This window comes from Ornithorhynchus anatinus, chromosome 5 (genome assembly GCF_004115215.2).
Source record: "Ornithorhynchus anatinus isolate Pmale09 chromosome 5, mOrnAna1.pri.v4, whole genome shotgun sequence".
NCBI lineage: Eukaryota > Metazoa > Chordata > Mammalia > Monotremata > Ornithorhynchidae > Ornithorhynchus > Ornithorhynchus anatinus.
The window spans coordinates 59390629-59641664 of record NC_041732.1 but is presented as its reverse complement, the minus strand read 5'-3'; the positions used below and the strand labels follow the sequence as shown (position 1 = coordinate 59641664).

Sequence of the window (251036 nt, the reverse complement as noted above, 5' to 3'; positions counted from 1 at the left end):
AGATTTGCTTGTATCCATCCCAAGCGCTTAGTGCATTTACTTAAATACCATAATTATTTATTGTAATAAGTGCTTAAATGCCATAAAATGAACAAAAAAAAATTAGATTGGTCCTGCCTGACATAGGGAGAGTTATGGGACCATTTTTCCCAGTCAGTCCCCATACTTAGGGTGGGGTAGGCAGGCCACAGAGCAGATAATAATAATCATGGTGTTTGTTAAGTGTGTACTATGTGACAAGGATTTACTAGGAGCTGGGGAAGATGAAAGATAATCAGATTGGACTCCGCCCCTGTCCCACATGGGGCTCACAGTCTAAGGAAGTGAGAGAACAGTATCGAATCAGTATTTAGAGGTGAGGAAACTGAGGCCCAGAGAAGTTGAGTGACTTGCCCAGGGTCACTAGGCAGGCAAACGGCAGAGCCAGGATTAGAACGCAGGTCCTCCGACTCCCAGGTCTGTGCTCTCTCCATTAGGCTACGCCGCGTCCCACTTCGCTGACGGGGGAATCTACCGGGCAGCCAGGGGTTGAGGTGCGCCAAAGGGAACGAGCAGAGAGACAACCCGATTCCGCCGGAATTTCAATTCTGCGGGCGGGCTGGGGAGATGGAGCAGTAGGAGACTCTCACGGCATGTCTAGAATGCGCCCATTTCTCCCCATCCACAGTTACCACGCTGGACCAGACACTTGATATCGCCCTCCTTGACCGCCGCGTCAATCTCCTCGCTGACCTCCTGCCTCCAGCTTCTCACCCCTCTCGTCTCTACTTCTCTCGGCTTCCCGGATCATTTTTCTCAAGGACTTTTCTGGGCCCATCTCCCCACTCCACAGAAACCTCCAGTGGCTGCCCATCCATCTCCACCATCTGCTTCAAGGCCCACAATCAGCTCTCCTCTCCTTCCTAATTCTGCTCCTCTTCTGCAACATCCCAGCCCGCTCACTTGACCCTCCACCTCATCTCCCTCGCTGCCGATCCCTCTGGCCTGGAACGTCCTCCCATCTCATAGCTGACAGACGGCAACTCTCCTCGTCTCCAAAGCCTTTCTAAAAATCACATCTCCTCCAAGAAGGCTTCCCTGACTAATCTCTCATCTCCCCACCCTATTTGCCCTCCCTTCGGTATATCCCATTACCCTATTTATTTTATTACCCCATTTATTTTGTTAATGAGGCGTACATCCCCTTGATTCTATTTATTGTGATTAAGTTGTCTTGTTTTTGTCCGTCTGTCCCCCCCCCCCCCCGATTAGACCGCGAGCCCGTCGATGGGCAGGGATTGTCTCTATCTGTTGCCGAACTGTACATTCCAAGTGCTTAGTACAGTGCTCTGCACATGGTAAGCGCTCAATATATATACTATTGAATGAATGAATGAATCCTAAGGAATAGAGTAAGTACCCCCTAAACACTTAGATATCTACCCCACTGCACTTCTGTCTATATGTTTTTACTATGCCATTTACCCTAATTTATTTTAATACCTGTCTCTCTCAAGTGTAAGCTCTTTGTGGGCAGGGAACATGTCTATCAACTCCGTTGTACTGTACTCTCCTATTTGCCTAGCACAGTGCTATTCTCCCACAAAGTGCTCAATAAATACCACTGACTGGGCTGTGGCCCTGATTTTGAGACTCAGGGCTATCACACCTCTCCTTGCCTCAGTTTCTCAACCTAAGGGAACCAGGACAATCTCTGCCCTGCCTCAATCGTGGGGCCAGTGGGACAATGGACGAGTGACATGCTTTGAGCTTGCACCTCCATGAGAAGCAGGGTGGCTCAGTGGAAAGAGCACGGGATTGGGAGTCAGAGGTCATGGGTTCGAATCCCGGCTCTGCCAGCTGTGTGACTGTGGGCAGGTCACTTAACTTCTCTGTGCCTCGGTTACCTCATCTGTAAAATGGGGATTAAGACTGTGAGCCTCATGTGGGACGACCTAATTACCCTGTATACCCCAGCGCTTAGAACAGTGCTCTGCACATAGTAAGCGCTTAATAAATACCAACATTATTATTATTATTATTCTGTCTTGCCCACATCCTGCCTCTGGCTTGGAATCCCCGCCCTTTACATATCCGACAATTACTCTCCCCACCTTCGAAGCCGTATTGTTATCATTCATATTTATTGAGCGCTGTGTGCAAAGCAGTGTACTAAGTGCTTGGGAGAGTGCAATATAACAGACACATTCCTGCTCACAGTCTAGAGGGGGAGAAAGACATTAATATATTAAAAAAAAATAGACATGTATATAAGTGCTGCGGGGATGGGAGGGAGGATGAATGAAGGAGCAAGTAATAGGGGCAGAGAAGGGAGTGGGAGAAGAGGAGAGGAGGGTTTAGTCAGGGAAGGCTTCTTGGAGGAGATGTGCCTTCAGTAAGGCTTTGAAGTCGGGAAGTGCAGTTATCTGTCTGATACGAGGACGGAGGACGTTCCAGGCCAGAGGCAGGATGTGGGCGAGAGGTCTGCGGTGAGATAGAGGAGATCGAGGTAAAGTGAGAAGGTGAGCGTTAGAGGAACGAAGCGTGCGGGCCGGGTCGTAGGAGGAGGGCGGCGAGGTGAGGTAAGAGAGGGCAAGGCGATGGCGTGCTTTAAAGCCGACGGTAAAGAGTTTCGGTTTGATGTGGAGCTGGATGGGCAACACCTGGAGGTTCTTGAGGAGTGGGGAACTGTGGACTGACTGCTTTTGTAGAAAAATGATCCAGAAAGTAGTGAAGTGTGGACTGGAGTGGGGAGAGGCAGGAGGCAGGGAAGTCGAAGGAGGTACGTCTCCTCCAACAGGCCTTCCCTAAGCCCTCATTGCCTTTTCTTCCTCTCCTTTCTGCGTCACCCTGACTCTCTGTCCCTTTATTCAACTCCCAATATGGGTACTGCGTACATACTCATCATTTATTGGTATTACCGTCTCCCCCTCTAGACTGTAAGCTTATGGTGGGCAGGGGATGTGTCATATTGGTCAGTGGTACTCTCCCAAGTGCTTAGTACAGTGCTCTGCGCTCAGAAAGTGCTCAATAAATTCAATTTAATGACTGATGGATTTGCAAAAGGCCCCGGCCGAACACGAGAGATGGTTATCGCAGAAGTCGATCCCGTTCCTAATTTCCACAGCGCCAGCGAGGGGGCGAGAGGAAGGGAGATGAGCAAGGGCCGGGGTGGGGTGGGGGGCGGTCACGGTAGGGGCAGATAACGTCACCATCCAACCCTTAGGCACGGACCCCGCTTCTTAGCGCCCCCGCTTTCGGCCCGGGAGCCCGATCACAACCCCGATGTTTTATTTAGGTTTTTTTTTTTTCTTTTTAACCTGGAACTTTTTGAAGTCACAGCTAAGACAACACAACCTTCCGTTCTGGCCCTCCGGCTCTCTTCGTTGAGGAAGGGGGAAATTCACACACACACACACGCACATCGCTCCCGCCCCCAGCCCCCGGCCCCCATCTCTTCCTCCTCCCTGACCCGTCCTTTCATCTAAGATGAATCAGAGAGACCCCCGAGGCCCCTGGGTAAACATCCAGGCCCGGCGCCTTAACGAGTCGCAGATGTCCAAGTGTTAAACGGGTCAGGTTAGAAAAGCACCATTAGAGGAAAAGCAGTTTCGTCCTCAGCGCCGCAGTCCGAACTCCACGGCCGATTCCCGTCCTCCTTCCCACCCGGGGCGTTTGAGGGGCGCCGGTCCCCAAGGGGTCTTTGGGTCCGGGCCCGGCCTAGGCCTCGTCCTGTCTCGCTGGAACTAGCGGGTGAAGTCTCCCAACCAATTCCTTTCCCAGGCTCTACTCTCCGAGCTGCCACTCCCGAGGACGGGGGCACACTACTGGACCCTCAACCGGACTCCTTCCAACTGGAACCACGAGACCGGAGTCGAACAGTCTCCCCGGCCCTCCTTCCCGGCACCCGACGGTTGGAAAACTTGGCTCACCTCGGTGAAGTTCTGCCTCCCCACAGCTGCGCTGAAGCAAACACCGAGTTTGGAATCGGGCCACCGGTTTGCTCCGTCCCCATGGTATGTGCCTCTTAAACAAAACCTTTAAAGAGCCCGGGCTCGGGAAACCACAGCGCGCCTGGCCGGTCGTTTCCGAGAACGCCCGGCGGGCCGGCCGCCCCGGTCGGTCGGAGCCGCGGGGCTGGCTACGGGGTCGCCGAGACGGAGACGTGGCGGAAATGGCCCGGACCGGGACTTCTGGTCCCCGGTCCGGGACTTCTGGTCCCCGGTCAGCTCCGGGCACCGGGCGTAGACGTGGCCCGAGAAGCAGAGTGGACTAACGGAAAGAGCACGGGCCTGGGAGTCGAGGCCGTCCGCTCTAATCCCGGCCCCGCCACGTGTCCGCCGTGCGACTCTGGGCGAGTCGCCTCACTTCTCTGTGCTTCAGTTACCTCGTCTGTAAAATGGGGATCAAGACGACGAGCCCTCTGCGGGACGGGGACTGTTTTCGACCCGATTCTCTTGTCTTGGGTGCATAGAGCAGTGCTTGGCGCATAGTAAGAGCTTAACCAATACCGTTATTATTACTATTAGAGCCGGGGAGGGTTGCCCCAAAGAAGAGCAAAGAGGATTTGGTTCCGTTCCGGGGGGGGGGGGGTAACGCTCATCAGGAAGCAATCACGACTCACCCACACATGCAGACGCTTCCTAGAGCAAAGGAATTCGCTAAGCGCTTACGTTCCTCACCGAGAGGAGCAGGCCTGGGCTCCCGGGGCCCACGGGCTCCTCGGCTTCGCAGGGAGAGACAGACGCTTTGGTTGGCGGGCCATTTCCGCATTTGGATCTGTGCCCTTTATTCGCTCCTCCCACGGGACTTGAGCACATAGCTGTAATTTATTTATTTATATGAATGTCTGTCTCCCCCTCTAGACCGTAAGTTCCTTGTGGTCAGAGAATGCGTCTACCGACTCTGTTATATCGTACGCTCCCAGTTGCTTAATAACAGTAATAATGATTGTATCATTTAAGTGTTTACTATGTGTCAGGCACTGTACTAAGTGCTGGGACGGATAAAAGCAGATCGGGTTAGACACAGTCCCGGTCCCATGTAGGGCTCACGGTCTCAATCTCCATTTTACAGATGAGGTCATGGAGGCCCAGAGAAGTGAAGCGACTTACCCGAGGTCACACAGCAGACAAGGGGCGGTGTCGGAATTAGAACCCATGACCTTCTGACTCCCAGGCCCGTGCTCTATCCCCCTCTACGCCATCCTGCTTCTCCGGCACAATGTTCTGCGAATGGTAAGCGCTTAATAAATACGATTGATTGATTTGGAGACTCTGGATGACAACTCTGGGGAAGGCAAACTCGTCAGGCCCCCGCAGAAAGGGGCAACCACCTCTTGGGTTAAAGGGAACAGAGAGAATGGAAATCCAGAACATCCTCTCAGTGAAAGACAGAATCTGCCAACTCTTGGGTTTCTCGGGCCCAGCCAGGGTCACTGAAGGCCACAGAGAATTAAAAAGACATCGTCTCGGCCAACAGCTCCAAACTCCTCTCCCACCAAGCTTTCTGCCAGAGCGGCGGACAGGGAGGTGGCCTTTCCATCCCCCCTACCCGCAATTCTCTAGAGTATCTACTATCTCTGTAGTATTGTATTCTCCCAAGCGCTTAGTACAATGCTCTGCACACAGTAAGCCCTGAAAAAAATACGATTTATTTCTGATGGGCGGCAAGTTAGTCAGCGGGAAAAACGAAGGGCCTGGACAACCCGGAAGAGGAGTTACAACACTCTGGTTTAAAGGAGTTGACTCCGCTGCTCTCGGCGGGAGGGGATCAGGTCGTCCAACTCTGTCGTACTGAACTCTGAGTGCTCAGTACAGTGCTCTGCACACGGTAGGCACTCAATATATACCACTGATTGTTGTGCCCGCAACAGTCTTAATTGCCACTTACAGATGAGGTAACTGAGGCAACACAGAAGTGAATGACTTGCCCAAGGTCACACGGCAGACAAGTGGTGGAGCCAGGATTAGAACCCAGGTCCTTATGACTCTCGGGCCAATGCTCTAACCACTAGGTCAAGCTGCTTATCTATAAAATGGGGCCAAGATCCCCGCTTTTCCTCCCTCCTAGATTGCGAGCCTCAGGTAGGACAAAGACTGTTACTACCGGCTTAGATATGAATAAATGGCATCATCACACATAGTATCAGAGAATGATCGGGTCTCATTTTTTCTTTTTTTATAGTATTAAGTGCTTACTGTGTGCCAGGCACTGTACTGAGCGTTAGGGTAGATACAAGATAATGGGGTTAGACACAGTCCCTGTCCCATATAGGGCTCACAGCTTCATCTCCACTCTATGGATGAGGTCACCGAGATGCAGAGAAATTAAGTCACTTGCCCAAGGTCATACAGCAGACGAGTGGCAGACCGGAGATTAGAACTCAGGTCCTCTGACTCCCAGGCCCAAGCTCTTTCCGTAAGGGCACGCTGCTTCTCATCTGGCCGCTCCCTTCCACATCCAATGGACCGCCGTTCTCCCCATCATCAAAGCCCTACTAGAACATCTCCTCCAAGAAGCCTTCCCTGATTAGCCTCCCTCCCTCCCTCCCATCACCTCTCCGTTTGCATCCGTTCTTGCCAGAGCGCTTGGTTATTCACCCCAATCCCAGAGCACTTAATTAATGTCTGCATCCTTATATACTCCGCTACTTCTCCTATCTGAACTTTACGTGAATATCTGCCTCTCCCATTAGACTGTCTATAAGATCCTCAAAGGCAGGGATTGACTCTACCAAACCTACTGTAATGTAACGTGCCCTCCCGAGCTTTTTAACTGTTGGGGCGGTTCTTAAGCACTTTCTAAGTGACAAACAGTGGGGTAGACACTAGATCGTCTGTTCCCCCGTGGCGGTCACAGTCTGAGTAGGAGGGAGAACGGGTATCGAATCCCCCGGCGCGAGCCCCCCCGTTGGTACCAACCAGGGCCTCCCTGGACTGGGGGGAGCCTCGGTGACACATAGAAGAGTTCAAAGCACCCCTCCGATCCCCCAAGTTGCTGTGAAAAGCTTTTTACTGACTTTTACACACACTCACTCCCAGGGCCTATCTGTGGTCAAAGGAATCCGTCCTGCCGATGCTTTTCCTTTCTGCTTCCAAGTGCTGCTGCCTTCGAGAGCTTCTCTCTGCGTCTCAACACGTCTCTCTACTCTCTCCACGTGCCCCCCCTCATGCCAAGGGACCGCCTTTGATCTGCCTCAGACGTGGCAGCTGCAGCCCTACGGGACGGTCACGGATTGGCCCAGCCCCCCCCCCTCCGTGCTCCACCCCCACAGGCCCGCAATCACCTGTTTCGGGTAAAGCTCATCAGCGGCCTCGCAAAGTCACTTCCTTGCTGTTCACGGGATCACAGACGGTCTCTTACAAGGTAGTTTGTTGCAGATGAGGGAAGTGCGACCCAGAGAAGTGAAGTAATAATGTTGGTATTTGTTAAGCGCTTACTATGTGCAGAGCACCGTTCTAAGCGCTGGGGGAGATACGGGGTCATCAGGTTGTCCCACCTGAGGCTCACAAGTCTTAATCTCCATTTTACAGATGAGGTAACTGGGGCACAGAGAAGTGACTTGCCCAGTGACACAGCTGACAAGTGACAGAGCCGGGATTCGAACCCATGACCTCTGACTCCAAAGCCCATGCTCTTCCCACTGAGCCACGTTGCTTGACTCGCCCAAGGTCACACAGTAGGTAAGTGGTGGACCTGGGATTAGAAGCCAGGCCCTCTGACTCCCAGGCCCGTGCTCTTTTCACCAGGCGTCATTGCAGTACGGTGCTCTTAGAACAGCGCTCAGAAAGTACCTCGTGGGGCGGGTGATTGAGCACCACAGTCAAAGCTTCACTGAAGGCACGTCTCCTCTAAGAGGGGTCTTCCCAGGCTAAGTCCCACTTTTCCTCATCTCCCACTCCCTTCTGTGTCCCCCTGACTTGCTCTTCCCCCCTCCCAAACCCACAGCACTCATGTATGAAGCTGTAATTTTATTTATTTGTATTGACGGGTCCCTCCCCGACCCCCTTCGACTGTGAGCTGCGGGCAGGGAACGTCACTGTTTATTGTGGTGTTGTAATAATGTCGGTATTTTTTAAGCGCTTACTATGTGCAGAGCACTGTTCTAAGCACCGGGGTAGATACAGGGTCATCAGGTTGTCCCACGTGGGGCTCCCAGTTTGAATCCCCATTTTAAAAAATGAGGTAAATGAGGCACAGAGAAGTTGACTTGCACACAGCTGACAAGCGGCAGAGGTGCTTAGTACAGTGCTCTGCACACAGTAAGTGCTCAATAGAATGAATGAATGATTCTCCAACCCCCTGGGGGAGGGAAGGCGGATGGGGCTGGTTTCAACTTCCAAAAGCTGAATGAGACAGTTAAGAGAGAGGGAGCACGGAGAGGACAATGCCACGAGGGCCCCTCAGCATCCCGCCATCCCCAGTCCTCTCGGGTCGGGTCGGACCCGGCTGAGGAAACCGGGACCGGGCGAGGAGTCACACTGAGCTGTAGCACCCACCCCGTTGAGCTTTCTTTGGACCCCCCCCCCCCCAGCCGAGTGGGGGAGAGAGGACAGAGCGAGAGAGCGAGCAATAAAACCAAGAGGCCGACGCTTACTGCTTCCCAGTTTTTATTTATTTTTTTATTGTTTTCTTAACTTTTTTTTTTTTTAGTATGGAGGCTCCAGTAGAAGATGTAGGTCTTTATTCTTTCAGTTTAAGCTTTACAAAAAAAAAACCAAAATAAAACAAAAAAACCCCTTTCGCATTCCATAAAAATCGACAGAAAAGCGCCCGGACCCAAGGCTGGAAGAGCAGAACGGTCAGCGGATCCCTCCCCCAAAAATAGCATTGTTTCCTTGGGATCGGGGCTGAGTCTGCAGAGAAGAAACACCTCTCCTCCCCGTCCCCCCGCGCCCCCCCCCACCCGCAAGCAACTCCCACACACAACGTGGAATCGGATTTCCAGTTTTTCCTCTATCTTTCACACACCACAGTATTTAATAAAATTTTTTTGTTTTACATTTTTTACACCAATGTAACAAAAAGGTGGGAGGAAGGGGAAGGGTGGCGGCGGTGGTGGTGGGGGGACAAGATGGAGTGGATTGGGTTTTATGCCTATAAATGGAGGAGGGAGAAAGGGCTGGAAGCGGGCAACAGAAGCACATGGTCTCTATGGAAACATTTAAGGTCTCGATAAGCAAAATGTGGTGGAAAGTAGGCCTCAGAGACTGAGAAGGCTTATACAGCTTTATTCATGGGGAGAGATGGCGCTGCGTGGAGAGTATCTGATGCAAACCGTTATGGGACGTGACGGGGAAAAAAAAAGAAAAAAGATAGGGAGGGGAAGAGGGTTGGAGGGGGGCAGAAAATGAATTTTCTAAGAAAGGAATTTGAGAGTGCATGGCATGTCTTGTTAGCACGAAGAGTAGTTTAACTTTGCTGCTTTCTCTTCAAAGCCTCCACCAGGTCGTTTTTAAGAGCTTCTTGTTTTGATTTGTCTGCGAAAGTCTGCACAGACCTGTAGGGAGGGAAAGAGAACACACGTTAGGAAGGCTCAGGAAAGGGATGGGGCCGGGGGGAGCCGGGCCTCTCGGCTGCGCCTGAGAGAGCTGCAGCGGGACCGAGTTAGGAGGCAGGGGAGGAGGGGGACAGATGGAGAGAACAGAGAGGAAGGGAGGGACGCGGGCCCGGGCCAGGGGGAGTCAGGTCTGGCCTCCTCGGAGAGGTTGGTGACAAGAACCTAAAACATCAGCTCCCGAACGCGGCCGACAGCGGGCTGCCCACGCCGCGCCCAATCTGGAATGCGGCTACCCTCCAGATTGCACGGCTTCCTTCTCCTCCATGGTGGTTTTCAAGGGGCTGGGCAACGAAACGGTCCGGAGAGCTTGTTCAATCTGCTCCGGAACCCCAGAGAGAGAACCACCAAGAAGCCCCCGGGGCTCCCTCCTTGGGAGGGTGGTAGAGGAAGCCGCTGCTCTCTGTCTACAGCCTTGTCTCAAGTTTCCGGAGGATGACCTGAGAACGGTCACCGGCTCGTTGCAAGCTCTGGCCGGGATCTAGGGTTCTTGGAATGAATTAAAGAAATCCAACTGGGTGCCGGACCTCTCGGACGAGCTGAGGTTTCAATCAGGGGACGGAGCCCCCAGGGGCCGGGCTCGCGGAGGGCAGGATCCGGCCCCGGGCTCTCGCTGAACCGGACACACCACATCTAATCCCCGCCGGCTCAGGGCAGGGCAGACGGCGCCGCCGGACGGCCGAGGCGCTTCCCCAGGGATAGCACGCCCGGTGGCTGGAAGGATGGAGGATCGGTGCCTGCCGGGCCCCGCTTTCCTCAACTAGTCACCTGTTCCCGCACGCACCCCATCCCGTGGGGCGATCACCTTCTACGGCCCCACGTCAAAAAACAAGGGACAGGCAAAGGAGGGTGCGGAACGGCCTGGCCCCGATCTCCTCCTCCAAAACCTGGTTTCCTGGGCCTCTGGAGGGCACAGAACCTCCCGACGGTCGGCCTCGAACCTCTCGAACACCCGGCCCCACCTCTCCTCGCTGTTCTCTTCACCTGCTGTTCCCCAACTCCACGTCTGCATTCCGCCCAGATGAACCCCATTCTTGACTCCCCCATCCCCATCCTCTCATTCATTCGTTCAATTGTATTTCTGAGCAGTTACGGTGTGCGGGGCACTGTACTAAGCGCTTGCGAAAGTACAACACAACAATAGACGGTGTCATTCCCTGCCCACACCGAGCTTACAGTCCAGAGGAGGGAGACACATTAATACAAGTAAATAAAATGACAGATATGGAGAGAAGTGCCGTGGGGCTGGGGAGGGGGAAGAGCGAAGGGAGCAAGTCAGGGGGATGTAGAAGGGAGTGGGAGATGAGGAAAAGTGGGGCTTAGTCAGGGAAGGCCTCTTGGAGGAGATGGGCCTTCGATATGGCTTTGAAGTGGCGGAGGATAATTGCCTGGTGGATTTGAGGAGAGAGGGCATCACAGGCCAGAGGGTAGGGGTCGGCGGCAAGACAGGTGAGAGTGAAGCACAGTAAGAAGGTCAGCACTAATAATAATAATAATAATAATAATGATGGCATCTGTTAGAGGAGAGAAGTGTGCGGGCAGGGTTGTAGCTCACTCACCCCCAATTCCCCTGGCTTGGAACTCCCTCCCTCCCCATACGGGACTGATCCCAGGTCTCCCTCTCATTCGTATCCCTCCTAAAAACCCCATCTCCTACTGAGCCCCAGCATCCCTTCAGCCAACTCTATCACCGAGGAACTGGTTTTCCTTAGGAAATGAGGAGGCATTTCCTTAGGCATCCATTTCTGGGACCCCTCTAGTTGTCCCAATTTTTATGCCCATCTGTACCGTTACAGGGTAAATTCCTTGTTGGGGGAGAACCATATCACTTCTTTATGCTGTACTAGACACTGGTCTAGTAGAGTGCACTAAATAAAACGGAGAGAGCAATGAAGGAGAGCCATCCCCATACGACCCCAAAGGCCTGTGGGGTAACACTCTACCTCCCCATCCCTCCCCCAACAAGAAGCAGCACGGGCCTGGGGACAAGGACCTGGGTTCTAATCTCGGCTCCGCCTCTTGTCCGCTTGGCGACTCACTTCATTTCTTTTAGTCTCAGTTCCCTCATCTGTGAAACGGGGATTACGACCGTGAGCCCCACATGGACTGTGTCCAACCTGAGTAGCTTGTATTTACCCCATTGCTTAGAAGGTTACCTGGCACATAGAAAGTGCTTAACAAATACCATTAAAAAAACAAAACCAAAAAAACCCACCCATGAAGGGCCCACCCTTACGGGGAGGGCAAAAACCTGTAGTTTACCCAGCATTCACCGAGTGAAGTCCCCTTCGGGGAACAAGTCGGGTCTCTCTTTTGGGGCTCGCCTAATTTAGCAGGGAGAGAGCTTCGGAAGCGCCTGGAGCCATTAAAGTGAGAGGTGCTCTGTCGACGTCTTGAGGGGCGAGTTGGAATCAGAGGGAGGAACGAGACGAGAGATTTCGTTTTCCTTCATGAGAAGGGGAAAATATGAAATCGAGCAGAGCGATCCTGCCAGCTGTCCTCGGAGCGACCACAGAAAGATAACCAAAGCGGGACGGATCCAATTCTCCCTGGGCTCACGGTCAAAACCGACGCACTCTGCCGCCCCGGGGGATGGAAGGAAACAGCCTGGGCAAAGGGAAGGGGATGCGTATGGGGCCCGGACTGATTGGTGACGAACGCAATCTGGTCAGGAAGTGAGCGGGAAGGGACAGCCGCAATCGCCGGTTGCTAGAAAACGGTGTCTGAGACCGGGGAGGGCCTGGGTAGTTCTGAAAGCCGTGCCGAGAGGTGGACCGGCCTTGGCTCACCACGAGCTTCGGGACCTCCAGGAGACAGAGCGGGACGGCAGATCCCGCCGCCTTGGGATTGTCGCACCTCAAATGGGATTCCGGCCAAAGCCGTGAGAGGAAATGGATGCCTCAGAATGAGCCCGGTAAGGCCGGCGTGAGCCCCAGACCGAGGAAGTGGGTCCACAGCCTGCACGCGAACACTCAAACACGGGTGGGGTGAGGGTTCTGGGTGCGACTCAAGCCTTGCTGATTGATGCTGTCCTTCTCTGACGCCGCCAAAGAGCAGCTCCCACCCAGGTTCCAGAACCCAGTCTTCCCCACCTCTGGGAGCCACGCGGACTGAGACCACCCCCCGGCTCCTCTCGGTCGGACTCCTCCACCCCGCACGCTGGCCACTCCGTGTGCTCCGCCGCTCCCACCCATTCTCTTCATCCTTTCATTTTTTGAAAATTTTCCGCTCTCCTCTCTGGAGACGTCGACCGCTTTCACGCATAGGTACATTTGCATTTGCCACAAGCTAAAGTCATGGTTCTTGGCCACCATCAACAAACAAGACTGTTTTCCTTCCCGTCAGGATAACGCGTTGACGAAGACATCTGGTGCTCATTAGGAGCGGAAGGTTCAACTGGACCAGGGTTCGTCACTGCCAGGCTTCCCGACCGGAGCTCGGAGAGGGGCCGGGAGAGGAATCGCCCCGGATTCTCCCGCCCCCAGCCTGACTCGGGCGAAGGCCAAGGCTTGTTACGGCATCGAGTCTGAGCTCAGTTCTCAGCCCAGCATGGGGTAAGGCCCACCTCGGAGGAGGCCGCGGACCAAAGGCAACAAGGAGAAAGCCAAGCGTGTGAACATCTGCTCTCCAAACTGACCCGCCATCTGAACCCAAGCTCCCTTAGCTAAATCACGCGGAAACTCCGCTATCTGAACCAAACCGGGCAGGCGCTCGAGAGCGTCAAACCCAAGTGAGTTCGGTTGACCGGGCTCCTGCTGATTTGAACAGGCCTCAGAAATCTGCCTTCTACCCGTAGCGACTTGCTTTCAACCGTCTACCCCGAGAGTCCCACCCCACCGACAAATCCATCGCTGAGAGGACGGCCCCTTGGCTTCCCTTTCTTCCTCGCCCGGACTGGGAAAATCTGGGGGCGGGGGGGGATCGGTTGCAGGGCGGGCAGGGGGTGGCCTGTCACGTCGCTTCCTCTGGCCGAGGGGGAGAGTAAAAGGCAGAACCCACCGCCTCAGATCAGGGCTTCTGCCTTTCCTCTGCCACGAGATCTGTTCGTTCCTCGCAGGGCAACCCGGAACCTTAGACCCACCCGCATTTCAATGCCTGGATGTCCACCGGGAGAGAAGTGGATGGACATGCACGCATGTATACACACACACACACACACACACACACACCACCACATCGTGGTCTTAGTTGGAAACCACCACGTAAGGCTCCGTCGTCGAACACGGCGGCCAACCAGCACATTCTTCAACAATGAGAGGGATTAGTCGTTTAAAGGGTCATGCGGGGCTCGGGCTGCCGGCTGGGGGCTGGGTTGGTAAGTAAGTCCTGGTTTAGTCTGGTGTCTCACACCGCTCGGGCGGGAGAATACCTGGATCGGTTTAGTTATCAGGCTGGATGTAGATCTGGCGCTGGGTCAGCACTTGAGAGAGTTCCCTCTGCAACTGCTTAAACTTTTGGTTGTCGGGGATAGCGTCAATAGATCTATAGAGAGTAGTTTAGAAATGAGTGAAGCAAAGGAGGAAAGGAACAACAAAGGCCCAGGAACTCGGGTGAGCTGCAGAAGAACAAAGTGGAAACACACGGAGGTCAGAGGTCACAGGGCAGAAGAGAGCAGGGAAACTTAAGGTCAGAGCAGCCCTGGGCGGGAAGGTCAGGAAGACTAGGTGATGTTCCTACTGGGCAGGAATCTCAAGGGAAAACTTTGCAACTTCAACCACAGGGGAGAGGAGAGGGAAAACCAGAGACCCTCTTTTTTGGCTTCCGTTAACTGAAGCTGACGTTTCCCGGCACGTGCAGGTTGGGTCGCAATCCCATGAGGGTGGGAGCAAAAGCCGACGACTGCTTCCCTCCCTGCGGTTCCGGAACGGGTCTCAGGCGGCCGGGGGTGTCTGCCCTTGTCGGGGCTAGATGGGCTCCGGCAGAGTCCCAGGACTGAGGATTCCAGGGGGAGACCACACTGTCACCCGCCCGGGCCCGGGTGAGGGCGGCCGTTTCCGATCCGAATCCCCCGGAGTCTCCCTGAGCCTGAGAAACAGCTGTGGCCAAACCAGAGGCTGGGCGACACTCCCTAGCATGTGAGATCCGGGGGTTAGCGCATCCCAGTATGCCCCAGAACCAAAGGGAGCGCCGAGGAGAAATCTTTCTGGTTCCCAATGTGCAGGGCGGTGAGTTACACCAGATAGGATGGAATGTCTGCGGCTCCCAGAGACTTCATACCAGGCTGGGCCACATCTACTATGTAAAACGAATTTAAAAATATAGACAATTTCCATCCCTTACGACTCCCCATTTCGACTGGGCACTCGGCTCGCTTCGAGGCCGGCTCAAATGAACGACGAGTGCTGAGGAAACCGGGAGGAGCCTTCCTCAGATTGAAGGCGGAGAGAAAAATCCTCAGGAGTCGGAGCTGGCGGGGGAGGAGAGCAGCGGGGGGACGGCCCTCGGGTCCGCCACAGCGTGGGGTGGCCGTGTCACTTCCGGCAGTTACCCGAGGAGAAGTCTCCACTCACGAGGGGCGAGCCCCTTGACGGGGGCGGTGGGCTCTCTCCGAGGAGGCCGAAGGCCCCGTCTCGGGAGAGGCCCACTTTCTGAGAGTGAGATCATCTGGCAGACAAGGTGGGGAGGGCAGAGCGGAGGGTACGTTACCTCAGCCCATTGACGATGTCCTTTGTTTTGCCAAAGTAGATCTCGTTCAGCGTACTTCTGATTTTGTTTTCCATATCCTAGGAGGAGAAACAAAGTTAGATATTTTGGGAAGTAGTCGGGAAGGCAGGGAGGCCTCCCGTGTCCGGCTGGGGGCTGACGGGACGGGCAGTGGAGGTGGGGGTTGGCGGAGGGTGCAGGCGACCTCTTGGTAAGCTGCCTCCAGAGCCACAAGAGGGAGCTTGCTGACTACATTTACGGGCATCCATTTTCATTCATTCCACCGGATTTATCGAGCGCCTACCGTGTGCAGAACGCTGTACCAAGCGCTCAGAAAGTACAGTTCGGCAACAGATGGAGACAATCCCCACCCAACAACGGGCTCACGGTCTCGAAGACGGTGCAAGGCAAATGGATTACCGTCCCAGACAGGGCCCGCTCTTGCAGGGGAGAGGAAGCTCCGCCGGCCCCTCCAACACAGGTCCTCCTTTTCCTCCACTTAGAATGGCCAAGGCCAAGACTGCTGTCAACTTGGGGCCATTCTTAGTAGCGGGCCCCAAACCGACCCCGACATCTAGCTCGCCCTGTTGGGTTTTCTCTTCTCAAATGCTTTCGGGTTGCGGAGGCCGGCCCTCCACGGCTCTTCCCAAAAACCTGACCGAAGGAAAAGCGCCGAAAATAAAGGAGCGGCGAAAAGGGTGTCTGATTCAGGCATCTGTAACCAGTTAGCACCTCTGGACTCTGTCAACATCCCTCAGATTGGGAAAGACACAGCCAAATTCTGCCTAGAGCCGAGTGCGGACAGAGAGACTCAGGGGCCTGGGGGTGGCTGACACCACTGGGAAAAGGGCAACTTTAGAGAGCGGGGCTCCATCTGCATCCAAATAACTACCAGAGCGATGACGACGGAGGAAAAAGGTTATAGCAGCCGGCAGAGCGAGAGATGTTTATTCACGGTAGATTTGAAGAAGAAGAAAGCAAGAGAGGGGACCTCAGCCATCGGCCAACAGATATCAGCCCTAAAATATTATTGCAATGGACGGAAGCAGATGCCACTCGTCAGCTACCGGAGCTGGCTGCGGGTTTTCCTCACCTGAGCAAAAGTAATAGAAACCGCTTTGACTCCTGCCCACGGAGTTGAACCAGTAGGAAGGCTTGAGCTTGGATGATTCCCCGCGAATACCTACCTCTACCAAGCGGCCAATGTTGGCTATGTGTGGGGAGGAGTCGCTCACCGCCTCATCTTTCTCCATCTGGGGAAACAGAAAAAAGATTCCATTTCAGTGAGGGCCCGGGGGGTGAGGGGAGAGGGAGAGAGAGCTAGGAAAGCAGTTTAACTGATTTCCTGCCTCGATGCCCCTTCTTTCCAAAGAGCTCGAACCCGCCCTTTCCGCATCCCCGCACAGTAGACTGGGGTGCTTTCCCAACCGAGGGATGGAGAAACCGAGGTACGGATCCCTACGTAACGGGATTCCCGGCTTCTCAGATGAGCAGAGTATTCCAGGAGTGAGTGAGGGGGGCTAGTGGAAGCAGCCCGGGCGTGGGAGACCGAGGCCGTGGGTTCTAATCCCAGCTCCGCCACTGATCAGCTGTGTGACTTTGGGCAAGTCATTTCACGTCTCTGGGCCTCAGTTACTTCATCTTTAAAATGGGGATTAAGACGGTGAACCCCACGTAGGACACCCTGATTACTTTCTATCTACCCCAGTGCTTAGAACAGTGTTTAACCCACAGTAAGCACTTAACAAATACCATCCTTATTATTATTATTAGCGCCTGGAGGTATATGTTGCCAGACCACGTGACTAATGATGAGCCCTCCCGGCCCCCGGCCCCGACAAAGTGCAGAGAGCACTCTGATTAGTATCAGAGAGAGAGATACTAATTTCTCAGTAAACCCAAGGTAGACTTGGGCTTTAGGACTGCACCATTCATCAGAGCATTCCACGGTCCCTTAATGACGATGATGACGATTAATGGTCATGGTACTTATTAAAGGTTTACTCTGTATCACGTATGGTTCTAAGCACAGGGGTGGGCCCGAGATAATCAGTAACATAATCATTAATCGTCATCATCGCCTTAATTCTATTTGTTTGCTATTGTTTTAATGAGATGTTCATCCCCTAGATTCTATTTATTGCTATCGTTCTTGTCTGTCCGTCTCCCCCATTAGACCGTAAGCCCGTCAAAGGGCAGGGACCGTCTCTGTTACCGGTTTGTCCATTCCAAGAGCTTAGTGCAGTGCTCTGCACATAGTAAGCGCTCAATAAGTACTATTGAATGAATGAATGAATGAAGGGACCAGGGAACGCTAGGAGCAGTGCCAACGTAAAGCCCAAGTCTACCCCGGGTTTACCGAGAGACTGGTATCTTGTTGACTTGCCATCTGACCCCCAAGTCCCCTGGACACTGGGCCAAAGTCACCACTTCATCTGCTGTGTGTACTTTGGACACTGTCCCTGTCCCACCTGGGGCTCACGGTCTAAGTAGAGGGGAGCACAGGAATGGAGTCCCCATTTTACAGATGAGAAAACTTAGGCACGGGGACGTGAACTGCCCAAGGTCATACGGGAGGCAACTGGCAGAGCTGGGATCAGAACCCAGGGCCTCTGACTCCCAGGCCCGTGCTCTTTCTACTAGCCACACTGATTTCTTCGCCCCAGCCTCAGAGAGGGATCCTGGCATAGAAGATTTTCCAACCATCTCCACGTGGCCACGGGAGGAAGGGGAAGAAACACTTGGAACAGATGCCTCTTTTCTGCGTTGCACTTGGATTCCTACCCTCTATTTTTTTTTATGGCATTTGTTAAGCACTGACTACGTGCCAGGCACTGTGCTAAGCGATTGGGCGGATACAAAATAATCACGTCGGACACAGTCCGTGTCCCACACGGGGCTCACGGTCTCAACCCCCATTTTGCAGATGAGGCAACTGAGGCATAGAGAAGTGAAATGACTTGGCCAAGGCCACACAGCAGACAAGGAGTGGAGCTGGGTTCAGAACCCAGGTCCTCTGATTCCCAGACCCATACTCTATCCACTAGGCCCCGCTGCTTCTCTTTCTACCCCCTCCCTCGGCCTTACAGCATTCATGTCCGTATCTGGAATTTATCTGAATGCCTGTCTCTCCCTCTAGACTATATGCTCCTTGCGGGCAGGGAATGTGTCCACTTTCTTTGTTGTACTGTACTCTCCCAAGCACTCAGTACGATGCTCCGTATGCGGTAAGTACTCGATAAATACGACTGATGGACTGATCGACTAGTTGCCCTCCACTCTCAGCTTCTGCTATCTGCACCCATCTGGGGAAGACCGTCTAGGCGGTCAGGGGGGCCAAAAGCCAAGGAAAGGCCCGGTCCACTGGACCTGTGTACGAGATGCTGAGCAGAAAAGGAGGAAAGGCAGTAAGGCTCTGCAGCTGCCTCTAATTATTCTGCTTCAGGACCGCCGGAGAGAAGTAGCTAGGGCCCAGTGGATAGAGCACGGGCCTGGGAGTCAGAAGGACCTGGGTTCTAAACCCGGCTCTGCCACTTGTCTGCTGTGGGACACTGGGCAAGTCACTTCAAGCTCTGGGCCTCAGGTGCCTCATCTGTAAAATGGGCACTCGCTGGAGCCTCCTCCCCCTCCCATCCTTTAACTGTTGGAGTTCCTCAAGGGTCAGTTCTCGGCCCTCTTCTGTTCTCCATTTACACTCACTCCCTCGGTGAACTCATTCGCTCTCACGGCTTCGACTACCATCTCTACGCAGATGACACGCGGATCTACATCTCCACCCCTGTCCTCTCCCCCTCCCTTCAGGCTCGCATCTCCTCCCGCCTCCGGGACGTCTCCACCCGGATGTCGGCCCGCCGCCTAAAACTCAACGTGAGCGAGACCGAGCTCCTCATCTTCCCTCCCGAACCCGGTCCTCTCCCAGACTTCTCTATCACCGTGGATGGCACGACCGTCCTTCCCGTCTCTCGGGCCCGCGATCTCGGTGTTGTCCTTGACTCGTCCCTCTCGTTCACCCCATCCTATCCGTTACCGAGACCTGCCGGTTTCACCTCTACGATATCGCCGAGATCCGCCCTTTCCTCTCCACCCAGACGGCTACCTTACCGTTACGGGCTCTCGTTATATCCCGGCTAGACTACCGTGTCGGCCTTCTCTCTGACCTCCCTTCCTCCTCTCTCGCCCCGCTCCGGTCTATTCTTCACTCCGCTGCCCGGCTCATCTTCCTGCAGAAACGATCTGGGCCTGTCACTCCCCTTCTTAAACAACTCCAGTGGTTGCCTGTCGACCTCCGCTCCAAACAAAAACTCCTCACTCTAGGCTTCGAGGCTCTCCGTCACCTTGCCCCCTCCTACCTCTCCTCCCTTCTCTCTTTCTACCGCCCACCCCGCACGCTCCGCTCCTCCGCCGCCCACCTCCTCGCCGTCCCTCGGTCTCGCCCATCCCGTCGACCCCCGGGTCGCGTCCTCCCGCGGTCCCGGAACGCCTTCCCTCCTCACCTCCGCCAAACTGATTCTCTTTCCCTCTTCAAAACCCTACTTAAAAATCACCTCCTCCGAGAGGCGTTCCCAGACTGAGCTCCTCTTCCCCCTCTACTCCCTCCGCCATCCCCCCTTTACCTCTCCGCAGCTAAAGCCTCATTTTCCCCTTTTCCCTCCGCTCCTCCACCTCTCCCTTCCCATCCCCACGGCACCGTACTCGTCCGCTCGACTGTATATATTTTCGTTACCCTATTTATTTTGTTAATGAATTGTACGTCGCGTCGATTCTATTTAGTCGCCATCGTTTTTACGAGATGTTCTTCCCCTCGACGCTGTTTATCGCCATCGTTCTCGTCTGTCCGTCTCCCCCGATTAGACCGTAAGCCCGTCAGACGGCAGGGACCGTCTCTATCTGTTGCCGACTTGTTCATCCCAAGCGCTTAGTACAGTGCTCTGCACATAGTAAGCGCTCAATAAATACTATTGAATGAATGAATGAATGAAGTGAGCCTTATACAGGACACGGCTCGGGTCCAATCTTATTGGCTTGTACCTACCCAACTGCTTAGTACAGTGCCTAGCGCCTAGTAAACCTAGCACCTATAATAATAATAATTACGGTCTCGTTAAGCACTTACTGTGTGCCAGGCACTGTAGTAAGCGCTGGGGTGGATACCAGCAAATCGGGATGGACACAGATCCTGCACTGAAAAAACAAACAGCTCCCTCACCCCCCTCCCCACAAAAAAATAATAAGCATCTTCAATCTGGACAATTACTGTGTCCAGAGCACTGTCCTAAGCACTTGGAAGAATATCTCCTCCATGCTCCGGAGAAGAAGATGGAATCATCCTTTGAATTCGGTATGCCCTGAGCAGGAAGTTCTGCAGGGGCTCCTCACAGCCAGCGCTCAGGGTTGGAGAGGGGTTCAGCCCCTCGGCAACGCGGGGGAGGAGGGCACATCCTGTGAGTTCGCAGAGGAAAAAACCACCAGCGTTCGGTCCGGGTCAAAAGCTCCACACTCGGCAGAGCCACGGGCGTTTGTTGGAACCCAAAAAGCTTCCGATTAGCAAAACTCTGGTTTCCAAGACAACGGGTTACTTAGTGCGCTAGGCCGGCGGCGAAAAAAGGCAGAGGTTCAATCCAGCCATTTTTTAAAGCAATTGCTGTTGGCCAACACTGGCAGGTACTACAAACTCCCGTTCCAAGTGGAAATAGTTACTCTCCCCGCAGATAGGGCGGCCTGGAGAACGGCATCTCGTGGGAGGGGGAACCACTGGTAAGACAGAAAGGCTGGCATCCAGCTCCACGAACTGCCCACCGAAGCTAGAGAAATCAGCTTCCCCTTCTCAGGCGATGCTCAAGGCAGCCACTCTGCTGCTTTCCTGCCAAGTCTGGGGAAGGGGCCGAGGCTCCGGAGCTCAGAGGATTCTCACGTCCTGCCTCTGGCCTTCCACGCCCTCCGTCCTCACGGCCGACAGACAATGACTCTCCCCCCGGTTCAAAGTCTTACTGAAGGCCCATCTCCTCCAAGAGGCCTTCCCTGACTAAGCCCTCACGTCCTCTTCGACTCCCTTCGGTGTCACCCGGACTTGCTCCCTTTATTCATCTCCAGCTCCCAGCCCCACAGCTTTTATATACGCTCTCTAATTTATTTATATTAATGTCTGCCTCCCTCTCTAGACTCTAAGCTCACCGTGGGCAGGGAAGGTGTCTGTTTATTGTCATACTGTACTCTCCCAAGAGCTGAGTACAGTGCTCAGCACACAGTAAGCGCTCAATAAATACGACTGACTGGTTCCATTTAATACCACTATGGCAAAAGACATGAAGATCTTAGCAAAGGGACCTAACTTTCAGGCTGCTCATCTTCTACCTTCATCTTCTTCCCCAGTTTCCGAAATCCAAACTCCCCGCGAGGTGAATGCCCGATAAAACTCGATGCGTGCAAAGTTAAACCGAAGGCCCGAGGGAGGCAGGGGACAACTGGGAGAAAAACAGAGGTGGATATTCCACTCAAGTGACACTGATCAATATTCTCTAGCATTAAGGCAGATGGGAGTAGAGCAGGCCAACTGCTCTGAAACCCTAAAGCCCAAGCAGTCCGAGAGGCGGAGGGGGTGACCGAGTTTGGAGGCCAGGTGTGTGTGTGTGTGTTGGAGGGAGGTGGGAAGAAGGGGTTGGGAGGAAACCTTGGCACCCAGGAATGTGTTTCCACAGGCTCTCCCCCCATCCCTCCCCACCCCCCCGACACCCCTTGCCAACTGCCTTCCGCACCTGGTCAGGGTCAGTTCACTGGCGATGCGTGCCAGCCGAGAATAGCGCTATTTTTTGCAGTGCATATATTATTACATCCTGATACAATCTGCTGCCAGAAGAGAAACGGTTTTATGTGCCGTAGCCACACAGATGTTCTGCGAGGTGAGGCCAGTGAAGTGTGGAGTCAGCGCCCAGCCACCCGGGCCCTCTCGGCAGCGTTTTTATAGCACTTCCTTCGAAAGGGTCCCGGGGCCAAAACAACTACATTTATTCATTCATTCAGTCGTACTTGTTGAGCGCTTACTGTGTGCAGAGCGTTGTTCTAAGTGCTTGGGAGAGTACAATACAACAATAAGCAGCGACATTCTCTGCCCACAACGAGCTTACAGATTACTTGGGAAGCGACTCGGGGTGGAGCCGCAGGGACAACCCACTCAATGCTTGACTCCATCAATCAATGGGATTTACTGAGCACGGACTGGATGCTGTACTAAGTGTTCGATACGGTGTGATACAACAGAGTTGGTATATACATTCCCTGCCCACAAGAAACTTGAAGTCTAGAGCAGGAGACAGATATTAATATACATAAATTACGGACAATGGGCATAAGTGCTGCGGGTGGAGTGACCATCAAGTGCTTAAAGGGTACAGAGCTAAGGGTGTAGGCGATGCAGAAGGGAGGAGGGAGATGAGGAGAAGAGGGTTTAATCGGAGAAGCCCTCTTGGAGGAAATGTGATTTCAATAAGGTTTTAAGATGGGGAGAGGGGTGATGTGTCGTATACGGAGGGAGGTCCAGGTCAGAGGGAGGATGTGGGGAAGCGGTCGGCAGTGAGATGGACGAGATTGAAACACAGTAAGTTGGAGCTAGAGGACCGAGCTGACCTGGAGAAGGAAATCTACATGGTAAGGTGGGAGGGGGCAAGCTGATTGAGAGCTTTAAAGCCTACGGTAAGGAGTTTCTGTCCGATGCAGAAGTAGATGGGTGAAGTTTGGACTGGAGTGAAGAGGGACGGGAGTCTGACGCAATAATTAAGGCTCGGATCCGCAAAGCTGGAATCTGGATGGAGAGGAAAGGGTAGATTTTAGCAACGTTGGGAAGGTAGAACTGACGGGATCTGGTTAACAGTTTGAATAAGAGTGATGAGTCGAGGATAGTCCCAAAGTTATGAGCTTGTGCGACCGGGGGGGATGGGGCTTGGGTGAGAAGATGAGTAGTTCTGTTTTGACCACGTTTAGTTTGAGGTGTCGGGGGGGACACCCAAGTAGAGATCTCCTGAGGGTAGCAGGAAAGGCCTAAGCTGGATAGAAGGAGAAGGGTCAGGGCCGAAGAGGAAGATTTGGAATCATCTACGCAGAGAGAGCTGTTGAAGCTGTGGGTGCCACTGATTTTTCCACAGGAATGGATGTGGATGGAGAATAGAGGGGGACCCCAGAACGGAGCCTTGACGGACCCCTACAGCTAGAAGGTGGGAGACGGAGGAGGAGCCCACAGAAGACTGAGAATGAGCATCCAGAGAGATAAAGGGAGAACCAGGAGACGCAAGCGTCAGTGAAGCCGAGGTTGGGTAACGTTTCCAGGAGAAGGGGGTGGAGAGGTCAAGGAGGCCTACGATGGACTAGAGGCCACTGGATTTGGCAAGAAGCAGAGAAGCCTAGTGGACAGAGTACAGGCCTGGGAGTCAGATGGACCTGGGTTTTAATCCTGGCTCGGTCACTCATCTGCTGTGTGACCCTGTGCAAGTCTCTTACCTATGTGCCTCAGTTACCTCATCTGTAAAACAGGGATGAAGACTGTGAGCCCCATGTGGGACATGGACTGTGTTCCACCTGATTAGCCTATATCTACCTCAGCACCCAGCACACTGAAAGCGCTTAACAAATACCATAAAAAAAAAAAGAGGTCATTGCTAATCTTAGAGAGGGCAGATTCCACAGACTGAAGAGGGAAGGAGTCAGATTGGAAGGGATCAGGGAGAGAATTGGAGCCTCTGCCTCAATCAATCAATGATATTAAATGAGGGCTTGAGCGAGTACAACACAACAGAATTGGTAGGTACACTCCCTGCTCACAACAAGCTTACAGTCTAGAGGAGGAAAAAGACGATAATGGATACGTACTTAAGTGCGGTGGGGATGAGGGTGGGGAAAAACAGCTTGGCTTCGTGGAAAGAGCACAAGCTTGGGAGTCGGGGTCATGGGTTCTAATCCCGGCTCCGCCATTTGTCAGCTGTGTGATTTTAACTTCTCTGTGCCTCAGTTCCCTCATCTGTAAAATGGGGATTAAGACTGAGCCCCACATGGGACAACCTGATTAGCTTGTATCTACCCCAGTGCTTAGAACAGTGCTTGGCACATAGTAAGCACTTAACAAATACCATCACCAGTATTATTATTATTGCCAAATCCCCAAAGGGGACATATCCAAGTGCCTCGGAGCCATAGGAGACAGATTCTACCTGAACACCACTGCTGCAGGTTTCCCATCCAGGTTCCCGAACTCTCTTGCCCGATTTCTCTCATCCATCTGCTAAATATCCTGATAACTGGAGTGGGGAGAGGGCAATTATGGGACACAGGAACTCCATCTACACTGTAAGCTCCTTGAGGGCAGGGAACTTATCTTCCAAACCTGTTGTGCTCTGCCAAACACTTAATAGAGTGCTCTGTGCGCAGTAAGCGCTGAATAAATACCACTGATTGACCGACTGAGTGTCCTGAGGCTTGAGTGATCTGTACCTTGAGAAAGAATCCTGGATGAAGGCCTCATGGGAAGGAGGATCAGGGCAGCTGTTTGCAGTTGGCTAATCCAATCAATTAATCATATTTCCTGAGCCCTTACTACGTGCAGAGCACTGTACTAAGTGCTATTGAGCCCTTACTGTGTGCAGAGCACTGTACTAAGTGCTTGGGAGGGTACAATACAACAAAATTAGCACAGGCGTTCCCTGCCCATAGTGAGCTTACAGGACTTTGGGGGAGACTCATATTAATATAAATGATTTATAATATATTATTTAAATTTCGTTTAATGATCGCTCTGGGCGGAAGCTGAACCAAGGAAACGGTTGGCATTTAAAATGTCCACCAAGACATTCCGGACTGTCAGATGACACTGGTCTCACTAACTATCTTCGGCGGGGCCACCAGGAGGATACTGGCCCGGCGGATGAGACCTTTTGATACCGTCCCCGGTTCTTAATCCTGGCCTCTCGCATGGGAAAGGCCTACATATATTCTAAAGAAGAGAGAGCAAGAGCCAGAGAAGGGCGAGAAAGAGAGACGGAAGAAAGAGAGAGAGGGGGGAGGAGAGAACAAGAGCAGGGCACACATACACTCTCTCCATTGGGGAAATCCCACGAATCTTCTCCTAATAATAATAATAATGCTACTACTAGTAACTGTGGTATTTGTGAAGCGCTTACTATGTGCCAAGCACTGTTCTAAGCGCTGGGGTAATCAGGCCGCACACAGCCCCTGTCCCACTTGGGGCTCGCGGTCTTATTCCCCATTTTATTCATTTACTCATTCGATCGTATTTATTGAGCGCTTACTGTGGGCAAAACACTTTACTAAGTGCTTACAGATGAGGTAACAGGCACAGAGCAGGAAAGTGACTTGCCTAAAGTCACACAGCAGACACGCGGCGGGGGCCGGCATTAGCACCCAGGTCCTCTGACTTCCAGGCCCCTGATCTTTCCACTAGGCCACGCTGCTTCCCCTCTGACCGAAGTCCACTTTCTTCCCCACCAGCTACGGTGGGGGTGTTTTTTTCCAACCACCCAGCAGGATTCCCAGAGGGGCCTCACGACAGTTAAACCACCCCCAGCGGGGCTCACTGAGGCCGGCCCGTCCCGCCGGAGCTCGGAACCGGCGAGGCAGCTTCGGGGAACACAAGATACGCGACGACGACAGCTGGAGCCCTTCGGCTCTCCTGGGCGAACACGGCCCTCCTCCAGCTCGGCCCTCCTTTTGTCCGGCCACATCTGGAAAGCAAGGCAAGGGGCGCTTCCGGCCTGATGAAAATATACGGTTCTGCCTAATCGCTGAACACCGGTCGGGGTGGATTTCCCCAGCACGATAAACGGGGGGCCAACTCCACCGGTGTTTTACGGCCCAGCGATATATCATCAGGGCCGCTCTTTCCGAGCAGGGAGAGAGTTTGGCTTTCTAACTGTTGAGTTGGGAGATTATGGGTCAGTCCGACGGCTTCACCTTCGTTTCCAAATATTTAGAGTCTAATAAATACTTTAGAGATATATATGTGGGTGTGTCACAGAAACACACACACACAATCCATCAATGATATTTATTTATATTATTTATTGAGGGCTTACTGTGTGCAGAGCACTGTACTAAGCGTTTGGGAGAGTGCAACATAATTGGAAGAAAGCAAGGAGCTTACAGCTGAGACGGGGAGACAGTAATATAAATTACGACTGAGGATGGGGGTGACATACATATATTTGTTTATATATACATGCCTATAAATAGATAGATAAAACACACATCTACGGTCTGTGCTCTCCCTTCTTCCCCAGGTCTCCAGAGGTTATCTTATGATACAACTTTCTGAATTTCCCTCAGGGGCCTCTAAGAATGGGGTAGCTTTCAAGGGCACTTGTTAGCAATTGACTCCCAAAACTCAGTCCACCATTCCTGGCACAAGTCAATCAATCAGTCGGTGGTATTTACTGAGCACTTCCTGCGCGCAGAGCACCGTACTAAGCGCTTGGGAGACGTACAGCGGAACAGACGCACTCCCTGCCCGCAACGAGATCAAACGGCAACCAAGATGGGCTAGGAACCCGAAGGCGTTTAAACAGATCACAGGCGTCTCCCAAGTCTGGAGCTACTGCAGACTTGGTCCACGAGGCTCCCCGGCTCACTCGGGGTCAGTTCGATCAGTCGATTGCATTTACTGAGCCCTTACTGTGTGCAGGGCACTGTACTAAGCGCTAAGGAGAGTGAGAAGCAGTGTGGCTCGGTGGAATGAGCACGGGCTTTGGAGTCAGAGGTCATGAGTTCGAATCCCAGCTCTGCGACTGTGGGCAAATCACTTCACTTCTCTGTGCTCCAGTTCCCTCATCTGTCAAATGGGGATTAAGACTGTGAGCCCCACGTGGGACAACCTGATTCCCCTGTGTCTACCCCAGCGCTTAGAACAGTGCTCTGCACATAGTAAGCGCTCAACAAATACAAATACCAACATTATTAAATAGAACAGAGTTGGGTAGAAACATTCCCTGCCCACAGTGAGCTTACAATCTAGAGGGGGAGACAGACATTAATGTAAATGATTTCTAATACATCCTTTATAGATACGCACGTAACTGCCGTGGGGTTGAGGGTGGGGCAAATATCAAATGCCCCAAGACTAAGCCTTTGGACACCCATTACAGGGGTTGCTCCTGGGCTACTAAGACTGATCTAATCACCTAATCAACCAATCAATGGCATTTACTGAGCGCTTACTACTGGCAGAACACTGTACTAAGAGAAGCGGCAAGGTGAAGCGGATAGAGTACGGGCCGGGGAGTTGGAAGGTCGTGGGTTCTAATCCCGGCCCCACCGCTTGTCTGCTGGGTAACCTTAAGTCGCTTCACTTCTCTGTGCCTCAGTTACCTCATCTGTAAAACGGGGCTTGAGGCTGTGAGCCCCTCGTGGGACAGGGACTGTGTCCAACCTGATTTGCCTGCATCCACCCCGGTGCTTAGTACGGTGCCTGGCACGTAGTAAGCACTTAACAGATACGCTTATGATCACTAAACGCTTGGGGGAGTACAATACTGTAAAGGAACTATTCCCATCCTGTCACCCTTCTAAATAAGGGAACGGGAGCACATCCAAGAGGGAGACCGGCCCCGAGGTGAACGGATCCACTAACGGGCTCCTCCAGGAACTGACTTCTCCAGTTACGACACGACGGAGCCCTTCCATTTGTCCCCTGGAGTACCTCGACTGGTTAATTAATAGTGGTATCTGTTAAGCGCTTACTACGTGCAGAGCACTGTTCTAAGTGCTGGGGGGATAAAGGTTGTCCCATGTGGGGCTCGCAGTTTGAATCCCCATTTTACAGATGAGGTAACTGAGGCCCAGAGAAGTTAAGTGACTTGCCCACAGTCACACAGCTGACAAGTGGCAGAGCTGGGATTCAAACTCACGACCTCTGACTCCCAAGCCCGGGCTCTTTCCACTGAGCCACGCTGCTTCTCTAAAAAAATAATGTTGGTATTTGTTAAGGGCTTACTCTGTACAGAGCACTGTTCTAAGCGCTGGGGGAGATACAGGCTAATCAGGTTGCCCCATGTGAGGCTCACAGTCTTCATCCTCATTTTACAGGTGAGGGAACTGAGGCTCAGAGAAGTGAAGTGACTTGCCCACAGTCACACAGCTGACAAGTGGCAGAGCCGGGATTCGAACCCATGACCTCTGACTCCCAAGGCCGGGCTCTTTCCACTGAGCCACGCTGCTTGACTCACCGAGCCCGTCACTCGGGCCCACTGTGAGTTTGGCGGACCTCAGCCCGCCCGACTGAGCGCAGGCCGTCAGGGTCGGGTGGGAGGCTGGGAGTTACTTCCGCTGGCTGGGCCTGTTTAGCCTCAGTCACGAGTGCTCTTGAACACTCTCCAAGCTGAGGACCAGAACACAATGTCTGGGGCTGCGTTCTTCTTTAGATAGCTCCCAAAACACAGTGCAGAGAAGCAGCGTGGCTCAGTGGAAAGAGCCCGGGCTTGGGAGTCAGAGGTCATGAGTTTGAATCCCAGCTCTGCCACTTGTAAGCTGTGTGAGTGTGGGCAAGTCACTTCACTTCTCTGGGCCTCAGTTACCTCATGTGTCAAATGGGGATTAACTGTGAGCCTCACGTGGGACAACCTTTCATTCATTCATTACTATTTATTGAGCGCTTACTATGTGCAGAGCACTGTACTAAGCGCTTGGGATGAACAAGTCGGCAACAGATAGAGACGGTCCCTGCCGTCTGACGGGCTTACGGTCTGATCGGGGGAGACGGACAGACGAGAACGATGGCGATAAATAGAGTCGAGGGGAAGAACATCTCGTAAAAACCGATGGCGACTAAATAGAATCGAGGCGACGTACAATTCATTAACAAAATAAATAGGGTAACGAAAATATATAGTCGAGCGGACGAGTACGGTGCCGTGGGGATGGGAAGGGAGAGGTGGAGGAGCGGAGGGAAAAGGGGAAAATGAGGCTTTAGCTGCGGAGAGGTAAAGGGGGGATGGCGGAGGGAGTAGAGGGAGAAGAGGAGCTCAGTCTGGGAACGCCTCTTGGAGGAGGTGAGTTTTAAGTAGGGTTTCGAAGAGGGAAAGAGAATCAGTTTGGCGGAGGTGAGGAGGGAGGGCGTTCCGGGACCGCGGGAGGACGCGGCCCGGGGGTCGACGGCGGGACGGGCGAGACCGAGGGACGGCGAGGAGGCGGGCGGCGGAGGAGCGGAGCGTGCGGGGTGGGCGGTAGAAAGAGAGAAGGGAGGAGAGGTAGGAAGGGGCGAGGTGACGGAGAGCCTCGAAGCCTAGAGTGAGGAGTTTTTGTTTGGAGCGGAGGTCGACGGGCAACCACTGGAGTTGTTTAAGAAGGGGAGTGACATGCCCGGATCGTTTCTGCGGGAAGATGAGCCGGGCGGCGGAGTAAAGAATAGACCGGAGCGGGGCGAGAGAGGAGGAAGGGAGGTCGGAGAGAAGGCCGACACGGTAGTCTAGCCGGGATATAACGAGAGCCCCTAACGGTAAGGTAGCCGTTCGGGTGGAGAGGAAAGGGCGGATCTCGGCGATATCGTAGAGGTGAAACCGGCAGGTCTCGGTAACGGATAGGACGCGTGGGGTGAACGAGAGGGACGAGTCAAGGACGACACCGAGATCGCGGGCCCGAGAGACGGGAAGGACGGTCGTGCCATCCACGGTGATAGAGAAGTCTGGGAGAGGACCGGGTTCGGGAGGGAAGATGAGGAGCTCGGTCTCGCTCACGTTGAGTTTTAGGCGGCGGGCCGACATCCGGGTGGAGACGTCCCGGAGGCGGGAGGAGACGCGAGCCCGAAGGGAGGGGGAGAGGACGGGGGCGGAGATGTAGATCCGCGTGTCATCTGCGTAGAGATGGTAGTCAAAGCCGTGAGAGCGGACGAGTTCACCGAGGGAGTGAGTGTAAATGGAGAACGGAAGAGGGCCGAGAACTGACCCTTGAGGAACTCCGACAATTAAAGATGGGAGGGGGAGGAGGCTCCGGCGAAGGAGACCGAGAATGACCGGCCGGAGAGGTGAGAGGAGAACCGGCAGAGGACGGAGTCCGTGAAGCCGAGGTGAGATGAGGTATGGAGGAGGAGGGGACGGTCGACAGTGTCGAAGGCAGCAGAGAGGTCGAGGATCAGAATGGAGTAGGAGCCATCGGATCTGGCAAGAAGGAGGTCACGGGTGACCTCAGAGAGAGCGGTCTCGGTAGAGCGGAGGGGACGGAAGCCAGATCGGAGGGGGTCTGGGAGAGAATGGGAGTTGAGGAATTCTAAGCATCGATCGTAGACGACTCGTTCTAGGATTTTGGAAAGGAAGGGTAGTAGGGAGATGGGGCGATAACTGGAGGGGGAAGTGGGGTCGAGAGCGGGTTTTTTAGGATGGGGGAGACGTGGGCATGCCCTGTATCTACCCCAGCGCTTAGAACAGTGCTCTCCACATAGTAAGCCCTTAACAAATACCGACATTATTATTATTATTAGCTAGTTGCAACTTGGGGTGCCGAAGTGGGAGGGAGAGACATGGAGTCCCTGTCTCTCCCCATGGTACAGTCCGTCCTCTAGACTGTAAGCTCAATGTGCGTGGGGAACGTGTCCTCCAACTCTATTATACTCTGTCTATATTAATATATATTAGACTATTACACTGTGCTCTCCCAACCGCTTAGTACAGTGCTCTGCTCCCTGTAAGCATTCAATAAATACCACTGATAGAAAGAAACTTGGTCCAGCCAATATTCTACAGTCAGGCCCTCCCACTCTTTTACAGGTGGGAGAAGGGAAGTGTGTGAGGAGGGAGAATGAGAGAAGGAAATAAAGGCAGCCATAAGCAGTGTGGATAGAGCATGGACCTGGGAGACAGAAGGATCTGGTTCCAATCCCGGCTCCGCCACTTGCCTGCTGTGTGACCGTGGGCAAGTTAATTAACTCCTCTGTGTTTCAGTTCTCATCCGTAAAATGGGGATAAGACCGTGAGCCCTATGTGGGGCAGAGACTGTGTCCAACCCAATTATTCTGGATCTACCCCAGCACTTAGATCAGGGCCTGGCACAGAATAAGCGCTTAACAAATACCCTTATCATCATCATCAACACAAGATTACACGGAAACTTTTTTTTTTAATTCTCTTGACATAAACCGACATCCAAATGGCAACCGGGTCTTCATTCAAGCAACTTCTATCCAAGTCACCCCGGGCTTCTATTCTGACAAGGCATAATAGACAACGGGCAGGCTGGGCCTTTATTCAAACATCACTTCTAGTTGGGGTTTTCATTCTCTCAAGCCTCCAGGGAACTTTTTAGAGAATTACAAAAGCCCATACGATAATCAGTTCCTTAGAAACCCAAGGGTGTGACGCCCATTTCGTGTTGACCTAGAGCAGACACCCCCACGAGCTCCAAGTCAAGCACATACAATGGTCCCTGGCAGTCAAACGAGACCCCCCCCGGACGGTGGTGCCGCGGAACGTAACCTCCCGAAACCTTACCGATCCCCTCTGCGCCGAAGGATAAACTGCAGAGCGCCAGAGAAGTCTACGGGGGGACCCGGGCCAAAAAACTTCAACTGCGTGTTTCCACGTTGTGGCATCCAAGTCCAGATTGCCAAAAAGTGACAGAAAGTATCCAGCAGAAAAAGAGCAAGATCGCTTTGGACAGTCACCTACTGTACGGCGTTCTACTCTGCCAGCACTTTTTAGAGAACGAGCAAGGGGAGAGAGCATCTTTGGAGAGGAAGGCTTTACGGAGGCACAGGCCCATCTACCGCACGGGCCCTTTGGGTGTCTGAACCGCAGCGGCGCAGCCGCTGGAAACCCCTGGGTTCGACTCACCGGGCAAAATGGGCAGATGTCCAAGGGCCAGCTGGTGCTCCTCATCAGTACCCTCCCCCATGCCAATGCTTACTTCTTCACCTTCCCCTCTGCATAGGCCCAATCTAAAAATACTTCTGGAAGGCTGGGGTGGGGAGCAGGGAAAGATGGGGCGAAAGGCATCGTGCATGAACCTTTGGCCCGGAAGCGCCCTCGTTTCAAGGATCTAACAGTGCTCGCTGAAATCGGGACCAATCGGTCAATGGCATTTTTTGAGCGCTTACTGTTTGCAGAACACTGTACTAAGCGCTTGGGAGAGGACAATATAACAATAAACAGACACAACTCCTGCCCACAACGAGCTTACAGTCTAGAGGACTGGATCAGAACGATGGCAATAATGATAATATTTGTTAAGCTCCTATCCTGTGCCAAGCACTGTATTAAGCGCTGGGGTGGACGTGACAATCCGGTCAGACACATTCCCAGTCCCACAAGAGACTCACCGTCTAAGTAAGAAGGAAGACAAGTATTGATTTGGCACTTTACAGGGGAGGAAACTGAGGACCAGAGAAATTTAGTGACTTGCTCAGGGTCACCCAGCAGGCAAGTGTCAGAACCGGGATTAGAACTCGGGCACTCTGCCTCCCAGGCCCCTGCTCTTTCCTTTAGGCCATGCTGCTTCCCGGGGGCTTCTGCGTAGGAAGCGCACAGCCAGGACAGGGCTGAATGGGAAACGAACACATCTCGCTAACCCTACACGGGCATTCTGGCAGGGCAGCAGCGTTGTATTCGCTTTCCCGATGATCTGCGGTTGACAGAACGGCTAAGTGACGAAGCGTTACATCAGCAATTCCTTGGGCACGTGTTCGAGCTGTCCCTGGAAATGCTAAGGGCGGAGACCGGTTTAACACCTGATTTAAACATGTTTTTACAGCAGACCATAGCGAGAACAGAGCACCGTTTCTGCTCGGCGTGGACAACTCTGTGGGGCGTCGTGAATAAATCTAGCCAACCCCGAAGGTCTTTGCTGGGGCCGTGCAGAGTAGACCGGGGCCGCCACAACCCATCGACCGCCTCAGGTGACGGAGGCTTAAAGGGCCCCAGATACCTAGCGAACACAAGCTGCTCTGCAGTCCCCGCCCGACATCTACAGATCTAATTACAGTGCATCCCGTGCCGGCTTCTAGAGTCTGGGTCCGTTTATTATTACCTGAATTGTAGTTTCCAAAGGCTCTGCACACGGTAAGACCTCAATAAGAACGACCGAGTGAATGTATATTACCTGGCTTCCTTACAGAACTCACAAGGCGGGTGTTGCCCTCTAGGAGCTTGCCTCCTAAACGGAACGACCCATATAAACCACGTACAAATCCCACGTCAACGCCTTTCAATCATCTGTCGGGTAAGTGATTTGCCCAACCGGGCCAGGTGCTGAGCCGGCGGCCTTCCTCACCCGACACCTCTACGGTTTCTGCAGGGGAGAAAAATCCGATCCCCACGGCTAAATCCTCCAACTCCAATTTCCACTGTTTGTTCAGAAGTCGTGCATCACTCTCCCGGATCCCCCCGGCCCCCTTTTTTTTTCCTTTCAACCTTACTTACATTGGAAGCCGGCCCTGACTTTAACGCACGGCAGATGAACTTTACGATCGGCTGCGAAAACGATGACAGGAGCATGAATTTCTTCATTAAAGCCTCGAGAGTACGGCGAGCTAAAGGAGGGCGAGCAGCCCGGGCCAAGGTGTGCCGAGGACGGCCACTCATCAGTCTGGGGTTTCGTTCGGCACCGGCCGCTCAACGCCGCGAATCCGGAATCAAACTGCGCCCATGGCCAGCCCCCTCTGGTTGAAACTACTAGGAAGGTGGAGGGTTAAATACTTGCCCAGGTCACTGGAAACTACGCGTGATTAGGATCAAGAGTTAAGAGCGGTGAGTGACGCGGGGGACGGAATGGCCTCCGGCGGCCCATTTTTCATTAGCCACCGCTGTCTTGTTCAGCGGGTGACGGAGGAGGCTGTGGCCGTGGTCCTGTTCCCATCCTCCCCTATTCTTGGCCTCTGGGAAGGGGACAAGAACGCAGTCCCGGGAAGAGGCTAAAAGCAACCAACTTGAGGACACCCCACTTACGGGGCCGGGAGGGCTGGGGAGAGAGAGGAAGAGGCGGGATGGTTTCCCCCCCAAATGGGCAGGTGGAAGGAAGCAGACTGCGGCAATGTGGCGGCTGGGCTTAGGAGTGGGAAGGAGAAACGAGGTGAGGGGGCAAAGGTGGTGAGAAGAGGAAGGGGACCAAGGGGTGTGGCCAGGAAAGGAGTTCTCTGTGGTGGAGGTGAGGCCCCTTTCTCCTAGCCTAAAAATAATAATAATAATAATGATGATGGTATCTGTTGAGCGCTTACTAGGTGCCAGGCACTGTACTAAGCGCTGGGGGAGAAGAAAGGTAGAGTTGCCCAAGGTCACACAGCAGGTAGTTCGCAGAGCTGGGATGAGAACCCAAGTCTTCTGACTCCCAGGCTTGTGCTCTTTCCACTAGGCCAAGCTGCTTCTATTCTGGAAAAGAAGGGGATGGCTGGAGGGCATTGGCCTTCCAGAAACCCAACATGGAAGCCACTGGCACGGCGATCTAAAATCCCACTCAATGCTACGTTGCCCGTTTAAGAAGCGACAGGGCTTACTGGATAGAGCACGGACCTGGGAGTCCGAAGGACCTGGGTTCTAATCCCGGTTCCGCTACGCGTCTGTTGTGCGACCTTGGGTAAGTCACTTAACATCTCTGCTCCCTCACCCGTAAAATGGGGATTAAGAGTGTGAGCCCCATGTGGGACGGGGACTGTGTCCAACCTGATTAACTTGCATTTACCCCAGTGCTTGGAACAATATTAAGTGCTTAACAATTACAATTATTACTGCCTCTTTCTGAAATCTGCAGAGGTCGTATGTTCGGGCACCGAGCTCGAACCACTCAGTAGCTCATCTCATTGGCTGCGGTTTCCGCTAACACGGGGAAGCCGTGCTGCAGGAAGGGGCGTTGTACGGGGACGGTACCTGTCTGGTAAGGCTGCCTCCGAGGTTCATGGTACCGGAGCCGGTCTTGTTGGTCTGCAGCCACAGCATCACCGTAGAGGTCAGCTTGTAATGGGCAGTGCGACCGCTGGACTTCTCCTGGAGGCAGAAGAACGTGGAGGCGTCAGCCAGGAAGGACCAACCCAAAGCCACCCCGGAGCCGAATGTGAATTGGCCTTCTGGGGTGTACACGCCGAAGAGCTGCACCTGCCAGTTTCCTTTGAAAAGCATCAACAATTTTACCAGAGCCCTCTTCTCCCCCCATACCTCACCACCTGCTTTTTATTACCTAATCACTGATGTGTCCTGGTCCCTTACACTAAGTACACGCAAACACACCGGAATGTATTTACAGTCCCCCTGGGATCATCGACTTTTTTTCCAGGTCCAACTGACGTTCTAACTTAGCTTCTTCCAGGAGGCGCCAGCGTACTTTGCAGAATGAAAAGCGACGGAAACCTCAGTTCCTTGAAAGTCGCAGTGCCTCACTGACTCGCACCGAGCGGCCCAGCCCGTCCCGAATCGTCCCGTTTCGACCGCCGCGGGTTGGGACCTGAAAGGGGATTTCAGCGGCCTCAGAGTTTGTACCTGAACTTCCACCACGTGGATGGAATCCCAGCAGCCTTTAATCTTCTTTGATCCATCTCCGGCTTTCTTGATGAGGATCACTCCGGCAAAGCCATGGTCCAGATCCCAGAGGTAGACCGAGGAGACGCCACCTTCAAAATACCTGTGGGAAGGAGGCCCGGGGGTATCTGTCAGAAGTGAAAGTTCTAACCCTCTGCCCCTCTGTCAAATGGAGCAACACGGCACAGGAAAACTCTCCCCCGGCTCCCACTCAGCAGAAACCTCAGGAAAAACGCGTTGACGATGTCGCCGAACGAGTCCTCAGGGGCCCAACTATCTCACCAATCTGAGTTACTGGAACAATATTTTCACCAATCGTTAGTCTTTATGGAGGACGTACTGTGTGCAGAGCACGGTACTAACTGTCATATTTGTTATTAAGTGCTGGGATGGGCAAAAGCAAATTAGTTTGGATATTGTCCCTGCTCCATAGGGGGCTCACAGTCTTAAGCCCCATTTTACAGATGAGGTAACCGAGGCCCAGAGAAGTTAAAAGACTTGCCCACGTTCTCACTGCAGACAAGATCCTTCTGAGTTCCAGGCCCATGCTCTATCCACTACGCCACAGAGCAAAATAAAGTTGGGAGACATGATCCCTGCTCTCAAGGATCTTACGGTCTAGTGGCGGAGACAAACATTCAAAAAAGTCACAGAGAGAGGTAATGGCAGAATTTAAAGATACGTGCAGAAGTGCTGGGGCCTGGGGTATAAGAGTGCTTAAGGGGCCCAGACACAAGTACATAGGGGATGCAGACGGAGGGAGAATAGGATGGGGAAATGAAGGATTAGTCAGGGAAGGCTTCTTGGAGGAATATCTTTTTTTCATTTATCTTGGGAGAGAAAGATTTTCTGGTAAAAGGGGGAAAATTCCTTTATCAGTTACAGTGAGAAACCTACTCCTCTAATGAATGGGTGCAGTTGGTTAAACAGCTGTGTATTAACATTTTAACCAAAACCTAACAGAGTTTCAGACCTGAGTTTTTTGGCGTTTTTTGAGCCAGGCTGGATAATCCTTAGATTTAAGTTACTATAATAAAATGCATAAAGGTGAGGAATTAATAATGGTGATGATATCTGTTAAGTGCTTATCAATACTAACCATCCCTGTCCCACATGGGGGGCAAAGTCAAAGTAGGAGGGAGAACAGTTATGAATTCTCATTTGCACAATACTATTATTATTATTATTATTCCCTGCGGCAGTGTGACCTACTGAAAGAAGCATGAGCCTGGGAGTCAGAGGACCTGGGTTTTACTGATATTTAGGTGCTTACTATGTGCGAGACACTGTACTAAGCAATAGGATAGATACAAGAATCATTCATTCAATGCATTTATTGAGCACTTACTGTGTGCAGAGCACTGTACTAAGCGCTTGGGAGAGCACAATACACCAATGAACAGACACATTCCCTGCCCACAATGAGTTTACAGTCTAAAGGATTATCCGGAATTTACAGTCCAGATAATCAGGTTGGATACAATCCATGTCCCACATGAGGCTCACAATTATAAACCCCATTTTAATAATAATAATGTTGGTATTTGTTAAGCGCTTACTATGTGCAGAGCACTGTTCTAAGCGCTGGGGGAGATACAGGGTAATCGGGTTGTCCCACGTGAGGCTCACAGTCTTAATCCTCATTTTACAGCTGAGGCACAGAGAAGTTAAGTGATTTGCCCAAGGTCACACAAAAGACAAGTGGCAAAGACGGGATTTGAATCTAGGTCCTCTGACTCCCAGGCCATGATCCTTTCCACTAGGTCACGCTGCAGTAGATGATGATGATATAATGATAATAACATTCGCTAAACTCTTACTATGGGTCAAACACCATATTAGGTGCTGGGGTAGATCCGAGATAAGCGGATTGGACATAGTCCCTAAACCCCATGGGACTCACTGTCTGAGAGAGGGAGAACAGGTATTTTATCCCCATTTTACAGATGAGGAAACTGAGACACAGAGAAGTGAAGTGACTTGCCCGAGGCCACACATCAGGCAAGTGGTGGAACCAGGAATCCAGGTCCTTTGAATCCCAGGCCCTGGTTATCAATCAATGGTATTGACTAGCGCTAGCTCTGTGCACAGCATTGTTCCAAACACTTGGGAGAGTACACTTGTCAGCTGTGCGACTGTGGGCACGTCACTTAACTTCTCTGTGCCTCAGTTCTCTCATCTATAAAATGGGGATTAAGACTGTGAGCCTCACGTGGGACAACCTGATTACCCTGTATCTCCCCCAGCGCTTAGAACAATGCTCTGCACATAGTAAGCGCTTAACAAATACCAACATTATTATTACAATACAATAGAATTGCGGACGCTTTCCCTGTCCATAATAACCTTAGGATCCAGAGGGGGAGGCTATTTTCAGTACGCCATGCTGCTTTTCGGAATTAGGGTAAGAGATGGGTACCCACCAAGAACTATAGAGTCAATTTAATTTACTGTCACTGAAGCTAAAATGGAAGGTGGACTTGATTCTTATTTTTAACACTGGGCCTCTGGCACCTGCCCTGCCTGTCTCCCTCTTTACAGTGATATCTCCTTGAAGTCTTGAACCAAGCCATTTTTTTCTCCCCCTTTAATTCTCCGCAGCTCCTACGGCGGTGTTCTGCACAAGGGAGGCACTCCGTAATTACTGCTGCCGGCTAAAAAAGTTCACCAGTTAAACTTGAGCAGGTAGTCCCCCGAGAAGAAACTGAAAAGCTTAAAAAAAACCCCCACTTGTTTCAGATGTGTAAAGAACTGTTACCCCCCAACCTGTCAATCTCAGCATTTACGCTGCTACTAATTTAAGACTATCACTTTTAGTACTACTCAGGATTTCAGCGTAAGAAAAAGCTCCAGGGAAAATGAGAGCCAGCATAAAAAGCACCCCCAATCAATTATTCAATGTGCTGATGTAACAATAGCCACAAAAATACAAACTGTCAATTCTACGGTGTTTCCAGTGACAAGGTATGAATCGGAAAGCCGCACAGTGAAAAAGCAGGTTAGGAAGATCATCGATTCTTTTGAAATGGGGTGTTGGAGAAGGCTTTTGCGAATACCACGGACTGCCCGAAAAACAAACAAATGGATTTTGGAGCAAATTGAGCCAAAATGGTCTTTGGAAGGCCAAGTGACTCGACTTAGGTTAGCGCGTTCTGGACACGTAATCAGGTGGACTAATTCTCCGGAGAAGACGGTAATGCTAGGAGAAGTCCATAGAAGAAGCAGACCAGCAGCTAGATGGATAGAGATAGGGAGAGACTGACATTAATAAGTGCTGCGGGGCTGAGAGTGGGGTGACTAGCAGCGTTTATGGGGTACAGACCCAAGCACACGGGTGACACCCTCCATGTCCAACTACTTAAGCCCAAGTGATACATATCTGCCATTTTATTTATCCCTTTGCTCTTCCCCCAACCCAGTCCCAAAGCACTGATGTGCACAGCCATCATTCTGCTTATCTGTATTGGTGTCCGTCTCCCCCACTGTAGACTCTGAGCTCACTGCGGGCAGGGGATGTCAATGGTTTTTGTAGTATTTGACTTTCCCAAGCGCTTAACAGGGTGGTCTGCACACAGTAAGTGCTCGATATATATGACTGAATGATGATACACTGTCCCAGAAACACTTCCCCTCTCCCCAAACTGATCTTTCAAAAAACTTGCCGGTGGATGAGGTATTTACTCATCTTTCAGTTTACAGTGATTCGTATACTGATATGCATTCGTGCAAGATTTGAGGATTTTTCTCTCCCTCAAATCAGTGTACCCAATTTTGCTTGGAACGCTCCTCCCACCACCAACCATCGCGCCTCTCCTTTAGGCGGAATAATGGTTGTAAATGAGATCTACCGGGTGCCTAGAACGCTCGGAAAGGTACCGCAGAAATAAAAGCATAGAGGCCCTCCTCACTGGGTTACCTATGCGCTTCAGACTGTACCCCTTAGGTACTTTGACCCTCCCCTCAGCTCCCCAGCACTTTCAACCAATGCCCTTTCAATCACTCAATGGTATCTATTGAGAGCTTACTGTGTGCAGAACACTGCACTACGCGCTTGGGAGGGTGCAATTCAGAGTCGGTAGGCACGTTCCCTGACCATATCGAGTTTACGGTCTAGAGGGGTAGACGGGTGTTAATATGAATAAATAATTTACAACATGTACCTTTAAAAATATATACATAAGTCTTGTGGGGTTGGGGAGGGGATGAATGTCAAATGTCCCAAGGTCACAAATCGAAGTGGAAGATAACCAGGTGAGGTTTCTCCCCCAGTGCTTAAAAGGCACAGTGCTTGGCAGAGAGTAAGCACTTCTATACCACACTGACTATTAAGAATGCACAGACAGGCACAGGCTTGCCCTGCTGCTTGAATCCTATGCTGGGCTTACATTCTACCCGTCCCTTATCTGAAATTCATCTTAATGTCTCTCTCTCCCATTAGATTTAGACTCCTTGAGGGCAAGGATCGTGTCTATCTACTCTGTTGTCATGTACTTTCCCATCTATTTAGTACAGTGCTCTGCAGAAGGTGGGCGCTCCATAAATACCGCCGACTGATAAAGCAGGTTCTTTGACCACAAGGAGCCCACAACATAACGGAAAAGACGCAATAAAATTTTTTTACAAACAGTGGAATAGGAATACCTAAACATATAAATACACTTATGCACCCAGGTACTGAGGATGGATTATAAATAAAAACGTAAATGACTGACTGTCTCCGACACCCTTGAGTATATTTATCTGTTATTTGTATTTCTTTTAAGTTTTTTATGGTATTTGTTAAGAAATAATAACGATAATTATGATATTTGCTAAGCGCTTTCTACGTGCCAAGCAGTGTTCTAAGCGCTGGGGTAAATACAAGGTAATCAGGTTGTCCCACGTGGGGCTCACAGTCTCAATCCCCATTTTACAGATGAGGTAACTGAGGCACAGAGAAGTGAAGTGGCTTGCCCAAGGTCACACAGCAGACAAGTGGCGGAACCGGGATTAGAACCCACGACCTCTGACTCCCAAGCCCATGCTCTTGCCACTAGGCCACGCTGTCCTCTTACTATGTATTTACTATGTCCTAGGCACTATACTAAGCGCTGGGGTAGACACGAGGTAACCAGGTTGGATGCAGTCCATGTCCCCACGTGGGGCTCGCGGTATTAATCCCCATTTTACAGATGCGGTAGCTGAGCCCCAGAGACGTGAAGTGAGTTGTCCGAGGTCACAGAGCAGACCGATGGCAGAGCCGGGATTAGAAACCAGGTCCTTCTGACTCTCAGAGCCCCTGCTCTATCCACTAGGCCTTACTGCTTCTCTAGTTGCCTTTTTATGTTCTTGTGTATGATTTCACATCTTCTCTGTCTGTCCCCATCCCTTTATCGCACTCCTCCTCTCACGCAATACACGTTGCCTACAACTATCCCACTCCATTCCCTTCTTCCCCTGCTTCGCTTTCAACCACCTCTCATCGGGACCGTAAGCTCGCTGTGGGCAGGGGATGTGCCTGTTATTATATGTTACACTGTACTGTCCTAAGCGCTTAGTGCTCTGCACACAGCAGGCGCTCATTAAAGAGAACTGGGTGACTGATCGGGAGAGTCTAGCCCTCAGTCGGGGCTCTTGCGAAGTTGCGAAGAATCCCCGTACATGCCTTCCCACCCTGTTTCTGGAAATTAGGTCAGGCCTAAACAGGTTGTGGCGACGGGAACGGGCCCCAGATTTCCGACCTGGGCAGGGCTTTAAGGCTCGGAGGGCGCTCGGCACAAAGACGGTTCAATAACTGCCCGTGAAAAATAGCTCTGCTTGGTAAACCGGCGAACTCGACACAGATGCTGCCTTTCCTCAGAATGCAGCCCCACCTGTGTACTTTGGATCCCGCACCTCCACGGGGCCTTGCCAACGTTGGCCGTGTCGGCACGGGGCAAACATGTTTTTGAAAAGAATATTTCGGCTGAAAATTTTCTTTTTGGCCAGCATCTGCAGAGGGCAAGCCTAATATTAAGCGCATACTTTCAGCTGGCAAGGATTGCAGACAAGATCAATGTTTGTGGAGCCGCATACCAAGATATATATAGTTTCCCTTCAGGATCAGAGATGACACCAGTGATGGTGAATTCTACCCGTGAATGCAGGTGTGCTTGGAAAAACCCACGTGCGACTGACAGACATTTCCCCTCCAGGCAAATGCACAGACGTTCTGAGCCTCTGCTAAACGGACACATTTGCCGAAGCGGGGTGGCCCGGTGGAGAGAGCCCGGGCCTGAGGACCTGGCTTCTAATCCCAGCTCTGCCATTTGCCTGCTGCGTGACCTTGGGCAAGTCGCTTCACTTCTTCGAGAAGCAGCGTGGCTCAGTGGAGAGAGCCCGGGCTTGGGAGTCAGAGGTCATGGGTTCGAATCCCGGCTCTGACACTTGGCAGCTGGGTGACTGTGGGCAAGTCACTTCACTTCTCTGTGCCTCGGTTACCTCATCTGTAAAACGGGGATGAAGACTGTGAGCCTCACGTGGGGCGACCTGATTACCCTGTAACTACCCCGGCGCTTAGAACAGTGCTCTGCACATAGTAAGCGCTTAACAAATACCAACATTATTCTCTGGGCCTCAGGTCCCCCATCCGCAAAACGGGGATCCAATTTCCTGTTCTCCCTCCAACTTAGACCGTGAGCCCCGCGTGGGACCCGACGATCTAATATCTGTGTGCCCGGCACAGAGAGCGCTTGACCACAAACCACAGTTTCTGTTACCCGTATGGTCCGGCACCAGTTTCCGCTTTATCGCTTAGAACGGTGGCCTTCCCTAAGCCTTGCTCAAAAAGGGGCACCCCTTTCCTGAGTGTTGCCCGCCGGCTGGTTGGCCTGTTGCTCCGGTCTTCCGGCAAATCAGTCCTTCTGCCGACGGACTCAGGCGGGGAACTCCGACTTTAGCATCCTTCACCCGCCCCCGACAGTGACGGATCGACGGGATTTTAGGCTTTCCTCTCCCCGAGCCAAGTAGTCCGCAGAGGCGAGGCAGGCTGGCGGCCACGTGAGGGGGGCACAGGGAAGGGAGGGGTGATGATAATCACAGACCTCTCTCGAAGGTCACCCCGGGACACCATCTGCGCCTCCCAGAAACGAGAGTACCGGCCCAGCACATCACCCTTTAAGGCACTTCCAGGCCGCCCTGTCCAAAGTTGGCTGTTTTGGGTCGCCTCGGACCGCTAGCTCTCCCGAGGATCCTAGACTATAAGCTCGTTGCGGGCAGGGGACGTGTCTGCTAACTCTGTTGCACTGGACCCTCCCAAGCCCCCGGCACGGTGCTCTGCACGTAGTAAGAGTTCCAAAAATACCATCGAGAAGTAACAGTCCCGTTGCCTGCCCGGAAGAGACTCCCTGGGGTTGCCCCTGACCCGCGGCAGTGACTCTGGAACCGATCCCTTTGACCCCGTCCGGCCCCGCCTCGCTCGGTTCCCCGGGGCGGGTCTGCTGGCCCAAGAGGTGTTCCAACGACTTGCCACCTGCTTTCCTGGCACTCACAACAGAAATTTAACAAGAGTTCCAAACTCAAAGCATTATGAGACTTGGAATTTTACAGTGCCCCGGAGAGCCCGGCCGGCCCCGCTCGGCAAGCCTTTTCTGCTTATTTTACCGTTTTTTAATGACTCAACTAGCTGGCTAATTAGTCAAGCCTACGATAATCACCAAATTAGTGCGGATCAACCCACAACATACGGTTGTTATTATACAATCCCCCCTTTTTCTTTTTCCTAACTGACCACTTGCCGTAAACCCTCTACTCTTTTCATTCCATCTCATTGTGGGCACGTCAACCCCGGCTGAAAAACAACTTATTTAAACTGTGGCTTCTTTTAAAATGCGCCAGGGAAGTCGAAGGGCCGACGAGAACGCCATCCTCCGACAGACATCACGAGGCAGCTTGGGATTGTTGGCTCCGAAATCAGGCTGGCATTTCCACCGGCCGGTTCCCCGAACAGCGCTGGGGCCATAGCTCTCTGGCTCTTCGAGGGCCACCGATCGCTGCGCCCGAAAACACGGCGGCGTCATATTGTTCTTGGTCAGCTGCTTCGACGTCGGTGTGCTTTGGAAAACCGGGGCGGAGGCGGAGACGGACTCTTCCCCCCGCCCGCCCTCCCACCCCAGGAAACCCAGAAAAACTGCCCAGTTGGCTGGCAGCCTGGGCAACCCCAAATGGCCAGCTCAAACCTCAGGTAGCTTAGGTTTCCTGCCCTTGCTCTGTCCCTTGGTTTCTTTTATGTCCAGAAAAAACAGCATTAAAACTTTATAAGGTGCAATTGGTCATTTCCTTCTCAATACTCCTCCACCCTGTGGCCTGGCAAGGGGGAAAAAAAAAATTCCCGGCCCTCATTCAGAAAACAATCCAAGCCCGGGAGGAGGATTCACTGCCAGTCGCTTGTGGGTCACACCATTCTAGACCTCCTCCAGTTCTCTGCCCAGCGGCTCTCTGATCTTGTTTTCCACTACGCAGCTAGAAGGCCACAGGACCGGAAAGCTCAAGGCCTAAAAGGTTTGATCATTTATCATAATAACAGTAACAATAAGAATGACTATGGCATTTGTTAAGCGTCTACTATTGTGTCCGGCACTGTTCTAAACGCTGAGGTAGATACAAGTTCAGCAGATGGGACACAGTGCCTGTCCCACTTGGGGCTCACCGAATAAGTAGGAGGGAGGATGGGAGAAGCAGCAGGTCCTAGTGGATACAGCACTGGCCTAAGAGTCAGAGGGTCACGGGTTCTAATCCCGGCCCCGCCACGTGTCTGTGTGGGATCCTGGGCTCATTTGTATATATTTTTATCACCCTATTTAATTTGTTGATGAGGTGTACATAATAATGTTAGTATTTGTATTTGTTAAGCGCTTACTATGTGCAGAGCACTGTTCTAAGCGCTGCGGTAGATACAGGGTAATCAGGTTTTCCCACGTGAGGCTCACAGTCTTAATCCCCATTTTACAGGTGAGGTAACTGAGGCACAGAGAAGTTAAGTGACTTGCCCACAGTCACACATCTGACCCCTTGATTCTGTTGTCTCGTTTTTGTCCGTCTGTCTCCCCCGATTAGACTGTAAGCCCGTCATTGGGCAGGGATTGTCTCTATCTGTTGCCGAATTGTATATTCCAAGCGCTTAGTATAGTGGTCTGCACATAGTAAGTGCTCAATAAATACTTTTGAATGAATGAATGAATAAGCACTTAACAGATACCATAATTATTTTACAGATGAGGAGACCGAGGCCCAGAGAAGTGAAGTGACTCGCCCAAGGTCACCCGGCCAGCAAGGGGGCAGAGCTGGGATTAGCCCCCAGGCCCCAGCTTTCCAACGGGCCACGCTGCATCTCAAATCAACCGCTCTGCCTTTCTGACGAGAAGTCACCGGAGCCGAGTCAGAGGGTAAGTTTCATTACGGCTCTCCCGTCGCGACAGCCACCTCTCTGTCATCGAGGCGATCGCCTCCCCGCAGAGCCAAGATGCCCAAACTCGGGCCGGGCTCGGGTGCGGATCCGGAAGCCCTGGACTATTCAAGAACGGGCTTGCGTCTCGGGGACCCGAGGAGAGCGTCGGAGACTCCGAGACGAAAGGGGCGGCGGGCGGGCTGAGAGGTGACGGGCTGGACGCTCCCCGAGACGACCACCGAACCCTCCCCCCCGCCCCCACCTCGGCGAGCGGCGTCAGTACCGCGCCGTGAGCCAACTCCCTCTGAACGCCCCGGCCGCACGATCGTCACAGCGCGTTCGGACGGTTTCCCCGGGCCCCGCTTTACGAGCTGGCTCTGCACGGGAAGCGTTAATTAAAAAGGGACCTCGACAAGTTTTTAGAGATTTCGGCTTACCTACCGTACTTTGATCCGAATGACATGAAACAGGGGGAAAAAAAATAATCGCTTTTATGGGGTTCACGTTTATGAGTTTTTACATAAAGGCTTTTGTGGGTATTTTAAGAATGTGCTAAAATGTTGTCCGAAACCACATAAAGCCATCTGAGGAGCCTCCCGCCAGAACTAACAGCGCACACATGGAAACGCTTTAGCTCGCCTTTGTATATTTAACGAGTCAAATAGTATTAATATTGTTTAAATGCTAACATGCGATTTCAATAAGGCGACCTCATCATCCCCAACTCCTCGCTCTCGGGCCTCGCACGTCAGTGAGGATGATCGAATGCAACCATGTGTTGAGGGCATGCCGGGATAGACGTCAACTCAAGCCCGCTACGGTCTTTGCCAATACTCGATAATTCCAAAAATGCCCTGGCTCTCAAGGATGAGGACGGGCGGACAGCGTGCCTCTCGCCGATCGGACGAACTCAGCCGCTGGGGACTGGTTTAGAAAGGGTAGATGTTAGGGTCAGGGGCTTTCCTGCTCTGAGAGCGAACTGGGACGAGGAGGAAGAGACGGAGAGTAGACTGTACGCTCACTGCGGGCAGGGAATGTGCTTTCCATTTTTAATAATAATAATTCATAATAATAACAGTGGTATTTAAGCACCTACTATGTGCCAAGCACTGTTCTAAGCACTAGGGTACATACAAAGTAATCAACTCAACCCAGTCCCCGTCCCACAGCCTTAATCCCCATGAAGCACGGGCCTGGGAGTCAGGTCATGGGTTCTAATCCCGGCTCCGCCACGTGTCTGCTGTGTGACCTTGGGCAATCACTTCACTTCTCTGGGCCTCAGGTACCTCATCTGTAAAATGGGGATTAAGACTGTGAGCCCCACGTGGGACATCCTGATTCCCCTGTCTACCCCAGCGCTTAGAACAGTGCTCGGCACATAGTAAGCGCTTAACAAATACCAACATCATTATTATTATTATTACCTCATCTGTAAAACGGGGATTGAGACGGGGACTGTGTCCCACACGATTTGCTTGGATCTACCCCGGCGCTTAGTACGGTGCCCGGCACCGAGTAAGCGCTTAATTAATACCACAATTATTATTTTACAGAAGTGAAGTGACCTGCCGAAGGTCACACAGCAGACACGTGGCGGAGCCGGGATCCGAACCCACATCCTCCGACCTCCAGGCCCAGACTCTTTCCACTCTTCCTCAAGCAGCTCCATTGCTACACTGTACTCTCCCAAGTGCTTAATACAGTACTTTGTACACGGTATACGCTCAATAAATACGACTAAGGGGGAAGAGGATGAATCACAAAACCGGTTTCAATGTGCGTTCCGGAAGCCAGGTGATCCCAGAGGCCTTTCGCTTCAGACCAATGGATTGCGCTCCAGTGTCTGTGAAAACATTGATACACCGGGAAGGGGCATGTGAATGGGCGTCCGACAAGTCAGGTGGAAAGTTGCTACCAAGAAGCAGTTCAGAGGTAAAGCGGGTAAACCATCTGTGACGACCGTTGCCCTGAAATAACGTGGGGGGTTGCGAGTGGGTGAGACGACCGGCCCGGGGCCTGGGGTAAGGAACGGATCGAGGCGGTAGGTCCCGCAGAAAACAGTGGGAATCCTCTCAAGGGTGTCCAGGACGGACGACCGTCGGCATCTGCCTCTCTGAAGACAGCTCTGGGGCAGACGCAATCAAGCACCATCATTTCCACACGCGGTTCTGGTGACTTGCAAGATTTTCCAAACAAAGAATAAAATTTCAAAAGCTGCAAGGAACGGCTAGGAAAGGAAAAAAAAGTCAGATGTCCGGGGTTAAAGGATTTGAATCACCGCAATTTGGCTGGATCTGCAAATGGACGGGCCAATACGGTGCAATAACCTAATCAGAAAGAGTGTGTTCACTGAAACGGCCAGGGATTCTCTAAATAAGAACACAAAGATGAATCCGCTAGGGGATACCGACACGTTGGCTAAAACAAGAAGGGATAAAAGCTTCTATTTATCAATAAACATGCAAATTAACTAGCTGGAGAGGTTTATTCTAGCCAGCAAGTTAGAGCCCTGCAATTGGATCAAATGCCTCTTTGCTAATGCATCATGGAACTCTCCTTTTACCAAATGGAGTGCAATGCCATTTCTCACTGGAAATCACTTTTCCAGTGTGAATAATGTCATGGCCACGTACACAGATTTTATATCCATTACTCCTCAACCCAGAACCCCTGGAAGAAAACAACAAGAGAAAGCCAAAAAAACTTCACACTCAAAATGACCTACTTTAGAAAGGTGAGAAGAAAGGAAAATATTTAGGCTCAGAAAGCTTTACAGAGTGTTTGAAGTCGAGTTGTGCGAGGATCTCCACGATGGAAACTTGTTTCGGGAACTCAAACTGTGACTGTGAACAACCCAGTTCTCAGGACTAGCCACTGAAGAGCTGGAACTGATGGGGTCGATGGGAACGGAGCAAACTTTGAAGTAGGCTTATCCATTTCTACCTCCCAATCAAGCCCACAAGAGAATGGTTGGATTTCTTTCTCTGACAGACAAAATGTGAGGAGGAAATAAGGGTAAAGCTGGATATATTGGCAAATGGCACACAACAGAGAGGAAAATAAACATGTGGAGACCAACTTTCCATCACGTGTTACACCACAACAAACTCTGTGGCTTACTAGTCCACCAAGAGGATGTCTTTTGGCCAAAACGGTACTGTGGGGTTCTGGGAATTGCCAGTCTGATCCCAGAGACTTCTGGTGGCTTAACAAATACCATTTAAAGAAAAAAAAAGGGTTAAATGCTTTCTATATGTCAAGCACCGTTCTAAGCACAGAATTGGGACGGATATATGTCAATCAGGTGGGTTACAGTCCTGTCCCACATGGGGCTCACGGTCCAAATAGGAGGGAGAACAAGGTATCCAATCCCCATATTTACAGACGAGGCAATCGGGGCCCTGAGAGGTTAAGTGACTTGCCCGAGGTCACACGGCAGGCAACTGGTGGAGCTGGGATTAAAACCCAGGCCGTCTGACTCCTAGGCCGCGCACTTTCCACTAGGCTCACCTCCTCCAAGAGGCCTTCCCAGACTGAGCTTCCCCCTTTCCCTCTTCTCCCTCTGCCGCCTCTCTGCTCCCACCCTTCACCTCCCCTCAGCTAAGCCCCCTTTCCCTCTGCTCCTCCCCCTCTCCCTCCCCCCCCCCCCCAGCACTGTGCTCGTCCGCTCATTTGTATATATTTTTATTACTCTATTCTGTTAATGAGATGTCCATCCCCTTGATTCTATTTATTGCTATTGTTTTTGTCTGTCTCCCCCGATTAGACTGTAAGCCCGTCAACGGGCAGGGGCTGTCTCTATCTGTTGCCAAATTGTCCATTCCAAGCGCTTAGTCCAGTGCTCTGCACATAGTAAGCGCTCAATAAATACTGTTGAATGAATGAATGAACCAACTAGGCCACGCTGCTTCTCAAGCTTCTTAAGCATCTGGTTCAGACGTCTTGGTACTGATGAGTGATGTGCAGGAAGAGATCTGAAAGATCGGTTCATTCCATAAAATGTTTTCAGTAAAAAAATATGCTGAGTTGAAAACTTGAGATTTTCTACGGAGCTAAGTTTACTGACTGTTGGGAGGAGGGAAACGAGTGGGCCATGAATGGATGGCGGAGAGCTTTAGCGTTACCCAAACGGCTAGTGATCCCTCCTTCCTGCTCTGTGAATTGGGAACGCTTCTCTAGCAGAGATGTTTAAAGAGCTCCTTGTCCTCAGATTTCACGTGGGTGATTTTTAAGTTCCATCTGCAGCTTCGAAAGTCACGTGACAACAGGAGATACGGACCATAGTGAATGGTCCCAGCGACTTGAGAGAAGAGACTGTTCATTTCAATTCATCTAGCATGGCGTAATGGATGGAGCACGAGCCTGGGAGACAGAAGGTCATGGGTTCTAATCCCAGCTCTCCCACTTGTCTGCTGGGTGACCCCGGGCAAATCACTTTACTTCTCTGTGCCTCAGTTACTTCATCTGTAAAATGCGGATTGAGACTTTGAGCCCCATGTGGAACAGGGACTGTGTCCAACCCGATTTGCTTGTATCCACCCCAGCGCTTAGTACAGTGCCTGGCACATAGTAAGCACTTAACAAATACCACAATTATTATTATTATTATACTTAAAAGGCAGGACCCCGACCCCCACTGGCAGAATCCTGATCAGTTCAGAGATTAAACAATATGACTGCACTGTCCCAACCCTAGACACCATCAAGCTTGTGCTATGTGAGTAGCGTGGCTCAGTGGAAAGAGCATGTGCTTGGGAGTCAGAGGTCACGGGTTCGAGTCCCGGCTCAGCCACTTGTCAGCTGTGTGACTGTGGGCAAGTCACTTCACTTCTCTGTGCCTCAGTTACCTCATCTGTCAAATGGGGATTAAAAGTGTGTGAGCCCCACGTGGGACAACCTGATTACCCGCTGTATCTCCCCCAGCGCTTAGAACAGTGCTCTGCACATAGTAAGCGCTTAACAAATACCAACATTAATGTGTGTATTAAAATGAGACAAGTGGGATATCTGCAGAAAAGCATCTGATGCAATTTCAGGGCCTTGCTGCCCCAAATAAACTTACTTTTAATTATAAAACAACCAATTCCATCCAAGGGCTCTACCCTTTCTTGTTTAGCTGCGGTGTCGAGGTCTCTATCCCCTACTCTCAGATTCTTCGTCAAAATACGCTCACTCTGGGCAGGGAATGTCACTGTTTATTGCTGTACTGTGCTTTCCCAAGCGCTTAGTGTAATGCTCTGCACACAGTAAGCACTCAGTAAATACAATCGAATGAACAAAAGTATCCCTGGCTGTCACTGACACTGAAAAATGAGTTGTAAATCGGAGAGAAAAGGGGTGGGAAGCAGAACATTTTTCAAAGAAGAAGAGGTGAAACCACCATCTCCTACTGTGTCCTAGCTTAGAGGAGAGAAGTAAAACAGAAACCTCCAATGCATTTGGAAGTTGTCTGGTGCCGTATCAAGTCTGGGTTCCTTTCTTGCACATGTTTTTCCCTTGCCTGCCTTGACTTCTCCTTCAGCAGGCCTCAAAACTAACAGTGCACGAACAAAGCTTACAGCATGGCCTAGGGGACGGAGCCCAGGTCCGGGGGTCAGAGGACCTGGGTTCTAATCCCTGTCTGCTGGGTGACCTCGGGCAAGTCTCTTCACCTCTCTGTGTCTCAGTTCCCTCACCTGCAGAATGAGGATTAAGACTGTGAGACACGGATGGTGTCCAACCTGAGAAGCTTGTGTTTACCCCGGGGATTAGACCTGGCCCACAGTAAACGCTTAACAAATACCATAAAAAAAAAACAAGCCCAACCAACCAATCGGGACAAAAAAAAAAAAAAACTGGGTTCAGGGTAAGGCCGATTAAGAGCAAGAAAGACCGAATGGGTAGAGCCTGTCAGATGAACGAGAGCGTGCGGGGGCTTCAAAGAGATGGCGATGTGGTGGCTTCTGAAGACAGCACCCAATTGATTCAGGAAATGGGAGTCTTTCCCTTAGCTCTGCCACTGGTGATCCTGAGCGACAGAGAGGAGGGAGAGAGAGAGAGCCCCAGTCTCCGCGACTGAACGACGCTAAAGGCACCCGCCTCATTCTTGGGGAAATCAGCCCTAAAATGCATCCAGCTGGGGAGGGGCCATTCGCGCCAGGAGTAATAATAATAATGCCGATGGTGTTTGTTAAACGCTTACTATGTGCCAAGCACTGTTCTAAGCGCTGGTGTAGATACGAGGTTAGGAGGTTGTCCCACGTGGGGCTCACGGTCTTAATCCCCATTTCACAGATGAGGTAACTGAGGCACAGAGACGCTATTATTATTAATAATAATGATAATAATAATGATTATGGTACTTGTTAAGTGCTCACTATGTGCCAAGTACTGTTCTAAGCACTGGGGTAGTTGAGAAGCAGCGTGGCTTAATGGAAAGAGCCCGGGCTGGGGAGTCAGAGGACACGGGTTCTATTCCCGGCTCCGCCACTTGTCTGCTGTGTGGCCTAGGGCAAGCCGCTTAACTTCTCGGTGCCTCAGTTACCTCATCTGTAAAATGGGGATTAAGACTGTGACCCCCAAGTGGGACAACATGATTACCATGTATCTATCCCAGGGCTTAGAACAGTGCCTGGCACATAATAAGTGCTTAACAAATACCATTCTTATTATTATTACAAGTCTTCTAGACTGGGAGTCTGTTTTGGGTAGGGACTGCCTCTAACTGTTGCTGGACTGTACTTTTCAAGCACTTAGTACAGTGCTCTGCATACAGTAAGCGCTCAATAAATACGATCGAATGAATGAAGGTAATCAGGTTGTCCCACGTGGGGCTCACGGTCTTACTCCCCATTTTACAGATGAGGTAACTGAGGCACAGAGAAACGAAGTGAATTGCCCAAGGTCACGGAGCAGACAAGTGGCGGAGCCGGGATTAGACCCCATTAGAATCAGGAGTACTGGTGCGCGTCACTCGGCTGTTCTCACCAGCTTCACGAATGTGTCCCAGAGCCTGCCTAGGGACGCGGGACAGGCGTTTTACTGGAAATTCCTTCCAGTACACACAGGTGCAACGATCCCCCGAGCAAACATACCGATCGGCTTAGGCATGTGTAACTTTAATGCCAGTTACACTTCGGAGTGCACATCTGGACCCCGGCTGCAGGACTTTACGGCTCTCCTCGCGGGCCGGCCTTTTATTTTTCTTTAAAGAGCAGTAACAAATCCCTCCATCCGACCAGCAGCAGCCTTCGGCAAACAATACGACGGCTGGAGCTGAGCCCCTTGCTCCTACGACGGCTTGAGGCTTTGGATTTCTCACCATCCTTGGCCATCGATTTGAACCCGGCGGTTTTTGGCCCTTCTTTGTCCATCCCCCTCCTTCCACGACCCCTCCCACCCGAATGGGCACTGCTCGAAGGCCTGACCTTTTCTATGCCCTACGAATGCTGAGAGACGGTGTCTGACCTGATCATTCTGTACCCACCCCGGTGCTTAGAACAGTGCTTGACACGTAGTAAACGCTTAAATACCGTTATTTATTATCATCATCAGTTTGAGGTCATCAAGCAACTTTCCCGTCCCAAACTCACACGGTGCTAAACCACAATCATTTTGGCAGACCCGATCGGAACCTCCGATGTCTGCCCCTCCACCTTAAACAAAAACTCCTTACCATCGGCTTTAAAGCACTCCATCACCTTGCCCGCTCCTATTGTGCCTCGCTGATTTCCTACTATAATCCAGTACATTCGCTTCGCTCTTTCACCGCCAACCAGCTCACTGTACTTCAATCTCGTCTATCTCACCGCCCACGTCCTGCCTCTGGTTCGCAACTCTCTCTTCCTTCATCCACCACTCTCCTTACCTTCGGAGCCTTATTACTTAACTTCTCTGTGCCTCATCTGTAAAATGGGGATTAAGACTGGGAGCGCCACTTGGGACAACCTGATAACCTTGTATCTGCCCCAGCGCTTAGAACGGTGCTTGGCACATGGTGAGCGCTTAACAAATACCGCTATTATCATTATTAAAATCACGTCTCCAAGAGACCATCCCCAACTAGGCCCTCATTCCCCCAGTCCTCCTTCCTTCTGCATTGCTCTTGGGCTTCCTTATGTACCTTTTAAGCATTTAACATTCACCTTCCCTCCTCTGCCCCACTGCACTTACGTCCACATCTGCAATTTATACTAATGTCGGTCTCCACCTCCGGACTGTAAGCTCCTTGTGGTCCACAAACGTGCTCATCGACTCTGTTCTAGTAGGCCCCGCTGTGCCCTTAGCGATTTATACATTATTGTTGAGCAGCTCACATCCGCTGGTTTTTTGGTGGGTTTTTTTTTACTTTTGACCTCTTACTAACCTCTTGTTAACTGACCGCACGCCAAGCACTGTACTGAGCACTGGGGGGATGCCAGACAATCAGGTGGACAAAACGCTTGCCCACATAAATATCACAATCTAAGAGGGAGGGAGACCAGGAACTGAATCCCCATTCAACAGATGAGAAAAGTCAAGCACAGAGAAGTTAAGTGACTCACCCAAGGCAGGCAAGGGGCAGAGCTGGCATCAGAACCTAAGTCCTCTGACTCTTAATTCTTTTGGATAGGGCACGGGGCTGAAAGTCGAAGGGTCATGGGTTCTAATCCTGGCTTCACCCCTTGTCTGCTGTGTGGCCTTGGACAAGTTACTTCACTTCTCTGTGCCTCAGTTCCCCGGTGTAAAATGGGGATAAAGACTGTGAGCCCCACGCGGGACAGGGACTCTGTCCAACCCTATTTGCTTGCATCCACCCCAGCGGGTAGGACAGTGCCTGGCACATAGTAAATACCACAATGATTATAATTATTACCACATTGCAATAATATAATTACTACTATATAATAATTGTAGATATGATTATATTAATAATACAATATCATCACTGTACTATTACTATATAGTAATAATGTACGTTACTACTATATAGCAATAATAATTGTGGTATTTAAATACACTACAGTTCAGTACAGTACCCTGTACAGCTACGGTTCAATAAATACTTTCGATTGATTAATTAATTAACGGAGAGGAGCAGTATCCCTCCCCCCAACCACCACGAGCCAGCTCACAGGTTCAACTGCCGCCTGAGTGGGAAGGGAGCAGACATCACCGAGAAAGGCCAACCCAGCCTCCTTTTGCAAGCCTCTCTTTCCAGGCCACTAGGGTTGATTAGAGAAGCTAATTAAAGCTTTTGAAGATTCTCTCAGACCCGGAGCAGAGACGAATGCATAATAATGTTCCCCGTCCCCCTCTCACCTCCGCCCCAAAGGCTCTGGCCCTCGTTAAGCTTTGATTTCAATCGATTGCACACTCACTAAAATTAACCTAATAAATTGCAACCGCATGTTTGAAAGCATTATCTGGGCAGAGCCGAAAGCCAAGAATCGCAGCATATGGGGTAGATGTTCGGGGCAGATGGGAGCAATCATCTTCGGAAGAAAGCTAGGCCAGCCCGTTCGGTTCAGAGCATCTGGCCCCAGGCAGCCCTGGGGAGTCGGGGCCTCTGCGGCAAGTCTCTGACGCAGAACTTCCTAGCTGGGAGAGGTCCGGGTTTTCCTTGGGGGCTTCAAAATTAAAGAGTTCATCTTGGGGTTCAAGTGACCCATCCAGCGGGTTCTAGGTTTTCCTCAGGGGCCTCAAAATAAAAAAGAGTTGATCTGGGGGTTCGAGTGACCCATCCAGTGGTTTCCCAAAACGTTGATTCTGACTACCCAGAGCCTCTTCTGCACGAGATGGGCTGCTCTACCCAACTGATGTGGCTTTGGGTAGGACAAATCTCTACTGGAATCACAGTTTACCGAACCCAAACTGGTCTTCCCTCCTCACCCGAGTGGTGACGAACACGAGTCCTCTTTGCCAGCCTTTCTCCTGGGTTCTACATTCTAAGAGTGATCCCCACCCACCACCCCCAGGCCAGGAGGGTTCATTGGGAGGACACAACAGGCCCCGTCAAACGGGCCCTGGGAAGCAAAAAAAATTCACAGCAGCCTGGATGTAGGGGGAGAAAGTGATGAGATTCAGCACAGTTTCGGAGTAGACGACTACTCCCGGGGCTTATCTCTGTTCTAAATGGGTCTTTCATCTTACAGGAATTTTCAGCACAGCCTGTCTGAAAACTGACTCTTCAAATATGAAAATCAGGGCTGACGGGGATACGCTTGATATTTCTTCCTTTATGGAGGGGGAGAAAAAAGTAACCATCAAACTCTTCTTCCTTTGATGGTAACAGAAAAGGTAGGTGATGAATGCTTAAAAGAGAGACTGTTAACAGGGGAAAAGACACGTGTGAGGAACAGGGATAAATACATACCTGGCAGGTTCCAGCAGACCCTCGTCACCCACCTCATTACTCTGGCCTATCACTTCCCTGCCCTCTCCCCAGCCTGGAATGGTATTAATCCACCTCATCAACTTCTTACAGTTTTCAACCAGTCACAAAAGCCTTGACAAGAGGAGGAGTAGGTTGACATTCTTCTGGTGACAAACTGAGAATAAATGTGCAACCGGGATCCACACGCTTTGCTTTTCAAACCTGGAGTCTGTAGCCCCTTAGCCTCCCACTCCCTTCCCTAGTGACTATATTTATTACCCTGCGGGTTTCTAATTATGATGCCGCTACAAAGCCAAAGTACTTACGTAGAACAGAGGATAGAAGTACTAGGCCCCGGGGGGGGGGGGGGGGGGGGGGGGATATCAGACTTGCCTGGCTTAGAATGAAGTAAACCCAGCGACCCTCCAAGGGAACTTGCTAATTTCTCCGTTCTGAAAGTGGGTGGTGCTTCTTTTGGGGCTCACAGCATAGACTGCTTCTGTTCCTTACTCCTCCACTCACTGATCCTTTCATTCATTCATTCAATAGTATTTATTGAGCGCCTACTATGTGCAGAGCGCTGTACTAAGTGCTTGGAATGTACAAATTGATAACAGAATTCCTTTATGCCATCTGCACACTTGAGACATTTCAAGGCAAAATCCCCCTGCACATATTCAGCAAAAGAATATTTCAGAAGAGAAAACTTTCAGTGCCGCCACTGACTGCGCAGGATCTTTGGGGCTTTTTAAAAAAAAGTTTGTTCAGCTTTTACTATGTTCCAGGCACTGTATGAAGCACAGAAGTAGATACAAGTTAATCAGATTGGACACAGTCCATGTCCCACATGGGGTTCACAGTCTTAATCCCCATTTTCCTAATGAGGTAACTGAGGCCCAGGGAAGGGAAGCGACTTGCCCAAGGTCACCCGGCAGATAAGCGGTGGAGCCGGGATTAGAACCCAGCGCCTTCTGACTCCAAGGCAAGTTCTCTATCCATTAGGCTGCTTTTTTGAAAGATGCACCTCCGTGATAAAGATTGAGGGGGGCTGCCTCAGAGAAGAGTGACCAAAATAACGGGGTCCCCGGTTTAGGCTACGAACGAAGTAGTAGGGCGAATCAGCACTCTGACAACAGATGAGGAGTTCTGGGCACATCCAAACTCTAGGCTCCTCTTTCAGGGACAGAGAATTTTCCTGAAGAAAAATCACACTAGAGTTACAGATCCTTTCAAGTCTCTGATCCCCAAACTATACAACACATTAGTGTTCCTTGACATTCGATAGTTTTATGAGAAAAATTGCTGCTCACAGAAACCACCGAGCTGTAGAAGATGAAGCATGACAAAATGCTAAGAAATCCCAAGTTTAACACCTGCGCAGGGGCCAACTCCAAATATGGAACTTCAAACCAATCAATCAAATGGTTTTCCTGAGTGCTAAGCATTACAAGAAGCACTTGGGAGAGACCATTCTATGCCATGGGATGGAGACTGGAGAACCAAGGTGAGGTACAAATAGGAGTTTAGCTTGGAAAAAGTCGAGAGAGCAAGGTGGGCTCCGGCAGGAGGAAGGGTAGACAGTTGAAGAGATGGTTGTCTCCTTTCCAGCACGTATGATAAAAGGGAATCACTGAACCCATAATATGCCTGATGTAGACGTACAGTTCTGTGTCACTCACTGGCGAAAGGGGACGTGGGGGAGAGGGAGGGAAGGGAAAAGGCAGGGAAAACGCACAGAGACTGTTATAACAGGCTCAACAACAACAACAAAAAATCCAAACCCCCCCCCCCCCCCCCAAAACAACAAAGGCAGGACCACTTGAGAACCACAAAAAGAAATCCAAAGGACGGATCAATTAAGGTCAGTGGTCCTCTATTCCGCACTCGCCCTAGCCACCCGAATTTTGGCCAAATCTACTCTGGAGTGGGACAAACAACTCCGACTGTGAGAACACTCTTCACTGACCAAGCCCTACCCCCAAGCCCAATTTCTGAATTCCTCCTGTGCACAAAAGCATTTTTGTCCTACTCGAGTCACGAACTTTTCAGTGTTCTTTTTCTTCTTTCCGGTGAGTCTTCAGAGAGAACTTGCCATCTCTCATTAGCCCTGTCACCAGACCTGTCCTCACAGCCTCTCTTATCTTGTCCAACGGCTCGGCGTGTCAGCATTTAACGGCCCAGAGTAATTTCAGACGGCTGACATGAAAAAGATGTGATGCTGGATGAAATGTCTTCTGGGCCTCTTCTAACAATGTATTCTTTCGTGATGGCCATTTGTTAAAATCAAAGAGTCAACATTTTCATTTTGCAATAAAGAGCTCTGTAACTTCAGATCCAAATTCCATCCTGTCACACTATCACACAGCAACCTGAGTCTACTGAGAAAAAAAAAAAAAAACAAAACCAAAACCCAACCCCCGCCCCCGAAACTCAAACAGAATTAATCTTTCCAGAATTCACTTTGGACCCCAAAGCCTTCTAATAAGGGAAAGTTTCAAACTAACATTTCAGGCCATAAAAATAAGCAGTGCTGATTGAGGATTGATCCAGTCCAGGTTTCAGCATACCAAAGGGTCACCATCTTGCATCAGAACAGTTCATCGATGTACTGAAAACTCAAATAATTCTCCACAATACCTGGGTGATCAGAAAAACGTTAAATCCACTTTAAATTGCTAGGAGTAGTTACTAAGTCCGTTGTGTGACCATGGGCAAGTCATTTTACTTCTCTGTGCCTCAGTTACCTCATCTGCAAAATGGAGATTACGACTGTGAGCCCTATGTGGGACAGCGGCAGTGTTCACTCTGATTAGGCTGTGTCTAGTATAGTGCTTAGTTCAGTGCTTGGCATATAATAAACACTTAATTCAAAAATCATCATCATCATCATCACAGGTGATTAACAACCTAAAAAAAATCTCTACAAGGAGTTAATCTATTTTTACAAATGAAATCGTTCATTCTGACATTTGTATAAAATTCTTATAAGCCACCTCCAACTAACGGGGCCAAACCAATCCAGATGGTTGCAGACATTTAACCCATTTTCAAGTGATTTGGATTAACACCAATGTTTCTTTCCTTGTACAGATCCCGTCCTAATACTGAATCCTAATCTCATTTCCATCATGCTTATTGCTCTTCCCCCTATATTTAAACTTAAAAGGTCAGGGTTTCTGAAGAGCGGATTAACTAGTTGGCCCCTATTCTTCCCATAAATCTTCTTCACCATCCTTAACCTCTCAGGGAGAATTGAGTTTATCTAGAAAATACATTTCAAATGCATAAACTGCAATAGCGTGCAGTTATTTCTTAGCACGTGTTGTTCAGTATTTAGATTCTTCTAATTTAAAAAATTTAAACACAGCTGGTATTTTGTTGACTAATGGGTTGGGCTCAATAGTCCTACCGGCTAAATCGAGGACTATATAAACTCTGCCGTGAATTAGCTTTGAAAGGTTTTTAGAGGAAGAAACTCGATTCTGGACTCCGTTACCAAGTGGCTTATGAGGTGTTTGATGGCCAGACAACCGATGACCAGATCTGAATGGAGTTGGGGTTTAAGTGAAAAAAGGGACACACGGTTGTGAACATGAGAATCTCATCAGTTATAGAGAAGAGACGGTCTCGAGGGACACAGTCTTCCGCTTCAGATTACGTCCGTTGTGGGAAGGGAACGTGTCTACCAACTTCGTTGAATTGTACTCTTCTAAACGCTTAATACAGAGCTCTGCACCCAGTAAGTGCTCAATAAATAGAAGCAGTGTCGTCTAGTGGAAAGAGCATGGGCCTGGGAGTCAGAGGATCTGGGCTCTCACCCCGGCTCTGCCATTTATCTGCTGTGTGACCTTGGGCAAGTCTTTTAATGTCTCTGCTTCCTCATCTGTTAATGGGGATTAAATCCTCCTTCCCCGCTGTGAGCCCCATGCGGGACAAGGATCGGGTCCAAATTGATAACATCACCGAACTAAGCACCTGGGAGAGTAGTTATAACAGTCTGAGTTATCAATCAGTAGTATTTACTGAGCGCTTTGTGCAGACCCCTGGTACTAAGAGCCTGGGAGAATATAACACAATGACCTAGACGCATTACCTGTCTGCAAGTGCTCTGCACACTGTAAGCGCTCAATAAATACGAATGAATGAATGTACGAGTTTACAGTCTAGGTGTGGTCTAGTGGATAGAGCATGGGTCTGGGTGTCATAAGGACCTGGGTTCTAATCCCGGCCCTACCATTTGGCTGGTGGGTGATCTTGGGCAAGTCACTTCACTGGGCCTCAGTGACCTCATCTGAAAATAGGGATTAAAGACTGTGAGCCCCAAGTGGGACAGGGGCTGGGTCCCCACTACAGTGCCTGGCATACAGTAAACGCTTAACAGATACCACAGTTATTATTATCATTATTATAATCTTGTATGTACCCCCAGGGCTTAGAACAGTGCTTGGCACATAATAAACACTTAAGAAATACCATAATTATGATTATAAATTATTAACAAATACCAATGATTGACTGCCTGATATTAAACCCATACTTCAGAAGAGGTGATCTTTGGTTTATACAGAAAAGGGAATTAATATCCTGTTAGACTGTAAGATTTGGGAGGGCGAGGACACTGTGTCTTTCCAAGTGCTTAGTAGAGAGCTTTTTCCACAGGCAGGGAGGTGGGAGAAAAAGCCGACGCGGGACTAGGGTTGGGTGACATGACGTGCCTGGACTGATGCGCTGGCAGTTTGGACGGAGGGGGAAGAGGTGGATTCTGGAGATGTTGCGGAGGAAGAATCGACAGGATTTGATGATAGACAAAACGAGGGGGTTAAAAGAGAGGGAGGAGTCGAGGATGCTGCCAAAGGTCACAGGCTTGAGAGACAGAGAAGGTAGTCTACACATTGGAGATCCTTGGATGCCCCGCTGGAACTCTCAAAGAAAAATGGTTCTCGGAAGCAATGGACAGAACGTCTTCTCCCTCTCTGCCCTAAAATTTTTCGACGTACATTAGCTCTTCTACCTCTAAGAGCATATGGGCGACCCCCATTCAAGTTTACTCCTTAACGGTTTGCTTCTGATTTTGAAGTGGAATATGAGTCCCCGCCTGGGAAGTCTTGGCTCAGTTCATCCAAAATGAAGAAGAGGTCAGGGGTAAGGAGACTAAAGACCAAACCACAAAATAAACACCACCAATCTCTATAAATGACTGAGCTATGTCTTTCTGAGCAGCGAGAATGCCAATCAGTCCAGGGGGAAGCCTCTAGATGAACACTTGGTGATCTCTTCGGCTAGTGATTCATCACGACCTACTGGAAAGAGCCCCGGGAGACAGAGCACCGGGGTTCTAATCCTGGCTCACCACTCGTCTGTTGGGTGACGTTGGGCAAGTCACTCCACTTCTCTGAGCCTCAGTTTCCTCATCTCTAAGAAGGGGGTTCAATACCCATTTTCCCTCCCATTTTATGACCGTGAGCTCCATGTGGGCTAGACTGTCCGACCTGATTTCCTCTATTCCTGGCCTTTAGTACGTTGCTTGGCATATAGTAACCGCTGAACAAACACCACAGGGATTATCAATGTTCAACCTCCGCTGCGTTCAGCCGGTAGGACACCGATACCGTATTCCTCCGTTCGAGAAGGAGGCCCAGAGCTCAGAGAGCAGGATCGCCCCATCTATTTCACTGACCCGTGGCTAATTTCAGGACCCTGAAGGAGATGAAGGGTCGGGGTGAAGATTTCCATTCAAGACAGACCAAGTTTAAGGCCAGGGACTACTGAACTCACAGGTCTCGGTACTGGTCAAAGGCATTGTTGGCTTCCACCTCCAGTTTCCGAAGGCGAGCTGACGGCATGGCCCCATCTTCCAACGGCGGATCGTACTTGTTGCTCCACGGTGACCTGGCGGAGGCGGAAAAGATGAAGGAGAATGTTTCAACAAATCCAACCGAGTAAATGTGGGACGTAGGGAGCCCCACGTGGGACGTGGCCTGTGTCCAACCTGATTAGCTTGTAATAATAATAATAATGATCGTGGTATTTAAGTGCTTATTCTTCGCCAGGCACTGTACTAACTTCTGGGGTGGATAAAAAGCAAATCAAGTTGGACACAGGCTACATTCCATGTGGGGCTTACAGTATCTTCCCCAGTGCTTAGGACAGTGCCTGGCACATAGTAAGCACTTAAATACCTTCTTAAAAGAGAAAAGTTGGGAGCTCTACAGCATTATGCCCAAGACCTGGGTCTGTGAACCAAGGAAATGTGTCTTTATTAATGGTTCTGAGTTGGTCAGAATCCAAGGCTTCTGAGTATCTGCAGGCGAGGATGTCAAGTTCTTTAAAACTTTTGTTTGTGACTAAAAACTCTCCCTCAGTGCAGTCACCATGAGGAATACACTGACCCTTTTTTCCCCTGCCGGTGCTTGGGTAGCTTTGCCTTCAAAATGAGTCCTGCATAATCTAAGTGATACTTGTTCCCTCACATCCACCGCCAAACACACGATTTTGCCCCAAGTGGCCCATTTGATTCACCATCCTCGGAAATTCTACACAGCACATTACCGAGGAAGCTTTTCCCACCCACCGACCCAGGCTCCTTTGATGTAATGAAAACCAGCTTTACCCCTCCTTAAGCGCAAACGCTCGCCGAACTTTTCAAAATGGATTGGGCCACATCAGGAAAGCATTTAACCTCAGAGAGGAATTAAAAAGGGTCTGTAAGTAGAAGGCTTACTCGTTAATTCTTGCAGGTGGGGCTCGGAGCGGCAAGCTCAGGGAAAGAAAAAAGTATTAAAAAAGAGGGGAGGAGGGAGGAGGAAGCAGAGAACAATAAGGAATTTTCAAGGAGTCCCTTAGCCTAGTATTGCAGGATCTTTGGAGTCATCATGTTTTAAAACCTACATTCCCTTCTTCATTTCCCTCGCGAGCCACAAACCTCCATATATCATTGCTTATTCCAGTGTCCTCAGCTTTCGTTCAGACTGGTGGTTTTTTTTTCGAAGGGAGAAGGCAGAAGGGGAAGGAAGCAGCAAGGAGCGAATACTAGTGTGTACACGTGTGCGCGTGCGTGCGCACGCAAACACACACACTCTTTTCAATCTGCCTAGCCCAGACTTTAATGCAATCCATGCCCGAGAGGCTTTTCCATCTAGTAGCCATTCATTACTAACTGCTCTGAGTCATCTACCGGCCTAATTTAAAGCACAAAGTTGAGCGCGCTCAGACTCTCAGCCCTCCCACCTCCTTTCCACTTGGGTCAATTTTTCCTTGTCTCGCCTCAGTCCACCAGTCCCACTTTGATTAGGTCCCGGGCCAGGTGGCATTCTTAGGGTTGCAGTGCCTCGAGTTTGACTGGAAGCAGCTGGGCCCGGGGGGAAACTTTCTGAGGGAGGATCGTGGGTCTGCTTACCACAAGGCTGGTTCAGATTATGCCAACAACCAAAGCGCAGAAAAGGAGGAGATGGGAGAGATTCCCCTGCCTTTAGTAAACCAGCTGCCGGCTTGGCACTCCTCCCTAACAAGCTCTTAGTACAGTGCTTTGCACACAACAAGCGCTCAATAAATGCGAATGAATGAATTTAGGAAGCCACCCAACTACACAGGGGAGTTCTGGAGGCAATCAGAAGGACCTGGGTTCTCATCCCAGCTCCGCCACTTGCCTGCTGTGTGACCCTGAGCTAGTCACTTCACTTTGTGCCTCGGTTACCTCATCTATAAAATGGGGATTAAGACTGCGAGCCCCATGTGGGACAGTGATTATGTCCAAGATGATTAGCTTGTATCTACGTCAGTGCTCGGTACAGTGCCTCGCACATAGTAAGTGCTTAACAGATACCATAAAAAACAAAAAGACAAAAAACCCACACTCCGGCATAGGCTCATCGGGTACCTGATCCTAAACCAGTTTGTTGGGGGGGGGGGGTGCGGGGGGGGCTCCCTGATCTTCAGGGACTTGAGACCAGTTTGAGGGATTTGCAAATGGGGGAAACACCTCCTCCATGAAGCTTGTCTTGTCTTGTCTCATGTTATCGAGTCGACTCGGACCTCTAGCGACACAATGGACACATCTCTCCCAGAACGCCCCGCCCTCCATCTGCAATCCTTCTGGTCATGTATCCATAGAGTTTTCTTGGTAAAAAATCCAGAAGCGGTTTTCCATTGCCGCCTTCCGCGCAGTAACCTCGAGTCTCCACCCTCGACTCTCTCCCCTGCAGCGGCTAACCAGCACAGGTGAGTTTTGTACTTCCTAATTAATTCCCCGATCTCCTCATCCCTCTCACCCATTAACTACTTTAGCACTTAGGTTTGTGTCTCTTTACTATCTCATTTCTAAGGTGTCCTCTGGGCCATTTCCATCTCTTTTGCCTATTGTACATTTGGCAATTTGCTTCTCTAGCCTCTCCCAATAGTCTGTACAGCTGAGGACAGATGGTATGTTTCCCACGTGCCCAGGAGAGTGTCAGGTCTCAGTGAAAGCCTCTGATGACGAAAGCCACATCATCTAGGAGCTACTAGGAATGGAGAGAAGACACCAAAATTAGGGAATCACTGCCCTGGATAATCTCTGGGAATAGTTTTTTTTTACAACATTTAATTCATCCAGTGGTAGGTTGGGAGGAGGAGAAAGTCCGCTAGCCCCAAACTTGTCTTCTTTTCCAGAGACTCTGGCTATAGAGCTGGACTTCTCACATCTGTGGGCTTGATGCCATATCTGTGGGCCTTTGGCAGCTTCTGGGAAGATGGCATGCCCTCTTGGAAAGAGCAAGGGCCTGGGATTAAGAGGGCCGGGGACCTGGCTCTGCCACGTACCTGCTGTGTGACCCTGGGCGACTCACTTTACTTCTCTGGCCTTCGGTTTCCTCATCTGTAAAATGAGGATTCATTCATTCTCTTCTCCCTCTTAGACTGTATGGGACTGGGATCGGGTCTGATCTGATTACCTTGTATCTTGCTTTGTGCTCAGCACAGTGACCGCCACATAGTAAGAACTTACAAATACCACGATCATTATAATGGTCACTGTTCTAAGTGTGCTAGGAAATTTAGGCAAAACCAACATCTTTAACACCACCATGCCTGCACCGACCCACACCTATACTCTGGAGTGCCACCCTGGCCTGGAAAATGTTACATGGCAGTGCTGTGAAACGGTGAGCCCTCAACCTAAGAACCTCCTCTGATGATTTGTTTTTTTATTTGTTAAGCGCTATGTGCCAGGCACTTTATAAAGCCTGAAGTAGACAAAAGCTAAGCAGGCTGGACACAGTCCATGTCCTACCTGGGGCTCACAGTCACCCCCCCCCCCATTTTACAGATGAGGTAACTGAGGCCCAGAGATGTGAAGTGACGTGCCCAAGGTAACACAGCAGACAAGTGGCGGAGCTGAGATTGGGACTCAGGTCTTTCTGACTCCTAGGCCCATGCTCACGCAGTTTCTCATTTAGCCTCACTATGTTACTAATGACGATACTGAGAAGCAAAGCCTTGTAGCTCTTTTATTCTCCTCTTGCCATTATTCCAGAACAGGGGATGGGATGGGTAGAAGAGAGGTAGGATGAAGAAAGAGCCCTTTCTGCACCTGGTACACATGAGTCCCTGCAAAATCCTTCTCAGGGGTGAGGGACGGGGTGGAGGAAAGAGGAAGGAAGGTCATGGGGAAGAAGAGAATCATTACTCCAAACTGAAATCCGTAATGAGAGCTCTAGCAATTCTGAGTTAGAAGCCCTTGAAATGAACCCCGAGTGGGACAAGCTACTCTTTGATTTCCTTGTTGTCTGACATTTTAAACAAACATTTTTAAGACTCCTTACCCCGGGCTTTAGAAATGAAGTACCAGCAGGAGACCAGACTCTGCCCCTGTGATTATCTACAATCAAGACTTTAAACCTATCAGTTTGCTGAGGGGACTGGAAGAGAATTTAGCCTTAGATTTCCCTTCTGGGTAAAGCTGTTATTTCCTTCTCAAAAGGAAGGAACACCTCAACTTTACCCTTCGCTCATACGGTTGGGTGGAGGAAAGCTCATCAACTATCCCAAGGTTCTTCGTGTGACCTCAGAAAGATGCTAGCCTCTGCCGAAACTCCCCAATTGGCTTTTTATTAAAGGAGGCATGATTAGATGGGGAAGAGCCGATCTCTTTTGCAGACTGCAGGACTGGAAATTTTTTTTTTTAAGAAAAGCCTATAACTTATGTTTCTCCAGGCTTGCAGACCACAGCATTTCAAACTGTTAGTGCTGGAGCCAGGAGTAATTGTAGTTAGAAAAAAAAAAAAGATTCATAACACTACCCAAAATATTTTTAGTGGAGGAGGGGGGAGTGGTACTCTAACACATTTAAGAGCTTAAATGGAGGCAATTTGAAAAAAGACAGATGGACAAGAGCGCTTAGATTTCAAAAGTCAGGCCTTTCATTTCCCTCAAAGAGAATGCTCTCTGTTTCGACTAACAGGTTTCAAACAGCGTTGTTGGCAACGGCCGCTCCATAAGGATCCCATTTAAGGGAGCGATCAAACACAGGCAGGATGGAAATGTGTGGAGAGAGTCAGAGACCTTGAAGTTTTATATCAAGGGCAAAAAGAAAGGAAGAAAGAAAAACGTCCTGCCTCGACACTCTGGATTCTGCAGGCTGTGGAGAAACCCCAGCCGTCTTGGTTCGGACTGGAGGAGGACAATCGGAGCTCGCCGGGAGGTAGATAGGGATTCCTGCCCACCATGTACCCGGATGGAGGGGATGACCTCTTACTCAGTCATCTTATCCACACTTCCCTATGGGGGACAGGGACGGTGTCCAACCCGATTTCCTCGTATCCACCCCAGCGCTTAGTACGGTGCGTGACACAGAGCGAGTGCTTAACGAATATCCCAATTATTACCACAGTATGGCCTAGTGGATAGAGCACGGGCCTGGAAGGTCATGGGTTCTAATCCCGGCTCAGCCGCCTGTCTGCTGCGTGACCTCGGGCAAGTCACTTCACTTTCTGGGACTCAGTGCCCTCATCTGTAAAATAGGGATTAATAATAATGTTGGTATTTGTTAAGTGCTTACTATGTGCGGAGCACTGCTCTAAGCGCCGGGGTGAATACAGGGTAATCAGGTTGTCCCATGTGAAGCTCACAGTCTTCACCCCCATTTTACAGATGAGGTAACTGAGGCACAGAGAAGTTAAGTGACTTGCCCACAGTCACACTGCTAACAAGTGGCAGAGCCGGGATTCAAACCCATGACCTCTGACTCCCAACCACTGAGCCACGCTGCTTATGTGGGACAGGGACTGTGTCCAACCCGATTATCTTGTATCAACTCTAGTGCATAGAACAGTGCCTGGCACACAGTAAGCACTTAACAAATACCATCATTATTATATTATCATCACTCTTCTAATGTCCAAAGCATCTTTATCAAATTTTCTAGTGAGAAAAGAGGGGTTTGGGAGTTGGTGTGCTATTGCATTGTACTCTTTCAATCGCTCTGCACCCAATAAATCCCTGAATAAACACAAATGATTGACTGTTCCCTTGGGTCGGTTTGTTCTTTTCTTGCTGGTAGGGGGAGGGGGGGGAGGGAAGAGTAGGATAGGGAAGAGAAAAAAGAAGAAGAAAAGTGGAATCCAGAAAACTCTCTGAGATTGTGTCTTAACTCTAGTGTACTCTCCTGAGCATTTAGTACAATGTTTTGTCCACGGCAGGCTTCTACGAATAACTGCGATACCTTCTGGTGGAGTTTAAAAAATGCACAGCAGTTCTAAAGCACGTCCCCCTATTTTCTTCTCACGGAGGCCTTTAAAAGTGGGATCGATTCTCAAACGTCTAGAATGGTTAAAGGGTAGTCTTGCTTGAAGGCCGGAGAACTTGCCTAATGGTCCCTTCCAATCCCAAAGGGGCAGAGTTAAATTTGGAAAGTAAGAAAAGGGAGAACATAAAATTCAATGACCTGTTATTACTTTTCAGAGTAGCAAAAATGGTGAGTTCCTGGCAGCTCTGAATTGTCAGGGTTCCCAAGCACCAGTGGTAAGGTTTGAAATTTAAAGTTACGTGGCTATACAGAGAAGCAGCGTCGCTAAGTGGAAAGAGCCCGGGCATGGGAGTCAGAGGTCATGGGTTCGAATCCCGGCTCTGCCACTTGTCAGCTGTGTGACTGTGGGCAAGTCACATCTTCTCTGGGCCTCAGTTACCTCATCTGTCAAATGGGGATGAAGACTGTGAGCCTCACGTGGGACAACCTGATGACCCTGTATCTACCCCAGCGCTTCGAACGGTACTCTGCACATAGTAAGCGCTTAACAAAATGCCAACATTATTATATACCCCAAGCTCCAAGCCCTGTCAGAGAGCCTAAATCCAAGTCCTTGCCTCTCAAATAGAAAATTCCCAAAGTGGATTCCTAGCCAGAACGCACTGTGTGTCTGTGTCAGGTCCGCTCTACCTTTCCTGCTACCAGCCTGAAAAACGAGGTGAAGCAGAGACTGCCGTTTATCAAGAACTGACTGCAGTTCAGTCTCAATAACCTTGTTTCGGTGTCCTACTGACAGAAGAGGGTCGTTTTCGGTTTGTTCCGTTTATCAAGAAGTGACTGCAGTTCAGTCTCACAACCTCCTTTCGGTGTCCTACTGACGGAAGAGGGTTGTTTTTGGTTTGTTTCATTCACACGTGCAAAGTAAACACCTAATGGGCTGCAAAGCCTGAAATTTTGCAGTTAAGTGGATTTGACAAAGGGCTCTTTAAGCAAAGCAGGCCAGTGTCTCTGGGCTAGTATCAGTTTAATTAGCATCATGGCAGTTGTCAAGCTTTGGTACAAACCAGCTGGAGCTGAAACTAACATTCCTTGGGCAAACCAGTGTTTGCTGATTGCATTTTTAGCCTAGGTACAGCTTTGACGGTTGAGATCAATGCTATTAGGCACTAATTTATGTTAACATTTATATTAATGCAACAGCAATAATAATAATTCTGGTACTTAATAAATGATAATAATAATGTTGGTATTTAAGCGCTTACTATCTGCACAGCACCGTTCTAAGCGCTGGGGTTGCCCCACGTAGGACTCACAGTCTTCATCCCCCATTTTACAGATGAGGTAACTGAGGCACAGAGAAGTGAAGTGACATGCCCACCGTCACAGAGCTGAGAAGTGGCAGAGCCGGGATTCGAACCCATGACCTCTGATTCCCAAGCCCGGGCTCTTTCCACTGAGCCACGCTGATTCTCCGTTAAGAGCTTGTTAAGCGCTTACTATGTGCCAAGCACTGTTCTAAGCGCTGGGGTAGATACAAGTTAATCAGGTTGGACACAGACCCTGTCCCATATGGGGCCCACAGTCTCAATCTCCACTTGACAGATGAGGTAACTGAGGGCCAGAGAAGTGAAGTGACTGGCCCAAGGTCACACAGCAGGGAAGTGCCAGAACCGGGATTAGAACCCATGACCTTCCAGCTCCCAAGGCCTGTGCTTTATCCACTATACCGTGCTGCTTCTCTAACGCAGTGAATGTTAATGGATGGGAGCGGTCTGAGCACCCAAAGAGGAGTGTACACTTTTCCAAACTGAGTTACGGTAAGCATTCCCCACGGTCCTGCCTACACTCCGTGCCCCCGCCCTCCCCCAAACGCCTTTACTCAACGCCTATTGCGGACCTCGTGCCACGTGGGACCCCCTCATCCCCTTCTATCCCCCCACCCCCACCCCCAGCGCTTCGAACAGGGCTTGGCACTGAGCGCCTAACAAATGCCACCGTTATTATTATTACCTCAGCGCTTCAAACGGGGCTTGGCACAGAGTAAGCACCTAACAAATGCCATCATTATTATTATTATCATTATTGTTATTCCAGCGCTCAGAACAGGGCTTGGCACAGAGTAAGCACCTAACAAATGCCATCATTATTATTATTATTATTGTTACTTCAGCGCTCAGAACAGGGCTTGGCACAGAGTAAGCACCTAACAAACGCCATTATTATTACTATTACCCCCGCACTTCGAACAGGGCTTGGCACAGAGTGACCGCCTAACAAATCGTGATTATGTTGTCTTGTTTTGTCCGTCTGTCTTCCCCGACTGGCATCATTGGGCAGGGATTGTCTCTCTCTGTTGCTGAATTGTCCATTCCAAGCGCTTAGTACAGTGCTCTGCACATAGTAAGCGCTCAATAAATACTACTGAATGAACTCCGTGAGAATCAGGAGGCTTGGAGGCGAGTCAGTCCGTCATTCATATTTACTGAGTGTTTACAGTGTGCAGAACACTGTGCTGAGCGCTTGGGAGAGCTCGATACTACAATAAACGGACACGTTCCCCGCCCACAACGAGCAGTCCGATTCTACAACCAATATTCTGCGGGGAATTCATCTCTAGCCTTCTAGGGCCTCAGTTTCTAGAAAACAGAAACCGTACTACTTGCCGTAGGGAAGAAAGACTCTGTCTAGGAAAATAATTTATGCTCCCTGAAAGAAAGGAACCAGCTAAAGCTAACCAATTGTATCAGACACTAATTACCTCTCCTGGGTGCACTCTGGAAGTACATCTAGAACAAAAAACCCAAAGCTAAAGGTTTGTCAAACCCTGGCTCCCCCATTTGGAGTTGTGTTTGAGTTGTGTAGAGAAGCAGCGTGGCTCAGTGGAAAGAGCCTGGGCTTCGGAGTCAGAGGTCAAGGGTTTGAATCCCGGCTCTGCCGTTTGTCAGCTGTGTGACTGTGGGCAAGTCACTTAACTTCTCCGGGCCTCAGTTACCTCATCTGTAAAATGGGGATTAACTGTGAGCCTCACGTGGGACAAGCTGATTACCCTGTATCTCCCCCAGCGCTTAGAACAGTGCTCTTCACATAGTAAGCGCTTAACAAATACCGACATTATTATTATTATTGAATACACCCAGGGAGCAGATACACAATGTGCACAGTAAATGAGGAAAGGGAATTAATGCCAGGACACAATAGTTTGGTGACCTCAATTAAGCACTGAATAAACCCAAGGTGAATTAAAGACAATAATAATTGTGGTGTATGTTAAGCACTTTTGGGTCAAATACTGCCTACCAAGGGTACTAATGTGTTAAGCGCTTATGTGTCAAGCACTGTGTGGTAAGCTCTGGGGTAGCTATACGATAATCAGGTCTGACCAGTCCCACCTGGGGCTCGTTGTTTAAGGGGGGAGGGAGAACAAGTGTTTAATCCCCATTTTACAGATGTGGCACAGAGAAGTTAAGTGATTTGCCTGAGATTACAAAGCAGAGGCAAGTTGCAGAACTGAGCGTGGCTCAGTGGAAAGAAGGTGGCCTTGGGAGTCAGAGGTCATGGGTTCTGATCCCGGCTCCTCTGCTAGTCAGCTGTGTGACCTTGGGGAAGTCACTTTACTTCTCTGTGTCTCGGTTACCTCATCTGTCAAATGGGGATTAAAACTGCTTAATACGGTGCTCTGCACATAGTAAGCGCTCAGTAAATACTATTGAATTGAATGAAAACTGTGAACCCCTCATGGGACAACCTGATCACCTTGTATGCCCCAGCACATAGAACAGTGCTTTGCACACAGTAAGCGCTTAACAAATACCACAATTTATTTTATTTTATTGTTATTTATCTTTGTGTTTTTTAGGAGCCCCTACCTGATTTTTTTTTATAATGGAATTTGTTAAATACTTACTATGAGCCAGGCACTCTATTAAGTGCTGGAGTGATACAAGCTCCTCAGGCTGGACTTACTAAAATGTCCCACAGGGGGAACACAGTCTTAGTCCCCATTTTTCAGATGAGAAAAATGAAGCACAAAGTGAAGTGACTTGTCCAAGGTCACGCAGCAGACAAGTTGGCAGAGCTGGGATCAGAACTCAGGTCCTCTGACGCCCGGGCCCTTGCTCGATCCACTAGGCCATGATTCTTTAGGAAAATGCTCGGACTGTGTCCCTCAATTTAGGGATGCACCCAGAGCACAGGACAAATGTCTACATGGAAGATGAACGAAACAAGAGATAAACCATTTTCCCGAGAGCACACTTCTGCTGCCAGAGTTGTCAAGATAAAAATAGCATCCGAACTGGCAACTGGGGCTCCGAAACCATCCTTCTGGCTTTCATCTTCATGGCAATCTAAGCTACGGTTGTCAGGTTTCTAGTTACGACTTGCTGAACCCTTGCATCTTCACTGTTCTCTGGCTCTGAACTCTTGCAGGTGGGTTCCAGATTGAAATGAGTGGGTCTCGCACTTTGAAAAATAACGATTATAGCCACGCTTTCACCCTGGAAAGGAAAAGTCAAAGTATTGACTCAGGGAGCCAGGTTCTCAGCTTTTTAGAGTGATGCGCTGTTCAAATCTTCAGATTCCCGTCACTCCTCTGGCCTTCCCTTCCAAAATTCGGGTGATTGGGCTACTAATTATATATATAAATAAAATCAGATACAGAACTATACATTTAATATATTATTCACTAATATTGTCTATCTCCCCACCTAGACTGTAAGTTCACTGTGGACAGGGATTGCAGCTATCAACTCTGTTGCGCTGTACTCTCCCAAGCGCTTAGCACAGTGCTCGGCCCATAGTAAGGGCTCAACAGATACCACTGATGATGATGATACTCTATGTACCAAGCGCTGTACTAAGCACGACGACAGATAGAGACAAGTAGGTTGGATACAGACCCTGTGCTATACGGGGCTCATAGTCTAAGCAGGAGGGAGAGAACAGGTACTGAATCCCCATTTTACAGATGAGGAAACTGAGGCCCAGAGAAGCGACTTGCCCAAGATCCCAAAGCAGGCAAGCGGAGAAACCGGGCTAGAACCCAGGTCCTCTGACTCCCAGACCCATGAACTTTCCACGCTTCTTCATGGGGCTAAAGAAGAGGCTTGTGTTTGTCACACACTTCAAAGCTCTCAGAGTGTCCTGTTATCAGTACCGTGGGAGATAACCAGGTCTCTAGGGGCACTTGAATAATCCCAAAGCAAATTCTTCTCCACTCATCCACTCTCCATTACACTACTCGGGACAAATTAGGACACAGGGCAGAGGAAGCCATTCTACCTATTTAAGGAAGAAAAGTAACTGGATTTCTACACCTCTGCGCCCAAGGCAGAGATCACATTTCCGAGTTCATTCAGGTTAAGGGGATGAACACGAGCAAATGCTCTTCCCCTGAGATGACCACACACACTACTCATGGACTCAGCCAACCCTCTGAACGACTGCCAACTGGCAGCAGGAAAACCACCCACCCTGCAGCCTCAAGCACCGCCCGACTCCAGACTTGGGCATCTCCCTAGGTCACCCACCCCCTACTCCTCTCTGGCTGCTAACCCACAGTACCACTGGCTTTGGGGACCCGCGCACTCCTCTAAATTTTCACCAGGCTGAGGGGGAAGCAGCAAAATGCCAACAGTCTGTTAACGGCCCGAGCAGAGCGGTCCGGGGTGGGTGAGGGGTGAGAGGGGCGGAGGGGCCGCTCTCCCTCCTCAGATCTGACAGTGACCCGCCCCGCCTTCAAAGCCTTATTGAAGGCGCACCTCCTCCAAGAGGCCTTCCCTGACTGAACTTCCCTTCCTCTTCTCCCACCTCCTTCTGCATCGCTCTGACTTGCTCCCTTTATTCACTCCCCTTCCCAGCCCCACGGCGCGTAAGCCCGTATCTGTCATTTATTTATTTCTATTAATTGCCGGTCTCCCCCTCTAGACTGTAAGCTCGTTGTGGGCAGGGCACGTGTCTATTTATTGTTATACTGCACTCTCCCATGTGCTTCGTACAGTGTTCTGCACACAGTAAGCGCTCAATAGATAAGACTGAGTGAATGAATGAACCGTGGACCTGGTTGTTTCTCCCGAGGGGACACAGCTGCATTCTCGGGACTCGAGCTCACCTATAGGAGTCTCCATCTCTGTTGTAGTCGCACAATAGATAATCCTTTCCCACCACCTTATCCCGCGCAATCTTCAGCGGCTGGTCGACAGAAGACAGAAGATCTTCGCAGAGGCTGGGGACCTGCCAGGAAGAAAGATGGAAGCGAGGGGTTAAAAAAGACGTGCCGGGTTCCGCTCGGCTTGTGGGACCGAGGCCGTACTGTGGCCAGCGTGTTGAACATCTGGCCCCTTGACTCCCTGCCAAAAAGAGTGGCCCGTTCATTGCTTTTACAAATGTACCATTGACACTAACTGCGTCCTCCACAAAGAAACCGGTCCTTGAACGGGCGGAGAACACGCTTCCCAAAGCCTCCAAGCTCACCCAATAGGTTCGGCTTTAATTACCCAGGCACCGGGGTGGTCTAGTAGACCGAGGTCCGGAGAGGCTCCGGACGGTAAGACGCACGAGAGGAGGAGGATCGAGGTTAGACCAAACGTTTCAAACGCGCAGAAATCCAAGGAGCTGCTGAAAGAATTAACTGTCCGTGCTTCGGGACTCCCACAGGTTCACGAGCAGGGTGGGGTTTCCAATACTTTCCAGGCAGCCAGCCAAGCATTACCATGCTGGTGAATAAAAGCAAGCATATCTGCTCCAGAGGTAACTTTAAATGTCTCTATAATCCCAGCTGCTTCCTCGTTACCTTATCTCACGGATGATCCAACCGCCCAGGGTTTTTGTCTCTTAGAGACAGCACGGTTTTGCCTCTTGTGGAAGTTCACTCCGTGGTCTCTCTTTTGAACCCCACGACTTCCATCCTCTCTTTCCCACTCAATCCATCCGTGGTATTGGCTGAGCACTTACCGTGTACTGAGCGCTTGGGAGGGTAAAATACGACCGCGTTGGAAGACACATTCCCTGCCCTCAACAAACTTATAGTCTAGGCAGGGAGACAGACATTACGGTAATTATGGTTATTTATTTTAGGGGTGGGGTGAATATCAAGTGCTTAATGGGTTCAGATCCAAGTGCTTAGGCGACAGAAGAGAGAGAGGGAGTAAGGGAAATGAGGGCTTAGGCGGGGAAGGCCTCTTGGAACTTAATTCCATCAAAATATTATTGGAAGAGGCGGCTGAGGTTCCGATTCTACCCGCTTTAGGCCTGATCCTGGGTGAGTGAATGAAGCACTATATGTAATGTTATGATCCCTTCTGAAGGCTCGCTTTAGAAATAACGAAATAACGGGGATTATAAATGTTAAAGTCCTACAGTGAGACCTATTCTTTAAAGGGGATTGTGGCGAGATGGTTAAGAGGACCCATCAGCTGGAGTTTGGTAACTGGAGCTCCCTATGCAGGACTGCCATTAGCATACTTGGAATAAATTTATTAAATAATAATTATGGTATTGGTTAAGGGCTTACTATGTACCCTGAAAAAGTAAAACTAATACTTTAGCTGTATATAGCTTAATAAAATAGCCTCAACTGGTTTTTCTCCACTTTTAGCACATCGTGAGCAAGGAAGAGCTCCAGCAATTCCTCTGTATTGTACTCTCCCAACACTAGTACCATGCTCTGCACACAATAGGCGTTCAGTAAATACCACTGGATTACCTCATGTGGGACAACATGATCACCCTGTATCTACCCCAGCACTTAGAACGGTGCTCTGCACATAGTAAGCGCTTAACAAATACCAACATTATTATTATCATTGGTTGTTTTTTTTTTACAAACCCAGCAACAAAAGTTGTCACTGATAATTTTGTCAGTTTAAACTCCCCTCATTTTCCCCTCTTTTGTTGGGAATTTCACAATACCAACTTGTGGTATTCAGGTAATCAGGCGGTCCCACGCGGGGCTCACACAGTTTTAATCTCCATTTTACAGATGAGGTCACTGGGGTCCGGAAAAGTGAAGTGGCTTGCCCAAGGGCACACAGCAGTCAAACGGCGGAGCCGGGATTAGAACCCACACCCTCTGATTCCCAAGCCCGTGCTCTTTCCATTAGGCCACGCCGCTTCTCCTTAAATCAAAAGGAAAAATCGGCATAGCAAAACTCAAGAGCCAGGGCACCAGACTACACGGGACTGCAGCTCGTCCTCCAGACTGTAAGCTTGTTGTGGGCAGGGAACGTGTCTGCCAACTCTAATCATAATGATAATAATAATAAGTGGTATTTGTTAAGTGCTTACTATGTGCCGGGCATTGTGCCAAGCGTTGGGGTGGATAAGGAAATTGGGCTGGTCACAGTCCCTGTCCCTCGTGGGGCTAACAGTCGTAACGCCCATTTTACAGAGGAGGCACAGAGAAGCTAAGTGCGTTGCCCAAAGTCACACAGCAGACAAGTGGCGGAGCCGGGATTAGAACCCAGATCCTTCTGACTCCTAGGCCCGCGCTCTGCCCACTGGGCCACGTACTCTCCCATGCGCTTAGTTCAGTGCTCTGCACACAGTACGCACTCAATAAATACTATTAATGGGACTGACTTCGGCGCTCAGTACAGGTTTTGGAAGAGTGGGGAGGCATGCACAGAACGATGTCTGAATTAAAATGATCGGGCAGCAGTATGAAGGACGGAATCGAGGTGGAGGGAGGGAAGCATTCGAGGCAGGGAGGTCTGCAAGGAGACTGACGCATTTTAGCCCATTTGGGATTTGACGGGGGAATTAGTGGCATATGCAGTATTATATTTAATTGAATTCCCCCCAAAAGGTTCTCTCTATAACAGTCCACTTCAGAGATAATGGGTAACACATTAAAACAGAACTTAAATCAACTTAAAACCTAAAAAGTTATGCGAACCAGGCCCCATACAGGAATCTTACTGTCAGATTCAAGTTTTTCCACTTTTAGGCCTTCCAGGCAAGTTTACGTCCAACTTCGCCAAGCTGAATACAGCTTTTGGTTTACGGTTTTCCACGTGAGAATAAAAAAGCTTAGGCAAGTTTTCTTCGAGAGCGATTTAATCATTTCAGTCATCACTGAGGAACCTTATTGTGAAATTACCAACAAAAGAGAAAAGCCCCTGTAAAATGAGGGGAGCTTAAACTGACAAAGTTATCAATGACAACTTTTGTTGCTGGGATTGTAGAAAGAAATAAATCATTCGAACGGTACAATGGTATTTACTGAGTGCTTATTACGTGCAGAGCACGGTACTGAGTGTTTGGGAAAGTATGATACAAAGGAGTTGCTGGAGCTATTCCCTGCTCACGATGAGCTAAAAGTGAAGAAATACTAATTGAGGCTAGTTTTTTAAGCTATGCATAGCTAAAATATTAGTTTTACTACTTCAGGGTATTTGGTAAGCACTTACTTTGTGCCAGGCACTGTACTAAATGCTGGGGTGGATACAAGCTAATCGGGTTGGACAGTCATGGGTCCCACATGCGGCTCGCAGTTCTAATCCCTCATTTTACAGATGAGGTAACTGAGGCCCAGAGATTTTTAAGTGACTTGCTCGAAGTGACACCGCCTACAAGTGGCGGAGTCGGAATTAGAAGCCAGGTCCTTCTGACACCCAGGCCCGTGCTCTAGCCACTAGGCCACACTGCTTGGCCTTCTACCCCAGAACTGAAGGTCAGAGGTTATGAGCTGCAAGGTATTACTCTTCCATCCTTCAGCTTGTCCTCAGCAAAATGGGAAATAATATTCACCCCTGTTGATATCATTGGGTTGGTAGGGGAGGGAGGATTAGATTCATGGGGAGAACTAGATTAGGTTAGATTTAATTCACGCTGCAAGGGAGAACACCTAATACTTTCCTCTGTTGAACTGTCTTTGCATCTATTTACTTACAACGATGTCTGCCTCCCTCTCTAGACTGTAAGTTCGTTGTGGGCAGAGAACGTCAACCAACTCGGCTATATTGTACTCTGGCAAGTGCTTAGTATGGAGCTCTGGACAACGTAAGAACTTAATAAATACCATTGCTTGCTTGCTTGATTAAATGAAAACACCAGTACCTACTTCAACCTCCCTAAGAAACAGATCTGGAGAGATTCACGGGCTATTTATTGAATGCTTGGAGCTTCTGGGAGGAAGATAAAGACTTCCTTTTTTTAAAAGAAAGTAAAGGACTCTGTATGGAAGTCTATACCAATTCATCAGTGATATTTACTGAGTGCTTACTGTCTAAGAGAGCAGTGTATCAAGCGCTTGGGGAATAGGCAATACAACTGAGTGGGTTGACACAATCCCTGCCCTCCGGAAGGTTGCAATATATTAAGGGAGACAGACATCAGGGGAAGCAGCAGAGTACGGGATACGGAAAAAGAGTGCTGTAGGGATAAGCGCATAGGCAACGCGGAAGGGAGGGAGATTAGGGTGGGAAGATTGGAGGTTAGTCACGGAAGGCTTTTTTGGAGGCGAGGTGACTTTAGTAGGGCTTTGAAGATGGGGTGAGGGGTGGTCTCTGTCGGATAGGAAGGGGGAGGAAGTTCCAGGCAGATAGAAGACAGGAGCAAGGGACCAAAGGGGAGAGAGATGAGATGGGGGGGAGTAGGTAGGTTTGTGTTACAGAAGGGAAGTGTGTGGTGGGCTGAGTTGTAGTGGGAGAGGAGCGTAGGGGTGTGTGTGTTGAGGGGGAGGATATAGGGAGGGTGTTCTTTAAAAGCCAAAGATAAGGAGTTTCCGTTTGATGCGGTGATGGAGAGGCAACCACTGGGGTTTTTGAGGAGGTACGCAGAGTGATATTTTAGAAAGGTGATCCAGGCAGCAGTGACACGTACTGAAGGCGGAAGAGGCTGGAGGCAGGGAAGGATGCAGTACTCAAGGCAGGAGATGGCAAAGGGCTTAGGTCGACGTGGGAGCGGTCTGGATGGGGCGGAAGGGGCAGATTCTAGGGATGTTGTGAAGGAAGAACCGACAGGATTCGGCGACGGAATGAATATGTGGCTTGTAGGAGAGCGCTGAGTCGAGGGTAATGTTGAGGTTATGGGCTTGGGTGACACGGAGCATGGTGGTGTGACCGGTGATGACCATGATAATAATCATGATGATAATACTAACGGTATTTGTTAAGCGCTTACTATATGTCAAGCACTGTTCTAAGCTCTGGGGGAGATACAAGATAATCAGGTTGGACACAGTCCCTGTCCCACATGGGGCTCACAGCTTTATGTCCTATTTTACAGAGGAGGTAAATAAGGCACAGATAGTAATAATACTTGTTAAGCGCGTACTTGTACCAGGTACTGTATTAAGTGCTGGGGTAGAGACGAGGTAATCGGGTTTGAAGCAGTCCCTGGTCCACAGGGGTTCACAGAGTTAACCCCCATTTTACAGATGAGGGAACTGAGGTAGGCGATGGGAGGTGGGTCTGGTTATGGAGTTAAGGAGTTCTGTTTTGGACAAGTTACGCTTAACATGCTGTTACTGTTAGGTACTAGGGGATGTTGCATTTTTACGGCAATTCCCTGAAAGCATTTTTGAATCCCGCAACCAAGCCCTAGCACCCTTCAAAATAATGTGAACGCAATCCGCAGCTCAAACTTTTTGGCAATCAACCGGTAGGTGTTGGAAAGAACATGTGTAACTCATAATTCATGAATGTTATCATGATTTGTCCTCCTCTGAAGCATTTGTGATTTGATATGGCTGATGGTTTACTGTTACCTGAGCTGATCGAGTTTTGCCTTCACAAATCATGAGTGCTGCCAGAGTCGTGCATTACATCTACCGGTTCCGCTTACTTTGATCAAAGATAAATTTGCTTTGGGACAATATCGTTATCCAGGCCCTGGGAAATGATAACAGTTTGAACTCAACAGTTGGTTCTGCAGATCGGTGTACTGAAATTTAGCTTTTGGTTTAGTGATGGTAAAAGTGATTTCTTTCATCTGAAAGACTGTTAAAACATTTTGACTTGTGAATTGGGGAAAAAAAGAAGGCAGAAATCTAGTGGACAGAGCACGGAGTCAGAGGACCTGGGTTCTTAACCTGGCCGCTTGCATGCTGTGTGACCCTGGGCAAGTCACTAAACTTCTCAGTTCCTCCGTTTTCTCAACTGTAGAATGGGGGCTTCAATGCTGGTTTTCTCTCCTACTTAGACTGTGAGCCCCATGTAGGAAGGGCACGGTACCCGACCTGATTAAATTATATCTGCTCCAGGACTCAGAACAGTATTTGACACACAGAAAGTGCTTAATACCATAAAAAATAACAAACAAAAAACTTCTCAAAAGCAAGTGTTGGGGGAAGTCGGGGGGCGGGGCAGGGGGGAAACCCAAAATCAGAAGCAAATGCATCAAAATTTGCCAGGGCACTTGTCCTGTAAATTGTATTTGAACTGCATATTCACGGATTACAGTTGTTCTTGTAGAATTAAACTAAGGTCAGGTCGATACCAGGCAAAAACACACTTGTGGGCCCATCTTCAAACCAAGGGAAATTATTAGCGAGTTAGAATAACACCCCAAACTCCCACTGGATTCTAAATCTGCCAAAGTGAGCTGTCCATTGCTAGTTACAGATGGCCTAGTAGATAGATAGGCTTAGGAGTCAGAAGGGCGTGGGTTCTAATCCCGGCTCGCCACTTGTCTGCTGTGTGACTCTGGGCAAACCACTTCACTTCTCTGTCTCAGTTCCCTATCTGTAAAATGGGGATTAAGACTGTGAGCTCCATGTGGGTCAAGGACTTTGTCCAACCTAATTAACTTAGACTTATACCAGTACTTAGAACTGTGCTTGGTACATAGCAATGCTTAACAAACACCATTAAAAAAACACAAAAAAAAAACCCTAAACACCCAACCCAAGATTTTAGCTGTACTGGCTAAAAGGGGATGAAAATTCCCAAGCAACTCCAATTAAGGACTGGCATTATTTTCTGGGCAAAAGTCTGCCAGAACCAAACTAAACCATCCAAATCTGAGTACAACCACCGGAATTGCAAGAGGTGACTTTCCCCCGATGGTCTTATCTGAAGGAGTCCGATTAAAAAGCAACCCCGATCTATCTGAAACCTTCTGATGATGATAATGATAATTGTGGCATTTCTTAGCGCTGCGTGCCAGGCGCTCTACAAAGCGCTGGGGTGGATACAAGCAAATGGGGTTGGATGTAGTCCCTGCCCCACAAGGGGCCTGCAGCCTTAATCCCCGTTTTCCAGATGAGGGAACTGGGACGGAGAAGTGAAATGACTCGCCCCAGGTCACACAGAAGAAAAGTGATGGAGCCGGGATTAGAACCCAGGTCCTTCTGATTCCCAGGGTCGCGCTCTATCCACTAGGCCACGCTGTCTCTCCTTCCCTTGCTGCTGTACAAACAAAATAGTTTTCCACTATCTTGCCGAACAGCTGATCCCATGAAAAGAGATACAAATCAGAAGTTTCCGGCCACAAGTGAGGTTCGCATTTATGTATCCATATGTTTCTACTTTGTCTCTTCCTTTTCTCCATTAGTTATTAATGTTGAAAAAAATACTGTTCAACCAGAAAAGGAAACTTGAGATGAACCCTTTCAGACAACAACAACAACAAAAAAGGAACGACCAGTTCAGATCCATGGATAATCTAATCCATGGCGTCTCTGCCTTCGAGAAGTGCACTTTCCGTACCTTGGGTTTTTGTTGTTTTTTTCCAAGGGCCAAACGAACACATTCCATCTTTTGATCTGCACCTTGGCCAAATGCCCATCGCCGAAGAGATAAGAATCGAAAACAGACTCTGGTCATCCTGTTACCCATTACGATGAGTAATATTGGTGAAAAAGTGGTTTGGAAGTCATTCTTTTTTTTCTTCCCCTAGATCGCAGCCCCCCTTCATTTCCACTCTAATGGCTCTCTTGGTCTGGAGCAGCACCCAAGGACTGGATTGTAACCGATTGCCAGCAGAGGTCTCTCTTTACAACCCTTCCGACAATAAAACGCGATATTGCGATTTGTGGAACGGGACCTATTACCGCCTCAAAAACTGTTTTAACCCTGCTCTTCGGAGTATAACTGTACGCAGACTCCGGGGTTTGGTGTCTACTGAAAATGTAGTCGATCTGATTTCGCACTACGGAGGGGGAAATCTGTTAGTTCCCATCTACCTGTTTCGATAAAACTGTCTTTTCAAACCCAATGACAAAACCGCCTTTGCAATGCTTAAAGGAAATGATTTCATTAATCTCTTCATCCTGCCCGTAAGCCCACAACAGCTATTCGGTGAGTGAAACTTCTGCACAGAGGTACCGAATCCAGAACTTTTGGCTCCCGCTGGCTGATGGACCGGATCATTCATGCTACTTTGGCCGCTCTTAACAGAAAGTTTCGCGTTTCTGGGCACTGAGGATGGAAACAGATTGGGAGAAGCAGCGTGGCCTAGTGGAGAGCGCGGTCCTGGGAGTCAGAAGGCCCTGGGTTCTAATCCTGGCTCCGCTACTCGTCTGCTGAGTGACTTTGGGCAAATCACTTCACTTCTCTGGGCTTCAGGCACCTCATCTGTAAAATGAGGATTATTAATATGAGCCCCATGTGGGATAGGGACCGTCCAACCTGATTACCTTCTATCTACTCCAGCGCGCGGAACAATACCTGGCACATAGTAAGCGCCGAACAAATACCTTAAAAAAAAAGATCGATCCCATCCATGGGGCAACTCGGAGGCATATTATGGATCCATTGCAAAAACCGATTTTGAAGCTCACACTCAATCAATGGTATTCACTGAGCACTTATTGTGTGCGGAGACTCCTTCCCCAGCTCCGAAAGCAAGGAGGGGGGAATCGGCCCAATGGCATCCCATACAAAATGCGGGACTTCAGAGCCAGCCGAGATGGAATGGAACGCTGATCCCAACGCTGATCCCGGCAGCACACCGCCACCCACGCCGGGAAGGCTTAAGGAAATAATCAACCCCTCTGCAAGAATTCAATCGTATTTATTGAGTGCTTACTCTGTGCAGAGCCCTGTACCAAGCACTTGGGAGAGTACAAGACAATAATAAACAGATACCCTGCCTGCCCACAACGAGCTCAGAGGCTAGAGGGGGGAGACGGATATTGATATAAATAGACAGTTTCGTACATAAGTGCTATGGGGCTGGGATGGAGGACGAACAAAGGGAGCAAGTCAGGGCCACGCAGAAGGAGTGGGAGAGGAGTGGGAGAGAAGAGGAAATGGGGGTGCTTAGGGGAGGCTGCAGGAATCTTTCCCAGGTGGCTATCTGGCTGCATGACACCTAAAAAACCCTGAGCTCTCTAGCCTATTCGACTTGCCCCCCAAAAGGTTTGGGTTCCTTGTTTTTTTGAAGTGGAAAACGGTATCGAGCTCTAAAACGCAGATGGTAGACCTGGCCGGTAAGGCCATTTACGCAACCCCCGGGGACATCATTTCAGGCCAAACAAATGGCGTGTTCTGCTTTCAAAAGGTTCATTCACGTCATGCTCCGAAGAGGAGAGACAACCACCACTCTGCCCTCCCCATGCCGGTGTCCTCTGACCGCTGTCAAAAATAAATAAGAAACAAAGGCGGTTCTCTAGGCTTGACTTCAGCCATTCAAACCCTGGATTGAATGGCTCGGCCATTCAGCGGTAAGTAGCCTGGAAGGAGCGTGGTAATGCTTTCTACAGTGCGGGTGAGGAAGGAGCAGTACAAAGGGAAGACAAATTGAAAAAGAAAAAAAGGAGATTTCCGTCTGAAGAGCAAATGACCAGCAAACAAGGATCCCGTTGTCTGTTGAAGCCGCGGGCCTCCCTGAAGATGGTGAGCCGAGTACTCCCGGGTTTAATTAAATGAACCATTCCCAGGCCGGGAACACGACCCATCACCTGTGCGAGGGAGAAATCATATACCTTCCAGAGCAGCTGGCTCTTTTTCGTCAGGGGCTTCGCCCAGAGACAGGGCTTACTGCGCGAGAAGCCAACTCCTAAAATGCCGAGGAAAAAAATCAGCCGACTAGCTTGTAGCTGGCGACTGCCCACGGAGTCTTGTGTAGGCCACGGGAGCTAACCCAAAGGCGAGGACCCCAAAAGACCTCCTGAGAGGGTTCCTCCGAGAAGCCTTCCCTGACTAGGCCCTTCTTTCCTCTCCTTCCACTCCCTTCCGCGTCGCCCTGACTTGCTTCCTTCATTCTTCCCCAGTCCCAGGCCCATAGCACTTCTGTACATCTCTGTCATGTCATTAATTTATATTAATGGCTGTCTCCCCCTCTAGAATGTAAGCTCGTTGTGGGCAGGGAATGTGTCCGTTTATTGTTATACTGTACTCTCCCAACCACTTGGTACAGTGCTCTTCACACAGTAAGCGCTCAATAAATAATAATAATAATGATGATGGTATTTTTAAGCCCTTATTGTGTTCCGAGCACTGTTCTAAGTGCTAATGACCGACTAGTCCAGGGATTTAGGCGGCAGTCAAGGGGTCTGGGTGGCGAACTGCGGTTAGGAGGGCTACAATCACAAGGTCCTGGGTCCTAAACACGGCTCTGCCGCTTGTCTGCCGGGTGAACTTGTGCAAGTCACTTCACTTCTCTGGGCCTCGGTTATCTCATCTGTAAAGTGGGGATTAAGACTGTGAGCCCCATGTGGGACAGGGGCTATTGCCAACCTGATTAGCTTGATTCTACCCCACCACTTAGCTCAGTGCCGGACACATAGTAAGCACTTAATACCATAAAAGAAGGAAAAGAGAAAGGTTCCCCTTAGTATTCTTCTGTCAAAATCCCAGGCGTCTTAGGCCATTAGTCTGACCCGGGAATGGCACTTTCGATTGATATTTGTTAAGTGCTTACTATGTGCTACACACTGCACTAAAGCCTGGCGTAGATGCACAGTCCCTGTCTCACAGGAGGCTCGCAGTCTAAGTAGGGAGGAGTAGGTTTAATCCTTATTTTGCAGATGAGGAAACTGAGGCCCAGAGACGTAAAGTGACTTGCCCGGGGTCACGAGGCAGACAAGTGACAGAGGCGGGATTAGAACCCAGGTCCCCTGACTTCCGGGCCCAGGTTCTCTCCACTAGGCCATGATGCCGTGTGTGCCTTCTTTCACACTTAATCCTCCTGCATGCCGCTACCTCACAATAATCTAGCTCTCTCGACTTTACTTCTCCATTTACATAATGGGGGAAATGACAAAGTAAGCCACAAAATACTTTCACTTTGCAGCTCGCTGCTTATGCATAAGGCGACTGAACAAACTTATGGTACGGGTCTCAAAATCAATCGGTGGTATTTACTGAGCGCATACTATATGCAGAGCACTGTTCTAAGAGACTGGGAGAGGACATCTGAGTTCGTAGACATATTCGCTGACCGCGATGAGCTTACGGTTTAGAGGAGGAGCTCTGGTTAATCCTCAGGAAGGACTTGCTTCCAAACAAAAATCCCTCAGAATAAGAAAAAGTTCAGGAAAATGGAGAAAGTTCCCCCGTCCAACCACCCAGCACTTATGCACGTTTCTGTAATTCATTTATTTATATTAATGTCTGTCTCCCCCTCCAGACTGTAGGCTCATTGTGGGCAGGGAAAGAGCCTGTTTTTTGTTGCATTGCACTCTCCCAAGTGCTTAGTACAGTGTTCTGCACACAGGAAGCGCTCAATAAATACAACTGACCGACCGGGAAAAGACATCTTGCGATATCTTCACATTCAATTCTTCTGAACACATCTGAATTGGGGGTGACTTTTTAGTCTTTATGAAAGCAGGGACTGTCCTTGTGCGTATGTTTGAGTTAAAGACTACTTCAGCTCTTCATGTACATTACCCTGTCCAGCCATCGCTGTGGACAGGCCACTCAAAAGTAGCCTTTGAGAAACCCAAAGCCTTGATCACTCAAGCACTCTAAATTCGGAGTTATGCCTGCCCAATTTTGAAAAAATCCTTCCCGTTGCCTAAGGTAAGAAAGAACTTCAAGGTCTTTCCACTGGTGTAATAAATACATTTAAACAGGTGAAAAAAATAAGGGAGAGCAGATATTCCATTCACCGGCAGACCGAGTTCAATGGGTGACTCTCCTCCCAAGGCTACAATGGGGAACTGGAGTTAATTAGAAAGCCCTGGTTCACCGATCTGCAATAGAGGGTGTTCTCTCCTCTAGTGAGGGGATTGTGTGCTTGAAGAACCTCACGTTATGGTACAGTGGCATTACCGAAACCACTGATAAAAAACCGAACGAATGGAATTTGGGATGGCAGTTTCCCTGAACCACCCGAGATGGACATTTTTCTACAGATATTCCTATGTAACCTTCATCGCCAGCAGAATGTTTTCCACCTCTGCCACTCATGCTTTTGCAGAACTCAGATCTGTAGAAAAATACACACAAAAAAAATCCCACAATTTTCTGGCTTGGAAACGGAAAGGCTGAGAGGCTGGAAAGCTTGGCAGCATCGGGCCTTGATCAATGCCACGTGCACAACCGTTTCTTTTCACGCTGAATCCACTTGTGCCAACATGTGGATCCCGTTGTTCCGGAACAGACTCCCGCTCTGGGAAGGATGTTCCCTACTCCTTCAGATCATTATCCAAATCGTGTAAGGAAAACCTAAGCATCTCCGGGCCCCTCTCAGGATCGCACCTGGCGAGTTTCCAGTAGTCCACCAGTCTCGGCTAGGGGAGGGAGAGTCAAGCAGAGGCCTAACCATTCCATTCTTAGCTTGGCCAGTGGTTAACAAGCGGAAGGCAATCGGCTACAAGTCAAAACTCCCCTGTGGCGGGCAGGAGCGGCACGGGAGAGAGTCGAGGGCAGAGATTCAAGTTGACTGCACGGAAGAAGGCAACGGTTGAATCACTCCCCGATTTTTACTAAGAAAACTCTATGGATACACTCCCGGAACGACTGCAGATGGAGATGGGGCGCTCTCGGAGAGATGTGTCCATGGAGTCGCTATGGGTCGGAGACGACTCGACAGCCTGAGACATGACAAAATCGGGATAAAATACCGGATCTAAGCTAACGGCGCTTGCGTTATCTCCCTGTGGAACAGGGACTGGGACCGATCTGATTATCAGAACAGTGCCCAGCACTTAGAACAGTGCTTGGCACATACCAAGCGCTGAACGGATACCATCATTATTATTATTACTTATCATCTTGTATCCAACCCAGAGGTTAGCACATTGATGGGCACAGAGAAAGTGCTTAATAAATGTCACCATCATCACCATCAGTATCATCATCATCGTAGATTTCTCCGTACCATTTTTTCGGGAAGTAACTAGCTGCAGCAGCAGACCCACCGCTCGTTTGATTTGGGAAAACAGGCATGGAATTCCCTTGGAACAGGAGGAATTTTGCCAACTGTCATGAAGCATTACTTGATGATATTTTCAAAGTCAGAGGTTTGTGTACTTGGGGAATCTGCCCCTTCCAATTTGGTGCAGGGATTTCCGTGGCAGTCCCCAACCTCAATATCCTCATTGTTCCAAAAGGAATGGCAGAAATGCATTTCAGAGTCAGTCTTTTTGACCCTGTGTGAAACAAAAAAGTGCCACCCAGATCAATCAGAGAGTCATTTGACTATAAAAGTGAACAGGTGGGACAGGTATTTCCCCCCACCCCTTTAACATGAAGATAATTCTGGCATGCTGTAACATTCTGGACTAGGTTTCTTCCATTTTGGTCCCAGATCGCATCAGATTTTATTGTAATTCCACTGAGTCATATACAGAAAATGGCCACTACCTAAATGACATGCTGGAAAACTCTGGGAAGAGGAAGCTGAATCCACTCTGGGTTGTATTGCTCATAATCAGAGAAACCCATCCAAAAAACACATGCCGTTCCCTTGAATTTGGTCTCGGGATGCAAAGCGTTTCGAGTTCTCCCTTTACCTAAAGAGCACCCAAAGCTTGGAGCTCCAGAGTAATACGGATTCTAGACCCTGTACAGTGAGTTCAGCATTCTGGGTCTTTATCATTATACGTACAAAAGAAATACCAAGCAAGCTAGATCTCCAGTCAGTCGTATTTATTGAGTGCTTACTATGCACAGAGCACTCTACTAAGTGCTTGGGGGAGTACAATATAAAAGTCGCACTCCCTGCCCACAATGGGCTTAAAGTCTAGAGACCGATTCACTTAAAATGTGTCTTAGGCTGCTTTTTTCACTCGCCTCAATGTCTTTGGCTGATTTTTAATCAATCAGTGGTACTTGTTTGTTTTATGGTACTTGTTAAGCGCTTACTATGTGTCAAACACTGTTCCAAGCGTTGGGGTAGGTACAAGTCAACTAGGTCAGACCCAGTCCTTGTCCCAAATGGGACCCACAGCCTGAAGTGGGAGGGAGAGCAGGTATTGAATCGCTAGGATAAGGTATTGAAGCCGGCGGGCATTACTTTCCCCACGGGACATTTCTTTTCCTGTGAGTGCGGAGGAGCGCTTAGTACAGTGCTCTGCACACAGTAAGCGTTCTATAAATTCGACTGAATGAATGAACGAATGAACGTGGAGACGAAAGGGAGCGGGGCTTATTGGGACAGAGCAAACAGGTTGTGACATTTGCCAAGTAGCCAAGCTTCGAAGAGGTAACAGGCCAAAGAGACCCGATTTTTTCGGTCCTGCTTCGAAGTTCTCAGGCCGGGGACGGCAGGAGTCCTGTCTAAAAACCCTTCAGGGCACGAGCAAAGGCTTTGTCTCCGCAGCAGCCAGAAGCCAGTGCTCTGCACACGGTAAGCGCTCAATAAATACTATTGAATGAAGCCAGAGGAAACGGCCCCCGATACACCCAGGGTGTGGGTCCTTGTGCTTCAAACCCTTGACGACACTGAAGCCTCCTTGGTCTTTAAGGATGAAAGGCTAGATTTGCACGCTCCTTGTGGGCAGGGACACCGTCTATTCTGTTATACTGTACTCTCCCAGGTGCTCAGCACAGGGCTCTGTGCAAAGTAAGAGCTCAATAAATACGATGGACTGATTTAGGTGGTTTTATTAAACGGAGTCATGGATTCCTCCTCTTCCGTTATCCTTGATTCATTCCACTCTTAGAAGGCCAGGTTAAGAGAAGCGGCATGGTGTAGTAGACAGAGCACGGGCCTGGGAGTCTGAAGGTCATACTTATCTGCTGTATGACCTTGGGCAAGTCACTTCACTTCTCTATGCCTCAGTTACCCCATGGCGATTGAGACTGTGAGCCCCACTGATGGTGTCCAACTCGATTTGCTGGTATCCAGCCTTTAGTACAGTGCCTGGCACATAGTAAGTGCTTAACAAATACCATCATTATCACACATTCGAGGTCAGGTAGGCTAATGACCAGAATGTTCTCTCTGCATACGATATGTTGCATTTCTTTTTGGGCAGGGAACTTGTCTGCTAATTTGGTTGTATTGTACTCTTGCAAGCATTTAGTACAGTGTTCTGCACATAGGAAGTGCTAAATAAATACCACTAATTCCTCTTAGCTACAAGTCCTGTGACACCCACTGAGCAGCGTGGCTCAGTGGAAAGAGCCTGGGCTTGGGAGTCAGAAGTCCCTGGTTCTGCTGCTTGTCAGTTGTGTGACTTTGGGCAAGTCACTTCACTTCTCTGGGCCTCAGTTACCTTATCTGTAAAATGGGGATTAAGACCGTGAGTGAGCCCCACGTGGGACCAAACTGATCACCTTGTATCCGCCCAGCGCTTAGAACAGTGCTTTAGCATATAGTAAGTGCTTAACAAATACCGTCATTATTATTATTATAATCACATTACAATCACAATAGGGAAGCAGGGTGGCGTAGTGGATAGAGCACGGGAGTCATGGGTTCTAATCCCCGCTCTGCCACTCTCCACTGTGTGACCACGGGCAAAGTCAGTTTACTTCTCTGTGCCTCAGTTACCTCAGCTGTAAAATGGGGAGTACGACTGTGAGCCCCAGGTGGGGCAGGGGCCGTGTCCAACCCGACTGGCTTTTATCTACCCCAGTTCTTAGTAGGGTGTGTGGCACATAGTAAGCACTTTACAAATACCATAATTATTATTATTGGTGACTGTCATCATTAGTTTTATGGGGCTGTGCAAGTGGCAAGCTGAAAAAAAATAGGGCGGGGGAGATAACTGACATTAGTGACTGGGGAAGAAGACCCAGCTTATGGTTATGATCGGAGGGTATAAGCCTTATTTCCCAGGCTCCACAACAGGACGGGGAGAAGCAAACCGAGTACGCGTCCGTCCCTCATTTCAAGTATTTATCGTTTGACTCTGCACCAGATATAAAGGCAGACACCCTTCACACAGGATGTGCCCCGGCCAAAAGGGAAGGGCTAATTATGATAAAAACACACAAACAGAACAACTGTTAGCAGAAAGTGGGGAGATGGGGAAGAACATTTTTGTAACCCGGGCACGGTGCAAATGAAAGTTTTGAAGAAACTTGACCTCGACTCGCTCAAATCTTATCGTTCTTAAGCAAAGACGGGTCCTGTTTGAGAGCCACTCCTTCCACCCTCAATGCCAGCTCTCTGGGGATTGCCACAGTAGCTCTCTAAAACTCAAGGCCGGCGAGTTTTCTCCCAAGCAGCTCTTATACCTGAGCAAAACAGCGCCAGATCAACTTTAAAAAAAGCTCTGCTTTGGGAAGAGGAGTGGAAAGAGAGGAAGAGTGGGTGGAAAGGGCCAAGGGGGCGGGGGGAGAGAAAGGGGAAGGAGGAAGAGGAAGGTCGACTTGTTCATGGGCCCTTTCTGACTTCCAATTACCTCCCCATAATGCTGCTCATTAGGCAGGCTCCAAACGGGCCGAGATGATCAGTAAATACTGTGGTTCGTGTCCCCCACTCATCAGTCTAACTGGATCCCTCGGCCTTTGAGCGTCAGCTGGAAAATGCCAACGAAAGCAGCGTGGCCAAGTGGAAAGAGCCCAGACCTGGGAATCGGAGGGCCCGGGTTCTAATTTCGGCTCTGCCAAACGCTTGCTGTGTGACACTGGGCAAGACATTTAACTTCTCCCTGCCTCAGTGCTCCTTCCTACTTAGACTGGGAGCACCATGCGGGGCAGAAACTGTATCCAACCTAATTTGCTTGTACCTACCCCGGGGCTCAAAAGGGCGTCTGACACGTTGTAAGTGCGTAACAAATACCATAAGAAAAAAGAAATGATGTAGTCACCAACGCCCCCCCGCCCCCCCAATGCCAAATACCAATCCGTCTGACCACTGTGGACTGCTAACCGCTGCAGACGTACACATTTATGCTGAATAAATACCTGAGCAACATTCCAAGGAGAAATGGGTTTCCTGGGCCTAACTGGAAGGGGAAACGCACCCCATCCCACTCCCAAAAAAGCGGCTCCCGCTTTCAAGTCAGCCGGGAGACTTTTGGAGGGGGAAGGAAATTAAACACAAACACAAAAGAAGTGATGATTTGCAGCAGAGGATCTATGAACACAGCTGGGAGGCCCTTTAATTAGGGAAAGACATGCAAACCCTGTGGAGTGGTAAATCTGCCCTTGGCCTTTGGAACGGAAAGGAATGTGGAGGCTGGTGGTGTAATCACCGAGTTCTAATTCTGGTCGACCCTAGCCGGGAACGGAGGAGCCAATCGGACCGTGTGGCCACCGTGTCACGAGACTCAGGGCCGGCCCGAGATGAAGGAGGAGGAAGGTGGACCAATTTCTCTCTTTCCTGTGGATGAACTGCCCATCGGACACTCTGCAGGAAGTGAATCTGTCGGACGAGCCAAATATAAGGTTAACCTAGAAAAGTGACGCTACACTCAGAATCCTGGATCCTGTGGGTCATGGGTTCGAATCCTGACTCTGCCACTTGTCAGCTGTGTGACTGTGGACAAGTCACAACTTCTCTGTGCCTCAGTTACCTCATCTGTAAAAATGGGGATTAAAAAAATGTGAGCCCCACGTGGCACAACCTGATTACCCTGTATACCCCAGCGCTTAGAACAGTGCCCTGCACATGGTAAGTGCTTAAACAAATACCATAATTATTATCTTCCCATGGGCAGAAGCAGTGGTTCTCTGCAACCACCTATACCCATCCAGCCCTTTTTTGGTACGGCTTTTTTTTTCTTCCTCTCTAAAGACACCAAGAATTCAACTTTTGCATAGCCAACTGCCTCCTATGATGGCAAATATGCCAAGATAAAAAATGATGACTGAGAAATCCATCCAAGAAACTCCTTCCTTCCCTTCTACTCCCAAACCTCATGGCCCAGAAAAATGGGTCAGGTTTAGGAACTGCATTTGGCATCCTTTAACACAGGTGATATCGGCTCAATAAATACAACTGACTCATTGACAGCCCTAAAAAATTCTCAAGCCCTTCCACATTTTCCTCGGTCCATGACACCAGTTCATTCAAGGACCTCAATTGCACTTAGATCCGTGACCTTTGGGCATATTGATATCTGCCCCACCCTCAACCCCACAGCACTTAATAATGATAATAATAATAATAATGGTATTGTTAAGTGCTTACTATGCATCAGGCACTGTTATAAGCACTGGGGTAGATATAAGATAATTGGGTTGGACACAGACCCTGTCCCACGTGGGGCTCACAGTCTTAATCCCCATTTTACAGATGAGGGAACTGAGGCAAAGAGAAGTTAAGTGACAAAGCAGACAAGTGGCAGAGGTGGGATCAGAACCCATGACCTTCTGACTCCCAGGCCCATGCTCTATCCACTAGGCCATGCTGCACTTCTGTACACATCCTTAAGTTACCTATATTCTAAATTACTTATTTATTTGTATCGATATCTGTCTCCCCCTCTAGACTGGAAGCTCGATGTGGGCAGGGAACGTGTCTGCCAACTCTACTGTACTGTCCTCTCCCACGCTGTTAGTACATAGTAAGCGCTCAATAAATACCACTGATTGATTGACTGTAAGTGCTCAGTAAATACCATTAATTGCTCACAGCTGGGCTGGGAGGGGCCTTCCTTCATTTTCCAGGCCACTTCCCCATTCTGAGGGATTTCTGTTTGTAAGCAAGTCCTCCTGAGGAGTAACCAAAGCTCCCCCTCTAGACCGTAAGCTTGTTGTGGGCAGGGAACGTGTCTCTCAACTCTCTTGAGTGGCTCAGTGGAAAGAGCACGGGGTTGGGAGTCAGAGATCACATGGGTTTGAATCCCGACTCTGCCACTTGTCAGCTGTGAGACTGGGAGCAAGTCACTTCACTTCTCTGGGCCTCAGTTACCTCATCTGGAAAATGGCGATGAGGACTGTGAGCCTCATGTGGGACAATCTGATTACCCTGTATCTACCCAGCGCCTGGGTTCGAATCCCGGCTCTGCCACTTGTCGGCCGTGTGACTGTGGGCAAGTCACTTCACTTCTCTGTGCCTCAGTTACCTCATCTGTAAAATGGGAATTAAGACTGTGAGCCTCACGTGGGACAATCTGATTACCCTGAATCTACCCCAGCGCTCAGAACGGTGCTCTGCACATAGTAAGCGCTTAACAAATACCAACATTATTATTATTATTATTACTAATCTCCCATGCGCTCACAATGGTGCTCTGAATATAGTAAGCGCTAGATAAATGCCATCAATTAATTGAGGTAACTGAGGCACGGGGAAGTGATAATAATAATGTAATAATGTTGGTATTTGTTAAGCGCTTGCTATGTGCCGAGCACTGTTCTAAGCGCCGGGGTAGACACAGGGGAATCGGGTTGTCCCACGTGGGACTCACAGTCTTAATCGCCATTTGACAGATGAGGTAACTGAGGCACCGAGAAGTTACGTGACTTGCCCAAAGTCACACAGCTGACAAGTGGCCGAGCCGGTATTCGAACCCATGACCTCTGACTCCAAAGCCCGTGCTCTTTCCACTGAGCCACGCTGCTTCTCCTAATGAAGTGACCGAGGCACGCGGCAGAGTCGGCATTCGAATCCGGACCCTCCGGCTTCCAAACCCACGCCCTTTCCACTAGGCCACGCTGCTCCTCTTGTACCCATAAGAGCAGTAGGTGCAACAGGAGAGTATACGAAAAGTTTAAAAAAGACTGGCTTGGGACATTCGAGAATACTATGGAATTCCTCCGTGAAATTCTTGAAATTTGCTCTAGAGGCTGTGGGCTCGGTTCCAGAATGTTCTTAGACCGAGCTTAGAGAATTCTCCTCCTCTGGGGTTGGGGGGAGGAAAAGAAGGATACACATCAAAGTACGATCAAAGGAATTTAATTAAAGAGATACTCATTATTGTGCATGTAGAGCTTGAAAGGCTCACTGACCCATTGCTGCTTTGAAGGTAGCAAGCCACCGTTCACAGGCTAGTCAAGGATTTATATCCTGGAATAGGCTGAAAGGGGGGGAAAAAAAACCATCAGAAAGGTCATCGCTGACCAAGGGATAGTGCGTCACTACTTTGAAGGGCTCACTGAATCATAACGGAAATGGGATATATTTGAGTTACTTTGGATTCTGAACTTTTCCTCCCTTTCAAGTCGGTTGGCTCATCACCCACGTACGCTGCCAGAGAGACCGGGAGTCCAAGCCACGTGTCAGAGGCTATCTTCCTTCCAGTGGAAAGCGGGGCCGAGGACCGCGGGATTTAATTCAAGAAGGACCTGTGTTCTAATCCCGGCTCCGCCATTTGCCTGCTGGGAGACCTTGGGCAAATCACTTCACTTCTCTGTCCTTCAACTGCCTCATCTGTAAAATGGAGACTAAAACTGAGCCCCGTGTGGGACATGGACGGTGTCCAACCTGATTCAACGTTTAGTACAGTGCCTAGTACGTAGTGTGCGCTTAACAGATGCCGTAAAACAAGCTCTGGCCCAGACTGCTTTGTGGCCTCGAGCAGCCTGCCTCCGTTTCCCAGTCTGTCAACGGCCCCGGCCCACAGAGGGCGAGGCTTATCATTCACCTTCTATAGATTTTTAGCGGGGCTAAAATTAGTAGTTTCAGGGTTGATACGGTGTTAACTATTAGATGGCCCCCTTAAAGTAGCTGTCCTTTAAGACAGGGCACTAGGGAAGCCCTCCATTAGTGCATGTGGTCTCTCAACTGGCGGCGTCTGAGGAAGAAAAGGGGAAGGCAAAAGGCAACGACAAAAAAGCAAGAATTTCTGGGTGTAGAATATTTGAACTTGCAAAACCACAAGCCAATTAATTTAGGACAACAAAATGAAAAGTGGGGATACAAAAAAAAGATCTACTCGCATTCAGGATCATTTCCAGCCTAAGGCCAGACCTCTGCTCGACCCCTACCGAGTTTTCTTTTGAACCACCACTGTGCGATTTCACTTTCCAGTCAATGGCAATTAAGTGCCCGTGTACGTTCCAGAAAAGAGAGGGGGGAAAAAAAAATTAACAACAATTAACCCCCCCTTGTATTTGGCATCTAATCTCTCCTGGGAGTTGCCTGCTGTCAGATACTCATTCCAAAGCTTCCATCTGACCGAACTCCCACTCCCACCGTCTGTAGAAGTCTTCACTGCCTGAAAAGGTAACCAAATCCCCCATGGAACAAAAATCTGGATTTACCCCAAGAGAGTTCCGGACCGTTTCTTTTACGTGTTCGGAGCCGGAATTTAATTAGACGTCATTTGCCAACAGACTAATTGCCGGCTGAGGGCCGAGCTGGGCCGAGGCAAACTGCCCCGGCCCCGCCGGTGGCTTCTGGGAGGCGGGACTTTCGGGGGGTCGTGACTGACGGAGTCGCTAATGAACTCTAATTGCGGGCTTGGAGGACCCAAGGAAGCAGGAACAAATGTGGCGGGAGGGCAAAGCGCAAACCGTTTGACTAATGAAGGAAAAGTGTCTGGTCTGATGAGGCCCAGTGACCCGTTAAAAAAGCGCCAACTCTCTCTCACTCCCTTCCCTTCTATGGTCAAGGTCCAAAGTCCCTTGAAACCAGTCAACAGAAACAGAAAGTGCTCGGAGGCTGTAACGGAAATGGACGGAACATCCCAGGAGAGTCCCCAAATCTGGTAATATGGTCACGACTGTGAGATGACAAGAGGGACAGGAATGGCCATTTTTTTGGGGGGGGGGGGGGGGGGGCTGAGGGGTGGTATTTGTTAAGCGCTTACTATGTGCCAGGCATCGTACTAAGCGCTGGGGTAGATACGAGTCTATCAGGATGGACACGGTCCTGTCCCACAAAGGGCTCACATCCTCATTTTACAGATGAGGGAACTGAGGCACGGAGAAGTGAAGTGACTCGCCCAAGGTCACACAACAGACAAGTGGCGGAGCCAGGATCAGAACCCAGGTCCTTCTGACTCCCAGGCCCGTGCTCTAACAGTCGGTTAATCGTATTAATTGAGTGCTTACTGTGAGCAGAGCACTACGCATTGGGAGAGGACAATATAACAATGTAACAAAACATTCCCTGCCCATAACGAGCTTATAGTCTTGAGGGGGAGATAGACATTAAGAGATATATTCACTAGGCCATGCTGTTTCCACTAGGACAACTTGTAGAAGGGTAACCCAAAACCCTGTTCAACATTCTTACTATCCCTATCCATTCATTCAATAGTATTTATCGAGCGCTTACTATGCGCAGAGCACTGTACTAAGCGCTTGGAATGGGCAAATCGGTAACAGATAGAGACAGTCCCTGCCCTCTGACGGGCTCACATTCTAATCGGGGGGAGACAGACAAAAACAATAGCAATAAATAGACTCCATCCTCCCTGTCTCCCAGGCCCACGACCCCGGCACTGTCCTGGATTCATTTCTCTCTTTCAACCCACACATTCGGTCTGTCACCAAATCCCGTCGATTCTACCGTCGCACCATCTCTAGAACCGCCCCCCTCTTTCCAAGCCCTTGTCGTACTCCGCCCCGATTGCCCTATGGGCCTCCTCGAGTCTCCGCTCTCCGGTCCATACTTTAGTCTGCCGGCCTGACCGTTTCTCAAAAAAAGTTCAGTCTCATCTCAGAAAAATCAGCCAGCAAAGAACCAGACAGGGTATGTGGTCTCCACTGGCGGCGACCCAACTTGTGGAGAAAAATCACCACCCACAATGGGCACGTAACATTTTGTGAGGGCCTTTTATGGTTCAGGTTTCTTTTAACTGTGTGCCGTAGCTCCTGGTAAGCCTGGTCCACGGGCCTCGAGTCGGGCACGATCGGAAGAGTGGCTCTTGTTTCCAAGGAAAGCAGTGTGGCCTAATGGATAATAATAATAATGATGATGATGGTATTTGTTAAGCGTTTACTATGTGCAAAGCACTGTCCTAAGCGCTTGGGGGGATACAAGGTGACCGGGTTGTCCCACAAGGGGCTCACAGTCTTCATCCCCATTTTACAGATGAGTAACTGAGGCACAGAGAAGTGAAGGGACTTGCCTGAAGTCACACAGCTGACACACGGCGGAGAGGGGATTAGAACCCAAGACCTTTGACTCCCAAGCCCGTGCCAGAGCATGAGCCTGGGAGTGGGAAGGACCTGGGTCCTAAACCCAGCTCCGAGCTCATTGTAGGCAGGGAATGTGTCAGTTTCTTGCTCTAATGTACTCTCCCAAGTGCTTAGGGCAGTGTCCCGTACACGGTAAGGGTTCAATAGATACGAATGACTCAGTGGTCTGCTGTGTGACCTTGGGCAAGTCACTTAGCTTTTCCAAGCCTCAGTGACCTCATCTGTAAAAATGGGGATGAAGACTGAGCCCAGTGTGGGACTGGGGCTGTGTCCAACCCAATTACCTTGCATCTACCCCAGTGCTTAGTTTAGTGCCTGGCACATAGTAAGCACTTAAATACCACAATTATTATTATTGTTATTTTCCTCCCCGCGATACACCGGGCTTGCTCATGCCCCACTGCTGTCAGGCCAGGAGGGGCCACGGCTCTCAGGATTCACAGGGGAACGAATGAATGGAATGGCAAATTCAAACAGCCCAAGGAAAGTCACTTAGGCGTGACTCCCTCCCCATACCTCCTGAGGTAAAAAGAAAAAAAAAGGCCGGGGAGAGGGGCAGCCAAAAGGAAAAAGAGAAGTCAGGTTAGACAAATGACCCACATTGACCAGCCTTGGCTTGTACTAGGTTGAGCCCTGCTGGCATTTCCGCTTGGGCAGTGCTCTGCCAAATGGGGCCCCATCAACCGATCCATGATACGTATTGAGCGCTTAGCGTGTGCAGAGCACTTTACCAAATGCTTGGGAGGGTACGACAGAGTTGGTTGAACCATTCCCTGCCCACGAGGTCCACGTGCAGTATTCCCAGATAGCAAAGCAATGGGTAGAGTTCGGAATGGCATCTCGGAAGCACAAATGGTGTACTTTGGAGTTTCAAGAGATGGCAAAATGGCTTTGAAGCCAAGAGAAGTCACAGGGCAAGTACTGACTTCAGGATGGGATTCAAGCCTGGAAAGCTGGAGGGGAAAGAAAGAACAGCACAGGATGCTCTCAATTTGGTAACTTGTCTAAACAATCCTCCACAAAGGCCAACAGGTGCTGGGACAACCATACCACATTAAATGCCCACAACTTAAGTCACGCCTAAAATCAAACAGAAAACAGGACATCAAAAATGCAAGATTCTTATGGTGCCACCTGATACAGAAAACAGTCCACTAGCAAACTATGATTTGCAAACAGATATACTTTCGTTTTTGTTTTGGTTTTCTTGCAGGGGGGAATAGAAGGAATAAAGGAAGGTAGAACAAAAGGGAAAAGTGTTTTCATGAGGAAACCATTTTAAATGAAGAGCGTAATTAAAATATTTATTGCATAAATGTCCATATTAATTTGATCATCTGTTTTGTAATCTCACAACAGGCACTATGTTCACTTTAGGCTAGTCAGAAAACCTACTGATTTATGAAAAAGAACCAGGATGAGATCTTTAATGATCCCCCTGTAGGACCGATTACAGGTTCTGACCCAAGGTCACCATCTATTTTTTTAAGGTATTCGTTAAGGGCTTACTCCTGTACTAAGCGCTGGGGTAGAGACAAGTTAATCAGGATCGACACAACCCGGGTTGCAGTCAGAAGGTCACGGGTTCTAATCCCACCTCTGCCACGTGTCTGCTGTGTGACCTTGGGAAGTCACTTCGCTTCTCTGGGCTTCAGTTCCCTCATCTGTGAAATGGGGATTAAGACTGTGAGTCCTATGTGGGACAGGGATTGTGTCCGACCTGACTACTTCGTATCTACCCCAGCTTTTAGAACAGTCCTTGGCACATAGTAAGCACTTCACAGCTACCATAATTATTATTATTCTTGCAGCCAAAGATGTCACACTAAATCTGGCCCTCGATCTCAGGCTCTGGCCCCTCCGTTCCAGATTCATCTTGTCCCTGTCCCGCAGCTACGCTCTTCCCGACCCCTCTAGAACGTTTATTTTTGGTCTTGGCTATCTGCTACTCCAACAACCTACCCCTCACAATCAGCTGCTCTCTTAATATCAGGACCCGATGAGTTGACTCTCAATCGATCGCATTTATCGAGCACTTACTCTGTGCAGAGCACTGGGCTACGCGCTTGGGAGAGTGCAACAGAGTTGGGAGGCACGTTCCCTGCCCACGGGTTTACAGCCTAGGGGGGGCCTGGGATGAAACTGCATCACTTCTGGTTCAAAAGGCTTCTAGTCAGTGAACTGGTAGAAAAGAAATTATTCCTGCATCATGTTCCTCATTGGAAGACCACTGGGTCAATGAGTAGAATTTTTCGAGCACTTACTATGTGCTGGGCACTGGTCTAAGTGCTTGGGAGAGCCCAGGGTGGCTGGCAGACCCAATCCTTCCCCTCCAGGACCTGTCATTTCTCAGATGCAATGACAATAATTATTATTATTATTGTTGCAACATTTATTGAGCACTGTCGAGGAATCAAGCTCCCTGCTACGCACTGGGATAGATCCAAGGTAATCGGACTAGAAAATAACAGCGGGAGAGCATGAGTTTAGCTAATTAATAACTGTGGGATTGGGTTAAGCGCTTACTCTGTGTCGAGCGCTCGCGCCCTTAGAAGCGGGCTAATTCTGGGGCCAGGCTACGCCACGGGGCCCCCGCTCCCGGAAAACTCGATTTTGCTGCGATTTTCTTGTGGGTCCACGCGGGAGGGACTCATGAACCGGAACAGAGCACGCCTCTAAGACCCCTTCTTCGGTCACGAGAAGACGCGGAAAAGACCCGTCGGAGCCAAGACGTCCATCCCCCTGCCAGGGCAGGATACGAAGCGTGAGATTAGATTACCCTTATCTCGGCCCAACTACAAATGTTATTAGTAGTCATAAAGTCATCTGGCCGCAGCATTTGACTCTGACCTCCTGCGGCGGTGAATTCCACAGGTTGCCTCCGCGTCGAGCGGAGCGGTATTTCCTTTCGTTGCATCGAGGGGACCCCTTTGCTTTACTGGTCAGGGTCGAGAAAAGGAGGACGGGGGAGCGACCGATCGGTTTTCATTATCGTCTAAAATTCCTCAATCGAGGGCCGTCTAACTCTTCTCCCTTCCAGGCTAAATAAACTGGGGATTTGCGATCTCTCATCGGGTCATAATACACTACTGTGGAAAGCCAAGAACTGTGACTGTTTTCACCTGTGAAAACATAGACAGGAAGGATGCTTGGGGGGCAGGCGGGCCACAGACTCAGGCATCTCCGCTAGCTTAGCGCAGGTGCCGGTATATACGGTCCTGAGCTCCGCTGAACTTCTATAGGAGATGGTCAAGTATAGCTTTCTGGCTAAAACCTGATAAAGCCTCCAGGCTCCAAGTCTGTTGTGAGCAGGGAACGTGTTGGCTAATTCTGCTCTACCGTGCTCTCCCAAGCGCTTAGTGCAGGGCTCTGCACGTTCCGCATCGCCCTGACTTGCTCCCTTTGTTCCATCCCCCCTTCCCAGCCCCACAGCCCTTATGTGCCTAGCTGTAGATTTATTTGTATTTACGTCCATCTCCCCTCCTCTATATTGTGAGCTCGCTGTGGGCAGGGAATGTGTCTGTTTATTGTTATATTGTAATAATATGTCGGCATTTGTTAAGCGCTGGGGTAGATACAGGATAATCAGGTTGTCCCACGTGAGGCTCACAGTCTTCATCCCCATTTTATAGATGAGGTAACTGAAGCAGAGAGAAGTGAAGTGACTCGCCCACAGTCACACAGCTGACAAGGGGCAGAGCCGGGATTCGAACCCATGACCTCTGACTCCCAAGCCCGGGCTCTTTCCACCGAGCCATGCAGCTTCTCCGCTTTCCCAAGAGCTTAGTACAGTGCTCTGCAAACAGCAAGCACTCCACAAAGGCGACTGAATAAATGAATGAATAGTAAGCGCTCAATAACTACCATGGATTGAGTTTTTCTTGACCACTCTAGACTCTTAACCCCTCCTTATTAGTGTCTCGTTCCACGGAGCTGTATATATTGCGGGGGGGTTTTAATTAAGCGCTTACTATGTGCCAAGCACTGGGGTAGACACACCATTATCACGTCAGCCACGCTCCCTGGGGCTCTCGGTCTAAGAGGGAGGGAGGACGGATATTGAGTCCCCTTTTCACAGAGGAGGAAACTGAGGCACGGAAGTAAAGTGACTTGCCCATGGACACACCACAGGCTAACGGAGGGGCTGGGATCAGAACCCAGGTCCTCTGCCTGTCCAGCCTGGGTCTCTTCCCCTGAGCCACGCTGCTTGCCACCACTGATGGCCAGAATTCGGAACGCGGCACTGATGGAGCCAAAGAGGCAACTGGGATGGATGCAACGCAATGCCGGCCCTCCCCGTAGGACGATATTCAGTGGGGCAGATCATTCAGACTGTAAGCTCGGAGTGGGCGGGGAACGTGTCTAACGCTGCTAGATCGTCCTCTCCCAAGCACTTGGTACAGTGCTCTGCACAAGGTAAGCGCTCAGTAAGTATGATTGTTTGTTGCCTGCCTCTCACCACCATTTTAGATGTTAAGTTATTTATCGGCCATTGAGTCTGAAGTCCAGGAAAACATAAATAATGCCACACTCTTGATTTTATAAAGACTCTCTTTCCTCCCTAATAATGATACACCCTTCCCTCACTCTCACAGGAAGTTCAAAGGTCTCACTTATTCTTACGGTGCATTTTAATTTTTCTTAGATAGCCTTATGAGGTAAGAGGAAGCACCCGCTGCTGCTCCCATTTTACTGTGACATGAAATAATAATAATGATAACTGTGGTATTCGTTAAGCGCTTACTATGTGCCAGAAACCGTACTGAGCGCTGGGGTGGATTCAAGCAAATCGGGTCGGACACGGTCCCTGTCCCACATGGGACTCACAGTCTTAAACCCCATTTTCCAGATGAGGGAACCGCGGCACAGAGAAGTGCAGTGACTTGTCTAAAGTCACATCGCAGACAGGTGGCCGAGCCGGGATTAGAACCCATGACCTTGCCTTGTGGCCTACGCTCTTGATCCCCGGTGCTCCTCCAGTTAGAGTCTGATGTGCCACACTGTATGTAAACGTTCAGTACTTCAAATGAAGAAAGGAAGCCTCTTTTGAGATGTCATTAATGCTGTAAATGTGCCAGTCAGAAGTTTCGAGTTACGGTTCTTGAGCAACTCTGGGCACTTAAAAATTAATCCCACCCGGTGGCATTTCAGAGTTACCAATTTTCACTAAAAAGCCAGGAAACAAAAGAATAATGGTTCTCCTAGTACTGTAATTCGGTTGCATGGCAAGCAGAATTTTCAACTGCCACACAGCCATTCTTGCAATAAATTAACTACGGTGTTTTGCAGACTTCGTTACCACAAACACCTTAAATTTCACATCCCTGAAAATGCACGCTTTATACCTCTTAGCTCTGCACAGGAACAGTTTCAGTGTTTAGTTGAAAAACATTAAAAGTCAAGAGTCAAGAAAGCATTTCCACTTAAACCAGAAGTTTAAAATCTCCCAAGCTCAACGGGTTGGTTACGGTCCCCCTCTAGACTGTAAACTCACTGTGGGGAGGGAATGTGTCTGTTTATTATTATATTGTACTCTCCGCAAGTGCTCAGTACAGTGCTCTGAACACAGTGAGCGTTCAGTAAATATGACTGAATGAAAACAAAGGGAGTTCTAACCTGAAATGTTACTCTGGTTTGGCTAGCGGTATCCTGCTAGGCTCATTTAAGCTCTAGAGTGACCTCCAAAGCGGGCTTTAAAAGAAAAAAAAACCCATTTCATTTGAAAATGGCAATCCCAAACATAAAACCCTGTAAAAAATGGAAGGTTTCGAGAGTCCAAGTTAGAGGGGAAAAAAAGGGGGGGAGGGAGGTGGATTAATCCAAATCCACAGACTCTTAGAAGCATTTGCACTCACATGGGTTTTTCACACAGCACCTACAACAGAAGGGGAAGTGGAGAAACACACCGTGTTTGAGACGAAACAAAGAAAACTTCCAGCCCAAACTTTTATGGAAGTTGTGTGCAAGTGTAAACAGCAGACATACTCACAGTCCACGAGCAGTTCTAACTACAATATAACATAATACCCCAGAGGGAAGAGATGGAGCTGGTGGGATGGGGGGGGGGGGGGGGGGGAGGAGGAGAACCAGACCTTCAAAATGCCTAACTTTTCTGAAATTCAAAACCTCGGCTGTAAGCTAATATTTGCATGCCTTTTGTTTCGGGGATAACAGAGAAACATTCCACAGGATAGGTAGGTAGTTCATTAAGGAAGAACAAAAGAATGAACAGAAACCAACTGGACCCCAGAAAGTATTCACCCATCCCCGAACACGCTCAAAAAGAAAGCACCAAAAATATGAAAAGAAATCTAACCACGTCACCCGACCTTTCTTCCTTGGCACAAGGAAAGCAAATAGGACTGGAAATGGTGAAGTTAGTTCAGTTCTCCTTGAACTGGGAAGGAGTGTGGTCTAGTGCATAGGGCCCGGGCCTGGGAGTCAGAAGGACCTGGGTTCCGATCCCAGTTTGGCCACTTATCTGCTGTGCACCCTGGAAAGTCACTCAACCTCTCTGTGCCTCAATTCCCTCATCTGTAAAATGGGGATTGAGACTGTGAGCCCCATGTGGGACGGGGACTGCATCCAACTTGATTAGCTTGTATCTGTCCCACCGCTTAGTACAGTGCCTGGCACCTAGTAAGTACTCAGAGAAGCAGCGTGGCTCAGTGGAAAGAGCCCGGGCTTGGGAGTCAGAGGTCATGGGTTCGAATTCTGCCTCTGCCACTTGTCCGCTGTGTGACTGTGGGCAAGTCACTTCACTTCTCTGGGCCTCGGTTCCCTCATCTGTAAAATGGGGATTAAGACTGTGAGCCTCACGTGGGACAACCTGAATACCTTCTGTCGACCCCCAACCCCAGCTCTGCCACTTGCCAGCTGTGTGACTTTGGGCAAGTCACTTAACTTCTCGGTGCCTCAGTTCCCTCATCTGTAAAATGGAGATTAAGACTGTGAGCCCCACGTGGGACAACCTGATTCCCCTGTGTCTACCCCAGCGCTTAGAACAGTGCTCGGCACATAGTAAGCGCTTAACAAATACCAACATTATTACAACCTGATTCCCCTGTATCTTCCCCAGCACTTAGAACAGTGCTCTGCACATAGTAAGCGTTTAACAAATACCAACATTATTGGGAAGCAGCGTGGCTCAGTGGAAAGAGCGCGGGCTTGGGAGTAAGAGGTCACGGGTTCTAATCCCAGCTCCAGCGCTAGTCAGCTGAGTGACCTTGGGTAAGTCACTTAACTTCTCTGTGCCTCAGTTCCCTCATCTGTCAAATGGGGATTAAAACTGTGAGCCCCACGTGGGACAACCTGATCACCTTGTACCCCCCAGCGCTTAGAACAGTGCTCTGCACATAGTAAGCGCTTAACAAAAACCACAATTCATTTTTATTGTATTTAATGCATCCTGAGATACAAGGTAAGTGAATTAACCTCTCAATATCCCAGTTTGGGGAATCTGCAAAATGGGACTCATACTTTGACTTATTCCACGGGGCCGGAGGAATACAAAACAAACTCAAAACGCCTTACCAACTCGAGTGGTGGAACGGTGCTCCGCCGTCATTACGGCGAGCGGCTGCCGAGACTAAAAGACGACCAGTTTGCGAGGGGGCTCTACCCGCCAGAAGCTGGCGGGGTGGGGAGGAGGGGATGCCCGGCCCGCCTGCGCCGCTTCTATTTCTAGAACGCACCACAATGGCAGCTGAAGGAGGAATATGCTGAGACCGAAGCAGATCACGTTAACCGCTCCCGGTGACGATGCCAGGGTGTGCGTGGATGCAAAGGCCTCGCGGCATATTGGTTCCATGGTCCACGTGGGGGGCACGGGGCCTAGAGCATGGATGGCCAAAGTGCAGCTGCCAAGTCCGAGGAGCAGCGTGGCTCCGTGGAAAGAGCCCGGGCTTTGGAGTCAGAGGTCATGGGTTCGAATCCCGGCTCGGCCACTTAATAATAATAATGTTGGTATTTGTTAAGCGCTTACTATGTGCCAAGCACTGTTCTCTGCGCTGGGGTAGACACAAGGGAGTCAGGTTGTCCCACGTGGGGCTCGTGGTCTTCATCCCCATTTTACAGATGAGGTAACTGAGGCACCGAGAAGTTAAGTGACTTGCCCAAAGTCACACAGCTGACATATGGCCGAGCCGGGATTTGAACCCATGACCTCTGACTCCAAAGCCCGTGCTCTTTCCACTGAGCCACGCTGCTTCTCTGCCACGCACTTGTCAGCTGTCTCACTTTGGGCAAGTCACTTAACTTCTCGGTGCCTCGGTTACCTCATCTGTACAATGGGGATGAAGACTGTGAGCCCCACGTGGGACAACCCGATTCCCCTGTGTCTACCCCAGCGCTTAGAACAGTGCTCGGCACAGAGTAAGCACTCAACAAATACCAACATTATTATTATTATTAAGTCATACATGGCTGTTCTTTCCCCACTGTTGCATGTCTCCCCCCAACCCTGCCTGGGGTCTCTCGCTCCCGATGCCACGTTCTCCCAAACCCCTCCCTTTTCCATGCCCGCTCTCCCCCTAGAAATAATAACAACAATAATTGCGGTATTTGTTAAGCGCTTCCTGTGTGCCCGGCACTGTACTGAGCACTGGGGTAGATACGAGCAAATCAGGTTGGACCCAACCCTGTCCCCCTTGGGGCTCACAATTTTTAATCCCTATTTTACAGAGAGGCTACGGAGGCCCAGAGAAGTGAGAAGCAGCAAGGGCGCGGTGGATAGAGCCCGGGTCTGGGAGTCGGAAGGTCAGTGGTTCGAATCCTGGCACCGCCACTTGTCTGCTGTGTAACCTTACGCAAGTCACTCTGCTTCTCTGGGCCCGTTACCTCATCTGTAAAATTGGGATTAAAGATTGTGAGCCCCAAGGGGGACAGGGTTGGGTCCATCCTGATTTGCTTGTATCCACCCCAGAGCTTAGAACAGTGCCTGGCACACAGTAAACCGTTAACAAATACCAAATGATTATTATGATTATTAATACTATAATTATTCTGTGAAGTGACTTGCCCCAGGTCACCCTTGGCAGACAAGTGGTGGGGCCGGAATTAGAACCCAGGTCCTTCTGACACCCAGACCCCGTGGTCTATCCACTAGACCCCACGTAGGCTTGTAAGCCTGTTGCGGGCAGATAATGTGTCTAGCTCGACGTGGGCAAGGAACGCAACTACCGACTACTATATTATACTCTCCCAGGCTCCTAGTACAGGGTTCGGCACAAAAGCGCTCAATAAATACTATTGATACCAACTCTGTTGTATTGCAGTAACGCTCAATAAATACTATTGATACCAACTCTGTTATACTGCGGTAATGTACTCCCCCAGGTGCTTAGAACAGTGCTCTGCACACAGTAAGGGCTCAATAAATACCAAACAACCAATCAATTGCATTTATCGAGCACTTTGTGTGTGTGTGTGTGTGTAAATCACTGTGCTAAGAGCTTGACAGACTACAACACAATAATATAAGTGACACATCCCCTACTTTCACTCGTTCATTCAATCGTATTTACTGAGCGCTGCCTTTGCGTAAAGCACTGTACTAAGCACAACAATAAACAGACATTCTCTGTCCACAACTGCACCAAGCACTCAATAAATATGATTAATTAATTATGGTAATTCTTAAGCATTTACCATGTGCCAAACAGTGCTCTAAAGACTGGGGTAGATAGGGACCGGGTAATCAGGTTGCCCCATGTGGGGCTCACAGTCTTAATCCCCATTTTACAGATGAGGTGACTGAGGCACAGAATGGTGAAATGGCTTGCCCAAGGTCACACAGCAGACAAGTGGCGGAGCCGGGATTAGAACCCACGTCCTCTGACCCCCAAGTCCCTGCTCTTGACATTAGGTCACGCTGCTTCCCCACGATTGATTAATCCATCTCCACTCTGGGTAGGGGAACTGTTTTAAATCGGGGGCTCTCGGCCAAATTGCGTTCACGAGGACGGCCCGTCCGTGAGCTCGACCCTTAGATGCCCCAAAAAGAATATTTAAGTGCTTTGCTTCGCACATCCCGGTTCCAATAAACCCCAGGCCTCCTTCGGGTGACTTGCAGATTCCGGGGCCGTTTGTGGGGCACAGGAAACGTGACCCAACTTTAGAGCGGTTGCTGGGTGTGGCTCCTATTATCAAGTTTAAATTTCCTTCATTCATCCCACAGTATTTATTGTGAGCAGAGCACTGTACTAAGTGCTGGGGAGACTACAATATAACACTGAACGGACACATTCCCGGCCCAAGAGGCAGCGTGGCTCAGTGGAAAGAGCACGGGCTTGGGAGTCAGAGGTCGTGGGTTCGAATCCCGGCTCCGCCACTTGTCTGCCGTGTGACCTTGGGCAAGTCACTTAACTTCTCTGTGCCTCAGTTACCTCATCTGTAAAAATGGGGATTAAAAAAATGTGAGCCCCACGTGGGACAACCTGATGACCCTGTTTCTACTCCAACGCTTAGAACAGTGCTCTGCACATAGTAAGCGCTTAACAAATACCATAATATTAATAATGAAACCTGGCTCCCAACTCTGTGGGTTCTGTCCTGGCCCAACTGCTTAGTACAGAGCCCTGCACGTGGGAAGCTCTCAATCGATACCACCGACTGTGGGATTGATATGGGTTCATTTCAGGTGAGATCCCACATTTTTGGCCCCTGAGGCCCAGTCAAATTAACCTGACTCTTACCTTCATGTGACTCCTCCATCCTGTCACCGCCTCTTTCTAAAATGTCCTTCCCCTCGACTTCTCTTTGCTTAACAAGATTGCTCCCCCACCTCCCACACAACCTGCCCCGCTCTCTATCAAGCCAACTGCTCTCCCTGACTCCCACTACTCCATTTATCCCCTGCCCCGGCGCTGACCTCAGAATGCCTTTCTAAGATTGTTCTATCGTTTTTGTTAACGTGTGAGCTTTAGATTTTGAAAAAAGCTTATTTCTAGTCAGTTTTGCAGAAGCTGTTTCGGACAGAACACTCCACAAAACTCGGGAACATTCTTCTGCCAAAGTACATCTGCCTCGATGGAACATGCCGCAGTACCAGAAGAAACCGGCAAAGCGCACCTTACTTAATAATAATGATAATAATAATGGTATTTGTTGACCGCTATGTGCCAAACACTATTCTAAGCACTGGGGTAAGAATGATAATAATAATGGTATTTGTTAAGTGCTTACTATGTACAAAGCACTATTCTAAGCACTGGGGTAGATACAGGTCATCAGGTTGTCCCAAGTGGGACTTACAGTCTTAATCCCCATTTTACAGATGAGGTAACTGAGGCACAAGTTAAATGACTTGCCTAAAGTCACAGAGCTAAGTGGCGGGGCCGGAATCAGAGCCCACGACCTCTGACTCGTGCTCTTTCCACTAAGCCTCACAAGGTTATCGGGTTGTCCCAGGTGGGGCTCACATCAGACACGACACCAACCTCATAGCACAGGTTTTCCTTAACCCCCATGTTCTAGGTGAAGCTATTTAATTGCGCTCGCCCATCCCCCCCCCCGTTAAGACCATTTGCTTTTCAAGGACGCTACTAATGACTGTTTTCCCCCTCTAACTCCTCACCAGTGGGCTCTCGATGCGGAAGGGAGGCTTTTAAAAACAGTCCATTCCACTGGGACTACTTTTAGTTTGGCTTTAAAACACCAAAAAAGCCTCACGGCCTTTCTGAACCCAAGCACGCTTGTGCCAGATAGATCTCAATCTCTTGGCTGATGGCTGACTCAGCTTGAGAAATTCTGAAATGCAGAAAGCCAAACGAGTACCTTAAAGCCTTGACCTGTACTCACGGGCTGCAGGGACGTCCATATATTAGGGAGCCGAATCGACGTCGGCAAGGCTCGGCGGTGCGAGAGAATGAACGGATATGCAACTGAATTGCATTTTGGCAATCTGCAGATTGCCTCTATCCACACCTCTCTCCTACCAGCCTTTGGTATTTGAAGAATACCCCCAAAATGGGGAAATCTACCTAGAGTGCATTTTTGTTCGAAAAAGCCAATGTGAGACTCCCAGCCCCGGTTAAATCGTAGACACGAAGATGCTGTCCCTTGTGTTTTTAATGTTTGTTTGAGCATCTGGCCACGTTTTCTCTCCTGTTTCCTTGCCTCTCATTCCTTGTGAAGCTTTTGCTCAAAGAAAGCCACGCTTTTGCCTTCTATGGTATCTGTTAAAGCGCTTACCGTGTGTCAAACACTGTTCTGAGAGCCGGGAAGGTACAAATCAATTAGGTCAGACACGGCCTCTGCCGCTTGTGGGGCTCACAGTCTGAGCAGGAGGGAGAACACGTAATTGAATCCCCATTTTACAGTTGAAGACACTGCGGCACAGAGAAGTGAAGTGACTTACCTAAGGTTACACAACAGCAAGCAATTGACAGAGCTGGGATTAGAATCCAGGTCCTCTGATTCCAAGGTCCTCTTTCCACTAGGCCACGCTGCTTCCCTTGATTTTCTCGATAGCAGTACAGCGGGCTGTTCCCGTTTTTTGGTTAGAAGGCACCATTGCCTGGGGTTTTGTTTTACCGTGCCCTTAAAATGTTTCCTCTGCCCTCTTTGCTTTCGGTTTCTTACTTCGAGCATCCCACCCAGCGGCTGTTCGGGCATCTTGTTCTCTTTCATTCTCAGGCATCCCGCCCAGCTGACTGACTGACTGACTACAGCTTTGAAGCTAGGAGACTCAACTCCTTCATGGCCCCTAAATCTGGTGAATGACACTCTCCCAGCCACTCGAGGCAGGGTTCTGCACCTCATAAGCGCTCAATAAATACCCCCGATTGATTGCCTTGGTCCCGGAACTTCACTGTTTCGGGTGTCTTGCCATTTGATACCGAATAAGATGATGACTATAATAATAATGTTGGTATTTGTAAAGCGCTTACTATGTGCAGAGCACTGTTCTGAGCACTGGGGTGGATACAGGGTCATCAGGTTGTCCCACGTGAGGCTCACAGTTAATCCCCATTTTACAGATGAGGTAACTGAGGCACAGAAGAGTGAAGTGACTTGCCCACAGTCACACAGCTGACAAGAGGCAGAGCGGGGATGATGGTACTTGTTAAACCAAGCACTGTTCTAAGCGTTGGGGTAGATACAAGGCAATCAGGTTGGCCCCCGTGGGGCTCACAGTCTTAATCCCCATTTTACAGATGAGGTAACTGAGGCACAGAGAAGTGAAGTGACTTGCCCACGGTCACACAGCAGACAAGTGGCAGAGCCGGGATTCAAACCCATGCCTCCTGACTCCCAAACCCGGGCTCTTTCCACTGAGCCACGCTGCTTCTACTACGTGCAAAGCATGTACTAAGCACTTGGGAGAGTACACTACAGCAACAAACGGTCATCTTCTCTGCCCGCAGTGAGCTCACAGTCTAGAGGGGGAGAGAGACATTAATAAGCAATAAATAAATTACGGTGCGGGGCTGGGGGAGGATGAATGAAGGGAGTAAGTCAGGGCGACCCAGAAGAGAGTGCGAGAAGAGAGTCTATGTTTGGTTTTCTACTTCCTTTGTCTAGCCCTGCTCAGAGTGCTGACTAGGTAACAGACTTCTGTCGGTCGGTCAGTCCATCACATTTGCTGAGCACTTACCGTGTGCAGAGCACTGTACTGAGCACTTGGGCGAGTTCGATACAACAGTAAAAAAAACACATTTCCTGCCCACAGCGAGTTTAGAGTCTGCAGGGAACATCTAGTTCTGGGTTGCCAGTAGAAATGCGCACGGCTTCTCCGTGCAGACTGACGGTTTTCCGTTAGACGTGTCGTCAGCCCGAATGCCTTACCGATTTGGAGACTCTGCTTACGATCATCTGCATCCACGGTTATGTCTCGGTACCGAATCACAAATACAGAGAGCTCTTATAAACAAGAAAAGCCTCGGCGGTTAAGAGTGTTTGACTTTTCTGAAGAAAGCCATGGTGAAATTGGAACACCAGTGGACCAGACAAATTCCTGCACAGTCACCTGGCCGAAAGATCTAAGCGATGACTTTTTAATCATGGGGAATGCTGGCAATTCTTGTCTGTTTAGAAACTTGAAAAACCACCTCTATTCTATTATTTTAGGCCAGTTTTTACGTAGGAATGCTTACAGTTTACAAAAATGAGTCTCTCTAGGGATGGGCAAAGGATTACAGATGTTTGGAAGGTTCACTTTAAGCTTCTAAAAATAATAATGATAATTGCGGTACTTGTTAAGCACCTACTTTGTACTCAACACTGTACTATACCCTGGGGTAGCTGCAGGTTAATCAGGTCAGACACAGCCCCTGCTCCACGTGGGGTGCGCCGTTCAAATAGGGAGAGCAGGTTTTGGAGTCCCCTTTGACAGATGAGAAGGCTGAGGCACAGAAATGTTAAGTGACTTGCCCAAGGTCACACAGCAGGCGAGTGGCAGAGCTGGGATCGGAACCCAGGTCTCCTGACTCCCAGGCCCACGCTCTTTCCACTAGGCTACACTGCTCCTCTGCTCTTGGCTTGCAAACAGATACTAGAAATCTGTGCTTGGGTGGGAACAGGTCCCGGGGAAGGCGGGTGGGGAGTGTGATTAAAAAGCCATGATCTCTTTCCCTCGTCTCTCGAGTTCAAAGTGAAGGCGTTCCGGAAAAACACAGAACCTCCAGGTTACAATTTCTGCAAGTGTACAGAAGCAGCGTGGCTTAGTGGACAGAGCACGGGCTTGGGAGTCAGAGGACGTGGCTTCTAATCCCGGCTCAGCCACTTGACTGCTGTATGACCTTGGGAAAGCCACTTCACTTCTCTGTGCCTCAGTTCCCTCATCTCTAAAACGGGGATTAAGACTGTGAGCCCCGCGTGGGACAACCCGATCACCTTGTATCTACCCGAGTGCTTAGAACGGTGCTTGGCACAAAGTAAGCGCTTAACAGATACCATCATCATTATTATTCATTCATTCATTCAATAGTATTTACTGAGCGCTTACTATGTGCAGAGCACTGTACTAAGCGCTTGGAATGGACAAATCGGTAACAGATGCAGTCCCTGCCCTTTGACGGGCTTACAGTCTAATGGGGGGAGACAGACAAAAATAGCAATAAATAGAATCAAGGGGATGAACATCTCATTAAAACAGTAGCAAATAAATAGAATCAAGGTGATGTACATCTCATTATTATTATTATTATTATTATTAATAACAAATACTATTATTATTATTATTATTATTACTCAGTTTGGCTCTTCACAGAGAGCTTCCCCTGCCTACCGGAACAAAGGGGTGTACCCGGTGACCTCACCTTCCACGGGACTGAGTCTCTCCTGATGTGGACCGGTGCACAGGCCATACGTTACTACATTCCTGATCACATGCTTCCCTCCTTCCCTCCCGCCCTCTTCCTCCCGCCCCCCACCACCCGTATCTCCCCAGCCACGCTACTTTAGGCAAGCGTACCAAGGAATGCTGACTATTTGCCTTTAACGGTTCAACGACCAGTTTTAGAACATCAAGTTGATCACGGGGCTAGAGACAAAGGCCTAGTCCTCCTTCATCTGACTGTTCTGTGGTCTCTGTAGAGATCCACCTTTCCAGAAACCATACAGAGGAAAAACTAAAACACATGTTGGCTTCAGCACGGCAAATTCATTCATTCAGTAGTATTCGTTGAGCACTTACTATGTGCAGGGCACTGGACTAAGCGCTTGGAACGGACAATTCGGCAACAGATAGAGACAATCCCTGCCCAATAACGGGCTCCTGGTCTAAACATGGTACACCCTCCCCACCGACCTTTCCCTCTCTGCTTAAGGTGCTTTCCCACCAGTCCACCGCTTCTCCTCGCTGTAGACGAGGAGGATTCCTACACCGCTCAACCGAGTGAGGAACAGGCACACCCTGGCTAAGCGTTTCAGTCAGTTGATCCTATTTACTGAACGCCTACTCTGTGTAGAGCGCTGTCCTAAGCGCTCGGCCCCGATTTCCCCAAGGTCCTACGGTGGGGAGAGTAGAAGCCAGGACTGGACTTCTGATGAACAATCAAATCGATCAATCAGTGGGACTGGCGAGCGCTTACTGTGTGCAGAACCCTGTACTAAGCTCCTGGGAGAGTACGGTGTAATACTAATAATGATGGCATCTGTTAAGCGCTTACTGGATGTCAAGCACTGTTCTAAGCGCCGCGGGAGATATAAGCTGCAAGAAGGCAACGGTAAACCACTTCCATATTGTTTTCTAAGAAAATTCTCCAGGTACACTACCAGAACGATTGCGGACGGAGTGGGGCGTTCTGGGAGGGTTGTGTCCACGGAGTCGCTATGGGTTGGAAACAATTCGACAGCGTGAGACAGGAGAAGATACAAGCTAATCAGGTGGGACGCAACCCCTGTCTCACCTGGGGCTCACAGCCTTAATTCCCATTTTACAGATGGGATGTTTGAGGCATAGAGAGGTTAAGTGACTTGCCCGAGGTCACAAAACAGACCAGTGGCAGAGCCGGAATCAGAACCCAAGTCCTTCTGACTTCCAGGCCCGTGCTCTATCCACTAGGCCATGTGGCTTTATATATATAAATAATAAATTTATAATATTTATAATAGCTAACAATAAATTATAAATAATTTAGAAATTAATTTAGAATAATTTATAAATGAATTATAAATGTATGATTAAGCAACTAATAATAATATAATTTTATATATATTTCAGGGTTGGTAGACATGTTCTCAGTCCACAACGAGCTTAAGGTCTATCTATAGGCCTTAATAGAGAACATCCATCCTTCTCTCTCCAAATGCTGCACGCCATATTGTCCCCCAAATACCCAGTACACGTCCGACACCATTTTGGGGGGGGTGGAGGCGGCTAATTCTGCACCACAGATGCCAAAGCAAATGCAAAGTGCTTAAAATTTTCAGGCTGAACAATCATGCCCCCGGAATAATGCAATAAATTAATCCAGACTGGAGGCCTTTTACTACTTAGAAAAGGGTTTTAGATTTCAGCCTGCTTCCAAGCCCGTTGTTGCAATCAAAATCTAGGACTTGGTCCCGTTCTCCCTGTCTTCGGCCCCGGCGTCAAGCCGTGCCTGATGTCGCCTTTAATTCAAACACCCAAGTCAGTGTTCTGCTGTCAAATCCTGAAATGCAGCACGATTGAATCTGGCGGTGACTGCAAGGAAATCCAACAAAGCGTAAACGGAAACAGGTCCCCGCACATCTTAGAGAAATCGGCTATGACGGGAAGCAAAACTGAGGAAATACAGTTCGGGGGGACAGAGTTAACATCCTGGTCTAAAACGAGAACGGTACAAGCTCTACTGCTGCTAACCGGCTTCCGACTTCAGGATTGAATGTGGAAAGCTAGATTGAATACATTTAGCACGGAAAGGCAAGGTTTTCTAGCTGAGAAACAAGAAAGCTTTCTGCAGCTGAACGTGGTCCAGGTCTACTTCCCCATCTGACAGGCCAAACAAACCCAGATGAGGTCACGCAAGCTTCTGAGCGACCTACAATGCACAGGAGGGGCCTCTGTTTGGCAGAGTCATAGTTTAGGTACATGAAAGGTCATGTAATGATAATAACTGTGGTATTTGTTAAGTGCTTACTATGTGTCAGACACTGTACTAAGTAATGGGGTGAACACAAACAAATCGGGTTGAACACAGTCCCTGTCCCACGAGGGGCTTGCAGATGAGGTACCCGAGGCCCAGAAAAGCGAAGTAATAATAGCGTTCGTATTTAAGCGCTTACTATGTGCCGAGCACTGTTCTAAGCCCTGGGGGAGATACAGGGTCATCGGGTTGTCCCAGGTGAGGCTCACAGTCTTAATCCCCATTTTCCAGATGAGGTCACCGAGGCACCGAGAAGTCAAGTGACTTCCCCGAAGTCACACAGCTGACAGGTGGCGGAGCCGGCATTAGAACCCATGACCTCTGACTCCTAAGCCCGGGCTCTTTCCACTCAGCCACGCCGCTTCTCTGACTTGCCCAAGGTCACACAGCAGACAAATGGTGGAACGGGGATTAGAACCCATGACCTTCTGACACGCAGCCCCACGTTCTTCCACGGTTCCACTGTGGCTTTGGCTCGCACCTGCCTGGGTTCAATGAATGCGTTTAACGGTGAGTAATCGAAACGGTGGGGAAGCCTGATGACTGAGAAACTGCTTCCGAGACTAAGCCCTCTTTTCCTCTTCTCCCACGCCTTCCTGCATTTCCCTTGAGCCTGGATTTGCACCTTCTGTTCATCTCTCCCTCGGCCCCACGGCACGTATGTAGAGAAGCGGCGTGCCTCGGCGGAAAGGGTCTGGTCCTGGGTGCCAGAGGTCATCGGTTCTAAACCCGGCCCCGCCACTTAACAGCTGTGTGACTTTGGGAAAGTCACTTCACTTCTCCGTGGCTCAGTTACCTCATCTGTAAAATGGGGATTAAGACCGTGAGCCCCACGTTTGTACAATCTCATTACCTTGTACCTACCCCAGCGCTTAGAAAAGTGCCCGGCAGATGGCGAGCGATTAATAAATGCCATTATTATTATTATGTACACACCCAAAATTGATTTATTAATATTAAAGTCTGTCTCCCCATCTGGACTGTCAGTTCCTTGTGGGCAGGAAATGTGACTACCCACTCTGTTAGAGCTTATTCTTCCAAGAGCTCAGGACCATGCTCTGCACACAGTAAGCGCTCAATAAATAGGATTCACTGATGGTTCAATTGGAGAGTCAGGCCTTCCTCGCTGGCTCTGAGGAAGAATTTACTGGGGTACTTTCAGCTCACCAAGAGAAAGTGCCACGAAACCGGCATATCTAACCGGGCCCTCCGTACTCACCAGATCAATCAAGTCACTGAGGTTCTTCTCGATCTGCTGGGGAGGCAGACGCCTCATTAAATCCAAGGCACAATCCAGCTGCTGGTCACTCTGAGAAGGCAAAGACAAATGCCGATTAGTCATTCCTTTCAAGTACGGAAAACAGATTTTTCAAAAGTCACCACTGACACGTGGCACGTTCAAAGCACTGTAATACTACTCGTTTGCGTGTGGTTGCACATGCCCAAGAAGCTGGCTTCAGATCTGCTTTCGAGCAGCATGTCACCATCTGAACAGTAGAATATGACCTCCAACGGATCGTATGGTGCAGTCTTCCTCCTTAAGGCCCTCGATGAGAGCCGCAGGCCCAAAAGAGTCTAATGTCGCTGCTTGCCCATTCTACTTCCTAACGCGGTGAGAAGGGAACGGTCTAGCTCTAAATGCCACGCTGGGGGCTTTGCTGAGCAAATAACTGAGGACTGTGGTACCGGTTCTTCCATAAGACGTTATCGCGTTCATTAAAATATCCCAACACCCGTGCATTAGGCTCCCTGGGAGCCAAAGGAAAGATAATAATAATGATGTTGGTATTTGTTAAGCGCTTACGATGTGCAGAGCACTGTTCTAAGCGCTGGGGTAGATACAGGGTAAATCAGGTTGTCCCACGAGAGGCTCACAGTTAATCCCCATTTTACAGATGAGGTAACTGAGGCACAGAGAAGGGAAGGGACTTGCCCACAGTCACACAGCTGAGATGAATTCTGAGGATCTCCTCCCATCAGCCGTATTTACTCAGCACCTACTGTCTGCTGAGCACTGGACTAAGCGCTTGGGAGAGTACAACAGAGTTGGTAGACATTCCCTTTCCACAAGGAATTTATGGCCTAAAAGGCTTTCCCTGACTAACCCCTCATTTTTTATTTTTGATGGTACCTGTTAAGTGCTTACTATGTTCCAAGCACTGTTCTAAGCGCTGGGGCAACACAAGGTAAGCAGGTTGTCCCACTTGGGGCTCACAGATTAATCCCCATTTTACAGATGAGGTAACTGAGGCCCAGAGAAGTTAAGTGACTGGCCCACAGTCCAACAGCCGATGAGCGGCGGGGCCGGGATCAGAACCCACGACCACGGACTCCCAAGCCCGGGCTCTTGCCACTAAGCCACGCTGCTTCCTCGCTTTCCCTTCTGTGTCGCTTCTGCAATTGGATCCGTATCCTCGATCCCTTTCAGCCCACCCTCGGCCCCGCAGCATTTCTGTACACATCCATACTTTATTTTAATGGCTCCCTCACCCTCCATACCGCAAGCTCCTTGAGGATAAGGACCGTGTCTACCGACTCCACTGTATTGCATCCTCCTTCCAATCGCTTAGTACAGTGCCCCGCACACCGTAAGCACTCAATATATACCATCGATTGATTCGGCCAGGGAGAGAAGTGGAGTTTAGTGGCTGGCCACTGCTGTTCACTCGAAGTGCATATCAATCTACGCGCAGAGTGCCGAAATTCTACAAGACTAGACCCTTCGATCTGTGTACGGCGCGAACAAAAACAAAAACCCTATTCTGAGCTTTTTAGTTACTTTAAAACAAATGGTCAGAACAGCGAACGGTATTCAGGTGCTGAGGAGACTACAGTAAATCCAGTCTTCCCACCACCATTATTCCTAGATTGTCAGCTTCAAGAGTCAATGTATACTCTTCCCCGGCGCTTAGTACAGTGCCCTGAACACAGCAAGGGCTTAAGAAGCTCTCTTACTTCTACTACAGTTCAACGGAGTTGGTAGACTTGATCCCTGCCCTCGAGGGCCGTACAATTTAGCAGTAGAGATCCATGCTGTGGCTCAGTGGAAAGAGCGGAGTCAGAGGTCATGGGTTCGAATCCCAGCTCGGCCACTTGTCAGCTGTGTGACTGTGGGCAAGTCACTTAACCTCTCTGCGCCTCAGTTACCTCATCTGTAAAATGGGGATTAAAGACTGTGAGCCCCACGTGGGACAACCTGATTCCCCTGTGTCTACCCCAGCGCTTAGAACAGTGCTCTGCACATAGTAAGCGCTTAACAAATGCCAACATTAATGCTAACAAAAAAAATCACAAGTGGGGGAAGCCACGGACGTCTACGATATGAAAACAAGTGCTACTAGGGAGACAGTGGGAGCTGAGTTCCAAGTGCCTATGGGAAATGCTAAGGACGGTCAGCTTGCTGACTAAATTATAGCATGACTAACATCCATCACTTAGACCCAAGCTCATTACCTCAACCTGTTCATGGTAACGGGCTGAGGGACAGCAAACAAAAAAGCCGGTTAAAGCCGGGAAAGGAGGTGTCCGTTTAGGTCTCCTCGGATGTCAACTGCAACATTTTCTAGACTCAAAAGCAAAGACGGAAAGAGTCTTGGGAATATGTGCCAAAATATCAGGAAATTCCCTACCTGGTACGGACAGGAATGCAGCTTTGGCAAATACCTCAGGACACTTGGGTTTCTAAACAGGAGCTTGGGACGGAACAGAGAATCACTCGCTAGTCACTGAACACCCCACACGACGTATTAACCTGGACAACTTCGACTTTTGGTGCTTCGAGGGCACGTGACCACACTATTAAAGATTTCCTGGCTTTTATTTTCATCCTTCCATTCTATCGGTACCAATATTGCTCCCCAACTACCATGTGCCTTACAAAACACAGAGCTTGTTTTGCTGGCGGAAAGATTCCAGCAAACCCTGCGTTTGCCAAGCGTACCACATCCTTCCCAGGTTTTTTAGCCAACATCCATCCATCAGCGAAGGCAGTGTCACATGCGTCACCTCTGCTGACATCAGAATGAATTCCCATGCCACTTCTGGACTAATACAACACAAATAAGTCCCGGACCCTGTCCCGCTCCCCATTTGGCTAGAGTGCTTTCTTAAAATTCAACTGCACAACCCCTAATTCATTCCCTCACAGTCCCAACTGGAACAAATCCAATTACAGGCATAACCCAGGTTGCGAACACCTGATAATGATAACCGTGGAACGTACAAAGTGCCCTGTGCCGAGCCCTGTACTAAACACTGGAGTAGAGACAATATAATAATAATGTTGGTATTTGTTAAGCGCTTACTATGTGCAGAGCACTGTTCTAAGCGCTGGGGTAGATACAGGGTAATCAGGTTGTCCCACGTGAGGCTCACAGTTAATCCCCATTTTACAGATGAGGTAACTGAGGCCCAGAGAAGTGAAGTGACTTGCCCACAGTCACACAGCTGACAAGTGGCAGAGCTGGGATTCGAACTCATGACCTCTGACTCCCAAACTCAGGCTCTTTCCACTAAGCCACGCTGCTTCTCTATAAGAAGATTAGGCTCGGCTCCTTTTCCACACGGGCCCCACGGTAGAGAGGGGATGGAGTTCGGGCATTTTATCCCCATTTTTACAGATGAGAAGACTGAGGAGATAATGGCTTGCCCAAGGTCAAGCTAGGCCGAGCTGCTTCTCAATACGTGCTATCACTTTTGGCAGACATGCACCAAAATATAATTATAAATATAATTGCTGGAGGGAAATCAATTTCCTCTCCCCACTTCCGGCACTCCCTTCCCATCCTCCCCAGTTTTCAGCACTTTTTCCATCCTCCTCCTGTGGATTCTGCCCCCTCCCGCCTCCCCGGAAAACCCACCCGGCCCGGCTCCCCCAGACTTCCCCTTCCCGCTCGTAACCTCACGTCCCCGTCACGGCTTCGGCCGCGGGAACGGGGAGCGGGAGAGACTGGGGTTACAGGCGAGTCAAACCTGTCCCTTCCTCGACCTCCCCTGTCCTTTCCCCTCCTCGGTCACCAACAGCTGGGGCTGGGACGGGGGAACACAGGGGACACACCAGGGCGCTGGTATTCATTTATTCATTCATTCAATCGCATTTATTGAGCACTTACTGTGTTCCACACACTGAACTAAGCGCTGGGGAAAGTACAATACAACAACAGACACATTCCCTGCCCCCAGTGAGCTCACGGTAGTTCTGGAAGTGTGGTATTTTTTCATTCATTCATTCATTCCATCGCATTTACTGAGCGGTTACTGTGTGCAGAGCACTGTACTAAGTGCTTAGAAAGTACAATTCGGCAACAGATAAGAGCCAATCCCTGCCCAACAACAGGCTCACAGTCTAGAAAGCGCTATGTGCCAAGCACTGTTCTAAGGGCTGGAGCAGACACAAGGTTGTCCCACATGGGGCTCACCATCTTCACCCCCATTTTACAGAGAAGGCACAGAAAAGTTAAGTGTTGCCCAAAGTCACACAGATGGTAAGCGGCGGAGCCGGCATTAGAACCCATGACCTCTGACTCCCAAGCCCGGGCTCTTTCCACTAAGCCACGCTGCTTCTCTGGGATCCTAGGGAGACGGGGGAGGAGGGGGCCTAATTCAGGGGGTGGGGAAGCAGCTATAAACAGAGCAAAGGCAGGCAGTTCTCAAGAAATTCTGGACCTTCCTTTACGGCTCAGTCATCATGTGGGGGCTGGTTTTGGAATGGACCTTAATGAACAGCATATAATTCCAGGAGAAAACAGACCCCACGAGACCGTCACTCAGAACGATCACGTTTCCAAGGGACGTGACCTGGCGGTATCATGGAGAATGCCTGCAAGTTCCTGAAACTGGTTCGGAGAAAAAGAGTTATCTGTCAACTGTGTGGGAAGCCGTGTGGCTTTGAGGAAGGGGCACGGGCCTGGGAATCAGAGGACCTGGGTTCTAATCTCAGCTCTGCCACTTATCTGCTGTGTGACCTTAGGCAGGTCATTTCACTTCTCTGGGCCTCAGTTTCCTCAGCTGTAAAACAGGGATCGAATACCTGGTCTCCTTCCTATTTTAACGGGGAGCCCGACGACGGACAGGGACTGGGCCTGATCTGATTATGTTGTACCTACCCCGGCGCTTATTACGGTGCTTGGCACAGAGTCAATGCTTAACAAATACCACCATTATTATTAGAAAATATTCCTAATATGACTGGGTAAATATAATCCTATATATTAGACATTCAAATATTACGGATAATGACAAAATCCAAAGACTGCAACATTACACAGGAAACCACCATTCTTTAGAAACTTCGAAATGTGGGAACTTTTTTTTTTTTTTTGCCAGGCTTGCAAAAAACAAGCCTTAGCCTTGGAAGCTTTCATGGTTCACTGAGGAAGCAGTTTAAACTCTTTAGCTAACCTGAAATATCCCCATTAAACACTGATAATTTTGGAGTCATCTCATCCGTTTGTATGTCTACGAAGGCCCCTTCAATGAAAAGAAACTTTTTCTTTTCCCTCCCTGAATCCTTTGCCCCGTCTTGCCTTTTGCCGGCCACGCGTCCAAATCTCAGAAAGCTATGTTTGCCTAAGAGGCGGCAAGCTGGAGGCCTAATCCACAACTAGGGTGGGCCTCTCACTCAATCAATAATTTTTAAAGAAAATTCTCTTAAATGGTATTTGTAAAGCACTGATTATGTGCCAGGCACTATACTAAGCACTGGGGCAGATACAAGCTAATCAGATTGGATCCAATCCATGGGGCTCGCAGTCTCAATCACCATTTAACAGATGAGGGAACTGAGGCGCCGAGAAGCAAAGTGACTTGCCTACGGCCACACGGCGGATAAGTGGCGGAGCCAGGCGTAGAACCCAGGTTCTCTGACTCCCACTAATGTATAAATCATTAATTATGTAATATCTGCCTCCCCCTTCTAGACTGTAAACTCGTTGTGGGAGGGAATATGTCTCTTGTACTCCCCCAAACACTTAGTACAGTGCTCAGCACTCAGTAAGGGCTCAATAAATACGACCGACTGGCCCGTGCTCTTCCACTAGACCACGCTGCTTTACTGAGCAGAGCACTGTACTATTCATTTGGGAGAGTACAATAAAACAACTGAGCTAGATCCCGGCCCACAAGGAGCTTAGAGTGTCAAGGGGACACGCGTACCTGCTGAGCACAAGGTATTCCTGGATTCCACCTTCTGGCTGGGTTGACTTCAGCGCATTCCCTCATCTGGACACTGAGTGAGGCAGAGTACATTTCTGCCTCTAGAAGATTAGCACGCGTGATGTACAACAGGCCCTACAAGGACCATCTTAGCCAAAAATGAACTGGGTTGAACGCGACTGCTAAAAAGAAGCCCCCCGAAAGAACCTGGACGACTAAGACGGCCGCAAAATTTAAATTTTTGAAATAATTCGGTCGCCTTCAAAATGGAAACCGATTCAAGTTGTCTGTTTCAACACTGGGCTGTGTTCAGGCAAGATCAGGAGACTAACTTGTAGCTCTGAAGAACTCGCAGGCAAGCCCAGCCTCGGCAACTCTTCAGTGTTGAAAAACTGAACATTCTGAATTAATAAAGTGTTTATTCCTCTGACGACTGCATTCCAGCTTTCACTGATTGATTTCCTTTTGGAAAGGGGAAACAATGAGTACAAACATGTACCATGGATGACTTTCAACCAAATATAGGCGTTCCCTTTAGGAGACTTATTGTTCCCTATGGAAAATTTAGGAATCTATTAAGTGGATCAAGATACAAGATTGGGTGGGGGGGGGAGGGGAGGAGGTAGGGACTGTATAAAAGCAAGATGAGACTATAATCTGTTTGTTTATTTCGTCGGGGGTATTTGTTAAGCGCTTACTATACGCCAGGCATTGTTCTAATCGCTGGGGTAGCTACAAGCTAATCAGACTGGACACAGTCCCTGTCCCAAATGGGGCTCACAATCTTAACCCCCTTTTAAAGATGAAGTAACTGAGGCTTCACAGAAGTTGAGTGACTTGCCCTAGGTCACCTGGCAGACGAGTGTCGGAGCTAGGATTAGAACCCGGGTCCTTCTCACTCCCAAGCCCGGGCCCTATCCACTAGGTCACACTGCTTCTCTTCTATATCCTATCGGACGTTTAGATACTTGGATCAGCATAACTTCATCTTTATGGATAAATTTTAAGATTGGTAAACTGCCTACAACCTGGATTACGCCTCTCTCACTCTGAGAGTAGAAGTGTCTCTGACTCCTGGTTAAATCTCATGGGTCTTCTCCGTCGGTCATTCCTGACCTTTCTATTGCTTTTAACAATCCCACCCAGCACTCCCGAAGAGAAGACCCACCCCTGCTGGAGAATGGAACAGGCAGAAATTGGGAATGTTTGGAATGTTGGGATAGTTGCATCGGTTTAGATGCAGAGAAGAGCGTGGCTCAGTGGAAAGAACAGGGGCTTTGGAGTCAGAGGTCATGGGTTTGAATCCCCGCTCTGCCACTTGTCAGCTGTGTGACTGTGGGCATGTCACTTAACTTCTCTGTGCCTCAATTACCTCATCTGTAAAATGGGGATTAAGACTGTGAGCCCCACGTGGGACAACCTCATTCCCCTCTGTCTACCTCAGCGCTTAGAACAGTGCTCTGCACATAGTAAGCTCTTAACAAATACCAACATTATTATTATTATCCCAGAGAATGACCCTGCCAGGGAATTGGAGGGCAATCCGAGCGCTTAGTACAGTGTACTGCAAAGAGTAAGCGCTCAATAAATACTGTTGGGTTGACTGACTGAATTTCCTCCGGGCAGTACCGTGCATCTTTTATTGGTATTGTTGAAATGTTCTTTTGGCTGACACACACCCTGTTATTTCTCTCCCTGATTATCCACCTTTCTCCTCCATGTGGCCCAGAGCCATTCTCTGAATCAATGCTTGTACCTTTCCCCTGGGCTTAACACGGTATTTTCTGCATTGCAAATGCTTAACAAGGGGCATCATGACTATTCTATCCAGTCTAATCGATATTCTTGTAGGTCGCCTACTGTGTCATGTGCAGAGTACGGCATTAGGCACTGAGGACCACCTTTAGTGGGGCACACTGGTGTGAAAGGATGAAAATGCCACGGTTAAGTGAAATAACAGATATCGGTAACAGATTCGAGTGCATAAACCGAATAACCAACGCACATCCCCCTTACCTAAACTGGCTGATCTCTTACAACAACCCAGCTCTCACATTTCTCACTTCTAACAGCGACCTGTTAGAATCACTGTACTTTGATTTCCTCTGTCCCGCCAGTGACCCCTTGCCCTCTTTCTCCCTCTGACCTGGAATTTCCTCCCCCTTCTCATCTGACAGTCCACCACTCTCCCCCGGCTTCTAAACCTTCCCAAAATCACATCTCCCCTAAGAGGCCTTTCCGGACGGCACCCTTGCATATCCCAATCCGCCCTGAGCTCTGAATCGACTATGTACTTGGTTGTCTGCCCCCAGTCACTTCTCCCTCCCCGATCCCTAATCTGTTTTAACGTCTGCCTCCCCTTGTGCGCTATAAGCTTCTCGTGGGCAGGAACAGCGTCTACCAACTCTGGCGACCTGTACATTCCAAGCGCTTAGTACAGTGCTCTGAACACAGTAAGTCTCAGTGGCAAGAGCCTGGGCTTGGGAGTCAGAGGTCGTGGGTTCGACTCCTGGCTCTGCCACTTGTCAGCTGTGTGACTGTGGGCAAGTCACTTCGCTTCTCTGGCCTCAGTTACCTTATCTGGAAAATGGGGATTAACCGTGAGCCTCACGTGGGACAACCTGATTACCCTGTATCTAACGCAGCGCTTAGAACAGTGCTCTGCACATAGTAAGCCCTTAACAAATACCAACATTATTATTAATAATTGAATGAAGTAATTAGGACAGTGCTCTGTGTGCAGTAAGCACTCAATAATTACCATTAACTGATGCCTTTGCTGGTTCCCCTTCCTTTTCTCACCCGTTAACCGTCACTGTGCCTCAACACTCAATTCCAGGCCCTCTAATAATAATCATGATGGTATTCGTTAAGCGTTTACTATGTGTCGGGCACCATACTAAGCGCTGGGGTGGATAAAAGCAAATCGAGCGGGACACAGTCCCTGTCCAACGAGGGGCTCACTGTCTCAATCCCCATTTGAAAGATGAGGTAACTGAAGACCAGAGAAGTGAAGTGATTTAATAATAATAATAATAATAGTAACAATTACGGTGTTTGTTAAACCCTTACTATGTGCAGAGCACTGTTCTAAGCGCTGGGGTAGATACAGGGTAATCAGATTGTCCCACGTGGGGCTCACATTTTTTAATTCCCATTTTTACAGATGAGGTAACTGAGGCGTAGAGAAGTTAAGTGACTTCCCCAAGGTCACACAGCAGACAAGTGGCGGGGTCAGGATTAGAACTCACGACCCCTGACTCCCAAGCCCGTGCTCTTTCCACTAAGCCACGCTGCTTTGAACAGCCTCTTTGCCAGCCCTGCTCATCTTCACTAGGATGACTCCACCCAGAATACCTTACCGTACAAAGGTAAAACACACTTATTGCCCTCAGCTCTTAAAATATCCCTGACTCTCAGTATGTACCTCACTTGTAAGCTGCCAGAACCACGTTTTAAAAATACTAACTGGAACACATCACTCCCGTCCTTCAAAAATCTCTTTTGGCTCCCTGCTCCTTCTTACATTAAGACAAAATTTTTAAAAAAAACAAACACCTCACCACTGTCAAGTCTCTGACAATCAACTGCATTGATTAAATACTTAAGTGCCCGGTCCTAACTGCCGGGAAAGATGCACAAACAACGATTTAGGTGCAGTCCCATGTCATCCTGAAAGGGGAGGGACAGCGAGGGTGGAAACAAGCTAACGTACCCTAATTTAAAATGGCAAAAGTAAAAATCCCAATGATGGCTGCCTAGAGGGGCTAATCAATCAACCAATCAATCGGTGGTACTTACTGAGAGTTTACTGTGAATCGGATACTGCGGATACTGCACCCGGTGCTTGGGAAACAATACAGGAGAGTTGCTAGACATGTTTCGGGCTCACGAGGAGCTCACAGTTGAATAATAATAACTGTGATGCCCGTTAAGCGCTTACTATGTGCCAGGCACTGTTCTAAGCGCTGGGGTAGATTCAAGTCTACAGGGGGAGGCAGACAGTAAAGTAAGTTATTGATAAGGGAATGGGAGAGTAGAAGGGCATATACATAAGCACTGTGGGACTGGGGCGAATAGCGAGAGCTTAAGAGGTTCGGATCCCGGTGCACAGTTGTCGCAGAAAGGAGGGCGAGGAGGGGAAATGAGGGCTTAGTGAGGGAAGGAGATGTCCTTTGACGGGGTTTTGAAAGTAGGGAGAGTGATGACCCGTTGGATGTAATAATTATGGTTTTTGTTAAGCACTTACTATGTGCCAGGCACTGTTTTACGAGCCGGGGTACATGCAAGATAATCGGGTTGGATGCAGTCCCTGTCCCACGTGGGGTTCACAGTCCTAATCCCCATTTTACAGACGAGGGAACTAAGGCACAGAGAAGTAAAGTGACTTGCTCAAGGTCACACAGCAGACAAGTGTCGGAGCTGGGATTAGAACCCATGACCTTCCGACTCCCAGGCTGGATATGACAGGGGGTGGGGAGAGGTCTCCTAAATGTTGGTATTTGTATTTGTTAAGCGCTTACTATGTGCCGAGCACTGTTCTAAGCGCTGGGGTAGACACAGGGGAATCAGGTTGTCCCACTTGGGGCTCACAGTTAATCCCCATTTGACAGATGGGGTCACTGAGGCACCGAGAAGTTAAGTGACTTGCCCAAATTCACACAGCTGACAAGTGGCCGAGCCGGGATTCGAACCCATGACCTCTGACTCCAAAGCCCGTGCTCTTTCCACCGAGCCACGCTGCTCCTCACACCTTCAGGTACGGACCGACGGCCCCCACCAGCTTCCTGGCTGGGTAGGTGGGTAGTGGGCCTGCCTTGGCTCCCAGGAGGACTGAGGCTTGACCCCTTGCAGGGTCAGGGGGGAAGAAGGGGCTCATTCCAGCCAGCAGGGACCATCTCTCTCTGGAGACCCCAACTATGGGATCTCTTTCCCAAGGAGCAGCGTGGCTCAGTGGAAAGAACCCGGGCTTTGGGGTCAGAGGGCATGGGTTCGAATCCCGGCTCGGCCACTTGTCAGCTGTGTGACTTTGGGCAAGTCACTTCTCGGTGCCTCAGTGACCTCATCTGTAAAATGGGGACTAAGACTGTGAGCCCCGCGTGGGACAACCTGATTCCCGTGTCTACCCCAGCGCTTAGAACAGTGCTCGGCACATAGTAAGCGCTTAACGAATACCAACATTATTATTATTATTATTGTTATTAACTGCTCTCATCTTCTTCCTTGCAGCTTGTGCTCCTCCTGACTCCCAAGGAAATCTCTCACCTGTACGGCCTTCGGGACTCCAGCCCGCTCCAACCCCAACCCCTTCCCCCAAACCAACCCTCCTTCGGAACCCTTCTACAAAGAAACCCACTTTCCCGGAAGCCATTTCCTAACTCATCTCCACTTTCTTGGCCTTGTCCACTCCCCTCAGTCATCCCAGCACTTTTATGTACTTCGACCTGTGGTGGCGGATGTCTTTATGACACTCGCAGAGTTCTGTCCCCTTGTCTTCCCCCATTAGCCTGTAACCTTCTCAAAAGGATCGTTATCATCATCAGTTGTATTTACCGAGCATTTACTATGAGCAGAACACCGAATGAGGCATTTGAGGGAGAACAATTCAACCAAGTTGGCAGACACGTACCCTGCCCACAATGAGCTTATCTTCCATTTCTTCTATATGTCAACCCCACCCGCCACCCCTAAGCACCTAGTTCAGTAGTCTAGCCACAACACATACTTTTGAGGGTGGCAATAACAATACTGTGGGGGCGGGGTGAGGCTTTTTATGAATAAATGCCGACTCGCAGCATCAAGGACAGAACGCTTCATTTCTTTGGAGGACGGAGATGTTCTTTTCAAGGCACTCAAGCACTTAACTGTCGCAGTCACTTTTCTAAAAAAAAATTCCTAGTCCACGTCTCCCCACTCCTCAAGAACGTCCGGCGGTTACCCATCCGCCTCGGCATCGAACAAAAACTCATCGTCGGCTTTAAGGTGTTCCATCATTTTGTTAATCTACTACAGCCCAGCCCACACACTTCGCTCCTCGAACGCCAATCTACTCGCTGTACCTCAATCTCGCCGATCTCACCACCCACTTCTCGCCCCCGTCCTGCCTCTGGCCTGGAACACCTCCCTCTTGGTATCTGACAGCAATTACTCCCCGCCAACTTTAGCTCTCCCCCAACTTCAAAGCCTTATTGAAAGCACATCTCCTCCAAGAGGCCTCTTTTCCTTCCCCCTGCCCGGAATGTGCCCCCCATCCTGCCTTTTTTTAAGGGGATCATTAAGTGCTTTTACTGTGCCAGCGACTATATTAAGCACTGGGATAGATACAAGGTCATCAGGTTGGGCACAGCCAATGTCCCACGTGGCGCTCACAGTCTTAATCCCCATTTTACAGATGAGGACACCGAGGCACGGAGAAGTGAAGTGACTTGCCGAAGGTTATACAGCAGACAAGCAGAAGCAGCGTGGCTCAGTGGAAAAAGCATGGGCTTTGGAGTCGGAGGTCACGGGTTCGAATTCCGGCTCTGCCACTCGTCAGCTGTGTGACTGTGGGCAAGTCACTTCACTGCTCTGGGCCTCAGTTTCCTCATCTGTAAAATGGGGATTAAGACTGTGAGCCCCACGTGGGACAACCTGATTCCCCTCTGCACACAGTAAGCGCTTATCAAATACCGACATTATCATTACATTATCATCACAAGCGGTAGAGCTGAGATTAGAACCCAGTCCTTCTGACTCCCAGGCCCATGCTCTTTCCACTAGGCCACACTACTTCTCCTTCCCCTTCATATCGGACAGACCCCCACTCTCTCATCTTCAAAGCCCTGCAGAATGATACCTCTTCCAAGAGGCCTGTCTTGACTAAGCCCTTATTTCCTCTACTCACCCTCTCTTCTGCTAAGCTTAGGCCCTTGAATCTGGACCCCTTAAGCACTTGATACTGACCCTACACCAGCCCCACAGCAATTATGAACATATCAATCAATGATAATCATAATCACGATATTTATTAAGCACTTAACTGTGTGCCGGGCGCGGGGACGGCTACAAGCAGATCGGGTTGGACACATCCTGTCCCACGTGGGGCTCACAGCCTCAATCCCCATTTTACAGATGAGGGAACTGAGGCCTAGAGAAGTGAAGTGACCTGCCCAAGGTCACACAGCAGGGAAGTGGGGGAACCGGGACTAGAGCCCATGACCTTCTGACTCCCAGGCCCGTGCTCTATCCACTACGCCATGCTGCTTCGCTATCAACAGTGTTCAGAGAACTGTACTAAGTAAGCGCTTGGGAGAATATAATAACCGAGCTGGCAGAAACATTCCCTGCCCCCAGCGACTTTACAATCTAGAGAACAAACTTCCTTACCATCTCCCACTTCTGCTCTCTCTAATTGAAAAAATTAAATCGTTTACATTTATTTTAATGTCTGTATCCCCATCTGGACTGTACGTTCCTTGCGGGGAGGAATCTTGTCTACCAACTCTACTGTAGGCACTGTGGTCTCCTAAGTGCTTAGTACAGTGTTCGGCACACAGTTAAGTACTCCATAAACACGATCCAATTAATTAAACCAGAAGCGCCCCCAAAACAAGAACTCACCACCATCTAAGAGAAAATGAAATGAGGGCAACTGAGGAAACTTGTCTGCTACAGAATTGTGAACATAATTCACTTCCTGCTTCTGCTCTTTTTTTATTTGAGCTATTGTGAAAGCCCAATAACAGCTATGACAACCTATGTGTACAGGGCTCAGTAACTGACAAAGAAATCCACAGTGACAGAGTAAAATGTCCTTAAAAAAAACAACCCAACAATCTTCCTGCCTCCGTTATGCTTTTCTGATTCCTAACAGCTCCCTTGCAGTCCCCATTATAGGCCCTCTTTGGGGATATTATCCAATTCCCTTGTGATGCATGTGACCAACCAATCGATGATGTTTATTGAGCGCTTACTGGGTGCACAGCACTTCATTCAATAGTATTTATTGAGCGCTTACTATGTGCAGAGCACTGTACTAAGCGCTTGGAAAGTACAAATGTTCTTTTTACGGTATTTCTTAAGTGCTTACTATGTGCCAGGCAATCCATTCGTTCAATCGCAATTATTGAGCGCTTACTGTGTGCAGAGCACTCTACTAAGTGCTCGGAAAGTACAATTCGGCAATAGAGAGCGACAATCCCCGCCCACAACGGGCTTACGTTCTAGTGCTAGGGTTGCTACAAGGCTGTCAGGATGCAAACAGTCCCAGTCCCACATGGGTCTCATAATCTTAACCTCCATTTGACAGCGAAAGTGAAGTGACTTGTCCAAGGTCACACAGCAGTCAAGTGGTGGAGAGGGGATTAGAACCCGGGTCCTTCTGGCTCCCAGGCTCATGCTCTTTCCACTAGACCGCGCTTCTTCCTTTTTGTTTGGGAGAGAATAATATCCCAAAGGCTTGGGGGAGAGAACAATTCAAGGGAGATGGTGAATATATCCTCTGCCCACAAGGAACTTACCATCTAGATATCCCTCTTTATCTTTAGAATATCTGAGATATTCACTTTATCAGAACGTTCGAGCCCCTGCCCATCCCATCTTATAGTACCAGATGACCCCAGTGGCAAGGCATTTCCCGGAGAGTTTGGAAGAAGACTGTGTTCACTTCCCAGCAGTGGGAATTTCCATGGACTCCTCTGTATATTTATTCCAGGGTAAAACTTAGCAACCTCCAGGTCCCACGGTAACCCCAGGCTTACCATCAGCAGATTTTTCCCTTACACATTCTCTTCAGGAAGTGAAAGATCACAAATGAGTCATTAAAAGAAGTCAAAACTCCAGCCTCGCTTAGAGCCTCTATAAACATGCTGGATAAAAGATAACTTTGTTAGAGCTCAATTTTACAGCCCGAGACCCCTAGAATGCAAGACTGTGGGGAGTATCGCAGTTCGGTCAGCGGAAAAATCCTGCCTCGACGGCTCCAGTCAGCAGAGACTGGAAATGTCCTGGCATACGGTGTTTCTGCCATAATCACATCACTAGCCACTTCTGGAGAACCAATCAATGGTCTTCTCTGATGAGATTTTTTTTAAAAAAATGGTATTTTTTAAAGTGCTTACTATGTGCCAGGCACTGGTCTAAGCACTGGTGTGGATACAAAGAAATTAGGTTGGACTCAATCCCTGTCCACATGGGGATCACAATCTTAATCCCCATTTTACAGATGAGGTAACTGAGGTGCCGAGCAGTTAAATGACTTGCCCAAAGTGATACAGAATCCAAAACCAGTTCGATCTTACTCACTCTCTTGGCACGTTTCAACTTATATTTTCCTCTCCTTCTTACCATTTGAACGGGAAACACCTAATAGCTCCATTTATCATGCGTTCGGGACCTGATTAGGTCGTCTTCCAGGAGAGGGGACTTTTTCTCTAAACTTATTACCCCAAATGTTTCACCCTTCAAGATAGCTCATTTAGGAGTGATTAGGATGGTTTAAACTAATTTTCACTATGTCAAAAATCCTAGTTCTCAGCAAAAAATGACTGAACAGGACTTCTACCTTACCATCCTAATACTTTAAAAAAAATCATAATACATTTGCTAAATCATCTTAAGTGTTCCAAGTTAAAACTGAATTGAGTTTTGGCTGTACGGAACAACCAGCTAATTTACCGAAATTCAAAAAGTTTCAGCGGGACTTATAGATAGTACAACTAGAGGTATATTTTGTGACAGATCCATAGAGTGGGGGTTCAATATCTGTTTGGTTTGTTTTAATGGTATCTGTTAGGCACTTAGTATGTGCCAGGCACTGTATTAAGTGACAGGGAATATCTAATGCCCACCCCGCACGCTCGGCTCCTCCGCCGCCCACCTCCTCACCGTCCCCCATTCTCGCCTATCCCGCCGTCGACCCCCGGGCCACGTCCTCCCGCGGTCCCGGAACGCCCTCCCTCCTCACCTCCGCCAAACTCATTCTCTTCCCCTCTTCAAAGCCCTACTTAGAGCTCACCTCCTCCAAGAGGCCTTCCCAGACTGAACTTCCCCTTTTCCCTCTGCTCCCCCTCTATCCCTCCTTCACCTCCCCTCAGCTTAGCCCCCTTTTCCCCCCCTTTCCCTCTGCTCCTCCCCCCCCTTCCCCTCCCCTCAGCACTGTGCTCGTCCGCTCATTTGTATATATTTTTTTATTACCCTATTTATTTTGTTAATGAGATGTACATCACCTTGATTCTATTTATTGCTATTGTTTTAATGAAATGTACATCCCCTTGATTCTATTTATTGCTATTGTTTTTGTCTGTCTGTCTCCCCAGATTAGACTGTAAGCCCGTCATTGGGCAGGGACTATCTGTTGCCAATTTGTACATTCCAAGCGCTTAGTGCAGTGCTCTGCACATAGTAAGCACTCAATAAATACTATTGAATGAATACTAGCTAATCAGGTTGGACAGGGTCCATGTCCTATATGGGGCTCATAGCTTTATTGCCCATTTTACAGATGAGGCAATCGAGGCACAGAGAAGTTAAGTGACTTGCCCATGGTCACACAGCTGAGAAGGGGCAGAGCCTGGATTAGAACCCAGGTCCTTCTGACTCCTAGGCCTCTGTTCTCCTTCCCAAATGAGACCGTGAGCCTCCATGTGGGACCTGATTATCTTGTATCTATCTACCCCAGCACCTAATGCAGTGCTTGGCATGTAGTAAGTGCTTAACAAATATCACTATTATTATTATTGATCAAGTTCTCGGACATCGAGTCTTCTCTGATCAAGAAAACTATCTGCCAGATTCATTTATGGAGCAATTTACCAGAAGAGAGAATCTCCTGCAGATATGGAGTCCTCTAAAACAAGATAACTGTTTTCAGATATTTCTTTTTGTTGATCACATGAGTTTTCTGGACGCCCTTCGGGAGATCTTAGACTCGTCACCTTATTGTCTGTTCATTAATGTTTTACACATGTGCCGAGCTGCTGCTTCATCCACGAACCCGGTTTCATGTAACAGGTTAATTTTTCATCGACTGACCCTTAAAAATTAAACGTCTGGAAACTCCACTCAGTGTTAACACTAATTTCAGAAACGCGGGGCATTTTCACCTTTGAGAAGGGAGAGAGGAGGAGTCTATAATAAAAACGGAGGCTAGATGGGGTAGAATGCCGTGTGCCACTATAAACAGATGCAAACCCCAAACCAAGACAATGACTGAGATACGGCTCCTTTAGAAATTGCACGGAAGCTTCCCCCAGAACTTGCACCGTGATTTGGTCTGAGGATTTCAGAGCTGGAAAACTTGAGAAGAAGCGTGGCTCAGTGGATAGAGCACGGGCCTGGGAGTCAGAAGGTCGTGGGTTCTAATCCCGGCTCTGCCACGTGTCTGCTGTGTGACCTTGGGCAAGTCACTTCCCTTCGCTGGGCCTCAGTTACCTCATCTGTAAAATGGGAATTAAGATTGGGAGCCCTGTGTGGATAGGGTCCGTGTCCACCATGACTACCTTGTATCTACCCCGGGGCTTAGAACAGTGTGTAAAATGGGGATTACGACAGTGAACCTCACGTGGGACAACCTGATTACCCTGTATCTATTCCAGCGTTTAGAACAGTGCTCTGCACATAGTATGCACTTAACAAATACCAACATTATCATCACTATTAGAACAGTGCTTGGCACATAAGTGCTTAAGAAGCACTATAATTATTATTATTTATCACTTCCATTTATCCCTCAGAACACAGACCAATCCATAGTACTTACTGAATGCCTACAGTGTACACAGCACCCAGCATTATGTGCTCGGGAGAATACATGACAAGGAGAGTACAAATGTAAGCACTCAAGGAGCCTACAGGGCCTTCCCAGGATCTGTGAACAGCCTTCCACTACACGAGCAGCACAAATTGACATTTTTCTCTTTAAATGCTATTTGTAAAGCACTTATTATGTGCCAGGCACTGTACTAAGCACTGGGGTAGATACAAGCTAACCACATATGGGGCTTGCGGTCTTAATGCCCATTTTACAGATGAGGTCACTGAGGTGCAGAGAAGGGAAGTGACTTGCCCACGTTCACACAGCGGCCAAGTGGCGGAGCCGGGATCAGAACCCAGGTCCTTCTGACTCCCGGGGCCGTGCTCTAGCCATTAGGCCATACTGCTTCCCTTCTTGGTTTTAAAAAATGGATGGGCAGAGGAGCATACATTGTCTTTCTGCCCCTCCTAGGGTGAGCTTCCTTGAAGGAGCTTGAGGGTTACTAAACGAGGTAAGAAAAGGGTCTCAAAGCTCGCCTCTGAACTATAAGCTCACTGTGGGCAGGGAATGTGTCTACTGAGTGTTATATTGTACCCTCTAATGCGCTTAGCAGAGTGCTCAGCACCCATTAAGCGCTCAATAAACGCCCCTGATTTCCAGGCCCTGCTGCTTATCACGTTTAAGATGTTCCCAGAATTTAAGAGGAAAATGCTCCTTTCAAATGTTGACTGTTCCCAAATAAGGCAGTCCCAACAGGCAAACCAGGGCTGCTAACCCTGACATATTTTCCCCGAGGGTTGTGGCTAAACTGTAAGCTCACTGTGGGCAGGAAATGTGTCTGTTATATTGTACTCTCCCAAACGCTTTGTACAGTGCTCTGCGCACAGTAAGCTCTAAGTAAATACAACACGCTGACTGACAGCAGAGGGAGGTTTTCCCGGAGGAGAACTGCTTGAGACGTGGGGCCCATACGGACCCTACAAAGAGTTGATAAATCACCGTTATTTATTGAGCACTTACTATGTGCAGAGCACTGTTCTAAGCATTTGGGAGAGTACACTACAATTAGGAGACCCGCTCCCTGCCCGCAATGAGCTCACAGTCTAAAGAGAAGCAGCGTGGCTCAGTGTAAAGAGCCTGGGCTTGGGGGGTCAGAAGTCATGCGTTCGAATCCCGGCTCTGCCGCTTGCCAGCTGTGTGACTTTGGGGAAGTCACTTAACTTCTCTGTGCCTCAGTTACCTCATCTGTAAAATGGGGATTAAAACTGTGAGTCCCATGTGGGACCACCTGATTACCTTATCCCCCCAGCGCTTAGAACAGTGCTTTGCACATAGTAAGCGCTTAACAAATACCACTATTATTATTACTATCATTATTATTATTAAAGAAGTGAGTCTTGGTCAAGTCTGAGTCAAATGCTTTTAGAATTGGGGACCCTCCCAGATACCAACCTGTGCTAGACCCTGTTGTCTGGGGATCAGGACATTCAGTCTGACCCTGCTAGGCACACTGTTACTCTGTTTCCAATCCCTTTTGAAAAGAATCAAACAAATCCATCACTCCATCGTGTTTATTGAGCGCTCGCTGTGTACAGAGCACCATACTAAGCGCTCGGGCCAATCAAATCAACGGTATTCGCTGAACACTTACGGTGTGCAAATCACTGCACTAAGCGCTTGGGGGAGTCATAATAACAATTTTGGTTCTTGTTAAGCGCTTGCTGTGTGCCAAGGGGTAGAAAGAGGTGCTCTAAGCCCAGGGGTAGATAGGAGGTAATCAGGTTGTTTGCGATCCTGGTCCCACATGAGGCTCACGCTCTTCATCCCCATTTTACAGATGAGGGCACCGAGGCCCAGAGAAGTGAAGTGAACTTGTCCGAGGTCACACGGCAGACAAATGGCTGAGGTGGGAGTAGAACCCAGGTCCCTCTGACTCCCGGGCCCATGCTCTATTCACTAGGCCACAAGAGTTTGGTAGACATCATCCTTGCCTACAAGGAGCTTACAGCCTAGTGGGTGAGAGAGACATTGAAATAAATTACAGACACAGGGGAAATGGTGAGGTTCAAGCAGATTGCTTTCCTACTTAGACCGCGAGCCCCATATGGCTTAGGGACCCTGTCCGACCTCATTATCTCGGACTTTATCCTACACTCACTACAGTGTTTGGCACATAGCAGACACTTGATGGTATTTACGAGGTGCCTATTACACGTGAAGAACTGAACCGAGTGTTTCACGATTATCATCGGTACTCTACTATAATTATTATCATTATCGCTGTCTGCCTCTGGGTTCAGGGTGCGGTTCTGTTTTCCGAGGCAGCCACTTAAATAGCTTGCCCCCTCAGAGATTTGATAAAAGTCTCTAAGTCATAAGGGCATTTTTATATCCCTCAAAAATGCAACTTGAAGACCAAAATATGGTAACTATGGAAGAGCATAGAAAGATTAAAATGATTTAGATCACGGCTTTGCCAATCCAAATATTGCGTATAAGGAGATGGCAGATTTACTTTACAATTTATGTCAAGGAGAGCTTGAGAACGAAACGTTCCCTCGGCCATTTGCTTTGGGGGCTCCTTCGGCTCCTATTTTGTCATCGTGAGGGACGCTATAAGATGGTGACTCCACCTAACTTCTGCTTCCTCTTCCCTGCTGCATCCTGTGCTGAAGGGTACCTCTTCACATTGAGCAATATAGCAGAGTGCCAGAAAAGAGTGCGGCAAGATTCCAGTGTCAGACGCCCAACGGCATTTTGACTTTTTTTGGTTTTTATGGTATTTGTTAAGCGCTGACTATGCGCTAGGCACTGGAATAATAATAATAATTATGGTATTTGTTAAGCACTTACTAAATGCCATACTGAATGCCATACTAAGCACTTACTAAATAATAGGCACTGTTCTGAGCGCTGGGGTAGATACAAGCAAATCGGGTTGGACACAGTTCCTGTCCCACATAGGGCTCACAGTCTTAATCCCCATTTTACAGATGAGGGAACTGAGGCCCAGAGAAGTGAAGTGACCTAAGGTCACACAGGCGACACGTGGCAGCGCAGGGATTCGAACCCATAACCTTCTGACTCCCAGGCCTGGGCTCTATCTACTAGACCATGCTGCTTCTCCCCTAAATGCTCAAGGAGATGATCCATGCTTTGTTTTGTACTCTCCCAAGCAATGAGTTTAGTGCTCTGCACAGGGTAACTGCTCAATAAAAAGACTGATTGGGGAGAACTGGAGGCAGGGAATCTAGTGATGGAGGCGGACATGACCATCTAACTCTGAAAAGGTCAGGGTGGTGGCTCTTCCACTGGAGAGGAGGAGGCAGATTTAGCAGTAGTGTGGCCTGGTGGAAAGAGCACAGGCCTGGAAGTGAGAGGACCTGGGTTCCGATCCCAGCTCTGCCAATTGCCTGCAATGTGACCTTGGGCAAGTCACTTAACTTTTCTGGGCCTCACTTTCCTCGACTGTAAAATGGGGATTCAGCGCCTGATCTCCCTCCTACTTTGATTGTGATCCCATAATGATGTCTTGTTTTTGTTTCGTTCTGTTTTGCTCTGCTGTCTGTCTCCCCCGATTAGACCGTGAGCCTGTCATTGGGCAGGGACTATCTCTGTTGCTGAATTGTACATTCCAAGCGCTTAGTACAGTGCTCTGCACATAGTAAGAGCTCAATAAATACTACTGAATGAATGACTGTGCCTGACCTGATTAATCTCTATCTAGCCCAGCCCTTAGAACAGTGCTTGATACGTACTAAGTGCTTAACAAATACCATAAAAATAAGAAATTGAATGTGAGAGTTGAAAGGCAAAATGGAATCTAGGATGATACCAAGACTGCAGGCTTCTAGGATGGAGATGTTATCGATGGTGACAGGAAAGCTAGAAAGGCAACTGTAAGATCGTTGTGAGGCGGGAATGTATCGGCAAACTCTCTTGTATTGTACGACGACGCGGAACATTACAACCACACACTTAGAACAGTGCTCTGCACACAGCGAGTGCTCGATAATTGCAGACGGCACCACCAACCTTCCCTGTCTCCCAAGCCCGTAACCTGGGCGTTATCCCTGACTCCTCTCTCTCATTCAACCCACATATTCCATCCACCACTAAATCTTGCCGGTCCCACCTTCGCAACATCTCCTCTCCATCCGTACCGCTTCCGTGTTCATAAAGTCACGCGTTCTGTTCCGCCTGGATCACTGCATCAACCTCCTTGCTGACCTCCCAGCCTCCTGTCTCTCCCGACTACAGTCCGTATTTCCCTCTGCTGCTTTTTCCTCTACAAACACGTTCAGGATAAGTCACCGTGATCCTCAAAAAAAACCTCCAGTGTTGCCCATCTACCTCCGCATCAAACTAACAACTTCTCACCATTGGCTTTAAAGTAGTCCACCACCTTGCCCCCTCCTACCTCACCTTGTTTCTCTCCTTCTACAATCCAACCCGCAGGCTTCGCTCCTCTGGTGCTAACCTTCTCACTGTGCCTCGCTCTCGCCTGTCTCGCCGCCGACCCCTGGCCCACATCCTGCCTCTGGCCTACAACGCCCTCCCTCCTCAAATCCGGCAGACAATTACTCTCTCCACTTTCGAAGCCTTCTTGAAAGCACATCTCCTCCAAGAGGCCTTCCCAGACTAAGCCCCATTTTTCCTCATCTCCCACTCCCTTCTACATCATCCTGACCTGCTCCCTTTGTTCTTCCTCCCGCCCAGTCCCCCAGTACTCACTTACCTATCTGTAATTCATTTATTTGTATTGCTGTCTGTCTCCCCGCTCTAAACTGTAAGCTCGTTGTTGGCAGGGAATGTGTCTGTTTATTGTTGTATCGCACTTTCCCAACCCCTCAGTACAGTGCCCTGCACACAGTAACCGCTCAATAAATACGACTGAATGAATGCCTGAGAGGGCTTAGAGAGAAAAGAAGTAATCCTGCTTTAGTCAGACAACAGACCAAAGACTTCTATTAAAAACAATAATTGGATAACCGGCTTTTAAGAAGCAATTCATAGAAGGTATGAATAATTGAAACACAAAAATCCTGATCATCATGTTGCCTGGGTATGGTGAATTTGATAACAAGCTGAATTGCTGCAAACATTATAACAGTGCAAATCAAAGGGTTAGAATTGCATGTGGACACGGGCCAAGGACTTAAGTCAGACCAGACCTTGACATAATTGAACTGTTTGTCCACTCCTGTTTCTTTCTTAGGCCCTGTCAAATGGATTTTTGTGGGCGTTTCCAAAAAGGAAGAATCATTTTTTTAGTCACTTGATTTTGAAAGCAGGAATAAAGGATGGAGGGGGTCCCTGTGAATGGTGAATGAAAGTTTTGCAGGCTGAAGTTTCAGAGGCCCAGAGAGATTTCTTTTAAAAACTTCCAGTCTGCACGTCAAGTGACATTCCTCATCTCAAGAAAGTATCATGTTAAACTTGAAAGTGGACGTAGCAAGTACTCAAGAAGCGGGGGGACAAAAAGAAAGGGAACCGTGTACGAAGAGGTAACAGCAAGACTAGGCAATCCATTATTTCATCACATGCCTATTTGAGAACCTGCAACAAAGAAAGATAACCAGTGTCATTATTCAGTAGAGTCTCATACGATGTCTCCAGTCAGGGGAGAGGGAAAAGCCAAATGGAAACCTACAATGTAAAAAACGAATTATATTTAATTTATATACATATATAAATGTGTATATATATAAAAATGTATACACACACAAACGCGCACTGGTCTGAGTCCCCGCCATGTCGTAAGTGCCTAACAAACATTATTATTATTACAGTCCCATTAAGAAATCCTTTCAACCGATACTTAAAACCATTTACGTTCCTGCTTCACCAATGTGATAAGTTGTTTCCTGGTATAGAAAAATGAACGGGACTGGACGCATGTCAGCCTCACTCAACACACAAAATCACCACTGTCATAAGTTCTCTGCCTCTGCTTATCTGCTTTGCTACTAAATTGCTCACCCCAAACAGGATTAAGAGGGCCGCCAGCCCACGTCAAAGCTGAATGGGCAGAGTGTCTCTGGGCCTCGGAAAATGAAGGGAAACGACAGCCGTACATTTTCTAGCTTAGACCTGGGACATCATACACGATCTTCCAAGAACTCGGAATTGAAAGACGAAGCCCTTCACTGTATCACTTGATGAAATCTAAGACTGCAAGTCAGGGCAGCTCAAGAGCTTGCTTTTGCAAAAAGCCTCTATGACTGGACTGGAAACGGGAAATCGCCACAACTGGATGAGGGATTACGGCCAAGAAACAACAGACAACAAAAATCACTCCAGGCCGGCCAGACATTCATTCATTCGATCATATCTACTGAGTGCTTACCGTGTGCTGATCACTATACTGAGTGCTCGGTACAGTACAATCTAATCATAAACAGACACATTCTCTGCCCACAACGAGCTTACAGTCTAGAGGGGGAGACAGACATTAACAGAAATAAATAAATGACGGCTCTGTACAGAAGTGCTGTGGGGCTGGGATGGGGGAGGAACAAAGGGAGTAAGTCAGGGTGACGCAGAAGGGAGTGGGAGAAGACGAAGGAGGGTTGAGTCAGGGAAAGCCTCTTGGAGGAGATGTGCTTTCGATTAGGCTTCGAACGGGGGCAGAAAACGGAGCGAGCTCTGCGGAGCCTCCAGGACAGACGCCCATCTCCTCCACTTGCCCACCCAGAGTTAGAATAAATTACTTCCCAGTGAATTTAAGGGAATAAGTCACCCTATTTTTTTTTCCTTTTGGTGAGACAGACAGGCAAAACATGTTTGTTCTAGTTTGTTCCATTTACCCCTGTGGAGGACGGAAAGAAACTACAGTAGCTTGGAGAAGCAGAGGACTATTTAATTGGGTTCCTGTCTCTACCTGAGGGTGGAAATCAATTCACTTTCCCCTTCTAACCCCGGAATCCCCAGAGGAAGATACTGTTTAGCTGGCCTAGGAACACTCAGCTTTCATTACAGACTCCAGACAGGGAGTCCATCTATCCGAGTATTGTTTTTACCTCCCACCGCCTCCTACGTCAAGGGAGGAAAACTGGCACATGGCTGCGAGGTCACGCTCCTTACTTAAGGATCGTGGGAACGCTTACGGAAACACTTGTTCCGGCTCTGCCAGCTGGAATTGCGGCTTAGGGGAGGCTGGAAGAGGAGGGACGCTTGGATCGGGAGGAAGGGAGAGAGGCAGGCAGATGTTGAGTGCTCTCGTTGGAGTGACGAGAAAAAGTTAAGCCGTTCCTGTGACTTCAAAAACCCACTGCAGCACCACGGCAACTCTTGGAAGGAAAACAAAGTCCTCAGTACACCACTGATGTGAAAGCCTCAGTACAAATAAATCTCAATTATGGAAACCTAAAGGGGAAGGAGGTGGTGGGATAAAAATTTCCACGTAAGAGTTCTAGTCTCAAAAACACAAACTGCCCTACTCGTTCTCATGGAAAGGAGGAAATTGGAAAGGGATTGGATCAGGGTCATGGAAGATCCCACTAAATGCAGAATCCATTATGATTATTTGTTTGTTACGGTGTTCACTCTGTGCCAAACGCTTTTCTAAGTGCTGGCATAAGTGCACGTTAACTAGGTCAGAAACACTCCCTATCTTCCATGGGGCTCACGGTATTCACCCCACCCACCCTCAGCCCTACAGCTCTTATGCAGCATGGCTCAGGGGAAAGAGCCCGGGCTTGAGAGTCGGAGGTCATGGGTTCGAATCCCAGCTCTGCCACTTGTCAGTTGTGTGACTGTGGGCAAGTCACTTCACTTCTCGGTGCCTCAGTTACCTCATCTGTAAAATGGAGATTAACTGTGAACCTCACAAGGGACAACCTGATTACCCTGTATCTACCCCAGCACTTAGAACAGTGCTCTGCAAATAGTAAGCGCTTAAATATCGTTATTATTATTATTATTATGCAGACATCTGTAAATTCCTTATATTAATGTCTGTCTCCCCTTCTAGACTGTAAGCTCGTTGTGGACAGGGACTGTGTGCCAACTATATCGTACTCTCCCAAGCGCTTAGTACGGTGTTTTGCACACAGTTAAGTGCTCGGTAAATACCACTGATTGATCTCAGGTAAAAGACTTCCTCTCTGGTTCTTGTCACCCCAAGGACCTAAGAATTCTCCATAAGCAATTAGAATCAAGTGAGGCACCCATTTTGAGGAACAGCACAATTCCCTCCAACTGTCCTTGTCTTGGATACGAATAAAGCAATTCTGAAAACATCTACTGGCTAGGGCTAGATAAGGACAATGAATTCCGGGGGAGTTAAACAACCTTCGTGCTCTGCTTCACGTGTTCTCTGGCCTAAGAGAACGGGTCTTTAGAATACAGCTTAAAGTTTTTCACCAAAGTATTCCTGATGTAGTGTCCCCAGCATACTTTCTGCACCTTTTTTTCACGGTCTTTGGTAAGTGCTTATTCCGTGCCGGGAACTGTAGTAAGCACTGGGGAAGATACAGGCTAATCAGGTTGGACACGGCCCACGGCCCGCATGGGGCTCACAGTCTTCAATCCCCATTTTACAGATGAGCTAACTGAGGTACAATGAAGTGACCTGCCCACCGTCACAGCATGAGGTACTTGAGGTAACTCCGCCACGTGTCCGCTGGGTGATCTTCGGCAAGTCACTCAGCATTAGCACTCAGGTCCTCCGATTCCCAGGCCCCTTCTCTTTCCACTAGCCCGCGCCGCTTCTCTTTCTTCTCGTTTTTTTCAAAAAAAACGGATGAAGCAGAACGTACTTTTCCCCTCTGCCCCTTCTAGGGTAAGTTTCCTTGAGGGAGCTGTAGGTTATTAAACAAGATAAGAAACTGGTTTCAAATGGGTCCATCACTAGCGGAGAGTTTTGGAAGGTACGGAAGAGCACTCAACCCTTCACTTGGGACAATTATAGCTCAGCTCCAAAAATTTCATCCAAAGAGAAAGAAGTTTTCCTCCCTCACTCCCTTATACAATGTTGGAAGAATAGTTTTCTCAGGAGAATGGGGAGGTTCTCCCTAGCTCCTTGAAATTGCACTAGACAACTCTCCCTCCCACAGAGTCTGCAGCACTGGCTAAGCCAAGCTCTTGGAGGCTGCCTAAGCTTAATGAGTTTAATGTTTACTTGACATTAGGCAATTTCCCAGTGCTGCCCTTGGTCCAAGAAAGCATTCCCTAGGAGGGGCAGAGGGAAACACTAAATGAAATTCTGCAGCAGCCCGGTTGCTTTGAAGCCCTGGGAAAATGTTGGATCTAAAACAGCAAAACCGCCGGCGGAACGGTTAACGTAGACGGGTTCTTGTAGAGCTGACCTATCTGAAGGGCTGCTGGAGTGAGGAAAGTACAGTCTTTTCTGGATTTAATGTTCGCTCCCTTCATTCTAGAAGGTTCCTGCCGGTGAAAAACACAGAGCCGGTCAAGTTTGGTGCAGTATCTAATTAGCAGCATGGCCTAGTGGAGAGAGCACGGGCCTGGGACTCACGAGGTCATGGCTTCTAATCCCGGCTGCGCCACTTTGCTGTGTGACGCTGGGCAAGTCACTTCGCTTCTCTGGGCCTCACTTGCCTCATCTGCAAAATGTGGGTGGAGACTGTGAGCCCCAAGTGGCACAGGGACTGTGTCCAACCCGATTTGCTTGTATCCACCCCAGCGCTCAGTATAGAGCCTGGCACATTGTCGGCGCTTAACAAATACCTCCATTATTATCAATTAGTCTCTCATCCCATCAGTCACCTTGGACAAACACTTCTGATCTTAGACTCAGGGGAGAACTTCATGGATGAAATTGAAAGGAACAGGGAGGGGAGGGGTGGGGAAATCAGTTCCGCTCTGCACACACTGCACCACTGGAAAAATACTTGGATTCCGAAGTCATTAATAAAATTCAGATTTAGCTGCCAGAATAACTTCAAAGAGAAACTGAGGGGAAAATCCAGCAGCTGGGTGAGAGTTGTTCACAGGTTTCAATAAGTTCTGGAGGCCGGAAGGGTGCTACCAAAATTGCTTATCAATTAAACTCACCCAACCCCCAAAATGTTCTAACGCTGCTCGCTAGATCTTGACCCCGGTAAAGGCATATTACTGACGAAAAGCCAAAGTCAAAAATGAAGACGAAAGATCCAAATAGGACTTAAATAACTATTAAGGAAGGGAGGCTTCTGGGAAGTAGCGTGGCCTAGTGGGTAGAGCACAGGGCTGGGAGTCAGAAAGACCTGGGTTCTACTCCCAGCTCTGCCATACGTCTGCTGTGTGACCTTGGGCAAATGACTTCACTTCTCTGAGCCTCAATTACCTCACCTGTAAAATAGGGATTAAGATTGTGAGCCCCATGTGGAACAGCGACCGTGTCCAACCCGATCTGCTTGTATCCACCAGTGCCTGGCACACAGTAAGTACCTGAATACCACAACAATGATACTTATTATTAACAATAATAATAATATTTATTGAATGCTGTGAGCAGAACACTGTACTAAGTGCACGGTAGAAGGCAATTTAACGATAACAGGCACACCCTGCCCACAATGAGCATACAAGTCTGGAGGTAAAAGATGACTCATTATAATATACGGCAATGATTCGCAGAATCTCTTCATGGAGCTTTGACTTTAGAAGGTAATGAGAGCGTGTGCGTGTGAGACAGCGAGAGAGACCGTGTTTGTGTGTGTTGGGTGGGGTTGTGAGTATAAAACTTGGAACACAATCTAAAGGGGCAATCGTGTATTCATTCGGTAGTATTTGTTGAGCGCTTACTATGTGCAGGGCGCTGCACTAAGCCCTTGGAACGGACAATTCGGCAACAGATAGAGACAATCCCTGCCCAATGACGGGCTCGTGGTCTAAACACGGTACACCCTCCCGACTAACCTTTCCCTCTCTGCTTAAGGTGCTTTCCCACCACTCCACTGCTTCTCCTCACTGTACCCGAGGAATACGCCACGGGAGGATTCCCACATCGCTCTACCGAGTGAGGAACAGGCACACCCTGGCTAAGCGTTTCAGTCAGTCAGTCGATCCTATTTACTGAACGCCTACTCTGTGCAGAACGCTGTCCTAAGCGCTCGGCCCGTGTACAGGAGCAAACATCAGGAGAGACTAAATCCTTAAGAGAAAACCCTAGCATCTCTTGGAAGTGAAGAGAGCCATCAACATGAACGCAAATTCTTAAGATTCAATGACTTCTGTTTCAACGAACTTCAGCGCTTTGCTGTGAATTGCCAATATAACAGTATGCAAAATTATCTGCACGAGTAAGAAGCAGCGAGGCCTAGTGGAATGAGCACGGGACTGGAAGTCAGAGGACCTGGGTCCTAATCCCAGCTCTGCTGTTTGCCTCCTGTGTGACCATGGGCGAGTAACTTAACTTCTCTGAACCTCAGTGCCATCATCTGTAAAATGGGGATTCAGTACCTGATTTCCCTGCTACTTAATAGTCAATGGAGAAGGGCAGATAGCGGAAATAAAGGGCTTAGTCTGAGAAGGCCTCCTGAATAATAACAACAATAATGTTGGTATTTGTTAAGCGCTTACTATGTGCAGAGCACTGTTCTAAGCACTGGAGTAGATACAGGGTAATCAGGTTGTCTCACGTGAGGCTCACGGTTAATCCCCATTTTACAGATGAGGTCACTGAGGCACAGAGAAGTCAAGTGACTTGCCCACAGTCACACAGCTGCCAAGTGGCAGAGCTGGAATTCGAACCCATGACCTCTGACTCCCAAGCCCGCGCTCTTTCCATTGAGCCACGCTAATCAACTGACACGTTCCCTGCCCACGATAAGCTTACAGTCTAAAGGGGTTGGGGGGGGGGGGGACGACACACACAGTCATCAACGAAAATAAATGACAGATGTGGACGTAAGTGCCGTGGGGCTGACGGCGGGGAGAACAAAAGGAGCAAGTCGGGGCGACACAGAAAGGAGTGGGAGAAGAGGAAAGGGGGGCTTAGTCTGGGAAGGCCTTCTGGGCAGTGCCACAGACACTGACCTTGGCTGGGACTCAATGCCCTCTCTTCCTTCAGAGGTCACCTGAACCAGGAGAGGGAGGGTGGCATGTGAGGGCTGGCCCAAGCCCAGGCCCGCCATTCTGTGGTGCGGCCTGGTCGTCCCGTACAGCCTTCTGGGTTAAAACCACACTACCTCAAATGCCCCAAACTAGTGAGACTGGTTCGGCTCCTCCTCCCCTCCCCACCGCCCCCACTCCCTCCCTCTGCTCTACCTCCTCTCCCTGCCCCACATCACGTGTGTGTATATAAGTACGTATTTATTCTTCTATTTATTTTAGTAATGATGTGTATATATGATGATGTTGGTATTTGTTAAGCGCTCACTATGAGCACAGCACTGTTCTAAGCGCTGGGGTGGATACAGGGTAATCGGGTTGACCCACGTGAGGCTCACAGTCTTCATCCCCATTTTGCAGATGAGGTAACTGAGGCCCAGACAAGTTAAGTGACTTGCCCACGGTCACACAGCCGACAAGAGGCAGAGCTGGGATTCGAAGCCATGACCTCTGACTCCCAAGCCCGGGCTCTTTCCACTGAGCCACGCTGCTTCAATTATATATCTATAATTCTATTTATTTATATCGATGCTATTGATACCTATTTGTTTTGTTGTCTGCCTTGCCCCTTCTAGCCTATGAGCCCGTCGTTGGGTAAGAACTGTCTCTATTTCTTGCCAAATTGTACTTTCCAAGTGCTTAATTCAGTGCTCTGCACACAGTAAGCATTCAATAAATACGACAGAATGAATGAATAATACTCCCAGGCCACAGTTCATCTGTCCATTTCCAACTGACTAGTCATTAACAGCCACATCATACAGACTAAAAGCCCATTTCACCCTGCCTTTCAAGGTCAGTCAACCGTATTTACTGAGTGCTTACTATGTACAGAGCACTGTACTATGCGCTTCAGAGAATACAGTTAATGGGGCACTTTCTAATCGATCAATGGGTGATATTTATTGACCTCTTTCCGTGTGCAAAGCACTGCATTAAGCACTTGGGAACAGAGTACAAGGAAACAGAGTCGGTGGACATATTCCCTGCCCAAAAGTTTTCCAACCATCTTCCTTCCAGCTTTTTGGATCTTCTATCTTCCCTTAGGGAAAAACAGTCAGGTAGCCACTCTTTAAAAATGGCCCGTGGTCAAGCATGGCACCACTTCACTATGTCAAGTGAGTTGCCTCTAACTGGCTTTTAAAAGCTTCCCCCCCCCCACAGGACTTTTTGGGCCCAAAGTATCAACAGTCAACGGAGCCGTCAAATGCCGACATGCAGCGGCAGCAGCAAAATAACCACCGGAAGTGGAAGTTCGGCAAGACATTTGATTAACCCCAAAGCTCAGAGCTAAAGTAGCTCGCTGTGGGCAGAGGGCGGGCCTACCAACTCTCTGGTACTGTACTCTCACAAGTGCTTAGTACAGTGCTCTGCACACAGTAAGCGCTCAACAGATACCACTAAGAGATCATCCAGCTGGGTGATAATCCAAGAGTTTAGGGGGCGGCAGGAACCGTGTGCTATTCGTTCCTTCAACCGTATTTACTGAGCGCTTACTAAGCGCTTGGAGAGTACAATCCAGCAGTTATCAATTGTAGTACAATTATCTCCTGGATACTTCCATCTCCACAGACTTGAGAATTGATTCCCTTCTCCGGGGTCTAAGACTGAATAAGAAAATTAAGCTTAAGGGTCTGAGCAGACTCTTTCCAGGGGGAGGGGAAGGACCAGGTGCTGTTTTTCAATCTGGAATCCAGGTAAGAAAGGTGCAGTTGACAACCAGTACAGACTCTGGCTTCCCTGGCTCCTGCAAACAAAATAATTCTAACGATAATTCTGGTATTTATTCAGCACTCGGTGGGTTCCAGGCACTGTACTAACTGCTGAGTAGATTAAAAGGTGATTGGGTTGGACACAGTCCCTATCCCTCATGGGGCTCACAGTCTTAATCCCCATTTTACAGATTTGAGGGAACTGAAGCACAGAGACGTGACCTGCCCAAAGTCACACAGCAGACAAGGGGCAGAGCCGACCACGTGGATGAGCTGACCTGAGAACCAGTTTCCTGAGGACCGGACTCAAGCCTTTCCTGTAACTGCATTTTAGACTGGAACTGTATTATCTGACAGTTTACCGCTCTTCAGGATGTGGGCGGGGAATGAGTCTGTTCGGGTACTCTCCCAAGTGCTTAGTACAGTGTAAGCGCTCTATAGATACCGTTGACTGAGAAGCAGCATGACCTAGTGGATAGAGCACAGGCCTGGGAGTAGGAAGGACCTGGGTTCTAATCCCAGCTCCATCACTTGTCCGCTGTGGGACTGTGGGCAAGTCACTTCACTTCCCCGGCCTCAGTTACCTCATCTGTAAAATGGGGACTAAGACCGAGGGCCCTATGTAGGCCAACCTGATTGGCTTCCATCTATCCCAGCACTTTGTACAGTGCCTGGCACATAGTAAGTGCTTAATAAATACCATGAAAAAAACCGATTGATGGCACGGGCATGGGCATTAACTACAACTCAAAGGCAGCAAACAGAATAAGCATACACGCCACACTTTGCTCCCCACATCCCTCCTTCCTCTAAGTAAGGCACCTCCACCATTCAAATGATTTTGTTCGAAGTGGCAGAACTTGGAATTCAGTTTGTAAATCACACAAAGCCACTACAGTGAGCATCGTGTCTACCAACTGCACTGCCCTCTCCCAACCACGCAGCACAGTGTCCTGCGAGCGCTCAACAGATACTATCGATTCAAAACACAGCCACCTTTTCAGACTTCCTCCACCCCGCGGAAGAGTATTTAGATGGATGAACTTATCAGTTCCCATTTCGGCTACCTCCTTAACCCACAAAGCCCCCGGAGGGAAAATCCTCTGGATGATGTGTCCGAACAGGGCTGCGGTTGAGACATTCTGGATAGGAAGGAAACGTGAGGCGTCCTGCCATCACCCAAACTATAATCAATGGATGGACTTTTTTTATCCATTTGCAGAAGATTCCCCTCCTCGTTTTCCCGGTGTGGAGATCAACTCCTCTCTCTAGCGCGGCCGCAAGCTGTCATCTGGCCAACACATTTCCTGGGGGAGGCCATACATCAGCTTCTGTCAGTTTCGCCTTTGGCTTCGCTCCCATCAAAAATCTTTCCGATCCATGTGGATCCCATCAACTTGACTATTTGATTTCCCTATCACCTACTCTCACCGTGTCATTTGAGATTTCGACACGGACATCCACTCGGCCACCTGTTCCTCCTCCTCTTCCATCGCCCGAATCTACCCGGCTCAAGGCTGTTCCTCTTCTTCCTCTCAAGCCCTGGGCCTTATCTCGCTCACTTGACACCGTCTGCTTAGGAGACACAAGCGGGCTCTCGATGAGCCCCCGTATCTCTGAGCTAAACAGCCACCGGACGGGGAGGAGATACTGGGTCGGGCTAAATCGTTTTCAGGCTGATGAGGCGAGGGGCGGATGAAAGGTGACATGACAAGCTGACAGCGTTCTAGGCTCGCTCCGTGCCCCATCTTGACTTCTCCCATCTGGTTTCCATCTGACCCATGCGGCTGTCCAGGTGGTTCCCATTTGCAGATTTAAGTCCCGACAGCTACACCAAAACAAAAGCTTGGGACGGCTGAACCTATTCGAGCAGAATCCGCACAATGTACGCTTGTGTGTCCCGGGGCAGACTTAGCGGGAGAGGAACGGAGGGGGTCAAACGCACCAACAGCCAATGGTAAGGGGGTCAGAGCGGGCTCTGAATGCTTCAGACCGCTGACGTCGGCCAAGAAAAAGAAACCTGATGAGCTAATTATAAGGAACAAATTTATTTTCGAGAGGACCGAGTAGGGGGTAGGCTCGTACTCATTTTCGTATCCAATCGGCGTGCTTGCCAAAACCTGACTGCCTCAAAACCGATTACCAGAGTGTCTGAGGTGAAGAAAGCACGGACTCTTGCCTCATCCTCACATGGAAGTCCTTATAAAACCCAACCCGTCACCATTACAACAGTTTCATTGAACTGGCACTGGGAGACAAGAGACTGATCCAAGATGGACTTGAAAGCTTTCACAACTTTTAGAACAGCGGGTACGTTTTCCAGATTTCCAAACAAATATCACAATTATTATTATTACCCAAGGTGTGTAACGTCCGTCCCCCGCTCTGGACTGCAAACTCTTTACGGGAGGGGAACATGTCTGTTAATTCTGTTGTATTGTACTCTCCCAAGCGCTCAGTAATAATAATGTTGGCATTTGTTAAGTGCTTACAATAGCAGAGCAGTGGTCTCTCTGATTACAGGGTAATCAGGTTGTTCCACGTGAGGCTCACAGTCTTAATCCCCATTTTACAGAAGGGGTAACTGAGGCACAGAGAAGTTAAGTGACTTGCCCACAGTCAGTGCTCGGCACGTAGTAAGTGCTCAATAAATATGATTGATTGATTGATATGGGCTTGGTTTTAGTTTACTCTTTCTGAACTTCAAAAACTCCTTTCTGTGCCTCAGTTCTGTAAATCTGGGAATATCTAGTGGTATCCTGAATTTCCCTCTTTACCGAGGGCCACAAAAGCACCTTAGTCCTATGGCCAGTAATCAGAGTAAGAGCCATTTTAAGCAGCTCAAAGCCCAACGCTTACTCTTTTATCTAATGCGTGTTTGGCGACTCATGTCTGATAATTTCTTCCAACAAATGAAAACCGCTCAAAGGCAGGGGCCATGTCTGCTGAAAGGTCTTAAGCACCTAAAAGACAAGCAATAAATCCTGTTGATGGTAATTCCCTCTCTCTCTTTTTTTTTTTTAATAAAAGTCAGTTTGAACCACCAAAGACTGAAGGGTAAGATTTGCTAATTCAGCTTCAAGAAGAAGGGAGAAGCAAAGTGTAGGAGGAAGTTATTACAGGAGATACTAACTTCCTCAAATGGCAGGGGAGTGATTAGGATGGGTTCTCGGCTCAGCAATAAACCCACTTCCAATTTGACTCAATGAATTTTTTTTAAAAAAAGTATCGTGTCCTGCAAAACCAGCATGATGGTTGAACTAGTACAGAGAGATCTTCCACTTCTAGAATACGGAAGAACAAGAAAGGGAAGGAGAAAGAGGAAGACAGAAAAGGGAAAAGATATAGTCGATCAGTTGTATTTATTGAGCGCTTACCGTGTGCACGGCATTGTACTGCGCACTTGGGAGAATACAATATAAGAGACACATTCCTTGCCTGCAACAACCTTATAGTCTAGCTTGGGTTTCGATCCAGCCAGAGGTCATGGGTTCGAATCCCGGCTCTGCCACTTGTCAGCTGTGTGACTTTAGGCAAGTCACTTAACTTCTCTGTTGCTCAGTTACCTCATCTGTAAAATGGGGGTTGACTGTGAGCCCCAAGTGGGACAACCTGATTACCTTGTATCTATCCCAGCGCTTAGAGCAGTGCTTGGCACATAGTAAGCACTTAACAAATACCGTCATTATTATTATTAGAGGGGGATACACACATTAATATAAATTATGGATGTGGACATAAGTGTGCCTCAGTTACCTCATATGTAAAAACGGAGATTAAGGCTGTGAGTCCCATGTGGGACAAGCTGATTACCTTCTGTCTACCCCAGGGCTTAGAATAGTGTTTGGCATATAGTAAGCACTTCGCAAATATCATCATCAAGTCAGGATGGCCTTGCCAATCCTTGGGCTTTGGGACCTATTTCTCCAACAGCTCCTCTAAGAGGTTTCTTACTGCTTCAGGATGAGTTGGGAGCCCGGCCCTCTAATTGGGACTGCACGCACGTTACCCTGTCAAGACCGGCAAAGATGTTCGGTGCAGTCAAGGGGCTCTTGAAGCAACAGGGCCTAGAGGAGAGACAGAGCAGGAGCCTGGGAGTCAGAAGGTCATGGGTTCTAATCCCAGCTCCGCCGCTTGTTCTGCTGCGTGACCTTGGGCAAGTCGCTTTACTCCTCTGGGCCTCAGTTCCCTCATCTGAAAAATGGGGATTAAGACTGTGAGCCCTAAGTGGGACAGGGATTGTGCCCAACCTGATTACCTCAGCACCTAGACCAGTTCCTGGCACACAGCACTCAAATGCCATAATTATTATTATGGAATAGGTAGTATTCCTGGAGAGTTAATTTGCATACAATCGTATTTACTAAGCGCTTACTGTGTGCAGAGCACTGTATTAAGCACTTGGGAAAGTAGACCGTAACGATATAACAGATACTTTCCCTGGCCACAACGAGCTTACAATCTAGAGGGGGAGACAGATGGTAATATAAATAAAATGACAGACATGGACAGAAGGGCTGTGGGGCTGGGACGGAGGGATGAATAAAGACAGCAAGTCAAGGCGAGACAGAAGGGAGTGGGAGAAGAGTAGATAAAGAGAGCAGATTGATTCCTACTTTGGATGCTAAATAATCACTGGATGCTCAAGAATCACAATTCTACCTAGCATCCTGGAGTACAATAGTCTTTAACAAAGCTCTCTTAATAGAAAATCCCTTTTCTTCCCCCCACTGGTATTTGTCAAGCACTTACTATGGGCTAGGCACTCGACTAAGTGTTTGGGTAGATGCAAGCTTATCACGCTGGACAGAATCCATGTCCCACAGGGGGCTCACAATCTTAATCCCCATTTTACAAATGAGGTAACTGAGGTACAGAGAAGTTAAGTGACTTGACCAGTGAATGGCAATAATAATAGTAGTAGAACTTTTGAAGCACTTATTATGTACCAAGCTTTGTTCTAAGCACTGGGGTAGGTACAAGTTTATCAGGTTGGACACAGTCCCTGTCTCACATGGGACCCACAGTTTAACTAGGAGGTAGGAGTAAGTCCCGAATTTGCAGACGAGGTAACTGAGGCACAGAGAAGTTAAGTGACTTGCCCGTGGTTAAATAGCAGTCGCGCAGCAGAGCCGGGATTAAAACCTCGATCCTCCGACTCCCAGGCCCGTGCTCTTTCCACGGCGCCACGGTGCTTCTCCAAAATGAGCAAGGAAATACAAAAACATTGATTTCATATACTTTACTGTCTCAGTACTCCCTGATGGGAGAGTAAATTGACATCTTGGGAAGGTTACTTCATCACATACAACATCGGTTCAAAGCTACATAAAAGGCATCAAACTTTGGGGCAAGCTCTGGACACAGAAAAAACTTGCAAATCCAGGGAGGAGCAAAACTTCAGAGTGCAAGTCCTTTGGCGTGAGGTACAGAGAGAGGCCCCTCTCAGGGTCGCATCTGGAGAGTGTCCAGTAGTCTACCAGTCTCGATTATGGGAGGAGGAGTCAAGCAGAGGCCTGTCCATTCCATTCCCAGCTTGGGCAGTGGCTTGTGAGTGGAAGGCAATCTGCTACAAACTCACACGTGCTGGGCAGCAGCGGCACGGGAGAGAGTCGAGCGTGGAGACAAGTTTATTGTGAGGAAGGAGGTACTGGTCAACCCCTTCCGCATTTTGACCAAGAAAACTCCATGGATCCACTACCAGGACGACCGCAGATGGAGGTGGGACGTTCTGGGAGAGATGTGTCCGTGGCGTCGCTATGGGTCGGAGACGACTCGACGGCATAATACGGAACAAGACCCAGAGAGGGCCTCATCCTCAACGGTGCAAGTCACACTTGACAGATGGTTGAAAGACTGATTTCCCTCGCTGCAGGGTTTCTTGTAAAGAGGAAGTAGCCTTCGACCCTCTTTAGCAGTCCTGAGGTAGCATATATGACATCCTATAGCTTTTTTGGTGATGGGTAAGTCTTGATTTGGTAGAGGCCAGTATAGCCCAAAGCAAATAAGGCCCGACGAACCTTAGGAGAGCAGATCCTTCATGCCAATTTTTGAGGATGTGATAAATAATTTGGATCTCAGGGCAAACAGAACTTCTAAACCTTGGGCACTTGCCTGGACTTTTCTTCCGCTACACTCTAATTTTGTTGTGGACAGAGAATGTGCCTACCAACTCTGTTGAGGAGTACTCTCCCGAGCGCTTAGTACTGTGCTCTGCACACAGTAAGCACTCAATAAACAGCATTCGCTGATCGAGTCGACAGACGGGACATTGAGGAAATGGACAGAGGGCTTCAAAAGGCACCACTAAAATCAACATCTTCATGAAAAAAGGGTGAGAGCTGGTTGTAGGAAACTATTGGGTTTTTTGATAACTCCATTATCAGATAGATCCCAGTCAGAGTAGAGAAGAATATCCTTAAACCAACCGCCCCCTCAACCTCAACATATCTAGACCGAAGACTCTAGACCGTAAACTCCCTGTGGGCAGGGCCGGTATCTACTGACTCTGATAGACTGTAAGCCGGTCACTGGGCAGGGATTGTCTCTATCTGTTGCCAAATTGTACATTCCAAGCGCTTAGTACAGTGCTCTGCACATAGTAAGCACTCAGTAAATACTATTGAATTAATATTGTATCCTCTCCCCAGCACTTAGTACAGCGCTCTGCACAGAGTAAAAGCATTCAAATACCATTGATGGATTAACTGATGCAACCTCAGACAAAATGCAGTAGAGCAGGACACTGCAAGAGACATGCAGCGAGCGAGACCGAAAGCTATTACTAAACACATTTGGCTGTCCTGAGAAATTCTCTAAGACCCCAAAGCCACTCCGCAACAATATGGCCGTTAAAAAGTTGAATCGACGGATGGGATTTATTGAGAATCAACCAGGTCACCACACAGTTAAAAAGACACAATCTCCCCAGCCAGTGGGGAAACAGACACGGAATCACCGACATTTAGAAAAGAAAAATGGACGTGTAAGTGAATGAGTGCTTTAAAAGTAGGGTTATAGTAAGACAATATTTACTCAAGTGCTAGTGTGAGAGCACAGCGCCTAAGAGCATTTGTTGGCAGAGACGTGCTGAAGTGGTATTTCATTGTGCTGCTGCATAGAAGCAGCACGATCTGGTGGATAGAGCACGGGCCTAGGCGGCAGAAGGACCTGGGTTCAATCCCAACTCCACCACGTCTCGGCCGCGTCACCTTGGGGAAGTCACATCTCTTCTCTGTGGCTCAGTTATCTCATCTGTAAAATGGGGATTAAGACGGGGTACCCCATGGGGGGTAGGGACGGTGTATCTACCCCAGCACTCAGTACACTGCTTGACGCATAGTAAGTGCTTAACGAAGACCATCATTATGATTATTATTTCTCCTAAACACTTGGAATGTACAATGCTCTGCACATAGTGGGTGCTGAGTCTCATGGTGTAGTAGATAGAGCACGGGCCTGGGAGTCAGAAGGTCATGAGTTCTATTCCCGGCTTCACCACTTGCCTGCTGTGTGACGTTGGGTAAGCCGCTTTACTTCTCTGTACATCCGTCACCTCATCCGTAAAATGGGGATTGAGATGTGAGCCCCACGTGGGACAGGGCTGCGTCCGACCCGATTTGCTTGTATTCGCTCCAGTGCTTAAAACACTGCCTGGCACATAGTAACCACTTAATAAATATCACAATTATTATTACTATTACTACTACTAATAATAGTACATACTATTGACTGATTGATTGGTAGCTGGGGCATATGATTTAGGGAAGAGAACTCTTGGAAGATGGGGAGAGCTGTGGCCTGGTGGATTTGAAGGGGGAAGTTCCAGCCAAGAGGAAGGATGTGAACAAAGGACTGGAGGCCCAGTGGGTAGAGTAGCTTGAAATGAACACAGAATGCAAGCTGGGGTAAACTGGGAGAAAAGAGTGGATTCTTAAAAGGGAGAGACCCAAGGGTCCGGAGGTTCTGCTCAAAGCAGAAAGGGATGGGTGATCAATCAGTGGTATTTACTAGGCACTTACCGTGTGCAGAACCCTGGACTAAGCGCTCGGGAGAGTACCATTCAACAGAGTTGGTACGTGTTCCCTGCTCACTACACATCACTAAACTGTATGCGGACTGTGGGCAAGAAATGTGTCTGTTTTTTTGTTATACTGTAGTTTCCCAAGCACTTAGTACAGAGCTTTCACACACAGAAAGCGCTCAGTGCGACTGAGCAAATGAACGAGCTTACAGTCTAGAGGATCTGCAACCACCGAAGCCCTGCTTTCGGTGTTGTTTTCCCCATCTCCGTCACGTTAAACGGGGCTGCCCAGTCTTATCTAACTGAGCGACCATAACAAAAGATGCAACAAATGATGCAAAAGCAAGCTGATGGTCAGGAATTTTTTGTTTCCATGAGAAGCAATCGGGAGCCGGGAGCCACAGGAAACTTCGGAGCTGCAGAGAAGTAAAGTGCTCCGCTCATCTTTTCTTAAAACAAGGATGCGCATGGCTGGAAGAGATGTGAAAAGCTTTACAGAATCACGTCATAGCATTGTGACTACAGACTGACAATAAGCCTACACAATTTCAGAGTTACGTGCCAGGCCCCACCAGGGAAACCCTGCACACAATAAAAGATTTTCTTAGGCAACCAAGATCTGAATGCTAGTACCAAATTCAGCCACCCAGGCATTCGATCCATGGTATTTATTGAGCACTCACTGTGTGCAGATCACCGGACTAAGCGCTTGGGAGAGTGCAACACAAAGACAGAACAGACACATTCCCTGCCCACAACGAGCTTGCAGTCTAGAGGCGATCAATAGTATTTATTGAGCATTTACTGTGTGCAGAACACTGTGCTAAGTGCGTGGGAGAGGCCCCATAAAAGAGTTGATAGATACGTTCCCTGTCCCTGTAAGCCCGATGTGGGCAGGGAATGTGTTTATTGTTGTATTGTACCTCACCTGTAAAATGGCGATTAAGAGCACGAGCCCTGTGTGGGACAGGGACTGTGTCCAACCTGCCTAACTTGAATCTACCCCAGTGCTTAGAACAGTGCCTGGCACATAATAAGTGCTTACCAAGTACCATAATTATTATTATTATTATTGTTGCTGTCCCCTTCCCCTCTCCCACAGCCACCTGTGCTTCCTCGGCCTCGCTTCCAGCCTGCCCTGTGCCAGACGGAAGGACGCCAGCATGAACAATCTTGAGGCCACCACACCATTCATTTATTCAATCATATTTATTGAGTGCTTACTGCGTGCAGAGCACTGTACTAAATGCTTGGGAAAATACACTTCGGCAATAATGTACAGCACTGGACGACAGGGGCAGTTAATACAGCTGCAGTCGCTCGGATTATTGGACTCTGAGTCACGAGGAGCCTGAAATCCTGCTCTTGTAATAATAATCATAACGATGACAGTGGTTAAGCACTTATTATGTGCCAAGCACTGTTCTAAACGCTCAAATAGATACAAACTAATCAGGCTGGATACAGTCCCCGTCCCCCATGGGGCTCACAGTCTTAATCCCCATTTTACAGATGGGGAGGTCCAGAGAAGTGAAGTCAAGTGACATTCCCAAGGGCACACAGCAGGCAAGTGGCTGAGCTGGGATTAGAACCCAGGTCCTTCTGACTCCCAGGCCCATTTAATAATAATGATGGCATTTGTTAAGCGCTTACTATGTGCCAAGCACTGTTCTAAGCGCTAGGGGAAATACAAGGTAATCAGGTTGCCCCACGTGGGGTTCACATTCTTAATCCCCATTTTACAGATGAAGTAACGGAGGCACAGAGAAGTTAAGTGACTTGCCCAAAGTCACACAGCTGACAAGTGCCGGAGCCGGGATTAGAACCCACGACCTCTGATTCCCAAGCCCGTGCTCTTTCTTCTGAGCCACGCTGCTTCTCCATTTGCTATCCATTAGACCACTCTGCTTTCAGCCACAGTACCTGACTTCCCTTTCTCTCTTTATTCTTTATATTTTCTTTGTATTTGTCCTTTACGGTGTTTTTGTGCTTGTTTCGTCTTTTCTTATACATCTATCACAAGCCCACTTTTAAGACTGAGAGCCCCATGTGGGACAGGCACTGTGTCCAACCAGATTTTCTTTTAACTCAGTGCTTAGTAAAATGTCTGGCACATAATAAGCACAAAGCAAATACCACAATTATCATTATCAGTTCTCATCTTATTCTTAGGTGGAGAGTCCCTTTGGGATCAGACTCTGTTTAATTTTCTGCACAGAGTAAACACTCTAAAAAAACTCTAAATATCTAAATATCTAAAATACTCTAAAAATAATGATTGATTGCTTCTCACCCATTTTTTTTTTCAGTGCTCAGTACCCCGCTTTGCACACAGTAAGCATTTCACACTACTGCTTTACTTAGGTAAAATGGAATATGCTCCAAAAGAATTAAGAAAAAAATGACTCCAAGAAAAACTAAACCATTTCTGGAGAGGCGGGGATAAATTAAGCTTGGGAATTATTAAGTGTGAATTCAAGCAAATGGAACAACGTGTGTTTGTTCCTCTTGGCTGCGCTGTGATAAGAGGAGCTAATAAGGGTCATTATGTGGGCTGCTGCCCAGATCTTTTGAGGACTTTTATCCAGGAAATGGCATAATGACCAGCATTCCTGACTATTACTTAGAGATTAACTCCGTGGAAAGGGGCTGCATTTAAACCTACAAAAGGCAGGAAGTTCCAGCAAGAAGCCTGACACCTTGCCCTTTCCTCAAGCTCGGCAGGAGGCTAGCAACCCAAGACCAATTAGAAGACTAAAGAGCAAAGGGAGGAGTCTAGGAACTAAGTGGCCTCCTTCATTTTGAATTTCCTGGGTTTTACAGCTAATTAGGCCACTTGGCAGTAATGTAAATGATCAGATTTTTCAATCCCCCCAGTTGAAGATGAAGATGGCATAGAGGATTCTCCTATCCCCCAAGGACCCCTAGCACAGCAGATAATATTACAGGTTTCTTTTGGACTAAGTAGAAACCCCAAATTCCCCAAACAATGACAGCCAGGGCCACTTGGAAGAGATTAGTGTTAATGAGAATAATAATACAATCATGGTATTTGTTAAGTGCTTACTATGTGTCAAGCACTGTTCTAAATTCCTAGGTGCATACATGTTAATCAGGTCCAACACAGGGCTCGATGTCTAAGCAGGAGGGAGAACGGACATTGACTCCCCATTTTACAGGGGAGGAAACTGAGGCACAAGCAGTTAAGTGACTCCCCAAAGAAAAAGAGCAAACAGGCAGTGAAAGCTGGGATTGGAAACCCAGGTCCTTTAAATCCCAAGCCTGTGCTCTTTCCATTAGGCCAATGACTCTTAATGCTGAATTATTGTGCAGTTTGTCTACATGCACTCTTTTTTTTTTTACACAAGAAAAGGGAAATCAGGTATTTAATCCCCATTTTATCCCCATTTCACAGATGATGATGAAGTTGAGCGACTTATCCAAATTTACACACCTAGCAAATGCCAGAGCCGGAATTACGACCAGGTCATCTGACTCCCAGGCCCAAGCTCTTTCCACTAAGTCACATTGCTTCTATAGTGAGTCCTTTTTTTTTAATGATCTTTAAAGCGTTTACTACTTGCCAAACACTGTACCAAGCCCTGGGGTAGATACAAGCTAATCAGCCTGGACACGGTCCCTGTCCCACCTGGGGCTCACAGTCTTAATCTCCATTTTACAGATGAGGTAACTGAGGCCCAGAGAAGTTAGGTGATTTGCCCAAGATCACACGGCAGACAAGTTGCGGAGCCGGGTTTGGAACCCAGGTCCTCTGACTCCTAGGTCCATGCTCTTTCCACTAGGCTAGGCTGCTTCCTTGGTGAGAGCTGGTCCAACAGCCCATGAGTGATTAAACCACAAGCTCTGCTCTCTAATTTAGAGCCTTCACTAATAACACGCTCCAGTATCTCAAAGTGAAAGAGTACACTGGGTTTATACTGGTTAAAATGCACTGCCCTCTGGGGAAACAGGTATAGAAAAACCTTACTTAGTTCTCTTGTTGTACCTGATGGGCCAAATTAAACTAAATGCAGTGGGAGGTTCATTTCAGGAGGAAGAAAAGTTCCAGAAGAGGGAAATGTGTAACGCAACACCTTCTTAGCAGGTGATTTTACGCTTGAACATAACTTTTGCAATACCCGGATCGATTCTGGCCTTAGATGGCTAAAGTGTTAGGAGAATAAAGAAACCTGAAACGAGGGAGGAAAAATAATTTCCTTTTAGAGGGAACGTCAAGGGGCAATCTGAATGTCACTGGCCTGGTGGCCTACTGGCCTAGAGGAGTCGACTTGGGCCCGTCTGACTCTTGTTTTGAAGAAATCCCTCTGTCTCGGGGCTGGAGTGGATTTGGGAACCCCTCTCCTGCCCCTGGCTCATTCACTAGGAGGAAAAGCAGCATGGCCTAGTGGACAGAGCACAGGCCTGGAAGTTAGAAGAACTCGGGTTCTAATCCCCACTCTGCCACATATCTGCTGTGTGACCTTGGGTTGGTCATTTTACTTCTCTGTGCTTCAATTACCTCATCTGTAAAATGGGGATTCAGTTCGTGAGTCCCACGTGGGACAGGGACTGTGTCCAACCTGATTAAGTTGCATCTACCTCAGCGCTTGGTACATTGTCTAGCACATAAGTGCTTAAATAATTTTTTTTTATAAAAAAAGGCTCACTATAGAAGCAGTGTGGCCGAGTGGAAAGAGCAGGGGCCTGGGAGTCAGAGGACCTGGGTTGTAATCACTACCTTCAAGAACCTCTGCATTTGCCAAGAATTCCAGCATTCTGACCAGATCACCAAGCAGAAGACAAGGTGAGTGAAGTGAACAGGAGAAGGAGTCACTGAGGGAAGAAAAGGCAGAAAGCGGCTCTGAATCCATCCTTCCTACTATACCGATAACCACTGACAAACACTTATAAAAAGCCCACGGGACTGAAAATTAACCCTATTTTCCCATTTTCTTCATGACTTAGGAGAAGTAATTTCATTAAAGACAATGACGTCCAAACAATGCAACTGTAATGCTAGGCAAGATTTTACTATAGACCTTACCTCTGTCAAGGGCCCCTCTCCTGATTAATTCTCAAATTCTCAAAAGCAAAGGTGTTGCTAAAAATGGCAGGGACTTAACCGCTTGGTGAAAATAGAAAAACTTGGAGATTTTAAAAGACGGTGAAGAAACTTCCCGATCTCAAGCCAACATCTCTGCCTGGCTTGATGATGCTCTAAATAATTACTGGTTTCTCTGTCTAACTGTGCCCGACTGGCAAAATTTATGCACAAACTTATCAAAGCCGGGACTAACTTTGAATGAGTTTCTCTCTCAAGCAGATACCATAAATTGAGAATGTCTGGATTTAGGATGATCCTAAGAGTCGCAGATCTACTAAACAAAAAAACTTTGTTCCTGATAGCGCCAGACACCGTTAACTTCACCTCACTTTAACCCTTCAGGAGGAAAGTGGGGAAACTCAGGAATCCATCACTAATCAGATCAATCAATGGGATTTATCAAACACTTATGTGCAGAGCCCTGTACTGAGAGAGAGAGAGAGAGAGAGAGAGAGTACAATACAGCAAGATTAGCAGACACGTTTTCTGCCAATAACAAACAGAAGAGAGATCCACCATATTTCACCACGGAACTTTATTACAAGAAAACTGGCATGGTGATGACCAGGTCGAAACTAAAAACCAAAATTATTCTATTTCCGGCTGGTGGGTTAGGGCCTGGAAGAGATGGGTGATATTTTGTGGAGATGGGCGACATTTTGTGGGACATAATTATATGAGCAACAATAGCTACTTCCCTCTCAGGATGCATTTTCTTACACACGCCCAACCACATCACCCAACTTCACTAAAATCTAGCAAGTCACTAACAAACAGTAGTGGCCTAAGGATAAATGAGAAGATGGAGGTTATTTTTTGGTGAGAGGAGGGAGCAGAAGAGAAAATTCTGTCAATGTCCACAGTCTATATCAGGTTTTTAAGTGCTTTATTTCACTTTAGACATTTACCTCAGAAAAAACCGTGTGCCTAGGAGTCAAGAGGATCTGGATTCTAATCCCGGCTCTGCCACTAGCCTGCAGTGAAGTCCTTGGGTAAGTCACAACTTCCCATGTGAAATAGGGATTCAGCAGTAAGACTGTGAGCCCCATGTGGGACAGGAACTGTGATCGACCTGATTAACTTGTACCTACCCCAGCGTTTAGAATAATGCTTGACACACAGTATAGTAAGTGCTTAACAAATACCATTTAATAAAAATTGTTAAAAAACTGGCTATTTCATCATTGGATGCCACAGAGGCGAAAAAATAATAGGCAGAATGACAATGAGCACACAATAATCAGTCAATCAATGAATGGTATTTATCGAAAGCTTTCTGGTGCAAAGCACTGTATTAAGTGCTTGGGAGAGTACAGTATAACAGAGTTGCTAGACAGTTCCCCTGCCCACATGTTTACAGTCTTGAGGAGGAGCCTATAGTCTACAATCATAAAGGCAGACATGAATCCACTCCCAGTTGCCATTTTTTTTCCTCCACAGGCCAAATTTGCTTGGTTTAATAGGAAGGCAGAGGATCAGAACACTCCCGTGTCTTCACTTCTGATTCTCAAGGGAGATTTTGACCCCAATCTCCAGCTGGTGAAATTTCATGCCCAACTTCTGAGTCTAATCCCTAGGAAAACTGGGCTACCGCAATGACAGTTCCCAATACAGCTCCCTACAACACACAGGATTTGGGCAATGAGAGATTCCAGGTTAGTCTAGAAGTTGTTCCAGGACACTGGAAAAATCTGGCAGGGATGAAAAGATTATCTTGTTCCTTACCAGCTGGAGTTTTCCAGAGTAATCAAGTTACTCTTATATCCTGACACTGCAGAAGATGGAAAGGTGCAAAATGCTCAAAGGAGATCAGTCCGTTGTTTTTATTGAGCACTTGCTGGGTGCAGAATGCTGTATTAAGCGCCTGGCAGAGTACAACTGAAATGGTAGCCCACAACAAGCTTACAGTCTAGAGGGGGAGACAGACATCAATATAAATAAATAAATTATAGCTCTGTCCACGTGCCGTGGGGCTGAGGGAAGGGTGAATTAAGGGTGCAAATTCAAGTGCAAGGAAAACACAGAAGGGAGTGGGAGAAGAGGAAATGAGGGTTTAGTTGGGGAAGGCCTCTTGGAGGAGATGTGCCTTCTAATAGGTGGGGGGAGTAATCATCTGTTGGACACGAAGAGGGAAGGGCATTCCAAGCCAGAGGCAGGATTTGGGCAATGGGCTGGTGGCAAGATAAATGAGATCAAGGTACAGTGAGTGAGTAGAAGGCTGGCATTAGAGGTATGAAGTGTGTGTTGGGCTGCAGGAGGAAATTGGGGAAATAAGGTAGGAGGACTAGGTGACAATGTTTTAGAGCAGATGGAGAATAGATTCTGTTTGATGCGGAGGTAGGTGGGCAGCGTGACACAGTGGCTAAAGCATGGCCTTGGGAGTCAAAGGTCATGGGTTCTAATCCCTGCTCCGCCGCTTGTCTGCTGTGCGACCTTAGGCAAGTCACTTCACTTCTCTGGGGTTTAGTCACCTCATCTGTAAAATGGGGATTGAGACTGTGAATTCCATATGGGCCAGGGACTGGGTCCAACTTGATTTGCGTGTATCCATTCCAGTGCTTAGTACAGTGCCTGGCACAGAGTAAGTGCTTTATCAAAAACCATTAAAAAACAAACACTGGAAGGGCTTGAGGAGTGGGGAAACATGAACTGAATGGCTTTGTAGAAAAGTGGTCTGGGTGGCAGAGCGAAGTACAGACTGATGTGGGGAAAGATGGGAGGTGGGGAGGTCAGATGTACTAATCGGTGCAAGAAGCAGCATGGCCTAGTGGATAGAGCACGGGCCCAGGAATCAGAAGAACCTGGGTTCTAATTCCAGCTCCCGCCACTTGTTTGGCAGATGACCTTGGGAAAGTCACTTAACCCTTAACCCCTCTCAGCCTCAATTACCTAATCTTTAAAATGGGGATTACGGACAAAAAGAAAAGGTCAGATAGGATAAATGCTTGGATTAACATGGTAGCGGTTTGGAGAGAGAGGAAAGGGTGGACTTCGGCAATGTTGTGAAGGTTGACTTAACAGGATTTGGTGACAGACTGAATATGTGGACTGAAATAAAATAAAAAAAATAAATAAATGGGGGTATTTGTTAAGCGCTTACTATGTGCAAAGAACTGTTCTAAGCACTGGGGGATACAAGGTGATCAGGTTGTCCCACATGGGGCTCACAGTTTTAATCCCCATTTTACAGATGAGGTAATTGAGGCACAGAGAAGTTAAGTGACTTGCCCAAAGTCACACAGCTGGCAAGCGGTGGAGCCGGCATTAGAACCCACAACCTCTGACTCCCAAGCCCAGGCTCCTTCCACTGAGCTACGAATAACTTCAAGGTTAAGGGCTTGTGAGACTGGGGCAGGTGGTGCTGTCCAGAATGATGGGAGAGTCATGGGGAGGATAAGGTTTGGGCGGAAAGATGAGGAGTTTTGTTTTGGCAATGCTAAGTTGGAGATGCTGGTGAGACTCCCAAGTAGAGGTGTCCTGAAGGCATGAGGAAACATGACAATGCAGAGGTGAGAGTTCAGGGCTGGAGATACAGATTTGGGAATTATCCACATACAGAGGTAGCTGAAGCCATGGGAGCAAATGATTTCTCCAAGGGAGTGGGGGTCAATGGACAACTGAAGGAGACTCGGAGCCTTGATGGGCTCCCCCAGTCAGGGGGTGGGAGGCAGAGGAAGAGCCCGCGAAAGAGGCTGAGAACGAGCAGCCAGTGAGATAGGAGAACCAGGAGAGGACGGTGTCAGTTAAGTCGAGGTTGCACAACGTTTCTACGAGAAAGGGGTGGTCAAGGCTTTCCTACGGTGAAAACCTAAGTGGGCCATGGTATTAACCAGTGTTTATATCATTCCTTAAATAATAATCTTGCAATAAGCTATTTGTCCAGGGGGAAAAAAGACTTTGCAGGGCATTCACATTTCATTTATTTTTGTAGGCTATATAACTCCTTTTGGGGGACCACAGCTGGTTACCAAAATTGGTGCAGAATTATAAATTTCCAAGGCCTTGCTAAGTGGTTTCTAATGAGACCCATCTTCCTACTGGCTTGTGAACCAATAAAGGGAAAATCTGCACCTGAGAAGTAGCATGGCCTAATGAAAAGAACCCAGGTCTGGGCGTCTGAGGACCTGGATTCTAATGCCAACTCTTCCGCTTGTCTGCTGTCGGACCCTGGGAAAGTCACTTAATTTCTCTGTACCTGTTACCTCATCAGTAAAATGAGGGTTAAAATGTGAGCCCCACGTGCGTCAGGGACTGTGTCCAACCTGATTAGCTTGTACATAATTCCAGCACTTAGTGCCTGGAACATAATAAGCAACTATAAAAATTATTAAAAAAAAAATCAACGTAAAATTTTGAAGCAGGGTTAACTCACTCAATTTCTTCTTCCTAAATTTTATTTAAAGAAAAGAGTGTACAAGAAAGATTAAGAGGGGTTTGCAGAGGCTTTCTACTTTGCTCAACCAATCTGTAGCACTTCGGAAAGTACAAAATATTTAGCATACATGATCTCTGCCTCAAACTTACGTTTAAGTAGGGTAGAAAGACATTAAAGTAACGTACAAAGAGGAGGCATAGCAGGGTATATAGTTATGTTTAAAACTAATACAGTGGTTATAAGTACTGGCAGGGAGGGGTGGAATTAATGAAATGGCAGTTACCCCACAGCACTTATGTACATATCCATAGTTCTTTTATTTATATTAATATCTGTCTCCCCTCTAGACTATAAGCTCATTGTGGGCAGGGAATGTGTCCACCAACTTCGTTATACTGTACTCTCCCGAGCACTTAGAGCAGTGTTCTACACACAGTCAGCACTCAATAAATACCACTGATTGACTGAGGAGTGGAGTGGGAGTGGGAGAATAGGTGGTTGAGTGCCTTAAAACCAACTATCGGGAACTTCTACTTGCTGCCGAAAGGAATGGGGAATCATGAGAAGTTTTGGAAGCACGGGGAATGACGGACAACTGATGACTTCGGAGAGCCGGGAGTTTCTCGTAAAGAGAGAAACGAGCAACGACTGGAGTTTTTGAGGAGTGGGATGGCTTGTCCGGAAATGTCCATTTAGGATCAGCCTCAGTGAAATTCAAGGTCCCCATCCTCTGTTCTCTATGCTCGTGCGTCTTCCAACGCAACAGAGAGTAATTCAAATGATTCTGCTTGCAAAACCTCACCTATAAAAGGAGCCTTATAAGGATCGTTCGGCTACCTCTGTTCAAGACATGAAACAAAGGCCCCGTGGTTTTGAGATAAGATGTGATTTCTAAGAAGTTGGCTGAAACCCTGCAACTCTGATTTCCTGCGCTAGCTAATTCTTGGCCAAAACTCTGCAGAATCATGCCCGGGACTCCAGGGCCCAGCAAGTTTATGCCCTTCGCACGGCCAGAGTTTCAACTCTTGTCTGACAGGGGTAAGGACTCCAATAAGCTCAACCGGGACAAAAGCTAAACAAGTCATCGGGCTGAATCATTCAGCGGTCGGTGAAGCAGAGCAACGGGACATGATCCTTGCATGCACAGGCCTTACGATCGAACGCGGTTTAACCTGAACAGGATGTGAAGGTTGCATCTGCAGTAAGCCTTAGCCTGAGCCAAAACTCTAGGGGGGAGCTCTGTTCAAGCCCCCACGCCAGAGGTGGAAAACAAGCAACGCGGGCTCTCCCTAGGCACAGCTGGGAAGGGGGACAGAGGTGGAGATCTGGTTTAACTGGATCTCCCTGGCTCCATCTGGAGAGCTTTGTTCTACCTCTAGGGATGCTGAAGGCACTGTTACGTCTGGTTGGGGTATTGAAGCCTTATTGAAGGCCCAACTCCTCCCAGAGGCCTGCCCTGACTAAGCCCTCCTATCTTCTTCTCCCACTCTCTTCTGCGTCGCCCTGACTTGCTCCCTTTATTCATTCCCCCCTCCCAGCCCTGCAGCACTTCTGTCCATATCTGTCATTTATTTATTTCTATTAATGTCTGTCTCCCCCTCTAGACCGTAAGTTCGTTATGGGCAGGGAAAGTGTCTGTTTATTGTTATACTGTCCTCTCCCAAGTGCTTAGTACAGTGCTCTGCACAGAGAAAGCGCTCAATAAATACAACTGACTGACTGGTGCAATCCCTAACGATTAGGCTGGATGTCTAACCTACAGTTGGCCACCCTTGATCCTCAACAAGGCTCGATCCCCATTTTACAGATGGAAAAGGTCAGTCAGGGTGGCAAAGGAGGATGCCCAGCTTGGATAACAGTCTGAACGGAGTGCTCCTCGCACTCCGGCTCCCGGGTGGAGAGAGAACGGGCCGGGAGTCAGTGGTCCTGGGTTCTAATCCTGCCTCTGCCACTTGTCTGCTATGTGACCTTGGGCAAGTTACTTCAGTTCTCTGTGCCTCAGTTACCTCATTTGGTAAATGGGGATCACAACACTGAGCCTTACATGGGGGAGGGGCTGTGTCCAACCCAATTACCTCGCTTCTACCCTAGTATTTCGTACAGTGCCTGGCACATAGTAAGCGCCTAATAAATACCATTATTATTATTATTATGCTCCCTCTGTCTACCCAGTCAAAAGACCATGGCCTGGGAGTCAGCGGACCTGAATCTGATCCCAGCTCTGCCACTTGTCCGCTGTGAGAATGTAGGCAAGTCCGTAACTTCTCTGGGCCTCAGTTCCCTCAGGTGCAAAATGGGAATCTGACATCTGTTCTCCCTCCTATTTAGAATGATGGCCCTCTACAGGACCTGAGACTGTGAGCTTGTTACGAACAGGGAATGTGTCCACCAACTCTGTTAAATTGTACTCTCTCCGGCGCTTGATACAGTGCTCTGGCATATAGGTAGCACTCAATACATACCATTTGTTGGAGAGCACAATCCAACAGAATTAGCAGACCCATTCCCTGCCCATAACGAGCTTAAGGTAAAGTGTGGGAAAGGGCGGGCGTTGTAGTGCTTCTGGCTTGCTGTCGGCCCACAGGCCTGCACCAAGAAGCCCCTTGGGCTCAGGGAGGAGATCTCCAAGCCCCAAGGCCAACCTCCGGCCAACTCCCCTTCAGGAGGTCAGGCAACAATGGGGCTCAGAGCTAAGCACCCCTGAGAGGAAGTTAGTACACTTTCTTTAAAACAGTGGAACTTGTTCAGCCCTGATAATGGCCAGGTCTGACTTTACACCTCAGGGTGGGAGTGGAGAGAGAAAATCCACCTCCTGCTACCATGGGTCGCAGGGACGAATGAGAAATGCACATCTGGGCTTCAGAGGCCATGCTTGCCAATGGCATGATTTTCCCCAGTCTGAGGTGATGGCGATCACCTGCCCTTCTAAGGATTCCTTCTTTTCACCCTTTAGGAAGGTGGGAAAAGGGAGGTGAGAGGCAGCGTAGTCTGGAGAGCACGGGCCTGAGAGTTGGGAAAATCTGGGTTCTGATCTTGGCTTCGTCACTTGCCTGCTGTGTGGCTTTAGGCAAGTCACCTACTTTTCTGGGTCTGTTTCCTCATCTATAAATTGAAGTTTAACACTTGTTCTCCCTATGGGACAGGGATTGGGTCCAATCTTGTAACAACCTCAGCGTTTTACACAGCACTTGGCAGACACAGTAGCATACAAATACAACAATCATTATTATTGTTGGGGGACTAGTAGACTCTAAGAGGCTGGATCCCGGAACAAAAACACTACATCGCACACTCCTTCCAGAAAAGGGCAAGATGCCTCCGGGATTTCTTAAGGACCACTGTCTCATGGGCCTCTGCATACATCGGACAGGTGGACCTACTCATTCAGAAAGCCATGAAAGGGACAGAAAAATAAGAAGCCAAGGTAAATGTGGAAAGCAATTAATTCTGGCCAGACAGCCAAACCCATCACTATCAATCTTATCACTTATTTATTTATATTAATTCATATATTAATTTGGATTGATGTCTGTCTCCCTCTCTAGACTACAAGTTCCTTCTGGGCAGGGAGTGTATTAACTTTGTTGTACTGAACTCTCCCAAGTCCTCATTACAGTGCTCTGCTTAAGAATCACCAGTGGTTGATTGATCGATTACAGCACGACGACAACCGTCTCGCCCTTGAAAACGGCCGTGGCAGTTCTGAGCCCATTTTAGAGAGAAACTTTTAAAGACTCCTGGACGAGTGAGATCCCCACACACTGAACATTTAATCAACCAATCAACAGTATCGAGTGCTTACTTTGTGCAGGGCCCTGGGAGCACAGCACTCTATAAAGCACTTGGGAGCGTAGAACACAACGGAATTAGCGGGTGTGTTCCCTGCCCAAACGCAGTTTACAGTCTAGAGGGGGAGACGGACATTAAAATGGATCAAGAGATCAAGAAGGCCAGATGACGAACTCAAAGCCGTTTAGTACAACCACCAGTGGGCCTGTTGTTTCTGGCTAATGGTCTCTCCTGAACAACAGCACAACCGTGTCCCCCACAGCTGAACCCCAGCCCTGGCAGGCATAAGTGCTTTGTACAGAGTAAGCGCTCAAAAAACACGATTGAATGAATACATTTACTTGGGACTATTGGATCAGGAAAAAAATGGAGGTATTTGTTAAGCGCTTACTATGTACAAGCGCTGTTCTAAGTGCTGGGGAAGAGACACGGTAATCAGGTTATCTCACATGGGGTTCACAGTGTTAATCCCCATTTTACAGATGAGGTAACTGAGACACAGAGACATTAAGTGACTTGCCCAAAGACACAGAGCTGACAAGTGCCGGAACCAGGATTAGAACCCACGACCTCTGACTCCCAAGCCCGGGCTCTTTCCACTAAGCCACGGTGCTTCTAACAGAGTGGCAAACCGGTTTATTTTACCTGTGTATAAGTGGTGAAGAGTTTCATTTAGATCAACAAAGAGGGGATCAAGTCAAGTGGAGGAAGAGAGAACTCTTCGATTACCCGAATATTAAAGATAATAATAATAATTGGTACGTGTTAAGCATTTACTATGTGCCAAGCACTGTTCTAAGCACTGAACTTTCTTTGAACAAACACTAGTGAGGCGAACACTGCTGCTCCCTGCATGATGCTAAGCCAGATCGGTGTTTTCTCTGGGAATGGGGCCTTCTTGGGGCCAATTCATAGCTTTGTAACACCACGAAGGAGCCTGAGGACGTCCGATAACGTCAGCCAAAGCAAACAACAGTCCCTGCCCTAAACTGATTCTGGTCTAAAGGTCTGCAGGGAGCATATGGGACTGGTTGCAAGGAAGTAAACTGAGACTTTCTTCACGGGGAATATTTCCTTGTCCCTCACCCACACCACTCACCATTTATTCTTTCAAAATTCAAAAGCAGTTCAAGTCAGTCTCCTTGCCATCCTGGTTAAGATGCCACTGTTAGCATCCCCTGTCTACTGCACTACCCTCTTCTTTTAAACTTTCGGAGCGGGGTGTCAAGAAACCCCACAGCCTACAAGCAAAAGGACTCCAAATCAACGAGACTGCTCTGGTTTAGACTGTAATTTCAGTTGATGTAGCACCTCATTACGCTCAAAAACATCTGTTTCTACACCAGCGTCACTGAAGTCAGCTCGGCTCCCAGAGGCGGCGAGCTGCTGTTCAAAAGCCTGGCAAGGGACCCTGGAGAATTACAGGTCCTTGCTCAGAGCTAGCAATTTAGTGGATGCTTTCTCCTCCACCTCCCCGCAGTTTCACAAACAGAAATCTTACTGAAAAGTTCCCCGAAGGGGGCCACAACTTCACTGGCCAAGCTTCATACGCCAACTCTTTGGATAGGGGAAAACCCTGAGGTCCTAAATACCCGCTCCCCGTTCCAACAGTGCTCCCCAAGCCTCTTGGGTTGAGCCAAGGGCACACCGGTTCGAGGCCCTGCCGTGTTCTATTTTACTGGACAAAGGGACACTCCCAAATTCAGGAACGTATGGAAGTTAAAGATGGTATCTTTGCTAACTTCAGGGCACCCAGACTTTTCCTACCAAGACCTACCTCCTAAGCTTCCCATCATAACATTCAGAAAGAAGTGTTTTCCAAATGCCATTTGGGTACAAAATAACAAGTGGAAACAAAAAAAAAACTACATACAAGATGCCTTCCCTGCCCTCAAAAGTTTACAAACCAGAGAAGCAGTGTGGTCTAATGGAAAGAGCACGAGCCTGGAAGTCGGAAGGCCCTGGGTTCTAATACTTGTCTGCTGCGTGACCTTGGGCGAGTCACTTAATTTCTCTGTGTCTCAGTCACCTCATCTGTAAAATGGGGGTTAAGACTGTGAACCCCATGTGGGCCAACTTGATTAGCTTGTATCTACCGCCAGAACTTAGTAGAGTGCCTGGTATCTAGTAAGTGCCTAACATTATTTAAAAAAAAAACAACTGGTGAAGGAGCAAAGCAGACACAAACTGCCAGACAGACAAAATGTAAAAAAGCACAGATAAAAATCAATGGTATTTACTGAGCGCTTACTATGTGCAGACCACTGTACTAAGTGCTTGAGCGAGTACAGTACAAGACAGTTAGCCGACAGGTTCCCTGCCCACAGCGAGCTGACAGTCTAGAGGGGGAGACAGAGAATAAAACCAAAAAGTAGACAATTAAACGAACAAACAGACAACCTCATGAACGCTCAGGTGGGGATTAGTCCGGGAAAGTTCTTCGAGGAGCTGAAACACCAGTGATCAACCCCAGCCACGCCCCTATCAATGGTACGGCAAAGGTGGCCCCAGTAGCCACAATCATTGCAGGGGCCACTTAGATGGTACCTTTCCTGAGCTGCTTTGGACCACTGCTAAAAAAAAAAAAATGAATTTTCTAGTCCCCGTTGAGCCAACGATTTGCTATAACTGCAGTCTGGGAATCTTCCAAAAGGTGTGGAGAATAGGAGCCAGTGGCTATGGGGTCTGGGATGCCTGAAGGAGGATTTTTTTTCCCTCCTCACAGCCCCTCTTCCAGCCCCACGGCACTTATGTATATATACGTAATTAATTTATATTAATGTCTGTCTCCTCCTCTGGACTGTAAGCTCGTTGTAGGCAGGAATGTGTCAGCTTTTTCTTGTGTAGTACTCTCCTAAGTGCTTAGTAGAGTGCTCTGAACACAGTAAGCGTTCAATAAATACAACTGATTGCAAAGGTCACCTTGGTGGAGGGAATCACTTTTTGAGGGCCTTTTGCTGATAAGCTCAAAGTACTTTACGGAGTTGCCTAACTGAGGAGTGTGAAGCTGTCTCCGGCTTCTAGTCCCGGCTCTGCCACTTGTGTGCTAGGTGACCTATGGGCAAGTCACTTAACTCCTTTCTCCCTCAGTTTCCTCATCTGTAAAATGAACCAACCGTATTTATTGAGCTCTTACTGTGTGCAGAACACTGTACTAAGCGCTTGGGAGAGTACAATAGAACAAGAGAATGGACATATTCCCTGCCCACAAGGAGCTCACACAGGCAGACATAAGTGCAATTTATAAACTACAGATATGTACATAATTGCAGTGGGACTAAGTGAGGATAATAATAATGTTGGTATTTGTTAAGCGCTTACTATGAGCCGAGCACTGTTCTAAGCGCTGGGGTAGACATAGGGGAATCGGGTTGTCCCACGGGAGGCTCACAGTCTTCATCCCCATTTTACAGATGAGGGAACTGAGGCCCAGAGAAGTGAAGTGACTCGCCCACAGTCACACAGCCGACAAGTGGCAGAGCTGGGATTCGAACTCATGAGCCCTGACTCCAAAGCCCGTGCTCTTTCCACTGAGCCACGCTGCTTCTCCAGCGTGAAAGGGGATGAAAGAGGAGTGAAAGAGGAGTGAAAGGGGATTACGACTGTGAGATCTATGAGGGACAGGGACTGTGTCCTACCCAATTATCCCTTATCTACCCCAGGTAAGGAAAGTGCCCAGCATATAGTAGTCCTCAACAAATATTTAAAAAAACAAAAAAAAAAAAATACTGACCTTCTCCCTCCTTGAGGTCAGCATTACGATCCCCATTTTAAAACTGAAAACTTCAACATTCTGATACATGAAGAAAACACAGGGTGGCAAAGTCTTGATTTGAAGTCTTGAGCTCTATCAATACCAGGTAACCACCTTCCTTCATCTGCCAACTTTCCTCATTTTGTTCCACTTCATGATATTAGGCAGTACTGGGATAGGGTGACTTTTAATGCTTGGGCTATTTAAGGAGCGCTACTGCAAGACTCGTCAAGTGAAGAACTTCGGTTCTTCATTGATGACAAGCCACCTCAATAAGGTATGTATCATCCAAAAGGGAAAACAGGAAAGAAATAGTTCACATTTACTATCTCCTCCAGGTTTTAGAAAAAAAATTAGACAAATACCAACTATTAACAACCTAAAGAGATTTAAATACAGAATAACCAAGAAGGGGCATGCCTTTGTAGGGAAAGGAAAGGTCTGGAGGACAGAAGGACCTGAGCCCTAATGTATGCTCCATCTCTTGTCTGCTATATGACCTAGGGCAAGTCACTTCACTGTGCCTCAGTTACCTCATCTGTAAAATGGGGATTAAGACTGTGAGCCCCCGGGTCCAATCTGACTAGCTTGTACCCACCCCAGAGTTCAGTACAGTGCTTACACAAAGTAAGTGTTTTTAAAATACCTTAAAAAATAAGAGTTAATCTTTAAAAAAAAGAAGTAAAATAAAATATCTTTCCCCGGACATAGAGATGGACTGGATACAGATATAACAACAAAAATTGTTGTTCCCACAACAGTAGAACAGGGAGGCCTCCACCAAAGTTTGAAGGTGGTAGCTTTAGAATTAACATAAATAATTCTTCACTCAGCAAGTGGCAGGCATATGGAATTAATTACCTCAGGAAGTTGGGCAGGTAGAAAGTACCAGCAGTTCCATGAAGGGATTGAATTAATTAATGTAAAAGTACATACTCGATTATCGGAAGCAAATTTAGAAATGTGGAGATTAAAATGACATTCAGAAGTAACTGTTTGGTTGGAATCTATGCCCATTTTTCAAAGAGGAGTTATTAGACAAAATGATCACCCTTTCGGGAGTTCAACATGGGCGATCTACAATGGCACTGTTTACCACTTCTTCCCCATATCCCCCATCCAAGAATTTGTAGTGACTAAAAAAGTTGGAATGGCCTGGATTTTCATTCCACATCTCTATGATTCTCTAAACTTTTCAGGAATATTATAAATTTGGACTAAGGATGATGGCATCTTAAAATCTAAACATCCGGAATAAATACCCTGACAAATTTACCCAGAACCATTTGAATAAAAAGATGATTAAATATTGAAGAGGAAAGGCTAATGGTAAAAACCTTGGCTCCCCCCTGCCCGCCACCCCTCACCTATGTACTTTTTTAAATGGGATTTGTTAAACACTTACTCTGTGCAGGCCCTGTACAAAGCGCTGGGGTTGATACAAGATAATCAAGTTGGATACAGTTCCCTGGCCACACAGGGCTCACAGTGTTTACTCCATTTCACAGGTGAGGTAACTTAGGCAGGGAGAACAAGTGAGAACTACTGGGAAGAGTATGGGCCTAGGAGTCAGAGGACCTGGAGTCTGATCCAGGCTGTGCCATTTGTCTGCTGTGTGACCTTGGATAAACCACCTAACCTCTCTGGGTCTCAGGTACTTCATCTGTAAAATGGGGACTCAGACGTTGAGCCCTAAGTGAGACAGAGTCACCGCTTGATACAGTGCCTGGCACGAAGTAAGCACTGAACAAATACCACAACCAAACAAAAAAAAGTTAAGTGACTTGACCAAGGTCACACTGCGGACAAGTGTTTAAACCAGGATTAGAACCCAGGTCCTGACTTCCAGGCCCAGGCTCTTTCTACTACACCACATTGCTACTAACTTCCTGGCTAGAAGTCCTTTCTCCTTACTATCTCCAAAAAGGACTTTAGAAAGATCTCAATTAGCGACAGAACCAGGAATCGGATCGAGCATCATCATGTCTGGTGCATGACTTGGTTTCTTACCTATTCCATGAAGAAACTGGGAAGAAATTTTTCTTGAAAAATTAAAAAAATCCCCACATGCCTCCGGGACACATCTCCAGCAAACATAATCTATGTTCTAACAGTGCCCTAAAAATCGATAGAGCGATACACAAAAAACTCAATACAGTCAATCACTGGGGTAATTAGCAGCTTAGCAGCCCATGAGCGGGTAAGTTTTCTCAATGACAAATGTGCTCTGCGGAGGGTGGGAAAAAAAAATCCAAGTAGAATATCCTCCAGTTCTCTCCACCATGGACTTCACTACAAATAAAAAAAAATCACCAGCCTTCAGCATGTGTGACTGCCGCCCACATCGAGCCTGTTTTGAGGTCCGGCACTGAGTGTGTTGGAACTGAAGACAAAAAAAAAAAAAACAAAACCCTCCAAACTCCTCTCGACTAACATTCGGCATTTCAAGAGCATTTCGTTTTGATAAAGCCTCTGACGATCTCTGATTTATCATTTCCTTACACCAGCTTGGTGTGTGAGGTGTGCCAGTATTAGTTCTACTTTGCAGAAGGAAGAATCCGAGCGTGGAGAAATTCTGGCCCATTTGCCATCAGTTTCGTAGTACTCTGAAGCAGCCCGGAGCAATACACAGAGCTGCCCGGATACCTCTTTGTAGTTCATTCAAACGTATTTATTGAGCGCTTACTGTGTCAGAGCTCTGTACTAAGCACTTGCCCTAAAGTAGGACCCCTACTCTTTGTGCAGCCACCCAAACCAGGTAGAATTGGCAGTTTTTTACTCAAACAGGCTATAACACACACACTCAATTCAGATTTGTTGGCAAGCCAAACTTCCATAAAATACTGGGGGTGCTGATGCTAGATTCTGCCATTATTTTGGAAATTAAAAAAAAGAACCATCCCTACCTCCTCTGGAAAGGTAATCTCTCTCAGATGCCATATTTGTTGGAAAACAGAGTGATAACTTCACTTGAGTGATATCTCTTGAGTGACACCCCCCCAAAGCCTTATTGAAGGCACATCTCCGACAAGAAGCCTTCCCTAAGCCCTCATTTCCTTCTCTCCCACTCATTCATTCGTTGAATCATATTTATTAAGCACTTAGTGTGTGCAGAGTACTGTACTAAGCGCTTGGGAAAGTACAATACAGCAATAAAGAGTGACAATCCCTGCCCACCATGAGCTCACAGTCTGTCTTATTTGCTCCCTTTATTCAATCCCCCTCAAAGCCCCAACGCACTGACATAGATATCTGTAAATTTATTTCTGTTAACATTTGCCTCCTAGACTGAAGGCTCATTGTGGATAGAAATTGTGTGTTATATTAAACTGTCCTCTCCCAAGCGCTTAGTCCAGTGCTCTGCACAGGGTAAGCGCTCACTTAATACGATCGACTGAGTGTTTTACTGTGTGCAGAGCACAGTACTAAGCACTTGGGAGAGCCCGATACGGTAACGTTGGTACGATCCGTGCCCACAGAGAGCTTCTGACCAATGATGAAAATAATAACAATAACAATAATAATAATAACAATTCTGGTATTTGTTAAGCGCTTACTATGTGCCAAGCACTGCTCTAAGCGCTGGGGCAGATACAAGGTTATCACATGCGAGGGAGACGGTCAAATGGAAAGGGCACTAGGCAGAGGCACGGCCCAAGTTCTAGCTTCCACTTCCTTACTCGGAGAGGGCGTGGAGGGAAACTCACCAGGGCAGTCTGTGGGTTGGTTCCCATTTCCCTGAAAGGAATATCCAATAAGATGTAGGGAGGCTTTGTTCGAATGTACCACACTGTAATATCCACACTCCGCAATTACAGGTCAGCATTATACCACATGGAGGAAGGGCTGATCCTGGGCAGTCGTGATAACCATTTCTTCTCTGGTCATTTATTTCATTATTTTATGGTATTTGTTAAGCCTTACTATGTGCCAGGTACTGTTCCAAGTGCCTAGGGAGATAAAAGCTAATCGGGGTGGACAGAGTCTATGTCCCGCATGGGGCTCACAGTCTTCAGACCCGTTTTACAGATGAGTTAACTGAGGCCCAGAGAACTGAAGTGACAGAGCAGACAAGTGGTGGAGCTGGGATTAGAACCTTCTAACTCCCAGGGCTGTATTTAATCACAAGACAAGGCTGCTTCATCTAGGAAGTATTTTCTCAACAAACACCGCTCCAGGAAAGTCAAAGATAAAAGCCTGATTAGCAAAAAACAAAAACAAAAAACACAATAGTCCCATCAATTTTCTTCACAAGGAAATTAGTGAATCACAAAAACATCAGAAAGGAAGGGGAAAAAACTCAACCAATTCAGTGTTAGGTTAATTCATGCTTTGGGACATGGTTCTTTGAAGAAACTTGTGTAAGTACTGGAACGATACTCAATCTTGCCAAAGAAATGAAATAATTAAACTCATGATATCTATCCTCCGATCAAAAAAAGAAATTTCTCTGATTTTCAATTTAATTTTCAATGCTTAGGTAGTATATTAGACTATTCTAACAGGACTCCGATTAGCCCCTCTCCCCAATACCCAATTCCAAGGAGCATTCATATCTTCCCTTTGGGCCAGAATTCATGGTTTCAATGCATGGTTTAATGGATAGAGCAAGGGCCTGGGAGTCGGAAGGTCACGGATTCCAATCCCGGCTCCGCCACTTGTCTGCTATGTGACCTTTGGCAAGTCACTTTGCTTCTCTGGGCCTCGGTTACTTCATCTGTAAAATGGGGCCTGAGACAGTGAGCCTCACATGGGACAGCGACTGTGTCCATCCGATTTCCTTGTATCCACCCCAGGGCTCAGTATAGCGCCTGACCCGTGGTAAGTGCTTAACAAGTACCATTATTCTTATTATCTGCAGTTTGGCTAGAATGCCGTTGGGGAAATCAGACAACTTTTATCCAACATCTTGGGATTGTTTGGCTCCAGGATCAAATGGTGCTAGAAGAAATGGATTTTGTGCATGTGCTCAGCGTTGGATACCACATTTCCTCAAATGCCCAACTGTGCGAGAACACAAATGCACGCATTAAGAGAACTGGGTGTGTACACTATTGGCAGGACCTCTCCTCAGGTGCAGAACTAGACGGACAAACAGGTCTGGATCAGGGGCCTGGTGGGGCTCTCTCGTTTCGGGCTGGTGGGCCTTCAGACCACCAGAAGAATGCCAGGCTACCCCAGTGACTCAGTTCCTCCGCAGAGAAAAATATCTTTGTTCTAAGGCTCCGTCGGGTAGTCAGCTGAACCCCCAAACCCCAGATGGCACTGGATCCCTGCATTTCCCAACACCCCAGGACTGACCTTGCCTCGATTCTTAGAGAGGCAGAGTGGCATCCTGGATAGAGCACGGGCCTGGGAGTCTGAAGGACCTGACTTCTAATCCCGGCCCTGCCCCTTGTCTGCTGGGGGACCTTGGCCATGTCACTCAACTTCTCTGTGCCTCAGTTCCCTCATCTGGAAAATGGGGATTGAGAACGTGAGCCCCACGTGGGACATGAACTGGGTCAACCTGATTATTGTGTATCTATCTATCCCAGCACTCAGGACAGTGCCTGACACATGACAGGTGCTTAACAAATATCATTTTAAAAAAACCAAAAACACTTGCTCTGGTTGAGGGTAATTCTTGGACCAGACCTCCACAGAGGCCCACCCTTATTCAGATAACATCCTGGGTTGCGCTGAGTATCAGGAGTCCATAAAGACCTCTCCAGAGAAGCAGCATGGCTTAGTGGAGAGAGCACGGCCCTGAGAGTCAAAAGATCTGGGATCGGATCACAGCTCTGCCACATGTCTGCTGTGCGATCTTGGGCGAGACACTCGACTTCCTTTTGCCTCAGTTTCTTCATCCACAAAATGGGAATGAGATACCCGTTCTCTCTTCCCCTCAGACTGTGAGCCCATAAGGCAGCATGACCTGGTGGAAAGAGCACAGACTTGGGAGTCAGAGGATCTGCGTTCCAGCCCTGGCTCGGCCAGTTGTCTGCTGGGTGAACTTGGGCAAGTCACTTCTCTTTTTCAGTGCCTCAATGACCTTATCTGTAAAATGGGGATTAAATCCATCACCCTCCTCCTTAAGACTGTGAGCCCCTTGCAGGACAGGGACTGACCTGATTATTTTGCACCTACCCCAGTGCTTAGTACAGTGCTTAGCATACAGATATCACTTAATAACACTATCATTCTTGGTATTTTTATTAATCCAACCCCCATAGAGGTGGGGTAGCAAAATTTGAAGACACGGCACGTGCCTCACAATCAACAGTATTTACTGAGCACTGCACTGAGTGCTCAGGAGAGCTCTCCCTCCTACCTTACCTCGTTCATCTAGGGACTGTCTCTACCCATTGCCTAGTTATACTTTCCAAACTCTTACTACAGTGTTCTGCACGCAGTAAGCGCTCAATATGACTGACTGACTGCAGCGTGGCTCCGTGGAAAGAGCCCGGGCTTGGGAGTCAGAGGTCATGGGTTCGAATCCCGGCTCCACCGCTTGTCAGCTGTTTGACTGTGGGCAAGTCACTTAACTTCTCAGTGCCTCAGTTACCTCATCTGTAAAATGGGGATTAAGACTCTCAGCTTCGTGTGGGACAACCTGATTACTCGGTACCCACCCCAGCACTTAGAACAGTGCTCTGCGCAGAGTAAGCGCTTAACAAATACCAACATTATTATTACTACACCACTCGCATGCTTCGCTCCTCTAACGCCAACCTTCTCACCGTACAACTCGGTCCTGTCCTTCCTGCTGCCGATCCCTTGCCCACATCCTCTCCCTGGCCCGGGACTCACTTCTTCCTCATATCCAAAAGACCACCACGCTCCCCATCTTTGAAGTCCTAAAATCACACCTCCTCCAAGAGGCCTTCCCTAAGCCCTCACATCCCCTATTTGAACCCGCTTCCGCATCGCCTACCGACTTGGGTCCGGGCCTCCAATATTCACCTTCCCTCACCCCCATAGCACCTAAGTACATATTCATCTCTTGTTTATTTTACTGTCCGTCTTCCCCTCCAGACTATAAGCTCCCTGAAGATGGGGTTGGGTCAATCTACTGTTCTGTCCCGTACTCTGTACACGGAAAGCACTCGGTAAACACCACTGCTTGAGGGACAGAGCACAAGAGCGATAGAAGCCTCTCCCTGCCCAGAAGGTACCAAAGTGCTGAGAAGATAGTAGGAAGGAGGCAACCTAGGGAGAAGTAAACTTCACTCAGGAAAGGCCTCCTGAAGGAGGTGGGATTTCAGAAGGTTGATCTGAAGAGGAGGAAGGTTCTGGGCAAAAGAAGGGCGTGACCAAGTGGCTGGAGGAAGGAGACTTGAGAAGGAGACATAGTGGAGTTTGGAAGCAATGGAGTGCATGTGTTAAGGTGCAGTAAGAGAAGAAAGAGTTGGATATGTCAGAAGGAGAGAGAACTAAAGGTATGCCTTAAAGCCAAAAAATATACACCATTGCCAAAATGGGCATTTGTACATTCAATCGTATTTACAGAGCACTTATTGTGTGCAGAGGACCGTGATAATAATAATGATGGTATGTGTTAAGCGCTTATTATGTGCCAAGCTCTGTTCTAAGCACTGGGGTAGATACAAGGTCATCAGGTTGCCCACATGGGGCTCACTGTCTTAATCCCCATTTTACAGATGAGGTAACTGAGACACAAAGTTAAGCTGACAAGTGCAGAGCCAAGTTTAGAACCCACGACCTCTGACTCCCAAGCCCGTGCTCTCTCCACTAAGCCATGCGGCTTCTCTAAGCACTGTACTAAGCACTTGAGAGAGTACACTATAACAATGAACAGACACATTCCCTGTCCACAACGAGTTCGTCCCCCTGGTACGGGGAGGATGACCTGCTACGAGTCAAGTGTGTAACTTGCTGCGTGTAAAGTGTCAAACCACACCTCTGGGCCCAGTGACCACGATTTCGGCACTCACCTCAACCGTTTCTGCTGAGTTGTTGTGTCACTGCTGGAAAAATGCCAAGATGTCATGTCATAAAATCCCGGGCCTTCGCCTCGGCACTCCCGCAAACCCGACGGACTACAGGGAAACTAAATTTACCGTGAAAGCGTGGCTACGCCCTCTAAGCGCGTAGTCCGGTGCTCTGTACACAGTAAGTGCTCAATAAATACGACTGAATGAATAAGCCAGTGGCTGGACAATGGCAGAAAATGAACATACTGGAGTTTCTGCTGCTTCTCAGTACCCCGCCTCAGCCCAAAGACGTTTCTGCACTAGGGACGTGAATTAAACTAGCCTTGCAGATGCAAACCACGTCGACTAACATCGGAGAAGCTGGTCCACTCTCTAAATGAACACGGCACCAAGTTTACACTACTTCCTTCCAGAATTTTATGATTGAGAGTCACCACTCAAGCAAAAACAGCCTTACATAAATTTAGTTTACGTTCCCCAATTTTTTTTAAAGGTATTTGTTAACCGCTTACTTTGTACCATGCGCCGGGATGGACATAGGCAAATTAGGTTGGACAGTCTCTGTCCCACATGGAGTTCTCAGTCAGTCCATCGTCTTTACTGAGTGCTTACTGTGTGCACAGCACTGTACTAAACGCTTAGGAGAGTACAATATAACAGACACATTCCCTGTTCACAATAAGCCGCAGACTACAATCTTAACCCCCGTTTGACGGATGAGGTAACTGAGGCACGGGGAAGTGAAGTGACTTGCCCAAGGCCACAGAGCAGGCAAGTGGCAGAGCTGGGATTAGAACCTGAGTCCTTCTGACTCTCGGGCCCATGCTCTAACCATTAGGCCACACAAATTTTCACCAACTTCCCGTACACCCCGCAGAAATGCCGGACCTAATAGCGAAGAGAATCTGCAGCCTGAAGTTCCATCCTGCTAATCTTAAGAGCTTTAAACTTAGGAAAATTGACTTTCCCAGACCTAATGCTTGAGGACCGGTCTAACTTCATTATAGTCTGGGCCGACGTGAATTTGTATGGCACTGCAAATAAGGAAATCGACAATCACAAGGGAGAAAGAGAATCTATTTTCCCCTAATGGTTGTTTCCTCTTTACCTCTCCTTCAGTCAATCAATCGGTCATATATAGATATGAGACACACCCTCATAGAGATAGTAGTTGAAGCCTGGGGAGCAGATGAGTTCTCCAAGAGAGTGGGTGTCGATGGGGAAGAGAAGGGGACCCAGAGCCTTGCAGAACTCCCACAATTAGGGGGTGGGAGGCAGGGGAGTACACTAGCACACTCCCCCCCCCCCTTTCAAAGTCCTACTGAAAGCTCACCTCCTCCAGAAGGCCTTCCTAGAATACGCCTTTTCCTCTGCTCCTCCTCCCCTCCATCGCCCCGACTCCCTCTCTCTGCTCTACCCCCCTCGCCGCCCCACAGCACTTGTATATATGTACATATTTATTATTCTATTTATTTTAGTAATGATGTGCATATGTCTATAACTCTATTTATACTAATGCTACTTGTTTTGATGTCTGTCTCCCCCTTTCTAGACTTTGAACCCATCGTTGGGCAGGGACTGTCTCTATTTGTTGCTGAATTGTACTTTCCAAGCGCTTAGGACGGTGCTCTGCGCACAGTAAGCGCTCAATAAATATGACTGACAATGAATGAATGAAAGGAAGAGCCCACAAAAGAGACTGAGAATGATGACGAGATAGATAGGAGGGGAACCAGGAGAGGACCGTGTCAGTGAAGCTGAGGTTGGATAATGTTTCTAGCAGAGCGGGTGGGCGGCTGAGAGGTCAGGGTAGGTTAGGTGGGAGTAGGGGCCTTCCTCGCCCCTGTCCCAGAAGATGAGCCCTGCTTAGTCTTTTGTTTGCCCAGCTAAAAAGAGGTGCACAGTTAATCACAAGAGCACTCCTGCCTTGGAGGAAAGGATTGCAGAGTTCATCCCACACTGTTTCACAATCGCAATATGGCTTAGCAAGAAGCTGGAAGCACCCTACCCCAAAATAATAATAATAATGGTATGTTTTTCAGTGCTTATTAGGTGGCAATCACCGTACTAAGTGCTGGACGGTTCATTCATTCAATCGTATTTATTAAGTGCTTCCTGTGTGCAGAGCACTGTACTAAGCGATCCGTGGCTTAGTGGAAAGAGCACGGGCTTGGGAGTCAGAGGTCATGGGTTCTAATTTCGGCTCCGCCACTTGTCTGCTGTGTGACCTTAGGCAGGTCACTTAACTTCTCTGTGCCTCAGTTACCTCATCTGTAAAAATGGGGATTAAAAAATGTGAGCCCCACGTGGGACAATCTGATTACCCTGTATCTACCCCAGCGCTTAGAACAGTGCTCGGCACATAGTAAGCGCTTAACAAATACCATAATTATTATTATTATTATTAAAGTACAGTTCAGCAATGGAGACGATCCCCGTCCACACCGGACTTACAGTCTAGAAATGGAGAGACAGACATCCAAACAAGTAAACAGGCGTCAAAATAAACAGAATTATAGATAGATACACATCAAAACAAGTAAACAGGCGTAAATAAATAAATAGAATTATAGATATATACATATATACATAAGTGCTGTGGGGCTGGGAGAAGGGGGAAGGGCAAAGGGAGCCGGTCGAGGTGACGCGGAAGGGAGTGGGACCTGAGGAAAAGAGGGGCTCAGTCTGGGAAGGCCTCTTGAAGGAGGTGAGCTTTCAGTAGGGCTTTGAAGGGGGGAAGCGTACTAGATTGTAAGATCTGAGGAGGGGAGACATTACGGGCCAGAGGTAGGACGTGGGCCGGGGGTCGTCGGCAGGACAGGTGAGAACGAGGCACAGCGTCGAGGTGAGAGGCGGCAGAGGAGCGGAGTGTGCGGGCCGGGCTGGAGAAGGAGAGAAGGGAGGTGAGGTAGGAGGAGACTGAGTGACAGAGTGCTTTGAAGCCAACAGTGGAATTTTTTGTTTGATATAAAGTTTGATAGGGAACCACTGGAGATTTCGGAGGAGGGGGGAGGTTGATAGGGAACCACTGATGATTTTCCAGGACGGGGGTGACATGCCCAGAACGTTTCTGTAGAAAGATAATCCGGGCAGCAGAGTGAAGTATGGACTGAAGTGGAATCAGGTCGGACACAGTCCCTGTCCAATATTGGGCTCAACATCTAGGAGGGAGAACAGGTATTAGAGAAGCAGCGTGGCTCAGTGGAAAGAGCCCGGGCTTGGGAGTCAGAGGTCATGGGTTCAAATCGCGGCTCTGCCACTTGTCAGCTGTGTGACTTCACTTCTCTGTGCCTCAGTAACCTCATCTGGAAAATGGGGATTAAGATTGTGAACCTCACATGGGACAACCTGATTACCCTGTATTTCCCCCAGCACTTAGAACAGCGCTCTGCACATAGTAAGTGCTTAACAAATACCAACATTATTATTATTTCATCCCCATTTTACTGATGAGGACCCTGAGGTGCAGAAGTGAAGTGACTTGCTGAGGCACGTGGCAGAGCAGGATTTGAACCTTCCCAAAAGGCAATGGGACCCTTAGGCAGTAGGAGGGAGGGAAACACCCACAGAGCACCCGCTTGGTACAGCGCACGGGGCAAGATACTCAGGAAGTACTTATTCATTCGTTCAGTCGTATTTACCGAACGCTTACTGTGTGCAGAGTAATCACTTGGGAGAGGACAATATAACAATAAACAGACATCTCCTGCCCACAACGAGCTTACAGTTTAGAGGGACGGAATGCAGAGGTGACCCGTCAAGAAGTTACCGGACACCGGAGGTTGGATGGTTAGGAAGGGAGGGAAGTGGGGGGCAAGTGGGTGGGTATTAAACACATTTGCTCTGTCACAGACTGTGTTGGTTATTTAATTTGCTCTTTGGTTCGCTGCTTATAATCACCAAAGTGCCAAGATGAAGCTGCTTTCCAATCAATCAATCAACTGTCTTTACCAAGCCTATACTATGGGCAGAGTGGTAGGGAGAGTAGAATGTAATAAGAGATGGCAGACACGTTCCCTGCCCACAACGAGTTTACAGTCTAGGGGGGATGTGGGTGCGCCGTAAAGTACTCCGCAAAGTTACTTCTGATGACCTTTTTGCCCAGCTGTTGCTCTGCTCTCCTTAATGCTGATGAATCTCTTCGTGAGCACTGAAGGGTGTAAAACTTTGAGGTCGCGCAAGAGAAAGGGAAATGCTTTTTCCAGAAACTGCGAAACTCACACCCTGACACTGTACAGTTGATTGCACTCGGGCCCTAACATAAAATCAAAATTATTCATTTTAGATCAACTAATGGATGAGAGATCCATATCAAATTATTGGAAGGAAAACCTACTATTATTAGGTTTCGAAGGTCCATCCTTAACCTAAAAGGTAGACTACAAAGGAAACAATAATTGAGGATCGGTGTGGTCTGATGGATAGAGCACTGGAATGGAAGTCAGATGGACGTGGATTCTAATGTCGGCTCTGCCACTTGTTTGCCCTGTGACTTTGGGCAAGTCACTTCACTGGGCCTCAGTTTCCTCAGCTGTAAAATGGGGACTGAGCGCCACGTGGAACATGGACTGTGTCCAACCTCATTAGCCTCCTACTACAACTTCCTACAATACTCCAGTCCGCACACTCCACTCCTCTAATGGTAACCTACTCACTGTACCTCGATCTCGTCTATCTCGCGGCCGACCTCTCGCCTACGTCCCGCCTCTGGCCTGGAATGCCCTCCCTCTTCATCTCCAACAGATAATTAACTCTCCCCCCAATCAAAGCTTATTGAAGGCTCATCTCCTCCAAGAAGCCTCCCCTGACTAAGCCCTCTTTTCTTTTTCTTCCACTCCTTTCTGCGTCGCCCTGACTTGCTCCATTTATTCATCCCCGTCCCGTCCCCGTCCCAGCCCCGCAGCACTTATGTACATATCCGTCATTTAATTATTTATATTAACGTCTCTCTACCCCTTCTAGACTGTAGCTCGTTGTGAGTAGGGATTGTGTCTGTTACACTGCTATATTATACTCTCCAAAGCGCTTAGTACAGTGCTCTGCACACGGTAAATGCTCAGTAAATTTTATTAACTTGAATAATAAGAATAATTATGATATTTGTTAAGCACTTACTATGTGCCACCCACTATACTAAGTGCTGGCGTAGAAACAAGCAAATCGGGTTGGACACAGTCCCCATCCCACGTGGGGCTCACGGTCTCAATCCCCATTTTACAGATGATCTGTAAAATTGATGCCTGTGTCCCCCTTTTCACTGAAAGCTCGTAGTGGGCAGGGAACATGACTACCACCTCCGTTGTACTGTACTCACCCAAGTGCTTAGTACAGTGCCTAGCCCATAATAAGTGCTTAACAAATACCATAAAAAAAAATTGCACTGTTCCTCTCAGGATGCTTTAGGGCATCACTGTCGGATGGCCAATACCGACCATTGGAATGATCAAGAAAGGCAATGTTTATAAAAGTTAAAAAATAAATAAATAAATAAGACAAGACCCAGACAACTAAAGGAAAGTTCTGGTTTGTTCCTTCTGCTATCGCTACAACCGTCGGGCCAAAGAACCTAATTTTAGCTTATTCTGGGTTAGAGGTCAGTGTAGGTCCAAGCCGAGCACTCCGAATGAAAAAGACAAGAATTCCTCCTGATTTAGGGTGCCCGGACCATCGCGTTTAGTTTGCTGCCTTTAAACACAACAAATCATTTCCCTTTGGTAGGAGATAGGTGCCTTTAGGCAGGAAACCTATCGATTACCCAAAGATTCACGTTTCATCTACTGGATCATAAAGTTGTCTGTACTGTTCCCTCCGAAAAGTTTAGTGCGGTGTTCTACATGTGGTAAGGGCTCAATAAGTAACGATGATGACAAAATGACCTCAAAGCCCACCCAATTACATTCTCAAATCAAAACTATTTCCAACCTCTTCAAACTCAAGTTTGAGGGGATCCAGCCGTCCCTTGCCGGCCACTCTGAGCCGCCGGGGGCTTCCGGAAATACTCTAAGAAGTTTGAAGTGTGATTGATAAAGGTCCCCGTGAAACTGTAATGTCTATCACCAAATCAGAACGTCATTCAATTCTTCAAGTCACGGAGCACAGTGGAGGTCTCCACTGCCGTGAACCTGAAAGAGATTGGCGGAAGAGAGTGTTCTGCGGGAGGGGAAACACTCACACACCTCCAGGCCACTGGAAGCAGCAGATTCGTAATGCAGCTGTGGTTTAGATGCTCTCTACAGGAGAGAGTGCATTTCCAGCCCTGAAATTCGGCATCCGAGCTTTCAGGTTGGTCGGCTTGGTGTTTCTTTTCCCCTTCCATCCCGGGAATTACAGGATGATGCTCCTTTGCACTACGGTCATGTCTATCGCTGAGTAAAAGGATCCACAAAGCAAAAGTCTAAACTTCTTGTGGGCAGGGATCGTGTCTATCAACTCTTGAATACTGTCCTTTGTCAAGCGCTCAGTAAGTGCTCAATAAATAACACTGACCGATTGATACTACATAGAAATTCAATAAAGCGGGCTAAGTGGCTTCCGCAGTGATCGTGCAGCTTTAAAATTAGATCTTTTTTTGCTATGCAGGTGAGATGTGGAAAACTCTATTCAACGTTTTAAAGAATGAAATCTTACACACAAAAAAGCCCGCACATGAAAGTGCATATGTGCCAGCAAGATCCAAAACTGATTGATGCAAAAGCCCGGATCATCCATGCTGAAGGTGAACAGTCCCATTGGAATTCTTCTGGTTGATTATCAACCAGTCAATGGTATTTATTGAGCACTTACTGCATGCAGATTACCGCGATAAGCCCTTGGGAGAGTACAATACAACAGAGTTGGTAGACATGTTCCCTGCCTACACGTTCCCTGGAGATGGGCAAGTGACAGCAAGAAACTGGCAGCGTACTTCCCAACAGGGCCCCGGCTCCTCATAACTAACTCACTTCTCATTAGAGAAGCAGCGTGGCTCTGTGGAAAGAGCCCGGGTTTGGGAGTCAGAGGTCATGGGTTCTAATCCCGGATCCGCCACTTGTCAGCTGTGTGACTTTGGGCAAGTCACTTCACTTCTGTGTGCCTCATTTACCTCATCCGTAAAATGGGGATAAGACTGTGAGCCCCATGTGGGACAGCCTGATCACCTTGTCTCCCCCCAGCGCTTAGAACAGGGCTTGGCACATAGTAAGTGCTTAACAGATGCCATCATTATTATTTATTATTATAACTTTACCCGGGCTTTGAAAAGCTCTAATTCCAAACTGAAATCCAGTGGCTTCCCCTGACCCCAGGCCAACAACAGTCCAAACTGAAGGTCTTCCTAGTGTCCCATCACTCTTCAATCCTGAAGTCCCAAGTCTAAGGATCTGAGGATGATGAACACCTTCTGGTCAGTGGTTCTGGACCGACATTTCCAAAGCCTTCGAAAGCTGGGCATCTCGGGGCAGTCCGACGAAGGGAACAGAGAGCTGTCCATCTGTCGTATCCCTCCGCTCAGACAAAAGGCCAAAAGAAAAGTCATCCTTGGGTAAGGAGTCAGGGAGGGCTATTAGCCTCCAAGTCCAGCGGCCCATCAACTGCACGTCCTAGGTATGGATGAGAATTTTCTCACCTCCCTCCTCCCCAAGAAGCAGTGTGGCTTAGTGGAAAGAGCCCGGGCTTGGGAGTCAGAGGAGGTGGGTTCTAATCCCATCTCCACCACTTGTCTGTGTGACCTTGAGCAAGTCACTTCTCTGTGCCTCAGTTACTTCATATGGAAAATAGGGACAACCTGATTACCCTGTACCCAGGGCTTAGAACTGTGCTTGGCACGTAGTAAGCGCTTAACAAATACCTTAATTATTATTATTAAAAATCAGACTTCGAATCCGTCAGGCGAACCTCGTCCCTCTCCGGAACAATGAGTTCCTCTGGACAACGGCTGAGGGAGGAGAACAGAAAAGTCAAACCACAAGACCAGAGGCTCAGTTCCACCTGGACAAATGTCTGACTTCTCTTAGATCGAGTTTGAATTCATCTTTTCTTTTGAAGGACCGCTAAGAACTCTCATTTTACGCCCCCTGCCAGGAGATGTTCTTGTCACAAACAAAAGAAACATTCCAGTTAGCTGGCTGTCAGATGACCTCAGCCAAAATGCCAAGATCAAGTGGCACAGACGCTTCCACCAGTCTCAAGTGGAGTGGACTCCGTGTCCTAAAAAGGATATTGTGATAGATTCCCCCGATCAGATCCCTGGCTCAGTAATTTGCATCCGAGAGCATCTCAAAGCAAACCATATGTTGCTAAACTCCCTGAGTAAGCCATGGTGGCGCTTGCTTTACTGAGAGAGGACAGGGAGGATCTCCGTTTTGCCTCAGGTAATTGTTGATCTTTTTCACCTAAGAGTTTTCTTCAGAAAGCTGGATTATTCCAATTCATGGTTTTATTCTGGGCCTCTCATCTCTTCCCCTCTATCAACCCTTGCGGAAGAGGGTGGAAAAACTGTCGTACTTTTTAAAGAGCGGTGAGAAACTAGGGGTCAAGAACCACCTGAGAAGACATCTAGAATGTAAGCTCATTGTGGGCAGGGAATGTGTCTTTTTATTGTTGTGGTGAACTCTCCCCGGCACTTAGCACAGTGTTCTGCACAAAAGAGCTCAAATATCAGTGACTGACCTCTCATTTAAAAAAAAACAACAATCCACCAAAAAAAAAAAGGGTTGCAAAACTTTGCTCTGGCTAAACTATATGTCCAAGAAAAGTATGTGCACTGTTTTAAGCAGGATTTAGAAACACAATTTCAGAATGCGAATACCAAATTGGATCAGACCACTAGTCCATCTGGTCTGGTATTCTGCCGCCAACAACAACAATAAATTTATCTGGACCACTATTCTCTATTTTGCAGACTAAAAACTGCCGGATCTAGATGGATATGCATTCACATAGCCCATATGAAACAGGTCACGATTCAACAGAGCATGTTGACACATGAAGAGATTTTGCCTGCCCAAGAATCAGCCAAAAAGGATTCAAAATCTCAGAATTTCAGCTTTTCTAACAGCTCCTTGTCAGTACGACGTCACATTTCTCTTCAAAGCTAAACTCACATTAAAAAAAAAAAACAACTAGTTAATCCAAGTCACCAAGAAATGAATACCAGGAAGCTCTTCAAACAAGCCAGATCCTCTAGGCCGTAAGCTTTTTGTGGGTAGGATGCGAGTCTACCAACTCTGTTGTAATGTGCTCTCCCAAACGTTTAGTACAGTGCTCTGCACACGGTCAACGCTCAATGAATACCGCTGCTTGATCGGTTTAACCTGATCCAGTGAAGATATTCATTTCCACATGTGCCAGTGATGGACTCACTGTAGCGGGCAACAGGATCAAACGGCTTCAGGGTCCAAGACTTCTCGCCTAGAATAGTAATTCTCCCAAACTGCCTAGCACACTGGAAGGCATCATCTGGCCGCTACCCACTTTCAGAGCAATTACTTTACTGCCTTGAGAGAGTGGTTCCAGAAGACAGAAGCAAAGTGCACTCAGTTCAGCCTCTGGGTACTGAGAGGATCAAGGAAATATGGCAGTCGCAAATAAGTATATAGAAAAATCGATCCATCTTATTTACTGATCACTTCCGGTGTGCAGAGGCCTGTACTAAGTGCTTGAGAGAGTACAATATAACAGATACCCTCCCTGCCCACAATGAGCTTACAGCCCAGTGAGAAGTTAAGTGACTTGCCCAAAGTCACAGAGCAAATGGAAGAGGCAGGATTGATAATAATAATGATGGTATTTGTTAAGCGCTTACTATGTGCAGAGCACTGTTCTAAGCGCTGGGGGGAGATACAGGGTAATCAGGTCGTCCCACGTGAGACTCACAGTCTTCATCCCCATTTTTACAGATGAGGGAACTGAGGCACAGAGAAGTTACGTGACTTGCCCACAGTCACACAGCTGACGAGTGGCAGAGCCGGGAGTCGAACCCATGACCTCTGACTCCGAAGCCCAGGCTCTTTCCACTGAGCCACGCTGCTTCCCAGGTCCTCTGGCTCCCGGACCCGTGCTCTTTCCGTTGGGCCACTTGGCTTCTGAGCGCTTACTGAATGCAGAGCACTGGAATAAGCACTTGGGAAAGTGCATGAGAGTAGGAAGACACGATCTCTGGCTTGGAGGAGTTCACAGGCTAGAGGGGCAGACATTACAGTAAATTACTGTTTGGACGGGAACCTAAGTGTGGCGGGGGAGGGGTGAATATCAAAGGATTTAAGGGGTTCAGATTCAAGTGCAAAGGCCATGGAGAAGGAAGAGCAAATAAAGGAAGTGAGGCCCGGAAAGGCCCCGTGGAGGAGATATGATTTTAGAAGGGCTTTGGAGATGGGGAGCGGGATAGAGGTCGTGGGTTCTAATCCCGGCTCCGCCGCTTGTCAGCTGTGTGACCTTGGGCAAGTCACTTCACTTCTCTGGGCCTCAGTGACCTCATCTGTAAAATAGGGGTGAAGACTGTGAGCCCCACGTGGGACAACCTGATTCCCGTGTCTACCGCGGCGCTTAGAACAGTGCTCTGCACATAGTAAGCGCTTAACAAATACCAACATTATTATTGTCTGTCAGATGCGAAGGAGGAGGGCAGTCCAAACCAGAGACAGGGATGCGGGTGAGGGGCAGTGAGGAGGACAAGACTGAGGTACAGTGAGTAGATCCGTAGGTGTCAGAGGAACAAAGTGTGCGGGCTGGGTTGGAGAAGGAGATCAGCGAGATAAGGTAGGAGGGGGAGAGCTGACTGAATTAAAGCCAATGATAAGGAGTTTCTGTTTGATGTGGGGGTGGATGGGCAACCACTGGAGGTTTTTGAGGAGAGGGAAGAGGTGGAATGAGTCTGATTCAGGCAGTGATCCAGGCAGCAGAGGGAGATTCAGACTGGAGTGAAGAGAGACAGGTCAGTGAGGAAGCGGAATTACCAGTCAAGGTGGGATATAAGTGCTTGGATCCGTATGGTGGCATTCTGGATGGAGAGGAAGGGCTGGATTCTAGAGATTAATAATAATAATAATAATGATGGCATTTGTTAAGCGCTTACTATGTGCAAAGCACTATTCTAAGTGCTGGGGAGGATACAAGGTGATCAGGTTGTCCCACCGGGGCTCAGCGTCTTAATTCCCATTTTACGGATGAGGTAACTGAGGCACACAGAAGTGAAGTGACTTGCCCAGAGTCACACAGCTGACAAATGGCGGAGCCGGGATTAGAACCCGTGGCCTCTGACTCCTAAACCCGGGTTCTTTCCACTGAGCCACGCTGCTTCTCCTAGATTAGCGTGGTCTAGTAGAAAGAGCCTGGGCCTGGGAGTCCCTGGGTTCTAATCCTGGCTCTGCCACTTGTCTGCTGGGTGACCTTGGCCAAGTCATTTCACTTCTCTGGGCCTTGGTTACCTTATCTGCCAAGCGGGGAATATGACCATGACCCCATGTGGGACTGGTACTGTGTCCAACATGATTTATTTGTATCTAGCCCAGTGCTTAATATGGTGCCCGGCACATGCTTAACAAATATCATGATTATTATTACTATTATTATTATTCCCTACCTAATTTTGGGCCTCTCCAAAGCCTTTCTGGCATCCAAATGGAATCCATCCCTTGCAAGAGTGGACAGAGGTAACCTAAGACTTCCAATATCACTAGGGTCTGGAGTGTCAGGAAATAGGAGGGCAGAGACCATCTCTCCCCCTTCCCTGCCCCCCTCACACACACACTTCCAACGCGACCTGCCACTCCTTAGGCGGCAAAACAGGACCTGGGTGAGAGAGATGAGATCGAGATACAGAGAGTGGGTTGGCATTAGAGAAGCCAAGCGTGGGGGTTAGGCTGTAGTAGAAGATCAGACAGATAAGGTAGGAGAGCTGATTTAGTGCAAAAAAACTCGCCACCCTCTTAAACAACACAAAGTAAATACATGGTAAACTCAAGTTTAGAATGGTGTGACAAAGTTTCCGGTTGTCCCGATAGGCCTAGGGTGGCCAAAAAAACCCCCCACAACCTCTGTACGCTCCCTCTGACTCAAAATTTAAAACTGAATTTTTCATCATCGTCAATGAGTGTGAAGCACTTGGGGGAGTACAAGAAGTACAATCTCTGTCCTCCAGGAGTTTACAAGATCTTATTTTTGTTATTCATTTTAACTTGCTGGGGAGAACTGATTTTTTTTCTATTTTGCAGTGTTTCCCCAGCCTCCCTTACACTTTGCTCTCCTTGTGACCATCCTAAAATCTCATCTCCTCCAACAGGATTTTTCCAACTAAACCCTCCTTTCCCCTACTCACTCTCCCTTCTGCATTACCTTCGCACTCGGATCGTTACCCCTTAAGCACTGGATATTCACCCCACTCTCAGCCCCTCAGCCTTACGTACACAGACTCATAATCTGCCATTTTAACCCATCTGCAGCCTCCCCACTCTAGACCGTAAACTCATAAGCAGAGATCGTATCTACCGATGCCACTGTACCACACACTCCCAAGTGCACAGTAAGCGCTCATATAACACCGAACCATTGTGACGGCTCGAATTATTTGAGCAAACACACCCTTATACTTGTATCGGGAAGCTCAGGAAACAATCATAATAAACGACGGAGAAGGAGTTTAAGATCATTTTTGGGATTTGAAACTGTGCTACTCTTTAAGATACAAAATAGCCTATCCCATGTTTTTCAGACAGAGGCTTTTCGTTGCTCAGATAAGCACCATTATAGACTTCCAATCCCAAAGAAATCTTCAGCCCCACAGTAACGAAAGCACTGTTATCCCCAGGCAAAATCATTCTGCTTCAAATCAGAGGTCCAACCGAAGTGAACGATGTTAGTGCTGCAGCATAATCATCGGTGGCACTTACTGAGCGCTGACTTTGTGCAGAGCACTGGACTGAGCGCAGTGGCCAGCTGCCCTTCATCCACAACGTTTTAGGGAAAAGAGGATGGAGAATTTGATTTTCAAATCAATTGGTCATGAAAACCAAGGGTATTCAGGTCTGGCTATTGCCACTTCAAGGCCATGAAACAGGTGCTGATCACCAAGCAAGAGGTCCTTCCCTGCAGCTTGGTTATTTGGTCCCACTGCCGTCTCCCGCCTCGGTGAGCAGGCCTGGGGCCTTTGGCAGGGAGGTGGCCGATGCCTCCTCTCCCAAGGGTTTGCGGGAGGCTGCGGGCTTCAAGCAGCGTGGCTCAGTGGAAGGAGCCCGGGCTTGGGAGTTAGAGGTCACGGGTTCTAATCCCGGCGCTGCCACTCGTCAGTTGTGTGACCGTGGGCAAGTCACTTCACTTCTCTGTGCCTCAGTTCCCTCATCTGTAAAATGGGGATGAAGACTGTGAGCCTCACGTGGAGCAACCTGATGACCCTGCATCTCCCCCAGCGCTTAGAACAGTGCTCTGCACATAGTAAGCGCTTAACAACTACCAACATTATCAATAGTATTATGCTCTGGGCCTCAGTTCCCTCATCTGTAAAATGGGGGTGAAGACTGTGAGCCTCACGTGGGACAACCTGATGACCCTGTCTCCACCCCAGCGCTTAGAAGAGTGCTCTGCACCTAGTAAGCGCTTAACTACTACCAACATTATTATTCTCTGTGCCTCAGTTCCCTTCTCTGCAAAATGGGGATGAAGACTGTGAGCCTCACGTAGGTCAACCTGATGACCCTGTCTCCACCCCAGCACTTAGAACAGTGCTCTGCACCTAGTAAGTGCTTAACAAATACCAACATTATTATTATTCTCGGTGCCTCAGTTCCCTCCTCTGCAAAATGGGGGTGAAGACTGTGAGCCTCACGTGGGACAACCTGATGACCCTGTCTCCACCCCAGCGCTTAGAAGAGTGCTCTGCACCTAGTAAGCGCTTAACTACTACCAACATTATTATTCTCTGTGCCTCAGTTCCCTTCTCTGCAAAATGGGGATGAAGCCTGTGACCCTCACGTAGGACAATCTGATGACCCTGCCTCCACCCCAGCACTTAGAACAGTGCTCTGCACCTAGTAAGTGCTTAACAAATACCAACATTATTATTATTCTCGGTGCCTCAGTTCCCTCCTCTGCAAAATGGGGATGAAGCCTGTGACCCTCACGTAGGACAATCTGATGACCCTGCCTCCACCCCAGCACTTAGAACAGTGCTCTGCACCTAGTAAGTGCTTAACAAATACCAACATTATTATTATTCTCGGTGCCTCAGTTCCCTCCTCTGCAAAATGGGGATGAAGCCTGTGACCCTCACGTAGGACAATCTGATGACCCTGTCTCCACCCCAGCACTTAGAACAGTGCTCTGCACCTAGTAAGTGCTTAACAACTACCAACATTATTATTATGCTCGGTGCCTCAGTTCCCTCCTCTGCAAAAGGGGGATGAAGCCTGTGAGCCTCACGTAGGACAACCTGATGGCCCTGTCTCCATCCCAGCGCTTAGAACAGTGCTCTGCACCTAGTTAAGCGCTTAACAACTACCGACATTATTATTAACCTCTGGGCCTCAGTTCCCTCCTCTGCAAAAGGGGGATGAAGCCTGTGAGCCTCACGTGGGACAACCTGATGGCCCTGCCTCCACCCCCAGCGTTTAGAAGAGTGTTCTGCAGAGCGTAAGCGCTTAACAAATACCCACATTATCATTACCAAAACAGGGGAGACCTTCTCACCGTTTTGCTCCCTTCCGTGCTCTCCACTTGACCCTCCCCAGCTCAGAGAGGGCGGCCACTGGTGAGCAAAAACCTTGATTGTGCGCTCATCCCCGACCCCCCCCCCCCGCACCCCCCTCGACCTCCCAACCCCTCCGATCGCAGTGGGAAGGTCGAGGCGGGGGGTGGAAAGGAAGGGCAGGAAGAGGATCTCAAGTTGGCACCTTCCCGGCTGCCATGCCCTCCTCTCCCCCTTATCTACGACGGCTCGGCTTCCTATTTCCCTCTCCAAACGGGGAAGGGGAATGGGGCGGGGGGGAGGGTTAAGACTGTGAACCCCGCAGCGCAGCGTCTGGCACAGAGTGAGCGCTTAAGGGATGCCATGGGGGTGATTGGGAGACCCGGCCTGGCAGGGGTGGCCGGAGGGCCCAGCCCCTCCCCCCAGGACCAGCCCGGGAGGGCAAAGGGAGGGAGAAGCGAGCCCGGCGGCGGGTCGGGGAGGACGCCGAGGGGCGGCGGATCCTCACCATGGCGGCGGCGGCGGCGGAGATCCCGATCCCGATCCCGATCCCGGTCCCGATCCCGATCCCGGCGTTTGTGTCTTTCCCCCCCGCGACAGGCCCCGGCGCTTCCACTTCCCCGGGTGCCTAGGAGTGAACATCCGGGTCACCGCGCGGCCGGGCGCGCGCTCACAGGGGCGCGCCCCCCACTCCCCGCCCGCCCCTCGGCGCGCGCTTCCCCCTCCCCCGCGCGCGCGGGCCCCGCCCCCTCGGCGGCGCGGCCGGCCAATGGGGACGCCGCTCCCCGGCCATCGCCAAGTATGGCGAGGCGGCGCGAGGGCGGGGAAGGGAGGGGCGGCGCGAGGGAGGAAGTCCGCGCGCGCGGGGACGCGGGGGCGCGCGCCGGCCCCAGGGGGAGACGCCGGGCCGGGCCGGGCCAAGGGGAAGGAGAGGGGAGGAGGGGCCGGGCCGGGCCGGGACGCCGGATTCGTTCGAGCGGGATTAAGAAATACATTAAAATAAAAATCCAGGCCATATAGGAACACAACCACAGGCCCCTGCCCGCCTTCTCCCAGGCTTCCTCCTCTGACGGGACGGAGCCGGGATAGAGGAAGAGGCCGTGGGCCCGATTTCACCCCACCCGCAGTGCCACAACACTTGGGGCCATAGCCATACTTGGATATAGATAGATAGATAGATAGATAGATAGATAGATAGATAGATAGATAGATAGATAGATAGATAGATAGATAGATAGATAGATAGATGTATCTGGATGGATAGATAGAGATGGAGATAGATAGATAGATAGATTAGATAGATAGATAGATAGATGTATCTAGATAGATGTATCTGGATGGATAGATAGATAGATAGATAGATAGATAGATAGATAGATAGATAGATAGATAGATAGATAGATCTAGATAGATATATGCATCTGGATTGATAGAGATGATGGTGGGCAGAGGCCTTGTTATAAGAGCATGGCTTCTAATCCCACCTCCGCCACTTGTCAGCTGTGTGACGCTGGGCAAGTCACTCTAGGCCTCAGTTACCTCATCTGGGAAATGAGACTGTGAGCCCCACTGTGGAACAACCTCATTATTTTGTATTTCTCACAGGATTCGTCCTGGGACGGGGCGGAGCCGGGATAGAGGAGGAGGCCATGGGCCGGATTTCACCCCTCCCTCAGTGCCGCAACACTTGGGGCCATAGCTGTACTTGGATATATATATGTACATCTATCTATATCTATCTATGTAGATAAGTAGATATAGATAGATGTACATATATACATATATATATATATGTATATATGTATCTATCTATATCTATCTATGTAGATAAGTAGATATAGATAGATACATATATACATACATATATACATACATATATATATACATGTATAACAAGGCCTCTGCCCACCATTATATATATATATAATGGTGGGCAGAGGCCTTGTTATAAGAGCATGGCTTCTAATCCCACCTCTGCCACTTGTCAGCTGTGTGACTCTGAGCAAGTCACTTCACTCCTCTGGGCCTCAGTTACCTCATCTGAGAAATGAGACTGTGAGCCCCATAATGGGACAACCTGATTACTTCGTATCTCTCACAGGCTTCGTCCTGTGATGGGAAGGAGCCGGGAAAGGGGAGGAGGCCGAGGGCCAGATTTCACCCCTCCCTCAGTCCCACAGCACCTGGGGCCCTAGCTATGCTTGGATATATATACATTTATATAAATATATATATGTATTTATATATATAATGGTGGCCAGAGGCCTTGATATAAGAGCATGGGTTCTAATCCCTCCTCCTCCTCACTTAACTCCATTAGGCCTCAGTTACCTCATCTGGAAAATGAGACTGTGAGCCCCATTGTGGGACAACCTCATTACCTCATATCCCCCCCAGCACTTAGAACAGTGCTTGGCACATAGTAAGCATTTAAATGCCATCATCATTATTATTATTATCATTATTATTATATATTAATATATGTTAATGTCTGTCTCCTCCTCTAGGCCATGAGATCATTTTGGGCAGGGAACGGGTCTACCAATTCTGTTATAGTGTATTCTCCCAAGAGATTAGTATAGCGCTCTGCACACAGTAAGTGCTCAATAAATATGATTAATTGATTGAATGCTAGGGGGCCTACTCCTCTTCCCCATCGCTGTATCCCGCAACCCTGAGGGGGCTCTGGGCAAACCAGGCCAAAAGTTATTAAAATTAAAAAAGGCCTGAAAGATAGCCATATCTGGGGAAGAGAATTATTATTAATAATAATAAAGGTATTGGTTAAGCACTTACTGTGTACCAGGCACTGTGCTAAGTGCCAGGGTGGATACGAGCAAATGGGGTTGAGCACAGTCCCTGTTCCATGTGGGGCTCACATTCTCAATCCCCATTTTACAGATGAGGTAACTGAGCCCCAGAGAAGTGAAGTGACCTTCCCAAGGTCACACAGCAGACAAGTGGCCGAGTCAAAATTAGAACCCATCACCTTCTGACTCCCAGGCCTACGCTCTAACCACTAACTTCAAAGCCCTGAGAATTGACTGAGGTGTTTAAACCTTGGCAGAGAAACATCCCAGACTGTGAGCTACCATGGCACAGTGGCTAGAGCCTGGGCCTGGGAGTCAGAAGGTTGTGCTTTAATCCTGTCTCTGCCATTTGTTTTCTGGGTGACCTTGGGCAAATCAGCGTGGCTCAGTGGAAAGAGCCCAACTTGGGAATCAGAGGTCATGGGTTTGAATCCCAGGTCTGCCACTTGCCAGCTGTGTGACTTTGGGCAAGTCACTTAACTTCTCTGTGCCTCAGTTACCTCATCTGTAAAATGGGGGTTAAAACTGTGAGCTCCGCGTGGGACAACCTGATCACCTTCTGTTCCCCCAGGGCTTAGAACAGTGCTCTGCACATAGTAAGTGCTTAACAGATACCACCATTATTATTATTATTTCACATTTCTGGGCCTCAGTCACCTCATCTGAAAAATGGGGATTGAGAGTATGAGACCACATGGGACAGGGACTGTGTCCAACCCAATATACTTGTATCCACCCCACTTAGTACAGTGCCTGGCACATAGTAGGCATTTAACAAATACCACAATTATCATTATCATCATCACTTTGCCGATGTCTTTTTATCTGGCCAAACGGTATGAGCCTAAAGGGGGGTCAATACTTTGAGACCGTAGAGGGATGGCGTAGGGTCGTGGGAGAGAGATAAAAGGTGGCAGAACTAGAAATGAGTAGGAGGATGGAGGAAACAGCTGTTTGTTCGTCTGGTGGTTAAACCAGAAAATTGGTAGGAATTTTTTCTACCTTTGAGGCCCATGTTTGTTGCCTTTCACGAGAACTATTCCTATCCTTCAGTTCCCTTCTTGTAAAATGGCACTGACGATCCTGACGTTTCGGGATGATGAGGAAGAATTAATTACTGCCATGCATTTCCATCTAAGTAATGCCACTGACTGGTAATGCCTCTGACTGAGGTGGGAAAATGACTCTCCCTGGGGTCCCAGGGAAAGACTTATTCTGTTCCTCCCGCCCTATTTGTGTCGCTCATCGTTCAAACCGAAGCAGCCGTAAAGACTCCTAATGCTGAAGTGAACATTAAAGCACAAATTAGCCAGAAGCTGCCCAAACTTTCTTCCAGCTTCCCATTTATAACATGTTTTCCTTTCCCCGGCTAGAAGATGCATTCTGTGAAAATTGGAAAGGCTAATGGGAGGCATCCTAGGGCCCTGGCCAGGCTGGCAAAGAAGCAGCAGTGAAACAGATTTCTTTGACTCAGGGATGGAGGCCTGAGGTTGCAGCTGGGACTCCAGAGTGGCTGTGGAGTTGTCTTAACTTGACTTTTGTTAGTATAATGGCCACAAGGGTTTTTAATGAAGTTGCATTCATTCATTCAATAATATTTACTGAGCGCTTACTACGTGCACAGCACCGGACTAAGCGTTTGGAATGGACAATTCAACAACAGAGAGAGACCATCCCTGCCCATTGATGGGCTCACAGTCTAAACGGGGGAGACAGACGGTAAAGCAAAGCAGAACAAAACAAAAACAAGACCACGTCATCATGATAAATAGAATCAAGGAGATATACACCTTATTAACAAAATAAATAGGGTAATTAATATATACAAATGAGCTCAGTGCTGAGGGGAGGGGGAAGAGCAGAGGGTGGGGGGGGGGGAGGGAGGGGAGCAGAAGGAAAGGGGAGCTCAGTCTGGGAAGGCCTCCTGGAGGAGGTGAGCTCTCAGGAGGGCTTTGAAGAGGGGAAGAGAGTTAGTTTGGCGGAGGTGAGGAGGGAGGGCGTTCCAGGACAGCGGTAGGACGTGGGTCAGGGGTCGATGACGGGACAGGCGTGAACGGGGGACGGTGAGGAGGTGGGCGGCAGAGGAGCGGAGCGTGTGGAGTGGGCAGTAGAAGGAGAGAAGGGAGGTGATCTAGTGGGTAGAGCATGGGCCTGGGAATCAGAAGGACCTGGATTCTAACCCCAGCTCTCTCACTTGTCTGCTGTGTGAACTTGGGCAAGTCATTTCTCTTCTCTGTGCCTCAGTTAGACCATCTGTAAAATGAGGATTAAGACTGTGAGCCCTGTGTGGGACAAGAACTGTGTCCAACCCAATTACCTTGTATCTACCCCGGCGATTAGTACAGTGCCTGGCACGTAGTAAGAGCTTAACACGTAACCCAATTTTGAGTAGCAGTATTACTTACCTATGTCTGTTCCATCCATGGCAACAGGAAATGAATGATTATCACATAGGACTCAGAGTTGGGTTGTAATCCCAGCCCTGCCGCTTATCTACCATGTGACCTTGGGGAAGTCACTTAACTTATCATTTTCCTCATCTATAAAATGGGGATTGAATCTTCTTGCTGAGTTAGACTGGGAGCCCCATGTGGAACAGGGACGATGTAACTGTGGTATTTGTTAAGCGCTTACTATGTGCCAAGCACTGCACTAAGAGCTGGAGTGGATTCAAGCAAATCGGGTTAGACACAGTCCCCTTCCCACGTGGGGCTCACAGTCTCAATCCCCATTTTATAGATGAGGTAACTGAGGCACAGAGGAATGAAGTGACTTTCCCAAGGTCACACAGCACACAGTGAGAAGCAGCGTGGCTCGGTGGAAAGAGCCCGGGCTTGGGAGTCAGAAGTGATGGGTTCAAATCCCAACTCTGCCACTTGTCAGCTGTGTGACTGTGGGCAAGTCACTTCACTTCTCTGGGCCTCAGTTACATCATCTGGAAAATGGGGATTAAGACTGTGAGCCTCACGTGGGACAACCTGATTACCCTGTATCTACCCCAGCGCTTAGAACAGTGCTCTGCACATAGTAAGCGCTTAACAAATACCAACATTATTATTATTAAGTGGAGGAGCCAGGTTTATAACCCATGACCTTCTGACTCCCAGGCCCTTGCTCTATCCACTATGCCATGCTGCTTCTCTATACAACCTGATTATCTTGTTTTTACCCCGGCGCTTAGTACAGTGCCTGGCATATAGTAAGCACTTTAATAAGTACTCCAAAAAAACCCAAAAATATAAATTCCAATAAATGATGTCACACAGAACCCCAAAGAAATGCATGCAACTCTATCCTAAGGAGGAAGAGGACTCATTCATTCATTCAATCATACTTACTGGGCACTTACTGTATACAGAGCACTTACTAAGCTCTTGGGAAAGTATAACAGTAAACGATAACATTCCCTGTCCACAAGCTCACGTACTGGAAATGGGGAGATAGACATTAATACAAATAAATAAAATTACAGATATGTACATAAGTGCTTTGGGGCTGGGGGGCCAGGGGGAGAGCAAAAGGAGCAAGTCAGCGGGACACAGAAGGGAAGAAGATGAGCATGGCTTAGTGGAAAGAGCACGGGTTTGGAAGTCAGAGGTCACGGGTTCTAATCCCGGCTCTGCCACTTGTCAGCTGTGTGACTTTGGGCGAGTCATTTAACTTCTCTGTGCCTCAGTTACCTCATCTGTAAAATGGGGATTAAGGCTGTGAGCCCCACGTGGGACAACCTGATGACCTTGTATCAACCCCAGCGCTTAGAACAGTGCTTTGCACATAGTAAGTGCTTAACAAATACCATAACAATAATAATAATAATAATGAGGAAAAACGGGGCTTAGTCTGCCAAGGCCCCTTGGAGGAGATGTGCCTTCGATAAGCCTTTGAAGCAGGGGAAGAGTGGTTGTCTGTCAGATTAGAGGAGGGAGGGCGTTCCAGGCCAGAGGCAGGACGTGGGATAAGGTTTGGCAGCGAGACAGGTGAGAGCGAGGCACAGTGAGATGGCTAGTACCTGCTTCAGATTGAGCTCCTACCTAAAAATGGAGTGGATCATTCTCAATCTCTCCGTGGGCCACGTTGGGAGTGAGGATGGATGGACATTATATACCTTCGCCTGAGGTGGGCAATCAATCAATCCTATGTTTTGAGCACTTTCTGTATCTATACTCTACTAGACACTTGGGAGAGTACGATGCCACAGAGTTGGTAAACACAATCCCTAAGTCCAAGGAGCTTACACAAGAAGCAAGGTGAGGGACAGGGAAGATGGGCAGACACCCCCCGGCCTTTGTTTTGCCACTGGGATCCCGATTTGGGGAGAAGGAGGGAAAAAAAATCCACAAGTGCCACTACAGGGGCAGAATAGTAAGAATTATTCATTTATTAATTCAGTAGTATTTACTGAGCGCTTACATAGCACAGAGGGTGGATGGGGAGCAGAGGGAAAAGGGGGTAGCTCAGTTTGGGAAAGCCTCTTGGAGGAGGTGAGCTCTCATTTATGAACGCTGTGTAAGGAAGGGACTGGTATCTGACCTATCTGGAATCCACACCAGCACTTGTTTTTTAATGGTACTTGTTAAGCACTTACCGTGTGTCAGGCACGGTACTAAGCACTGAGATAGATACAAGAAAGTCACATTGGTCACAGTCCCTGTCAGCCAATCACTTTGCTTTTACTGTGTGCAGAGCACTGTACTAAGCAACTGGGAGAACACAACAATATAACGGATACAGTCCCTGCCCACCAGCTCACAGTCTAGAAGGGGAAACAGACATTAATATCAACTAACATGTATGTAAATTCTTTGGGGCTGGGAAGCATAAATAAAGGGAGCAAGCAAATAAACGGAGCTAGTCAGGGTGGCGCGGAAGGAGTGGGAGAAAAGGAAATGAGGGATCCGTCCCACACTTAATCACCATTTTACAGATGAGGTAAATAAGGCATAGAGAGGGGAAGTGACCTGCCCAAGGTTACACAGCAGTCAAGTGGAAGAGCTGGGATTAGAACCCAGGTCCTTCTGAGCCCCACTAGGCCATGCTACTTCTCACGGCACTTAACTCTGTGTTTAGCCCCTAAAAAGCACTTAACAAATACCACAGTTACTGTTATATTATTAGGAAATGAAGTGAAGAAGACAGGACAACAGAGAGTAATCTGGACAGCCTCTCCTCTGCTTTCTCTCTGCATCTGCTATCTGCCGCTACGGCCATCACCCCTGCAGTCGAACCGTCCACAACTTCCAGGCCATAAGGGGAAATTTCTGGCCTATCTCACCGCCGACCCCTCGCCCACGTCCTGCCTCTGGCCTGGAACGCCCACCCCCCACCCAGATCTGACAGACAACCACTCTCCCTGACTTCAAAGCCTTATTGAAGGCCCATCTCCTCCAAGAGGCCTTCCCAGACTAAGCCCCACCTTTCCTCTTCTCCCCACTCCCTTCTACGTCGCCCTGTCTTGTTCACTTTCCTCTTCCCCTCTATCAGCCCCACGGGACTTATATACATATCTGTAATTTTATTTATTTGTATTCATGTCTGTCTCCCCCACACTCCCACCAGGCTATAAGCTTGTTGTGGGCAGGGAATGTGTCTATTATTGTATTGTACTCCCCCAAGCGCTTTGTACAGTGTCCTGCACACAGTAAGCAGTCAATAAATACAATTGAATGAATGAATGGCACAGCTAAAAATGTCATCTGACGGTGTTGGAAACGCCCATCGATAGCCTGGAAGGACCAGTTCTGAGGTAAACGAGTGGCCACAGTAAAGCAGCAGCGTGGTCTAGTGGATAGAGCCCAGGCCTGGGAGTCAGAAGGCCCTGAGTTCTAATCCCAGCTCTCCCTCTTGTCTGCTGCGTGACCCAGGGCAAATCACATCACTTCTCTGATGCCTCATCTGTAAAATGGGGGTTAAGACTGTGAGCCTTGTGCAGAACATTGTACTAAGCGCTTGGGGGAGTACAATACAACAATAAACAGACATATTCCCTGCTCACAACAAGCTTACAGCCTGGTGGAGGGGAGACAGACATGTATACAAATTAAAAAAATTACAGATATGTACATAAGTCCAGTGGGGCTGGTAGAGGGGAAGAGCAAAGTGAACAAGTCAGGGTGACGTAGAAGGGAGTGGGAGAAGAGGAAAGGTGGGGCTTAGTCTGATGCCTCATCTGTAAAATGGGGGTTAAGACTGTGAGCCCCATGTGAAACAGGGACTCTCTCCAATCCAGTTTGTTCGTAAATATCCCAGCACTTAGGACAGTGCCTGGTACATAGTAAGCGCTTAACAAATACCACAGTTGACAGGACTGCCATGCCCAGCCAACTCATTCAACAATTCATTCATTCATTCAGTAGTATTTATTGAGACCTTACTATGTGCCGAGCACTGTACTAAGCACTTGGAATGGACAATTCGGCAACAGATAGAGACAATCCCTGCCCATTGACGGGCTTACAGTCTAGTCGGGGAAGACAGAAGGACAAAAGCAATACAACTTAATCCCAATAAACAATGGCTCCGGAGGTGGGCGGCAATGGAAAAGACGGACAGTGCGGCAGTCCAGCTCTCCACTGTCAACAGAACTGGCCCTTCCAGCCTGCTACTAATTTTGGAAAATGAAACTAACCCTAAATTGACCCTTTCTTGGTGACCTTCTGCCTATCCGTTTCTGGGCTGACTTCCTTTCAAATGAACATTTCTATAAAATTTGGTAGTAGGGTGTCCCAGGAACAGGTGCTAACTGCAAAGTTGTTGGAGCAAGTCATATAAATACCATGATGAGGAGGTTTCCTTCCTGTACTCTCCCCTCCCCCCATCTCTTACTATTTTAAGAAAACTGGAGCTATTCTAGACATCCAGGAACTCCCTGCTGAAATACCCATCAGTCAAAGTTTGGACGGATACTCCCCGTGATGAAGGGACGGCATTTTTTCAGCCAAGAGGTGAAAATAAGGCTGAGGTGACCTAGAAGAATAGGTGGGAATAGTATTTTTTAAACACTTGCCATATGCAGACCACTGTACTAAGCACTGGGAAGGAGTATAACGGTGGGAGTTAAACATGGAACCTTTTTCCCCCAAGGGGTTACAATCTCTGAATTCATTCATCCAATCTTATTTGTTGAGCACTTACTGTGTGCAGAGCACCGTAATAATAATAATGTGGTATTCGTTAAGAGCTCTACTATGTGCCAAGCGCTGTTCTAAGCACAGGAGTAGACAAAAGCTAATTAGGTTGTCCCACGTGGGTCTCCCAGTCTTAATCCCCATTTTACAGATGAGGTAACTGAGACACAGAGAAGTTAAAAGACTTGCCCAAAGTCACACTGACAAGTGGCAGGGCCAGGATTAGAACCCATGACTTCCGACTCCCAAGCCGGATTCTTTCCACTAAGCCCATACAGAGCACTTGGGAGAGTGCTCCAATAAATAGTTACATTCCCTGTCCACAACAGGCTCACAGTATAGAGTGGGAGAGAGAGACGTCAATACAAAGAAATAAAATTACAGATATATACGTAAGTGTTGTGGGGCTGGGATAGGGGGAGGGAAGAGCAAATATTATAGGTGTGATATGGCGGGGGGTGGCGGAGAAATACTAGAGGCGGACATATCAAGAGCAATGAATCACAAAAATGGCCAAAAAAGGACAAGGACATTCATTCATTCATTCATTCAATAGTATTTATTGAGCGCTTACTATGTGCAGAGCACTGTACTAAGCGCTTGGGATGAACAGGTCGGCAACAGATAGAGACAGTCCCTGCCGTTTGACGGGCTTACAGTCTAATCGGGGGAGACGGACAGACAAGAACAATGGCACTAAACAGCGTCAAGGGGAAGAACATCTCGTAAAAACCGATGGCAACTAAATAGAATCAAGGCGATGTACAATTCATTAACAAAATAAATAGGGTAACGAAAATATATACAGTTACAGAGACGCAGTGCACAAAATCAAAAGTCACTAAGGAGCTGCAGCTAGAGGAGCTGAACTTCTCCTCGTGATTCAGAGTCCACAGCAGTAGCTGGACAACCACTAATGTTCCAGAGGTTATATGAGGCCTCATAGAGCAGGTGCTGTTCTTATTCCCACTGAGGTGCTGGAAAATGCTGGGATATACAAAGGTTACCCAGCAAGCATGCCGGAATAAAAGGAGATGAACCAGGGTCCTGTTTATTGTTGCACTGTACTCTCCCAAGTGCTTAGTACAGTGCTCCGCACACAGTAAGCGCTCGATAAATAAGATTGAATCGAATGAATGAAGTAATGACTTACGGGCAAGGGCAAACATAGTTCAACAGCCAGATTGGGAAATGAGTCACGTTAGGAAGAGGAAAAAAAATGAGAATGCAGAAATTGGAGGTCATCACTGACTTGGGAAGTCCAAACAAGAGGTCCCTAGGTGACTGAATCCTATGACTGTTCAGCGACAGTGATGTCCTGCAGGAAGTTCTGGGAAGAAACATAGCCGAAGCGTCCAAGGAAAGTGGATGAGTAAGCTCATACGAAAAGCCGCCTCTCTTTTCTTCTCCACGTGGAGCAATTAGAGGTAAACAAGTTAAATAGGGGCAAATGAAGTTAAAAGCAGAATTTCATTACGGAGGTAAAATGATTGGAATTTGGGGGCCGTGTGAAGTCCTTGGGAAATTCCCTCAAGTACAGTAGTTTGGCCTATGAAAGTTTATGCGTTTTCAAAGCTACTACTGATAATTCACAACTCCAAACACTTAGGCTTCCAGCTAGGGGGGAAGCAGTGTGGCCTAATGGAAAGAGCATGGGCCTGGGAGTCAGAGGACCCAAGTTCTAATCCTGCCTCTGCCTCTTATCTGCTGGATGACCGTGGGCAAATCACTGAACTTCTCCACCTCGGTTCTCTCATCTGAAAAGTGGAGATTCCATCTCTGTTCTCCCTCCTAATAATGTTGGTATTTGTTAAGCGCTTACTAAGTGCAGAGCACTGTTCTAAGCTCTGGGGGAGATACAGGGTAATCAGGTTGTCCCACGTGAGACTCACAGTCTTCATCCCCATTTTTACAGATGAGGGAACCGGGGCCCAGAGAAGTTAAGTGACTTGCCCACGGTCACACAGTTGACAAGTGGCAGATCCGGGATTCGAACCCATGACCTCTGACTCCCAAGCCCGGGCTCTTTCCACTGAGCCACGCTGCTTCTTTGCGAGCCTCATATGGGACCTGATTATCTTGCATCTATGCCAGTGCTTAGCACACAATAAGGGCTTAATAAATATCACAATTATTGTAAAGGTAAGCTTTCAATGAATACCAGTGATTGATAATGGACTTGAATTCTCAACCTTCCCCCTTTCCTTCTTTATGTCTTCCCTCTTTACACCCATATTCTTATAATCAATCATATTTACTGAACACTTACTATGTGCGTAGTACTATACTAAGCTATAGAGATAGCAGATATGTTCCCTACCCATAATGAATGTACAGTGTAGAAGGGGTGTATATATATGTATACACACACCAATTGTATTTATTGAACACTTATTATGTGCAGAGCACTAAGTGCTTGGGAGAGTACAACAGAATTAGCAGACATTTCCCTGACCATAACAAACTTGGAATCTAGAGGGGGAGACAGACATCAATATAATATATAATTTAAAAAAATGTGCCTAAGTGCTGTGGGCTTGGGGCAAATATCAAATGCCCTAAGGTCACAGATTGAAGTGCCTGAACCATGCAGAAAGGAGAGCAAACTGGGGAAAAGAGGGCTTAATCAGGAAAGGCCTCAGTAATGTTTTAAAAGTGGAAAGAATGGCAGTCTGGCATATACGGAGGAGGAGGAGGAGGAGGAGAAAATTCCAAGCTAGGGGGAGGATGTGGGAAAGGGGTCGGTGGCGAGATAGATGAGGCTGGCACTACAGGTGGACCGTGTGGGCTGGGCCATAGGAGATTAATGAGATTAGGTAGGATGGGGCAAACTGACTGAGTACTTTAAAGCCCGTAGTAAGGAGTTTCTGCTTGATGCAGAGGTGGATGGGCAACCACTGGAGGTTCTTGAGGAGTGGGGAAACATGAACCGAACATTTTTACTGATAAATGATTCATGCAGCAGAGTGAAGTATGGATTGGAGCTGGGAGAGGCAGCAGGCTGGGATGTCAGCGAGGAGGCCGAGGCAGTAGTCAAAGCAGGATAAGATAAGAGCTTGAATCAGCACGGTAGCAATTTGGATGGAGAGGTAAGGGCAGATTCTAGCAACATTATAGAGTAGAAATAACAGGATTTGGTGACAGATTGACTATGTGGGTGGAATAAGAGACATGAGGACAATGCCAAGGTTAAGGGTCTGTGAGGGAGGGAGGATAATAGTGTTGTCTACAGTGATGGGAAATGACGGGGAGGGCAGGGTTTGGATGGGAAGAGAAGGAGTTCAGTTTTGAACATGTTAAATTGGAGACGACGGTAGGTCACCCTAGAAGAGATGTCTTGAAGGCAAGAGAAAAGGCAAGACTGCAGAGAGGGAGAGAGATCGGGGCTGGAGATGCAGATTTAGGAATCATCGGCAAAGAGGTAGTAGTTGAAGCATGTGAGTGAATTAGTTTTCTGAGGGAGTGGGTGTCGATGGAGAAGAGACCCAGAACTGAACCTTGAGGGACACCCACATTCAGGAGATAAAAGGTAGAGGAGGAGCCCACCAAAGAGATTGAGAATGTGCAGCCAGAGAGATAGGAGGAGAACCAGGAGAGGACAGTGTCAGTGAAGCCACAGTTGGGTAATGTTTCCAGAAGGAAAGAGTGGTTTATTCATTCATTCATTCAATAGTATTTATTGAACACTTACTATGTGCAGAGCACTGTACTAAGCGCTTGGAATGGACAAATCGGTAACAGATAGAGACAGTCCCTGCCCTTTGATGGGCTTAGCGTCTAATCGGGGGAGACGGACAGACAAGAACAATGGCAATAAACAGAATCAAGGGGAAGAACATCTCATTAAAACAGTAGCAAATAAATAGAATCAAGATGATGTGCATCTCATTAACAAAATAAATAGGGTAATGAAGATATATGGTAGAGGAGAATTAGGATAGAGTAAAGGTAGCTGGATTTGGCAAGAAGGAGATCATCGGTGACCTTTGAGAGGGCCATTTCTGTGGAGTGAAGGGGACGGAAGCCCCATTGGAGGGAGTCGAGGAGAAAATTGGAGGAGAGGAACTTGAGACGGGGGTATAGACGTTTCTTAAGGAGTGTGGAGGGATTTGTAGGAGGGAGATGGTGTGATTACTGGAGGGAACCATGGTGTCCAGGGAGGGATTTTTTGAAGGTAGGGGAGACATGGGCATTTTTAAATCAGTGTGAGAGAAAGCTTTTGGAGACGAAACAGTTGAAGATGGCAGATAGAGAGGGAAGAAGGAAAGGTGAAAGCTTTGATAACGTGCAAAGGGATAGGATATCTACAGTATATATTCACACACAAACCCAAATATGTAAATATATACCCACGACCGGCCCTCACGACCATCGCAATGATGAGATTCAGTTGTAAACTCTTTCAAGGGAGGGTTAGGTTTCCCTCTCTTTTATTTGATGCTCCACATCTCTATGCAGCTGATTCTCAAGTGTACTTCTCCAAACTGAGTTCCTCTCAGCAGGCCCGCATTTCCTCTTGCCTTCAGGACATCTATACCCATATGACCAGTCAACACCTCAAACAATGTGTCCAAAACATAACTCCTCATATTCCCATCCAAACCCTGTCCTCCCCATCACTGTAAATGATAACACTATCCTCCCTGTCTCAGAAGGTCATAACCTTGCCATTATCCTCAACTCATCACTCTCATTCGCTCCACAAATTCAATCTGTCACCATTTCCTATCCGTTCAACCTTCACAACATCCCCACTCCTCGAGAAACTCCAACTGTTGCCCATCTACCTCCACATGAAGCAAAACCCCCTTACCCTTGGCTTTAAAGCACTTAATCTTCTCACCCTCTCCTACCTCACCTCGTTGCTCTCCTACTACCATCCAGCACGTACACTTGGTTCCACTGGGGCTAACCTTCTCACTGTTCCTCGATCTAATCTATCTGGCCGCCGACCTCTCGTCCACATCTTACCTCTGGCCTGGAACTCCCTCCCTCTTTATATCGTATAAGTAATTGCTCTCTCCTCCTTCAAAGCCTTATCAAAGGCACCTCTCCTCTGGAAGCCTTCCCTGATTGAGCCCTCCTCTTCTCCCACTCCCTCTGTACCACTCATACTTGCCCCTTCATTCAACCTTCTTCCCTTCCCCACAGCACATATATCTGTAATTTGTTTATTTATATATATTAATATCTGCCTCCCCCTCTAGACTGTGCGCTTATTTTGGGCAGGAAATGTGTATGTTGTTATATCATACTCTCCCAAGCACTTAATACAGTGCTTTTCCCAGACTAAGCACTAAATACAATTGAATGAATGAATGAATGAATCCCTAAAACCCACACTTTGGTGTCCTTCCAAACTTCTACTACACTGACCCAAGTACTTATCTCCCTTCTTGCCTACTGCATCAGCCTCCTCACTGACATGGCCGCCTTCTGCCTCTCCAACCATTCCAGTTCAAACTTCAGGTCTGCAGAGTGGATCGGCTTTCTTTTGAAAAAAAAAAATAATTCTTTTATCTCCCCATTCCTCAAAAACCTACAGAGGTTGCCCATCGACCTCCATCTCACACACAAACCCCTTATCATTAGCTTTAAAACACTCAGTCAGCTTGCCCCCTCCTGCTTTACTTGGGTAGTTTCCTACTGTAACTCACTTCATATACTTTACTCTTCCAGGGCCCAGTTACTCCCTGTGCCTCTTACTCCTCTATCTCCCCACCCATCCCTTAACCACATCCTCTCCCTGGTCTGGCACTTCCTCCCTCTTTATATATGACAGTTCACCACTCTCCCCACCTTCAAAGCCTTATTAAAATCACATGTCCTCCAAGAGGCCTTCCTTGATTAAGCCCTCTTCTTCCTTACTCCCGCTCCCTTCTATACCCTTTAAGCACATGATGTTCACTCCACCCTTACCTCCGCAGCACTTGTGTACGCATCCATAATTTATGTATTTACACTAATGTCCACCTCCCCCTAAACTCTAAGCTCCTTGTGGACAGGGAACATATCAACCAACTCTGTTGTACTGTACTCACCCAAGCACTTGGTACAGTGCTCTGAACCCAGTAAGAACTCAATACATACCACTGATTGAGCGGTTGATCCTCAAGTGCATAAAACACTGTCTGCAGTCAGTCAATCTTTTCCTTCCACTAGGCCACGTTGCTTGATGTGGAAGGGAATGTGGAGCCGTGGAAGGTTTCTGAGGGGTGGAAAGATGTTTTCAGAATGATGTGCGGAAGGAACTGATAACTATTTGACGATTAACTCTCCTCAATTAAAGCTAGCCTTTTCATTTCAGTTCCACTGAGAAAGTTTAAGGAAATGGATGTAATTTTTAGCAAGAGTTCATTCATGATTTAAAAGTGTTTAATGTCTTAAGGCTTTTAGTTAAACCTGAAAAACTCCTCCGTTTTCATGAGATTAAATACTGGACCAACCCACCAAGGGTTGTGGATTTTCCATCCCTGATAATCATTAAAATGACAATAGACAAGCCTCTGACTGGAATAGTTTAGGCAACTCTCGCTCAGACCAGATGACTTCTCTACGTTCCTTCTATTCATTTATTCATTCAGTAGTATTTATTGAGCGCTTACTATGGGCAGAGCACTGTACTAAGCGCTTGGAATGAACAAATCGGCAACAGATAGAGACAGTCCCTGCCGTTTGACGGGCTTACGGTCTTATCGGGGCTTACAGTCTCTAGCAGTAGGAGACTACGATAGGGTTAAGCTGATCGGAATGCACCACACACGTATTTTTTTTTCTAACTAGTAAGAAGGAGTAGCACAAAAGGAAGATGATAGAAGAACCAAGCTTCTAATCCAGTTGCAGTCGATTCCATGTCAGATCTTCAAATCTCCGGGTCTGCATCTATAAAATGGGATGAGTAAGTATTAACAAAGACCATGTGTTTGAAGAGTTTTAAGATAAATGGATGACAAGCAGCTAATAAATCAAAATGATATTATAATGGGCTTTTCAGGAGAGAATCTGAAAACATCCTGTCAAAGAACACTGAAGTGAATTCTCTCATTATTCTTAAGGCTTTAAACTCCGCAACAAGGCATCATATGGCTCAAAGGCATCAAAAATGAAGTGGTGCTTTGCCGGTATTCGCTACAACCCTACCCCTTGTAGTCTTATAGTACTAAATCCAGACACACTTCATTCAGGAGAAGCATTCTGGCAAGGAGCATGCAAATTCATTTACCCAACTTCCCCTAGATCTCCAAAATTCCTATATCGAGAGCCCCAAGCATGGCTGCCCGGAGACAGAGAATGAGGCGTTTTCTCTGGGTGAAAAATACCAAGTGGTTAAAAAAAAGCCCAAAAACTTAAACCTTATCTCCGCCACTTGAATATACTCTTTCCACTGAGCAGTACCTTGAAAGCACACGAAGCAGGAAGATGGGGGAGGTGGAGGGAACCATTTACAATCGGTCTTATTTGAAAAACATTTCCGAAAAGTCCTAATGGTGTCCATTGCCAAGAGGATGTTTTTTCCTATAATTAAACACATGCATTTTAAGATTTTTTTTCTTTCTCCTCTTAATAGGTACAAAGAAAACTTAACAGATGCTTTCAGTTTGACCAGAAATATTTGCATTAAGATCATCTGCATAGACTTGCTCAAACTGTTGGAACATCATCTTAAATGAGAGCCAGCTGCTCGTGTGGACGTCTTTTATGGACATGTTTGAGCGAACCCTTATGCTTTGCTTAATAGCATGGCCAACCATTCACTCTTCCTTTTGGGACCTATAAGCTATTACTTAATGAGGGGAGTAATATGCGGAATTGCATGGCCTTTTTTCATATCTACGACCCACATCGGTGACCTTGACATTCCCCATCATTTCTCATCATGGGAAGCAGTGTGGCCTAGTGGAAAGAGCACCGGCCTGGACGTCAGAGGGGCTGGATTCTAAACCCGGCTCTGTCGATTGCTTGCTGTGTGACCTTGGGCAAGTCACTGAACTTCTCCATCCCTCCATTTCCTTAACTGTAAATTGGAGATTAAATACCTGTTCTCCCTCCTACTTAGGCTGTGATCCCCATGCAGGACACGTACTGTATCTGACCTAATTAACCTGTACCCACCCCAGGGTTTAGAACAGTGTCTGGCACATAGTAAGCACTTAACAAATACCATTAAGAAAAATCAGAGTACCAGAGACATAAATTATAATAGTAGAATCCTAGAGCCATAAAGGCTAAATCAATCATATTTATTGAGCACTTACTGTATACAGAGTACCATACTAAGTGCTTGAGAGAGTAATTAATCCATCAGTGGCATTTATTGATCATTTACTATGTCCAGAGCTCTGGACTGAGCACTTGGGAGAGTACAGTATGATAGAATTGGTAGATATGTTCCCTGCCCACAAGGAATTTATTGTCTATAAGAACCCATTGATCCAATCCTCTGTCTTCAGGCAAATGAATACCTGAAATAATTCAAAATAGGTGGACATCTAGTCTCTTTTTTAAGATCTTCAGGAATGAACATTCTGCAACTTCCCTCAGTAGCCATTTCTGGTGTTGACCCACCCTCATCTTCGGGAAGTTCTCCCTAAGGTTCATTCATTCAATCATAATTAATAAGTTCTTACTGGGTGTGGAGCACTGTACTAAGAACTTGGGAGAGCACAGTACAAAAATAAACAGAGATATTCCCTGTCCACAACGACCTTAAAGAGGGAGACAGACATTAATATAAATAAATCAATTACAGATTTGGACATAAGTGCCGTGGGGCTGGGAGAGAGGGTGAATAAAGAGAGCAAGTCAGGGTGACGCAGAAGGAGGTGGGAGAAGAAGAAAGGAGAGCTTAGTCTGGGAAGGCCTCTCAGAGGAGTTGCATCTTCAAAAAGGCTTTGAATGTGGGGAGAGTAATTGTCGGATATGAGGAGGGAGAGCGTTCCAGGCCAGAGGCAGGAGTGGGCGAGAGATGGGCGGCAAGACAGACGAGATGATCTAAACGGACACCCCCTGGCTGTAATTTAAATCCATTTCCTCTTGTTCAGCTCTTTGTGTACATGGGGTGTGGGGTTAGACGGTAGGGGAAGCCAAGAAAAAGTGGAAAAGATTTAACAAGATTTAATGAAACAGATGACAGCCCCAATTGTGAATACCACGACAGTGGTGATTGTTTAAAATAGTCTCTTGCCATCTGAATTTCTATGGCAAGTACAGGTCTTAAAATCAGACCAGCTCTCACAGAATTTCAGATCTGGAATCTTTTTAAGGATCTCAAGCCTTCACCTTTTTTGTTTTCTCATGGTCATGGAGAGAAACGAAAGGACAAGGGGAGATATAATTTTCTCTTTTCAGCTCTTTCGGTCTTGTTCCCTAGAGAATCTGTGCTTTGCTTTTGGGCCTGTTCCTGCTGTAACCTAAGCCATGACCCTGCTTGGGTCTTCCTAGTTAGGAGCAGGGGAGACCAGACGACTGAGTGAAGAGAATTCACAGAATCTGCCTGTATTTTAATGGTGCTGATGGGGTCTGACTTTTAGCCAACTAATGAAATAAGGATTTGCTATTGAAATGTTTTATTGGAATTCAGCAAGAGATGGTTGGAAAACAACAGGCTGGGGACCTCCAGGAAGGGTAAGCGGCATGGCCTAGTGTGTGGCCCTGGGAGTCCGAGGATCTGGGTTCGAATCCCAGCTAGGCCACTCTGTGTGACCTTGGGCAAGTCACTTCACTTCTCTGTGCCTCAGTTACCTCATCTGTAAAATGGGGATTAAGACGGTAAGCCCCATGTGGGACAGGGACTGTGTCCATTCCGACTGTCTTGTATCTACCCCAGCGCTTAGTACAGTGCCCGGTACATCATAAGCACTTAACAAATTCTCCCCCCACTAAAAAAAAACAACAAAAAACATGGGTTTGGCCTTGTGCCTGCCCCTTGATTGGCCGAAGACTTCCGCTTATTGAGAGTTGTTGTCAGGGTTGGCCTCTGTTCCCCTTTCTCCACCATCTATTAGCTCGCCTGTTCCCTAGGGGCTGCTCTGAAGCATCCAGAGCGGTAGTGAGGCGAGGTGAGGTAGTCAAGTGGGTTGGAACCCCCTCTAATGCAGGTGTCAATCAGATAAGTGATTGCCCACTCTTCTCTGCATCAAGCACAAGTGACTGAACTTTGATTTTAAAGCAGTCAGCTCTTTCTTTCCTATTATCCACCCTTTTCCTACTTCAACCCAGCTCTCACTCTTAACTCCCGTCAGGCTAACCTTGTTCTCTCCCTTTCCCGCCACAGATCTTTTACTCACACTCCACCCCCTGCCTGGAATTCTCACCCCCTTCATATCCTCCAGCCCTTAGCTATCCCCATTTTCATAGTCCTTCTGAAAGCACATCTCCTCCAGGAAGCCTTCCCTGAGTTACCTCCAACCTCCCCACCTTATATCCCCCCAACTGCCATTTCAGCCTTTCCCTGTCATCTACGCACTTGGATCTTTGGACATGTGGTAGTTGGCCCATCCTCAACCTCACAGCACCTATGTACATATTTAATAAATTCTTTATATTAACATCTGTCTCCCCCTCTAGGCTGTTTGTTGAGGGCAGGGACTGAGTCCATCACTCTGTTGTATTGTACTCGCCCAAGCGCTTAGCAGAGTGGTCTACCCATTCATTCATTCATCCATTCAATCGTACTTATTGAGCACTTACTACGTGCAGAGCACTGTACCCACAGTAAGCACTCAATAAATACCATCGATTGAGCTAGCCATTTCTCTTCTCACAACCCCCTGTAGTACTTATGAAGGTAAATATACTCCATTGCTGCCTCCTATCTGTAATTTATTTAAGTGGCCGTCTTTCCTGCTAGATTGTAAACCGATTTCCACTGTACCTGCATTAATAAAGCATTAATAAAGCTCTGCATACAGTAGGAGCTCAATAAATGCTATTAATTGATTGAATAAACTGATGTCGAGGTTCCCAAGGTGAATTCAGAGGCACTCTGAAACTTTAGTTCCACCCTTTGGTCTACTCTGCCCGGAGTGATTCACAATAATGTCAGTTTTTTGTGGGGGTTTTAGTGGTACTTGTTAAATACTTTGTACCAGGCACTGTACAAACCATAGGGATAGAGCAATGAAATCAGACTCACAGTCTTCATCCCCATTTTACAGATGAGGTAGCTGAGGCACAGAGAAGTCAAGCGAGAGTTGTCCCAGGTCATACAGCAAATAGCAGAGCAGGAATTAGAACCCAGATCCTGTGACTCACAGGCCAGTGCTCTTTCCTCTAGGCCATGCTGCTTCTCTAACAGTTAATAGTTCATTAAATTGTAATGATGCATGTTCTGTTATATTTGACATTAGCCATTTATTCCCCTGACAAAATCCAAATTTTCTTCTGTCACACAACCAAAGCAATGCCCCATCCTGCCATGCAGTTGATATGACCATGAGCAACTTCAGTTTCTGCGATTTCAGGGGATCAAATGGTTCATTTTAAAAATGGGTTTCACCTGCAGGCATTACCCACCACTTTATTGTTGTGCTGCTCACCAGCTAATGCAAGACCAGAGTTGTACCAGCCAGATCCCACTGCTTTCTGCTTCACTGCCCTTTTCTTTGGGACAGTTCGTTCTCATCCGAGGAAATGACCTTAGACTGCAGAAGAGGGATTTAAGACAGACTAAGGAAGAATATCCAGATCCTGAGAGTTATGAAACAATTTAAGACAATCACAGGAATCACCTTTCTCAGGGATTTTGAAAAAAGGAATACGCCCACTCCTGTCTTAGAAGGTGTGTGTCAGTCATTGTGTCAGTCATCTCTAGAGGCAGCGGGAAGGGCCAGGAAATTCCTCCAGATCACTTTCAAAAAGGGGGGGATTCTCTAATCCTTTATCCGTAGGTGTTCATGTCGATCAATTAATTTGTTGAGCACCTAAGCACCTACTGTTTGTAGAGCACTGTAGTAAGCGTTTCAGAGAGTTATAATAGAGTTGGTTGACACGTTTCCTGCCCCCAGTGAGTTTACAGTCTAGAGGGGGAGACAGACATTAATATAAATAAATTATGGATATGTATAAAAGTGCTGTGGGGCTAAGGGAAGGGTGACTAAAGACTGTAAGCCTGTCAGTGGGCAAGGATTGTCTCTATCTGTTGCCGAATTGTACATTCCCAGCACTTAGTACAGTGCTCTGCACCTAGTAAGCGCTCAATAAATACTATTGAATGAATAAAGGACGTAAATCCAAGTACAAGGATGATGCAGAAGAGAATGGGAGAAGAAAAGCACAGAAAAAGCACGGGCTTGGGAGTCAGAGGATGTGGGTTTTAATCCCGACTCCTCCACTTGTCTGCCGTGTGGCCTTAGGGAAGCCACTTAACTTCTCTGTGCCTCGGTTACCTCATCTGGAAAATGGAGGTCAAGACTGTGAGCCCCATGTGGGACAACGTGATTACCTTATATCTACTCCAGCTCTTAGTGCTTGGCACATAGTAAGCACTTAACAAATACCATTATTATTATTATGAAGAGATGAAGGCCTAGTCAGGGAAGGCCTCTGGGAGGAGATAAGATTTATTTCGTCTTAAATAAGGCTTTGAAGGTGGGGAGAGTGATAGTCTGTCGAATATGAAGAGGGAAGGCATTCCAGGCCAGAGGCAGGATACGGTCGAGAGATCGGCAGCAAGATAGATGAGACGGAGGTTCACTGAGTAGGTTGACATTAGAGGAGCAAAGTCTATGGACTGGATTGTAGTAGTAAATCAAGAAGATAACAATAATAATAATAATAATGATGTTGGTATTTGTTAAGTGCTTATTATGTGCAGAGCACTGTTCTAAGCGCTGGGGTAGATACAGGGTCATCAGATTGTCCCACGTGACGCTCACAGTTAATCCCCATTTTACAGATGAGGTAACTGAGGCCCAGAGAAGTTAAGTGACTTGCCCACAGTCACCCAGCTGACACGTGGCAGTCAGGATTCGAACCCATGACCTCTGACTCCCAAGCCCGGGCTCTTTCCACTGAGCCACGCTGCTTTTCTGTAAGTTAGAAGGGGGCCAGAAGATTGAGTGTCTTGAGTGACTGAGCTTCCCTCCTTTTAGTTATGACTTTTCCTTTAATCAATCAATCAGTCGATCACCTTTATTGCTTGCTCCCTGTGTGCAGAGCACTGTAGTAAGCTCTTGGGAGAGTACAGTATAACAGAGTTGGTAGACACGCTCCCTGCCCACAACGAGTTTACAGTCTTTACCAACCTTAACCACAGAGAGAGAGGACACAGCTAAACACCCTGTACATTTGACATCCTTTGCAATGGGCCACAGGGAGCAGGGCAAGAGATGAATCAATCAGTGGGCTTTTTTAGAGCGCTGTGTGCCGAGCACTGTACTAAGCACTTGGGCGAGTACACGACAACAGAATTAGCAGACGTGTTCCCTGCCCTTAAAGAGAGTAGAGTCCCTGCCTTAGGACTGATCTTATCAAGGAGGTACAAGTCACCCCGTGGCAGGATTGGGCTATTCATCCGGCAGATTTTCCAAGGACACAGATTCGGCAGACTAGTCCCCCACTGACTTTAAAAACGCTAAATCAAGTTAAAATGAAAGTGAGAATTAATTGTGTCCCCGTACAATCTGGTTTGAGTGTGTTTGTTTATTAGTGAACTCAACTGCAGGGGACTTTTTGTTTGTTTTTAACGAAGCTGGAGGGCAGAGACCTTTAATTAACATCAACCAGGCCTTTTGGCTTTTAAACAAGACTTCTGAAAGCTGCCGCTGCCTGGTGGGATATGCTATTCATCTGATCCTCCTGCATACATGCAACCCATGAGAAGAAAACACGTGACGTGGTCTCCATTCCAGAAATTACTGCAGGCCCCAGAGTTGGGAGGAGTTATTTGCCCTGAGAAGTTAGTCCTATCAGAATCATGACAACTAGGTTTATGTTTTAAAAACTGGGCATTAAACCATTTGAAAGTAAGGAAGAAGGTGGTCAACATCAGGTTTAAACATGCAGGGGATTGAGTGGGAAGGACTATCTTAGGAGTAATGCTCAGAAAAACGTCATTCCCCTCTTTCTCACTTTCTTTCCTTCAGCTTGGCCCAGGGGAAAGATCCCTGGCCTGAAAGTCAGAGGGCCTGGGTTCTAATCCTGGCTCCGCTGCATACCTGCTGTGCGACCTTGGGCAAATCACTTCACTTCCTCTGTGTCTCGGTTCCCTCCTCTGCAAAATGGGGATTCGATACCCATTCCTCCTCCTACTTAGACTGTGGGCCCCTTGTGGGAACTGATTATCTTGTATCTACCCCAGTGTTTAAATTGGTGTTTGGCACATAGTAAGCATTTAACAAATACCACCATTATTTCCTGACTTGCCCACTGAAAGAGGAGTCAGGGCAATGAAATCCTGTCACTTTTCATTCTCTTCCTTGCCTGGGCACTACTTTTCACCCTCCTTACAAGCTGCCCCAACCAAACTCTAACCTTCCTCTGTGCACCGCCCTCTCCCTACCCCCTCCCCAGCCCCATCACCAGACCAATGTTCAGTATCCTCTTGGTTCTTCCTCATCAGAAGACTTAGGGGACCTGAAGACTTAGGGGACCTATTTCCCTAGACACTCTCTGGACCAGCTGTCCCGTGGACCCTGCTTCTTCCCAAACCCCACCCAAGGAAAAACATAATGATTTAAAGGGAGTTTGGTTGAAAACGATCAGAAATAATGATTGCCTTGGGTGACCAAGCCCTCCTTTCCTCTTCTCTTATTCCCTTCTGCATCGCCCTGACTTGCTCCCTCTATTCATCCCCTCTTCCAGCCCCACAGCACTTATGTCCATATCTGTAATTTATTTATTTATATGAATGCCTGTCTCCCCCTCTAGACTGTAAGCTCCTTGTGGGCAGGGAAAGGATCTGTTTATTGTTATATCGTACTCTCCCAAGTGGTTAGTACCGTGCTCTGCACACAGTAAACGATCAATAAATACGACTGAATGAATGAATGAGCTAAAGGATTCCTTCAGCTCCCTAATTCGATTCACATCTAAAGATAGGCTACGGTTTTAAGTTAGCTTCCTTATTTTGGTTGGGCAATAAGAGGAATCGAGAAAGACCGTCTCCCGTCCTCTATTATGGGAGAATTTTCCAGGAAGTTTTTATAACAAGGGGGTAAGGAGAGCTGAAATTCTTGTATATTTTTGAACATGTCTGTTCAGCAGCCTTACAGTTTTTTTTTTAATTTTCCAGTCCCCATCACTTTCATGAGCCCTGCATTTGGGCCAGGAGGCACTTGTGGTAAGTATCGCTATCCCACACCTTGCCCCAAATCCATGAAGATAACAATCAGCCAGTCTGCATGTATTTATTGGCTGCTTACTTGACTTCCCTAGGAGCTGGTATTATTCGCAAGCCAACAATTCAGTTGAAACTTCCATGTTAGGGGGGATTTCATATAGGCTCCAGAGGCAAACATGGGCCTAGAATCTCAAACCTGGTCCAGCCTTTTAAAAAAAAATTTGTTAAGGGCTTACTATGTGCCAGGCACTGTACTATGCACTGGGGTGGTTACAAGCCAACCAAGTTGGACACAGTCCCTGTCCCACATGGGCCTCATAACCCCAATCCCCATTTCACAGATGAGGTGAATGAGGCACAGAGAATAATAGTAATAATAATAATTATGGTATTTGTTAAGCAATTACTACGTGCAGAGCACTCTTCTAAGCATTGGGGTAGACACAGGGTAATCAGATTGTCCCACGTGGGGCTCACAGTTTTTAATCCCCATTTTTACAGATGAGGTAACTGAGGCACGGAGAAGTGAAGCGACTTGCCCAAGGTCACACAGCAGACAGGTGGCAGAGTGGGGATTAGAACCAATGACCTTCTGACTCGCAGGCCACTACACCATGCTGTTTCTCCAAGCCTTGGCTCCATTTCGGTATTCATTTCATTCAATCCTGTTTATTGGGCACTTACTATGTGCAGAGCACTGTACTAAGCACTTTGAATGTACAGTTCGGCAACAGATAGAGGCAATCCCTGCCAACAATGGGCTCACAATCCAAACGGGGGAGACAGACAACAAAACAAAACAAAACAGAACAAAACAAAAGAAGTAGTCCAGCCTAGATCTGGTCTGGAGGTCAATTTCAGGCCTTTCAGGGAGAGCTACCAAATTTGCCCCGATAACCCACACATACACGACAGCCCCTTTACCAATCAGTCAATCAATCAATCAATGATATTTATTGAAAACTTAGTGTGTTGATCATTGTACTAAGTGCTTGGGAAATAATGATAATAACTGTGGTATTGGTTAAGTGCTTACTATGTGCAAGCCGCCGCACTAAGCACTGGGGTAGATACTAAGCAAATCGGGTTGGATAAAGTCCCAGGCCCCAAAGAGTTCACAGTCTTAAGCCCCATTTTACAGATGAGACAACTGAGGTACAGAGAAGGTAAGTGATTTGCCCAACCTCACACAGCAGTCAAGTGTCAGAGGCAGATTAGAACCCAAGTCTTCCGACTCCCAGGTCTGTATAGAGAAACAGCATGGCTCAGTGGAAAGAGCCTGGGCTTGGGAGTCAGAGGTTATGGGTTCGAATCCCCATCTGCCACTTGTCAGCTGTGTGACTGTGGGCATCACTTAAATCCAAATGCAAAGGATGACACGGAAAGGGAGAGGGAGTAGAGGAAATGATGGCTTTAATTGGGAGAGACTTTTTGGAGGAGATGTCATTTCAATTAGGTTTTGCAAGAGGGGAGAGTGATGGTCCATGGTATCTATCGAATGCTTACCGTATGCAGCGCACCGTCCGAATAACAACAATAATCGAGGTATTTGTTAAATGCTTACTATATGCCAAACACTCAAGCTAGGCTCCGGGCTAGATTCTAGATAAGCGGGTCAGACACACATCAGTCCCTGTCCTACACAGGATTCCAAGTCTGAGTAGAAGTGAGAACAGGTATTTAATACCTATTTTATAGATGAGGAAACTGAGTCCCAGACAAGTGAAGTGGCTTACCCAAAGGCACACATCAGGCAAATATCAGAGTTAAGATTAGAACCCAGATCCTCTGACTCCCAGGAGTGTGGTTTTTACATTAAGCTCTACTGCTTCTCACTGAGCGTTTACGGAAAGTACAATAGAATAAGTAGACATGAATCTTGACCTCAAGGAGCTTATGATCTAGTCAGGGAGACAGATATTAAAATAAATTACAAATAAGGGAAGCACCTGAATATGAAATTATGTACGCCAGTGCTCTGGGGATAGAGGTGGAGGATGAGTGTCAGCTTGTTGTGGATAGGGAAATGTGTCTGTTATACTGCGTTGTCCCAAGTGCTCAATTCAGTGCTTTGCACAAAGTAAGTGCTCAGTAAATACTATTGAATGAATGAGTGAGTGCTGAAGTGCTCAGCCATCATATCCTACACCTCCTTTACAGCCCATTACTGCCTAGAGAAGCAGCATGGCCTAGTGGAAAGAGCACGGGCTGGGAGCCAGCAGATGCGAGTTCTAATCCTGCCTCCGCCAAGTGTTGTGTGACCTTGGGTAAGGCACTTAACTTCTCTGTGCCTCATTTTCCTCTGTAAAATGGAGATTCAATGACCGTTCTCCCTCCTACTTAGACTGTGAGCCCCACGTGGGACCTGATTATCTTGTATCTACTCCATCTCTTAGTCCAGTGCTTGACACATAGTAAGTGCTCCAACCCTTCAATACTTATGTCATATTCTTAATTTATTTATTTATATTAATCTCTGTCTCTCACTCCAGACTGTAAGATTGTGGTTGGCAGGGAATGTGTCTGTTTATTTTTATATTGTCCTCTCCAAAGCACTAAGAACAGTAAGTGTCCAGTAAATATGACTAACAATATTATTTTGGTTGGTTTTGGTGGTGGTATTGTTATTGTTATTAGGAAGCAGCATGGTCTAGTGGATAGGAGCACAGGCCTGGGAGTCAGAAGGTCATGGGTTCTAATTCCAGCTCCGCCCCTTATCTGCTGTGTGAATTTGAGGAAATCGTTTAACTTCTCTGTGCCTCAGTTACCTCCTCTGTAAAAAATGGGAATTAAGAGTGTGAGTCCAATGTGGGACTGGGACTGTGTCCAACTTGATTAACTTGTATCTCCCGAAACACTTAGAACAGTGCTTGGCACATAGTAAGGCCTTAACAAGTACCATAATTATTATTATTATTGAGTCAAACCTGACACCCAGTTTCATGCTCACACCTCCAGTGCTTGGCCTGCAAAGTTGCAGCTCTCCGTCAGGGAAGCCACCCAAACTAGAAGGTGACATTAAGCATGCAAAATCTGTTCCGATCAATGTTATTTATTAAGTGCTTACTCTGGGGTCAATACAATCAATCAGTCATATTTACTGAGCGCTTACAATACAACAGAATTAGAGGAATTAGCGCGTTCCGTGCCCGTAACGAACTTACCGTCTAGAGGGAGATAGTAAAACCAGGCCGAGCCCTTGTTATACATGGGATTCACAGTCTATACGGAAGGGGGGACAGGTATTTCACCCCCATTTAACAGGTGAGGAGAGGAAGGCTCAGGGGTGTTCAGTGGTTTGTCCATGGACTCACACAACAGTCAAATGGTGGAAGCATTCATTCCTCTATTCAGTCATATTTATTGAGTGCTTAATGTGTGCAGAGCCCCGTACTAAGCATTCGGAAGAGTGCAATACAACAATAAACAGATACATTCCCTGCCCACAACGATCTTACAGTCTAGACGGGGAGAGACAGACATCAACACAAATAAATAAATTACAGATAGATACATAAGTGCAGTGGGGCTGGGGCGGGGGGGAAAGAACCAAGGGAACAAGTCAGGGAAATGTAGAAGAGAGTGGGAGAAAAGAAGTGAGAGAAGACTAGAATCCAGACTTCCTGACTCCAAGTCATAATTCTGCGTCCTTTCCACTAGACCACCTTGACTCTTCCTTTCCTCTGTAAAGATGATGTTGTAAATCAATAGAATTCACTAAAAGAGCAGGCTGTCCAAGAGTCAGCACAATAGAGAGGCAGTGTGGTCTAGCGCAAAGAGCCCAGACCTGGGAGTCAGAGAAGTGAAGTGACTTAGCCAAGGTCACACAACAGACCAGTGGCAAGCCAGGATTAGAATCCAGGTCCCCTAACCTCCAAGCCGGTGTTCTTCCCCCAAGGAATTTAATTTAATAAAACATGTGTCACTCTTCTCTAGACCTCCTCCAGCTTCTCTTCATACATGTTTTTTTAAAGCATAGTGTCCAAAAACTGGACACAAAACTCTAAGATGGGTCGTATCTGAATAGAAGAGCAGAAGAAAATACAAGCATTCCGGAGGTTACAGGTACCCCATGAAACCTACAATCCAGGGAAACGGCTGTTATTTTTTTTTTGATACCAGTGGAAAGACCCCGGGCTTGGGAGTCAGAGGTCATGGGTTCGAATCCCGGCTCTGCCACTTGTCAGCTGTGTGACTGTGGGCAAGTCACTTAACTTCTCTGTGCCTCAGTTACCTCATCTGTAAAATGGGGATTAAGACTGTGAGCCTCATGTGGGACAACCTGATTATCCTGTATCTAACCCAGCGCTTAGAACAGTGTAAGTTCTAAGAGTTTACACATAGTAAGAGCTTAACGAATACCAACATTATTATTATTATACCTCGACTATCCCATGCATCATTGGAAGATGCCACAACAGATAAAGAAATTATGGTCTCACTCACCACCAGCCAAGATATGGGGATGAAGAAGTCTTGCATCAATTTGAAAGAAAGCAGATGACTTTATAAATGATGTAGAGAGTTCAGATGTGTTAAAAAGTGTCCAAAAGGATTTGACCTGTTACAGAGCTTTTTATGAAGTCTGGAAGAAGGCTGTTCACACCAAACACTACCAGAGTCATCAGAACAAATGTATATTTTTATGGTATTTGTTAAGCATTTACTATGTGCCAGGCACTGTACTAACGCTGGGGTAGATATAAGGTTGGACATAGTCCATGTCCCACTTGGGGCTCACATTCTTAATTTCCATTTTACAGATTAGATAACTGAGGCCCAGAGAAGTGAAGTGACTTGCCCACGTTCACACAACAGACAAGCGGCGGAGCGGGGATTAGAACCCATGTCCTTCTGACTCCCAGGCCCGTGCTTTATCCACTAGGTCAAGCTGCTTCCCTTTTATATACCTTTTGCAAAGGTTATTATCATTATTATTATCATTATTTCTAGTAATAATAGTATTTATTAACCACTCACTCCATATCAAGCACTGTGCTAAGCCCTGAGATAAATGTATACTCATCCTACTCCTCCCCAGTTAATTTATGTTGTGGAATGGTTTGAATTACTTTAGCAAAAATTAAACAGTAGTTTAGTGATGCTTAATGTAACAGAATAAAGTAGTACATAGTGCATAGAGGAGTTTCATACTATTTTTCCAGAGGTTTTGGAACATTTCTCAATTTATATCATGTAAGTCTCTGGGAAATTACAATTCACCCACATTCTCAAGGAACAGCATGGCTATATCATGGGGCTAGCCTGTACTTTCCAACTCTGATATTTCACCTCCTTGCTAAAATATTTTTTAATGGCGTTTGTTAAGCCCTTATTATGCGCCAGGCACCGTTCTAAGCACAGGGGTCTATTTAAAGCTGTCAGGTTGGACACAACCCTTGTCCCACATGGGGCTCACAATCTAAATTCCCATTTTACTGTTGAGGAAACTGAGCTACAGAGAAGTTGAGTGATTTGCCCAAGGTCACAGATCAGACAAGTGGCCGAGCCAGAATTAGAACCCAAGTCCTTCTGATTCTCAGGCCCGTGTGGTTTCGTCATAGTATCCCACTGAGTTCTTTGAATGGCACCCCAACAATGTTGACTGGAATTCAGCTTCCAGTCGAATCTGACCCCCGGGTCTTTCTACAACATCCTACATGCCGGTCTTTCCCCAGCCTATATTTATTTGGGTTGTATTTCATCCCGAAGCGCATAACTTGGTCCTTGCCCCTGTTTTGGAGAATCATTTTTCCTATATGCTTAAGTCCCCTGGAATTCTATTCCTGTCTTTCAACGTGTTGGCAATCTAGTGGCATCTAGCTAGGGGGTTGTCATGGAGCCTCCAAGGTAAGCAAGTTAAAATTAGAGCAGCAGGCTGGGGGAAATGGAGTTCTGCCCGGTGGCAAGAGGATGGACCGGTTCGAAGTTTCCCTTTTTAGTCTGGGACATATCTGCAGTTTCTTCTTCTCTGCTCACGTGTCACTTGCCTCCCAGGGGAAGATGGTTCTGAGGTGAATGGAGAAACAGCAACAGTAGCACATTACATGCACATGCTTTGCCTTGGTTCACATACATTCATTCATTCAATCGTATTTATTGAGCACTTACTATACGCAGAGCACTGTACTAAGCGCTTGGAATGTACAATTCGGCAACAGACAGGGACAATCCCTGCCCAACAGTGGGCTTACATACATCCTCCATTTGGGTGAACGGGCTGTGAGCGGTGTGGCTTATTTGGATGGAGCACGGGCCTGGGAGTTAGTTGGTCCTGCGTTCTAATCCCAGCTCCGTCACGTTCATTCAATTGTATTTACTGAGGAGCAGCGTGGCTTAGAGGAGAGAGCACGGGCTTGGGAGGCAGAGGTCTAGGGTTCTAATCTCGGCTCCGCTACTTGTCCGCTGTGTGACTTTGGGCAAGTCACTTTATTCCTCTGGGCCTCAGTTTCCTCATCTGTAAAATGGGGATTAAGACTGTGAGCCCCACATGGGACAACCTGATTATCTTATATCTACCCCTGCACTTAGAAGAGTTCTTGGCACATAGTAAGTGCTTAACAAATACCACCATCATCATCATCATCATTTATTGAGCGCTTTCTGTGTTCAGACCACTGTACTAAGCAGTTGGGAGAATACAGTAAAACCAGAAACGGTCCCCTTCCCTGCCCACAACGAGTTTACAGTCTAGAGATGCCTGCTGTGTGAGCTTGGGCAAGTCGCTTAACTTTTCTGTGCCTCAGTTCTCCTGTTCTCCCTTCTACTTGGACTCTGAGTCCCATTCGGGACAGGGACTGCGTCCAGCCAAATCCATTTGTATCTATCCCAGCGCTTAGAACTGGGTTTGACACATAGTAAGTGCTTAATAAATACCATAAAAAAGGAGAATGCCCACCCGGGATTCTCAGGATGAGGGAGGCTTCTGGGGGTCCATGCAACGCCCCCAGATCTGTGTAAGCAAACACTGGATCCTTTCAAGGCCACCAAAGACGGGAGGAGGCACCACTGGACCCCAGGGGTCTGCACTTTCCGCAAACCTTTGCCTCTTCATCTAGCTGGGGTCCTGGGTAAATATTTTACATAGAGATTAAAATTAGCATCATGTTTAAAGCCCCAATATTGAACTTGTTCTCATGCACCCAGTCTACAATTAGGTCTTGCCCTTTTCTGCCCCTCCCCTTCTTTCCCACCCTAATTAGGTTTTATTATCTTTGGTGAAAGAGCTTAAAAGCTTTCTGGCAGGAGAACGGGAGAATGGAATATTAACTACATTTTGGATCTGCCTCACCCCTCGGCATCCCCGGAGAACACATTCTCCACCTCCTGGAAGGAGGAATCTCATGTCTAATTTATAGGCAGAGAAACTGAGACGCGGAGAAATCCATGACCTCACGGAGCAAGCCAATGTCAGAGATAAAAATAGGAGCCGGGAGTTTGTGTCTCTTATCCACACCGTCTCTCTCTGTTTCTTCTCTTCAGTTTCCCCTTCAGGCCGCACACCTGATCGGGACCATGTGCGGATTTGGGTTCACGTTTTTTATGCCGGATATCGATTCCTGCTGAGACGCCTTCTCTCTGGCTTAGAAAACACATGCACGCATTTACAGGGGTTAAGGGGATTTCAGAAAGAGTTGCAACCTGCTCTCACTCTGTGCTAATCATCTGCACGGTCTCGCTCGGGAATTGGTGGCCGGATAAGGCGAGGCCGGGGGGAGACCAACATCTGGCTTCCATTTTGTGGTTTGGGTAAGTGTAGGTAAGTAAATACGGCTAAATAAGTGTGGGATGTAGGTTAGATCAATCAGTCACCGAAGAGTCATTTTAGTATTGGAGTATGGATATGAAAGTCGATTTGAGGACAAGGCGTAAGGGGGAGATTTGCTGGAGAATTAGGGATCGTTAGTGGTCCCCTTGAATTCATTAAATGCCTTCGTAGACCGTGAGGACCTCGAGGAACAGGATGTGTGTCTCATTCCCTGCTGAATACTCTTTCCCAGCACTTCATACAGCTCTCTACATGCAGTAGGTGCTTAATTGACTCTATTGGGCTACTTCAATTTGTCATCTTCCATTCAGAATCAACACGTGACACAGGCTACAACCTCACGACCCGGCATCACTAGGTGGGCCCATGGTTGAATTATTTTGAAGGTCAACAGGCAACCAAAGAATCAAACAGTGGTATTTATTCGTTCAGTTATATTTCATCAATCGTATTTATCGAGCACTTACTACGTGCGGAACACTCTACAAAGCGCTTGGGAGAGTATAATTCAATGGAATTAGCAGGCACATTTCCCGCCCATAATGAAGCAGCAAGAGGCGCAGCATGGCCTCACGGAAAGAGTACAGGCCTGGGAATCTAATCCTGTCTATGCCTCTTGCCTGCTGTGTGACCTTGGGTAAGTCATTTCATGTCTCTTTGCCTCAGTTTTTTCATCTGTAAAATGTGGGTTAAGACTATGAGCCCCATGAGGGACTGGGATGGTGTCCAACCTGATTAGCTTGTATCTACCCCAGTGCTTGGGACAGTGCCTGGCACATAGTAAGCACTTTAACAAATATCATTATTATTATTATTATTATTAACAAGCTTAGAGTCTAGAGGGCATCTGAGCACTTGCCCAGTGGTCCATGAGCTAAGCCAGTGTGCACTTTTTGGACCTCTGTGGGAGCAACAGTACCCCAGCTGTCCCTAAACCCACCCCGTAATGATGTCACTTTCCAAGTCACTTTCTGAATTGTACTTTCCAAGCACTCAGTACAGTGCTCTGCACACAGTAGGCGCTCAATAAATACGATTGAATGAAGGAATGAATGAATGTCATGCCAGACGTAACTAATCTCCAGAAGCCCTGCCCCTCGAAGATCCACCCGCTTTTCTGGCCTCCTTGGAATCGACTCAACGTGCAAGGTGGAACAAATCTGACCCTGGGAAGGAGGTGAGAGGAGAATGAACGACAGCAGGATGCCTAAGTAGCTGCTGAATGGTGACTCAAAGTTAGGGCACCCCAAGAAGAGTGGGCAGAAGAAACAGTTTAAAGGCACAGTGAGGTACTGAAGTAGAATTTCTGTGGACCTCCTGAGGAAGAAGCAGTACACAGGCCAACCCAGTCCGAAGACTTAGAGCAGACCATGAGTCTTTTTGAACCAAAGCCTTAGAGTAGACCTTGGGTCCTAACGACCAAAGACTTCGAGTGGACGGTGAATCTTTTTGAGCAAAGACTACGAGTGGACCATGAGTCTTCTTAACAAAAGTCTTAGAGCAGAACATGAGGCCTTTTAACCGAAGACTCGGAGTGGACAGTGAGTCTTTTTGAACAAAGACTTAGAGAGAACAGATTGTGAGTCCTTCTGACTGAGGACTTAGAGGGGACGGTGAGTCTTTCTGACCAAAGCTTAAGAGTGGACGATGAGTCCTTTCGATCAAAGTCTTAGCATGGACCTTGGGTCCTATCGACCAAAGACTTAGAGTGGACCATGAGTCTCTTTGACCAAAGGCTTGGAGGGGATCGTGAGTCCTTTAGACCGAAGTCTTAGAGTGAACGACGAGTCCTTTAGACCAGAGTCTTAGAGTGGACCGTGAGTTTGTTTGACCAAAGATTCAGAGCAGTGGCGGCAAGATTGAAAGAGGTGACGGGAACTGCGAACAGCAGTTCCAATCATAAGCCAGAGAAGAGTCTGCTCTTAAGGTTTCATCCTTACCTAAATAGTGACCATCATCAAGCATGAAGGATTTCTGAAGATACACTAGACCCTAAGCTCAATGTGAGCAGGGAATGGGTCCACCAACTCAAATATTGTACCCTCTCAAGCGTTTAGAAAACGGGACTGCACAAAGTAAGCACTCGATAAGTACAGGTGATTGACTGACTGATGGGAATGAATCTACACATAACCCAGTCCATAACCTGCAAGAACTTTCATCTCACTCACGAATACACATTCAAATCCTAACCCAAACTAGGCCAATCACTTTTTATGTTTAGTTTTTGGTTTTTTTGTTTTGGGGGAATTTTATTTCTTTCTTTAATGAGCTAGGCTTCATATGGATATTAGTTCTGAATTTGAGTCGGATGGGGTTTCTCTGAGAGGGGGATTTAGGGTTTCTCCAGTGTCAGCAAGCTTCTCACTCGCTTGCTGTAAATGTGGGAACACATTTACCAACTCTCTTATATTGTACTCACCCAAATCTTTAGTTCAGTGTTCTGCTCACAGTAAGTGCTCAATTAATACCATTTATTGACTAATTGATAGGCTCTGAATTCTCACGTCCACTCATGGCCCATAAGAGAAAGGATCCATGACAAGGGAGAAGACCTGGTGTACTTTCCCCAGTGCTTAGTACAGTGCTCAGCACTCAGTAAACACTAAATAAATACCAGTGATTGATTGACTAATTTCTTCACGAAGCAAGAGGACCTAATGCTGCCATTTCAGACCTTACCTAGGCACTACCTTTTCAGTGCTCCCTGCTAGAAAGGAGTAGAGAATCGTCTCTTTGCTTAGTTCTGTGGGTCTGTCTACGACCTTGAACTCGAGGCTCTGAGATCCCACAGAGTTACTTACTCCCTTTCCGCACTCTGTGCTGATCTCATTTCTTTCGCTTTGCGCTGAGGTCTTCAGTTTACAGACCCCAGAGAGGCTGTCTATGGGAAAGTGAGCCAGTTTGACCGTGTTAGCATGATGACACCTCATCAGCCTAGCAAGGAATTCCACACCATCCCTGCAGAAGCCAGACAAGGTTTAGACTTACGTATCTTTGAATCCCAAATGGAATAAATCAGAAGGGACCAGGGGATCTGGGCTTTTTTTTATGGCATCTGCTAAGTGCTTACTAAATGCTGAGTACTGATTAACTTACAAGCTAATCAGGTTGGAATGAGGAATCTGAGGCACAGAGAAGTGAAGCGATTTTCCTAAGGTCACAGAGCAGGCAAGTGACAGAGCTGGGATTGGAACCCAAGTCCTCTGACTCCTAGGTCTGTGCTCTTTCCACTGGGCCATGCTGCTCTGCCCCTAGAGAAAGATCCACTCCCTAGTTCATGGGTTCTATCAATCAATCAGTGGTATTTAATGAGCACTTACTGTGTGCAGAGCACTGTACTAAATGCTTGGGAGAGTACAATGTTCTCTCAGTGTTATTGAGAGCTTAATGTGTGCAAAGTGCTGTACAAAGCTCTTGGGACAGTACAGTATATCAGACTCATTCCCTGACCAATACAAGCTTACAGTCTAGAGGGGGAGACAGACATTTATATAAATGAATAAATTACAGATATGAACGTAAGTGCTGTGGCGTTGGAAGGGAGGAAGAATAAAGGGAGAAGCAGAAGGGAGTGGAAGAAAAGGAAAGGAGGGCTTAGTCAATAAAGGCCTCTTGGAGGAGAAGGGCGGGGTAGACATGTTCCCTGCCCACAAGAAGCTTATAGTCTAGAGGGAACGATAGACATTAAAATAAAAATACGGATATGGACATTAGTGCTGTGGGGCCGAGGGAGGATGGGGTGAATAGCCAGTGCTTAAAGGGTGCAAATTCAAGAGCAAGGGCAGCACGGAAGGGAAAGGGAAAATGAGGGTTTAGCTGGGGAAGACCTCTTGGAGGAGATGTGATTTTAATAAGCCTTTGAAGGTAGAGTGGTGGTTTGTTTTTTATGTATTAATGTCTATCTCCCCCGCTAGACTGTGAGCTCATTGTAGGCAGGGACTGGGTCTGTTTATTGCTATATTGTACTCTTCCAAGGGTATAGTATAGTGCTTTGCACACACTAAGCGCTCAATAAATGTGACTGAACCAAGGGAAAGGGAGTCTGAGGCTAGAGGGAGGATGTGGGCAAGGGGTCGGCAGCAAGCGTCACTGTTTTGTGTCTGTGTACTCACACAAAACTGTCTTCTGACAAACAGGTTCTTCAGTTCTAAGATCACCAATGATCTCCTTGCCAGATCCAAAGGCATCTACTCTATCCTAATCCTCCTCCTCGACCACTCAGCTGCCCCTGACACCGTGGACCACCCCTTTGTCCCGGAAACATTATCCAACCTCGGTTTCACTGACACTGTCTTCTCCTGGTTCTCCTTCTATCTCTCTGGCCACTCATCCTCAGTCTCTTTTTTTGGGCTCCTCCCCTGCCTCCCACCCACTAAATGTGGGTGTCTCTCAAGATTCGGGATCACATTCTATTCTCCATCTGTCCTCCCGTCACCTCAAACCTAATATGTCCAAAACAGAACTCCTTACCTTCCCACCCAAACCCTGTCTTCCCCCTTGCTTTCCCATCACTGTAGACTGCACCACCATCCTCCCTGTATCACAAGCCCACAATCTTAGTGTTATCTCTCTCATTCAATCCACTAAATCTCATTCAATTTCATTCTATCACTAAATCAACCTTCACAACATCACTAAAATCTACCCTTTCCCCTTCATCCAAACTGCTATCATTTTAATCCAACACGTATCCTCTCCCGCCTTCATTATTGTATCAGCCTCCTTGTTGACCTCCCAGTCTCCCGTCTCTCCCAACTCCAGTCCGTACTTCACTCTGTTGCCTGGATCATTTTTTAATAAAAAGTTTCAATCCATGTTTCCCCACTCCTCAAGAACCTCCAGTAGTTGCCCCATCAACTCTGCATCCAACAGAAACTCCTCACCATTGACTTTAAAGCACTCCATCACCTTGCCCCCTTCTTCCTCACCCCATTTCTCTCCTTCAACAACCTGGCCCGCACACTTCACTCCTCTAAAGCTAACCTCCTCACTGTACCTCGATCTCATCTATCTCACCGCCAGCCTCTTACCCACATCCTGCTTCTGGCCTGGAACCCCCTCCCTCTCCCTGTCTGACAGACAATTACACTACCGATCTTCAAAGCCTTATTGAAGGCTTATTGAAAGCCTTATTGAAGGCTCATCTCCTCCTTTCCTTATCTTCCAATCCTTTCTGCACCTCCCCGGCTTGCTCCTCCCCCCTTCCAATCCCACAGCACTTATGTACATATCTGTCATTTATTTATTTATATTAATGTCTGCCTTCCCCTCTAGACTGTAAGCTTGTCATGGTCAGGGAATGAGTCTGTTATATAATCATATTGTACTCGCCCAAGAGCTTAGTACAGTGCTCTGCACACAGTGAGCTCTCAATAAATATAATTGATTGATTGATTGATGTCTTTCTCCCCCTCTAGACTGTAAACTCTTTGTGGTCAGGGAAAGTGTCTACTCACCCTGATATATTGTAATAACAATAATAAGAAAAATTATGGCATTTATTAAGCACTCACTATGTGCCAGGCACTGTAGTAAGCACTGGGGTAGATACCAGCAAATCAGGTTGGACAGAGTCCCTGGCCCACATGGGGCTCCCAGTCTCAATCCCCATTTTACAGATGAGGGAACTGAGGCCCAGAGAAGCAAAGTGACTTGCCCAAGATCACACAACAGACAAGTGGCAGAGCCAGGGTTAGAAGCCATCACCTCCTGACTCCCAGGCCTGTGCTCTATCCACCACGCCATTCTGCTTCTCGAGTGGTCAATCACTCTCCCAAATGGTTAGTACAGTGCTCGGCACACAGTGCTCAATAAATTCGATTGACTGATCGACTGTGGTCATTATCTCTCCCTGGCTTCATTTCTAACTTCCTGGCATTGCTGATGAAAAACCTGAATTTTCTGTTTCAGGGGAGACTATAACAGATGGTCTATTTCAACCCTGACAGTTTCTATCATTGTCTCTGGTGCAGCTAATTCTTTCTCCCTGTTAGGAAAAGTTCAAAATTATTTATCTTGATAGCTAATACTTTGACAGCTAAAAAATTGGGAGAACTCTCATTGATTCTTGGATCCAGTTACAGACATCAATCAATCGATCGATCAATGGTATTTATTGAGCACTTACTATGTGCACAGCACTGTACTAATCGCTTGGGAGAATACAGTACGATAGAATTAGCAGACATGTTCCTTTCCCCTAATGAGCTTACAGTCTAGAGTGGGAGACAGACATTAACATGTATGAATGAATTTATAATATATGATTTAGAGGAGAAGTGATGGATGCCACTGTAACTTTAAAGTAATTTCTTAGTTGAAAAGACCTTGCTGATGGCTTTATGACACAGATGAAAAGTCTGAACTGATGTCTAACTTATACTTGTGTCTTTGTAAAAGCCAGAGATAGTGGGGATCCGGGTTTATAGCCATAAATGAATTGAGAGTTTGGGAGTGACTGATTTTATATAGCAGTCTAACCTTCCCTCTATTCCTGGTTCTCTCTGGCTCCCTAAAACTTTTGTAATCATTGATGAATTCTTCAGTGTAGTTTAGATACATGATTCCTGCCCTCAGAGATCTTACAATCTAGTAGGGAGACAGACATTAAAATAAATTACAGAAAGGGAAAGGAAAAGAGTTTGAAGAGATGTACGTAAGTGTTGCAAGGTTCAGAGAAGGGGTGAGTACCCAAAACTCGAGTGGGTGAGAGCCTGAGTCCACAATGGGTGAGAGCCCAAGAGCATCAGTGACAAGGAAGTACTGAATTGGCAGTAGTGTGGGAAAGGGGTGTTGGGAGAAGCAACATGGCCCGGGAGTCAGAAGGTGATGGGTTCTAATCCTGGCTCCACCATTTGCTGTGTGACCTTGGGCAACTCGGTTAACTTTTCTGTGCCTCAGTTACCTCATCTGTCAAATGGAGATTGAGACTGTGACCCCCACATGGGACGGAGACTGTGTCCAACCTGATTTGCTTGTATCCAACCCGGTGCTTAGTACATTGCCTGGTACAAAGTAAGTGCTTAATAAATACCATACTTCTTTATTATTATTGTTAGAAGATGAGCAATTAATCAGCTCATTATGGACAGGGACCACATTTGCTAATTTTGTTGTATTAGACTCTCCCAAGTATTAAGTACAGTGCTCTGCACCTAGTAAGCTCTCCATAAATACCACAGAGAAGCAGCATGGAGTAGTGGATAGAGCATGGGATTCGGAGCCAGAAAGCCATGGGTTCTAATCTCGGCTCCCCCACTTGTCTGCTGTGTGACCTTGGGCAAGTTGCTTCACTTATCTGTGCCTCAGTTTCTTCATATGTAAAATGGGGATTGAGACTGTGAGCCCTACCCAGGACAGAGACTACATCCAGCCCGATTTGCTTATATCCACCCCAGTGCTTTGTGCAGTGCCCAGCACATAGTAAGCACTTAACAAATACAACAATTATTATTATCATTATTGTTGATTGATCGGAGAGCCTCCAGGAAGGGATGCGATTTTTGAAGGACTCTGAAGAAGGGGAGAATAATGGTCTGTTGGATGAGAAAGAGGAGAGCGTTCCAGGCAGGAAGGAGGGTGTGAATAGGAAATTTGGTGGTGAGGAAGGGAAGAAGGAGGCACATTGAGTAGATCGGCTTAAAAGGAGCAAAGCACGTGAGCTTCCGTTCTGGTGGGAGAGGGGTGTGGATAAGGAGGGAGGAGAGAACTTGATTGAGGGCTTAAAGCCAGTGGGTCAGGAGTTTTTGCTTGAGATGAAGAGATGATAGGGCAACCACTGGAGGTTATTGAGGAGTGGAGAGACATGTTCTAAACGATGCTTTAGAAAAAGGATCCAGGCAGCAGAGTGACAGACCAGAGAAGGAAATAGGGAGCTGTAAGTAAGGAGGTCTCTGATTTGGCCTTTGCAGTGGACGAGTCAAGCCATGACAAGTGCATGGACCAGCGTGGTAATAAGAATAATAATTATGGTACTCGTTAAGCACTTATTATGTGCCAAGCAGTGGAGTAGATACAAGTTAATCAGGTTGGACACAGTCCCTGTCCCACATGGGGCTCACAGTCTAATCCCCATTTTACAGATGAGGTCACTGAGGCACAGAGAAGTGAAGTAACTTGCCCAAGGACACAGACCAGACCAGTGGAGGAGCTGGCATTAGAATCCAGGTCTTTCTGATTTCCAGGCCCGTGCTCTATCCACTAGGCCACACAGATTCTCTTGGCACTGGGCCAAAAGCTTTCCCACCCAGAGCTGCCCATTACCAGAAATTGAATACTGAGAAGAGTGGTCGGCAGATAGATTCGATTCGTCCTGAAAATTGCCAGTTCTTTACTGGCTTTAAAAACGAAGGGCATTTTCTCAGTCCTACCCACCCACTCTAGACCCAGACCTATGGCTTTCTTAACAACATCACACCCATTATTTCTTAGAACAAATAAAACCTCCCAGCCAAAAGAGAGCCACCTTACAGAATAGAGGGAATCAGCAAAACATGTAGGGAGATTCTCCCGCACCTCTATTTAAGATCTCTTTATAAACAATGTTGGTATTTGTTAGGTGCTTACTAAGTGCCATGCTAACAACAGAGCAGGCAGAGGGTGAATTAAGCATAATTTGGGCTGTAAATTGCTCACTGTGGATACATTTGAGGAAGTAAACAAAGTTCTGGGAAAGATCAAGGAAGACTTGAATTTGGCAGGGGGGAAATATTCACCGGTGACAAATGCAGGTTCACTAAGAGATCTGTGGTCTTTTCAGCAGTCAGTTCAGACCTTTCAGCGGGCAAATTGTGAACATAATATATCCCATCTTTAGAAAGAAGAAGAGCGGGTGTGAGCTGGAGTAGGGAGTGGGTGAGATCATTCTAGGACAGGGCTGCCCAAGTTTTAGTTTTTCATTTTTTTCGGAGGCTCAAGAAGTCACAGGGAGCCTCCTTCCCTTCCCAGCCGACTCTCCCTCCATGCCTGGCTGGTATTACGTGTCTATGAGAGCGGGGTTCGGATGATGTGAGCTAAGCTACTCGGGCCTTCTCTGTGGTTCAGAACCAAAGAGGTCCTGGGCTTGTCGGGCACAACTCAAGGTTGCCCAATCCAAGCAAACATGGTAGTCTCCAGGATGACTAGGGGGGACGGTCCCCGAGCCCCCTGGGTGAGCCGCTGCGGAGGGCTCCTGTTCTAGAGGAGCCTAGTTTCTCTCTCTGTAACTAATGCAGTGATTTAGATTTGAAAGGGGCCAAATCTAGTTGTATGGATGGAGGAGAAAAGGGTCACGAAATGAATTTGCTTCCATCTGCTTCTGTAAAAATTGCAGTTACAATTTTATTTGCTACCTCTAAAACCTAGCAGGCGTGCTGCTAAACACAGTCCTAGATCGACTACTACTGCTGCTAGTTCTTCCCAGCGCTTAGAACGGTGCTCGGCACACAGTAAGCACTTAACAAATACCAGTATTATTATTACTATTACTACTACTTCATCTTCTGTTAGAAAGACAGCACGGTGCAATGCATAGAGACTGCGCCTGGGCGTCAGAAAGTCATGGGTTCTAATCCCAGCTCCATCATTTCTCTGCTGGGTGACCCTGGGCAAGTCACTTTACTTCTCTGGGCCTCGGTTACCTCCTCTGTAAAATGGGGATCGAGACCGTGTGCCCCACGTGGGACAGGGACTGTGTCCAGCTCGGTTTGTTTGTATCCACCCCAGAGTTTAGCACAGGGCCTGGCACAGAGCACAGAGCATATTATGTGTCAAGCACTGTACTAAGCTCTGGGGCAGATACAAGATAATCAGGTCCTACGGGGGGGTTCACAGTCTAAGTAGGAGGGAGATATAAATACAATCCATCACCTCAGCATGAATATTTAGCATATTTGTGATTCAGCATGATTATGATTATTGTCCTACCATTCTAACTTCAAATGAAAGGTTCTAGGGAATTCCTCAGGCAGCCAGGCTGAGTCCAATAAGTCATTAGTGATTAGGGAGGCCAATTAGTCATTAGTCAAACAGCAGTCTTTGTCTCAGTTGATTCTGAGTATGTTTTGGGCTTGCTAGTCTAGTGGAGTAAGGATAATAATAACTGTGATATTTGTAAAGCTCTAATTATGTGCCAGGCACTGCACTAAATGCTGGGGTTGATGTAAGGTAATCAGGATGGACATAGTCCCTGTTCCACAGAGGGCCCACAGTCTTAATCCCCATTTTACAGATGAGGTAACTGAGACCCAGAGAAGTTAGGTGACTTGCCCAAACACACACAGCAGACAAGTGGCGGAGCCGGAATTAGAACCCAGATTCTTCTGACTCCCGGGCCCATGCTTATCCACTAGGCCCCGTGCTTCGTTTGATATAAGATGCTAACCTTTCAAGTACCACTGATAAAGAATCTGCATCTGTATTGTATTTACTTTTCTGCAATAAATATAATGCTTGAGAAAAAAGCTCCAGCACTATATATGTGCTTTATTTCCAGGATCGAATCCACCTGAGGCCTGTTACACATTGCACTGCTTTAGGATCCGGGGCTCAGGGTCTCTTTGTGGCTCAGTGGAAAGAGCCTGGGACTGGGAGTCAGAGATCAGGGGTTCTAATCTTGGCTCCGCCACTTGTCGGCTGTGTGACTTAGGGCAAGTCACTTCACTTCTCTATGCCTCAGTTACCTCATCTGCAAAATGGGGATTAAGACTGTGAACCCCACATGGGACAAACCTATCACCTTGTGTTTCCCCCCCAGTGCTTAGAACAGTGCTTTACATATAGTAAGAGCTTAACAAATACTATTATTATTATCGTTATTATTATTAAGTGTCAATAGATCCATCACTCATCCGATGCTAATAACAGCATCAGCTCCTGAATTTGATCTCGATCGTAAACTACTTGAGGGCCGGGATCGTGCCTAGCTCATTAGTTAGTCAATCGTATTTATTGAGCGTTTACTTTGTGCAGAGCACTGTACTAAGCGCTTGGGAGAGTACAATATAATAATAAACACACATTCCCTGCCCACAACAAATTTACAGTCTAGAGAGGAAGGATGTGTCTGCTGATTCTGTTGTATTGTGCTCTCCCAAGTGCTCTGCACCTAGTAAGTACTTAATAAATACCATCAATCAGTGGTATTTATTGAGCACTTACTGTATGCAGAGAGCTTGGGAAAGTACAGTGTGACAGAGTGGGAAGACTCAAACCCAGGAGGAACTTACAAGTCTTCAGAATTGGTGCATAGTTTACTGTATTGTACTCCCCCAAGTGTTTAGTACAATGTTTTGTACACAGAAAGCAGTCAATACCCTTGATCGATCGATCGATCGCCCCAGCGGCCTGAATGTCTTCCTCAGAACTTCTAAATCTTCCTCCGGACTCTTCAGTACTCCTAAGGGACAACCTAGAAGAGAGAATGTGGAGGTTGGAACAAACGTCATGATTAGAGGAGACCAAAAGGAAGTTGTTTATAAACAGGAAACATAAAGCCACAAGCCAAGCTGGGCTGCCTATTACCCACTGAGAAGCAACATGGCGTAATGGATTGAGTGCAAGCCCGGGAGGCAGAAGGATCTGGGTTCTAATACCGGCTCTGCCATTTGTCCGCTGGGTGACCTCAGGCAAGTCGCTTTACCTCTCTGGGCCTCAGTTGCCTCTTCTGTAAAATGGTGATTAAGACTCCGAGCCCTTTGTGGGAGAGAGACTGTGCTCAACCCAGCCCTAAACACTGTGCCTGTCACATAGGAAGTGCTTAACAATACCACAGTTATTATTATTATTATTGTTCATCGTCCTCAGAGAATCCTCCATGACCCTTAGTGGGGTCCCAATGGTTGCTTGAAGAGCCCAGGGCTCCTGAACAGAACTTGTCCTTTCTCCCATCTTAGCCTTACTGCCCCGAACCACCAGCTGCATAGAAGCCTGGCCTAGTGGCAAGAGCCCGGGCTTGAGAGTAAGAGGTTGTGGGTTCTAATCCCAGCTCTGCCACTTAACTTCTTTGTGCCTCGCTTACCTCATCTGTAAAATGAGGATTGAGACTGTGAGCCCCATGTGGGACAGAGACTGTGTGCAACATGATTACCTTGTATCTACCCCAGTGCTTAGAACAGTACTTGGCGCATAGTAAGCGCTTAACAAATACCATCATCATCATTATTATTATTATAAAACTAGCCCCAGTGGTGTTAGGGAAGGGAGTTAGGGACATCAGTGCCCACTATATGAGGATTAGGGGCCAAACACTCCCACAGTTTCCTAGCCGCACTCCCAGACTTGCTCATCTCAGGTCTCCTACAGGGATGAAAATCCCAGAAAGTTGACTTTCTGAACAAGTAGCTCTTTTAAGTTTATCCCTTTTGTTTTTTCAGAATGGTTTTTGGTAAGGACTTATGAGAAGCAGTTGGCTTAGTGAAAAGAGCATGGGCTTCTGAGTCAGAGGTCATAGGTTCTAATGCCAACTCCGCCATTTATCAGCTGTGTGACTTGGGGCAAGTCACTTAACTTCTCTGTGCCTCAGTGACCTCAGCCGTAAAATGGGGATTAAGACTGTGAGCCCCTCCCGGGACAACCTGATTACCTTGTCGCTCCCCCAGCGCTTAGAACAGTGCCTGGCACATAGTAAGTGTTTAACAAATACCATCTTTATTATGTCCGGCACCATTCCAAGTATTGGGGTAGAACAGATTAATAAGAACAGATACAGTCTCTATCCCACATGTAACTTGTACTGTACACTCTCAAGTGCTTAGTGCAGTGCTCTGCACACAGTAAGTATTCTGCACACGGTAAGTCTCAATAAATCTGATTGAATGAATGAATGAATGCATTCAATAGTATTTATTGAGCGCTTACTATGTGCAGAGCACTGTACTAAGCGCTTGGAATGAACAAGTCGGCAACAGATAGAGACAGTCCCTGCCGTTTGACGGGCTTACAGTCTTATCAGTCTAATCTAATGCGGGAGGAAAGGTATTGAATCCCCACTTTACAGATGAGGGAACTGAGATACGGAGAAGTGAAGTGGCTTGCCCAAAGTCACACAGCAGACAGTGGGTGAAGCCAGGATAAGAACTCAGTTCCTCTGACTCTCAGCCCCATGCTCTTTCCATTAGGCTACGCTGAGAGACTCCCCTCAGACCTCCCGCCTCCACCGAGGCTGCCAGTCCTGGGGTTACTGAGCCCAGGACCAACCCAAGGGGTTAAAGGCTCGGATGACACCGTCCAAGGTAAGACAGAGGACGGAGTTCCAACCAAGATTCATTCATTCAATAGTATTTATTGAGCGCTTACTATGTGCAGAGCACTGTACTAAGCCCTTGGAATGTACAATTCGGCAACAGATAAATACCACGAGTATGCCCACGAGTGGTCCCATTGTAGTAGGAGAGAAACAAACTCCCGGTTGGGATGGAGAGACTAATTGTATTTCACTTCTCAAATATCGCTCCGATTCCAATCCATGTCCCTTTTCATCCCAAGTCTCCACATGAAAACTTGGCACCTCTGGTCAGGGTTGCGTGTGCACAGAGTGAGAGCTAGTCTGTGTGTGTGAGATCTAAGGAAGGAAGAATTTGGCCTTTGGGGCTCTTAGCTTTCACTGACCAGAAGTAGTGTGGCCTAGTGGAAGGAGCACGGACTGGGGAGTCAGCGGACCTGGGTTCTAATCCTTTTTTTATGGTATTTGTGGTGCCTTCCCGGACTAAGCCCTCATTTCCTCTTTTCCCACTCCCTTTTGCATCTCCCTGACTTACTCCCTTTACTCACCATTCCCATTCCCAGCTCCATAGCACTTAGGTACGTATCCATAATTTATTTATTTATATTAAATCCGTCTCCCCCTCTAGACTGTAAGCTCACAGTGGGCAGGGAAGGTTTTTGTTCTATTGTTTTGTCGAACTCTCTCAAGCACTTAGTACAGTGCCCTGAATACGGTAAGCACTCGATAAATATGATTGATTGATTGATTAAGCCCTTGGTATGTCACATAACAGACAAGAGACAGAGATGTGATTAGAACCCAGGTCCTTCTGACTGCCAGGCCCATGCTCTGTCCATTAACCATAATAATAATGATGATTCGTTAATGTATTTGTTAAGTGCTTACTATGTACCAAGCACTGTTCTAAGCACTGGGGTAGATATAAAGTAATCAGGCTGTCCCACGTGGGGTTCACGGTCTTAAGCCCCATTTTACAGATGAGGTAACTGAGGCACAGAGAAGTTAAGTGACTTGCCCAAAGTCACACAGCTGACAAGTGGCAGAGACGGGATTAGAACCCACGACCTCTGACTCCCAAGGCCGGGCTCTTTCCACTAAGTCACGCTGCTTTTCATCTTGTCTGCTGTGCGACCTTGGGCAAGTCAATTAACTTCTCTGTGCCTCAGTCCCCTCATCTGTAAAACGGCGATTAAGACTGTGAGCCCCATGTGGGACAGAGACTGTGTCCAAACCGATTGTCATGCATCTACCCATTGCTTAGTACAGTGCCTGACACATACATAGTGAGTGCTTAACGAATACCATTAAAAAACCTCCAACCCATCAGCCCCCTCAAACTGCTCCGTAATTCAGAGATTTTAAGAAATGAGACAAAAGAAATGCAGCTGTCACTGTACTCCTGGGTAGAATGCTAAACTGGAAACCGTGAACTCTTGATCCCCTTCCCATCTTGACTACAGGCTTGCTTGACTGACCCTCAAATAAACGAAAAGGGTTTCCACTCTCTGAAATGGGTACTGAAAATGCATCGTCCTTGCTGAGTCACACTCTCCAGAAATCAATCAGTGGTATTTATTGAGCTCTTACTGGGGGTAGAGCAGTGGACTAAACGCCTGGGAGAGTGCAATGTGACAAGATTTTGTGGAGGCAATCCTTGACCACTAGGAGCTTATAGTCTATGGGGGAGACAGACACTAAAATAGATTAAGGATAGGAGAAATAGTAGAGTGCAATACTATTTACATAAATACTGTTAAAAACGGATTAACTGTGAGCCTCATGTGGGACAACCTGATTACCCTGTATCTACCCCAGGGCTTAGAACAGTGCTCTGCACATAGTAAGCGCTTAACAAATATTGATTAGACTGTAAGCCCGTCAATGGGCAAGGATTATCTCTATGTGTTGCCGACTTGTACATTCCAAGTGCTTAGTACAGTGCTCTGCACGTAGTAAGTGCTCAATAAATACTATTGAATGATTCATTTGCAAGGTGCTAAATTCCCCCCCCCCCCAGTAATAATAATAATAATAATAATGTTGGTATGTGTTAAGAGCTTACTATGTGCAGAGCACTGTTCGAAGCACTGGGGTAGATACAGGGTAATCAGGTTGTCCCACGTGAGGCTCACAGTTAATCTCAATTTTACAGATGAGGTAAATGAGGCACAGAGAAGTTAAGTGACTTGCCCACAGTCACACAGCTGACAAGTGGCAGAGCCGGGAGTCAAACCCATGACCTCTGACTCCGAAGCCCAGGCTCTTTCCACTGAGCCACGCTGCTTCTGGCTTGCTCCGGGTCACACAGCAGAGAAGTGGAGGAGGTAGGATTTGAACCCACATCCTCGGTCTCCCAAGCCCAGGCTCCTGCCACTAAGCCACACTGCTTTTCCACTGGGTCTGGGAGCTGCTAAAGTCAGAGGAGAACTGACCAGCGTGCATCCACATTGGTATTTCAGCACACACAGAAAAACCCAAACATCCCTGGAGTCTTCCATGACCCCCCGCTTTGCGGTCATTAAGAAACAAAGTCCGAACCGAAGGGTGTCATGACCTGCACAGGAGAAATCAAGTAAGGTCTGGTTCTTCTTTCCCATAGCAGGGAGCAGGGACATGTTTTCTAAGAGGATATTTTCGATGGCACCTCCCTTAATGCTCCTATGCCAGCCCCACCCTCCTCTATTTCAGACGCTGCTGGCAGTTCCGCGGAATGACACGGCTGGGAGGGAGGAAGCTCAAAGCCTCCAGTTGCTCAGAATTTTTTTTTTTTCCAAATCAAATTCCAGAAATCCAGGTTTAAAAATAACTAAGAAATGCAATCTTCCCCACAGAACCTCTTGGCAAAAACAAACTCTCAACAAAGACCAGTGTGCAGTCTCACTTCACACTTACTCATTTTCAGGCACCAGAAAGACCTGCTATGGCTCTGCTATTGGATGAGGAGCTCAGGGGAGGCGAGGAATATTCCCGCTTGAAGCGAGCTACGTCTCGAAGGGTCAAAGGACGGCAGAGAGACACAGAGTCCCGGAGGCCCGGTCGTACTGACATCCGGAGCTGGGCAGGGAGACTCCCGCACAGCAAGACCAAACCGCCCCGAGTAGATGTCAGCACCCAGATTTCCCAGTAGAATTTTGCCTGCTGATATTCGGCCTCGTCGACCCAAGAGGTCTGAAGAGGCACTGGAAAACTTTATCCATTAGTAATCTAGCATTCACTCCCATCTCCTGGGAGAAATCAGTAGAGGAGCGAGAGCCGGGGCCCGAGCCAACTTTCCCAGTCATTATCAGCGTGAGCCGTTTGGGATGGAATACGGAGAATCCTTTTGCTTCTTTCTTCTGGGTGAAATTTAGGACATGTGTTGGGGGATTTAAAAAAAAAAACACAGAAAAAAAGGAAAGAGCTTCCTTTCCGAGAATGCCGTTTTAATGTGTCTTCTTTATTCCCAGCGTATTTGTGGGCATAAAAAAATATGTGATGGGAGAGAGGAAATTTTGGAGCAGAGAAGGGAGCCTTGGAAGACAGTCAAATTCCATACTTCCTCCTCCTTTGAATTAATATTTATTTCCCTCAATGGAGTTTGCCTCTATATGCTTGTATAACTCCTTCTTAAAACAATTTATGCTGGTTTTTCCTTTCCCTGCCCTGGGTAAATTATTCCAGCTGACTACTTTCCACCTCAAAGGAAAGAAGCAGACAGGAAAAAAATGGTCGTGTGGTCTAGTGGCCACAACCCCAAACAGTGTCAGGAGGACCGAGTTTCATTCCTGGCTCGGCCACTTTCTCAGAGTGGGTTTCGGGACTCCTCATTTCCAAAGGGATGATGTGGCTGATTCCAGATCAGGACCTCTTGGAGTCCGGAATGGGTTACTTCCCCCCCACCCTCTTCCCACGGCAACATACCGACCAAGGACACATTTTGAGGAAAAGAACCAGATTGAAAATTAACCTAGGAGTTCTTGGGAATCTGGGAGGACGCTCTCCAGGCAGCAGGAATGAAGTCTCCGTCGAGACAGACGCCCTCGCTGAGAAGCCCAAGAATTTTTGAACCCGAACTAGTAGTTGTCTGTGATTCCATCCACAATTCCTCAAACCATCTCTTCCCATTATCTCTATCTCCACAAGTCTCCTGGGCCCTGTCCATTTCTCCCAAGGGCACTAGCATATGCTCCAGATTATTCAACCATCCCTCTCCAGACTAATCTCCAAAATTTCTTAGTTCCTGTTCCCAGTGTCCCACAACAGAACACACAGAGCTCTTCAAATCTGCATTATCAAGCTCAAACCTGGAACTTGACAAATATACGAGTTTTAGAAGGCCTTTCCCGCGAGCCAGTAAAAGCACTTCCCAACTTTCAGCTTTCAGCTGTGCTCCCAACTTCTCAGTGACTGGAAAAGTAGCGCTCTGCACCCCATAAGTGTCTTCTACCTACGACTGAAGGAATGAAAAAGTAGTTAGGGATGGAATTTTACCAGAGGATAGCTGCATCCTGCTCCCTCCCCTTGGAGTGTTTGGGGGTCCTTTAGTCACTGATAGAGCTATTTTAAAAACGATTGAGTGGCTTTTTGGGGCCGGGGGAGATGTTTGGGAGTGTATTTTCAAAGAATAATTGTAGAATCAATTTTACGGTAAAGTGGGATTTTTTTTGTTTCAAGTTCTGTAATTTAAAATGTAAGCTGTGTTGAAAAAGCAGCTGCAAAAATATATTTGGTGGGGTTTTTTGCAGAAATTAACTGTATAATGTAAACCTAATAATTTTGTCACGGTTTTTCAACTTTGCAAATTTGCTCTACTTTGTTTACCTATTTTGTAAGATTTATTTTTATCAAAGCAATTGTGTGGTGACCTGCCCCTATCAGTGAATTCTAGGTGGGCGTGATCTCTGCAACCCCCACATCCCACCCCGCTTTTTCAGGTGGACATGCCATAGTTCTCTGCGAACCTAGTGCCAGAGCATGGAAATAGAACCCCTGACTTGTAAACCCACCGTACTCCAGACGTGCAACACCCTCTAGTTCCTCTTGGATCTGAATCATTATCCCTGAATGTTGCCCAGTGCTTCGGAATAATATTCACGATGGTATTTATTAAGAATGTATTATGTGCTAAGCCGTGGGATAGATACGAGATAGGCAGATCTGACATAGTCTCTGTCCACCCTGAGCTCACAGTCTAAGAAGGAGGGAGAGCAGGACTCATCCCCATTTTGCAGACAAGGAAGCCAAAGCACAGAGAAGTCAGGTGACGTGCCCCACGTCACACAGCAGGTCAGTGGCAGAGCTGACATGGTGCTAAAGGATCCTGATTCTCGGACCTATACTCTTTCCATCGGGCTCTTTCCATGCCCTAGTGGCTAGAGCATGGGCCTGGGATTTAGAAGGACCTGGGTTCTAGTCCCCGCTCAACCATTTGTCTGCTGTATGACCTGGGGCAAGTCACTTCACTGTGCCTCATTTTTCTCATCTGTAAATTGGGGATTAAGACTATGAGCCCCATGTGGGACAGGGACTGTGTTCAACCCGATTACCTTCTATCTAGCCCAGCACTTACAACAGTGCCTGGCACATAGTAAGCTCTTAATGAACACCATTAAAAAGAAAAAAGTTATTGATTGACTGGTAAATACTTTCCATCTTTCCCTTTTCTTCTGTGACTGCCAATAATAAGTGTGTCATAGCAACTGATCATCATCAGTGGTATTTATTGAGCACCTATTCATTCATTCCATCATTCAATCATATTTATTGAGCACTTACTGGGTGCATAGCACTGTACTAAGCACTTGGGAGAGAACATTACGACAGCAAACAGACACACTCCCTGCCCACAACAAGCTTACAACAGAGAGATGAACAGGAGTTATTGAAGCCAGATGTGTGCACCGTATTATGCTTGGGTTAAATGTCAAATGAGGAGCAGTGTGGCCTCGTGGGTAGAGCACGGGCCTGGAAGGCTGAAAGTGTTGGTATTTGTTAAGCGTTTACTATGTGCGGAGCACTGTTCTAAGCACTGGGGCAGATACAGGGTAATCAGGTTGTCCCACGTGAGGCTCACAGTTAATCCCAATTTTACAGATGAGGTAACTGAGGCACAGAGAAGTTAAGTGACTTGCCCACAGTCACACAGCTGACAAGTGGCAGAGCCGGGAGTCGAACCCATGACCTCTGATTCCGAAGCCCACGCTCTTTTCACTGAGCCACACGGTTCTAATCCTGGGTTCTCCCTCGATTAGACTGTAAACCCGTCAGTGGGCAGGGACTGTCTCTAACTGTTGCCGATTTGTTCATTCCAAGCGCTTAGTACAGTGCTCTGCACATAGTAAGCGCTCAATAAATACTATTGAACGAATGAATGAATCCTGACTCCACCACCTGCTTACTGTGCGACTTTAGGCTAGTCACTTCACTTCTCTGGGCCTCAGTTACCTCATCTGTAAAATGGGGATTAAGACCGTGAGCTCCAGGCGGGACAGGGACTGTGTCCAACCTGACAACTTTGTACCTACCCCAGCGCTTAGTACAGTGCCTGGTGCATAGAAAGGCGTTGGGCAAATACAAAAAAAAAGGAAAATAAAATCGTGGTGGTTTCTGACACCCATTATTCTAGAAGTAACTGTGCTGGGGTCTTAGGGGAACTTCCCAAGCACCCCCAAACAGCCTATCAGCAGATGGAAATACATTTTCCTACTAGCTGTTGCTGGGAAAGTTAAACAGAGCTGTGCAGAAATATTGCACTGCTAAGCCAAAATGCCTTTGCTGCTATTGGACTGAGTTTCAGAGAGAACTCATAAACTCCCACAGAGACAGAACTAGGGGAATAGAACATTTTTCTTCTTTGACAGAATAAGCAGTAATTTCGCTCTGATATTTATGAACAATAACACGGGTTTCAATGATCCGAATGATTAAAAGAATATTTTACAGGATCCTTAATGTTTCCACAGTGCAATTTTGCAGCTTCATTTTTATGAGGTGCCTTCTGTCAGTGATTGCTCTGTTTAGTTACTCTGGATCACAGCCGTGTGGGGTGGATTTTAAAGCGAGTCATGCGGTAAGAAAAGCGTAGAGTTACATCATGTCATGTGATATATCTTAAAAAGGAATAGGAAAAAGTATATAATGATGGTATTCGTTGAGTACTTACTATGTGGCAAGCGCTGGGATAGATACAAGCTAACCAGATTGGACACAGTCCCCGTCCCACAAGAGGCTCACGGTCTTAATCCCCATTTTAGAGATGAGGTAACTGAGGCACAGAGAAGTAAAGTGACTCACCCAAGGTCACACAGCTGACGAGTGGCAGAGCCGGGACTAGAACTCAGGTCCTTCTGACTCCCAGGCCTGTGCCCTATCCACTAGACCACGCTGCTTCCCTGGTATACGTAGTCTATTCCATGGTTTTCTCAGCTTTCCTGAAGCATCCACTCATAAACTCCTCACTATTGGCTTCAAAGCTCTCCATCATCTTGCCCCGTCCTCTTTCACCTCCCTCCTCTTCTTGCGCAGCCCAGTCCTCACACTCTGCTCCGCTGGGGCCGCTCACCTCTTCGCTGGGCTTCGTTCCCACCTGTCCCGCCGTCGACCCCTGGCCCACATCCTACCTGTGGCCTGGAATGCCCTCCCTCCTCACATCCGCCAAACACTTCCCCCCTTCAAAACCCTACCGAAGCTCCCCTCCTCCAGGAGGCCTTCCCAGACTGAGCCCCCCTTTTCCTCTGCTCCTCCTCCCCTCCCCGTCGCCCCGCCTCTCTCCCTCTGCTCTACCCCCTTCCCCACTCCACAGCACTTCTTTATATATGTACATATTTATTATTCTATTTATTTTATTAATGAAGTGTGTATATCTATAATTCTATTTATTTACATTGATGCGATTGATGCCTGTTTACTTGTTTTGATGTCTGTCTCCCTCCTTCTAGATTGTGAGCCCATTGTTGGGTAGGGATCGTCTCTGTTGCTGAATTGTTCTTCCAAGCACTTAGTACAGTTCTCTGCACACAGTAAGCGCTCAATAAATATGATTGAATGAATGAATGAGTAGGAAATGAAAATGGGACCCGAGGAATACAGCTATCATCTTTGATGTTGATTAATCTTCATTCCTTAGTAATTTGCCCTGGCGCCTCTTCTGCCCCTCCCTACGACAAGAAGGCAGGGTGCCACGGTCCCCAACTCCCCGGGGCATCATCCCCAGCCCCTGGCTTGCGTTCCCAGTTGTCTACACAATGGCTGCACGTGACTAACGATTTTAAAATAAATAGTTAAAATAATTTAATAAGTTAATAGTTAAAATAGTTTAAGCTTGACTTTAGCTGTATTTTTACAGTAAGACAGTGTTAGAAATGTCAGAAGGACTCCCTGAGATTCCTTATTTGCAGACCTCCAACTAGAGAGAGTAAGCGCCACAGAGGAAGACTCATTATACCGCAAAAGAATATTTTATTGTATAGTAGGGTTACCACGCTTCGATATTTCTGCTTGGTCACGCATTGCCTGACGTGCCTGCCCTTGCCTCAGCTGAAGCAATTGAGTGGAGGAATGACTTCTGATCCCACGAGGCCTAGAACAACAGCTAACGATGTGGACGGTGAATTAGTTTTCATCACCGGTCATTAGTTACGGACGGACCTCAGGTTCGCATTTTGATTCTAGACCCTCTGGAACTTCCTGTTGGTTCAAGAGTCTGTCCATATCAATTTCAAAAGATAATAATAATAATGATGATGGTATTCGTGAAGCGCTTACTGTGTGCCAAGCACCGTTCGAAGCGCTGGGATAGATACAAGGTCGCCAGGTCGTCCCACGTGGGGCTCACAGTCTTAATCCCCATTTTACAGTTGAGGTAACTAAAGACTGGAACCTCGGAGAAATCGGATTCTAGAGGTGTGGGCTTGCCCCAGTCTGCACTGTAAACGTACAGTCCTCTAGACTGTAAGCTCATTGTGGGCAGAGAACGTGCCTGTCTATTCTTGTAATGCTTAGTACAGTGCTCTGCACAGAGTAAGAGCTCGATAAATATGATTGACTGAGCAATTATCTCCATAAACTCTTCCAGTGAGTGCGGTTAAAATTTGGAGATCACTAAAGGAAATTTTTTAGCTGTTCTCTTCTTCTGCGATTGTCCTCATTGAGAAAAGCAATTTCTAAAGTTTAATGCCTCAAAGTTGAGTCCTTGGAATTTCCATGGAAGCAAAGAGGGAGCCAGTGAAGACGTAAGGTCAGTGCATAATCCCGAAAATCAATAGGAAAGTCTCCAGCAGAATTCCTTCCAGTAAGAGACTAAATCGGGAAAGGTGAATATATTACCAAAAGAGGTTTCAGGGACTAGACAGAGAACGATTTTTTGTCTAAAGAGAAGCAGTGTGTCCTAGTGGAAAGAGCATGGGCCTGGAAGTCAGAAGCCAGAAGGACCTGCGTTCTAATGTCGGTTCCGCCGCTTGCCTGCTGTATGACTGTGGGCGAGTCACTTAACTTCTCTGGGCCTTAGTTACTTCATCTGTAAAATGGGGATTAAGACTGTAAACTCCATGTGGGAGATGTACTGTATCCAGCCTGATTCCCTCGTATCTACCCTGGCGCTTAGTACCATCCTGGCGTGCGATAGGCGCTTAACAGATACCATTAAAAAAAAGTCAGAGGCCCTGGGATCTAATGCCGTCTCTGACACTTGCCTTCTGTATCCCTTCTTAGTTACCTCATCTGTAAAATGGGCAAATAAATCCACGTCCCTCCTTTGTAGGTTGTGAGCCCCATTTGGGATGGGGACAGTGTCCAAAACGATTAATTTGTATCTATCCCAGTGCTTAGAGCAGAGCTTGGCACAAAGTAGGTGCTTAACAAGTACCACTAAAAAGTCCCCTCTTGAATCACATTACAGATATTATTAGGTATTGACCTGAGGTTCTAAAACAAAAGCTCGAGTAAGATGAGAGGAAGTCCTCTCCGTCTCTTGGTGCTGTGGTGTCAGTTCCTTAGATCTTCAGACTTCTGTTCAGTAGAGAAGCAGCATGGCTCAGTGGAAAGAGCCCGGGCTTGGGAGTCAGAGGTCATGGGTTCGAATCCCGACTCTGCCACTTGGCAGCTGTCGGACTGTGGGCAAGTCACTTCACTTCTCTGGGCCTCAGTGACCTCTTCTGTAAAAGGGGGATGAAGACTGGGAGCCTCACGTGGGACAACCTGATGACCCTGTATCTACCCCAGTGCTTAGAACAGTGCTCTAAGCCCTTCACAAATACCAACATTATGATTACAGTGCTCTGCTCACAGTAAGCGCTCAATAAGGAGGAATGAATGAATGAATGAATGAATGAATGAATGAATGAATGAATGAATGAATGAATGAATGAATGGAGCCAGATACCCTAAGCAGCGTGGCTCAGTGGAAAGAGCCCGGGCTTGGGAGTCAGACGTCATGGGTTCGAATCCCGGCTCTGCCACTTGTCAGCTGTGCGACTGTGAGCAAGTCACTTCACTTCTCTTTTCTCAGTGACCTCATCTGTAAAATGGGGATTAACTGTGAGCCTCAGGTGGGACAACCTGATTACCCTCTATTTCCT

General features: G+C 47.9%; 1 protein-coding gene and 1 non-coding gene across 6 annotated transcripts; one reads left to right on the top strand and one right to left on the bottom strand.

The window, feature by feature from the left end:
- Window positions 1-8574: 8574 nt before the first annotated feature.
- Window positions 8575-194947, bottom strand: CAPZB (capping actin protein of muscle Z-line subunit beta). Of its 5 annotated transcripts, XM_029065496.2 has the most exons (11): window positions 126516-126545; window positions 124961-125005; window positions 115227-115316; window positions 73226-73347; window positions 61173-61286; window positions 35623-35764; window positions 35017-35133; window positions 16369-16434; window positions 15185-15261; window positions 13908-14020; window positions 9295-9481 (listed from the first exon to the last, which is right to left on the bottom strand). In XM_029065496.2, the coding sequence occupies exons 1-10, from the start codon at window positions 126528-126530 to the stop codon at window positions 13918-13920; spliced, it is 891 nt and encodes a 296-aa protein (XP_028921329.1). In that variant the 5' UTR covers window positions 126531-126545; the 3' UTR covers window positions 9295-9481; window positions 13908-13917. The 5 variants fall into 5 exon arrangements, with proteins under 5 accessions (XP_039767990.1, XP_028921329.1, XP_028921332.1 ...); XM_039912056.1 differs by lacking the exon at window positions 13908-14020 and having other exon boundaries at window positions 8575-9481; XM_029065499.2 differs by lacking the exons at window positions 124961-125005; window positions 126516-126545 and adding an exon at window positions 194806-194947.
- On the top strand, window positions 152102-152239 carry LOC114812393. Its single transcript, XR_003760047.1, has one exon. It is a non-coding gene; the product is annotated as a small nucleolar RNA SNORA7 (small nucleolar RNA).
- Window positions 194948-251036: the final 56089 nt, after the last annotated feature.

What these genes read in the sequence shown, in the direction of transcription:
- CAPZB (XM_029065496.2), bottom strand. An exon ending in TTTGACCAGTACCGAGACCT is followed by an intron (nt 35,765 to 61,172) that starts GTGAGTTCAGTA and finishes TCCTTCCCACAG; the next exon opens with GTATTTTGAAGGTGGCGTCT. An exon ending in GACATCGTCAATGGGCTGAG is followed by an intron (nt 14,021 to 15,184) that starts GTAACGTACCCT and finishes TACTCTCTATAG; the next exon opens with ATCTATTGACGCTATCCCCG.